This window comes from Astatotilapia calliptera, chromosome 22, assembly GCF_900246225.1.
Source record: "Astatotilapia calliptera chromosome 22, fAstCal1.2, whole genome shotgun sequence".
NCBI classification, from domain to species: Eukaryota; Metazoa; Chordata; class Actinopteri; order Cichliformes; family Cichlidae; genus Astatotilapia; species Astatotilapia calliptera.
In genome coordinates this window covers 15,696,117-15,984,474 of record NC_039322.1, presented here as the reverse complement: position 1 = coordinate 15,984,474, position 288,358 = coordinate 15,696,117, and the positions used below count along the sequence as shown (strand labels likewise).

The 288,358-nt window shown below is 42.2% G+C and overlaps 8 protein-coding genes across 14 annotated transcripts; 4 read left to right on the top strand and 4 right to left on the bottom strand.

Annotated features, from left to right (window-relative positions):
- Positions 1–2,052: 2,052 nt before the first annotated feature.
- Positions 2,053–4,767, bottom strand: hey1 (hes-related family bHLH transcription factor with YRPW motif 1). Its single transcript, XM_026156142.1, has 5 exons — positions 4,574–4,767; positions 4,380–4,455; positions 4,207–4,290; positions 4,010–4,091; positions 2,053–3,812 (listed from the first exon to the last, which is right to left on the bottom strand). The coding sequence occupies exons 1-5, from the start codon at positions 4,657–4,659 to the stop codon at positions 3,145–3,147; spliced, it is 996 nt and encodes a 331-aa protein (XP_026011927.1). The 5' UTR covers positions 4,660–4,767; the 3' UTR covers positions 2,053–3,144.
- Positions 4,768–61,245: 56,478 nt separating this feature from the next.
- On the bottom strand, positions 61,246–83,053 carry zbtb10 (zinc finger and BTB domain containing 10). 2 transcript variants are annotated; one of them, XM_026155775.1, is made up of 5 exons: positions 82,245–83,053; positions 73,481–74,510; positions 66,711–66,776; positions 64,077–64,252; positions 61,246–62,192 (listed from the first exon to the last, which is right to left on the bottom strand). In XM_026155775.1, exons 1-5 carry the CDS (start codon positions 82,911–82,913, stop codon positions 61,911–61,913), a joined length of 2,223 nt encoding a protein of 740 aa, XP_026011560.1. In that variant the 5' UTR covers positions 82,914–83,053; the 3' UTR covers positions 61,246–61,910. The 2 variants fall into 2 exon arrangements, with proteins under 2 accessions (XP_026011560.1, XP_026011561.1); XM_026155776.1 differs by lacking the exon at positions 66,711–66,776.
- Positions 83,054–84,945: 1,892 nt separating this feature from the next.
- On the top strand, positions 84,946–105,117 carry tpd52 (tumor protein D52). 3 transcript variants are annotated; one of them, XM_026155779.1, is made up of 7 exons: positions 84,946–85,132; positions 97,997–98,127; positions 98,998–99,146; positions 99,609–99,710; positions 101,100–101,141; positions 101,959–102,007; positions 103,164–105,117. In XM_026155779.1, the coding sequence occupies exons 1-7, from the start codon at positions 85,114–85,116 to the stop codon at positions 103,287–103,289; spliced, it is 618 nt and encodes a 205-aa protein (XP_026011564.1). In that variant the 5' UTR covers positions 84,946–85,113; the 3' UTR covers positions 103,290–105,117. The 3 variants fall into 3 exon arrangements, with proteins under 3 accessions (XP_026011564.1, XP_026011562.1, XP_026011563.1); XM_026155777.1 differs by lacking the exon at positions 84,946–85,132 and adding an exon at positions 92,869–93,666; XM_026155778.1 differs by lacking the exons at positions 84,946–85,132; positions 101,100–101,141 and adding an exon at positions 92,907–93,666.
- Positions 105,118–116,626: 11,509 nt separating this feature from the next.
- Positions 116,627–171,009, bottom strand: znf704 (zinc finger protein 704). The gene is made up of 9 exons (XM_026155794.1): positions 169,837–171,009; positions 161,948–162,135; positions 126,538–126,641; positions 125,180–125,457; positions 121,770–121,870; positions 121,255–121,549; positions 120,066–120,203; positions 119,898–119,989; positions 116,627–118,623 (listed from the first exon to the last, which is right to left on the bottom strand). The coding sequence occupies exons 1-9, from the start codon at positions 170,095–170,097 to the stop codon at positions 118,509–118,511; spliced, it is 1,572 nt and encodes a 523-aa protein (XP_026011579.1). The 5' UTR covers positions 170,098–171,009; the 3' UTR covers positions 116,627–118,508.
- A 1,696-nt stretch (positions 171,010–172,705) lies between these two features.
- On the bottom strand, positions 172,706–234,001 carry pag1 (phosphoprotein membrane anchor with glycosphingolipid microdomains 1). Of its 4 annotated transcripts, none has more exons than XM_026155477.1 (10): positions 233,944–234,001; positions 213,973–214,009; positions 195,460–195,495; positions 192,528–192,759; positions 190,464–190,521; positions 185,710–185,803; positions 185,308–185,477; positions 184,602–185,036; positions 175,944–176,003; positions 172,706–175,567 (listed from the first exon to the last, which is right to left on the bottom strand). In XM_026155477.1, the coding sequence occupies exons 4-10, from the start codon at positions 192,713–192,715 to the stop codon at positions 175,232–175,234; spliced, it is 1,341 nt and encodes a 446-aa protein (XP_026011262.1). In that variant the 5' UTR covers positions 192,716–192,759; positions 195,460–195,495; positions 213,973–214,009; positions 233,944–234,001; the 3' UTR covers positions 172,706–175,231. The 4 variants fall into 4 exon arrangements, with proteins under 4 accessions (XP_026011262.1, XP_026011260.1, XP_026011264.1 ...); XM_026155475.1 differs by lacking the exon at positions 233,944–234,001 and adding an exon at positions 231,515–231,765; XM_026155479.1 differs by lacking the exon at positions 233,944–234,001 and adding an exon at positions 231,515–231,765 and having other exon boundaries at positions 190,473–190,521.
- mrpl53 (mitochondrial ribosomal protein L53) lies at positions 233,992–238,059 on the top strand. The gene is made up of 3 exons (XM_026155480.1): positions 233,992–234,154; positions 236,385–236,497; positions 237,868–238,059. Exons 1-3 carry the CDS (start codon positions 234,060–234,062, stop codon positions 237,984–237,986), a joined length of 327 nt encoding a protein of 108 aa, XP_026011265.1. The 5' UTR covers positions 233,992–234,059; the 3' UTR covers positions 237,987–238,059.
- Positions 238,060–242,769: 4,710 nt separating this feature from the next.
- On the top strand, positions 242,770–244,143 carry fabp4a (fatty acid binding protein 4a). Its single transcript, XM_026156964.1, has 4 exons — positions 242,770–242,930; positions 243,095–243,270; positions 243,375–243,476; positions 243,853–244,143. Exons 1-4 carry the CDS (start codon positions 242,858–242,860, stop codon positions 243,904–243,906), a joined length of 405 nt encoding a protein of 134 aa, XP_026012749.1. The 5' UTR covers positions 242,770–242,857; the 3' UTR covers positions 243,907–244,143.
- A 14,807-nt stretch (positions 244,144–258,950) lies between these two features.
- fam8a1a (family with sequence similarity 8 member A1a) lies at positions 258,951–264,671 on the top strand. The gene is made up of 5 exons (XM_026157058.1): positions 258,951–259,485; positions 260,072–260,192; positions 260,311–260,434; positions 261,518–261,657; positions 261,838–264,671. Exons 1-5 carry the CDS (start codon positions 259,104–259,106, stop codon positions 261,980–261,982), a joined length of 912 nt encoding a protein of 303 aa, XP_026012843.1. The 5' UTR covers positions 258,951–259,103; the 3' UTR covers positions 261,983–264,671.
- The last annotated feature ends 23,687 nt before the right edge of the window (positions 264,672–288,358 follow it).

Genomic DNA, 288,358 nt, shown 5'->3' with positions numbered 1-288,358 from the left:
GATTCATCGGGCTCAGACTGTGAAAGAGTGGTACATGGAGCACGAGGCAGACCATTAACCCCACTGAGACTGGAGAAGTCGTCTGACTCTCTCATCGTGAATACAAGATATCAGTGAAAAATGAATACAGCTGTGCAGGAAATAAATGCCATGAGGTTATCAAAATGCTGTGTTTTGTTTTATATACTTTTTAAAATTATTGTTGATTTTATTTTAAATATTTAGATATAAATAAGTAACAAAAAATACTGATTTTTACTGACTCTACCTATGTATTATTTTAACATTTATCATGTATTTATTTGTTCTGCAAAACTTAGCATTAGTGTGAGCGAATCAGAGAACAGCTTTATATTGTAAGGTAGACCCTACAATAATACATACAGAGAAAAACCCAACAATCAAATGACCCCTATGAGCAAGCACTTTGGCGACAGTGGGAAGGAAAAACTCCCTTTTAACAGGAAGAAACCTTGGGCAGATCCAGACTCAGGGAGGGGCAGCCATCTGCCCGACTGGTTGGGGTGAGAGATCAATACCTGAACCAGTTTAAGGCTACTAAAGTAACTTCTCTGGCATTTGTTATGGGCATAGTGCTGCAGTCAGCTGTTTTACACAAACACCAAAGAAAAAGAGACACAAAGTCATAAACATAGATAAAACATTACAGATTAGATGGTACCTAACTACACATAAAATCATGAAGAAAGAAAAAATCACAGCCTCTAATGATGAATTTGATTGAGCGCCTTTTGTTTTTTTAATAACTGTCTGCAGATTTTGAGTTAACGTTGTTATTTGATCACAAAAAAGCATAAAGTGAAAATCTGACATCAGCCCCAGTTATAAAAGGAAAGTGAGAATAATGAAGGCCGTATTTGCACATTAGCTTTTCCTGCTATGATAAGTAGAAGGGCAGTTTACGAGGCTTTAATTTGAGTTGTATGGTTCCAACTTGTTTATTATACATGACCAGCTTTTTAAAACGTTCATCAAGATTATATGGAGACATAGAAGTACAGCATAAATGCCTGTGCATTTCCATTACATCTATAGAGAGTGTTTATACTCTTATCTGTTTGTACTATTATCTGCTCTAAAACATTTTTAAAATAAACTTTGAAAATGTACTTTTTCAGTGGATTAATATAACAAGAAAACATTCTAATGCTATTAGAATAATGTGCATTTTTGCTGTATTGCTTTAACCTAAAAAATATAAGATTTCATTACGCATAATAGGTTTCCTTAACTTCTTTCAGTCCTTTTCCTTGTGAAATATTCCCATTTTGCTGTGATTAACAAAACATCCTTTGCCCGCGACGACTTGAAGCACCACTTATGACCAGTTGAGGGCGACAAAAGACAAGCTGTCTTCGCTCCACTTCACTGATCTTGCCTTTCGGCTGCACAGAGAGGCTTACATCACTACCTGGCTCTGCATCATCATCAGGAAATGAAAGGAGGATGACTAGACAGAAGCGGAGAGAGGCGACAGCAAAGAAATAAAAGACTCAGAGTTACGCAGGCGACCGGGCCGACTATTTGGGCTACTGTGCTGAGAACAGAAGGTGCAGCTGGTGCAAGCTGAAATGATGGCAAAGAGACAAAAACCTTTGATGCACACTTCCTTTCTCACAGGTTCCTGCTCCCTCTCTCCTTTGACTCTGCCACCCCTCCCATTGCTTTCTTCGCCCTTTTCTCTTCATCTGCTACCCAATACTCCATCCCTCCTTACTTTCCTCCTTCATCCTCTTCCAACCTTTCCTCCCTCCTTTTTCCCTCCTCTAGTTCCCACGGAGCACATGGGGCCAGGCAGGCTGCTATTGTCTAGGATATCCCCTCCTTGTTAATGGTTTCCTGTGCACACACAGAGGACTGCTGAGAGAAACAAGCAGCCTCATCTGATACCAGGCGTCGCCATGTACTGCACACACACACACACAAACAACTGGAGGCATCAACAAGCAAACACACGTACCATACCACACCAAAGCACATTCACACCGCAATGAATAAAATCCCAGCACACTTGAACAAATACGCAGGTGATTTATCAGAACTCTTTTTTTATTGCAAGGAACTTGTCGTTACCACCAGCAAGACCTTTGAAAAGCAGGCAAATCTGATTTGTCAGCGCTTGCTTGTGTTTTGTACAACCATGAAATGCACACAGTCACAGTGAGGTTTGCTAGGAGACACCAAAACATCACCTGGAAATAAAGCAATTGCATTTAGAAATCTGTCTACAGGCTTTGGAAATGTAATGATGTTATTTACTTTTTATTTACTACAACTGTTCTTACAGACGGAGATGAGCTTCCTGTTGGTAACTTCTGACTCTAAACGCTGATGCAAAAAAACTTTTGAGACTAGGTGATAAGAAGAAAAAAAACAGCCTAACATCTTTTACATTAGGAAGAAGCAGGAACTTTGCTATAGCTGTTAAAAAGCTGTTAATCAGTTGATTGTTAAGGACAGGATTTACTGTAGAGAGGAAGTTTAAGTTGAGGGAAGCGAGTTTAAATAACAACGCTTTACATGAACACTGGAGGCTGTGGGTAAATCACATTTAGCTTTGTTTTAACCAAGCTGGTAGCTGATGTCTGCTCCCACTATCAGTCAGACGAGCACCTGGTTTTGGTTATTCCACCCCATAAAATGTTGTAAATAGGGGGTGACTCTCAATCCCCTGTAACTGTGGTACCAACACCCGAGTTCCAGGGTGAAAGTGTCCCCCCCCCTTTCACCCAGGAACTCGACAGGCTGCTTGACCATCTGGAAAAGTCATTCCTGATAGACTGACTACAGTGGGTGAAACTTCTAAAAGGGGTGGGCAGGAACAGAGATCAATCAACATAGTAAATCACACTTGTTGCCTTTTAGTCACGGTCTCCCTCGTCACTGATTTTTTCTTCTCTTCTATACAAAGAACAACAACAACAACAAAAAAAACATTACAGATGATTAAAAAAAAAAGAACTATAACTAGGTATATCCTCTGTGGGATGTCATCATCATCATCATCACCATCATAGAAAAAAATAGCACTTTCTTAGCAGGAAAATAAAGAATTTGAGTCCTTGAGTCCAGCTCAGCTGGGAAGTGAGTCGAGTCTGTACGCAGATTGAGTTTTCATTTTAGTCAGAAAGCTCCTATCTCCATACCCCAGGGTCTGTAGGGTTTGGCCACGCCGGAGTTCTGGGTCGGGGGGCTGATGGCAGTAGTGGGTGAGATGAGGGGGAAGGTGCTGAAGGTGAAGGGGAACGCCGAGAGAGAGGAGAGGAGTGGAGGGGAGAGCTTGGAGGCCGACGAGGGGACCAGAGCAGGATGCAGGACGGTGGTGGGAGCGGCAGTGGTGGAGGGAATCCTGATCGGACCTTGATCGGAGTGTGGGGTGACGCTGCCGCTGCGCCTGCCCGGGATGTGAGTCTCTGCAACCAGCGCGGAGGATGATGGCGAGGAGGAGGACGGCGATGAATTGGAGGTGGATGACAGAGGAGTTTGTGGGCTGCTGGTGGTGCTGCGGGGTAGAGGCGCCAGCGGTGCACCCTGTTGGTGCTGGAGGAGGAGGGGGTGTGTGAGGTGGGCAGCGGGGGATCCGAAAGCAGAACCCCACGCCAGGTGACTCAGGCCGGAGTGAGCCTCACGCTGACTGGCGTAGTTGTTGAGGTGAGAGACTAGACGGATCCGCAGAGGGTCTGCGCTGTCCAAGCCTTCGATTATGCTCAGATAACGAGCCGTCTCAGCCAGGCACTCCCTGAAACCCAAACCACGGTAGTCCATCGCGAGGGCGTGGGCGTCAAAGTAACCTGAAGAAGACAGTAAATTAGATTCTATAACCGCCAACTCCTCTGAACTTTAAAAAAGAAACCGTTATGAACCATTGAGCCCTTGCTTTTGGGATAATGACATATCAGTCACACAAAAAGAGACTACTTCCACTGCTGATCTGGTCAGACCAGCTATGTGTGTCTCATTTAAACATATTTAAAATTAATAAGTGTACCTTTGCCTCCAGCAGCATGAAGCATCTTCAGATGATCAACAGTCATCTGCAAAATCTCTGCTTTCTCCAGCTTGGCTGAACCCTTCAGGGAGGAAAGAAAATGGAAAAGATAAGATTTTAACAATCCAACAGATTTTAGGTAAACAGTGAGCTTTCCTGAGTGTTAACTGCTCATTAGGCTGGGAGACTTCGCGTACTTGTTTCTCGTAGGCGCTGGGAACCAGCCTGCGGAGCTCGCTGAGGCTGTTATTGATTCTGTCACGGCGTCGCTTCTCAATAATCTGAGAAAAGATCATTAAAGATTAGAGATGAGACCTGCTAAATGTGACATTTGGTGACAAACAAGGTCAAGAAAGATAAATTCACTTACTCCTCGACGCCTTTTCCTCGCCTGCACCTGAGTGGATGTTGAGGGAGACATGGAGCCGAGAGGGGAGCTCATATTCCTGAAAGAAGGTGGAACGGGGAGGTTTGGTCAATATCCGCACAGTAAAGTTTTACAGAGATATTCACAAACTTGAACCACTTCAGAGGAAGGAAACACTTCAGGGCCAAATGACTTACCCATTCTCATCTGCGCTCTCCTTCTCCACTTCAATAGTTTCATCCAGCTCGCTGTCCGAGGAGCTAAAATCGTGATTCCTCTTCATTTTGATTCGTGCGCAGTAGTTCCTTCAGTGCGTCAGCTTTGTGAGCCAAACTCGCTTCTGCCCAGGTTTGCCCGGAGCGCCTCTGTTTGAAGCGCTCAGCTTTCCCACGGTGTCATTTCAACGGTGCTGTCGGGCAACGGGGGCGGTGACCCGCGCCAAATCAGCCAATCACAAAGCTGTCTCGGGTTTGAAAGACAGCAGTTAGCCCAAGCACGTCTTCGTGCGCTTTGAGGGCTGGGGGAGAGTTAAGATCTCCCACTCTGAGGCTGTTTCGATGCCCTGAAAAACCTTCAATACTTTTCACCTGTAACGGAAGCTTATGTAAAAAAGAGCGGTGGGTCATGACTTATGAGCGTTTGCAAATTATGAGTACATTTTAATGACCATGACTGCGACTTTTACTTTTCACAATAAACAAAACTTTAAACCTTTTATGTATTTTAAAAATTGTATCTATTTAATTAATTTTTGAAGTTTAGTGATGTAAATGTGCCTGTGAACGTCTGTTGTTTAAGTGTGCTATATAGGCTATAAATTAAACAGACGTGACTGACAACATAAAAAGATTCAGATGTTTTTCATAGTGCATGTTTGGGATATATTTTATATCGCAGAACAGTTCAGTCTGCTAAATATTGAAGATTTGGGCCGACCTGCCCTGGGACTACAGATGGAAATCAGCAGTTTAGTTATAATCTTTACATTTAATATGTTTGTTACACTGATGTCCATTAACACACGTTGTTCCTGTTGAATCGATTTAATAATATTTTTCTTTAAGACCACAGACAGCCTTTGTTACCACTTTATGTTCCCCTTCTTAAATACTTTCATGCTTTTTTCTTTTCATTCGGCGTCTTTTTTCTGAAATCACAGCTGAGTTTTTAAAGAAAAACAGGTTTCACGACGTGATTTGGGATTTTTTCCCCCCCTCAATTTCAGAGTGACTGATCTTGCCAAACACGGAGGATCTTTGGAGAAACTTTGACATCGGTCCAATGGACTTTCGGTCCATGACTGTCCACCCCCCGCCCCCAACCACCCTGCTCCCGCGAGTCCGCCCCCTCCTCCCCCGTGTGTGTCCCCGGTGGTGATGAGGAGTGGCTGGCCGGCTGTCAGCACGCGCTGGCCGTGGGAAAGTTCCCTAACCGGCGCTGATAACCAATCAGAGGCCGACGGCCGGCTCCAGCGCTGGAATGAATGGAGCAATTGGTCGGGGCGACGGGCGGTCTGCGAGCGAGCGTGTGAACCTGTAATCCAATACTAACTCAGCCCGGGAGGAGAGACAGGGAGCGCTGCCGCAACCAGAGGAAGCCACCAAGTCTAATCTTACCCCACAGAGAGACCTCATGCACGGTAAAGACTCCGTGGGCACTTCAAGGGCTTGTGAGAGCAGTCAGCGAGAGGCCCGTAATGCAATCAAAGCGGTTTGTCCGCTCTCCCTGGAGTTTCCATATCATCACCAGCGCACGACTGATGGCTCCTATAATGGTCACACTCCCCAAATAATTTGACAAGAGCTGCTGCTGTGTGTTTGTATATGCGTGCAGCACTCATGTAATGCATATGGAGCTGGAGCCCCTCAGGCGACGGTCTCCTGCAGGGACCGGTCTGCGGCATATTTAAACAACAGTGCGGTGTTTTAAAGAATAGTGCACAGTGATAGACATGAAAAACGCCTGAATCATTAACAGTATATAAGTAATCATCTCTCTCATAGGCTGCAGTGGCTTCTATTTCATTTCATTTGAGGAACATATTAAAGCCAAATTTTACTCCACGGTTTTATTGTTGTTCACATTTAACACCTCTTTCTAATAGTCTGTAAAGGGCATTAATAAAATGACACCACCTCAGTTTACATTAGGTCTAACCTGCCTGGTATAGTGTTAAACTCCTCAGCTATTAATGTTTCTGAGGCCTGATAATGATCCAGTAATATAATGGTTATCAAAGATGGGGCTCAATTTATTTAATGAGTATTTTTTCTCAGTATTTTACAAAATGAGTCTGCTATGACATCGAAGTCTGGTGATATAAGAGTTACAGCAGAGAAACAGAAAAGAACTAAGTTTATTTTGCATTCAGCAAAAAACTTAAAATAAATCTGTCGACCAAAACAGGCGAATCACAAAAGAGCTATTTGTTTAAAAAAAAAGTTGCAGTGCCTTTGATCATTTCTGAGTAAGCTGTATTACATTTAATAAAAGCTCACCTATAATTAACAGAGTAAACAAAGAACAACCTGACGTAAAATTAAATAATAAAGAATAAAAGAATAAAAATACTAAATTATGAAAAAGCACACTCCCACTGCCCAGTTTGCTCACTTTAAACACGATGATGTAATGTTTATGTTTCACTGCATTTATAAGATAATCCTCAAAGACTCCTGTGTGTGATGTCACTGCAGAGGTACAGCTGGAATTATGGGAACAAACTGGTGGCAAACTGACATTTTTATCCCGGCTCGCGTTAAAAAAAAAGAGAAGCCAAAATTGTCACTGAAGGCAGTTTCATTTAATGCATCCTGCAAAATATCTGCACCAGGCAGCAACAATGAAGGGCTATGAATAAAGCGAGGAAATGTGCTCTGTGAGGATGTAATGAGGAAACATAAAACCTCAATTCATCAGACTTTTTAAACATTTATTGTGATATATAAGATCGTAGTGCACCTCCACTCATTCTCCGAGGGGCTGTGGGATTGTCGTTTTAATCTTACGCTAATAAAGAGCAACAGAAAAATCAGTCATTAGGAGCATGCCTGCACAGACACACACACACGCACAGACACACACACACGCACTCAGGGTAATATGGAGATCCTTATCAGTGGGAGCCGAAGGCAACCCGAGGCGTAATAGTCATCTCAGAGAGAAGGCCTGCCTTGTTTGGTTTATATGAATGAGAGGAAGCACTTAGGGCTGTTTTCATCTTATTGTTGTTGTACAAGGCTACGCTTATATCAGCACACACACACACACACACACACAGACAAGGTACAACCTTTTGCTGAGCTGATCAGCGGTGAGCTGGTGCCTGTGTGAGTGTGTGTGTTGGGAGTGGGCGAGCGAGTTGCGTTCACACACGTTCCGAGTGCATGCAACCTGAAGCTTTTGTCACAATAAACACAGGTGTGCGTCCACATTAGTTTCGGACTTTGTGTGTGTGTGTTTGTGTATTGAGCGTGGAGGGAGGAGGAGGTGGAGGCGGGGGGTGTGAGCCCTCTTGTTGTATTTCAAGTTCACCCAGAGTTCCCACGCTGTTATTTTCTGCCCGGCTGTCTTTGTTCTACCGGTCTCATCACATGTTGTGATTAGTAGGGCCTTTCAGAGGCCGCCCTTTGAAGGTGAGGGCCCGTAACACCACATCATCAAATCCACCCCTCCCCTCCCCTTCCCCACAGCCGCCCTCCTCTTCTCCCGCCGCGGATCAGGCCACCAAATCGAATGATACTCAGGCCCAGGACTCGGTGACGGCTCACCTCCGATGCCCTTTCTGTCTCGTATTCGCTTCTTTTCTCATTTCATGTCTAATTTCCTGTTTTCACATATTTTCCTCCGTCTCCTTTTCTCCAATGACAGCCCCGCTTTGCATGTCCTCTCCCTCAGACAGTCATTTGGTCTCTGCAAATGCTGCAGAGCTGCCAAATCCTCTCAAACGGCGAATATTGATGCACGTGGTGTGAGCTCAGTTCAAAATGTGAAACGTTAAAGCACTGATTTAGAAATTAACTTCTTGATTCCACGTCCTCTGCTGTCTTCTACTGTACAATCATAAAGGGTTTTGAATTCCAGTTTATTAGTAAGCCACAAGGGTTTTTTTCCCTCTTTTTTTGGGCTGCAATTACATATAATCAGTGCAGACATAAATTGAGTCTAGACTGTCTTACCAGAAGGAAATGTTTGAAGTATTTGTGCACATTCGGGCTTTGAAGTTGTTTTAAAGGGAGATTTCACCAACAAATTCAGCTCGGTGCTGCATGCCGCCTGTATTTTCTGCATTACGCTACTTTGGCTGTAGATATTTATACAATGGTCCACATGTCATCGGGTTTTTAGTTGTATTGGTTTATTTAGATGTGACTTCCTGAACAGAGCTTATGTGGCTGGGAGCGTAAATCAAGCAGGACTGCAGCGCTGACAGACTGACTTTGATGAACGATGCTGAACTCGCATTCAGGAACTCTCGGTTACTCCTTAACAAAACAAAGTCACGAAAAACTGTTAATGTGCTAAAGTCTTCCCGATGTTCTGCTCGAACTTTGCCAGCAGATGCAACGGTGAAGGTGAGGTCTGTTTCCCACCAATTATATTAATGCGCACAAAAGTCATAAACACAATTAATTAACAAGGTTGAGTATGAAACAGTCGCGCTATTCGAAAAGGGACAAACTGAGATTACAAAGAAATCTCATGAGGTTTTGAGGAATTTACGAAAATATAAAATAAGAATCTCCTTTAAATCATAAAGCCGCAACAAATCATCACTTCTTAATTTAATTTCAAGCTGCTCATCATCTTCTCCTTTTGGGAAAAAGAATAAAAATTAAATCCTGACTCACTCAGCTGGTGGCTAATAATTTAATCTTTACGTCTTCTCTATCTCATCCCATCCCTGCGTTTATAAAGCCCTAAAATAAGCTTCATAAGTGGGAAGGTCCTGAGAAGAAACAGAGGAGCGATTGTTCTCGCAGGATTACTGGTTGTCTTGACTTGATTCACTGGAAGTGCTGAAAACATATTTAAAGCCTTAAAATGAAATAAATAAAAATGTTAAAAGATACACATACAATGTAACTTTACTGAGAGGAAGCAATCCCTCAACTAAGGCTGCGTCCTTGGAGTCAGCTCGAGTCATCAGAATGAATTTCTGTATAAAACTGTTGCTACCTAATGAACTTCACTGTTTATTTTTTAAACGTGCTCCTCCTAGAGACCTCCTGCCATTACCTAACCAAGTTATGGACGGGAACTGGCTGTGGCTCAGTGAAATTAGTCACACAGAAGGTGCGTCACCAAAAGCCTCTCAGTGATTGCTTTGGTTGCTATCAGATTGCTCCAGCAACCTGCTAGCAACTAAATCAATCTCAAAGCTTTAGGTGTGGCACCGTATACCAGTTTCACACAAGATCACTGCCAGCAACTTCCAGCAACCGCTTATAACCCATTTGTGAAATACACAATTTCACTGGCTGGGCTTGAGGTCTGCCTGACTGGGGCTCTGAAAATCAATCTCCCAAACTGTCAGTGAATACATATTTTCTACCCAGTGGCAAAGGGTTGCCAGACGGTTGTTGAAATGTCTAAAGACCGATGTGACTGAGGCCTTTGTTCAAAATGGGAATGAAATAATTCTAGTCTAATGTCAGGAATGGAGCTGGACAAAAAATGAAATTAGACACAAAAAGTAAAACAAAAATGCAAAAGATTTATTATTTCAGAAAATGTCTGAAAAACATCATTTTTTTGCATCGTACAAACATTTTTGAAAGCAAATTCATTTTAGAAACAATATTTCCTTTACAAGTTAAACTGCTGGATGCACGGTGCTGTTCTGAATCAGAAGTTTGTGTAAGCTGCGTAGTCAACTATGACTGACTTCCATTTGTGATGTCACAAAATCCTGCTTACAAATTAAATGCCAGTGTTATTCTTTCCTCATTCGCAAGTACACGAGGGTCTGCTGTGGTCCGCGGGGTGTAAGGTTGTGTCACAGCTGCACATGTGCTGCACAGCAAGATTGGATGCTGAATCTGAGACTGTGGGGGGAAAAAGTCAGTCGCTACCCACATCTCTATAATTTATCTTTAAAATTATATAAAGGAAATTAAATTGAAATAAATCAGGAATGGAACTTGGCCGGACTTTGGGAAAAGAAGAATAAGCCTTTCTGTAGACGTGTGACACATCCTCAAAGCAGCCTGGAGAGCAGTATGAGAACACCTCGGTGTCTGTGCTGTCTACAAGAAAGGCTTACAGGAGCCTTAAACCCAAACTTTATGTGTGCCAGAGAAACCCTCAACACATGACAGCTGCAAACTTTATACGTTCATAATTCTAAATGGAGCTCAAGCATCCAAAAAAGTGGAGCTCTAAACGCGTTAACCTGCAGGACTTCTAGGTAAAACTAAGTGATAAAGTTTCTGAAGGTGTGCCCCTCACTGACTCAGAGCTGAGGATCTGCGGCGTCTGCACATTAGCCACAGACAGATGTTCATCCGCTCGAAACAATGCGTGGAGCTGCTCTCTGGTGAAGCCCTGCAGAGGGTGAGCCTTGTTATTGTTTATAAATAGAGCTGCGCGGAGCTCTGAGGAAGGCTAACTTTGTTTCTCCTGACAGGGAGAGGAAGCAACGGCTAATTCTGCTCCAGACATGTATGACACCCGACTATTGTCCCTTAGCGAGACAGGGGGTGAGAGCGAGAGAGACATTGTTAATGAATGTGAGTGTCTTTAAGAGGGTGGGCTGTTTGTAAGGCAGGGGTGAGGGCTGTGTGAGTGTGTGTGAAACCCTGGCATTGTCTTTCAGGAGGGTGGGGGTTTGAACGTGGTCGCATTGTTTGTGCGTGTCAATCATTGTTAGTTGCCCTGTGAGTTTTGTTGACGGGCCCTCTCGTTCACCCCTCTTGACTCGTATTCTTCTCCCCTTTCCGCAACGCACAACACATCAGTCAGCGTGTGTGCGGATTGAGGAAGTGAAGGATGTGTCAAAGTTGACCCACTGACACTCATCACTGTCTTGCTTCCCCATGGGAAGCGTTGGAGGGCCTCCCACACTCTCTCTGTCACACACACAGAAACCGAAACACACAGAAGGAGAGAAAAACAGAAAATTTCCTAATTCTTAAAAATTGTTCTTGAGGTCCATAAGATTGATTTTCTCTCAATCTGAATAAACACTTGTTTCAGATGTAGAGCACCACTCGTAGAGCAACATATTGAGCATTGCTGTGCAGCATCATTTATTTATATTATTACCTTATTTATGCGCTTAGTTCCAGGAGTTTTTGGACATTAAAATATAATTTTTTGTAGCTTTGATTCAGTAGATTTTAAATCACATGATTATTATGGGGTTCAGGTTGACTGAACAAAAGCAGCTGGGTAGTTGACTTTTTTATCTGGTTTTTTTGTTTCCCTGAATACTCAGTTTGAGGTCCAAAGTCATGTCGATGCAAGTGAGGGAGGCTATCATTAGGCTGAAAATAGCAGCATGATAGCAAAAGCTTTAGGAGTGGCCAACTTAACATTCTGGTTCATTCCTCAAAAGAATGAATGAACAGGCCAGCTAAGCAACACCGAGAGGCCTCGAAGACCACAGAAGACAACTAAAGTGGAAGATGACAGAATCTTTTTCCATGTTTGAGAGAAAACAGCTTCGCAACGTCTCACCAAGTCAAGCACACACTCAAGGAGGTAGATGTATCATTGTCAAAGTCTACAAACATCCAAAAGAGCATGAAGAAAACATTTGGACAGATGAAACCAAGATGAACTTGTACCAGAATGATGGAAGAGAAAAATATGTCGAAGGGGAGAAGCAGCTCACGAAGCGAAGCAAACCACATCATCTGTCAAACATGGTGGAGGCAGTGTTATGGTATTGGATATAGAAGTTGCTGGAGGAACTCTGAAGAGTACAGAACTGTACTCTGTGCTCAGATTCAGCCAAAGTCTGCAAAAAGTCATGTCAGCCACCTGATCTCAGTCCAGTAGATTTACTGAGGACAAAACTGAAGCCAAACAAGCTGAAGGTGGCTTCAGTAAAAGTCTAGCAGAGCATCTCAAAGGGGGAAACACAGCATTTGATGTTGTTCATGGGTTCTAGACTTTAAGCAGTCCGTGATTTTTATCCAAGTATTTTAAGAAAACAACAACAACAATATATTAAAATATTGTGGTGCGTTTGTTTCCGGAAAACTTTCTACTCATACTCACTTAAGTGCAGTGGTTGGGGGCTTTTTTCAGCTGTAAAAAAATACATACTTGATGTTAGTGAATATGCACCAACATTTACATACATAGACATTAGCATGGGGTGGACTCACATGAAGAGCATAGCAGTGACATACACATATCCACTAACCCACCACACTTCCCACGCAGCCCATCATCGTTCCTATTACAGCCAAACAAAGAATTCAAGACAGGCCGAAGTTCAGGTATTATATACTGATGTCTGCAAGCGGAGTACAAAGTGTAAAAGTGAGATTTCACCGATGATTCTAAACATGTATTTTTGTTTCCTTATCCTCCTAGTAAGTGATTGATATTTGTGCATTAAGTCTATGTACTCTACGCTTTTAAACTTGTATGTGGTGTTGCTCTCATTTTTACAGCAAGAACGAGTTGCTGGTGGTGTTCCTCTCTTCCAGTGAATCTGAAAAATGAAGGCGGAAGAAGGAATAGCTGGAAATGTACAAGAGGAAATGGAAGCACGAAATTCCAAGTTGAAACTTTCTCCACAGTCATGATAGGAGGATTGGTCTTATTGTTAGTGCAATTGTTGGAAAAGTACAAATACAGCAACAATTCTTCTAAGAAATAGAAAACATGTAGGATATTCACTTGACTCGAGTAGTGAGTTTGTTCTGTTTTAGAAAGAGTTCCCGGAGAGCTTGAATGTGAAGGCACCTGCCTCAGATCGGGAGCTAGTGGACATATGTTACAAGGATCAAGTTTTTTTGCTCAGGAAACACAGACAACCTGAACACACCCCTTCATCTGCAGCTCTCTGATGTTCTAGCTGGTGCTCTAATCCTCAGTCTGGAACATTTGATATCTAAATTCAACAGGTGGGTGGGATGAAGAACTCCGTATATTTGACTCCCATTTGTTGCATCCTGTCAAGTCAAATCAAAAAGTACCTGCTGGTCACAATCGGCGCTGTGTGACTTTAATCTGGAGACAAAATGGGAAGTGGAGTGGCTGGGTTTTTTTTCTTGGGGGGGGGGGTTGGGTGTGACTCATGTCTGGAATCAGTGAAACTCCTGGTGGGTGGTCACTGTGAGAGGAGACAGTGAGAAAGAAAGTCGAAGAGAACAAAGGCAGTTATTTAACTTTCATCTCGGCCTGAGGTGATTATTCGCTTTGAGTTTGACCCGGTCACACTTTCAAACGGGCCCTGTGCCCTTGGCAGACAGTTAATCTTGACCTGTTTTGACATTTCATACACTGTGGTAGCTATATATATTATAGGAATACGTACAAGAATGACAGCTGAGATCAGAGAAAGGACAGGCTGCTAGCATGTGACAGAAGTCGGGAGTAGCCTGAGAAGTTGATTGTTTGTGGCTGGATATGACTAAGATCTCATCCCCTGATGTGGCTGGCATGAAGGTATGTTGAAATGTGAGGCGGTGAACAACACTGGCTTTCACACATTTCACACACACACTCGCACACACTCCTAATGCACACAGACTTCTAATCACTCATTTCTACTCGCTAATTCGATAACAAGCTCGAACAGTCGAAACATGTTTTAACGTTTGACATTTGACCCCGGGATGAGAAAGCGAGAGAACTAAATGGGCCCCCTCCTGTATGTTGGCAATGTTTGGATGGAGCAATGGAGCAGAGCCCCCCCGCCTTCTCCTGCTGCAGCGAGGGGTTGCTGGTCCTCTGACCCCCCGTAATGATGGAGGGTCAGGAGTCAGGCTGTGTGAAGAAACCGTCTGGGTCTGCAGACCGCGTGAGCAGCGCCTGGGAACCGGAGCTCGCTGTGCGATCCTGTGAAATTGATCTCTCCAGAGGGGGCCGGCGGTGTGTAGTTATTTGTGTTGTGGTTGTGTGTTATGTGTGTAGGAGGGGAGCGACTGCGACAGGAGGCACGCCAACGGAAATGGTAGATCCCAGCGGTTGGGCGGTTGGGCTGTTGTGCTGCGACCAAGGAGTGCTGCCTGCCTGCCTTTCAGCATCAGCAGGGGAGAGCGTAGGGAAAAGACTCAGCTGAGATGACTCAACCCATCACTGGCAATAAAGAGAAATATATGAAGGGGCTCCTTATGCTTTTTTATGCCGGACACCTTTCCTGACGCATCCCCAAAGATCCCTAAAGCAGGGATCTTTTGCTAGGTGAATGTGTAAAGTATGCCCTGTCATGCGTTTAGCATTATCGGCACATTTCTATTACACTTGATGGTGTAGGTGTGATTAAATCTTATTTCACTTCAGCTCCAAGCCCAGGAGAATCTGGCTCTCCACCGATGAAGAGCTCAGTCATTCAAGAGGGACTCTGAGTAGAGTCACTGCTACTCTACATTAAAACGAGCTAGTTGAGGTGCTCCGGGCATCTGACTGGGACATGCCCGAAACAAGACCTACCAGGAGGAGGCCCTGGGGCACACCCAGGACTTGCTGGAGTGATTTTATCGCTCGGCTGGCCTGTGAATGACTCCGTATACCCCTTGGTGATCAGGAAGAGACTTGTGCCCTCACAGCCAAACCTGGATAAGCAGTAGAAAATGGATGGATGGCAGCATAAGTGCAAAGCACCTAGGCTGTATCAATATAAGTGTATGACTGGTTAATTGAGACTTGCCACAGAAAATGCTTTGAGTGCTCACCTGTAGGGATGGGTATCGTTTAGGTTTTATCCGATACCGGTGCCAAATCGGTACTTTTGAAACGGTGCCGGTGCTCAAACGGTGCTCAAACCAGTGCTTAAAGAATGGAGAACACAAACTTTGTCCAAAAACCTCTCATGTTCAGCTGTTTTTTTTTTGTAAAAAGATAACAATGTGTGCCTTTTCTGCAGCTATGTGGCATATATGGTATCACTCTTGGCTGGAAGCAGTGCTTAATCAATGGAAAAAACACAAACTTTGTCCAAAAACCTCTCATGTTTAACTGTTTTCCACTTTTTCTTTGGTCATTTTAGCCTTTTTGGCCAGGGTGAAGGGAGTATCTGCCATCAAACAAGAAGACAGCCGCATGTAGCTATGATGATGTTTGCTAGTTCACCTTACCTGCATTAATGTAATAACATGGTTAGCCTACTCAACGTAAATTACACACGAACATTAATCTACTCACGCAGAGAAGAACGGCTGCTGCGCATCATCATCCATCATCATTTCTGCTACACTGGCAGGGCTAGGGGCCAGGACTCTATTCTTCGGGTTTTTGGGGGATGTTGCTCCGGGTCCGATAACTGGCAACCCACCCGACGTGCACGGTGTGAGGTCTCGCAGCAAGCTATCAAATGCGGCGCATTTCTCGGCTTTTAAAAAAAACGCTATGCGTCGCCAGCTGTTTAATCGGATTCTTGGTGTTACCTCCTTTGACAGTATCACAGTATCAGCTTAAAGCACTTGTTGCAGGCTGCTGAGTTTGCATATTTTGCTGTGAAGTACAGCCAGACTTTTGACCGCTTCGCCTTGGGCATTTTTAATCTGTAGCTCTGCTCTAACAGAACGTACGTACCTGGCCTACTATCCTCGGAAACGTAAAATGATTGGCTAGAAGTGTATCACAGCTCAGGAAAAAAAAGCACCGAAATAAAGCACCGAAATGTGCGCTGCTTTTCGGTCTGGTTACTACCGTTTATGTCAGACACCGGTACCCATCCCTACTCACCTGAGAGGAAAGGTGCTATGTAGGTACGAGCTGATTGTTGGTAAATGTTTAAGTAACACTTTAAATGAAGGCTTGCAGCATTCATTTTTCATTCTCACATTTGTAAGCCAAAAGAGATGAGAATGAGAAGGACTTACATGTTTTCAAGCAATTTAAATTTGTTCACACCATCATGGAAAGAAATTAGCTTGCAGATTTTTACCTTTTTTTCTAGACATCACATAAAAGACGGGCATGTAAGAAAACAGCATTGGGCATTAAGCTCCCAGCTCCCCACATCTGTAAGACGTGAGAGTCATGCATGATAACGGTCCAGTACTTTCACCGTTAGCAAGTGGCTGCCATGTGTGCCGCCTCCTGCGTGTTCTCTCGAGCTCCCATCAGCTAAACCTCACAGAGTTATCCGGCAGTGAGGTTTCGTTCCTGCTGTGTGTTACATGTGAGCAAGGAAAACTGTGGAAATTCTGACCGGGTTCTCTGAAACTGCTTTAAAGTTTTATGATTGAAAGCTACAAACGGGCTATGTGGTGAGATTGTTTTATCAAATGGTATTTCTGCATTTAATGATGCAGAGAATCGGCGTATTTGTTGCCGCACTCGAGTGGCTGCGCAGATCCGTTACGTGTGCTTTTATGTATGCTAGCGCATCGTCTCGTTCAATTTAAACAGACTTTAAACACATTTCAAGGGAGAAGGGTTTGCACTGAAGAAAGCAAAACTCATGCAGAGTGCGAGTGTGTATATGTCTCAGACAGACCCCCTCCAGTGAAGGCCTGGCGGTTCTTTCATCTTCAGCATCTGCTATTCTTCTTATAGCGCTCTCTCTCAGGCCAAACCTCCGCTGTCTGTCTGCTCGGCCTATTCAGATGCGACCACTTCAGTCATATCTGCAGGCTTGTTATGGCAGCTACAAAACCAATCCCTTCTTGTGCTTATTCAATCACAGAGGGATCTCGGGAGCTCTTTTGTCTGTCTGCCCACTCTCAGAGGCTTTGTGCAGACATTTTGAAACAATCACATCTATTAGTTGGGACTTGTGATGTCTGATCCCTTTGCTGTACATGGGGGCTGCATTAAAATGTGGCACACCCCATTCAGAAATTCCTTGAGGTCTGCTTTAAACGGAGAAGCATTTTTTTGAGAATCCGGTCACAACGTACCTTTGAAGACGTGCTATGAATGTCTCACAGAACTGATTGTGAAGGATGGTTACGGGGTTTCATATCAAGCGAACAGATCTTCACGTTGCTCTTAAATTAATCAAAGAGGCAGAGAGGTATGCGACGAGGCCGAGCGATTATATGGAGCCAGAATCTGTTCAGATTGGAAAGCTGGAAACACACAAAGGAAGTCAATTTAAACAAACCGTGTCTCACTTTTCACTGGCTTCTTATTATTTTTGCACATTTTGCAGTAAGTCCTAACATTACTTAAACAGTACATTAGATTGCCATTTCTTGCACTGAGCCTAATATGATGCAAATTATAAATAGAAAAATCGATCCACTCACTCAGGGACTGTTTTCGTTCTTTGATGACCTCAACCAGGTGAGGAAAGGTGAGTATAACTGGTAATTGTTTGAGATGGTGTGGTGTTTCATCTCTTTTGATCAGACAGTCGTTTACAATCAAAACTGTTGTCGCCTTTTCCACCATGCTACTATCCATTCATCATCTGGAGGCAGGATGTCCACTTCTGGGACTACTATAGCACTGTGTTAACACCAGAGATGGGCACTAACTAAAGTAATCCGATTACTTTTTAAAGTAATGAGTAAAGTAAGGGATTACTATTGAAAAAAGTAATTAGATTACTGTTACTCTGCGTTACTAAACCTTGATTTTCTTTGTGAGAGTGTCTCATTACAATGACGTGGCAGTACGACCGTGCAGCGTTTAAGGCTTGGACGTACTAACGTTACTTTGAGTTTGATTCGTAAAAAGTGACTGAACATTAGCATCTGATGTACACGCTGCGTGGGAAGAAAACGTCTTTCTACAGCGAAAAATTACGCTTTAAATCTGAGCAAGCACCGAGCACGCTGCCACAGGAATGTGAAATTCACAGAGAAACCCACGGATCCCCCCCACTGACATGACTGCTGCGGCACCGAGCGAATCTCCACCGGCCTCACTCCTGTTGGTCTATTGCTTTATTACTTATTCAGGTTGTAAATCATGTTTTTAAAAAGTAACTAAGTAATAAAGTAACTAGTTAGTTTTGAAAATAAGTAATCTGTAAACTAACAGGATTACTTTCTTGGAGAAGTAATCAGAAATTAGTAACTATTTACTATTTTCAAGTAACTTAACCAACACTGGTTGTTTGTCTTCCTATAAAGTAAAAATAACCTGTATTATGCACGGGTGCACTGTGCCGACATACAGGTTTGTATTGTATTTCTCTAATTTCTTTATATTTTCACATTGTGCACCTGAAGTTACTTAATGTAAAATGGCAAAAGCAGTGATACTAAAGTGCATTGCAGTATTTCTCACTGACCTCTAGAGTCACACACAGACAGTAAGGTAGTGCAACCCACATGAAAGATAAGTGTCTCTTCTTGACAGAAAATCTGGATTATATAAACCAAAAATCTTAAAACCATAATTTTAATGTTTCTTTAACCACCTGCAGATTATCATGAATGTCGCAGGTGAGATGTTGTGGGTGTGTTGTACCCACTGGAAGTCAAATCCAGCTCTGTGGGAAGTCACACGCTCACTGTGCTGAGAGCCTATGACTGCATGACTTACGTGTTGTCATTACATCACTCAGAGGCCAGATTCAAAACATTAATTAGACAGACTTCCCCGGCTTGTTTGCTTTTGGCCTTGTGAGTGACGTGTGTATGCATTCGTGTGCATGCTTGTGCTCGTGTGGATTTGTGTGTGTGCACATAAGCATGCCCTTCTGTGCAATGCGTGTGGTTGCTGTGTTTGAGCATGGCTTCGCTCACCGAGCTGTATGGCTTGCAGTGTGTGCGTGTGCGTGCGTGTGTGTGTTTGTCACAGAGCAGTTAGCGCAACGCTGATTGCTGTTTATTTGGTCTGTGGGTTGACACAGAGCCTAGCAGTCAGGAGCACTCCTGACAGCTCTGTTTTTATTGGGTCCCTGTGGCAGCACCAACACTAACACTGGGGTCGCGCTCTTCCCTCTGTCCCCCACCCCGAAGACTCCCACACCAAGCTTCCCGTCTGTGCTGCGAAATAGCAAGCAGTTAATGGACATTACTGCAACAAGAAATGTGCAAAATGTAGAGTCGGGGTAGCAATGCTGAGACAGATGTGGTGTCAAAGGGAGATAAAAGCTGCTCTGCAACTACTATGAACACAACCATTTTTAGGCAATAATTGACCCCCAAAATCTGTATGGGGCTGCAAAACTTGCCCGAGCCTTAAAAGATCTACTTAGTCAAGCCTTAGCAGGGTGTTTGTCCTGCTTAACTTCCTTTTTTTTTCATTTGCCATGAGAAAATAATTACACAACGTTGTCATAAATGAGGCATATCTTCTCTAATCCTAGGATATCTTAATGAAGGATATAAAGCCTGTTAAGTACAAATTAGCCTATCAGTATTATAGCAGCAGGATATTGAGAATTATGCATTTATGAAAGAACTGTATATTATTATAGAACTAAAACAGTTTACTTAAGATTTACCAATAAAATGGATCAACTGTTAATGTGACAAGTAAAATTATCTATTAGTTTTTGTAGGCTTTCTTTTTGTGTGTGTGGAGTGTGCGTGTTCCCTGCGTCTCTGTGGCTGTGGATGTGGGTGTGAGTGTGTTTGTCTGTCTCTCTGTTTTGGCCCTGTGATGGACAGGCAACCCACTGGGCTCCTTGAATTTAATACACGTTTACGAAGATGGATTGATGGGTAGCTATAAAATCATAAGCTGTCCAGGCCACTTTGAGGGCCCGTCCACATGTACACAGCTATTGTTTTGTCTGCGTTGTTTTTTTCCTGAGTTTTGGCCTGTTGTCCACACATAAACAGTTTTTGTATCACTGAAAACAGATCATTCGGAAAAGTCCAAAGATTCAAGAGGAGAAATTGAAGAAATTGAGAAAAATTCAAATTCTGTATTTAGGTGTGGACGAGGAAAACGGAGGGTTTGTGTTGCAACATCAAACGTCTGCACCTTTATCTCCTTCTTTGACGTCAGAGAGTGTGCTGTGTTGTTGTATGTGGGCTTTTGATTGGCCAATATTTCTATACACTCATGGTTGTATCGCCACCTGTTCCACTGACAAGCTGTTGATGGTACTCGAGATATTTTCATAGCAAATGTGGAAAAATCCTCCTTTTATGTTTAACTCACTGGATTGTACAGGTGAGCAGGTGAGTCCTGCCCAAAGGCCATTTACTGTATGTTTTTCTCCAAGCTTTCCTGTCCCGAATCCTGTTTATTGCCAAAATTATTTTAAAAATGGGAACGTGTTAATTTGATTTTGACTGAAGTCCCCTAACAACTCAACTATACCTGTAAGCAGCCAGCGGCACTGGCAGTGACAAAAAAGTCTGTGAAATTTCAAGAGGCCTCTTCTTTCTTCAGCTTTGAGCTTTTGGTTTTAATAAAGTTTAATTGTTTAATTAAAGTTTAAAGTAAAAGGTTTGACTTTACTTCCTCCTGAGTGTATTATCACCACCTGTTTGACTGTCTACTGGTGCTGCCCAAAAAAGACTTACAACTCAGAAACAATCAGACCGAAGAAATGCAAAACAAGAATCGAGAAAGAGAATAAATGTGACTTTTTTAAATTGTTGTCTAAACTTTGCTGACTGGACCCTGTATCTGTATGCTAGCTTTTTATCATCGTAGCTCATGGTGTTTCATGGTTGAACCCCTGCCCACACAGATGCAAGATAAATGTACACACACACACAAACACACACACACACACATGCTGACATGTACAAGATGGTAAATGGTACATGAACACTTAGTCAACCATGTAATGTGACCCTGTCTCAGCCAACACACCCACACATACACTTGGAAAGAGGTCACCGCTTTGCCGTCTGGTGGTCATACCCCCACCACACACACACACACGCTCGTACAATAACCCTTGAAGTCTGCAGCACCATTCTACATACAGGAGAACCATTTTTTTCCTCTTTACCCGACCTAACAAATGACCTGGTTACGTGTACACAAACGCACACATGTACACACACAGTGATCTCCTTGGTCCAGCTGACATCTCCCTTTACAGAGAAGAAGCAGTGATTAGAGTATTAGGGGAGGAGAGGGTGGGATAGAGTTGGATGTCGTGATGAGACGGCTGTGTGTGTGTGTGGGTCCTTGCTGTAACGGCTGCTCCCGGCCGTCCACACAGCTGTCCGCTAAACGCACTCACACACACCACACAAACGCGCGCACACTGAGCGGCTGTGAGAGATCCCCCCCACGACTGCTTCCCAGGCCTGTGACTGAGCGAAAGGAAAGTAGGGGAAACGGCTGGAGGGGATTACACACACAATCACACACTTGCACACCAACAAACCCACATGGAACATGCGCACGCAGCGGATTTGGAAAGCCCCCAGACCTTTAATTTTAAACTGTGTTTTTCACTAGACTCAATAACCCTGATTGACAAAGTAAAAATATGCTTCGCAAAATGTTCACAAATTTTCTCAGGAAACTTGTCGGATCCATATTCAGGACGGTGAGGCGGAACCTTTGGCAGCCATTACAGCTTTGAGTCTTCTTGAGTATGAGTTTTGCACACTTGGATTTGGAGGTTTATCCCATCCTTCCTGCCAGATCCACTCAAGCTCCATCAGACTGGCCCTTGATGGCACTCTGGAGTTTGAGTCCAGGCTTTGGCTTGTCCTGGCTGAACACTTTGGATCTTCAGCCTCTGATTGCTGAACTCCAGAGCAGATTTCCTTCAATGCTTTCTATGTCTTCACTGCATTCATCCTTGCTCAGTTCTGACCATCGATTCTGTTTTTTCTTTGAGGAGCACCCCGTGGTTCTGCTGCTACCATCCATTGAGCCTGGGATTAGCATTGGGGAACAAGTACCTGGAGATCTGCCCAAATATACTCATCATACATGGCCTCAATTTCTTGAGGACACCGTGCACGTTGTGTCTAGATACACCGAGCTTTTAGCTAATGGCTCTTTCAGAATCATATTGTCATGTTCGCGTACCGGCAGGCAAGGAGAGAAGGACCCAAAATGCAGGTTTCAGCGTGAGGCGAAGTAGAACTCAAAGTAACCGCTTTATTAGCAGGTTGTCGGTAAACAGTGGACCAACTAAACTGGGAAAATACAAACTAACAGGCAGATACACACAGGCGGAAAACAGAGTACAGAATGAAGGTGAGTAGACACTAACGATGCGACAGAGAACAAAGGTAACACAGGGCTAATATACACACGGCAGTAATCAAGGGATGAGGCACAGGAGGGGAACACACCTGGGAGAAATCGCAGCTGACGAGACAGGGGAATAGTAAACCGCACACACTGACACCAGACATGAACCTCTAAAGTAAAACAGGAAACCAGAAACAACTTACGAGGAGGCAGAAGACGCTGCACTTAATCTAGAATAATAATCAACACTATAGAAACATACCAAAATATAAAGAACTGAAGACGCTGGTTCAGAATGACCCAGAACCGTGACACTTAATTTCCTGGTACAGAAATAACTTTTTAGGCGTGTCAAGTCAAGTTGACATTTTTTGTTGATTCAACCAAAGAAACTGAAACACATGATGTGTATTTGTGACATGCTAACAAATTCTGTTATGTGTAGACAAAACACTGGTTCATCCCTCGAGTTAGGAGCCTTTTTTATTCTCGAATGATTCATAGGTCAGCAGTAAGTAGCTTAACAAATTAAAAGCTATGGCTCAAGCTCCAGGGAAGCAAAACAGTCCTTTGACCAGATTAAGGCGCCAAGCAGTGTTTTTGCCTTCTGTTCACATTTTCTGGACAGCCTCTGTCAGTTGAGTCAAATGAGGACAGAAAACAGTTGAGTCACCTCCACGTTTCCTAATAAAATAATACATCGATAGATGTCCGGTGATTGCCAGCACAGAGTCAGTGGGCTCTCCGCTCTGTCACCAGGAAATTGTTCATAGTTAACAGGAAGGAGGACCATAGTCTCAACAGGAAGCAATGGGCAGCCACTTTGGAGAACCTAAACCTCTCCAGAGCCTAAAGGTGAAAGGTGCATTTTTGGAAAACATATGTCACTTGTACAAATCTTCTCCTCAGCGGATACGAAAATGTGTCAAACAGTATGTTTTCTTGAGTGTGTTTTGGTTCGCAGATGCGTGTTGTCCCAAAAAACACAGATTTGTTAAGTAAATGAACACTTCCTGTGCGAGAGTGTAGGTTTTTAGTCTCGAAATGTTTAGATTGAAGGAACTGTGCTATTTTAGTTATTTATCGAGGGCTTGATGGCATTTCGGACATGCCCTGCGAAAACACACGGCGGACTCAGGAATATTCCCCGTGTTTATGTTTTTATCAGGCGCTTGACGCTGTGTTTGTTATCCCTGCTGATGGAAATAGACAGAAGCTGGAGGTTCACAGGCACAGGAAAGGCTTTGTTGGCAACCAGAGCCTTCAGCGCTTGTCACTGCAGGCGTTAGCCTCTGGAAATCTCCACTGATACACTGTAGCCCGAGTCCTTGATGGTGGTCGGCTTCAGCTGAGGAGGTATTGTATGCATTTGGTGGGTTTTAATTAGAGACTACTGTTAGAAACAAAGACAATGAAAAAGACAGAAAAAAACAAATTCAAATGACTTGACAGGATGAGGAAAATCAAAGTTGTGACATCCCTGCAAATGACTGCAGACCCCAGATTCAAAGCCTGGCACTCACCACACATATTTGCTTTGTAGCTTTTTAGCGATTCTCATGAATATTTGCGAGCATGCTGTTTGGGCGACAGAGGGATCCGCTCTGTGTCTGTTTGCGTGTGTGTGGTGTGCGTGAGCACTGTTGTGGTTATTGATGCATGCTTCTTATGAGGCACGACATTATGAGGCGGCCAGAAGTTAAAAGGGTGGTGGTGTGTTTGTTGTGTGTGTCGAGAGTGTGGGAGCGAGACAGAGAGGAGAGACAAAGACACAGAGGGAAAAATAAGGAAGCAAGACATACTCGGAGTAAAATTAAAAGGGGTCAGAGGATGATAGAGAGAGAGGCACTCACGCCAAAACATATCGAAAGCATGTGTGGCTTTATGAGGGGAGGGGAGTCGTAAAAAAAAGAGTTGTGCAAACGGGGATAAAAGCAAGAAAAGTGTAAATGTGCATGCATGTGTGTGTGTGCGTGTGTGATACAGTGGCAACCTGATCCAGTGGGAACGTGGGTTAAACGTGGGCCGCATGGAGCCATAAGCATAACAACAGGAAACCCTGAGTACAATCATGGTCTTAACCCGAACTTAACCCAAACTGTTCCGTAGTGCAAGTAATATGCGTATGTTCGTACTGTGTATACATCTATTGTTATTCCTGATTATCACTTGCAGTTGCACGTAATCAACCCTGTCCCTGTTTACATGCAGCAAATTTGCAACATCAGGTAAGCAGAATTTTGGAGAATTAGCAATCACGCTTACGTGAAATAGTCACCGGCTTCGCTTTTTAATTTGATTTTGGAGATTTTGTTGACAACCAAAGTAATATTATGTCTTCTCATGGCCGTGGCAGTACTTGGCCAAGGTCGGGGGATGATTATGGTCTTTGTCAACACGCAAACCGAAGAGCTTTTGCCGCTTAAACTAAAAATCCCAGTCACTTAAGTCAAAGTCTTGTATTCTGTGCAGCCACGACACTGGGAAAGTTCACTGATGTAGGTAGGTGCTTCGCCATGCAAAGTCCTAGAGGTGAAAAGCAGAATTCTGAATTGAATAGGAAACCAGTTCAGTGAGATCAGCAGAGGTGTGACATGAGAACATCTGGAGGATCTGGTTAGGAGCCTAGCAGCAGCATTCTGTACAAGCTGCACATGATCCGAGTAGGTTTTACTGAGGCAGGTAAAGAGTGATTTACAATAATCCAGGCAAGATGAAATCAAAGCATGAACAACAATCTAAGGATTAATAATTTCTTTTTATCTCAAAATTTTCAAACTTTAGTCCACAAGCCAATGGTTTAGGTCAAGCTGGCCATATTGGTCTTTTGTACAATCGATGCCTCAGTTAAACTGTAGGCCTGCAAAATGCATATAATACTTACATAATCATGTATGATTGAGTAATAAATTATTACCAAACTTGTTTATTTTGGTCCATGTGGCAATAAAAAAAAGAAAGTAAGGGAAATAAGTGCAAAGAACAAATGAATCATCCAAACCTGATAAATATTGAATATTTTGAAGCTTTAGATCTACAAATGAAAGACCCTGACAGGACTCATGGGTTCAGACCAAAACAAGTTTTGTTTACTCTTTAATTCATTATTTGTCATATTTGTCAATAAATAAAGTGAAGATGAAAAGAATAATGGAATATGCACCATGTTCTCTCTCACTCACACTCACACACACGCTCATCCACACTGCAGATCTAAATCTTGTTCTCATACAGACATTTGGCCGTGAATCACCATTGCTAAAGAAATTATGTTCAATTTAGAAAATATGTTATTTTAACAAAGTGGACTGTTTTTAAAGCACATCTGGGTTCTCACACTGATTTGACAGTAACTCCTCTATGTGTGTGTGTGTGTGTGTGTGTGTGTGTGTGTGTGTGTGTGTGTGTGTGTGTGTGTGTGTGTGTGTGTGTTAATGGGTGTGGGATCTGCAGCAGCAGCTGGTGGATTATACAGAGCTGATGTATCCCTCATGTCCTTCAAAAGCTTTCGTCATGCTTCCTGTATTTTGGCCAGTGGTACATGATGTCACTTCCTGTGCTGGATAGCGTATGTGTTTGGGTGTTCGAGGGTGTGGACCATACTGAGACCCAGCTGTACTCGACTGTCCGTCTGTCCCAAATTGATTTTAATGACAGAACAAAGGGCAGATATGATTACAGGACTTGGAGTGAAATCAGGTAAATTTCTTATAAGCTGAAACTGTTTCTTCAGACTTAGGAAATAAATGTAACCACATACTTGTGTCGCAGCATTTCTAAACTCATATATGTAATGGAAGGTTTTTGAGCTTTAGTAAATGGACTGGTGCTCATATAATCCTGCTGTGCTCTAACTGAGCAAACAAAGCACTATTTACTACTTCATTCATTCCCACACAGCTTTATTTTGTCCCTTTAAGCACCTTTAAAGGCCTTTTAAAGATGAAAATATTTTATGCATTTAAAGTTTTTTCCAGACTGATCTATTCTGAATGCAGATGTTCACACCACTCACGTAATTTAGAAGGATACATTTGTGGCCTTTGTCATTTCAGATCAAGCTTGATTTTTCTGATTTTTCAGATGTGAATAAACAGATCTGACCAATCAGATCACTGCACCTGGCAACAACCATGCTTGTAGCTCAAAATGCTCACTGGTATCGAATACACAATGATATGGAAATAGTAAAATAATACTATTCTAACTCAGACACACTGATAGACGCTGCTCCGGGTCAATCAGTTTGCTGTAGTTATTCCTCTGGCTTCTCAGATGTAGCCCCAACTCTGCCAGCAAGAGCTCAAACTGTCCCACTGACATCCTGAAATATTTACAAAAGTGGTGGTGATCCAGTTTTGACTCAAACCATGAAGCTCTCTCTTCAGGACCAGCTCATCATCACTTGATGTCAATTTGATTTTTTCACAGTACATTTTTTGAGGATGATTTTTCCGACTCTTTCAGTGAGTATTTACCTTACACGACAAATTCGCATCCAAAAAACTCCTTTGTGCCTTAACTATCACTCACACTGATGGATCCATCGAGGAAAACTTTGAGTTCAGGATTTTCCTGAAGGATACTTCAACTCAGGGGAGGCAGACGAGGGTTTAAACCACCAAAATGTCCAATTATTAGGAGACCTGCTCTACCTACAGAGTTGCAGCCGCCTGGTTAGCTCAGCTTCTGGGTTAGCTGACAACACAGTTGATCCTCATCTTTGCAAAGTCTCCACCACACTTCCGCCTTTCATGTTCATGTTCATGTTTACTTAATCGGGGTCATGTCTGTTGTCACCGATGTCTGCTTGGTTTGTTTCTGGCCTCTCCAAAACAAAGCTTTGCCAACAAATAATAATGGTTGCAGATGAACTCACCCTCTTTTCATCACAGAGGTCTAATCTGAACTTTGATCTTTTCATTAAATGGGATACTAAACAAATAGAGTTTGCATATAAAACTCGAACATTGTTTGAACTCTGTGAACCTTGACTAGGAGCCGTGAATGCAGTGCACTGCGCGTGCTTGTCTGCACGGGTTTGTGTTCTGACAACGCAGCCCCGCTGAACCCAGTCTGCATGACCACTTGACGAAGTTTAACGAGCAAATCAGTGTAGAGCTGATGGAAAACACCCCACATTTTAATGCAGATTGTACCCACTAGGCGTGACAAAACAAGTCAGTATGTCAGCCGCATTGGAAAATAATTTGAAATGTTACACGGAGCTGAAGCATCCACCCAGTCCTGGTAAATATCTGAAAGTGACTGATGACAAAAAAGAAATCATTACCAAAGAGCAGGACTATGGGCCAAGAGCCACACGAGTTTCTATAGAGATGAATTAGCGCTGTAAACCAATCTGTTTTTCATTTTTTTCTGCTTTATGACACATTGTTTAGTTAGTGAAGGCCATAGTTCGCATTTTCTTCATCGTAGAAAATGTGATGCATTACTTTTACAACAGCAGAATAAACGTGATATGATTACTTTAAGTTAAAATTCAAAATTATGAACACAGGCTGCGTGGAGTTTGCATGATCTCCCCGTGTCCAGGTACTTGGGCTTCCTCCAAAGACATGCAGTTAAGTGGGGTTAGGATAACTGGAGATTCTGATTGACCCTTGGTTTGAATGTGAGAGTGAATAGTTGTCTTCACTCTGTGTCAGCCCTGCAACACAGCAGGCTGGTGACCTGTCCAGGGTTTATCCCACCTCTTGCGCTATGGTAGCTGGGTCAGGTTCCAGTCCTCCTTCAACCCTGAATTGGTTAAGTGGAAGAGAATGGACGGATGAACACTTGCTAGTTCATTTCAATTTTCCTCTCTTTGTAATCACATCTTCATCCATAGTTTCACGTTTACAAACCGTCCCCTGTGAATCCATCTATTCATTCCTCCATCTCCCTGCTCTTCTCATGTATGTTCCCTCCACTTCCCCTTTCATCTAACTGTTCTTGTTAGTGTGACCCCATTAAGGAGTCTATGGTTGGCAGCCCGGCTGCTGGGACACGTGGTTCATTGACTGGAACTGGCCTGGTCTGGCAACACACTCTGTCTTTTCTCTCACACCATTTATTATCTGTACTGGGATACTCCCAGGACCCAGGAACTTGTGTTCACATGAACGCTGACGCAAACACGCACACTGAGACAGACACTCGCACACACTGGAATATAAGCAGCTCTCTCGCTCTCAGTGTGAGAACTTCGGCAAGGTCTCTTCACCCGAGTCACACAGATGTTCCTCTTGGCACCTCAGCAGGTTGTGGTGTGGCGGCTCCGGGGGCCTTTCTGGGGTCTGGAGGGGGGGGGGGGGGGGGGGGTTGCTGAGGGCCAAGCAGGGCCCCAGAGCCTGGATGATAGCTTCCTTTGTGGGACACAAAGCATTGTCTGTGCTGGGAAAGGCCATGGGGATGGGAACACCGCCCAGAGCTGGACACTGAGCAGCGATTTGAGCTTTCTGTGTGTGTGTTTATGTGAGAGTGAGACACAAGCAGTGAGTCTGAGTGTGGGAGAGAGAAAGTGTGTCCTCGCACATGACACGCAGTAAGAAGAGTGTGTGTGTGTGTGTGTGTGCATGTGAAAGCCTGTCTGAGAAGGTGAGAGAGCAGTTGGAAGGACAACATCAGAGTAGTTCACTACTTTTCTCTTTGGGGTCTCAGCTCAGCTGCCCCCTTTTTAAAACATGTATTTCCAGAGACTTATTGTGTGTTGGGACACATAATAGACCGCTAAGAGCATTTGCTTTTTTTGCCTCACATTTAACTCTATTAGGATCACTCGACTGTCGACACTTTACATGTTAAAGATTGTAAACATTAAACTCAATTTAATTTAGTTCACTGGAGAAACATCTGTCTTAAGTCCACATACGAGGTGAGGAATCACACCAACATGAACTTCCTCATAAAAATATAACAACTTACACAATTTAAATGTGTTTAAAGGCAAGTCCCTCAAAACCACCAGTTACAAGTGTGTATTCCCCAACCGGATGGCAAGTGTTTGCAGGAGGTTGCTGGCTGTTGTTAGGTGAAATCGGAGGATGCCGAATCAGAAACTTGCTTGAGATTGATTTGGTCGCCACAGACTGTCACGGCCACCCACAGTTTGAATGGATGACAACAGCTTTTCTGTTAACACTCACCATTTACTCTCTGAGCTGTAGTGAAGTTTGCAGTGAAGTGCAGAGCAGACTGGAAACAGAGAATGTTCACCTCAAAGTAAAAGTTCTTGCCTTTTACTTGAGCCTTGCAGCTGCAACCAACAGATCTGGAAAAAGTGCAACTTTGTCTCCGGTTTGCGTCACACGTCTCACAGGCGCACTACAGCTCGGAAAGTAGTTTGCAGGTGTTTGCAGACAAGTTGGCAACTTCTGTGCAAACTACTGGTGATCAACCAAACTGCTCGCAACCAAAGCAATGCCATGCAAGTTTTCAATACAGATATTTGTTGCTGGCAATTTTCATGCAACTGCTCATCCACCAGTTGCAAAATGCAAGCTTTTCTCTAACAATCGGTGGTTTCCAGAGCATCACTAACTGGACTCTTATCATCTTTGACTGAAGCCTTAGACATTCCTCTCAGACGGTACTTATTAGTGCTTATTTTAAGTCAAACTCAATTCAAACTCAAACTCAAACTCAACTCAATTTTAACTAAAGTCCTACTCTGATCACTTTGATTAGTGTGTTTGTTATGCACACTGGATCCATTGCACCAAAACATCCAACCATCAAACTCAAATTTAATTTCTGGTAAAAGGAAGAAGAGGCCAAAAGACCAAGGGTTGTTTTTTAGTGTGGCCATAAAAAATCCACATCAACAGTCTTAATGTGGGGGACTAATTTATAGCAAGTACCACCATCTAACACCAAAATAAAAAAATACTTTTGCCTTCCTTGGGCTTGGACACCTCTCAGAACCAGTGATGATCCCTAACATGTAAGGCATTTGAGTTTAACACAGGAGTTGATGTCTGGACTAGTTTGAGGTTTTTGGTGAAACTGCAAACTCACAAGTGCTTCCAGTCTGATCTGAAAATAGAAACAGCACTCCAACTGATCCAAAGCTGCACAAGGAGACGGTTTTGAGAAATCGATAAATATTTTGATAGTTTTTATTATTCCATTGAAAACTAACACGTGCCATAAATAAATGTATCGTATTAAGAGTCATTTTTTCAAGTTTAATTTATAAAGTGACAAAAAAATAACTTTTACTGCCCTGTGAGCTTTGCAGGAGCGGGTGGATAAAAATGGGAGCAATACTGCGTTTTCAAACAGAAACAACATCAAGGCAGCATCAAATTAACCCAGGGATAAAGCTGTTACCATAACAACAGTCAGCCTGACAAGCAGTCCCACCCAGCTTTTCTTTCAAATATGATAAGATATGGTGCTGATGAAGGACCAGGAAGCATGGAGGCTATTTTAAGACTTTGGGAACTGTCGCTTGCAAAGTAAAAAGAGAAAGAGAAAAAAAAAAGCTGGCCTGAGCCAAAAGAGTGAGGTTGCATGTGTGCGTGAGCGTGAGTGGGGGTTTCGGGGACGGTGGGAATGGATGAGGAATGTCAGAAAGCCAAAGAAGGGGAAAGAATGAAAACAAAAAAGCAAAGAAGTGGTTTATGCCCACAGAACAAAGATGGAGAGAGGGGTTTTTTATAATTGGCCTTTTCCTTCGGGTCCCAGACTCACTGGCTGAGAGGAGGAGACAGGGGGACAGAGGAGTACTCTCTCTCTCCAACACACACACAGACACACACAGACCGCAAAGACAGCTCAAACTGTGGAGGAGTCCAGGAAGACACCAGGAGAGTTTGGGACCGAGGTGATGTGGAAACCTCGATAAACCGTCTAATTACTGTCGCCACGGTTCTTTCCTTGGCCAAGCTCGTTACACCAAAACAAAACACGCACATGCACTGACTCACAAAACAACACACAACCACAGCTGTTAGAAAAGCTTCTGAAAACACACACACACACACTAAAACAGTACGCTCCACCGCTGCACATGTGAACATCAGAGCAACTTGGCCTCAGGCCATGACGCTCTCTGTGGGTAGCTGTGTTTTACATAAGACAAGCGTGACCCTAAAGCACCGCGAGGAACGTGTGTGTGTGTGTGTGTGTGTGTGTCCACTCTGCAAACCACCTCGGAAAGCCCCGCTCCTTAAAAGCCATGTGGGTCTACAAACCCTGCAGAGCTGCTGTCTCATAGTTTATTCAGTTATTTCGAGTAGCAGAAGATATTCCAGCATTTAAGAAAGAAGGAAACCTGAGATGATTTGTGTGGTGGTTTGTTCTCTCACAGGGAGGTGCAGGAAAATTGGAGGTTGGTGTTTTTGGTATTGTTCTCCGCTGTGTTGCTGGGATCCAAAATCCCAAATCCAACACTTGGACTTTGATGAAGTGTGCACAAATCATGTTTAACATAAAATAATGTTTAAAAAACATAATTTGAATGCACTGGATGGTGAACAGATTTTTTAAAAAAAGTAAAAATCTGCCCTAGAAAAACAACAAACGTGATTTTTTCCACATTCTCGCACATGAAAAAACCTCAAAAGAGGAGGAGGAGGAAAAAAAGTGGGTGTTTTTTTTGTTTGCTTGTTTGTTTTTCCTAGACTTTATTCAAAAACAGCACTCAAAGTCTTGGCTGGTATTTTCTGCATCATTTCACAACAAATGTGATTGGTTGGTTTGGGTCTGATGATGAGTCGCACTGGGAGGAGTCTTGCAATGCGATCGAGAACCAGACTTTTGAGCTGGTGATCAAAAAGTGAACCTGAACAAGTAGATCGACGTGTAAAGGGATAAAGGTTTTCTTTTAAAAGCAAACCTTTCCCCAAACAGGAACATGTGTGAGTGCTGAACAGGTGCTCAAAGTTCCTGTTAACACAAAGGTTTGGTTACTTAAATTTAAGAAGGGAGACGAAATGCACATGATTGCCAATCAGACTGTGTGTCTTCACACACACTCAGGCAGTAGTTCGGTGGATGTTGGCAGCGAGCAGGCTGCAGTAGCTCTGGTCGCAGTGTCTAGTTTCCACATGATGAGTGCGTAATCCTTGCAGGTTCCTGCCTGCTGCTTTGTTTTTCCTCACTGTCTGACTCATCCCTCCAACCTGTGGGAAGGAGGGAGGGATGGACTATGTCACTGTCATAATATGGGATTACTGTCTACAATACACTTTCTCAAAAGGATGGGAAAGATGCCCGGGAGGCTTTTTTTTTCTCTCTTCTGTCTTTCAATTGTTCTCAAATTGCAAATTTTGTTCAGTTTTTTGTTCTTTTCCTTCCTCCTTTATCCTCTCCTTTCTTCTGCAGTTTTCTGAGTTGCATTCAGTTTCTTAATAGACACACAGTTGGGTTTTATCCCTAAATATAAGATCGCCCAAATCATCTGGCGTCTTTCAGATTTTGTTCTTTAATCTTGTTTTATTTATGAATTCTTAATCCCCCCCCCAAAAAAGACTGGTTTTAATTCCACTTTATCCCTTTAAAGCACACTATCACTTTTCACAGTGATTTAATAACACAGCCCTGGAAATTTAATGTCTTAGAATTATGTCAAAGTTGTTGATCACGCTGCAGGAACTAAATCTATCCGAGAGAGACCCTGCTTCAGGTTTCTGTCAGGACATTTAGTTTTGATAAAAGTGATTAACGGGGCTGATATGGGAAAAGGAAATGTGCTTGATTATGGAATAATTTGCTGAACAAGTAGTTTACAAATCACTTTGGCTGGTTGGATTTTAATTAAAGTAAATATTATAGTAGGAATTACACTTAGAGTGTTTTTAATGAAGTGAAGAGGCAACATTAAGACTTACTTAGTGCACGAGTAACTTTCCAAAGCAACTCTTAGGTGACTAAAATATCATTAACTCGTAGATGGAGTGAAGCGGCTTAACCTCGTCTAACTTCTGGGTATTTACGGAAAAGGAGACACAAATTATACTGTACGTAATTTTAAGTAGTGTGTAATTATCTGGTAACTTTGCAGAAAATCTATGTTTTCCCATCTTACATCATCTGTTCGCTGTACTTTTCAGGAGTCAGGCTGTATTATGGAGTGACTTAAGCTTGCATTTTTACATCTCTATATTTATATTGTTATTTAATATTCATTATTGTTCAGTTTCATTGGGGTTCTGTTTCACTTAGGCACAACGCATTTACCATCTAAGAAATGAGGAAATATATTTCCACTAAATTACCGGGAAATTATAAAGTACTTAAAATTACTTACAGTATAATTATTTCTTTGTTTTCTGTCGACCTGGTGTACCCTGCATCTCACCCCATGACAGCTGGGATAGCTCCGCACCTCCACAGCCCTGAATTGGATTATCGGAAAAGGATGGATGTTTACGGTAAAAGCCTGACTTGTTATCCTTTATTCTAGTGTACCTACCTGTAAGTATTTGTATGATGATTTAATTATAATGGAGAGCATACAAGATTTATAAGCTGTTTAGTAAGTGTTTATGCACCTTCATGTTTACAAAATTAGTTAGGAAATGATTAAATGCACATGTTTACACTTATCAAAGAGTTTTTGTGTATATGTGTGTGTTACCAGGTAATAGGAAACTGTCTGAAATGTAAAAAACAAGAAAAGAATCCTGGAAAAAGAAATTATGTGGCGCTGTGGAGAAATCATAATTTACTTTGGCCTTGAAAAGGTGGAAATTAATAGCAAGCATAATAGTGCCAAAAGTGATATAACATAATGCAACTTTCTCTCGAGTCACTCCTACTCCTAGTCAGTCCCATCAATCCCAGGTCTTATCAGTCGGCACCTGCGCCACTGCTCAGCTTTAGCTAACTAAATCTATCTGGATCAGGGTTAAACTGTGTGGGATTACAGCTCCGTTTAACACTGACGCAGAGACTGAATGCCTCTCTGAGTCTACCTTCCAACACTTTAACAATCGTGCCTTTTCACACCCGTTTGATGTGAGGTGACCTGCCAAAAGCCATCTGTCTTTCAGCTTTTGATAATGTAACAAAGCATCCATTTAACCATGCACGCCCAAAACTTTTTTTTATTTCATACTGTATCAAAGAGCGCCCTGGCGGAGAGCAATGAAGCAAGTTTCATTTAATGACCCTAAAGCGGCCTGGGGCATTACATACATTTATATCAGAACGTTGACTTGAGTTTCAACAAATTGACAGTTCCAAGGAAAACAATTTCCACCTCTTTCAAGATCCTACATGCAGCTACAATGGATCTGAGATGCGTGCTGCAGAGGCTCGATGATTTGCCCTTTGGGTGGAGTAGCAACATCAAAAGCTTCACACACACTGCTTTCCTGGGTGCCAAACAGGCTTAAGAAAATACACTTGAGCTTAAAGCTCATCTTAGACAATGCTAGCATACGGCCGTCCACCTGGCAGGAAGCACAGAGCCAATAACGAAAGATCACCTGCACCTGTGCTTATTACCCAACCTCAATGTTTCAAAAAATCCACCCCAAACGAACGGAAGGAAAAGTCAAAAGACTTCAAGTGGTTCGTGTCAAGGCTGAGCTTGACGTGTGTTTTTGAACTTTGAGGTCTGAAATGATTTTTTTTTTCCGCCCCAGGAGTGGAGATGGGGCACCTAAACAAGGCTGGTAAGAAAAACAAATGAAGGTCGGGGTATTTTTGTCTGGAAGAAAAGGAGGAAGCTTTGAATTCCGAATGCCAACAGTTCAAAGAGCTGCACTGGTGGTTAGGAGCATATATGCACACACACACATCCATATGTATACATGTAGCCATTCAGTTTAAAGAAACAGGGTGCCTCTTGGATCTTCACAAGGCCATGTTCATGGTTACCGTGGCTGCCAGTCACACACACATATAAGACAAACTTTCAAACTGAAACATCCACTTGAGCAGGTTGCATTAGGTTCACACATGGAGATGTGGGCCATCTTCTTCCCTTTAAGCCATCTTAGACCAGTAGTGCGTACAGACACACACACAGGATGGGCCTCGTGTGCGAGAACTTGCAGCAACTGTGGCGGTAGCTGCACAGTGACCTTTAATCCCTGACCGCATGGGAAAGTGGCTGCTCTCAGCTGTCGGGACCCTGGGGGACCCTCTATAATAGTTAAAGGATGATTAGGCATCAATGGAAAGACATCCACAACATGCAGCAAGGAATTCTGCATTCACAGTTTAACATGTTCTCATTCCCAGGGGTGTAAAATTGAGATGTTTTGCCAGACAAAGAGACCCATCTCCACTGCCACTGATGTACCAGACACATCAATTTTATAATAATTTCAAATCTAAAATGATATATCTATTAATATAGAATAAAATGAGATCATCGATGAGAGTTCACAGCCTTGTTTAAGAGCAAGAAAATTCAGGAAAGCAGTCAGGAGACAGGAGACAGGAGACGTGGTGTTAATCACAGGTTTGTCAGCCGGGAGCCTGCAGTGTGTATACTGTGTGAGACATTTGTGCTTTGTTTTGCCCCCTGTTTAGTTTGGCTTTGGCTCGCTGTTTAGTTAGAAGAAGAAGACGTACTCTGAGAAATTACTGTTATAGCAGCAAAACATGAGACACACTTGGCTCGATAAAGTCGATGCAAAATTACAGAAGATACAGCTCAGAAAGGTGAAAACTGCATTGAAGAAGAAGCTCAATAAATAGAAAAAAGAGAGAATAAATGAAGTGAAAAAAATCACTGAATTAAAAACTAACAAATAAGGGAGTTGAACTCTATGGACAAAGTACTGGGCAGCCTGCGGGAGCTGCTGAGCCACAATGTGAAGCTCCTGGAGAATAACTGTTGTGCTGATGTTAATGTCAGAGGAGGCTTGGAGGTCTGACGTTAGCTGAGATTCATCAACTTTTACTTGCAGTAATGAATGTTTAAAGTGTTCCTATTTCCAAAATACAGCCATTTATGTGCCTCAGTACCCCACTCTGTAATTTTACATGAGGTGATGTAAACGCTTCCACTTTGCAATAATGCCATTTGCAGTTGATTTGTGGAACTAAGAGGGAAGAAATTTCACAAACGTGGCTTGTTTCCCAAAATCAGTGAGCTCTTTAGAATGACCCTGTCTTTCACCAGTGTTTGCATAGGTAGACTGTGTGTATATACACTGTAAATCTAAAATGAATGCATGTATTGTGGAATGAGCGGGTAAAGATATGTTCTTGTGCTAGCAGAGCTGAAACAGATGTTAGAGAAGGCATCCAGCTGCATGTACAGTAAGAGTTGTAGTGGATGGGTTAGTTATCCATAGGCATTCATCACAGGCACAGTCATTTGGATGGCGTGTGGCTCAGCTGATGGAGGAATCCAAAAAGTATGTCGATTCAAATTTGATTCAAACAGCAACAACAACGGCGAATTCCCTCTGCAAATACAAGGGAGTGATTCCCACAACTACCAGTTCAATATCTGGGCAACAGAAATATCCCTTTTGCAGTAATTTGGCTGAGATTACACCAAAACTAGTGCAGTACCTCCATTCAGGTCAAAATATTTCACTTGACGCTGTTAAAAATGACGCTGTTCATGAGCAGGTATGAATCGATGGATGGAGCTGAGACCAACACCAAAGGACGCCTGGTATAGATCTCTGATATACAAGTTTATGAGAATACAGTAAAAAAAAAAGCATGCTGAGGTTTCTCATGTGACATCTTGTGCATGTTGCTCAAGAGTTGTCTGACATATTGTATGTGATACAACCGCTGGATGCTAGAGAAAAATGTGCATTCAATGAGTGATTCCTACTGGCTGCCAAGCGCTCAGTTGGAAAAAAGCCACTGCATCAAAAGCCTCCTACTGATTTGTTTTAGTTGCTAGCAGATTTCTCCCTGTAGTTTTTCATGCTTGTCTGTACATGCTGTAGTAGTACTAGCTGTAGTATTAGCAAAATGTGAAAAAGTGCAACCCAAACCAGGAATGGCAAAGGTTCGCCTTCAAAGTAAAGCTGAGTACACGCTGAAGTGACTTGTTCATCATGCTTTGGGGCACATTTTAGGCTCTGGTTGCCTTGGTAACCCTCTAACATATTCACTACCACAGCCTTCGAATGTTAACTCTCAGGTCATATGTCATTAACAGTATTCTTAACTCTCATTGGTAGTTGTTTCAGTTGCTTGGTTATAAGTTGAGAAAAGGTCATCTCAGGTCCCATGCCAGCAGTTATTGCCTGTAGTCATTCACTTTCTGTTGTCTCAGATCACGACGTCACTTCCAGTGTGGACACTGCTTAAAAGCTGTGCCTCAGGGCTGCAGCCAACATGCTTCAAAAGGCATGACTTTAGCTTTAAAGTCCCTTATTTCTGATTCATGTGGCACTTTTCACAGTTTCACTTCAGCTCAAAGAGTAGCCAAACAATGTGTGTAGGACAAGTCCGTCACTTCCCCTCAAACTACGACTAGCGACCAAAACCATCACAACATTGCCAACATGTTTTTCCTGGCCACAGTTGATTACCAGGTTCTGTAGGCTTGTGTGTTACTGGGACTTTAGCAATCATCTTCCCCGCAAGTGCTATAAACCTCCAGAAGACATTCACACCTGTTCGGGAAATACCTGTTTGGTTGCCAGATGATCACAGACCAGTCTCTAGGCCAGCGTGTGACAGGGGCTTTATTCACGTGAGCATTGTGTGATTAGTAGTCCCTGTCTGCAATACAAATTAAAAGTACAGACCCACATGGATGAGTGTACCCAAACCTTTTTACAAAAAGCACATTAATATCATCGAAGAGCAGAGGTCCACTCATTAGTCTCAGCCTCATAAGCCCTTCATGTCAACAGTGATTGCCCAGTCATTGCTCAGCAACTGCATATAGGCTCCAGGGGCACCACCCAGGGGATAGGCTCCAGGGGCACCACCCAGGGGGACCACGGGGGGCACTGCCCACCCACCAAAATCTGACAACACCAAATTCTGTTTTTTGTGTGCCACTGCAATATTTTTAGTGGGCCCCATACCGCCACCCCTATGGAAAAAATTCTAGAGGCTTCCCACTTATAGGCTCCACAGCCATCATGGCGAACAGAAACTGTCTTACACGATTGTTTTATTGTACTTTTTATATTTTACATTTATATTTATTATTGAATCTTGCACCAAGGGAGTGGCACTCCAATTTCGTTACACACAAGGTTACGAAACACGACCAACACTTTGCATGTCAAGAGTTTGGAGAGATGCTTCTGTTTTGTTTTTAACTCTTCAAAAGCAAAACAGAAACATTGTGGGGGTTTTTGCTTTCACACAAACTGCAATCATTATGATTTCCATTCAAATAACTTTATACACACACTTGTAACCAATTTACTTCAGAGGCTGAGGAGCACATTCTTAACTTACCACACTAGTTTTGGGGGTTATGTAGGAAAAAAATAAAGCTCAGTTTGATTCTCGCACTTTGACTGAGTGTCGTGAGGATGTGCAGAGGTCGCCCCAGGATGCTAACAGAGTTTGGGCTGCTCTCTCTTGGCTTTGGGCAATTTTTACACTCCAACAACAAGAGTCAACACTGCACACGATTATACAGGCATTACTACATTTAGACATCAGCATGCGTCTGCACGCACACACACACACGTACACACACAGCAGAATTTCTTTCCAGCCATTTAAGACCTAAGAATATTTCTTGCCATGTCTTTTGGTTCTCACAGTCCTCAGTCACTGTAGGAATGCTAAGTATCCAGGCACCCCCTCTCCGGTTGAGGGGACCAGTGGTTAGGCCCATGATTTAAAACAACTCGGGTTGTTCCCATGTCACACGCTGTGACAGGGGGCACCATCTATGCCACGGCCCTCAGCAGTCAACTCTCCATGTGCAAGCTACACATACTTGGAGTGTTTCTTCTGGGTGGAACAGAGACATCCACCTACAGTAACTCCGTGTTGGTGAAATACAGCAATTTGTTTCTGTGCATTCAAGCTTTAGCCTGTTCAGCTAAAATTAAAGCATCATCTCCTTTTTAAGATGCAGATTTCATTTCATTTCTGGACATTTTTAAAGACACCTTGCATGACTTGCAGCAAAGCACCAAAATGCTTAAACGTCCCATAGGAATCCTTAACACCAACAAGTTTTTCATTGCTGTAAAAGGACATCTGATCAAAGCTGCTTTTGCCAAAGTTAAAACAGCTTTGACAGAAAGGTCTACCAAAAAAACCCAAAAAACAAAATGAAAAATAAATCTTAGTGATTAATTATTCTTCTAAAGGAAAAGCCCAAAGCGATGGCTCTGAGCAAGAGAGGAACAATGCACTTATGGCTTCAGAAGATTTTATGAAATGGTTATCAGTTATATAAATAATGTGTAATTAGTGGTAAATAAGAAAAGCCTGCAGACCCATGAGATGGGTGTGGTTTAAATACCAATGAGTATTAACAAGCCTGTTCTGGTGCCAGAATAACTTCAGTGGTTAAGCACAAAGTAAACATAACTTCTCCGGATGCGGAGTTTTGCTTTTATTTTAATAAACACCGGGTGGTATTCATGTACATCATGAAATAAATGTGGTTTTAGTCCAATCAGATTAGCTATGAGTGGTCAATGACCATGCAGACCTCAAGAATCACCATCGATTGTTACAATCCCTCAGACAGCTGGGACCCCAGGATTCACAGATGCCCAGGCGAGAGAGGTTGGAGATGGGACCGTAATTGGGTTGGGGGTGGGGTGAGTGGGTGGGGGTCTGGAGCTGTTAAATATACACATGCAAATGTGTCCATGTCTGTGTGAGGCAAGTTTGACATGTCAGTGACCGCATGCGTGTTAAAAGTTTCGTGCTCTGAATCTTTTCATTGTCAGCTTGGCAGCTGATTGTGATTAATATTTTACAGCCGACAAATGGAGAGCACAGGCAGGAGTGTGTGTGTGTGTGTGTGTCCATATGACAGCAGTATAATTGACATAATTACCCACCCCGACAGACACCGTAACACATGCACATGAGCAGCGTCCTTCGCTTCTCAGCCCACATGTTTAAGAATCAGACATACGTGGAACCGGCTCATGCAGAGAAATGAGCACACTGTGCCACTGCGTACACACACGCTAATGTGGTGACTTTGAATCTGTGATGCTTTGTTACAGTTTGGTGAGTTTATTAACTGTACTTCAGCTTAGATAAAGCTTGGCTTCATTTGAAAGATGGATAACATTTCAGTTGTGGAGATAAGTTTACATCCACTCATCATGGGCATGAATGTTGTGGTAATTTGGGGCTTTTAAGGATTTCTTTCCATTATTCTTTATCCAGGGTTTAATGATTGTACTGCGTACATCTCTAATGTCTTTGAACAAGTTGGAATTTTCTTTATTCCACAAGATCAAAGCACAGCTGTCCTCAGAAACAGCTCTGTTACCATTAGTGGTGTGAATACTGCAAATTATGGCATCGATCTGATAGCAAGTAAATACAGGACCTATAAAGGCAACTCGTGTAAGGGAGCAGTGTGTCATGATTTATGAGATTAATTATCGTCAATCTACAAATTCACATTTTATTGAACAGCAAACTCAGACGATAGAAACAAAGCATCGATCCAATACCAACACCAGCGTCGGTAAAGATACTATCGATATTTGGATTGATCCACCCACCTCTATAGACAGGGGTGCACATAAGTGGTCTGCAGGTTCGCATTCGCTGTCAAAATAAAAGACACGCACCAGACGCGCGTTGCAACTTCTTATCTGGTGCGCGTCTTTTATTTTGACAGCAAATGCGAACCTGAGGACCACTTATGTGCACCCCTGTCTATAGCTACCATTGCTGCTGTGTTAAACAGTTAAATCCATTGTGTGGCTGCTCTGTGATGAAGGTTGGACAAAAACAAATGTCAACTCCTGCAGTGGTGGGGTTTTTTTTCCAGTTGTTCAGCTTGTGGAGGATATTTCTCCGTCCTCTTTGTAGTATTTAACCGAGCGAGTGAGCCGATCATACATATTTAGGGGAGCATTCGAGTTGTGGCTCCTTTGTACAGCTGTGCAAGCACTGGTATAATGGTGGCAAGTTTAGTCAAATATAACCAGCAGCAAGTCTTAGAGTGGTATGTATATTACTCAAAGCATGCAGTGATGTTGTGAACTTGCAAAACAGAACTTAGTAATTTATAACAATCTGTTGCTTTTTGGATCCTCCTCCAAAACATTCAGTGAACCAGACTATGAGAAAGCTTGACTGAGTGTCATCATAGTGTCCAACTTTGCTGCATTACACTTTGTCTTTCAGACACGTCGTTCATAACTAAGATGCTTCATGAGTCACTTTTTTCTTTTCTCTTCTTCACTAAAAAGCTTTGTGCATAAAGGTCCTGCTTGTGTCTCATTTTAATGACATAATGTATTTATGTGGTATACCCCTTTAACAGGCGCACAACATTGTCACACATACAGTTTTGATTTTACTTATTTTAAACATTTATTATAAATTTCAAAAATGCATTTATTTTAAAAAGAAAAGGCTAGCCAGAAAAAAAATGCCAAAAGTTTGATTCTTTGCTCTTTTTATTTTTTGCAAAGAGGGCAAAAAGCTTCCATCAGGCTACCTTGTTACTGGCTCTTTGGTTCCTCTGACCGTCGGCCTCTTTTTCTTTGGGTGGGTTGAGTTTCCACTTTCACTATGGCGGTTCCAGAGTCCACTACTCAAGTAACCTGTGCTAATCAAAAGCACTAACATTTGTTTTCCCAGGAAGCAGACAAAGAAAAGTAGCACTTTAAAGCAGTGGTGTCAAACATAAGACCCAGGGGCCAGAATCGGCCTGCCAAAGACTCCAATGTGGCCCAGTCATGGAAAATGTGAGCGAGGACATAAACTTTATACTTTTAACCCTATTTTCATAAGTTTTACAAGCCTCCCATATGGTCATTCAAACTACACTGAACTAAATAAGTAACAATACCAAAGATTTCCTGTTTCTTCATTATCTACTAAGAAATTTGTGATTTTTACAGTTGGTTCATATTTTTAAACAAGAACATATAACCTTCCAATCTTCCATTTTATCTACAGCACAGTCAACATAATGAGATAACAGAACTGTTTCTGTAATTTTACACATTTGTTTCTTACAATTTAAGCCCCAATCAGCATTTCTTTATCATGTAGAAAATTAAGGTGTATTGTTGAAAGTATACTTCTTGTTGTTACATTAAAATATCCCAATATCTCAAATATGTCTATTTGGACTATACATTTCTGTGCCTATGGTACGCAGCACTTTTATACCTTTGCTTGAATGGCACCTGTTTTGTGAACCAGACTATAAACATTTCACACCCATAATGCATAAAAAATAGCGTACGTGAAGAATAACAAACCTTCCAGCCCTTTAGTCTCTTTCTTCTCCAGCGAGTAATCGCTTTACAAATGAGGGCGTCACATGCTTCAAACAGCAGATAACTCATTTTGGAATGAAAATTAACGCCAAAGTTAAAACCGTTATCTGTGTTGTTTGCTGTTTTTGTACATGAAAACTTCAAAATAAAATCTTTATCCCATGTGAAAGTTGTCCCCGATGAGACTCCTTTGATGGGGGCTTTGAAGTGGAAGAGTCGTGGTAATAATGGCGATGATGGTAATTGATAACTGTGAGCTGAACAGTAAATGGCTGTTCATTGGGGATAGGAAGTGCTGAATGCGAGCCAGACTGGATGCTGCCTAGCCTCGGGCTGTGTGATAATAAAAGGGAGGAGCTGGAACAGTGATGATAAGGAAAAGTGGTGATTGCATGTGTGTACTTGTTTTTCTCTGTGTCACTGCATCTATGTGAGAGTATGTCCGTTTATGTGCTGAAAAGCATGTCCGTGTCCGTGTCGCCGTTCTGTGTACGTGGTGTCAGCTGGCGGTCGTACGGGCTTGTTAGGGGAGCGGGTGTAAAGGTCAAAGTTTATGTGTGGGGAGCAGATGGTAGACAAACCAATGCATGCTTTCATTCTGGGAAAGAAGAGATTAGCAGAGGTATTTAAAGAGAATATGATAACATGAAAATATGATTGAGCATTTCTGAAAGGTTTGAGTATTAAATGTATAACCCCGCCACGTCAGGGTGTCTGAAGAACACCACATATTGGTACTCTAGTGCTGAAGTGTCATTCCCAAGCTTTTATCAAAGCAAACAAAAAAGTTGCTTGTGACTTTGTGTCTCAAATAATATATAAATGTTTTCTGTTCTCATGTACAGAACGACACAATTTGTCAGTCCTTCCAAAATCTGTACAAATCTCTTCAGGAGAAAGGAATAGGCAAGCAACTGCTTGGGTCCGGAGGCCCCCTGAGGGCTAACAAACTTCAAACTGCAGCAGTGGCAATGTGTAAAGTTTGCAATGACAAGGAGATACTTGACCCTCCTCAGGGACCCCACATGACTCCACTCACTTCACTTCAGCTGCAAGTGGCATGCATAATTCTGTTGAAACAAACCAAATGACAATAACAAACACCTCTCAGTGAAAAAGGAGGGGAGTTATCCATCTGGGAGTGAAAGTAACAAAAGAAGGAAGAAAAAGCAAGACAGTAGTAGTGCAGCAGATAATAATGATTTATCATAATGCTAAATACTTAAATGCTGTTTGTCAAGGCTTTACTGTGAGAGAGAAACATTTGAATAAAGCCCTTTAGCATCAAAGAATTCCTTGGGGGTTTTTTTACTTTAATTTTTAACATTAGTTATTTTCGTAACTAGAGTAGCATAGTGAGTCCAGGTCTGCTAACCGTGATGCTAGCAGACCTGTTAGAATAGCTAACAGGAAGCTATGTTAGTATAGCTGCCAAGAATAGAAGCTAGTAGTTACAGTAAAACTTCACAACCAGTCAGCTTAGCCTTGGTCCGTATTACAGCAATCAACATGGCCTCTTCCATTTTTAAGCCAATGTTTTATCTGTTGTTTTTTCTTTGGGTAATTTGGAGGGGAACTCAGCAAACTTGGGCAATACTTTTTGGTACTTAACTGCTGAATGTTATGTTTGGAGCAGGTTTGCATTTTTTTTCCCTGTCTTTCTCTCTCGCTCTCTCTCAGGTAGAGTTTTGTGCCAGAGCTTTCTAACTAGCAACTTTTGCTCAATAACCAGTCGACTTGTGGCATTTAAGGACCGCTAACTGCTGGTGCTGCTACTCTCTGCCAGATTGTTGTTGCCATAATGAAGGTAATTAGGCCTCCCTTGTTTCTTACAAGTTTTCGTGTTTTCCGCCCAGTAATTGCATCCTCTCCCCAGTTGTCATCTCGAACCTCAGCAGATCATCCGGTCACAAGCAAAAGGAAGAACCTACAACTCACCTGCCTGCACATTCTCCACCGGTTCTCTTTGTGCTACATTGGATTACCACCTGCCTGCCAACTGCCCCTCTGAAACACCTGTTCAAGAAATCTACAAGTAAGGCCTCAAACTGTAATTACAAACTTTGCAGACTCCACTTGTCTGCTGTTAACACCAACAGAAACGCCACCCCTGCTCCAGCACTGGTTATGTAGTCCATACCACTCACCTCTTGCCCCAATAACTCGTTAACATTTGTTATTAAACCTTTCAAAACCGCTGTAAGTTGACGTGGTGTGCTTCCTAGCTCCAAATTGCAGTTACAAAGGACATAAGTTGACTTTTAGATGCAAAGCTATATTGACAAGAGTTCTATGTTTACATTGTGCCTATCAAATAAATGGATCCTATGCTATCCTGGTTGGAGGGGGAACCTATGAATTTATGAATAGAACTCCAGCAAACTCTAGAATTGCCACTGGGTGCTAGGTTTAGGTACAAAAACAATACTCGGGTAGAGAGTTATTCACGGTTACAGTATTGGAGCTGGGTTCTTACAACTTCTCAATAGGGAAGAACTCCCACTGTCAAAACTCTTCAGTGAACTGGGGCCTATGGAGCTGTGGAGTAAAAGAAAAACAATCTCAACTCCCGTTGTTTTTTCTTGGGGGGGGTTGGATAAAAGGTTTGGTTTAGATTTAACAGCAGTAAAACATCTTTAGGATATTAAGTATTAAGGCTATCACAGCACCAGAGCCACATTTGCTTTTTGATTTCACGCATCAGCAAGGCGCCACCGTGCAGCAGTCACCATCGACCATGACAACCGGCAGCTTCCCATACACAAAATGCTTCTGTTTTCCAGGAGCATGTTGTAGTTATCCTTTGAAAACTGGTGCCCCTGTAGGACGATATCCTGTTGTCATCAGTGGCAAATCCTTTGTTTTCTTTTTTTATTTCAATTCTCACACTTAAGTCATACAATATTTAGGACACAAAAAGTAAAGATTGGGGTAATATCTTATCTACCAAACACTGAATATATTGTTGGTTCATTTTCATCTCAAAATTGCATGGGCAGTTTAGATGACGAGGAGCGGGTTTTCAAAAAAGGTATTGCTGGAAAAAAGGAAACAAACATACAAATGAGAGAAAGAGATATGAGAGGCAAAGACAAAAATAGTCTGAAAATAAACAAAGAATGTTAAAAAGGCAGCAGAGAGCTGTTCAGATAGCTTTTATCTCATCTTGTGAGTGTGTGTGTGGGTGTGAGAGTGTGTGCGTGCTGTAAACTCCTGGAGCCAGCAGGGCGGAGTCAGTTACTAACGAGTACAGATTTTCCCACAAGCTCCAGCTGGTTTGAACACGCTTGCTCCTGCACGCGTCTGTATATGTTTGTGTATATGTCTGTGGCAGTTATCGGTACATGTTTGTGTACATGATGGTTATCGCTATATGTTTGCATATGCAAATTTGTAGCTGTGTTGAAAAGTTAACTTTAGTCCTCACAATTTTGTTGTTCAACACCAGCTTTGTTAGTCATTTATTGAGTTTAGGAAAAAAGACAAAGCTTTATTACTGGCTTTTGATTTTATTCAACAACACTTCATAAATAAATCAACACCACATGCAACACATGACGATACAGATGGCAAAAGAATGAGTTCCAAAACCACAAATTCTAACAGAGGGAGGAGGATTAGCAAGACAAAATGCAGATTATATTTCTGAAGACATTTTTTGACTGTAAGATTAGTGACTTTGCTCAAAATTAAGAAACGTCAACAAGACACTTGTTTTTTGCGGCGTAGGGGTGGAACAAAAAGTGATATATTTGGATAAGCATTAACATGTTATCAGCTAATACTAACAAGTCTGGTTAGCAAGCTATATCCATACACCACTTGACTGTCACAACTGACACATATATTTGTTTAACAGTTATAACAGCCTAAAAACAATTCAGTTTTTAGACTTAACAAACAGCTAACAGCTACTACTCGATATTTTAGCACACTTTTATAAACTGAGGTGACAATTTGGGCCAAAGGGAAGAGAAGTAGAGGTGTTACCTAATGTTAGCGCTGGTTAGCAACTAGCTTGTTTAGCATATTCTAATTCAGTGGGAGATTCTAATGTTTGTTGATCTTAAACATGTACTAAACAACGAACTCTGTGCTTTTTTTGTAAATGACCATGTCCTTATTACACATAACTTTAGCTACATATATAAGAGCACTTTTTTGTGGCCAGCTGTAAATTTATTTTTGTTTTTTATTTTAGGTTGTGTTTTTTAACACCAGTGCTAGCTAAAACTTATTAGCATATTGGCTTAGTATTGGTCATTTTAAACAAAATGGCACTTGCTTGGGTTGAAAAACAAAGTCATTGTAATGGAGTTTGACTTTATATGCAAAGCCAACATTGCAGAACCAGAGAGGTGGGCTGTCTAATTGGTTCAGCATATTGTGGAGATGGCTCTGCCTGTTAAACAGCTTAGCTTAGCTGTTGCCTCCACTGTTAGCTTAAAAGTGTAACATGCAAACCCACCATTCGACCTTTGTTCCTTTTGTATCGACTGCAACACAAATACCAAATAACTAAGCAATATTCCCACATTGAACAGGATGTGAAAAAGAAGCTTTTCAAGTGACTTGACTAGCCTCCACTTTTCAAGCTCCAGCATTGAAAATAAGTAGTCTTGGTATTGTACTTCAGCTCACTGCCATCTGGGCCTTAGGCCACCAAAACCAGCAGTAACCCTGCTTTAAAAAATGCAGCTCCCTCATTCATTTGAATACAACTGTGGCGCCAAGCTTATTCTGCAAACAAGTTGTACCTGGCTCTTTTCCTGCAATAAAACTCTTTCTAGTAGGAAACTGCACTGGTTAGCTATATTTATGTAACTGACACATTCCTTTTGGATTTATTTGTAATGAAAACTCTGTATTTATGCTGTTTACCTCATTGCTGTGATGAAAATTGAAATAGATGCCACTGTGATAACCCTCTGATAACTGACTATTACAGATCATTGGGAAGTGGGCTTTTTGGCTGATAAGCCTTTTAACTCTCTCCATAAGAGTCCTTAAATCTGAATTTCTTAATTTCTAAAAGACACAGAAGAAACTTCAGTCATATGTGTTCATGTCGTCTGTTCTGTTTGTTTCATTGTGAGAAAGCTCTCAGTCTCATGAACGGGGCGTGAGCACACCGTCGTATTGTTGTTTACTCATGCTTCCATTGTGTTAGTGTGTGTGTGTTTCAGCCCCATGCGTGCATGCTGTTGGCTCGTCTTTGATTGTTCTATTCAATATTTGAAAAAGTGTCTGCTATATTATACAGAACAACTGCAGCAGGAAGCAATGCCATGCACGATAACATCGGCCTCAATGTAGGGTTTGGTTACCCAGGGGATACCGAGCTAGTGACTAGTACACACACACACACACACACTCATTTGCACAACACCTACACCCACGATTGGGAGCCAATAAGGCTGGACAGCATTCTCTTCAGTGGGTCTTTCAAAAACCAATCAAGCAGACATCTTGGCTCTTGTCATTGTTGGCTGCTGCAGCACTGTCGCCTTTGTCACCGGATATAACTACAAGTAGCTCAAGACTGTGTAAATCTCAGGATGTAGGCTGTTGTGCCAAAGTTGTATACAGAGCGCAGGGAAGTCATTTTGTCTGAACACAAATATGCTGTGCAAAAGCATTTAAAACTGCCAGAGGTGGCAGTTAATACTCTTGGGTGTGTTTCTTTGAGTGCAATAAACATGTTAATCTATGATAAGAAACACAAAGCTGGTAGGTCAGTGAGTTTATTGATGACTATTGAATGATATGATAGCGCAGAGCTGCTGCAGATGATATGAGCCTCCCGTTCCACCACATCCCGAAGGTGGTGGAACAGCTCCCTTGATTTGAGTACAGTGAACTCATTGTCATGTTCAAGATGTCTTGAGCTTAGTGACATGGTGTGTTATCTTGCACACCACATCTTGTAAGCTGTTGCAGTCACTTAAATCACATTTCAACCCTGTGATGCTTAGTCTGAACTTAAATGATCTTGACTACGTCTGCATGCTCCAATGTTATTGGCTGATTAGAGATGTGTCCCAAAACCTAGGCCACATCCTTCAGACGCCGCATTTGTTGACCAATTACTCACAGCCAGGCGACAAAGGCTGTACCAATTCGAAGGTTGCTCCAAATGCGTCCAACAAATACGTCATTCATTTCCCCGAATTTGAAGGATGGGTCAGGTGTGTCCTTTGTGGCCCATCATATCCCAGAATTCATAGCGTGGCCCAGCCACTTCCAGTTTCCAACAATGGCAGCAGCTGCTTAGTTTTAATATTACTCTTATTAATCTTTCTGGGTCACAAAATAATGTTTTAACATATTTTCAAGCGAGAATGTAGCTGTGTGAACTTCAAATATCTGCTCGGTTTATCAAAACATCGCATATTTGCAAAAGTGCTCCAACATTTTTGGAGATGTTACCCACCAGATCGATAGCTAGCCAGGGTTCTAGGGTTGCTAGAGCCGGCGAAAACAGCGGACTTCCAGCACATCGTTTTCAAACCCCCGTGGTCTTTCGCTACTCAGATTAAATATGATATATAAGTCACTCACTCATGTTGTTGTTTGTTTTTTTTTCAGTGTTTCATTTGTTCCTGATTAAATCAGTTTGGCTGAGATAAAAGTTATTAGATTAGATTAGATTAGATTAGATTAGATTAGATTAGATTAGATTAGATTAGATTAGATTAGATTAGATTAGATAAAAATGTATTAATCCCTCTGGGCTTCCTCTGGGGTTTTCACACAGGTCAATAAACATCAAACAGAAAACTGATTAAACAGAAGTGTGAGACAGTCGAGAATTTACTCCAGTGTCCTGTTATATTTTAGATAGCAAGGAGCAGACGGCTGAGTTTATTCAACTCCACCGAGACAGCGGTGACGCAATTCTGAAGGTTAGACCGTCCAATTTCACAATCTCGCACTTCCGGCCTTCTCGGTCTTCGAAGGACCCGGCCCACGTAGACTGCGAAGGCCGGGTCGTCCGAAGGATGCAGCCTAGGTTGTGGGACACAGGTTAGATGTTTGCGTTAACCAACACTTAATAAAGTGACTGTTGCAATGTAATTAGAAGAGCTTTGTTTACCTGAATTCAGTTAACTGTTGGTATTACCTGGAGTTTGTCTATGAGTATGTATGTATGTATGTATGTATGGATGGATGGATGGATGGATGGATGGATGGATGGATGGATGGATGGATGGATGGATGGATGGATGGATGGATGGATGGATAGATAGATAGATAGATAGATAGATAGATAGATAGATAGATAGATAGATAGATAGATAGATAGATAGATAGATAGATGGATGGATGGATGGATGGATGGATGGATGGATGGATGGATGGATGGATGGATGGATGGATGGATGGATGGATGGATAGATAGATAGATAGATAGATAGATAGATAGATAGATAGATAGATAGATAGATAGATAGATAGATAGATAGATAGATCAGCATATATTATTCTACATACTGCTATATATTATTATATTATTACTCTAAATCAGGGGTGCCCAATCCCGGTCCTCGAGAGCTACCGTCCTGCAGCTTTTAGATGCATCCCTACTCCAACACAGCTGAATCAAATGGTTTGATTACCTCTTCAGCATGCCATCGTGTTTGGCAAAGGCCTGATAACAAGCCATTCATTTGATTCAGCTGTGTTGGAGTAGGGATGCATCTAAAAGCTGCAGGATAGTAGCTCTCGAGGACTGGGATTGGGCAGCCCTGCTCTAAATGATGTACCTAGAGCTTCTTTAGAAATGATTGAAAATGCACTTTGCAAAACAAGGACTTCTGTGTCGTCGTCATTCTTTGCCTTTCTTTGACCTTTGACATTTTCAGATGAAATAATGATTACTTGTTGCCACGTCCTGGGGTGAAAATGAAGTAAATTAAGGCCAACGGGGTAAAGTCTGAATAGCTGATGTCACAGTTCACTGGTCTGTGTGTTAATGTGTCAGCGGGCATTTTGTTGTGTTTGGTAGCGAGAGCCATCGTGTTGCGTAACAAGTAAAAAAAGTGTGTGTGTGTGTGTGTGTGTGTGTGTGTGTGTGTGTGTGTGTGTGTGTGTGTGTGTGTGTGTGTGAGAATAACAGTGGAGTTGCTAACAAGACATCAGTAGCACCTTTAGCCACGGTAGGATCTCAACCCTCAGGGCTGAAATCACACACAAACACACACATTCCTTTTGCCTGGTGTACCAAACGCTATTCAGCCAGCGCACAATATGCACACACGCGCAAAGACATGCACACACACATGCATGAATACAATAACAAAGTGCTGAATGCACAGCAGTGACTGTATAAACACTTGGACATTAAAAGTCTCAGGGCACCAGCATTTGCATGAACAATGGCACACAAACACACACACTTTTGTTTTCACACAAACACTCCCACATGTTCTCAGCCGCTCCCACACACACACAGACACACACACACACCCTCCTGGCTGGCCTGATCCCTTATGATTTTTTTTTTTCTCCCAATGCTCACAAACGCAAACTCTCACACACACTCGGCGCTCCCACAGTCGTTCACATCTGTTCGGATTTGTTTTCTGTGTGAAGCACAATCCCACTCTTCTTCACTCCCTCCTTTCCTCGCTGCTCATCTCCGTACTTTGTTTCCTCTGTAGCCGCAGCAGGCCAAAGGAAACTTTGCACAGCTTACACTCTCTCAGCTGTTCTTGTGTGTTGGGCACAAGCACGTGTTTAAGGCACATACCCATAAATTTACCCCAAGCCTTTCAGCCTGACGGGTCTCTCGGCAACAAAAGTCACACGTCGGTTAATAAAAGGTATTGACAAGAGAGCGACAGTTTCATTCATTGTCTCTCTATTTTAAAATGGGTCCAGTAGAGTGTTTATAAAGGTCTGTGGGTTTTTTTTAATGTTTTAGCTCCTCTAGCTTTAAGACCCGCCCACATTCAAGGCAGCTTTCTTCTGATTGGCAGCCCCTCGCAAACAGAGAAAAGAGAAACCCCAAACTGTCTGAGCTGTAATCCTGTCTCACCTACATTTCACTCGTGTAATTTCCTGTGAGAAATTCTGCACTTTGGTGGTAATGTTATACTCCATTTCCGCATTTTCAGAGAGAAGAACGTAGAGACACAGCGTGATCACATTAATCTCTTAAAATGCTTTTTGTTCATCTCTCACACTTTCATTTCTAAATGTGTGATATGCTTGTTTCGATCAGCAGTGATTTATGATACTTTTAGCACCAGTTTAGACACTCAGGTGAGCTGCTATGTGATATGCGAGTAGGAAACAGTGTCCGACTTCTAAGACAGCAGGCAGTTAGGTCACTTTGCATTCAGACGATTAAAAAAAAAAAGAAGACAATTCTGTGCAATATTTTCTCAAATAGATAAATAAATAAATGCATGAATAAAAATAAAAGATTTGCTCGTCAATATCGAATACTGAAACACGAGAAGCAGGTGAGTCTGCTGATAAGACTTTTATGAGGCGTTTGCTGTGAGTTTAATATCCTCATGCTGCTCTTAAATTGTTGGAAGGACATGCATTGTGTCTTAGCCCCCCGGAAAAACCAATGGCGATATGTACACAAACACACACACACACATGATCAGTGTCCCTTAACCTTCCAGATGTCTGAATGGTAGGTGTAGGGTGTCTGATTTGTATATGTGAGCGCGGGTTTGTGTGTGTGCGTGTGTGAATATGACTGCTGCTGCTGCCGTCAAGCTCCTGGCGTTGACACAGTAAACTGATCCTATGGGGTCTGAAGGGAAATGTCTTCCCCACCACACACACACACACACACACACACAGATGTATATACACTCACACACACGCACACACACACAGAGTCCAGAGGGAGAGGAGAGCACTGGAGGAGCGACACTCACACGGAGATTGAGTTACAGATGAATTAGATCTGAGCTGTGGGAACCAGCACCTTCTCTTAGACACACACACACACACACACACACACACACACACACACACACACACACACACACACACACACACACACACACGTGTTGTCACTTCTTGACACCATAGACGAGCTGGGACACACGCTGCGATGATACGGTATGAGTACACATTCTCACACACATGCTGTCGCACACACACACACACACCAACAGATGCTAATAAACAAACAGAGAGTCATGAACAGATGCAGGCGGACCCTCAGGAAGAATATGACATCAAAGAAAAACACTATGTCACTCGATAAATATACTGCAAGTACGAACATGAAATGACAGTGTGTGTGTGTGTGTGTGTGTGTGTGTGTGTGTGTGTGTGTGTGTGTGTGTGTGTGTGTGTGTGTGTGTGTGTGGATTATCAGACAAAATCACAAACAGAGATACTCATCTGTAACTATAACGGATTAAAAACACAAACACACATTTCTCTCACCCGTGCACCAGAGAAAGGGAAGCCTGAGGCAGCAATGTTATATCAGGCAGAAACACAGCCTAACACAGTTTTTGTGCGTGTGTGTGTGTATAAATGATGCAGGCCTTGACTTGGAGATGGTGGCCCTAAATAAAGCTCCACTGAAAAGAAAAGGACAGAAGAGAGGCCACAACACCACAAGCCAGTAAACTCTCCACGTCTTAATTGCCCTTTCGTTTTCACATGGTAATTCCTTTCCTTACGTGTGTGTGTCTGTGTGTGTGTTTATTTGTGCGCCCCTGCCAGGTTCACACAGCAAAGCCCGCCAGACCAACTGTGTGTGTGTGTCCTCCTGACATAAACACACACACTGTGTCGCCCCGAGCTCTATTGTGCACACAGCCGGATGGAAGGATGGATGGAGCATTTCCACCCACACATGCACACGTTTTAGTTCATCAACCAGTTTTTCCCACCACCACCACCACTGCTACCCGTCGGCTCAGAAATTTGAACAATTATTGGCGTTCTGAGTTTTTTCCCATTTCCTGAGAAAATATAATTAATAGATTTTTAACAGTCGACTTGATTTGCTGTGATTTACACGCTGTAACAAAGGTTTTTATTTATTTTTTTGCTACTCTAAAACATGAAGTTTTTTTAAAGCACATTTTACTTCCCGATTTTTTCCCAAACAATTGTGGGATATTTTCACCTTCTAGATGCTGCCACATACTTCATTACTCTAAATAGGATTTTCAGGTATCTGTACTTTACTTAAGTATTTATTTTTCAGATGAATTTTTGTTTTTCCTCCCTACATTTTCACACACATATCTGTACTTTCTACTCCTTACATCTTCAAAACAGGCTTGTTTTAAACTTTAGGTTTAATGCGTCTGAACGAAGGCTTTATTTCACATCACTGCGCACCAAACAGAGGGAACAATAACACATAAAAACCAGGATTACTGCATACAAAGAGCTGAAAGAGGTAAAAACATATAATTTATGCATCAGTTATAGCGCTATACTCAGGGGTCAAAGTGGGCCAGAATGATGGGGGACGGCGTTTTTGGTGCAGTGTTCATCATGCTGAACCACCAAAACCAATCTTGGGGTTCTCCCACCTTCTGAATCCCACTGTACTCATAATAATATTATTTTAATATAATGTTAATATAGCTTAAGGTTAAATTACATTTGCACAAAAATAGCTGGTAGAAACGTCCCTTTGAGACCTTTTTTACTTTCCTACTCTGAGTACATTCCAGAGCATGCACTTTTTTACTTTTACTGACTGTCAGTATCTGTCCTTCTACTTAAGTAAAGAATGGCTCTAAGTTTGCCAGCTCTTCAGGACACTGTGGAAGAAAGTGATCAAATAAATGTTTCATCCTTTTAAAAACAGCTAAATTATTGAATGTGATTGGTGCAAAATTCATAAAAACCTGCAACAGTTGGAAAATAAGCATTAAAATTTAAACCCTGTATCTCTAAAAACGGTACTCCAGTACTCTGACTGGAAAAGACTGGTTCCACAGAGGTTCAGATTCCACTTTTAGAATCTTGTTTCAAAGCTCCAGAAGCACCGAATCCTTTGTTTTCTATAACGAACATAAATCCAAATCATATCTTTCATTTCCTTGATAAATGATCTAACCCGACCAGGAGATACAATAAGTTCTTTCCATACAAGATCTTCATAATGAAAAGAAAAGATACTTGCTCCAAGACATCAAAGTGGTTCTGAAGCATCAGTGTAACTGCAGGTCACGAGCTGCACGGTGCTAAACTGTCCTGCACATGAGAACCCGATTCGTCCAGAGCAGGGTCACAGCAGGTCACAGAGGAGATAATGGTGATCAGGGAATAATCTTCTCCAATAATGTCTTTCCCCCCTTTGACCTATGAGAGGACAGCTATGGCCTGATACATCATGACGGTCAAAAACACACCCACATGCACACACATGAACACGCATGCACATTTCATGCCCACACAATGTGTGGCAGTGGGGTTCCCCTGCAGCTTGGACCCTATGATTATCGGCCGTTCCACTTTATTTTCATGTCCAAGCTACCACGCATGGGCTACACACACACACACATTATAAACATCCCCTTTACTCACACACACACACTTCCACTACGCTGCCATCCATTCAGCCACTGCCCTGTACACACAAGCTCCAGGAGCACCAGGGGAGAGAAAGGGGAGTGCAAACAAACTCTCCCCAGGTCCAGAGCTCCGGTTTCAGCCTTCCGTCCATCGTGGCTGGGAGGCCATGGGAACATGAAGCGCCAGGGGCCCTGTGTCAATAAGGAGCAGTGGTTCAACACAATGAGGGCCTGCCTGCAGACAACACTGCTGACAGATATACACACAAAAGAGCCTGTGAATGGGAAGGAGGCTTGTGCACACATTCACGCGCGTGAACACACACACACACACAGGATAAAGAATAGGGCAGTGTGTGGTTGCCCACAATGCCAGTGTTTGATGATTACTTCTTTGTGTGTACACATCGCACAGCAAACAGCAGTCTTGATGCCCACGAGGAAATAAACACACTTATAATAAACGTTTGGCTCGGCATACACCGCAAAAAACGGCAACAATGCACTCTTTGCATTTTGTCCGTTTCAGCGTAAGCATCAAGTTTGTGGATTTTAGTGCTGATCGCGTCATTTTCATGTGGTCTAAAACATGCACACTGAATGACTGACATGTGCTAAAAACTTTGAGGGATATTAAAATGAGAAATTTAAAAAGGAATGATGCGTTAAAGCAGGGATGTCAAGATCATTGTACGCTGTGGACCACATGCAGCACACTTTGATTTTAAGTGGGCCAGATCATTTCACCAAACACTGAATCTCTGGGATTTTTTAATATAAAAAAAAGAAGAAAGGAAATATAGAAAGATAAAAAGAAGAATTTCAACAATACAGCTCAGTTTCTGTACACGATAAAAGTGTAAAAGAACAGAAAATGTTCTGGTAGCTCACTGTCCAGACTGTCCTGTAATTATAAAAGTTTTTTTTAAAGTAGACCCACAATAATGAAAACAGACACTTCTATAGTAGATAGAGGAAATCAAGGAACTTTTCTGTCATTGAGCTGTTTATTTATTGCTTAATTGCTTTAGCGTTGTGTGAATGGCAGTGGGGTGGGAGTCTTTATCAATAGGAAAAGCTCTAAATCCTGTGAAAATACAGGATTCACATTTTCCAAAGCCTTCCAGTGTGCCGGATTGGAGTCTGTGATCGATTCAGGCTCCCAGGCCTTATGTTTGGCACCTCTGCATTACAGACTCACTGCATCTCCTCACTCAGCAGCACAGCTACCGTGCTGTTCATGATCAGTATCACTGCGTAACTGGAACAGAAGGATGACTTTTGGCCAAGAAGGAAGAAATGCACAGAGAAGTGCTGCCACCTGGTGCCAGAGGGGGGAAAACTGAAACTTCATGCTAAACCGGATCCTACCAGCAGGTGGCAGCACTTCAACTTCAAAGGTCAGAACATTGCAGGATAAAACCATCTGTGTCCAGCCTCTGATAAGACTCCAGAGGACTTCTGGGCCGTGCTATCAGGCAGTAAAATTAAATAACACATGTTTTACTGATGATGGATTCTTCCAGGTATCAGCTGACCCCACTGTTTCCTGTCTTTAATGAAGACATTATTATATTGGGAGGAAAATGTGACAGAAATAAGCACACAGTAAACTGCTGACCGAACATGACCTGAAGCTGTGCAGGGATCAGTAAATCTCTGAAAATATCATGTGTTCACCAGAAAGGAGTTACCCTGACTGCCGGCTGTCTGTCAGCTGTTGTTATCCCTTAACCACAGGTGTGTCACTCCTGCTCAACCTGCTGGTGTTCAACAGTTAGAGGAAACTCATAGTTTCAACTGCTGAAGCATGCTATCTGAAACACTGACAAACCCGGCACAGCACAAGGAAAAACATAACATGTTTAAAACAAGGAAGGTCTTCCCCAGTCCCGGGCGTATTTTCCTCCCATGTATGATCCCTCTATGATCATAACAATACTAATATCACCACAGGTGGTGCACAGTGTCCATTAAACAGTTTCTATCAGCTGTGACAATGCGCTTGGTTTCGTTTGCTCGCCTTGTGACTCTGTGTGGGTGTCATCGTGACACACGTGTTCCTGGTGACACCTGCTGTGGGAACTACCACAGAGGCGGCTCTACCTGTCTCTGGATAGCTTTTGTTAACATGATGGCATCTCATCTGTGAAAAATACAGAGATAAACCTTGACGTGAAAGCTGGGTGTGGCTGACCCACGGCACTGGAGGTCATTGGCTCCTCCACTAAAGGCCACGGCCTGGTTCCATGTCGTTCTTGTTGTTTATTTATTTTTTATTCTTTTAATGCGTTTGTTATTTCCCAAATAAGTTATGTCATCATCTTATGTTTAAAAATACATTCACTGGCCACTTTGTTAGTTACATCTATTCAACTCCTCATGAACACAGATATTTAATCAGCCAATCAAATGACAGCAACTTTGATCACTTGCATCAATCCGGCGTGGTCACCATGCCAGATGGGCTGGTCTGAGTATTTTAGAAACTGCTGATCTATGGGGACTTTCCCACACAACCATCTCTGAAGTTTACAGAGAATAGTCTGAAAAAGAGAAAATATCCAGCGAGCAGCATGTCTCTGGGTGAAAGTGCCCTGTTGAAGCCAGATTGCTTTGAGTTGATAGGAAGATGTTTCTTTGTTGGAAGGCAACAGTAATCCAAATAAGCACTTATCACAACCAGAAAATCATCTCTGAATGCACAACATCAGAAACCTTGAAGAAGACGGGCTACAGCTGCAGAAGACCAACGGGTACCTCTCCTGTCAGGTGAGAACAGAAAACTGAGGCTACAGTTTGACAACAGAAGGCATGTGGATGGCAGGGTTAGAATTTGGAGTAAAAAATGTTTCCAGCATCTTGTTGAAAACCTAAAGCACAACTGTTGTACCTAATGAAGTAGTGAGTGCATGTTTGCTAGTGTAGCTGATACCGTTCATCTTGTGAGTCAGTCTGTGTGTGCACGATTATGCCACAGTGCGGTTCTGGGGAGCAGGATCTACCATAGAGGCTGTGCAGCTTGCTCTGGTACAGATTTTGTAAACACAATATTGTCACAACTGTACAAGATGATTCATTTAGAGGTAGTAATTAACATGAAAATTAAGGTTAAATTTGAGCGTGGGTGTAAGTCTGAGAACTCCAATGTATCCCACTGCAAGACGGTCCATCAATTCATGAAAACTAAGGTGAAGCAATCAGAAACTGATTTGGTTGGGCATGTTTGTCTTTGTTGTTCAGCGCTCTGGGTTTTGAATAGATGGAGTTCGGTTTATTTCTCCGAATAGAAAAAGGATTTGGGAGGCCATCATCAGAAAACCGTAGGGGGCCGCTGCAGGAAAGAGAAGCGCACAAAGAGGTTAAAGCAATATCAAAGTTTTATTCTTAAAATGTAGTATAGAGAGGAACAGTAGTACAATTCAGACAGAAAAAAGGAGAATGTAGTTCCATCTTTGAAAACCCTTGATAAAAACGTAAAAAGAGTAACCTGAATCTGCTTTGTGTTCGGAGGGCACTGAGGCGGCGGCCCGAGTTTTGCATCACTGTTAAAGTTCGAGAGAAATTGAAAAATACAACCTTTTGCAACAGCGTAAAAAAATACAGCTGGGGAAAAAAAACCTCTGCTTTACATCTGTAGTGTTTTTGCTCTGGTTTTTTTTTTTCTTTTTTTTTCTCGTGTTTTTTTGGTGTGTGGTTTTTTTTTGTTTTTTTTTTTAATGTCCATATAACAAATACAGCATAAAATCTAAAATGATACATCATAGTTTTGAGTTTCATTCATTACAGTAAAATCAGTAGGATGGTAAATAGTATCAAAAGAACAAACAAGACAACAGGATGGTGTCATGAACAAGCACACGGCGTGAACAGAGCGCGCGACAGAAAGCGGAAGGTTAAAGTTCACGGAAATACATCGCCACAGCAGGTTTGTAGCCGACTGTTAATGTTCCATTAAGTAAATCCACTAGTTAAATAATATATTCTTCATATATATATTTATCTCATATATTCTCAACATTTTTTTATATATATATATATATATATATATATATATATATATATATATATATATATATATATATCCGTAATATATCCCCTCCCACAGTGATTTGAAGGTAAAAGTGACACGAAGAGTATGAATATCTCTAAAATATATCATCTTCCACTGAGTGTGAAGGGAAGTTACACATCTTCTGTATCATCAGCACTTCAGTACTATACTGTATATTCGACTGCATACGAACAGATACTGCTGTTCCAAGGTTTTAACCCGCAAACAATCCGTGTTTCTTTAGAAAGTATGTGCTTAAAGAAATAACCAAAAAAAAGGGAGAAAGCAAAAACATCTGTGGAAAGGAGAAAAATTAAAATATGTTTCTAGGGTAAAGTGAATGATTCTGTAGCATTAAAAACATTTAAAAAAAAAAAAAAAAAAAATCTCAACAATTAACAGACACGAGCAAGGATTTTTTTTGTCTTCTACACTAAGCAAGTATTCACCTGGCTTTTCTCATACATTATATTTCATCAATAATTACAAACAACAATTTTGGTTGGACAAATAGAAATTAACAGTCTTGATTGCATTTTGGAGTCTATATATATATATATTAAATAACAAAAAAACCCTAATAATAATAATAATAAAAAAAAAAGTCGCACATTGGAAGAAAACAGTTCCATTCAGACCCGCTTTTGGGGAGAAAAAACAAAACAAAAAAAAACAAAACAAAACAAAACACAGAAACATAAAAAGAAAATTATTTAATGAACGCAAAAGTAAGTGCATGTCTATGAGGCGCCATAGAGCTTCACTTTTTGTGGAACAAAGTGTTTTCTACCTGGCAGACCTTAACAAAAAAAAGACATCAAATTAAACGATGACATTTCTCTATCATATGAAAAAAATGGAGTTCTTTTACACTTAAAAACATCACACACGATGATTTCTACACGCCTCCCTGACCCCCCCACCCTCACAACCAACGTTCAAGTGATTCAAAATATATAGATATACTGTATTTACTTTATACCTCAGTACCAAATATAAACAAACGGGTATGGATGTCCACTTAGGTCCTCAAAATGTCAATTGCAAGTACTGCCGGTAGTTCTACAAAAACGTTGTACATGTATGTGTGGATGTGTGTGCGCGTGTGTGCATTAAATAAAAATTTTTTTTTTTTAAAAATAAGCTTAAAAACAATGGCAAAGCATACCTGATAGTCGCTGTAGCACAACAGTGTTTCTATAGTTTAAGCTGATTACATATGCATAACTGAGTCAGTTTAAGCTTTATGATTATAAACATCATATATAGCCTGTAGGTCCAGTATTCTGCAACAAGCATTACAGCACCAAACGTTTCGTCATTTGGCAAAATTCAAGCTTTAAGTGAAATTCAAATGCTTTTGTATTATAATAATAATAATAATAACAATAAAGTGTTACTGTGACGCCGTGATTTGTGTAAAGCTAGCAATAACATTTCCCCTTGTACTTTCTTTTTATTTGTTTTTTTTAAATCATCTTCCCCCACCCTGCCCGCTTAACAACAAACCTAACATCGTCTTTCTCTCACTCTCATCTTTTTTTTTTTTCTCTTTTTTTGTTTAAATTCAGTAGTTTTTGTTTCCTGCTTAATCTTGGTGTGCGGTCTGTTTGGCACAATATCACAGCCCTCTTAAATTAATCATAAATATGGCTGTAATACATTAGAGTCGCAAAACAGATTTTTTGGTTCCAAGATTTTGTGCAGGGAAGGAAAAAAACAAACAAACATAAAACACAGAAAAGAATAATATTTAGCGCATATAAGAAAAAAAAAATCTACAGAGCAAGGTAAAATCTTCCTGTGGACAGTAATGCTCTTCTTCTGTGTACTTCTACAACGCACACTCAGACGCAGCAGAGAGCGACGGCTTACTACGGCTCTGCTCGCAGACAAGGAAAGAAACAATAGAACAAAACAAATTATAGAATCTGATAAGACCATAAAGACCTCTCTTCATAAATTAAATAATTAACATTTCTTTGTTTAGATGATTGGCCTAACTCAACTCAAAAACGACTTCACCCTACCAGACTCCCGCCCGCCCGTCCCGAAAACAAAAAACAAAACAGGAAATAAAATACATCACCAAAGACCTGATTCATCACGTTATTCGTCATTAAATCGTTCTCTTGTGGGCGCTGGGCCCAGAGTTGGACACATTTGAGCAATAATAAAATCTGTACATCTTGGAGTTCCCGCAAAGCTTTTCTTTAAAAAAAAAAAAAAAAAAAATCAAACTCTTTGTCATATACTCGCACAATTAAGTAACCTCAAGGTTTGATAGCACTTTGGAGTTGATTGTTTACCAGCTAGATTTCTGTATACATATATATTAAACATCAACTGTTATTCATTTTTGTTTCTCAAGCTTGTTAAAAATGTATTTATTTTTTTTTTAGTCCTCTTCCGGGGCAGCACCAGCGTTGCCCTCGCCCCAATTTGATTGGTCGTTCTCAGCAGGTTCCTCGCCCTCCACTTCTTCCCCTTCCTCCCCGTCAAAGTCTTCATCCCGAGGAAACTCGATGCCCTCCAGGCCCTCCTGAGTGGCCTGGTGCGAGTCGGCGCAGTCTGCACACACGCCGTAGCGCCGCGAGCCGTGGCGGATACCCACGCTTGCTGCGAGCATGAAGATCTTCTTGCATACCATGCACTTGTATTTTTTGTCCTTCTTGTGAACCTAGAAGGTAGACAGGGTCGATGACATGGAGTAATTCCAGTTAGTTGTTGTGTAAACGATGCGTTCACTGGTAAATCTAATGTGGACTTATGCTACTTTTCTTTAGTTTTAGTCACAATACAAGTATATTAAACACGAGCAAAGTTAATGTTCTCCTTGAGATCACCGTTGTTGCTAGGAGATAACCAAGGTTTCCCATAGGTCACAAGTGCAACATTCGCCTTCGAAGTAAAAGTTGTGGCTTACCACAAAAGTTTCAAAACTTTTACTTTGAAGGTGAATGGTCTCCGTTTCTGGTTTGAGCTGCACTTTTCATGACTCAGTGTCTTTGATGGAGACTAGGCAACTGCAGGAATCTGCCAGCTTGCTGCTAGCTGGACTAAAGCTAGCGCAAGGAGGTTTTCGGTGCAGTGGCATACATCTCAAGCAACCACTTGCCAACTGGTTGGGGAAACATTTTTCTCGGCCAGGAGGGCACTGACCCATCTTTAGGCCTTTGGGACTGGTGCCTTAGTGGCTCATTACACTTGCCACATTGGTCATGTTGTTCAGTGACGCCACTACAGCTCTGCGCTGTTTACAAAATCCTCCACATCAGTGCTTGTAGAGGAGGGGGAAAAAAAAAAGTGTCAAAACTGGAAGCAAAGACTTTACTGCAACATCTCCCTCTGTGTAACCTGCTACTCTGAGCTTCTGTACTGAGGATCATTAAAATGGTAGTAAAAACTGACACGATTGTAAACTTGTGTCTGGTCAGCACCGGCCACATCAAAAACACTGAGGTTGTGAAAATGAGGTGAGACGCGCACGCCTGGTGCCTCTAAACTGAGTTTCGGCCACTAATGTTCAATCACTTTTGCTGGACGTGACGACACAACAATGAGGATAATGGGAACTTTGAATGGAGAAAAGCTAAAACAGCTGAGGATCTGCACCCAGGCCAAGTTAAAAAGACTGATTATTTCTGAATTATGAGTCATGCAAAGCTCTTCTATTGGAAGCTATGAATAAAATATGGAGCTGAACCATCCACGTTAAGGAAAGTAATATTCTGGTAATCTCGGAGCTGATGGGAGGCTTCAGACTAATCTAGGTTAGACATTTATACGTTTCCAGTTTCTATGCTACGCTAAGCAGAGGTAAGCAGTAGCTCAAAATCTACTGTGATTAATTGGATGTTAGCAGAATCAATATTCCCATCGGACTTGAAGCAAGAAAGCAAACAGAAGTACATCCTTCAATGTCAAAGTCTTCGTCTCAGCCAGTGATTCTCAAACAGTACCCTGATGAAGGAAAAACAGACCAACACGTTTGCTGATTGTGCCATACTAGCCTTTATTTTACCAGTATTGAACTTGAATCCTTTTTTTTGTTGTTAATGATTGATAAAACCGGGGTGTGGGGTTTGGGCATTTATTTTCCAGCTACTAGGAGTGGCTCACCAGAATAACTGCTTTTACCACTAGTGGAACACAGAAACATTTCCCCTTCTTTTTTCACTACATGGAACTGGGATAATCTTTCTCAACTGACTAAGGAGTAAAGTAATTATGCTCCATCTTTAACGGGACGATGCCAGGACAATGATTAACTTGGCCTCCTTATCTTTAGATGCAGGAAATGAGGGACGATCCCACAATTCCATTTGTTTCGAATCACTTTGTTTTTGACCCTACAGTCCTCCCACCATTACAAAGTAAGATATGCAGCCAAAACGTTCTACTTCTGCACTCACTCCCTTTGAGCAAAAGCTACCAGACACAAAACACAAGGTGGAGGTGCACTGATGTGAGGGGGCGGCCAAAACGCTGTGGTGTTTGCCAGAAATTGGAGGGCGCACGTCACGTGGTAGCGCGAGAGGATCCAGTGCATATGCAAACTCACCAGGGAATGTCTCTTTACATGCTCACGGCGGGTGAACAGCTTGCCGCAGATGTCGCAGCTGAAAGAGCGCACACCTGAGTGGATGATCAGATGCCTCTTGAGTGTGCGACGGTGCTTGGCGATGTAGTTACAGTGGGGGCACTTGAGCTTATTGAGGGCTAGGTGTGAGGACTCGCCTGCGTAGAGAGAAAAACAGAAAACATGCAGATGCACAGGAAGGTCAGCAGGAGACAACATTTTGCTCAAGGAAAAGAAAGTTGCTTTAAACCAATAATGGTGAGATGGAGCAAGACAATTATCGTAAAAGCTGCATTTCCACCGAATGATGACAGAGGGGTGTGCCAGCAACCAACATCCTGTTTATCAAATCACTGAGTTAAAATGCATTACAAACCACAAACTGTAATGCAGACATAATTTAGGCAAAGCTACGCACACTGCTAAATGTGACAGATTCGCAATCCCTCTCTGTAGCTGCTGACTGGTCTGCAGGTTAACTTTACGACAGAGGTCACGCTATGGCGATGATACAAAGATCTACGTTAGGCATGAATGTAAAGCAGCACCATGGATCTATGGATCTACTGCTTGGCTCATGTAGTTCAGTCGGGGGAGTGGGTGGTGGGGTTTATACAATTACCAGAGCACTGCAATTGAAACGAGGAGGCAAGTGTTAGCGGGCTACTAAATTAATGAGTCTCTTTATTAAATAATAAACTGAATAACGGTATGGTAAGGATAGCTACACGCTAATAACGCTCGTTAGGAGCATTAAGGCAATCTGAATAATCCATAGACACTGATCTGCCTAATGATACAGAACACACGATTAGCAAGCTAAATAAATAAAGCCTGGCTATTTTATCACTCAAGGACAAAGTCTATGTATCAGCATGTTTATTTATTTCTTTATTATTTTTATTTCAGTGTGTAAATCAATAATAATGCAGATGTCCTTGCACCCTCATTTTCTTCATTAACCCTGTGGGTATGTTTACAAGCCAGCGAGGACAGCTGGGTTTGCAAATAAATAGACGATGTATTGATTTTGAAAAGGCTCCAAACGGGCTGTCTCCACTGAGAGTGGGGTAATAGGGCTGATCCTTTTGTTTGAGCCAAGGAGCGCACAACAGAGGAGTCGTCAAGGCAGGTTGCTAAGGGGAGGAGGGGACGATGGTTGATGAGAAGCAGGTCACCTGTGTATTCACTCGGCCTGCGTGTGTTAAACACAGCACAGAAGCACCTCGGGGAAGTGCAACACGCTGTGAATTTAAGCTGCACAGATTTTGTGTAAATTCACAAACTGCCCTAAAAGTGTACATTTAAATAAATGCATTTTAAATGCAGTGATTTTTTTTCTTTTAAGTGAAAGGTCACATTCAGTAAGGTTACATTAAAAAAAACCAATCCCTATCACACCTTTTCAGCTGATGCCACCTGACTAACCTGCCTCTAAATCATTAATCATCTATTTAAAAACAAACAAACAATCAAAGCAAAATCAAAACAGAAGATCCGTCTCAACTTTGGGAGCAATGGGAAAGAATCTAATTTAGAGTGTGCTGTGGATTCAAGTCAATAACACACAGCTCCTATATGGAATCTGGACTCTGATCTAAACTCAGTTTAGAGTCAGACGAAGTTGAAGGGATGAAATGACGGCTTCAAAATGGCTTGACAATCTTTTCCAGTTTAAAGGGAACATTTAGGAAAATGCAAAAAAGTAGTGTATACCCACTGACCTACCATTTCACACCCGCTGTATGAACTATATATACACACACACTACACACCCTGTCACTTATGACTGTAAGCAGTACTCTCCCCTCCTACATGTATGTGACAATGTCAAGTTATTTTGCATGTGTTAACCGTTCTGTCGACTATTCTGGTTCTCAAGAATATACTGAAATCAATTACAGCTTGTTGTACCGTTGACTGTTCAGTACTGTTGAGTCGGAGCACTGGCCATTTTCATATCCTTTATAAATAGACTGAAAGTAACACATAACCTTGTCTAAATTTGTCTTCCCATCTCACGCCTTGTTGAACACTACCTTTTTTTTTTTTAAATAATAAAAAAAAAATAGAAAAAAAATTGTGCTCTCTGTGTCATTGTTATACATATACCGTTTTTAAAAAAAAAAAAAAAAAAGCTTTGGTTATAGCTTTAATTTAGCAGCTTTATAGATATTAACCCAAAGGACCAAATTAAACACCAAACGTTGTTGCTCATTTTTACAGAGAAAGAAGCTACATGAGACAGTCTTGTTTTCCATATGTCAGTCTAATTTGCTTAAACTTGTCCCAGGCTTTCCACATACTGTGGAAACTCAAGTCCCGATTCGGTAGAGGAACTTTTACCCCTTGGAAAGTGCCTGGACATCAGCTGATTTGAAATTCCAGGAACTTTTGGTGGAAAAGCACCTCACAGAGATCACAGGTCAGCTGCACCTTCTAAAACCAGTTGAACAGGAGTTCCTAAATGAACCCGGTTGTTTGTCTTCTCACTTGTTAAAAGAAAACATGTTAAATAGACTTCCCACACTCATTTGAAATAATGGGCATTGCACAAGAGTCACTAAATTTGCCTAAGCTGGTAATTTAGCAGTAGTCTAGAGTGTGGCATCTTACCATTCTCCCAGGACTCCCCTTGTTGTAAGTCTTGCATGATGCTATACTGGATCTGATTGGCCAGCTCTGGGAAAGGGGGAAGGGACAAGAGAAGGGAAAAAGACAGATGAGAGGTGGTTGAGAGCTGGAGGGTGGGGTGGGGAGTGGGGGCGACGCACACCTCACAATGTCTTGTGTACACAACTAACCACCCCCACATGAAACAATGGAAGTTTCAGTGAACAACATAGGCAAACACAAAGACACAGGCCCCTACTGTATGTAAAGCAGTGTGTTTTCCACCAACCAGCGCAACAAGTTAAGGAGGCACCAGCAGGAAGGGGGTTAACTGGAGGATGACAGAGTCGAGCCCTCACACGGCTCATCTTACACTCAGCTTTTGTAAGCACTAGTGTGAGCACCTGTGTGTGTGTGTGTGTGTGTGTGTGTACGTGCACGTCCGGTTCGTAAAGCATCAACGCTTAGAGCCCATTAAAGACACACCCCTTTGTGTGTGTGCGTGTGTGAGTGAGTGAGTGAGTGAGTGAGTGAGTGAGTGAGTGAGTGAGAGAGTGAGAGAGAGAGAGTGTGTGTGTGTCTCCATTCTCCCTGGGTCAATATTTGGAATAGTGAGGACAGCCCCAGTGCATTAGAGTGGATTAGGGTGAGAAGGGACTGCCCCTTGCGGCTTTGCACCTCGCAGGGATTGGGGGTAGGGTGAGCAGTGGTGGGTTGTTTCTATGTGTGGGTGTGTATGGGTGTGCTACAACAGAGACCAGCGTGCATGCAAATACATTTCACCTGCTCTTTGTGCCTTTGCAGCACCCACCCTTTAAACAATCCAACAGTCTTGTTTGGCCAAAGAATTTACTGGCCATGAGTAATGGCTGTGGGCTTGGTGTAGGAAGAACAGGCAGCACCAGCAGAGTAACATAACCTTGAAACACTCTTCACTTTCAATTGCTCTTATCCTATTCAACACCAACCTTCCTTCAACATCAGCCGTCTTTACAACTGAACCACTGCCAAGAATTAATTGCTGCTTTTCTGAGCTTTCACAGCTCATAATTAAATATTTGAATAGTTTGGGACGTTACCTTTAACGCTAAAAAACTGACATATTTCACTAGTCAGCCCAATTTAAAAGGCCAGACTAATTATGAAAAACAGGGAAATAATTGACAGTTGTTTGCAACAACGAATAATCTAAAGCACAACAAGAAGAAGACTGATAAAAAGTTACAGTTTTTATTATCCCTTTCAAAAACTGTAACAAACAAAGGCCTCCATTTGTGCTAAAATGTTTCCATCCTTGGAGCGCGACTACACAGATCAAAATGAAGCAAAATGAAAGCCAAGAGCGTGACATCACTGTGGGAAACTGGGACAGCTAGTATTGCTCGATGACTATTCACTCAAAGAGAAATATGCAAGGCAGCTAGTGCGAGAGAGCTGTGTAGTTTAAGCCAGCAGAAGAGTTTTTGTGGTGTGTACTTGTACTAATGACGGAAATGGATCATTCTAGTATTTTCTATCCAAGTATATGTAGATTTAGAAGATCATGTGACACACAAATCAAGACTGAATTACAACAATTGAGCACTGTATTCAGTACATGGCTAATCAAGGCTAGACTGTGGGAAATGCCGTCACCAACCGACTGCTCTGACAAGAAACTTTTTGTCCATAAATGGCGCTGGACAATCGAGGTGAAAAATTGTAATGGTACGGATCTTTCAATCAGACAACAGTGTATCTAAACCAATGCAGAATATCTACCATTGTGGCTGCTGCCTGTGTCTAAAATAACTCACTAGAACCACAATTTGCAAAATGCTGGCTCCAGAGATCTGATGAATTTTTTTTTAGTAATACATTTATAATAAAATGAGGGGGGGGGAAAAAAACACACAAAAAAAAAAAAAAAAAAAACTTGAGGAAGCCAAATCTACTTATATAGAATGAGGACAAAGGTTAGTGATCTTCTGCAGAGTGGAGAAGTACACTCAGGGTTTTTTTTTTTTTTAGCATCGTCACCTCCCCAGAGACAGAGGAAAACTCACCAGCTTTGTACCATTTATTAACCACTTTTAAAGATTACACAGTAGTACAAGGTACCATTAAACAGTCAGAAATAACAGGGATATGGAGGTTTCTGTCAAATAATGTCTAACACACTTGTCTTTATGGCTCCCAGAGGTCAGTCTACAGTCGTTTTACCATTAGTACCTACCAGTGTTGGGTAAGTTACTTTAAATGAGTAACTTAGTTACATTACTAGTTACTTCTATCAAAAGTAACTCATTTACTTCAAGTTACTCATTACTTTCAAAGTAACTAGTTACTAGGGAAAGTAACTTTGGTTTTACTCAGAATTCTCTTGTTAATGTGTTGCTTCCGTAACTGGATACCCAGTAAGATTGCCAGTCTTCTAGCTTGCTTACTTGCCACAAGTGCACTGCGCCACCTACCAATAGAAAGGAAAAAATAATGTGCATATTTCCACGAGAGAAATCCCACGCCTGGACTGTCATTGATTGCTGCCATGATTCTAGCCTACGTCACAGCGTCATGTGTGCTTTGTACATCCAACACGAAAACTGCAGTTGTGGTGCTTTCGATTGTACTCAGAACTCGGAAATTCTGCCTTCCGAATAGGAAGATGTAGGTAACACCAGACTGCAGATGAGCTGCCTGGGACAAAAAAATAAATAAATAAATTTAAAAAAAATTAAAAAATTAAAAATAATAAAATCGGTCCAGGCGTTTTGACTAGAGACCGGCCCGCCATTATAGGAAAAATCATAAAGCCTTTGAATGAAAACAAATGCTATTGTGACAGTGATGTACACCGTTTTGATGGTATATATGCGTCAATCTATCAATCGTTTGTTGTAAGATTCAGATAATTTTTTTTTAAGAGCTAGATATTTTAAATGAGAATAAGAAAGAAAAGTATTTCTTTGTGCCCCCCTTTCCCTGTTAATGCCCTACCTGGCTCCCTGGCAAAACTTTGCTAGACCCGCCCCTGCACAGTTACCAGCTGTCGGTGTTATTTGTCTCTCAGAAACAGTTCATAACTTCCCTTCAACTCATCCATGTCACCTAAAAGGCAAACCTGTTTCTCCATCACCTGTTCAGCTCTGATGATTCAGTAAGGACATCTCCTGGTTTCATCTTCATGCTTCCCTCTCACCACATATCCAAACAGACATCATGATCAGCAGTGTTTATGGCTGTGGTTCCAGCAAACATCAGCTGATACTAGAAAGTAATATTAAATAAATTCTAACAACAGCTGATCAAGCTTAAACGTGCTGCTGTTGTTTAGCGCAACATTTCCTCTTTCTGGCACAAAGTGAGCGATAAACAAACGAGAGAGAAAAGCCGATCAGCTGATCATTGATCAGTTTCATGATTGAAGTAGCAACAGGAGAGTGAGGGAGAGAGAATGAGAGAAGAAGAGACCGCTTTGTGTCTTTTTCATTGTAGCTGAAGTACCGGACAAACTGCATTCCTTTTCACCTCAATACGAAACGCGTAATATTTTCTCTGAATATGAGACGATTCCGTTTTTTTTAAACGGGACGGTTGGCAACTCTAATAATTAACCTTATGAATAAAATAAAATTCAACATCAGAAACATCATAGCACCTACCCAGCTGTATAGAAACTCCGTCATGCTAGCTAGTACACTGTACGAAAAAGTCAGCATAACGAAAATAAACTCCACCTAAACTTGGTTTATATCTGACCCGGATAGACTGCAGGTCATAACTTCTTACCTGAAGTTCAGTTCACCTGACACCAGCGGCCGCCTCGGTCCGCCTCGCCCTTTCCCTCATCCACCTGCTGGCCTCCACCACTTGCTAATGCTACTGAATCTGTGGAAGCTCCACGATAGCCACCACACGAAGTAATGAATAACGACCCTATCTAAATCCCAGTAACGATTAACGCGTTCCTGATTTTGGCATAATAACTAGTTACTAGGGGTGGGGGAAAAAATCGATACTGTGTAGTATCGTGATATTTTGTTTGCTAATAATGTATCAATACAGGGACAGCAGAAATCGATATTTTGTTACAAAAAAAAGGTTTTTGTGCTCTGACTTCAGAGCATGTTGATCCTTTTTCTGAGCAAGAATCCTGACATTCCTTCACTGTCCAAATGTGTTTAACTTTTTTTTGGCAGCAATAAACATGACAGTTTACTTATTTTAACTTAATTAAAATAAAACATGTCTTAAATTAAGTTTAAAACTTTTTTATTTTATGTAAAATTATATTTTGTTTTAATTTACTTTCAAATTCTTCAGTTGCTGAAGGGGCTGCATAGTTTTCATAAATTGCTTAGTTCAGAATAGCTATAATTGTACCAGATGGTTGCATTCAGTTAAGTTGGACTAGACTGTAATACAAACCGTTCAGTTTTTCAACAATAAAACTGACTGAAATGAGAGAAAGACTGAGTGCGAGACTTTGATATTAAATAAAATGAATATTGATAAAGTTTACCTTTATGTACAGAATCTGAATATCGCAAAATATTTTAAAAAATTGCAATAATATCGTATCGTGGGATGTATGGTGAGTCCCACCTCTACTAGTTACCGTGCTCGTTACCACAATAATAACGTAGTTACTGTGACGCGTTACTTAATAACGTGTTAGTCCCAACACTGGTACCTACTCAGATCAGCTTGACGGGACTCGAGGCAGTACGACTCATTTTTCACCGCAATTAAGTACCACCTTGCGTGGGGTCGTTATAGCAATGCGGCTGAACATCCTGTGACGTCATTTGTATGTGACACGAACACCACAAAGGTGGACGTTGAGATGACATATTTAGACTTGTTCAAAACAGCTGATGAGATCAGGATTCTTTGCCAAAACTTTTGTAGTTTCAACCTCAGCTCTAATCTTCAGAAGAAGAAAAAACCCTCAGCAACTTAACTTAGTCTGCACTCTGTAGCACTACTCCAAAATGGGAACTAACACTAATACACACACAAAACAAAAAACCCCCGCTTAGAATACACCAGAACCAGAGAAATACCACAAACGGTACAATTTAACCTTAAATGAACGTTGTATCACATGTTTAGCGCACAAGCGGGGCTACATTTCTTATGACCTAAAAAGAGGTGAAGCGCCCTCCTCTCCAACATCAAACAGCAGCAGCATAATGTGCTGCACATTTTAGCCTTAAATTCTCTAGACACCACCACTCGCAGATATTTCACAAAAGGCCGGCCATTAGTTACAGACGTTCAAGGTTCTTGACTGTAGTAGTTAAAGGGTTTAAGCGTCTGGATGAGGAGGTGGTTATATTTTGGTGAGCCGATCATTATTTACATTGAAAACGCAGCACATACTGCTCGACTAAAAATCTGGTAGTTGAGGTAAATGTACTGTTGGACAGAAAATATAATTTAGGGGTAAACAGCTGCCTTAAAACCTTTTTCATGTGATTGATATCTTACACAAAGCCATAAACATCTCTTTATTTGGAAAAAAGCTGTATATACTGAACAGAGACATGGAGCACACATGTTAAAAACTAACAGCTTTAAGTGAACTCTCTCTAGGCCAACACCCAGCATCGCTACACGTACATTTTAAAAGAGGCCTTGGAGGCACAAAGAGCATTCAAGTGCATTTAGGGAGGTCTGCGGGAAGAAATACTTCCCCTGCTTTCTTCATTATCCCGCATCAGGGAGGGCTTCTGTCTCTCTCACACCACACGTACATAAAATGTAGTTCTCTACTTCTTCTACACACAGTCTTCACATCCTCTTCCCCCTATCCATACCACTCCACTTAATATGTGATATCATTATGGTTAGATGGAGAGCCATGCTTAATGGCAACAAGAGATGGAGAAGGCTGGATCTAAGAAGAGATTACTAAGAGTGCTACAACGTATGCGGACTGGATAGGGTGGATGAAGGAACAGACAGAGTACAAATGTAACCAGTGTTAAACAGAAGAGAAAAAGACTGAAAGGAGAGAAGATTTCAAGAAATGGAATACATGAAAGTCTCTTACAGAAACAAAAACGACCTCAGCGTTAGAAGGACAGACCTGGCAACATTAACATATCTAGATCTCTCATCTCTTAACTTTTATGAGCCCAACGGTCTGGAGTATTTGGTGAAGCCCGAGTCCAGGATTGGCTTAATTATTGACCATTCATGGCAGGTTAGATGCTTGAAAAGCACAGATTGGACTGCTTTGGGTTCAATCTGTGCTTTTATTGGGTTAGCAAGTAGGAAAAGTTTGTTACTTGATGATAAAGCCAACTGAATGTTGCTTTTGAACCACTCATGTTTCAGGGCTCTACTCAGTAATCTTCACTATATTTTTTAAAACCTTTTTGGCCGACAAATGTGCAGCTACAGACTCCTTTCAAGGTTGGAATTACTTCTAAAGCACAGTGCGTTATTCTGCATTTGGACAAAAAAAAGGGTTCGTTTACATTATTCACTTTAAATACAAGGTTTTAATGTGTCATGTGACTACCAAGAGTGCAGAGATGCTTTACAGCGGAGGACAAGAGCTCGGTCTGAGGCTCCACTGTGTGTTGTAGGAGTTTCTGACAGAAGGAGTTTGTCAGGCATGATGGGGGGAGGGGTAAAGGAAGAATATAAACACTTACACAAGAAACAAAATTTCTTATGCTAATTACTACTTAGCATTAGCTATAAAGGACAATCCACATATTCTCACATCTCATAGCAAGACTGTTGTAAAGTTGAAAAGGCGTGTTAAATGTGTGTCTTACCAGCATTTTCGGAGAGCGAGGAGAAGTCCTCTCTGGGGTAGGAGGCTGAAGGCTGGATGAGCATCCCCTCATCAAATCCCTCTTCAGGCTCTGGTGGGAAATTGTAGACAAACCGCCGTGTTGTAGCTTGTTTTTTCCTCCGTCCACTTCCAGCTGCAGCATCTGGTGCCTCTCGCTTTATTGCTGCGGGTGATGCGGCCGTGCCGCCTGTGGCTGGCTCGTTCCAGACGAAGACCCGCGTCTGGCCACTCGTCGCCCGCATTTCATTGGTCTCTGCTGAATCAGATGAGTTGTCGTGGTGGGTCCAGCTACCAGAGGCTCCGGGGGTTACCAGGGCACAGCCCTCACCCCCGACCACTGTCACCTCTATATCACTCGTCTCCTCTTTCACGCGGCCATTTTCGTCATCTTCTTCCATTGCCTCCTTCCCTTGATTGCTGCTGGCCTTGATTGATAGCTTTGACAGGATGCTTGTCGCCCAGAAGTTACTTGGCTTACGGTCTAGCCCCCTTTGCCCCTCTTTGGCCACCATCTGCCTCTTGTTGTAGTCCACCACCACGGAATCGGGAGCTTCTTGCTTGATGCTGATGTTCAGAGCATCCTTTATAAAAGCCCTACAAGAATGTACAACCTCTGTCATCTGGAGGTAACTAGCAACTGACATCACCTCAATGGCATTTTGGCTTGTGAGCAGCAGATTCCCAGAGTAGAGAAAGTCGAGGATGACCGAGAAGCCCTGCACAGCAGCAACATCTAGGTGTGTGACCGTGGTCTGGTCCTGGGTCTCGCTCTTGGTCAGACAGTAGAGGGTTTTGAAGTAGCGGCTGCCTGCGACCAGTATATTTTTGTGCGCGCGGAACACCTGGCCCGAGACGACAATGTTGACGTCACAGAGGATGCCACTTTTGCGTTGCTTGTCCAGCTCTTGTAGAAGCTGGTAACAGTAGGAGTTCTCGTTGGGCTTGTTGCGGTAGTCTTCCTCTGTGCAGTTAGTGGAGGGGCTGGTGTTGTCCGAGGGCCTCAGTGTCTCCTTTTAAGCAAGAAGGAAGAAGAAAAAAAAAAAAAAAGTATTTTAAAAAACTGTGTGTGCCCACACAAGTAATTTGCAAGCGCAAGCATAAATGCAATCGTACACAAATGTTTTCCCTTCCTGTAAGTCCTGTCTTTACAAAAAACAAATACACCCACTGGGTTCCCAACGACACTGTTGCACCTGTCCTGGGGGTGAAACTGGTTTGACAGGCTGCTGTTAACGGGGAGGTGGGAATGACGGAAGGCAAGGTCCAGTACTTTAAGGCTAGGTAACACACTAATGTCAATGTGTTTTCTAAACCAAATTCCACAGCTGCAAATGTAAACATAAAACACAACCACATATTAATAAACACGAGAAATGACTGTATTCAACCATCACAAACAAAAGTAACACATCTTATTCTATGTACCAATAGAATGCCTGCAAAAACCTGAACATGACGCCATATTTGAGCACGATGGCATGTTTGTTCAGCTAAAGCAAGCGTTACAAAAACTTAACACGTTTCTGAGGTAAGCATTAGTGACCAATCAGGCACAGATCAAGTCAAATATCTGACTGATTCAACTCCTGCCAGATGTTGTGTTCCAAGTAAGCGGAAAACTCAAGGACTGAATGAAAGTGCAAATAGAGAATACAGTTCCTTTAATGGCCACTAAAGACTGGCTCAGTGAGAGAGACACACGTTAAATGCCTGTATTAAAATGTTGACATGTATGGAATGAATTTTCTTTTTAATAACTTGAATAATTTCATATTGATAAGGCTTAAAACCATGGTTATAGTCGCCATGACTCCCAGGTGTTAACAATACACCTCCTGAAGTTCCCCTCCTTAGGGTACGTCCCCACTAGCTAGCCCTGATAGATTTGAAAACTGAAAAGGCTCCGCGTCCACACCAGCGTTTTCAGTCATTTTCACAGAGTTGTGCGTCCACATTGAAACGGCCCAAAACGCTTACGTTCCAGTCATGCGCAAAAGCCATTGAGAATTAAAGAACTTGAAGAAAAGCTATCTGGAGCAATCAAAACAACCGCTGTATAACGCACTCTGCTATCTTTGTTTATTTGGTCACGTGACTGCGTCACATGACTAAAATGCGTCATCGTTTTAGAAAGTCTGCGTTTTCGTGTGTCCACACTGCGACGGGACAGCTGCGTTTTGAAATGTATGCGTTTTTGAGAGTGTTTTCCCTTGAGGAAAGCGCCATCTTAGTGTGGACAGGAGGTCAAAGCGGAGAGAAAACTGGACATAGCCTCAGTCTTTTCTCCTTTTGGAGATTCTCAATGCAGTCATTTCAAGAATTAACATGACTTACTTAACAAGTGTGTCTCAGTTTTGGTAAGCAAGATTCTACCCTTCTGTTGTAGGAGATGTGTCTCTGCAATGAACCTACACAATCTTTGAAATCAGCTTGCTAACTGTAGCATTAGCTGATAACTTATCAGTCCACCCTTTCACCTAAACACGGTCACTCCCGGCCTCAGAAAGAAAAAAAGATGGCGATGGCTATAAAAGAAAAAAGAAAAGTAGAGCCTTCAAAATGCAGAATCTACAAACCGATGGGTGAGATCACTGCTGCTACATTAGTCTTTTAGATACAGACCGTGGTTTCAAAAAGGGAAGAAAACAAACACATAACATTAACACTACACAGAATGAAACAAATGGACTTTCAGTGACCCCTATATACACTCGCATGGATAAGAATAATTCTGGATTAAGACCTCTATCCATTTGTATGTCCTGATAACACAGTTTGAGGCACCATTAAGAAACTAGCCATAACTGTGCTAGGAGCATTTTTGAAATGTCTCAATGTCTTGAGTTTGTTTTATTTTTTTCTCCCCCTTCATTAAAACATGTTTTCTTTCCATTTATATTCTTTAGTTAGTTTCTACTACAGATTCACAGGATTCAACGTTTTGCACATATTCTGTTTCTAAACAACTAAATTCTGTCACTTGATGAACAGGAAATAGGCCATAAATAGACCAGGAGGCCTGAGAAGTATCCAAAACAAGCATGGGAGGGGTACAGGCAAAGGCATCAAACCCCACTCACCTGGAAAGAGTTGAAGGGCAAAGAGCCCGACTAACACAGAGCAGGAGAAAGAGGTGTGTATAGAGATGTGCATGCATATGCTTAATGCAAACATCACATAACACACAGTCTGGGGTGAAGTAAATGCATATATACTCACAGACAAAATACAATGCGCCCCCCTCCCCCCAAAAAAGTATGTATGTATGTATGTATGTATACACACAAAATCATAAACCCAGAACATGTATGTCAGTTTTCCCACATGATGTACACAAGCAGGGCATATATCTCTGGCTCATTTTAGAATTGCAGAGCAGATGTCCTAATCCAGAATAATTCACATTGCTCAAGCCCTGCATTTTTGCCCCCACCCATCACCATCTCGCCGGCGCGCGTGCACATCCACACACAAACCCTGCCTACACGTACAGCTGGGGTTTCAGCTCGAGTAATTCAGATTAAATCCATTTCTCTGAGGTCCCCACCCAGCCCCCACCCACCACCCCTACTCGCTCTACACTGCAGCTCTTGTCCAGGGCAGCCTGGTCACAGTATAGGGGAGCTTATCATCCTCTGCCACAGCTGGAGGGAGAGAGATGGGATGGAATAAAACGAAAGGCAGAATGAGGGAGAGATAGGAGGGGTTGACTTTGCAGACCACATAAATAAATAGAGGATGCACAGATAGAGCACATTAGGAGACAAGAAAGCTGCACTGCACCATCCTGGTGGGGAAAAAAAAAAGCAAAAACGTAGAAACAGAACTGACAGAAATATATGAAAAGAAGCTGAGAATGTGCTGATAACACACACTCCAAGAAAATGAATAAAAGGCTGAGCTTGAGAGAGCAGTGAGAGACAGGGCGGAGGAGAAAATGTCGAGCAGAGGGGGACAGAAAGCGAGCGTGATAGAGAAGGAGTTGGGTCACCCCATTTTAGCCTTCACAATAGCTCGTGTTCTCCCCTAGGCTTATTGTCCACTCACTGTGGGCCTTTGTGAAAAGGCTCGGCACTCACTCTCTTATTACACAGCAGCTCCCACTTGCAAGCATAGAAAGGAGCCATGGTGCATGTGGGTGAGGCTAAGAGGATGAGGAGAGAGGGAGAGAAATTATTCCATGATATACACATCAAAGCCTGTGGAGGGGCACAGTTATCATGTTGAGTACTATGGGTGGGGTGGGGGTTAATATAGCGTTGTGGTGACAGGCAGGAGAGCGATCGCAACAAGGGGAGTCGGATATGCTTTCAACTTAGGTTGTCAACACTCATGCTTGTTTGTTTTTGCCCAGAGTTTTCAATTTTCCACCTAACAGCATGAAATAAAATAACCTTAATGACAACTTCAGGGCTCAACAGACTCAGAAAATAAATAAATAAAAACAAATACATCTCAAATACCACAAATAAACCAACACCCACAAACTTGCAGACTGCTTATCATTTGCAGCAACTAACCATCCCGCTCCCAAACACCCTGACTCCTCTCAGCTTTTATCCGGGCTAAGTTGCTCCATACTGGCTTCATGAGCAGCATCATTCTTTCTCCAGATGTGCCATGTGTGAGATGGGAGCTTAAGAGAACCAGCAGATCAACCCTGCACAGCAGATGCTGGAGGCAAAACCAGCTTGAGCCAAAAGAGAATGTGGGGACAATATCAGCCTCCCCCAGTCATGACGTGGCTGGGTTTTTATTTGAGCCAGAGATGCCAGGGGTGGAAGAATAAAAGGCAGAAAGAGAGCACAGCATCCAAGAGGGTGCTTTGATCTAGGTCAAACATGAATGCTTCAAAATCTTACAGTGAAAAGCCAATAACTGCTGATTTACAGGTGGATTAAACAAACCAAGATGGTCATAAACCCGAGCCTTGATGCTCTGACTGCTTGTAGAAAAGAATACTTCAACAAACTCAACCACAAACCCAAACAAACCACAATGCCCCCAAGGCCAGCAGATCCATGGCAAACACTCAGACACACCTCCAACAGATCATGTCATACAACAAGGTCCCCTTGAAACATAATAACCCACTGGAGCCAGTTTTTGTTTACCTTTTATGCACACATGTTTGCCTCCGTCCCCTCACTTATACCCCACCACCCTCCATCTATCCAGTCCCATGACCAGCCCAACCCCGAGGCCATCTCCACCAGTCTTTCACTAACTCCCTCCATCTAGTGTATCCTTCACTCAGCCCCCCCTTTCCTCACCCAACCCGTCTGTCCCCAGATGCTAGAACAATACTGCAGTGTGCATTTGGCCCAAGGTGTGGGAGGGCTGCACTAAGCGAGTCCCTGCCTCCCAACAATGCTAAAGAGCCGGGGGTGTCACTGACAGACTCAACGAGAAGAATTCTCCCTCCGGCTCCTCCCCACCCATTCCCCTGACCTGCGTCCCCCAATAAACACCCCCCTCCCGCGTATCCACCCCGGTCTATCTGCTAGGCACCAGGCTGGCAATAGGCTGGACCCCTTATCCCTTGTGGGAACACTCAATCACAATGAATATGGTGTTTGTCTAGGGCTACAACAAGAATTAAAATCTGAATTTTTCAGGCCAATATTAATGTCATCATTTCTCAGAGACTTTGGGAAAAAAGCATTTCCTTCAGCTTTAATTGCAATTCAACAGAAATTAAACAAATAATGAAAAGAGAAAGAAATACGACCCGAACTAAACGTGTCCCGGCCTGCAGGAAGGGAAAGTGGGCTTTTAGGGAGCAACAAAACTAAAAGAAAGTGTGTGGGGTTGAAACACAAGAACAAGAGAGACACTGTCAAATAATCATTTTATCTCCGCTCTTTATCTTATTTCAATAATCGTTAGAAGCCAAAATTATAACTGAAATTAAAGTTTGATTAATGATGCAGCCCTATGTTTGTCTCTACTAAAATGACAGGATGAAAATTACATATAAAAAAGAAGCCTAAACATATCTTAATTTCCCTTTTGGAGAATTAAGTGTAGTGATATCATCTTACACCCTCATTTAGACCAACACAGTAGTGTTTGTTTGGCCATCAAATCAAATGGGTCAACATACATCATCTGACCTGACTACAGCCGTATCCTGAGCTGGTTCGGGCACATATCGCTGATCTCTGGTGAACAGGCGAGATGGGGATTAAATTTGTCATTTATACTCAACAACAACAAAAAAAACAAACAACGAAAACAAGGAAGTAAATGAGGGGTAAGAGAGAATGGCTGTCAAAAACTTGGTGTGACAAATGACAATTACACATCTCTCTGTGTCATCATGTTAAGAGGAATACCAGCCACATAGTCTCTGCACACAACCATGACAAGGAACTTTCTCTATCACTCTGTAACATCTAGAGTGGGTTTAACACACCCTCAGCCGCCCTCCTTTAAATACGTATTAAAAGAAGTGTATGGACTGCCCATTTTTCACCATAAAAAATAAAACTTTTCTGAGAATTTAATTTAATTAAAATGGTCGTACATATGTGACTTCATATCTAATCTCAGAAAACCTTGTCTCCTTTTGCCTCCGTTTACCCTTTTTTTCCCCCTCTAGTGAGCACGGGGAACAATCTGACCATAAGACAGCATCTAGAGAATTAAGGACAACGGCCCCCTTCTCCAAGGATACCCACATTTAACACAGCTGCCCTGGTGTGCTACAGATAATTGAATTAGGTTTAACAAATGCAGCAGAGGCCTGACTAACATCAGGAATGGGTGAATAGAACAAGACGTTGCCTCATAACACCGTAGTTCCCCTTTAATGTACTGCTTCATAATGCTGTCTCGCTTACACTGCTGCCTATTATTTCAGCAGTACTGTGTTTGCTGTTTTGTTTACTTTAAAAAGGCAGACCAAGTTGAGGAAGCATAAAAACAAAAGATAAATAGTTCAGAAAAAAAAGAAAGAAGGCTTTAAGCTTTAATTCAATCTTTATCTACTCAGCTATAACCATTTATGAGGAAATGGCCTGAAAAACCTCTCAAGACAGCGTCTGGGGTCCTTGTTGCTAGGGAAAAGCCTCACCAAGCCCCTAATCCACTCCTAGTGCTCTCCTTACCAATTAGAGATGTGTACAAGTTAGTGGATCACTTTAAGTCATTCTGATTAGTGATTGCGTGTACAAAGGAAGGAACTAAATGTAGTAGTACAATCCTCTTCACTCACAAATCACAGACAAATAGCACACCGCTCTTAATTCTCGTGACAGCCCAAGCCATTCTCTGAATATGAGGTAGGATGTGGCAATTTAAAAAGGAACTGAGCTCCCCCCCTACTGTAGGACTAATAAGAAAAATGTCCTTTGACACCGAACTGTACAGACAAATCTGCCCTCCCTGTTTTTATGAGGTCACTAAAAGAGTATTGTAGAAGTGTTGCTTAAACTGTAATAAAAAAATGACGAAGCAATAAAAACATCTCATGGACATCAATAAAGGCAGTTCACATGCAATAAGACGTGAGTGTTTTGAATTTTTTTAAAAAAAAAAAAAAGGCATTCAAGAAACTGATACCCAATTATACCTACATCGAGCTTTAGCTAACTACACACTCTTTAAGTGCCTATTAAATAAAGTGGAGTCATTTCCTGTAAGTATGACCCGTGGTTTCAGTCGTCTGCAAACAGGATAAGCCTTTAATCATAAGATATGCCCCAAAGTTATAGCCAGAGCCCAATAATCCAGAAATATGGATGACAGGCTCAGGTGATGCTGTGTCATCCTATTACTGACATCTATTTTCACTCTTTCAAACCTTTTCAAACGCTGCCTCTGGGCAAGCAAGATGTCACGCTCAGGGCAACCTGATTTACTCTCCCCTCCTTGTCCAGCACTGCAAGTGACACCATCTATGGATTTTGGGGGGTCATTCTCGCACAATGCCTCTAATTTAGCTCCCTAAAGGGAGGCGGAGGTGGAGGAGCAAGAAATGCGCCAGAGGTCACCCGGGACAGAGAGGCAGCAGAGCTGCATGAGAGGCGGGGGGTTGGGTAAGGGGTGCGGTTCCCCGAAGGCTGCCAGGGTCGAGCCCTTGCCATTGTGCGACCTCTAGCAAGCTAGCGATCAAGACTACTGCTGGTGAAAGGACTAGCTGCGATGTACAGTGAACATCTAAAAGTGCTCCACAACACCTTCACTGTCCGATATGTATCCCTTCATTTTCGGCAGTTATCGGTGATTAGCAGTTAATTGTGACATGCAATTAGTCACTTGACAACAAACAGCCTCCGGAGCGATATTAGCTAACAGGTGTCAAACTGGAGCAGGTCTTTAACTTGCCCGGTGAGTGGGCACACAACAGTAACTTGCATAGTACAATATATTTTGAAGTGCTTTTGTTTTTCCACTCTGTCACCCCTTAGCTTCGGTACAGGGGCTTTCCAATGCGGCCACTGGTCACCTACCTCCGGCTAAACAGTAAAGCCGCGGGCGGCTTGTGAAGCTAGGCTAGACATTAGCTGTGGTCGTTAGCGCACACCGATGCTAACTATTTAGCCGGGAGAAGGGATTGTGAAGCTTAGGTAAAAGCTCATTTTCCTGCCAGGCTGCGCTTTACAATTTGAAGTAACTTCTATTATGTGTGACAGAAAAGGGAAACAGGTAATGACATTAAGGTATACCGACGGTGTGACAGGTATTTCACGTTACGTAGTTAACTAAACGAAAGCGTCGTGGAGTTGGGCTAACGTTACCTGTTTGGTGGGATCGTTTCTCCCGTGCTCAGAAGACAGGTGATGTCTCAGCAGCAAGGCCCGCTTGTAGTTGCGACTGCCTTTGACGAGCTCGTCGCTGTTTTTAGTGGCAATGTTGTGACACCAGGAGCACGACATGAGTCCAGTCTCCTGGCAAAATTTGAGCCATGGAAATTCTTGCAACCACGAAGCGTGGAAAAGCGAGTGTTTCTGAAGCAGCGTCTGCGGTCTCATCTCTACCCCAGATTTCCTGGATCCCGTCTCGCCTCCCCTGGCAGTCTCCTGGCCGTCAGCGCTGTTGCTGTGACCGTTCCCCGCAACCCAGTTTTTCCCGTCCCCGGACCCGTCCTCCGCTTCCACCGAGTCGACACGATCGTCGCCCTCCGCAGCTGCCCGACTGCCCCCTTCCGGGTCCTCTTCTTCCTCCGCCTCGGGTTCCGTGCTATCGCTGACAGATCCAGCGCCCTCCACTCTCTTCTGCGATGGTCCTTTCGCCCCCAGATCCCTGTCCTCCTCTTGATCCGGCCTGTTCCCGTTAAAATGTCGATCTTGACAGGCCGGGGCCTCCCAGCTGTTACAGTTCCCCCCACCGATACCGCTGGAACCCGTTAACCCAGCTAATCCACCTCCTCGGAAAGCCAGCGACCTGCGGTTTCTCTCACCGGACATTTTTTTTCTTAATATATGTTAGAATCTTCACTTTCTCAACAGTATCCCCCCTCCTCCGATTAAAATGCTGTGTTTATAACCGATGTGTTTTCCGAAAGAGATGGACCGTCGTCGTTTCTGCGCTCCGCTCGGCCCTCCCGGTGAGAGTATGTAGGTTATGCGGAAATAAATAAAGGTTTTAAACGCATAATGAATTTCAGGGTTCTCGCTGCGTCCGCGCAGGCCCCGCAGAGGTCGAATGGCAACGACTTTCCTCCCCACAATGCACCTCGACCAGAGGGGGCGGGGGGGAGGGGACGCGTTGGTGGTAGTGGTGGTGGGGGGTGGCTTTTTAAAGGAAGATGACGGGGGGGGGGTGTAGATCAGCATGGGGTCTTTTGTGCTTTAAAAAAAAAGCACCCATTTTCCGCATGCTTTTCATCTGATATCTGTTTGTTTTATTAGACCGCAAATGTCAAATCACATTCCTCACGGCGGGGTGTCCCAACATTCACGAATGTCTGCAGTAGGAAACTTGTCGGGTGTCTTTTTTATATTATCCATTTATTTACTTTTTATTATAGTGAATATATGTATTATACATAAATAAATAAAGGTTGGCATTTGAATATAAAGAAGTGGGGCCAATAAATATACATAAAAGCATGTTAACCGAGATATTTATTCCAAACAAAATTGCTTACACTACACTAATATTAAGTCAAGATTCGACATTCAACACCACAATATTCCCTCTGAGCTTTATGTGGTGTGTGTAAGAATGTTGCCTTATATTTTGTATGTGCTCGAAGTACATTTTCATTTGTGTGTTTTTTTCCAGACCTCCTTTGTTGAGTTTGCTGATGCATGTTGAACCCTAAAACAAAGGTGTTATTCATTAACTGAGATTTTGTATATATATATTGAAACGTGCGTGTCTGAAATAAAGTCACGCAATGCGTTTGGACGCGAAGCGTCATTCTCTGGAGACTCCAGCCTTGTATTCTCGCGTATCTGCTCGTCTCCCACTCCTTGTGATCAAAACGAAATCCAGTAGGTGGCACTCTTTCATCTGAGCGTCTTTTCTCACCCTCAGTGTGTGTCACATTGCTTGGTGTATAGTTTCATTGCTTCCCAATTAAGAGCTTTGCACACACAGCGTGTGAACAAGAGTGGGAATTAACCCGGGTTTGGATGACAGTAACGTGGAGGATTGTATATCCCACAGGAGTGGGTAAATCCCCGAGAAGAAGACAAGGAATGTTTTGTATGGCTAGTGTGTGTGTTTATTCATCTAGCCCGTACACGCTATCAGCTGGAAAATAAAAATATAATGGAACTAAAAGGAAAAATAACTGAAATTCCTTCGATTCTGTCATACTAAAATGCAGTGTGTCATCTCGCATCAAATGAACAGCAGGCCTCGCAGGTGGCAGTGAATTCTGTCTCAGCAGAGCAATGACTGCTGTATCTTTAAAATTAGAAATAAATCTTGAGTTGACTTGATTGTAAATGGAGGTTAGTTTGAGCTTAAGAAAGATATGCTCAAAACAATATTTAGCCGAATATATATAACTCTTAAAAAGAAACAAAAAGAAGAAAAACAAAAAAGAAATAGAAACTAATATTTAAGGCAGCCATGATAAAAATTGATATTGATATATAATTTCATTCTTCCTGTATATGCTGGAGTTACATGATGTGGAGCAGCGGTATTTTCCTCACTATTAGTATTACAAATAAAATGATAATGATTTAAAAGCCCGATTTAACTGGCTTTTCTTTAAACTGATTTAACTGGCACCAGAAGCAACAGGTTTGCATGTGTCATAGTCTTCTTCGCATTTTACCTGACACTGTATCTGTAAGAAAAAATAAAACAACATATATATACTACTACACTATTGCAGATATATATACATTTTACATATACATACTCTTGTTGTACAGTAAAAAACAAACAAACAAACAAACAAACAAAACAGAAACACAAGTAATGACGTGTCCTTGTTGCGCAGCTTTGCATTGTTGCTGGGCTAAAACTTGATCCACGTGCTTGCTTCTGTTTACACTGCTGCGTGCTGACGTCACCGCGAACCCCACCCCGCACGGCGGGCTGCCTGGCAACATGAGGCAGAGAACAGGAAGACCCACAGCAGGAAAGTGAACAACCTGAGGACCCTGAGTAGAAATCGACGAGAAACAACGCTTTGGACGGACAATGGAGGATGCAGACAAAGGTAATTAAATCATCGACGCGTGCCAGTGTCGTAATAGATGTTTTAAAACTACTTTTTCCTTAGAGAAAAGTTAGCGGACTAGCTAACTTTGTGCTGTGACTCAAGTTAGTTCGTTGAGAGCATATGCTACCTCTCGCCATACGAATAAAGTGAGTTATTTTTGCGACGGACAACAGTTTGAAGAATTTGAATAAGAAAATAACTTTTTTTCAGCAGCACCACTGCAACAGATTTCTAGAAAAATGACACGGAAGTGCGGTGTCACGCCACAATTTGTTTTTTAACCACCCATTAACTTATTAGGTGAAACCATAAACGCACATTTCAGTTTTTGTGTGAGTTAAAAACCTTGACAGGCAGTGAAGAAAAGCAGTAAAACACTAGTCAACAACATATTTTGTAACTGACGGCGTAGCCTGTAAAAATGGGTTACACCTGTTTGACAGCTCACTGCTATAACTAGTTCAGACAAGTCACGCTGTGCTCTTATGCTCTTTCAAATGGTTTTTTACACTGAAAAAAAAGTTTTATTTTGAAATTTACGAACACTTATTCTGTGCCAAAGTGGTTGTGAGTTGTGGGTTTTGCTGATTTTTCTCGTGCCAAACTATAGCACAGTTCAGTTAACCACAGGTATCCTACCTGCATTTCTGTCTTTCACCTCGTTACTCTTCCTGCACGTTTGCTTTCCTATCAAGCAGCTGTTCTGCTCTCTTATGTACTTAAACACAACTGCTCCTGTCTCAAGTCCATATGTCTTTGCTGGAGTACAGAAAAGTCCACATTTGCACACAAAAAAGCTTGTATGTCCAACTTTTTGTGATTTTACTCATAAACAGCATGATCCATTCTTCTCTGATCTTTGTGTTATTTTATTCTACTTCATTTGCACTAAAGTGTTTGTGGAAAGAAGCAAAGCATCTGAGTTTTATTTGTTCATTTAAAATGTCATGTTGGAATTTTTGACCAAATTTCCCTGCAGCACAAACAGCCTTCACCCTCCTCTGGGTTCTCAAAAGTAATTTTCTGATGGTTGAAAGTTGTTTTGTGTGGGGTTTTTTTTTTGTTTTTTTCCCCTTCTTCTTCTTCTTCTTCCCTTTTTAATAACGCAGAGCGAGAAAGCCAGAACAAATGTTGCGTATGAACACCAGAATTATTGATGTAACTGGTTCCTGATTGATAATTTGTGCTTCTCCATATCAGAAGAAATGAGGTGTGTTTCTGCATCACTTTCTGTGTTGCTGCCAGTGGACACAATAGAAAAGAATGCTTTACTTGGCTTTAAATGCCACGCTTGTGAAGCCCATTCCTGAATTAGAGTTGCAGGTCCTGAACACATCCTTAAGTAAATGGTATCTTAGTAACTGTTTGATCTGGGTTCTCTTTGCTCATAAAGGTTTCTTGTGGTATGCTTTGGAGGGTTTTCCCTTCCCACATGACATGTTTTTTCACTGTGTGCGTGCGGCGGATGCACCAGTTAGATATCTTGTCTTTTAGTGGTTTTATAAGTCATTGCATGTGACCTTAAAAAACACAGTTTGAAAAAAGGTGAATGCCAGATTTCTTTTAAGGCCGTGCACACTTGCACTACAGGCTATTGTTCATCAAAATCGCAATAACACAGGCCTGTACCACAAGTAATCACAAGAAAGTGAAATTGCATAGTTATCAGATAAAGGGGAAACTCTTTGCCAATCTCTAACTTTACTGCAGCCTTGAGGTGGTGTCTGTTTACCTCTCTAGGCAGCAAAAGTAAATGATCTGCCTCTCGAGATGTAATTTTATCACCTTAAATATCATCATAGGAACTGCTGTGCTCTCTGAATTTATAGTCGCACTGCTGTACAGGCAGCCAAGTTTGTTTCAAGGTCAGACTTTTGGTATGGTAGCTGTATTTTACTACCATCTGTACCTCCATCCTCCTCGTAGAAGTTGAGACCGCTCAGTGACAAGTATTTGCTTGCTTCAATACAATAATCTCCCTTTACGTTATTTATTTATGTATTTATTTTAAGGGAGGGTTTCATAGGTTAGATGTTTCAATCCTTTGACAGTAATTCAGGTAAAGCATTTGCAAATAACTTGGTGAACAGGTTTTTTGCAGGACCAAGGTCGGAGAGTGCTCTGACTGGTGCCTCTCAAAGGAGTCTGCTCTCCCCTGATTGTGTGTCTCTGTGCAGATGATCTTTGGATAACAAACTTGTCTGTTTGTGTCCTCCCTTTTTCTTGCAGTATAATGTTATTTTTTCCATAGTGAATGTTTTTTTCCCCTTAAACTCAGGTTCAGTGAAATCTGTGGTTGACTCAGATGTGCCTTATGATCTTGTTAATCTTGATTTGTTCATCAACATTTATAGAGCTTGAATAGACTACAAAGAGGTTATTGGTACTCTGATAGATGCCTGAACCTAAACGCCTTCTCACTCAGTCATATTGTTCCAGGTCAATGTCAAGGACTGTAGAAAGTTTTTGTACTCCAGACTAACTTTTATTGTTGTTTTGAATGTTGCCTGTTTCATTTTCTGCATACAAGCTTGTGGCTTGAATCAGTTCAGAAAGGACGTGGTCAGGTTCACCAGCCCGTGTTGTTTTTCAGCTACCGGTCTAATGAGATTGATCAGGAGCAGAAGCCAACATTTTTTGGCGTTATTAGATTTCTGCGATGCACAACTGTCTGCTTTCAGCTGTCAGAGGAAGTCTCTCACAAACAACATCCCCACCCCAGTAATGTAGATCCGGTCGTTTGAGCTGGAAATACATTCAGCACAGCCAAATCACACTTTAAAAGCTGCAAACACTGCATGTGTTTATGTAAAGGTTTGCTATGATTTTTTTCAGTCATGCCAATAAATGTCATATTGGGCTACAAGCTGTGTCAGTCTGGGCTGGACCTCCCATTTAGTGAAAACCAGATGTGTGTTTACCAAAACCATTAGTATTTGAAGTCTACTCAGAAATACACCTGTCAGCAGTCATGGCTGTCGTAGATCATTTTCAAAGGACTTTTGGAAGGGTTTGATGTATGCGAGAAGCTGTAGCCTTGAAAGCTGTAACTTTGAACGTTGGTGTCGCCAGGTTTGCACATTTCATTTCAAAGATTAAAGGGAACACCAGCTGTCTATTTGAAAACTTTGTATGTGGACCTGATAGTTGCCTGAAAGAAAACGTTGGCAAATATGGTATAAGATGCTTTATGCTGATCCAAAAAGTCTGAAGTTTGAGAGAATACTCAGGCAAAGGTGCTTTTAACCTAAATATATACATCACAATGCAATGCATTTAATATTTATCTGAATTGTTTGACATTTCAGCAGTAAAATGCAGTGATCAGGCTCTGTTAAACTGAACGAAAAAGAAACTCAAAGGTCAATAAATTCCACTACTTTCAGTACAGCTTTATGGAGAATTTTTCACCGACTTGTGAGATTTGGCCAAGCAGCACTCTCACCTGACTGGTAGTTTATTTTCCAGTGAAAGACTGCAGACAGAAACTTTGATAAACTATTTAAAAGAAAGTTCAGTAGAGATATAAATTATTACTCCCAATTAACCAAAAGTTCTTTTTTATTTCAGGTTACTTCTGTCCCTGCTTTCATTATCTTTTAATCGGTACCTTACATGACAGTAGAAGGTTTGGCAGACCCTTTTTTCCTGTCCGATACCTGCTGTTTTCATCTAAACTCCATCACTTCAGTTATTTAAGGTTTTGTAACACAATCAGGGAAAAAACGTAAACTTTTAGCGTTTATTGGTATCATCTAAGATGTATAATGACTGCAGAAAGTTTTGGTTCCATTACTTTTTTAATGTGCTGTACTACCGTGCTGCTCTATACACCATGTCCTGTATTTGTAGTGCAAATAGAGTAAGATGGTGAATCTGTTTTGGAAGTAGGCCACACAACAACAGCTTTCCAATCTGTTGCCATACATTAGACCTTGTATTTGGAGAAACAACCCATTTTTAGTGTTTACCGTTGTTTGAAGGATGAGAGGATTGACACCCTTTTCCAGTTTGAATGGTTCATGTACAGTTGTGTTCTGGGTCGGTTAGCTGTTTCCAGTTGTTTCCAGTTGTGCGCTAACCATCTGCAAGCAGCTGCTTCACATTTAAGCAACAGATCGAGAGGAGATTTTTTTTCCCCCAGCCTGTCAGACTAACTTTAATCAGCTTTCATCTCCATGTTTGTCTTAAGTCGTGTAGCCAAGAGTCTAGATTGAATGCACATGTACGGTATCGGTGTCCATCTGAGGTATAGCCACTTCCCATCATGCACATCTCATGCTTTGTGGGCCTAGTTAAAGTATCCACAGTTATCCATGTCTCATGATTCCTGTTTAGGCTAATCGTGTGACAGGCCCTGCTTTGAATAGTAAGGTAATTGATCGTGCGCTGTGCTTCATTAGCCGCTCTAAAATGGCTGTTTGTTTGTGTTTACGGTCACAGTCGCGGCAGGGGTTGATTTGTGTTTCTGTTTGTCTTATAAATCAAATGGGATGTTTTAATGGCATGAACTTATTCTGTGAAAATGTCTGATTTGTGACCTTGACTTTCATCATTTTTAATAATATAGCTATACAAGCGTACTGGTTTGTGTGCACGTGTGTCTGTGTACGTTGTTTTAACAAGTATCACATGGATTAGGGGCTCCACTGATCAGGAGGGAGTTATGTTGAGTTCATCATGTTGGGAGGCCTGTCCAGTCTAGCTGAGAGAGATACTGTTTGCTAAGATAGAAAAATGAGTGTGCTGGTTTGATCCGTTTCAGTACAGAAGGATTCTTGTAGAAAAGTATTTGTGCTTGCATCTTAACGAGGACCTCTTGTATTCATATTTACCTCTATATTTGTATTCTGAGACTTCCCAGTTTAAGAAAAAAAAATTTTCTGCTAAACCGAACCCTCATAGAGGCTTTCAGCTCATTCTGCCTGAAACAATCACTTTCAGCTCTTTCACATTTCCTTCTGATTACCCGTCCCTTGTCTGGCTTCCACAAAGTGAACCACAAAGTCTTTGTGAACACTACTTCCTCTTTTTGGGAGTATGCAAAGTCACAAAAACAAACCTGCCGAGGGACATAATTTCTTATTGTTTATGTTGTGGCTGACTTGTGGGGAATGTCATAAAATGCCAGTTGAGAGGGGAAAATATCTGTTGTCAGGAAATCCCAAAGTTACAGAAACCAGAGAAATATTACCTGCAGCCGCCAAGTGAATGTGTAATGACTCTCAGCACTGGAGGCTGTTTGTATGCTGGAGTACTTGAAAGAAGTGCCAGTAATACTAATCATTTAGACTGTTTTAAGAGAATGTGTTCGTACATTTACTGAGACGTTTATATTGGACTGTTGTTTGCACGTTGAGGCTTGATAGTTTGCCGTGAGCGACTGCAAACGCATTACTTCTGGGTTGACCTTGCTAAATAGAAAAGCTGTGTTGTGGAGCCTGTCTAGTGTAGCTGTAGTGTTATGCTATTTAGCCTTATATGACCAACAACTTGTTTTACAGACTTGTCATGTGTACTGTAGGGTTTGCTGTTACATTGAAACTCATCATCTCCCTTTCACCATCATTGTAATACCTCTGCTGCCATGGTGGGGGTTCTTTGATACTGAGTTACTCTTAGTCACCTGTTTTCCTCAAATGGAAAAAATGAACATGTTCATCACTTGGATGTACAGTTAAGTAGAAAAATAAGTAAGTCCCATTAAGATTATCGGCTTTTTCCACATTTCAGCTGGTTGGCATGTTTATGTCTTTGAAACATTGCTTACAGTTGAAAATGAGATCAGACCATAACTATGACCTGCTTATTCAGCAAGTGCTGTGTTTTTTATTTGTATTTTTCCTTTTTAAGGTGTGGGATGCCATCAGACCAAGAGCTTTAGGAAAAAAAAAATCTGGATTTGTTTTAGTCTGATGAGGATTTAAATAGGATCTCCAAATAGTTTGAAAGTGGAAAACGTGTCACTACTGCTGGTGCAGATTTCAACTGTTTTCCTATCTGCCCAACCAAACAGCAGACCAACCAAAAAACATCACCACAGTGTCTGCAGGTAGCTCAAAGCGCGTTCATCTACAGTGAGAACGAGAGGGCAAACATTCACATGGGAGGCTTTCCCACAAACCAGCCTTTGACTCTAAGAAGGCAGAATTTGAGTTTCCTTGTGAACATGCAGGAAACGGATCAGGCCTGTGGATTAAAAGGCGCAGAAGAACAGCATTGCAGAAGAACCTCGTATCTTACAGTAAGGTGCAAAATGTTGATTTGCTTTGCTGCCTCAGAAACTGAGCAACTCGATGAGTTCGATCTAATATCAAAGACTTTTTCTTTTTTTTTTCAATAAGAGTTTCCTTGCTGTGTTTAACTTTATCCACAGGTACTGATTTAAAGAGACTCGAATGTTGAGTTGTGCAAAATATGTAGGAGGAAAAAATGTCAACTTTTTTTTTGACTCTAGTTAATCGTGGAATTTGTCCCCTAGTGTTTCAATACTTTCAGGAGAGCACCGCTCCTTCTCTCTAAATGTAAGGCATTTCCTGGAGAGGATCAAGCAGACATGCACGTCTGGCTTTCTGCACAGAAGAATGGTGGCTGCACAGGCCTGAAGGGAGCTCGTGATTTATGTACATAGTTTTTAAATTCTCCCTGTGAACATTTCTGTACTAATGTGCTAATTTTCCCCGCAGCGATACCTTTGCAGAGTTTAAATCTTTACCACTTCAATTTTAATGCTGCTCGATACCGGTGCTGCAGCACATCTTTCCAAAGTTATCGAGTAATTTTAGGGCAATTTTACATCCGTAGTTGAGTCTGCTGGGATTACTTATTATACATCAGGGAAGAAATAAAAAATCGTAAATCTACTGAAGCGTTTTGGGCTTTCCCCAAAGGAAAATCATCAGGGTAGTAATTGAAATATATTTGAATGCATTTCTTTAAAGAGGGGTTTGATATAACCCTTTCTGTTTTCCCTGTGATTGCCTGGATAGCCCCCCCCCCCCCCCCCCCTGCACATTTGCTTAAATATAAAATACATTTTTGATTATTAAATGTCCAGACCTAACAGGAAAGCCTTCGTCTGACACGTCTGTTAACTAAAGGTAAATTACTAGGTGGGTAACTGAGCTGATAACCCCCAGACCTCAGTTTCAAACCAGTAAAAACTCAGTATATGATCTTGCTTTGAGTCGGCTTCACTCTGTTTAAACTAGCCGATGTTTGTTTTGTACCTCCTTCCACAATGCTCTCGAGCTCTTTCAGGGATTCTGTCTGTTCACCGTCATAAAACTTGTGCTGCTTTTCCTTTTCAACGCAACCTTGAAAGCTTCAGTGTCTAATATGTTGCCATCTACGCTGCTTTTTGCACATTTGATTGAAATGTGACAAGGATTGCACTTATGTTTTCCTCTCTTTGTGCAGCCTAAATACCTGCTTTATGTCACAGCTCTGTGCCGTGTCGTAATGCAAAAGAAAAAGTCTGCTTTCAGGCGAGGAAAAGCTCGATTAAAAGAGTTTGTTTTCATGTGATGAAGGTCTTGCATTACAGGAGCTTTCTAGTTCAGAGAATGCCATTGTGGCAAGCAGTTTGTGTGAGTACACAATCTAGCACTTGTTCCCTCTACCACTTCGCGTAGCCTCTGGCACCCTCTCTTCTCCTTTCTAGCTGACTAGCATTACCGCTGCTTCAAGCTGGACTGTCCACCCTGGATTAGAGCTTTGCTGTAATCTGGGACACTGCAGATTATGCTTTTCATCTAATGCGCCCCCACACAATCACATCGCATGACCGGCCCACACAAATGGGGTCGCTCTCATGTCCTCCTCGATTGACAGGCTGGGAAGCGAGGGAGGGCGGGAACTGGCGGCGGAACCCGAGAGTATTGGAACAGGAGTACCGTGCGGTATCGCAACAGCAGCTAGGCACACAAAAATGACAGCGATGGCGCTCACGGTCTGCGGGATGGACTAAGAACTGACCTTTGGGATTATAGTGGAGAGGAAGTGGGAGGGTGTGTTTTTTGTGTGTCTGTGTGTGTGAGCCGGCTACAACAGCTGCTTGAGGGGACAGGTAACTTATTAACAGCAAGACAGGAGCAAAGGGCTCACTACACCTTGGCCCAAAACAGAAACCGATATTTAGAAATTGGCATCACTGTAGTCACTCTCACCTTGTGACTACCTGAGGGCCGATACAAAACCTCCTTCCTTGTGCATGCACACACTTGGACACTCGAGTGTGTCTCCGCATGTCTAGTAAAGAAGGAAACGGACACAAGCAGCACGCGCCTGGGTCACATGCAAACAATCAGCAATAAGCACTCGGCTGGCTCTGCTTAGGTAGTGCTGGTAAAAAGGAGGTGGTAGTCGCTCCGGCCGGCAACACGCTGAGAGCTGTAAAGAATAAAGCATGGACCCTCTGGAGGAATACCGCTCTCCGTTTGACTTTGAACAAGGAGTCAACACCAGCTATCTCTACCTCTCCCCAGCCTTAAGCGACACACCGCCCAGCTCGCCAGCTGTCAAAACCAGAGGTAATCACAAGGAGAGAAGGGAGAGGCCGAGTGAAGGGTCTGTGTTTTTCGCGTGCGTGTGTGTGTGTGTGTGTGCGCTTGCTGGATAAAAAGACAAAACATGGGTTTGGTTCATTGAACAGGAAGAATTTGGGGTGGGGGCACAAACTGGAGGGGGAGGGAACAAATGATGATTGTCGGCGATGCGTATGACAGCATTCTCTCAATTTAGATGTTTCTAGATCTCAGACAGTGTTGATTTCAGACCATCATAACTCTTTAAACTTCAGTCATAATTATGCTGCTGTACCACACGGCGCGCTGCGTTTTCCTTCTTTTTCCTAGAAATGTAGAAAATAAGGATGCAATGACTGTAAAACTGTCCGTTTTTCTGTTTTGGGGAAAAAGAGAAGTATTCGCTGCAGTAGTTTAAAGTTTTTCAGCTCTTTATCACGCTGTCTTTGAACATTTATCCAATTGAGTTAGATATAAACAGAAAAAGACAGAACAAGACGTACACAGTTTGTACCATAAGTTAATGGGTGACATTTTTGCAACGTCCAGTACAGACTGTCCATATCGAGTTATGCTTTGATTTTGTCTCATTTTTACAATTAAGCCTTTCCAACGAGTTCTCACAGGCAGCAGTGTTCATCATCTGTTCCCCAACCATCATTCCTCCCATTACAGACTCATTCAGCTGCGGTAGGAACCTCCTGTTGTCATGGTACCTGGGTCTGTGAGCCAGGATTTCAAGTTTTGTGTGAATTCATTATTCTTTCCTTTGCGTCATGAAGATGATTAAGAGTTTTAGTTTTGTACGGTTTAGTCTTGAGTTTGGTTCTTTCTAGAGTCTCTGAGTCTGATATTAGTTTCCTTTCATGCCTCGTCCCTGTGTTCTGTCCTCGGTGTCTCCTGTGGATGTCAGTCTTGTTGTCATGTCCCGTTGGTCATAGTCTGCGTCTCTATGTTCTGTCTCCTGTACCTGTTTCCACGTTCTTTGTCTCCCCACTCTGCCACGTGCTTCCGTGTCCGTTTACCTCCTGTCCTACTGTCAAGCTTTCATGTCCTCGTCTGGGTCGCCATGTGTATGTCACTTCCTGTTTTATTTTGACGGTGCCTCGTCTCATGTGTGTTATGCTCAGTTTTGCTTCTCCTGTTCTGTTACTCAGATTAGTTCCAGCTGTGTTTCCACCTGTTGTCACCTGTTGTTGTGAATTCAATTCCTCATCTTCCTCTGTTCCTTGCCACGACCCTGGCTGTGTGCGCGCTCCATGTGTCTTAGTGTTCCCAGGTCCTCGTAGTTTCTGTTCATGCTGAGGTTTTTATGCCTCATGTTCTTTAACGCTAGCACTGTTGAAAGTTGCAAATAACACAGAATGGGTTTAGTGCCTCGACGCAGCTGGATGCTTCTTTTAATACAAGCTCTAATTCTAAGTATTTCCTTAAGAGGAGAGTTTTGATTGTAGGTATCCGGATCGCTGACTGTCACATTTCCTGTTGTGTTCGCTTGCGTGTTTGTTTACATAATAAGGTGGCCAATATTTTAGGCACCACAATGTCAGAGAAAATCGCACGTATCAGTCAAGTTGCCGCTTTTATATTAAATGTCATCATTTTACCCTGCTGAGCATTTATGCTAAATTTCCTTCTAATTGGTTATGGTTGACAGTGTGCTCGATGACCTTTAACCTTTGACTACCAGTATTAATTCACTCTTGAGTCCAATTAAATCTCTGTGCAAATTTGATGAAATTTCCATGAGGCGTTTGAGGTAGGTCGTATTTATGAGAATAAGTTTGACAGAGAGAGAGAGAGATGGAAAATCTTAAAGGATGTTCCTCGTCATGTTGGGAGCTGTTTGTGTGCAGACACACACACAAAAGTGTGTAAGGATTGAGGTTGATATAACTCAAATGAGACAATAGAGCCCATTAAGGTGAACAAATAGCTTCCTATGCACACTGTCATTCTTATCTTATTCTTTCGTAACATTCTGGTTGTGTAATACAACTTTATTGATTTCCATGTTTATTGGTGTGTCGTCTGGCCCTTTATGAAAGCTGCATTAGCGTGGTTACCGCTATCCGATGACTAGGCGACCTCGCTGCTTATCGCTTATCACAGGAAAAGAGGGACAATCAAAAAGCTCGTGGTCTCTATTTAAGTGCACGTCTTCGTCGTTGCTACAGTACTGACAGACACACAGTTGGGTGCTCATAGGGCAGGATTGTTAAGAGGAAATGAACTCAAACCATAGAGGTTGGGCAGGGATGTGGGTGAGTATGCAGTTTGATGTCGCAAGCCAAACTTCTGCCTACACTCGCATATAAACTTCTCTATTTGTTTCTCTCTCTGACTCTCCCTTTGTTTCTTTTTTTTCCCTCTCATGCTCTTAGCACCTACTGATGGAAACACACCTACAAGACATTTACAGAGGTGCCCAGAATTTTACATAACCCGATGTGCTTGAAGAAAATGAGTTCCTGAGCAACATATTGTAGGTTATCAAAACATTATGTGTACTAAAATTTACAAAAAAAGGGTGGTGTCTTATTTTTTTCTTTATCTGGCTGAAGCACAGCCGTTATAACAGGAAGTGTCTTTTGCAAAATTGTGATGTTGTAGTACGCAGGTTTGTCTGCATATATGGTGTCAGTGCTGTATCACTAGTAGAAAGAAGAGGGGGGTAAATTCAAAAGAGAGTGGAAAAGCGCTTAAGGGCAGATGAAGTGAAACACCCCACAGGAACAGAGGGGGTGGTTTCAGGACTGAGGGCTAAATGAGAATTTCCTCTGTGGTTCTTTTTGCCTGATTACCATAATGCCCATCTCCGTTTCCTCGTCGAAACGATTTGCCTCGGATTCACTTCTCTCGCCAAAGCGTGTTTTGACATATAAATATTTGCACTTGCGAGGTGTCCAATCCGCTCGCCTTGTCCCCTGGCGTTAATTAAATGTAAAAGGAGAAGCAATTAATGGCACAGCTCCCTCAGCTCGTGATAATAATGTGTGTTTTGAAGGCAGAGGAACGTTATTTCATTAACGGCTCTCCAGACGGCGTGAGGCAATCCCGCTGTCTTTGTGGGAGTGTGCACTGCTAGATTTATGTGATTTTTTTTTTTTTCTCCTCTTTTTTTCTGTCTCCGTCTCACATCTTCACAGTGGTCCGCATTGAAAGAGAGAAAGGGTGTCCTCAGTATTTGGAATGAAGTGGGAGGAGGAGGCTGGAGATAAAGATGTATTTCAAGTACCATTCCTTTTGGCGAGATTGCGCGTTTCACCGCAGCTTCCGTGTGGAAACAAAATATATCACCGGCTAAAATGATGTTGTGCGTTTTGCTGTTTATGCCAAATCCTGACCCCAGCTGGGTGACAGCTTAGTCACTGAGAGGAACATTTCCTATATTCATGCAGTGAACAGGTCAAAATATAATGATTGGCTGCTTACGCGACCACCTTCAAATGCACTTTTTCTTTTTAAATCCTGAATAATAATAAGCAGCTGCAAATACACAGAAGCTGCACCTGATGTCTTCATTTCACTCTTGCACTATTACATATATTTCACTGTTATTACATAATTATTACAACCCCAGTCTGCTGAGAAAATTGCACATGGCCAAATTCTCTTACTCGTTAGGTTGAGCCAACGCTTTAATGAAACTTACACTCTTCTCTGTTTTGTGTGATGGTTCTGCCTCCACGCTGAGGTAACAACACTGTATGTGTATGAAGTTCACTCCAGCAGTTCCTTTTTCTTGTATTCTTCCCCTCACACTGAGTTATTCAGCTCTGGGGTTTCCCCTTTTTCCTTTATTTTTATTTTTTTCATACTCTCCTATTTTGGGTTTTGCGTCTATACTTTAACTTCCTTGAAATAATTTGACTAGATACCAAAAAAAAAAAAAAGACCTCAGGGAGAGATTTTTGTTTCCCCTATTCCAGCTCACTTCTGGCCCAGAACATCCTTATTGGGTGTCGTACTTTTGTTTCACAGATCCCAACAACTCCTCCTCTCACACCGTCTGAGCCGAGGATATCTCCATCTAGAAAGTTTTTTGTATTATTGATGCGCTCTTGTTCCTGCTGAGCACAGCTCTGTCAGAGTCATCAACATCCAAGACAAGCTTGTACTCTATATGCCGTGTGTGTGTGTGAGGGAGATGGTATAGCTGGTCTGTGCAGGAAGAATTGTGGAAAGCTTCACTCCTTAATCTCTGTCACATGTTAAATCACCAGACATGTCTGTTTATCTTTAAAAAGAGATCACTTCATTAAATTTTGCACTTCTTGCTGAGTCAAAAACATTGTTTTCTTTTCTTTCTTTCTTTTCTTTTTTTACCTCCCAGGTTCCCAGGGCCATCCGGACTCGGCCCCAGAGGTGGGAGAGGATGCAGTGACGTCTGTTGGCGCTGCGTCCTCAACAACGCCCGACTTGACAGAGGAAGAGCGTCAGGAGCTGCAGGAGGAGCTGGCTAAGGTCAGGAGGGGTCAAAGATTTAATAGAAGAGATGTTGGTCTGAGCGAGGTAAACATTCACGCTCCCAGTTTGGGATAATCAGTTAACCTGACAGGATGGACTGTGGGAGGAAGCCAGAGTACCCAGAGAGAGCCCACGCATGGGGGAACATGCCATGCTCTTTAACCACTGAGAAGCTAAGTTCAGGCCTTTTCACTTAAAAAACGGTTCACAGCTATTTAAAACAGCTGAATGTTGTTGCTCCAGGACCTCACCTGGTGGCGCGTGTGACCCGTGTACTAACGGCTCGGTCCTCTCTGCAGCTGCCTGGGTTCGATTCAGCCTCAGGGCCTTTGCTGCGGCCTGTCACCCGCCCTCTCTGGCTCCATGCTGTCCTGTCCGCCTCTATCAGATAAAGGCTAAAAGGCTCAAATAATAATTTTTTTTTTTAACGAGTTATTTGGAGAACAGTCATTCTGTTCAGTCGATTTAAAGTATTTTGATCAAACGGCTCATTTGTCGAATGTATTTACTGCGGATTTAATGAGATAATTTGTATTTGTAACAGCAGAACGTTGGTGTTTGTGGGGACTGGCTCCAAATAAATTTGAAATGTCGCCACGGTCATGCGGTTAAACAATGGTGGAGTTTTATGACCTGGAAAAAATGTGTTTTGAATTTGGGTCTTTTTATAATGGCAAATACTGGATGAGCCAGACTTTACATGTTGGGGTACAGATTTATATGTAGAATCAAATATGACGTGTGTGTGTGTGTGTGTGTGTGTGTGTGTGTGTGTGTGTGTGTGTGTGTGTGTGTGTGTGTGTGTGTGTGTGTGTGTGTGTGTGTGTGTGTGTGTGTGTGTGTGTGTGTGTGTGTGTGTGTGTGTAGGTCGAAGATGAGATCCAGACTCTGTCCCAGGTGCTGGCATCCAAAGACAAGCAGCTGGCTGAAATTAAGAGGAAGCTGGGCATCACTCCTCTTAATGAGCTGAAACAGAACATCACCAAAACCTGGCAGGAGGTCACTACCTCCACTGCGTAAGTACTGAGCTGCGCGCTTTTCACGATGCCTTCATGTCAGCCGGCTGAAAGCGTTTGCTAAAGACTTTTTGTAGTATTTTTTGTCCTTTTCCCATCCTGATCGAGAGCTTTCTTATGCATCAACCCTGCACGTTTTCTCTAATTGCTCTGAAAATACGGATAACTGTCAGCGCTGTGGAGAAAACGCTCTTTTTGCGCTGAACGAGAAAGCTGTCAGTGCTCCTGACAGGCTGCCTGTGGCCTGTTTGAAATGGTTCGATGGGATTCACATTGAAGGAAATGAGCAGCATTCTGATGCTCTCCGGCTTTTCTTTAAAATGAAAAAGACACTGAAGTTTACTTCTGACCTTCACGTGTCTCTTCCGGCTTTGATCCTTCAGTCTCTTTTCATCACACTCATATCCTTTTTTTTTTTTTTTTTGGCCGCCCATCACTCCTCTTTCTCTCTCTCTGTTTCAGCTATAGGAGGACTTCTGAAACTCTGTCTCAGGCGAGTCTGAAGGCTACAGCAGCTTTCACAAATATGGGCTCAGCCATCACCCGGAAGCTCGAGGATGTCAGGTGAGTCAGACGGGGAGATGTCAGTGAATCATATTTTGTAATCCTTTGAAAAGCCACAGTAAAAATGGCTCCGCTGTGCTGCACCTGTCCATCATATCACATGTGATAGAAATGTGTTCCTGTAGCGGGCTCTTTTCCTTCTGTCCTTCCTCAGCGTTTAAGAGACCACACTCCTGTCTTTCTTTACTAACCACTAACAAAACTCATTTTAACAAGATTCAGAGTCAGGACATGTTTTTAAGGTGACAACTTTAAAACTGGGGGCAGTGTGAGACTGCTTCCGTTCATAACGCACCCGCAGGCCCACATGAAACACATCTTTGTTTAAAGCATAAGCAGTGGCTTCCGTATCTCCTGTATATTCATATTCTGCCTTTCTTTGTGTTAAACAAATGAGAAATGTGCGATAATCAGCATAGAAGCAGCAGAAGTGTTAGTAACTTACAGCATTGCTTGGCTTTTGCAGGTCACACTATACGTCTAATAAAGTTAGGTAAGACTGCTCACTTATTTAAGGCCAGTTAAAGGAGAAATAAATCTTATTTTTCTTTTCATACCATCTTTGTGAAATGTGTTTGAATGTGGGACTGCAGAGGTCGTTCTTCTGATCGATTTCAATTTGCATGAATAACTTGGACATTTTCCTGCATGTTTTTTTTTTTTTTTAATCAAATTCTGCAGAATGAACTGAAATCAGCTGTGTTTTTATGCACTGATGTGTTTTATTCAAATCTAATTAGCCTGTTGCACCACTTTGACCAGCTTCTTATTAAAGGGCATATGTCCCGGTGGGTTAGGTGTCAAACTGTGCGTTCAGAGCACCAAACGCAGCACTTCCTGTGAATTATTCCTGATTAAACCCGGCTTTAAAAAAAAAAAGAAATCAACAGCAGATTGTTGCATTTGAGATGTATCTCTTGTTGATCCTCCCTCTCGTGTCTTAGTGTGTCTCCCCTCCCCTGTCATCCTTCTTCTCTCTGGATTACTGAGCCGCAAACAAGATTATTAGTCCTCTCAAAGCTGCAGTGTGCTGAGAAGAGCAGCCTCAAAGACTCCGGGCTGGTTGCCATGGGGGGGGGGGGCTACTGAGGGCCTGACAGGGGTCGTCAGGGTGTGTGTGTGTGTGCATGTGTTGTCCTTTTGTGTGTGCGTGGGTTTGATGACATGATACTCACCCATAACTCGCAGGATTAACACGTACCCGCTGTGTTAATACACAATCAATCTTAATTGGATAAAGTGGGATTTATAGGATTTATGCACTCGGTAGAATAAACGAGGGTTTGTGCTGTATGTTGTGCTCTCTCGCTCTGTGCACGCTCTGCTGCTGCTGTGCTAACATGACCACTAACACTTCCTTCTTTTCTCCTCAATAACGCTGTCGGATAGCGTAAAGTCATTGCAGCACTCGGCTAGCATGCCCGTCATGAGGTAAGAGAACCCGAACCAGTTCGTGTGAATGTTGGAGGCTGCTCAGTGTCTGTGGGCGGCAGTAGACAGACAGAAGAGCGTGTTTCCTGTTAAATAAAATAAGGCCTGACAGCGTACCCTAATAATACCGAGAGACCGCTGGTGAAAGCCACTTTATCTGCTATCAGTGAAGCTGCAGCTTTAATAATCTCGCTCCGCCAGGCCGCTGCTGTTTCGTCAGGCTCAGAGGTTTAACAGAAATCTAAAAAAAAAAGAAGAAGAAGAAAATATGAAGATGCAGGGAAACGCCCACCTGCACAAACTGCTCGCCTGGTTTTTGTTTTTCTGCACTTGGAAAGAATGTTCTGCCCTAAATATGGCTCTGCTTTCACAAAACCTGGACACACACACGTAACCAGGTTTTGAAAGAACTTTATTTCTTATTTGGTCTGTAAATATAATCAGAAATTTCTCCCGGTGAATCCGAAAGTTCAGCTCGAGAGCGCACACACACGAGAGGCTTTTCGGAAGACTGTCCTCTCGCCCTCTTCGCTCTGTATTCTCTTTGTGTGTTTGCATGAAAAACAAGCCCTCTTAGCACTTTCTCAGCTGAACAGAGAAGAATGGGGTCACTTTAGAAAATCCCGCATTGTGTGTATCGAGTATCAGATAACATGACCTTTAAAGGCTGTGCTTGCAGTGGGTGTCCTGCTCTATTTTCCTTTTGAAAGGAAGACGTGTCTGCATCTCGTCTGGGTGTGATTATGTTTGATAACTTCAGTCATCTTTTTTTTTTCTCTCTCTCCTCTCTGTCTTCTGCCTTTTTTTCCTTTCACAGAAACGCACCAACCTTCAGGTCGTTTGAGGAGAAAGTAGAGACTCTGAAGGTAACGGCTGGATAAAGGACCTTGATGCCGTCTGCAGACGTGCCTGTGTGGATGTAGAATGGCTAGGAGTCAGAAACGCACCATTATTCTGCGCACAAACTGTATTCCACTGCATTTTGGCGTCACGCCGCAGTAATGAGGTCGCGTTCAGTTCGTCCTCTCTTTTCAGTGTTCGTGAAAAGAGGAATTCGGCTCTTAAATAACTTTTTAATCAAGATTTAAAGTGAGCCTTTGTGGCTTCTGAGAGCACGCGGTGTCCTTGGTTTCTTAGTTAGATCCATCTGTTGCTCCACGTGTCTGGTTTAAATAATAAAAATAAGATAGTGGATGTCAAAATGCTCAATTCGAGGCCTTAAAAACCAGTAAGTGATGTCAGATGCCCTCCCTGAATCAGTCCTGCCACTTATCCAGGCTTGGGCCCAGCACTAGCGGTACAGGAGCTTTATGAAGCTTTATTCAGTGTCCTTCATATCCTTAGTAGTGGAAGCTGTGACATTATTTGACTCATTCAGGTCACAAAAATGTTGTGCAATATAAGTTCCCAGAGTTATTTAAGGGTCATGTATCACTGTTTTCAGCCTGGTTGCGTGTGACTGAATGTCGATGTATCTCCTACCGCATGGCAGGAGTTTGATGAGACGGTGTGCAGGGTATCTGGTGATGTTAGTGGTCCTGTTTATGTAGCGGGCCTAGAAGATGTCAGTGACTGCAGGTAGCTGGATCCCAATTATCTCATCATCCCAATTAGTGACCCACTGTGCACTGGTCTAAGTTAGTGATGAGAAAAACACATTTCTGTGCTCTGGATGAGTCAGAAAATATCCCACCTTCCACTACAAAGGATATGAAGCACAGCTTCTGTGCACACTCACATAAAATGATCCCCCTGAGTGCCTCAAATCTGAGAAGTTGTCAGACGATGATCATAAAATGAGGGTTAAAAATATGCAGGGATTATAAAAATATAGCAGTAAAATGCAACATATTGCGTTAAATGTGACGAGTTTAATGCTGCAGAAAATCTTTGATCTTGGGATTTAGCGTGCAGAGCCGTAAAACAAACATTTTAAGTTGAGTTAATTATCTTAAAGCTGAGCGTGCTCTCAGTAATTCCATCAGAGTAAAACCTACGTTGTTTTCTTTCCTCCTGCCTCAGACCAAGATGACCCCATCACCATCCACCAGTGAGACCGGCATCCAGGACGGCGGGGATTCTCCAACCGCTGAGGCTTCACTCAATCAGCCAGACAACTCGCCCTCCCAGGAGGAGCCGATGCACTGAGAGGGCCTAACCACTCTTGAGCTCTCTCTGTCGACCCTCTAACCCCCCGGGCCATCTACACTCTCCCCCTAAACGCTGCGTGCCAGTTTCCCTTTATTGGAAACCAGTGACTCCCTCCCCCCCACACTCCCAGCCTTCCTTGTGATCTAATTGTCGGATCTTTTCTCATGACACGTGCTCTCACTTGTTAACCACCGCGGAAAGTGAAAGCATGGGATGGGCGCAGGCATGTGGTCTTTTGCTGTGTATCTTCGAGTCTCTTCAGGCTCACTGTGGGAGAAATCCTCCCTGCTGTGCCACTTTTCCTCTTCCCCTTCATCTTCTCCCTCTCGCACTCCTCATGCCTCTGCCTAACCTGCCAAACATGCTCCAATTTATCTTTTTTTTTTTCTGTAGAAACGTAACAGTTTTTGTGTTTTTGTGTTGTTGTTTTTCTTTTCTGGAGAGTAGAAAATTGCACAAAGTTTTCACTCGTTTATGAAGGATTTACACATTGGTATGTGACCCAGGCAGTTGTAGGCTCCTAGCTTCTGCATGGCCCTGTGTTATGTGTTAGTTGTTATTATTAGAAGCACTCGTTTGCTCCGCTTCCATTTCGGGGTCTTTTTAAGTTTACCTTGTTTTGGGCTTCTTTTTTTTTTTTTCTTTAATTTTTCTTACAGCACGATTGCAAAGTAATTTAACACTGCGTTCAAAGAACAAATGTAAAAATGTATGCCTTTCAGTGTCATCGGGGTGTGACACCTGGTGCGAGTACTGTGGGTTAAATTAGTCAGTTTTTCCCAAGTGCAAACACCGACTCGAAAATAGGAATTTCAGAGCACAGGATGGGGGTGAAACACACACACAAAAAATTCCCCCCTTTCTTTGCCTTTGTGATGATGTTGTCAGAGAACGATCTCCACGCTCAGATAGTTACAGGAAAACTGCCAAGATCAGCGGAACAGAGATAGAGCAAACACAGCGTCAAGGTTCAGCCTTGACCCGAGGTGAAAGAGGGAAAAAAGAGCCAGAGTCAATATTTAAACACTTCATTGTTCCTGCGTGGGAGGTAACACCTAAACCTCCCCACACTGTGCGTGATAAAAGGCCTAGCAAGAGGATACTTCACTGATATGAAATAATATTGTAACAGAGAAGGTTTCCCTCCCTATTTTGAATATGCGCACTAAGCTTGACAGGCTTTTTCCTGCTTTTTGGGGGGAAGTTGCATAAATAATTGAAATTCTGGTGGTAGAGTTTTGGCATACTGCACAGGTACATACAGTATTGGGTAAAACAAATAAATGCTGCTTTCAGAGATCAATCACCATTTCTGAGTGTTGAAGGTAACTTAGTGGTGCATCTTCAGTGACCACTGTTTTCAGCTCACTATTGATCCTGCACATCCTAGAAACTATTGAACTGCTGAACAATGAATGAATCGAGTTGCGTGCTACCCACGGGTGACGATGGAGGCTCAATGAACCTCGAAGGGCGAACAGAGCCAGGGTGGAGTCAGCCAGGGCTTCCTCTGAGACGTGAGCGTAACTAAACTACTGATTTGTAACCCTTCCCCTCTTCTGGATGCACGACCAACCTTGTGCAAGTCTTCTCCTGCTGGTGGTCCAATCGTGCGTGTGATTCAGCTCGCCCTTCGCCGTTAACGTCGCCATGCAGACCAAGGGTCGGGAACACTGCTATCCAGCCATGAGCAAATTTGTTGCAGCCTTTTATCTGAGGCGCTTTTATTTGGAGTCGTTTACTCAACACACACACAAACACATTTGTTCATGAATGGAACCATGGAGACAAGAAATGCACTCTAATTAAAAGACTTTTGAAGTAACCTGACTCAGTGCTCATTGACTTTATGTGGGAGGAGTGGGGAGTCACTCAGGCAACATTGCTTACCCTACTGTGTTTATTCATTAGTTTCTATGACGTCATTTTACATTAAATACACAAATATTATAGAGGTGCAATACCTCAACTGAACACAAGAGGGCAGCCAAGATCAGAAGCTCTGCTTGTGGTGCTTTTACGTCTCAGTCCGGCCCAGACAGCCTGGAGCCTGCTGCTGAACTGACTCACAGTCATTACTGTTGCCTGACACAGTGAGGGGAGATGTAGGAGAAGTGAGGAAGTCAGAGGAGAGGATAGTTTGTAACCGGCTTCTAAATATATATAAACAGCAGTTTCAGTGACACTGGAGTTGTAAAAAGTTGAAAATACTGATCTGATCAGCGTTTAAATCAGACCTGAAGTCTGGGCTACAGCAGCGGTAAAATGAGAAGTATAAATTTAGAGTTGACTGCAATAATATGACTAACAAAGCAGTTGGTATTCGTATTTGATTGTTATTCCTACCACAGTACTGTGCAAAAGTCTCGAGTCACCCCTCATTTCTTTATATTTTGCTTCCAAGGAGCCAGACTTTCTTGTAAAGTGGTCTCGAGCAATAGTTCTCCAGGCTTTCAAAGGTTTTCTTTACACGTTGGCTGTTTTTTGTTTGTTTTTTTTCACTCATTTTCAATCCAGTCCTCATGCCTGACCGTTTTCAGAGAAATATTTGTTTAAGCTACGTAAAACTGACCCAAGTCCACATAAAATATGGATGAAGCAATATTCAGTGTACAGACAACTTTGTAAAGAAGTTTAAATTGTATCTTTACACATTTTGTCACCAGCAGCTGGCTACAAAGACTTATTTGCTCCAATTTCTTTAGTGGAGTCATAGTTTCACTGCCATAAAACAGTATTTTTGAGCCATTAACTGAGAACTTATGTATCTCAGCACAGTGTGCACATTGTCCCCTAAAAAATTTGAGGAAACTGGACAAGTGGAGGACAAAAGAAGTATTGGTAGGCCTGATCTGCCTACAGCAGCTGAACAGTATCTGAAAGTCATGTCCTTAAGAAATGGGGAAGTGAAGGGAATCTTCTTCTGATCCACTATGTAATACTGGCATCAGGTCAGCAAAATCTTCATTTGTCAGCATGAGAATGATCCCAAACTCATGGCCAATACAGTAATAGCATAATTAGACAGAAAACCACATAATGACCATATCTGTCATGGACTGGTCTCCCCAGAGCTCGGGTCTCTACATTACCGAAGCAGTGTGGGATCAGACAACAGAACAAAAGGGAGCCAACATCTGAAGGTGCTTCAAGAAGCCTGGAAAACTATTCTTGAAGACTACTTAAAGAAATCACAAGAAACTCTTTTATCCAAGCAGTGTTGAAGAATAAAGGATGTCATACCAAATATTGAGCTTGTTAGAAATGTACTAACTCTAAAATTGATCTGTAGAATTGACCTACATTATTTCCAATAAACAATCTTAAGGAACGCTTTGTGTTATCAGAAAGCGTGTGGTTAAACTGCACTCACACAGAAGCGCCACATTCAGGAGAAACGACACACCGACAGCAGCTAACAAACAGCTGCCAAAAAATCTTTATTCAGTTATAACCAGACGCCTGCAGAAACTTGAAGTCACACAGATCGCTCTGGAGAAGGTCTAAACTCTACACCGAGTCAAACAACAACAGCACCAGAACGCACTTTGTCAGTAAACACAATTTTACAACAAGAACGATGGCGTTTTCTACACACACAGAGATCAGATAAGAAAAACAAAATGGTACAGGAGATTTAACAGTCAGTGTGCACCGATTCTTCTCAACCGGAGAAAAATCATATATATATATATGTATGTATATATATATCGATAGAAGTCGTTTGATAATATCGTGGAAAAGAATGCCATTATAATAATAACATCACTGGTGCAATAGAGTACACATTTTGTGATAGATCTTTACTGCAAGTGCTTTGTGTCGTGTGTTGTGTTCACAAAGGATCCCGTGTAGACTCAGTGTGTGACACTGACAGCTGTTGTTGTCGTGCGAGTTATGAAGAAGCAGGCCGGTTTAAATGTGCAGAAAGAGAACATTCAGTCGAAACATGGCTTAGTGTGTGTAAGGTCCAGCAGGCAGAAGAAAAAAACAAACCTCCGGGAATCCCAAATGACAATTTGGACCGTTTTGGATTTTTCTTGTTTAGAGTTGAACGAGAAGATCGATACGCTGCTATGAAGGGAGGCATTAATGACACGTCCCACAGGGGACCCTGTAGTATATGTCATTATGTGGGCTCCATGATCCCGTTTCCCACCTGTGTGTAGCACAAAATGGGACTTACTATGCCGTGCGGTTTTGTGGGAGCTAGTCAAAGAAATGTGTGTCCAGCACTGGTTAAAGTTTTCAACTGAAAGAAAATAAAAAACAAACAAAAAACAACAACTCTTAGTTAAATAGTTTAGAGCAGGGATGTCAAACTCATTTTCCATCGTGGGCCACATACAGCGGAACATCTTTCTGTCAGTGTGAAGAAGTTTAACCACACATTTAAAGAGCAAATCAGTTTTTCCACATGATAAAGTTTTTCTACTGTAGTAAGTGAAATGAAATCTGTCAGTGTGACTCTTTGGGCTCAAGCTGTAAGAAATTATAACTAAATCATAAAGTGGGCAGCTCATCGCTCACAGTATGATAGTATGATAGTATGGGGAAGGAAAAAGCTGTAAAACGTATGAAAACAGTTAAAAGTCAATTTTTTTTTGCCATTTTTCTTTCTTTTTCAGAGCCGTCCAGATTGGGGGCTTTCCCGGCCAATTCTAGCCCCCATGCCTCATGTTTGACACCCCTGGTTTAGAGGATGTGGGTAGGTCAGTCTTGCAGACACCAAAGCCAGCTTGTCTGTAAGTCGACTTGTTGCGGCACGTTGTTCTATAATTTTATAATAAACAAGCAGCTGGTATCGATCTTCTCTTCAAACTTCAAACTTCACGATAATGTAAATAAGCATATTCCTACCCTGCAAAGAGAGAAGTTGGGGGGGGGGGGGGGGGGGGGGGGGGGATCAGACACGTGATCGGCCCCACGGACATCTGAGACCTTCTGTTGTGGCGCCAACATGCAGAACCGATTCCACCTTCAACCAGAAGAAAACCAGAGCCTGCGGTTGCACAAATCTCTTTGTCTCGGGTAAAACTGACCCATGTGTGTCTCCCCCCCCCCAGCACCCTCACAGTAAAAGGCAAGCTACCGATTCCACGGACAGCAGCGATTCTTATCATCTAAGGTCACACATGGGGAGCCCTGCGTGCGTGCCCCGTTTCACATCGTCCTCGTCAATTATTCAAAGACTCGGACGCACGCGTACGCACAAACAGCAGCAGGTGAAAATTCATGAGGTACGACAGCTTGAACACTGAAATGTGCATTTATGGTTGCAGGAATGGCTTGACCAGGCTTTGTAGGGAGTAGAGGTGTACAAACACACACACACGCACACAAAATAAGCTTTTGTGGTCACTTGCACAACACAAACACAACAGGAGGAGGTATAAATGCTACATTGAGCAGATGGGACATACCTCGGGCGGTCGTTGGAAACACAGTCCATCATCTCTCTCTCACACACACACACACACACACACACACACACACACACACACACACACACACACACACACACACGCCGATAACTCCTTAGCGGATCTGTGTTTTTGGACCAGCGGCCCGGTGAGACAGGAGCAAGCTCTTCGCATCGTCACATGATGAGATCTGAAGCCACGGGGACATACGCTGAGCAGCAGGGCCACATATCGCACCCATGATCTCACTCAGTGGGCTTTCACACCTCTTTCACTCATATTGTGTTTGCTTGCTTGCGTGTGTGTGTGGAGATGAGAGAGGTCTGTGTTGTGTTACATCACTGTTTAATGCGTGCAGTGACAGAGGCCCAAAGAAATAAAGGCGAGAAATGTGTTGTCGCTGATGTACGGTTGCATATTATCCTAACAGATCCTGCTTGATACATGATGCCGACTGATATAAATGATGCGGTTGCTTGAGCGATGGATGAAAACGAGAGAGCATCGCCAGTTTGGAAACGGTTCGTACCGCCCCAAAATGGTCTGAGCTAAATCCCTACATCGGCCACGTACGCCCACCCCCGTCTTTAGACTTTTCCCCCCCCCCCCCCGGCGCGAGACACCGGCTTCGTGAGAACATAACGCTGCTACTCCTGATGGCACAGGAGGAAGGAGGCCTGTGTGACTGATACTGGAGCTCATCATGAGGTTTTAAGCGGCTTCCTAGGACTTATTTTCAGCACATATAGAAGGAGGAAGAGACTTTGGGAGACTAGTGTTTCTCTCAGAGCTGACGTGTTTGAGATGTCAGAGGGGGTGTTACAGGCTCATGTATGTTGACTGGAGGAGATACCAGAGGAAATCCTTTTGTCTGGTCTAAGGTGGCACTTGCAAAGATTAACTGATTTCCATCTGAAAACTATCTTAATCAGTCATCACAGCCTGCATCCAAATGCCAAAGGAATAGCTCATCAAGAAAGTCTTTGTTTGTTTTCTTGATGAGAGTCGAGAAAACCTCTGAAGCTTGTGGAGAAGTTAGCCTGTCAGCTTAGCTTAACCTCCAGACTGGGAAAAACAGAAGGAGCTCGGTACACTCTGCCACAGCAGCGCTCTGACGGCTCAGTCACACTAGAGCAAACACAGGACACGGCAACCTCCATGTAAATAAGTTTGAAAAAACCTTTAACGAATTTGGAAAACTTTTTCCAAATTCATCGGATGATTGCAAGAAGGTGAGGTAACCAATATCACTTTTGATCGCAAGGTGAAACAATTAGTCTGACTCCAATCATTCGTGGGCAGATTGGAAGGTTTGCACATAACTGCCATGTAAAGTCTTGATTATACTCCACAGCAGACAAGGCAAACTGCACACCCGAGGATTGAGCAGTCAATCTGACATCTGCTTGAAGTCTGTCACTTTGGCAGGGTGTGTAGATGGTGCTTTGTCGTGTTGACTCTGATCGGTCACAAAACTCAAGCAGGCACTCGGATGAACAGCTGATGCTTAAATTTACCTCACAGGGACTCAAGCGGGTCCATGCAAAGTCCCTGCTTAATTCAGAAACGCAGACAGATTTCTAGCACGCTGCAACCAACCTGAGCCTGTCTGCATCAATGACGCGTCTCTTTGCATTCGGGGTCTCACCTCAACTGGTTGCCATTGGGTGTATTCCTACTTGCAGGTTACTCAGCGCCTTTGTCATTTTGAAAATCGTTGTTCTGTCTTCATGTTTTCAATCTGTGAGGTTCGGACTGGACTTACAGATTGTGATATTCGCTGCTTCATCGGTGAATCGCTGCATCAACACAGATTGGATGTAACTTGGCCGTGTTCAATCGCAGATGGTTTCCGTCTTATTGCGGCTTTATCACAATCTTTACGAACCAAAGTCACATTGATGCAACCTTTTTGAAGTCAATGAGACCGCAGGTTCTTCGCACACGGCTGCAATAATATTGGTCACCCTCGGTCTCCACCCACTGTTTTCTCTAGTGCGACTGTTTTGCAGTGACTGAATTGATCTATAAATGGCATCCACCTGTTTAATGGTGCGGTGGAGCATTTCTTCACCCAGACTTGTTACTTTCTGCGGTGCTGGTGGGAGAGCTTGTAGCATCATAATTGCTTTTCTTTTCAGTTTGTTTACAGTTAGGCAACAAAGCTGATTCTGGTTTGGGTTGAAATACAAAACTTAGAACTAAGAAACAGTCTGGGCCACAACCCTGCTGACGCTGGCAAATTATTGCTTTTTATGCTTTGGTTTTTGTGCAGCTGAAACAAACAAATGGGTCATTTAATTTAAGATTCAAATACGCTGGAGGTGGATTTTGTTGCACACCAACTCAGCCTCCTTCTCCGTTTCTCCCAGTCTCTGTGTCACAGAGAGAAGCCGAGAGCCAAAAAGTGGACAATAGTGTGCCGCTCCAGGAGTTGTGGCATCTGCCAGCTGCTGCTGGGACTGCTCCATAGTACATGTACTGGACATGCAAACATTTCAACCACAAGGACACAAAGTGTCTGCAGCGATGAGCGCCGCGCCATTGGACACTTCCGGATATCGGCGTTGCTGACATTAGCTTCATGTACTTTCACTTCCTAGCTTCAACAGAGCAAAGATTTCTCAAAACGCCTTCGCTGCTTTAAGTTTGCTCGACGCCTGGCAGCTGCATCAAAAGCAGAACCGACCCCGTTCAAGAAATGACACCCTAAGCACGTCGGCGTAGAAGAAACGCTCCCAGCCGCGGTCGCCGGTGGTAACAGATGAGGAAGTGTTTGAGATTTTACAGCCCAACTGTGGCACCTGATGCACTGAACAGACTCTGGAGCAGGAAAATGTGTTGCATCTAGTTTACAGTCTGGAAACACATATCAAACATTTACATTTAGAGGCTTCAAAAGGATAGAAAAACGCAACATACCGTGGCGACCATGTCAGGGCGGAGAGCAGCCGCCGCCAAACAAAGTCCCCCTTGCAAAGTTACTTAAACATCTTAAAATCGGGGAAATTATGTTTTAAATAATCACCGTGTTTTAGGGAACTCGCGGTTAGACCTCTCAAATCATTTTGTACCGTGTGTGGTGTAAACAATTGATTCAATCAAGCACCACATGATTCAGGCCTCCTGTGACTGATGTCCACACATGGAAAACATCGGCCTTTTCAAAGCTTTGGGTGTCTTTTCAATCCAGCTTCCCAAGGGCGGTGCATGCAGGAGGAGGGACGACAAAGAATTCGTCCTCAGCATCCAACCAGCTGAGGAATCGGGTACTTTTAAAGAGATTTGCAAACAAAAGCAGGGGATTTTATTTTTAAGCTAAACTGTGACGCAGTTTAGCTACCGAGGACTGCACTGGCTGCTCTCGAGTCCCCGTCCTGGACGCCACAGCACAAGTAGAGCACATTTATATAAAGTCATGTTTTCCCATAATTTCCTTATTTGCATGCACATGCAGTATTAAAAATACAGTTAGACCAGAGCAGTGTGTATATATATATATATCTATATATAGATATATATAGATGTATATAATGTTTGAAAAAGGAGTGTAAAAATCCAGTGCGACAGTCATTGAGTTCTTGAGGTCTACATGATTGTAATCAAAATAAAACAGCCAGTGAGGTGATCCAGTTTGGAGAGAGGGCCGAGCTCTCTGTTGCATATTCGAGTTCAAACTGAGGAAGCTGCGGCACAAATACCCTGAAAACAAAGACTGAACGCCGTCTGGACTGTTTAGCGAATTTACATTCCGAATGATTAAAAATCCAATGATAGAATTCCGGCTGACGGAAAGTGAGTTTCTTCTCTCTACCTGATCGCCTCACCTTCACGCCGAACGCGAGCGATGCCCGTTGAGGTTTTCCCGTGGAAGCCGCTTAGCAGCTCAGCGCTATAAATGGATCATCTCACCGACTGTTTCACATGCCGTTTGCTGAAAACGAGGCTTCCTTGATTTCCCAAACATATCGAGATTGCGCCACGACAGCGATTCTTCTTCATGTCAACATATATTTATCTACAAGCCCTTACACAAAGGGGAGAGGGGGTTCATGTTTGGGAAAGCAAAGAGAAGGAAAAACACATTGGAAACACAGTATCATCATCATTATCATCATCAGGTTTGGATCAAAAAAATAAGTTTACAGCAAAGAGTAGAAAAGTCACTCGCAGATATCTTGCAACATCTTTCTTTCTGGAGCTGAGACGGGGCTAAAGAGGCTCACAGGAGAACTCAGACTAGCCAGCACCAGAAACATTCCTCCAGAGTTTCTCAGAGCACAACGCTGCGACGGCTTGAGGTCCGATCTAGAAACTCCACGCTCATCAAGGCACATTCAAGACTCCTCCAAAAGGTAACCACCAGAAATGAGAGGTGGTGGTCGAGAGGGGGGAGCAACTCTTGGAAACACACACTCAGGACTTCTGAGCGTTTCCCAAAGCCATTTCACCCATCCTTCCACCGTCCTCCTCCTCCTTATTCACATTCCTGAATGAATGAAGGACGGACTCGAGAAGAGGGCCCCTACCCTTTTAAATCGACAACAACAACAACGCTGCCCCCTGCTGCTGCACTGGCAGCTGGAAAGAGGCAAAGACACCCCCCAAAAAATGCTGCCAGTTAGCACAGCAGCCATAAAAACCAGCCCAGAGAGTTGGAAGGCTCTGACACTGCAAACACACTTGTTCCCCAGTCTCAGCAGAGCGCCACCTGCTGTTAGCCTTGCAGAACACTGGAGGGTCTGTGAGGCAAACTGCAGGGCGCAGGGGCAGATAACAGCACCGTGGGCTCACGCACATTATCGCCCACTAGACGTGGGTGGGTGGCACGTCTGCAGACACAGCTGAGGTGGGGGCCGGGGAGGGGGGGGCACCTGACCAAAGGCACAGCCCGTCACTTTAAATAAAAAAAAAGTAGGAATTTTGATCGTATTATAGTTAGAGATATCACATCAATGTACTGATACACACCGATACTGTAGCTTAGATATACTGTACTGTAGCATATATTGACCTCATAGGTGGATGATACAGGGTATATTAAGTGTCAGCCTCTTGTCACAAAAACAAGCGTCGTCACGTATGAAATATTGATCTGGTTAAGGGTCAGCTTACACAAACGAGGGGTCCTCATAAAACTGTCAACACGTGAACTGCTGTTAAAGCTGCCACCGTTCAGGAGCAGTGACAGCCCAAAGTGCAACACACACACACACACACAGGGTCCCTCATAGCTCATGAGAGTTGATGTTTATATCGTCCGTAAGTAGAATAATGCTGTCTTGTTTTACTCGGCTCATAAATCACAGCTCAGCCCTTTAATAGGCAGCAGCGAAGTAAACACGACAGAGAACAAAAGCCAGACCAGCCGCTGCCGCTCCGTGTGACAAGAAAACAAAAAACAAAACAAAGAAAGTCCTCATAAGTATTCATATGGCTCCCTCTCGAGCAACAAGTCCGCCTATCGTGGGCCTTTGATGCCACCGTTTTAATTAAGCTGTGTGAACACGTGTTTATAATGATAGCCCATTTCTGAACTCGTGTTTACGCCTCCACCCCCCAAAATCCCATCAGGTTTCAGGGCTGAGAGATCAGATTAATATGAATGAACAAGTTAGATTATCTGATCGGTGCGATGCTGCCATATGGTGTGCTGCACATCATTAACCTGTCAATTTGGGGGTAAAATGAACATCGTGATTTTTCCCCCCTGCTATTTTCATCTAAATGGGAGTAAATTATAAATTATTCTGCATCTCTGCAAATATCTCCATTTGATAGTTAAATAACAAGATGCTGCAGCCATATGTCTGCACGTTATGTCAAATTTCATCATGCTCGGTATACGGTAAGAAAAAACTGCCCGTTTACTCACTCCATCCAGAGCCTTTGAATGTCTTCATCAGCACTGATAAAAGGCAAATTTAAAAGGGGACCTATTTATTGTGCTACTTTCCTATAATGAGCCTTTTATTCTCTGGTTCTGCTAGAGTAGCTTTGCATGACTCACAGTTTGAAATAATCCTTATTTATATTACGGGCTACAGTACAAGCCTGATGAGTTCAGCCCCTTTCATTTTTAGCCAGCTTTCTACCTTGGCTGCCCCTCACAAGCAGCAGTTTTGAACAGCGGGTCTTCTGAAGCAGATGTCTCCGGTTGGCTGGGATCACATTTGTTAGTCTGATTATTTTAATATGAGTATAACTGCAATAGTATATGTGACAAAAATAAGAACAGAACACAACAACCCATTTTAAGCTACTTTACAACCCATAAGTATGTAACTTAGTTCCCATAGTCCTAATTTTACCAGCTGTGGTGATTATTAATGAACCAATTATTAGACTGTTATGAAACAAGCCCTCCTGCACGGTGAATATTTGATTCTTTTGAGTACGTTTTGAAGCTCAGACTCGAGCAGACCGAGACTGCACAGCTGAAAAGATCTGCAGTTCAATGAAAACCGAACCTGCTGATGAAGCCTGAAAGCTCAAGGACCAGTGAGTACATGGACTGTGATTCGATTTTCATCAGCTGTTATTCTGAAGCTCTTTGTTGTTACAGAAAATAACTTCCAAGCTTGAACATAAGAGTTCAGATTCAATGTGAAATAGAAAATAAGCCGATTTAATATTCTGCCGGTGTTTTCCATCTATTCACAGGGCTGAGCCGCAGACGCGAGGAAACAGTCATCAATAGAAGTCACCAAAATAAAAGCATTTAAAAAAAACAACCGTGTATTTTTGTTTGTTTGTTTTTTGGGTGGGTTTTTTTAATTTAATTTTTATTTTCATGTTCTACAGCAAAACAATGTTTACAAAATGGAGTTAATGGAGAAACAGCACTGCGTTGAGTGTTTAGCACCTCTGTTTCTCCCTCCGCCGAGGGCACCAGGACGCATGCAAAGACAAACCCTGGCACAGTGTCTCTGAAAGCACCGTCACGACGAGGCCATCTTTGGGCCATCGAGATGTTCTCAGATCAGGCCACGGTCCACAAAACAAATCCCATCGAGCTTCCCCACGATCCAAGAGAACATGGACGGGTTTCAGAAATATGGCAGCAAATATATCTTTGAAGTAATTTTTTTGGATCACCTCTAAGCGAGGGAGTGAGATGAGCTTATTTTGGCCAAATCTTATTGTCAACCGTGAGATCGACTCGACAACCCAGAGAGAGGAAAAACTAGCTGCCTGGAAATGCTGCCACTGTAATTATCCAGTGCTCTGAATGATCTGAACAACTGAAGGGACTCGTTTCTGGACAGGATCCTGACTGAATCTGATTGGCTGCCAAATATATATAAATATATTTTAAACATCAGTGGAGGAAAACGATCCAAACGCTGAGACGGAGAAGCCCCGTTCAGCCTCAACTAAAACATCCTTAAACCCCAGTGCGGCCAAATCAGGAGTGGACGAGACAGAGAAACGCCACGGGCCGTTAGACGCTTCAGGGGAGTGCAGGAGCACCGAGCTTCAGCAGCAGCCCCCCTCCACACACACACGCGCTTTGCCCGGGGCTCCTTCAGAGTTCACACACAAGAGCCAGCGAGCGCAAACACACTGAGGTGTCAATCAAACTAATTGCAGGCGGGCCTGCGTGACACGGGCGGGGAACGATAGGGGGCGGAGTGGCAGAATTGGAAATATGATAAAGGTTTTAATCAACTGCAGTTTTTGACGCAGCGCCGGCAGTGGAGAGCGTTAACGTGAAGGAGCTCCAGGCGGGAATGTGAGGGTCACGCTCACTCAAAAGAGCCTAACGAGCTTCGTTTATGAAGCCGATGACGCCACATAAGAGTCTCCCTCAGCAGAACATGAAAACAAAAATCATAAACACTTCATATATATATATATATATATATATATATGGATGTGTATATTCATATGTATGAACATTTAAATAACAAAAAAACAAATTAGTTTCATGTTTTTAGTTTTAAATGCAACTGTTTCTTTCCAGACAATAGATTTGACTTAAACAGTAACATGTTGACAAAACCTCACTGTAACAAGCACGATGGCCTTTCAAAGAGTGACTTGAAGGCTGCGCCTACAGCACGGCTCGTTCATAACGTGGCATTTGTGATGACAGAGGTTGGCGGTCATTAAAACAAAAAAGGAGCGTAAAAGGAAAACAAATATATACAGGATACAGGAACAAACTAGAAACAGCTGATCAAAAGTAAGAGCGCGCCACGACTTTCAGGCGCTTAAACTGGACGAGTGTGTGTGAGTTTATCAGCTGGTGTTGGTTTTTAGAAACTCTGATGAAGCCTGTTTGTGCGCGAGTGTGCGTGTGAGAGAGTGTGTTTGACAGAAACCCTCCCAAAAAAGGTCGAGGCTTTCAGGACGATCTTAGAAAGCAGATGGAAAGAGTTGGTCCGCGTTTGTAAACGCTCGGGCCTCGTGATTCTACTTCCTGGCTCCGAGGCGGAAGAAAGGAGGCTTTTCAACCTGCTCTCACCTCAGCAGCCAATCACACAGACTCTCGTGAGCCAAAGCTTTGCGTTCTGAGTGAATTAAGTTAAACGCCAAAGGAGTGACTTAATTAAGTGCCGCTTTGCTCTCCCAAAATGAAAACAAAAGCTTGCTGCAGAGAATTTAAGGGGGAGCAGCCGCAAGCGGGCGGACAAATATTATTACTCTTTCTGTAACGTCCAGTCAGGAGATGACGCGGAAACACTTCCAGCTTTTAAAAGGGACCGCAAAGGAACTGCGTTACACAAAAAGTATCTCACTTTGGGTTTTCAGCCCTCCCTTCTTTTGGATATCAGGTCATCGGGAGACGCCTTTGTGGCAGATGTAAACAAACTTAATTTGTTGGAGTAAAAGTTGGTGCAGGAGGGCGACTGCATTGAACGTTGCTGCTGACTTCCAGTGCTATGAGGAGGGTCTTTAACACACATCGTAGTAGCAGGTAGGTAAGCAGTCTTAGTTTCACCAAAAAAAAGAAAAAGAAATAAATGACACCGACTACACTAAACATGGCACCTTAACCAAAAAAACCAAAACAAAACGTGAAGGACAGGATAAAGTTTTGGAGTTTTCGGTTGCAAAGTTGTCATGCATTCCCTCGGTGCTGTCCGGGAGGCGTGAGGGACCGTGATAAAAGATCACCTCAAAGTCCAGAATTGGATACAAAGGGACGAACAAGTCGAAGGAAGAACAAAAACTGCGAGCTTTACCTCCACGTGCTTTTTCATAGCTTTCTTCAAACGGACTTCAGAGAGTTCCCTTCTTCTTTTGAATAAAAAAGTGTTTTTTACTCTAATCTTTTGAGAAAACACACACTTAAAAAAAAAAAAAAAAAAAATCATTTGGCCTTTTTCTCAACCCCCTTCTTTGACAAGACTTTCATTTAAAAACCAGAGCTGTACAAAACATAGAAAGATGCAACACTGAACCCAACATTAAAAAAAGAAAACAAAAAAACTGCAGAAATCTTTTTTTTTTTCTTTACACTGTTTAGCTGCACCGAGGTTTTCCCAAAAACTGGGAAAGAAGGGAATGGCGAGCCCACGCTGGGAATCCCGGACGGCGATGTGAAAGGTGACTCTGCCGTCCTGCGGTTGCTTCCACAGCTGGAATGGTTCAGTGGAGCTGATGAGGTTGGGTGGGGTGTGGGACGGAGCCGGAGAACGAGGGCGGGGCCATAGCTGACAGACAGTTGCGATGTTGATCTGAAGAAAACCGAATGCATGCAGGATGACGCCCCCCCCCTTTTCCCCTTGTTTTCCTCAGCTGGAAAACTGCATGGCTTGTTTGTCTGGCGAGCTGCGGGGGACGATCAGTCAGTGAATCTCTGGCAGGCCTTCTTCCAGCGGCACGCGGTGCACCACATGTCGCGGTTCTCCATCCCGTACACCTTACGGCACTTCTTCCCCTCGCCACGCACCTTCCGACTGGAGGAGAGATGAAGACCAACAGCACATGAAGCTGTTATATATTAACGACATAACAAACAACAGCACAACGCTTATAACACTGGGCGTTATTATTCCTGGACTCTTATTCGTCTTGCCCAGATGCCCACTGCAACTAACTGATTAGCTCTTGTCCCTTTAAGGCCAGCCTCCCTGGAAGAAAGCTTTTTTCTCACTGGTTGCCCCTCAAAGCCGCAGGAGGGTGGAGGTACTTAGGGACATCATCTAAGATGTCATAACCGAGCAAAAAGAGCAATCACGAGTTTTCAGCTCACAGAGATTACTCGTGTTTACACTGACCTCACTATTTGAAACTTTGTCCGCCATAAAAGCATACATTTGAAAACCAAAACCAGAAAACCATGAAGAGTACAACATGTTAGAGGTTAACATGAACACAAATCTATCTGACATGTTCCACATGTTTGCAGATGAAGTTGCTGTCTCAGCTTGTGTGTATCTTCTTCCTGACAACAGCGCATAGTTCCTCTGTGGGGTTCAGGTCAATGGCCAATCAGGTACAGCAATAACACGGTCAGCAAAATATTTGGCAGTTTTGGTACTGTGGGGAGGTCCCAAGTCCTCCCCACAGTACTCCAATCCTCCACTACAGCTGTCTGCAAACAGCCAGCCTTTACAGCAGTGACCTTCTGTGGCTCACTCTCCCTGTGTGGGCTGTAGATGATCGTAGAGGATCGTCATCTGGAGGACCGTAAATCATGTAGTCTTCCCCATGATTGTGGCTGTGTTCGCTGCACTAGACTGACAGGCACACACTATTTAAACCGTGTTCATAGCAGTTTACTCAAACTCAAAATGAAATATTCTAATAACGTGAGATATGTTTATTTTTTAGCTGTAGGCCACAATTATCAAAGTTAAAACAGAAATGCTGAAGCATGATGGTTTCTATGTAATGAGTTTAAAATAGATTAAAATTTCACTTTCTTAAATAACTGATGGAACATATTCAACTTTTTACATTCTAATTTTTTGAGGTGCATCCATATGTTGGAAGAAATTTCCTTTTTGCTAAGAAAAACATGACATCTGTCTCCTCCCAGTCCCACCATTGTGCTAAGCTAACTGGTTCTTTTTAATTACGCCACTGACTGCAGAGATAGATAAACACATATCAGAGCCTTATTCCATTTTTCAGGTTGCACCAAACAAGCTGAAAGAGAAAGGTTTAATTCGACCTTTAACTGAAGCTATAACCAGTCATAAGGTGAGACTCTGTGAGAGTCCAGTACCTGAGAGCAGCGGTGGCTCTGGGAGGGGACGAAAGCACTGCAATGGTCTGGGAACGTTGGTCACCAAATCCTTGGCTTTTACTGGGAGACACCTGGAGAACGAGAGCAGATCATGAATAAGAGAAAGACGAGCTGCGTGAAAGCAAAGGCTGAGCCAGGCTTTCTCACCGTGGTCCCGGTGAAAGTGACGGGTGGCGACTGCCAAGAGATGCTGAAACTGGAGCTGTTGGTGGGAGTGAAGCTGGTGGACGCCGAGCCGGCCGAGTTGTTGTTGCTGCTGGACGGGATGGACACTGGAGCCGTGGCCTGAAGGCAGAGGTCAAAGGTCACTATTTTTAACTTTTATTTAAATTCAGCATATTGGAATACTTTTATTTATTTTAGTATTTGTTAATTGATGCAGAGCTTCTTTGTATTGGGATGTCAGACAGTGGTTAGTGAAATCCTCTTACGAAGCCTCAAGCTGAACATTTTTTTCTGCTTTGAAACTCGATTTAATGATCAAGCGCCCTGAAGCATACCTTGCTTTAATCTCTTTTTTTGCTTCCAATTAAAGCCATAATTTATAAAATTATCATTTTGTGCTCAAGACCATAAACTAATCAGAAAAGTGTTAATGATGTCACAACCAACAGAGCTGAGGGTCTGTTCCCCATAGACTTAGTATCAACTGGAACCAGGGGAGTCTCCCCCTGCTGGCCATTAGAAAGAAAGCAGGTGAATGACTTCCCTTTTTTTTTTTACCCAGAAACTACACCTGTCCTTTACATGTTTATACTGCAGGCTACTGATTGGCTGGAGATGGGACTTTTCCATCTTTTCTGACACCGAGTTTACCCAGAGGAGGTTTCTTTTTTTGGGTCAGATTTCTCTTTCTATTACATTTTTTTGTTAAAAAAACCCTCTTTTGTTATTTTCTAGGTGAGGTAGATTTTAATGGTCGGATAAATATACTTTATTCAAAGAAGGTTTTTTTCAAGGCAGATTTTTGGCCTTTATCAGAAACATAACTACTCATGTCAGACCTCAAGCGTGCAGCTCTGCATTAATATTAGATGCACAGATATTAATGGAAAGCTAATGGCGGTTATTCTTCAAACAATAATCTGAAAACCGAGGCTAAAATAGATAAATTGTGTCATTTTTCAACCTTTAATTAATTATTCAAACCTGCTGCTTGTGTGTTGATAGACCGCAACTGTTAGCACAGCTGCTATAGGGAGGGAGGGACCACAAGTCGCTGCGAGATCTTTAGTGTGTTTACGAACACTGTCACACATCGTCAGCGTAACAAGGACCTCGATAGTAATGTGTGAGAAACTGAGGGACGTATACAGAGCACATAAGTCTTCATCACCTGGTAGGCATGGTCTGTGTGGATGAGGTAGAGAGCGCTGGGTGCAGAGCGGCTGAGCGGCGTGGTGCCGCCGGTGTGGGGCTCCTTGGTGTCAGAGGGTTGAGTCGGTTTATGGGAGTCTGGCAGCTGGCTGACCGAGGGGAGAGGAGACGGGGGAGGAGGCGGGGGAGACAGGACAGAGGGCGAAGCTGGGGACAGGCTGCTCAGCCCGTCGGCCACTGAGTCCGTGTTCAGCTTAATCTCCGTGTAGTAGAAGTCCTCCTCACCGTCGCTGAGGTCTGAGTCACAGTTACGACTGGGAGACGAGCGCAGGGGCAGGACAGACAGAAATACATCATGAATGTAAATCTCCACCTAAAGGTCAGGTTAGCCATCTATCCAGTATCACTGGGACATATTACTATGCTGATAACCTGTAAGTCATCAACCAGAGGCAGGATATGAGCAGCAGAGCCGTTTTTGAGGCTTCGAGTGGACTTTATCTCAGGTGTGTATGCAGACCGTCTGTGTCTTACCCCAGGTGGATGGTGCGGATGTGTCTCTGAATGCCAGCGGCAGTACTCAGCACCTTGCCACAGTTCTTCCACAGGCACTTGAACATCACCTTCATGGAGTTCTGCAGGAGACACACAGCACATCAGTGTTTCGCTGGCGCTCTGATGCCAACTTCAGAGAGTCACACGCAACAACTGCAGGGTACATAACAAGAAATCGTACACATGAAAGCTTCTTTTCTCTGAAGGATGTGTTTTTTAATATCTGCCATTAACACGGAAAAAGTTTATCTGCACCACAGACATGTTCAGATAAAGGTTACAGAAAAATATTTTTTTAGGTTATAGAAAAACTCTCATTTTCATTAACGAGCAGGTGTACCTAATCAAGTGGACAATGTACAGTATAAAGTCACTGATAACATTACAGTTCGTTTAAGACTGCACAGAAATGAAAATTCGCTCAGGTAGCAAAGTAGGTACAAAAAAATATATCCACTGTACTATTATAATCCATTTAAAAAGTGTAAAATTTAAATTGCAACTTGCTCTTTTTTTGCACATCACATGCCATTTTATTTTAAACGAACAAACACATACATAGAAATTACAACATTCTGATGTAGGGGCTGTTTTTAGAGTAAAATAACCATAATTTACAAAATTAAGGCGATATATGGAGATAAATGAAATTTCTCAGATTAAACATGCTGCTGCACTGCCTCACTAACACCCTGCTAGTATTCATTGTTCAACGTCATACCTGTCCTAGATTAAAATGCAGATATGCCATGTTTACGTTGGGAATTTAAAGGATTTAAAGGACTTTAAAAATGCAGTCTCCTTCAGAGTGATCAGTTTATGATACCATATTTAAAGTCTTTGCGTTACACTATAAAGTGTCACTTTGAAATGATGTAGATTAAAACTAGGGAGGAAAACAAAATAGACACACAGCTTTAATGCAGCATCTATCTCTGGTGTTACCGTGGACACAATGGCGGTGATGCTCCAGTGTCTCTGATCTGCCTAATGTAATTAAACCACCGGCGTCCTACAGAGACCGTGTATTGTTTTCATGGAGTAAAAGAGCCCCGTGAACTTCCTCCCTGCCCTCCTGCACTCTCGCTCCGAGCTATTATAAACGGTCTTATAGCCACGTCTGTCAAGCTATTGTTAAGCAGGCTGATTTAACTTTGACAACATGTTTTATTTCTAATTTTCTCTCTCTTTCAGAAACACTCTCACACATACACACAGCAATCACGTGCCCCCCTTCCCCGATTGCATTGTTTTGTCTTTGCGTAACAAAAGCCGATTTTGTGTGTTGGCGAGCGTGTGCGCCCCTTTAAAGCAACATTTCACAGTTAATTAAATGGGGAGCCTCAAACGGTGCGGCGCTGCCAGGAGAAAAACAAGAGCACGCGAGTAGCATGTAGATAAGTTCACGAGGAAGCCTGGCATCTGCACGTATAGATTGTGTGAGTGCGACTTGTTAAGCCAACATTATAGGAGCTTTCGGAGACGCTGTTCAAGCCTCCGTCTGCGCTCTCTTCCTTTTTCATGTAATTCCTGTTAGTCACTCTTTAATTTTTCATCCACAACCTTCATCTCTCTTCCCGTTTCTCCCTCTCTTTCTCCTCCCTCCACGCCCTTCTTTGTGATCTTCCCAATTATCCGAGTACACTGCGCCAACGTGGAGCTCACTAAAGAGTCTATCGATTTCCCCCCCCCTTTTCTTTTCTTTTTTTTTTAGGCCAGCAGAATCTTTTCTGTTTGCCGTTGAGGGAATTCAAATCATTACTGTGTTTTTGAGAGGAGCTACACGTGAAGGCTGAGGAAGTAATTATTAAGGACAAATGTCTGGGGAGGACACACTCAAGCAGCGAGAACGGAAGAGAGAGGGGAGAAAACAGAGGCGAGAGCAGGGGAGAGGAAAGAATGAAAGGAGGGGGAGATGGATGATACCGTCGGCAAACTGGCACACAGGAGCGCTGATAAGCAGAGGAGAGCCCCGAGATGAAGGCAGAGAGAGAGAGAGAGCGACGCAATATACGTCGGACAAAATAACGAGTGACAGCGTGGTGTAGATGTGATGAGCTGTCAGTGGCGCGTAGTGATGAGACGAGGTGAAATGATTAGTGTGAAAGAAAGTGTGTGTGTGGCCAGGACGCGTGACACGAAACTCAAGACCGGAGCAAAAAAGGCTTTGTGTCCTTTCCTGTCCAATTTCCCTCTCCGCCTATCAGTCAGAAACTAAATTACATCAGTAACCTCACAGGTTAATATTGCAGAAGAGAAATCAACCAGCTCATGTACATGTGGCGGGATCTCAAAGACAAGTTCACGACCTTTATTCTTACCTCCAGATATGCCTGCTATCAGGATCAGTGCGACTGTTTCCTTCAAAAAAAGCTTTTAATGCACCACACGGTAATAAAAGTGAAGCCACAAGTGGGACAAAAGCACCTGGGAAACATATCATCATATCTCCTTCCCTTAACCCCGTGATGATTAACTACTAACAGTGCCGATGTTTAACAATGAAAAACTGCTACCATGTTAATATGGTTGTATCAGAAATAATCCAGTGCTGATAACTCCCTGATTGACAGTCATTCTTATTTCTCTTGATGCTGCATTGATGGCAGATGTTTACCAGGTAACTTGGCTGCTGATTGTTATCCATGAAGCATAACTGCTTTTGTACAGTTAAAGTTCTTCAACAGTATTTTGAGTCTAAAAACACACACTAACAAAAATTAAGTTTAACCATTGAGTTTGGCTCAAATCTTTATTGGCTTCGTCTCTTTTCTGCTAAATTTACAGAACCATCGAGATGATATTAGCATAAATTCAACTGACTCGAAAAATCGTGTTGGGAAAACACAGCGTGCAGTGGTTTTCATCATTTTGAAGGGGCATTTGATGCTCGTCCTTGTTTTCTGTGTATATGATTTTCGCTGTACAGCAGTGATACTCGCTTTAAAGATTTCAAATAACGAGGTCAACGCATGTACAAGTAATCCCTCACAGGGAGTCGGCTCAGTCTGCTATAAACACTCCGTTTCATGTGTTTTTTGTCCTACTCTTGGCTCTGTCATTGAGTAAGGATATAGCTAATATGATCACCTCAGTGGCCTCACCCTCCTCCACCCTCTCTTTAAAAGAAATGTGCCTTAAAAAGACCATCTGTGTCAGACAGGGGAAGCGCATCAAGATCACAAGGCGAGAGGCAGGGTACACCCTGGACAGGTCGCCAGTCTGTCACAGGGCTAACACAGAGAGACAGACGACCATTCAGACTCACATTCACATGGATAATCTAGAATCACCAATTAACCAAACCCCACTAAACTCATGTCTTTGGACTGAAGCCGGAGTATCCAGAGAACCCACACAGGATTTTTACCCAGCTAAACTCTATTCACCTTGCGCTTGCGAGGGATGGGCTCATCAAAGAGCAGGCTGCTCCCGTCCTGCTCATCCAGAATGGGGTCTTCAGGTCCTGCGGGGCCAGGCCCCACCCCTCCCAGGCTGGGTACACGGAAGGGCTTGAAGCTGTCTGCAGAGAGCGGTGGGGATGGTGTGGAGGGGTTGGACTGATCGCTCGGAGCAGACCAGCTCCAGTAGCCCCCCGAGGAGCTGTTGCTCGATGGGGTGAAGGGTCCGGCCGAGCCGTTGTCTTTCCACGATCCACTCAGACCCTCTGAAGACACAGAGGAACAGGAGATGGAGAGTTTATCTAACAGAAGCTCAAACTTCTTTAGTTATATCTGTAAATGCTACAAACACAACAAAGGATGAGATCAAGACATCCAATTAGGTTCAGACAGCTATATTTGCACTTCACAAAAAAAGAGCCTCCCAGAAGCAGTCTTCACCATGACACAAGAAAATAAAGGTTACTCTCCTGTTGTGTGATTCCACCGAGACACTTCCAAGGTCTTCTTTTTTTTAAGATCAAAGAAGAGTTTCTTTTGAATATCAGCCACAAAAGGCATTTCACTTAGTGAAGCAGGGGAAAACTTTGCAGTGATTGTACATGTGTGTGTGTGAGAGAGACAGAGACCCAGTTTGGTTTAGTGAAGCTGCTTCCTGGCAGGGTGCCTCTCTCTTCTCTCTTCACTCGTTTCTTCGGCAGAACATTTAACATAAAAGAGGATGTGGCTCAGCAGCAGCACAGGCTCTGAGTGGTCAGAACAACAAGACTACTGGTTCATTTGAGAGATATCAGCAGTGCTCTGTGTTCCGTGCACGCTGTGTGATCTCAAACTACATGACTACATTTAGATAAAAAGTGTACAGTTAGCATTTAAAGCCCAGTTTGTTCATCTGTGCATGACGTACGGCAGTGACACCACGTGCACGGTGGTTGGCTGCGCGTCTGCTCGGCTGGAAGGACAGCAGGCTGGTTACAAAGACCGCCTAAATGGTTTCACAAGATTGCAGTTGTGGGGCATTTTGGACTTCCGCCACTTTGCCGAGTGGCAGAGATCCAGACTCATTGTGCTTTTCTTTGGATTCCCACAGCTCATTGATGAGATGATCCTACAGCACAGCAGGTGGCAGTAATTTATCAACCTTAAGCTTCCACATGCATTCACAAGATAACAGCTGTGAGGGAATGAAACACAGCGTACAGGAAAACACACAAATTATTGGCTCAGCGACTTGTTTTAGTTCGCTTTTCATAAAACTTCTGCTATGTTATTAGAAAAATAGCCAAGTGACGCATAAAAAGGAAATATTTATTTACGGCTGTTTATTTAGTACTAATGATGCTTACCACTGACTCTCACAGGTGGGCTCCTCACCAGCGGGCTGGTAGAGAGGCTCGTCAGCACCATAGCGGCCGTCACTTTGTCCATATCCACTTCCTCCTCCGACCGCCTGTGGAAACAGAAACAAAAGAAAACTTTACTGAGCTGCTTCCAATCAGTTAAAGAGAAAGACCTGATAACTCTCTTCTTCACAAATAAGTCCAGACTATTACACTTTTTTCTTTTTAAAACGGATAACAATAAACACACTACAGGCACATTACCATTTACAGGAAGCTCGAGAGCTCAGCATGTGTTTGTCTTCTTCGCTGCTCGGCCCGGTGTTTTTAGAGGGAAAGCAGATGTTGAGGTTTCCATGCTGCTGCGATGACTGCAGCAAAAACTGCTAATTACATTCAAGTTGGGTTTTTTTGTTTGACTGATGCAATCACCCAGACACCATTAAGAAAAATAAACAGCTAACAGAATAAAATACAAATAGAAACTAGGAAACTGATTTACTGCACAGGATGTTGCAGGCTGCAGAGATGACACACTTCACCCCTGTTGTTAAAAAACAACAACAACAACAATAACGACAACACCCAGCATCATTACTGATGCATGCAAAAAAATAATAATAATGAAGAAATACGAGGAAGTCACATAAAAAAAAATTCAATATTGATCGTCTCTGCAGTGTTGCAGTATTCTGCTTTGTGCACGATCCTACTGATAAAAAACATAAAACAACAGGGCAGGAAGGAAAAATGAGAGAGCGGGGACATGTAATAACATTCACCGCCTCTTCTAATGGACAGAACAAAGCACCGCTGTCACACCCACCGCTGAATACCACAGTCAAAGGCTAGATGTCGTTCTCAGTGTTTATTTTTGGAAGGGTTTTGAGGCGCACACGCTCGGTTTCAAGTTGACTCAGTTTAAGAAGCCAATAAACACAGCTGACATTGAAACTTAAGGTTACTAAATGCATCCGTTTTGTGTGTAGATACAGAGAGGAAAGAAAATGTGAGTCTAGCTTTATCTGCTAAAAGTTTTCCAGAGTGGAACCAGCCTGCAGAGAAGAACAAGGTGCAGTTTTGCTGCTTTGGCAGCAGGAACAGGAGAAAGAAATTTTAGGTCAGTGTTTGGATAATTGACAGCTCTCCTAAAATGTTTATACACGGAGAAAGACGACTGGTTATTTGCTAAAAGAAGAGTGCAGCTGTTTAATGACTGCATGCTGATGAGCCACTGACAGGGTCACGTCCATGCAGCGGTGAAAACACTCAAACACATAAAGATGATCTCTACCGGGAATGCTTGCTGGAAGGTAATAAGTAAATCTGCGGTCTCAGGTGAAACGGTAACTAAATGTTAATTAAAAGCGGGTTTCATTGCCCAGAACAGCGTTCTTGCTGACTCAGAGTGGGCCTCTGGGAAGCAACAAGAGAGGAAGTGTGATCGATCAGCAATGTGTCAGCCACACTGGCCTAGAGACCAGTCAGGGTAGGGAAACGTGTATGTCCTGACAGGTTGGTGAGTGTTTGCTGGAGGCTGCTCCCTGTTACCAGGTGAAAGTGGTCACAGTGAGGGTGGAGCGCCAAAAAGTTCCTTGTGAGCTCTTTGGTCCCTAGCAGATTGACACGGTCGCCAAGGGTTTGCATTGAAGACACCAAGTGATCGGCAAAGACTCGCCATTTACTCTCTGAGCTTTAGTAAAAAAGTGTGAAACGAACTGGAAACGGAGAACGTTCACCTTAAAACTTTTAAAGCTATGCCTCAGCAAAAGATGCAGCTTTTACTTTGAAGGTGAGTGTTCACAGTTTCTGGTTTGCGTCACACCTTTTCAAAGTTCACTGAAGCTCAGTGACTAGTTTGCAAGCATTTGCAGTCTTTCTTGCACACCGTCTACTCCTGACTGAAGCGATTGTGGGGAGGATTTCGTTCCAGCGTGGTATTCCTTCTTATGACCAATTTCATGCTGGCAGCAACTTCACCAGTGACAGGTGGTCTCTAGGACGGCGTGACCAGGACTTTAGCAATCTACTTCAGTCATTTCCCTAAAATGGATCCAGCACTGGGTCGAATGTACACAATTCTGATAAAAAAAACTTTTACTGATCAGATCTGAGGAGCAGTTTTCACAAACATAAAACAGGTGAAGCTTTATTTAAAAGACATTTCGTGACTTTTCATTGGAAAAAGAAGAAAAGAAGTTAAATATAAATGCAACGACAGGTTTACGTTGTAGAGAGGCTCTTTAATGCCAGCATCTTCTTGTCAGTAGTTTCGCTGTGAATAAAAGACACTTTAAAATTTATGTGAAAGTAATTAAAAGCGTATTTACTTCACAGGGGAAAAGAAAAGAGCGATGTGAGCAGAGAACAGGAGCGCGCTAACAAAGGAAGAGCCTAAGCCTCCATTAGCTGATATCTAATTTATTACCCTTTCGGCTGTTGAATATGATGTCATTACAGCCTCCACATAAATCAAGAAAAGGAGCTGCACGCACAAATGCCACTTTTACCCCTGACCCCCCCATCTCCCCCAACCAGCCACCCAACATCACCATTAGAAAAACCCACTTCCTGGTCACCTTGGGAGGCCATCATGTGACTGTAGATATTATATCCACGGTAACAACGACAGACAGTAATTGCTGGGCGCTTTGTCAATCTTGAAATATGAAAGAGTAAATCCCAGGAAAACACATTAGGAAGACTCATAATTAAGATGTGATGTATGAGATGACGAGGACGAAGCTGAGAGAGCGGGAAAAGGGAATTTCCCAAATCGCATTTGTCATTAGTGGCCTTATCAAACTTAGTTTCCATCCAAGTGCTTATTATGGCTGTAATTAAACACACGGGGAGAGCATGCATGCACGCGTGTGTGTGTGTGTTAGAGAGAGGCCCGTTAAAACACATGATACATGTGACACAGGAGACAGGGTGGGATGGTTAATGGATCGGTAAGTGAATTCTGAGAAATGAACTTTATACCCTGGCATGTTTGTGTGCGTCTCTGTGCGCTTTAATATTCTTACTTCACTTTATTTGTAATAAAACATCTTCTCATATCCGATCCCTGGAGCTTCCTAAAGGGAACATTATCTTGGATGTATAGCTTCATCAACAGAAAACTAGACAGGAGGTAAAGGGCTTGTTTACTAATGCAGATTACATGAAATGGATCCATGTAATTTTATCTTGCTGCTGGCTATTCATAAATGGAAAATGAGTTTACACTATAGATGCTGTTAATGCTGCTAAACCTTTAGAGACTGATAAGGTTTTTGTTTTGTTTTGTTTTTTTAAAATGACCTGAACAAAGGCCGCGGACGCTTTAACCGATGCTTCTGTTCAAGCAGCGTTACCAAATCGAATTACCTCTCTTCACTTTACAGCTGCCCCCGAGCTCTTTTACTCTAAAAATGCAAATATGTCACTGTTCATGGACAACCCTCCCACAAGATGATTTCACATTTACATACACTCAATACACAAACCCAATCAGCCAATCACATGACAGCAACTCAACATACTGATGCCAATGAGATCTGCTGAAGTTCAACCAGAGCATCAGGATGAGGAGGAAAAGTGATTTAAGTGATTTTGGCTGGTATTTATTTTAGAAACTAAATAAGAGTGTACATCACTGTCCACTGACAACAGACCCATGAGATTATAAAGACACTTACAGTATCACACTTTATTTTAAAGGCAGCAGAGTAATTATAAACCTGCATGCTGCTTTTTGTTTTTCTTACCCCTTCCTGCCCTCAGCTCTAAATTTAAATGCATGCGGTAGTGCTAAAGAAAATAAAGTTTTCATTAAAAATAGAAAGACAGCACAAAAGATAACACAACTGTGGCTGTGTATAAATTTTTATAAACATAAATAAATAAGCTGCTGTAACTTTCTAAATTATAAAATCTAATTATTTTGGTCTGTATGTTTTTAAAATACTAACAATGTTTTTAAAAATGTAAAATGTCAAACAGACTGTGTGCAATCACATATTGGAAAATCTGTAAGGACAATCCAATAAAGCAAGTGAAATATGCACCTTTCTGCGCTCTCACTGGAGCTGGAGTCTTCAAGCTGCAGACCAATAAGGTGCAACGCCAAACCAACAGGAGGATCAGGCCGGTCTCAAAATACACACAGTCCACAATCTGAAGACTCGCTTTAGTTTTTGTTGTGTTTTGATGCAGTTTACACACCTAACAGCTTGGTTAGGTTAAGAAGAATTTCATATTCTTTCAACACCGAACAAGTCAGCGAGAGCGACTCTGACGGAAAGGCTTGAGGGCAGAATTTTCCCCATATGTGCCCACTCCCACACAGACCTAAGGCAAGGTTTTATCCTATCTTTTTTCTTTTAATTATTCACCTTATATTATTAGACGAGCTTAGACTGGTTAATGGGCTGAAGAGAACATAAAGCAAAAACAGAAAAGAAGTTGATTCGGGCTATTCGCCGTCTCACAAAGACCTGCAGATCACTGCCCGACTGCAGGGAAAATCATGAACATATGTTGGAAATGACAGATTAGAAACTAAAGAAGTTAAAATTAGAAGTAGAGATAAGACTGTGTTAACCCTCTGTGGGAATGGAGGCACAAATAAAACAACAGCTCCCTCTTCAGGGGACTGTGATGAGCTTGGATGAAGATGTGGCGGTTTGCCAGTGTGTGGGTGTGTGTGTGTGTGTGTGTGTGCGCAACAAGTGGTGAAACTTGTACTTCCACAGCCAGATGTGCCTACTCTTTTTAAGGCAGTGAATACAACAAAACAAAGGGCCTCCATGAGAACAAATGAGACAGGAAGCGGGGTCACGTTCTTCTTCTTTTTTTTCATGTGTAAAGTCAGGTCGCCACCATAGAGGGGGGACGTGGAGGGTTTGGTTTCAAACAAAACACCGGGCAGGAGGAGAAAGGGGGGGGGGGGAGAGACAATAACAGGGGGCTCATGTTACCGTGGCCACCGTGGTTTGACAGGTAGATGGAAGACAAAGAAATGGAGGCCTGTCTTTGTTTTTCATCACATTTTTTAAATTTTAAATGAAAGAAAATACGTGGAAGGTGGAAAATATATAAACGTCTTACGAACGGGTTAAGTTTGCTGTTTTATCTCAGTATTTAAGGTAAACGCCGCCATGTGAGTCCAACAGACTTTCCCTTTATTCCACTGGATAGTTACAGGGAGTTCATACGCCAAATATACCAAATAAAAGCTCAAACGCTCCTGATCACTCGTTATCCCAGAATTTGACCACGCACACTCAATTCAACAATCCTCCTTTTTACAGTTAATGAGAAAAAAAACCTCTGGTCAGAGTGAATAACAAGATCCCGTCAGAGACACAGACTCTTTAAAATCTCTAATCTTTGTTTTCTCTTTCTCCACACTCCCTTTTTCTTTTCCTCCCAAATGCCTTCAAACTAACTGGGCCAAGGTCAGTCTGTGCACACACACACACACACACACACACACACACACACACACACACACACACACACACACACACACACACACACACACACACACACACACACACACACACACACACACACACACACACACACACACCCATACACAACATGCACAAATGCCTGGTAGCTTTACTTTATATATCACCCCAAAACTATCAGTCATTTTTAATGAAGGCAGCTGAAAGGTGTGGTGGGTTACAGGAATTCCCCTGAAACACAGGCCAGCGCTGCCAAGCACACTCGCCGCCCCCCCGACTCCTACACTCTTCCGTCTCCTCGCCTTCCCTTCGCCCCTGCTGGACTCTGTCTCTCTCACTTTTCACTCCTGCACTTTGAGCTTCTCTGACTTTCTTTTGCCATGGATCACAGTGGGAGCGAAGTTAAAAGTGTGTGTGTGTTTTATGCACGCGTTCACTTTGGATCCTCTTCTTTGATGCCACGTGGCGTGTGGTGGTCTCCTCCTTTTATAACAAGCACTGGACTATGAAGACTATTTCCTCTTCAATGCACTCTTATAAATCAGAGAGCTCCTCCTCTGTTATCTGCTTATCTGATTTTCTCCCCGTTCTCCAACACACACAAACTGCCAAAAGGCATCTGCGAATGACACGGAGCTAACATGCATGAAGGACACAGCTTTTGATTGGCAGGTGTGTATGAAGGGAGACGCTCAGGAATTTCTTTGACATGCTTGTGTGCATCGCTCAGAGATGTTTCTGATAGCGGTTCTTTGTTGGTAAACACGCATAAACAAAACAAAACAAAAAAACACTGTATTTCCATAAAAGCTGAGACGCAGCGGGGTCAGACTAAAGCAGAGCATCGCCTATTCAATTTCCTGAAGCACACTTGGGCCCGGGCTATTCACAAGGTGGGCATAATTGTGTCTGTGGGGCTAGTACACATCCTGCCAACAGCTGCGAGACAGTGTTTACCTCTTTGCAAAGTCAAACGTGGCTCGTAAGCAGCATCAGTTTTTATGGCTGCAAAAGGAATTCAACAGCACATAGAGAGCGTGTCCAAAATAAATAATCTCCCTTTAGTGTTGTCCGTTTGCTTATTTATAGACTTGGAGCATGAGGTATACTGGCAGTTAGGTTTATGCATTTTTGGATGCTGGCACGACTTAGCTTTAATTGCAAGCCTTGACCTAAATGCTGCTTTCAAGTTTCACAGTCATTTCAGTGCACAGCCACCTGTTTGCAGTAGCTCATGTGAAATGCTCGCCTTTAACCGTTTTGCGCATACTTTGCGACACCCAGAAACTCTCGTCTGAAGCCCGCGGACAACAAGAGCTGATATGTTGTTTCCAAGACTTTATGTCTTTAGTTGGGACTTCAGCATACAGTGAATTCACCATCAGCTTGACATCGTGACGTGTATAATAATCCACTTCTTTACCTTTGAAAACATTAGAGTTGCTCTCACCATCTATTCAGGTCAGTGTCCATGTAGACCAGCAACGGCCGGCCAACTTGGCTTCGTGTTGTGAGCAGAAAGCGTTGCACTTTATTTGCGCTTCACAATTCGACTGGAGTATTTTGTCTTCAGTCAGTAAAACAGGTGACTTACTGCAACTGTAAACCAGGCATGCGGCACATCTAAAGTAAACACTGCAAATGCAGCAGAACCTGTGAAACGATATATTAAAATGGCTGAAGTTGAAAGTGTGTAAAGTAAAGCAAGTATTTATCTTTAATCTGTAATTTGAATGTTTTTGATACATGGCTGCCCGTTTACTACTGCAAATACATCTGAGGTAAACGTTATTAAAGCTGATTCTGCTTCTTTATTGATTTAATACTTTATTCCATCACATAATCACAAGTATTTGGAACTTATTCACTTGCAATTTAGAGATTAATGTGATTAGTTCAAATACGAATTTTAATTATTTCGTTTTACATTTTCCGACTTAATAGATTAAACGACTGATGAAGAAAACAATCACATTTTTTCACAGTGAAAATATCCATCAGTGGCAGCTGTAGCTTGTCTAATGATGTGTGGATTCATATCTTCTTCTTTAAAAAAAGAAAAAATTCTGATCAATGTCTCTAAAGCCAGTTTGAGATCAACAGATGGTCTGAAGCGATGCGGACGCTGTGCATCAAGATAAAGTTGTTAAAGCGGTCAGTCTACATTTCTGCCCTCACCTACACCCTGGAGGATTAGGCAGTGGCTCAAAGAATGCGATCGCAGATTCAACTGGCAGAAATGAGCTTTTTCTAAATGGTATTTTGGCTACTCTTCCGAATCGAAAGGAACCAGTCGAGGTGGTTTGTGTAGTTTAGAATGAGGCATTTCAGGGATGTCTCAGAGATTATGTCTCTCAGGTGCCCTGGTAACCCCTCGACATCCCCCCAGAGGAGCCACAGGTGGTGGATGGATTTTGACAATCTTTTAATCATTTAAACGCTATTATCAAAGAAAAAGATCCAATTTAATCACGGAAGCGGACGGCATCTGTTTATATATCACTGTAATCTGAGCATGTCTGAGTTTTGGTCTGCCTGTCGGATAAACTGAGGCATGTGACGACCTCAACTCGGCCAACAACCAGTCAAGAATTATGAGCTGTTGCACAGTTTGCTGATATTTCACAGTACACCAACTGATTAATCCCATTAAAGCATTGCCACATTAGTTTATTTCATTTACAATAATGTTTCTGAGCTGCACATCTGTTTTGGGAGCGACACAAACACACACATAAACAAGCCATATAATCAAAGGACCTAGTCATCTTTCTAGCCATAACAACATATGCACTGGCCTCGCAGCCAGCTTCTTGAAATAGGAGCCGTGGGCATCCTTCCTTTCACGCAGACTCTGCTTCAGTCCTCAGAGCTGAAGTGCCAAACCTCCATCTGATTCACTGTAACGTGGGTTTCATGGTGAACTTCAGTCCAGATCCTTGGGGCCCTCTTCTTAGAAATGTCAAGATGCCCACATTTAGTGTGGAAACATCACAATGGAAAAATGGAAAAAGCAGATGGTGTTAAATTACAAGCTGCCTTCTTTCTAGATTTGGAGAGGAGAGACCTTGACTGAACCCATGAGACTACACGCAAACGAATAACAATGCCACGCTTAGTCATGATTGTTGTAATCTCGCATGGACGTGGCATTTCTGACACAACATCGCGGTTCTCTGGTTGATAAACGAAATAACTGTAGTAAATACAGAGTTCTAATCCGTCTCCTATTTTTATAAATGAAGCTTAAGATCGAGTTAAAACTTCACAGCTGTTTTTTTTTCTTTTTTGAATGGCACTGGCCTGAATCGAATTTGACAAACTACACACTAATTGAAAGCACAGCAGCCTCAAAAGTGCAACCCCAACACTGCAGCAACACCTTACCTCTCATATATCTGTGTAATGAGAGCCGACAGTCGTTCCTTTTTAATCATAAAACGGGGAGTTCACGTTAAGGGGTAAAACACACAAAGACGGAACGAGACGACTTCTTCTTCTTCTGATTTGGAAAGTCAAAAAATAAAATAAAAAATCAGACCCTGAGAAAATTCTCGTGCTGCGAAGCCTCTCGAATTCACTGCCCCTAATGAAGTGAGGCCAAGACATAATTATGAGTGACTGCTGACTTTCAAAGCTTCAAAGATCAAACAAGGAGACGGGACAGTGTTCGAGAAAGTGCTTTACATGATTAATATCAATCAAACCCCGAGAGGCAGAGCAAAGTGTTTCTGGTTTGTGAAAAATCAAATATGTTGAACGAGAGCCTGAAAAATCTGCCCGACCACGCCAACACCATCATCTCCTTAAGCCCAGAAAATCCTGCACACAATCTAAAGTAAACAGTGCAGAGAATGGCTCACTGGATGTAGAGGGCTGGTCACGTATAGATTAGTGAAGATGATGAAACCATTAAGACTCAACGATAATATTGCTGAGAGCCACAAAGCGTCTAATCATTGGCTTTCGGTGGCAGCTAATTAGTTGATTACACATTAGCATGTTTTAGTTGTCGGCCTCTCTCTCTCTCTGTCCTCCAAACACGCAAAGTCAAACACACAAAGCAAAGCGGGCATGCTTACACATGACAATCTGTGCAGATGGAGACGGACACGCACCGTTTGCTAGGTTTTAAACAACAAAAGCAGACACTTTTCTCATAGCTACAGCTCTCCCCTAAGTGAAAAACAGGGCGTGGCATTAGCTGGGCAAGTAGCCAAAGCCCTGTGTGTGTCTGTGTGTGTTGCTTCCATGTGCACCCAGCCAGTCACAACTGTACAGTGTAACTATTTGCAGATCAACAGAGGAAGTTGCACGCCTTTGTCCTTCTCTGCCTCTAATGTACCGAGAGCAGATGTGGCATGTTTTCACGTGGCGATTCGGCCTCTTTCTCGGGCAGTATCCCCTCAGAGTGCACTTCGTTACAGGTACACAATGCCAGCTCTTCTGTGGCTCGATCTCATTCTTTGTTGGAGTACAGCTGATCTTTAGTATCACAGAAAACACGGCCTCTTACTACACACTACACCGCTGGGACAGAGAGTGTGCACACAAAGACGAGAAGAAATTAGATCATAGATGTAAACAGGCACACGTGTGTGTGTGTGTGTGTGTGTGTGTGTGTGTGTGTGTGTGTGTGTGTGTGTGTGTGTGTGGGGACAGGGTTAAAACAATTATTTGCACTTAGATATATGAGTTTGCTTGACAAACGAGCAGATAAATGTGGCTTAAGAAGCCCTCAAGCTTCAATTTTCATTCTGACAGCTGAAATTATAATGATTTTAACATCATCTGCACCAAACAGTCTTTGAGCTGCAGATCACTCACAGCCACTCACAGAGTCAGTGAAGCTGAAAACCTGCTTATTAAAATATCCGAAAGACATTCATATGCTACTCGTCATTGTTGACTCATAATCCCCCCCCCCCCCAAAAAAAACCCCTCCTCAGTGTCAGATCAATTTCTGGCATGACGGCCGCAAATGTTAAGCAGCAGCTGTCTTTCATGATTTTTATGTATTACCGTTAAAGAGGCAAGTCTCCTTTTCTCGGAAATCACCAGACTCTTACAACCGAGCTTAAATAAGAAAAACATTATAACTGCTGCCTGCAACAGCCAACAAGTCGGGAAAATCAGAGACATCACCATTAGAAACGATAATAAAACGTTTAAATGTTGCTTTAGGTCTTGGAAAAAAGTGGAGACACGCAGTATCGGCGCAAACTAGTGATAAGCAGCAGCTTGTGTTGAGTAAATTGAGTGCCTGCTTGAAAAATTAGCCAAGCTCCAGAAAATTTGTCAGTATTCCTTATCGCTTTCCTTCTCCTCTCGCTTTTCTATTAAAATGAGGAACTCCAGGAACAGCAGCCATCCAGAACAGCTTTGTTTATGACCCACCGGCAGACTGTTTTTGTGAGACAGGATTAGGTTTGAACTCGAATGTAAATATGTAGTGACAAAGGCGAGTCAGGGGTGGTTAAGTGCACGAAAGAATGTTTTTTTTCTCTTTTGAGGTAGTGTGTGCCTGTGTTTATAGAATGAAAGTGCTGCAGGGTCAAGAAATGCGCCTTTCTTATCCCTGTATATGTGTGGTATATGGTATATGAGTGTGTATGTGTGTATGCATGTGTCAGTTTGATGTATATATGCTCTGATTCGTTCATATTTCATATCCACAGAGACGGTTAATCCGTGAGCAACTGAAATGAGTGCAAGTGATCATCCGCTCTCCCTGCTGCCCTTTTGACTTTTAATATGCCTTTTGACTGGCACGCACACACACTTCAGGAGTGCGCCCTAGATTTACAATTTGCAATGGCGATTCTATTTAGATCCTAGCATATAGGATATGTACCAGCCTCTGGGTGAAGCCTATACACACACATACACAATACAGCGCATGCACACCTTCATCACTAACAAAAGGTTTCTATTATCTAATATTATGGTAGCAGCTGTTTTGTTTGACTGGAAGTAAAAAGACACTTAATGGCTAATAAATAAGAGTTTCTAAGCTGCTGCATTAACCCGGCATCACAGTATAACATGAAATAGTCACAAAAAAGTGATCCGTGTGTTCACGTTTATGGACATGAGAGCTCACTTTTTTATGACAGTCAGTGAGACTTTCTCAGTAATATATCGAAATAGCAAGTCTAATTGTGCCTGCAGCGTGCATTTTGTCCAGAATAAGCAAGGATGTCTCACCATGGCAACCATGAAAACAGAAAAGAAGTGGTAACAGTTGAATTTTTACCAAAGCATGGTATTTTTTTTTCCCTAAACCTAACTGAGAAGCTTTTTATATCCCAGCCACTTATGAAGATGTTCCATGAAAGTGAATAATATACACTCACCAGCTTCTTTATTATGCACACTTCACTAGTATCAAGTTGGAACACCTTTTGCCTTCCGACTGCTTTAACTCTTTGTTGCACAAATTCAACAAGGTGCTAGGAGCAGTCATCGGATACCTTGCTTCATATTAGGGCTGCCACGATTTGTCGACTAGTCACGATTACGTCGACTATCAAAATCGTCGACGACTGATTTAATAGTCGACGTGTCGTTTGAAGCTTTGTAAGATCGCAAAAGACGCAGGAATAATAGCAGGATTTAAGAGTGTAATAACGGACTGAAACAGAAGATGGCAGCACTGCATGTACAAGGATGCCAGCTGCCGTTAAACCCCGAAGAAGAAGAAGAAGCTGTGTCCCAGAATTCATAGCGCGGCCCAGCTTAGTTTCCAACAATGGCGGTAGCTAGTTAGTTTTAACTTTACTCTTATTATTCTTTCTGGGTCACAAAATAAACGTTTAACATATTTTCAGGCGAGAATGTAGCTGTGTAAACCTCAAATATCGGCTCAGTTTTCGGAGACGTCTGTTACCCACTAGCTCGATAGCTAGCCGGGGGCTAGGTCACTAGCGCCGTGAGAACACCGGACTCCCGGCAAATTGTTTTCAAACCCACCGCCGTCTTTCGCGACTCAGGTTAAATATATATGAGTCACTTAGATAAATTAAAAATGTTGTTGTTTGGCCTTTTTTTTTTTTTTTTAGTATTTTATTTGTTCCTGAGTAAATCGGTTTGGCTGAGATTAAAGTTATAGTTTTTACACAGCTGAATAAACGTCAAGCAGACAGCTGATTATCAGAAGTGTGAGATGCTGGAGAATATACCCCGGTGTCCTGTTATATTTTAGATAGCAAGGAGTTTATTAAACTTTACCGAAACAATCTGCAAATTTCATTAAAATTGAATAAACTATCATCTTGTCTTTATTTTTAGTTAGCACCTTAAAAGCTTAAAGCTGTAAGCTAATGATAGTTATATAAGCTGTAGTTTTACGTCCAGTGGATGATGATCTGATTAGTCGACTAATCGCAAAAATAATCGGTGACTAGTCGACTATCAAAATAATCGTTTGTGGCAGCCCTACTTCATATTGACACGAGAGCATCACACAGTTGCACAGACTTGTCAGCTGTACATCCATGATGGGAATCTCGTGTTCCACCACAACCCAAACATACTCTACTGGACTAAAATCTGGTGATTGTGGAGGCCATTTGACTACAGTGAACTCATTGTCGTTTTCGAGAAACCAGCTTGAAATGATTCGAGCTTTGTGACACGGTGTGTTATTATGCTGGAAGCAGATGGGTACACTGTGGTCATGAAGGGATGGACACAGTCAGCAAAAATACTCAGGTAGGCTGTGGGATTTAAACACTGTTGATTTGGTACTAAGGAAAAGTGTGCCAAAAAAAATCCCCCCACGCCCTTACACCACCACCACCACCACCAGTCTGAACTGGTAAATGACCACCAGTGGTGGTAAAAATGTAGCAACAGATAAATATAAGCCTATGCTTGCTAACAGGAGTGTCACCCAGGGTGGTCTTCTTCTGCCGTAGATCATCTGCTTTAGTCTTTATGCATCCAGAGATGCTCTTCTGCATACCTTGGCAGTCACTGATGGTTATTTGACTTCCTCTCAGCTCAAAGCAGTCTGGTCATTCTCTTGTGACATCAACACTGCATTTTCGTCCAGACAACTGGTGATCACTGGATATAGAGTTAGAGATATGGGAAAATCCCAGTGGGTCAGCAGTTCCTGAAATACACAGAGCAGCCTGTCTGGCACTAACGATCATTTCACGTTCAAAGCCACTTAATCACTATCATCAATTTGAACTTTAGTATGTTGCCTTAATCGTGTCTACATACTTAACCGCACTTAATTGCTGCCATGTGATTTGCTGATTAAATATTTGTCTTAATGAGCAGTTCAACAGGGGTAAGTAACAAAGTGGCCAGTGAGCGTATGCAACAAACGGCATGATTACTCATGATTACTGATGGCTCTCTAAGAACTGTTGTTTCTGCATTCTAACAAAGGATTAGATCATTTTTGTCCTGTCTGCTCTAATTTATTGTTTTGGTCAGCGTGTTAATGAATGTCGCACACCAGTGGGGGATCCAGCGATTGTTTTGACCAGGGGTCCCCAGTCCCAGTCCACGAGGGCCGGTGTCCCTGCAGGTTTTAGATGTGTCCTTGATCCATCCCAGCTGATTTAAATGGATAAATTACCGTCTCAATTGTCTTGAAGTTCTCCAGAAGCCTGGTAATGAACTAATCATGTGATTCAGGTGTGTTGACCCAGGGTGAGATCTAAAACCTGCAGGGACACCAGCCCTCGTGGACTGGGATTGGGGACCCCTGGTTTGAAATTCAGCAGGTTGTCTTGACCAAGTCCACATGCCTCAGATACACTGAGTTGCTGCCATATGACTGGCTGATTAGATAACTGTGCTAGCGAGCAGATGAGCGGGTGGACCTATGGATGTAAATGTACAGTTATGCTTTTTATACTGTAGAATCTGCAGGCATGAATTGTTCAGTTAAGATTCATGAACTACTGTTTTTTTGCATTTATTGGCTTTTTTCTGGGGGGGGGGGGGGGGGTATCGACTTAAATCTTGACGTACTGAACTGCTCCCTCGTGACAATGCTATCAGTGCATCTCTGTGTGCTTTCTTCAGAGCTGAATCTACACTTGAATCAAATAAGCACCCTGACAAACACGCGGCTGAATAACAAGAACAACAAAAGCACTCTGTCTCCTCTTTTTTAGGCAAAACAAGAAGAATACACAAAACACACATCAGCAACTCTGGAAAGCTGTGATCTGAATGTGTTTGCAAGTTGAACTTTTGCACCCAGAAACCATGACAATCCGTTGTCAGCCGACTGTACACAAACATTATCAGGATTACCAACCATGTGAAGCGCGAGGAGACTGTGAGGTATCATTGTACAGTGTTTCATCTTTTCCTGTCTACAGATTTTCAGCTAAAAACCAACCACATGGAGCGTCCTGATATCAAGGGGTTTCAGACAGTGGCAGGTGATCCTTAGTTAAAAGTCACTACTTTATCGATCTGTCTCTATTTTAACCTGTATTATAGAATAAACACATTTCCCATTTCCAAAAGAACAATTAGGGAAAAATAAGAAAGCATAAACCTTTGACAAAAAATCAAAAATTATAAAGAGAAACCCTCTTATTCAAAAAACAAAAGATTGTAATATTTCTAACAATACAAAGATAACAAGGGATGTAAAAGATGAAGGAAGAAAGAAAGGTAAAGAGGTGGGACATGGGATAAGCAATCTTAGCAAATACACACACACACACGCACGCACGCACGCACGCGCACACACACACACACACACACGGAGAGTGATGGGCTTTCCCTGAATAGATGTTGCTGAATGCCGTAATGAGCAGAGCGAATACAAGTGGATCTCACTGCTCCGAGCTATTCATTTGGTTTCTTCGTGTGTTCATGTGACAACATATGTGTGTGTGCATAAGAGTGTATGAATAAATGTGTTCTGAGAGATGTTTATGTTTTTGCGCCGCAGTATGTGCGTCTGAACACAGGGCAGCCGTGTGACTGTATGTGACGCAGTAGAGAAAGAGTTTCCACCTCATTCTCCTTCCCAACATGTTTTGTTTTTTTTTTAATTTTAAAAGCAAATTATTTAAATTATGTTTGCAAATTAATAAAATCCTTTTTTTTTTTTACTATTATCTGTTAAATAAAGGCAACCTGTCAAATATTAAAACAGACATTTAATTCATGATTATTATTATTATTATTACTTTTTTTTTTTTTCTTTTAATAGACGATCATTTTGACTTTGCTGCAGGGGCAAGCTTACCACTGTGTTGCATCACCTCCTTTAACAACACTCTGTAAGCATCTGGGCACTAAGGAGACCAGCTGCTGTAGTTTTAGCGCTGAAATGCTTCCCTATTCATGCTTGCTGTAGGATTTCACCTGCTTTACACTTTGGAGCCTCCTTTGTTGTAATTTTTATTTCCGTAATGTGCTAAATGCTTTCGACAGGTGACAGGTCTGAACATGCTGTTGCAATAAGTGCCGAATGTGGTTTGGCTCCTTTCTGAGATCAGCAGCATGTCAAACTCTAAAACCTCTATTATACAATTAATAATCTGATGCCTGTAGGCTGCAACAGACACCGATCAGAGATGCTGGATTTGAAAACTGTATTCTGATAACATCACATCTCCCTGTTAAACTGTGAAATGTGACGAGAATAGTTTACAAAAAGAATTTCAGAACACTTGAGCTCACCTTAAAGGATTCTCATTTAAGATGAAATGAGTGTTTTTTGTGTGTGTTTGAGCCCATGCAGTGATTTCCACTGGAGAATCAGGTCTGTTTTTAATGCAAGGCCACCTGAGGAGCATCTCAACCATTCAGCGCTGGTTCTTAAGTCGTGTTCCTTCTGTAAAAATTTCTTTGAGAGATTCTTTTTAAAGATATTATGAATTGAAAGTAATAAAATTCCTGAAGTTGTGAAAGTAATTTCATGTTTAGAAACATTATTCTCCAACTGCTGCAATAAACACCCTAGCAGTCTTTGACAGAGCGGTCAACTCCTGCCAATCTTAACCTCTGAAAGGCTCTTCGGGATGTTTTTCAAAACTGAATGTTATCATTTAATAACTTTTTTTTGTTTGTTTATAGGCCATTAAAAGCTACAGATACCATAACTATTGCTAAAAAATGATGCAGGAATGCTTTTATGCACAAAACATTAGGCCATAGAAAGAATCTTTTAGTCAGTACAAACGCAATACTGGACAACACAACTTCTATAGAGGCTTCAAGGCAAAAGTGCAGAGCAGCAGCTTCCATGCTTCGCTGATTGCTACGCATGCTTAGGCACAGTTCTGAGAGCTGGTCATCATTTTGGCATCAGTTAGAGCCCAAACAACAGCAAGACTTATAAGTGTCTTACCGTGATTGCAACTCAGTTATAACAGAGTTAGCTGGCATCCAAGCTTTTACAAAGACGGCCCGTTTCCTGTCCATTTGCTTTATTAAAACTATTAATATTGGAAAAAGGCAAGTACTACCCAAGTCCAATCTGATATCAAACTTCCTGTTTCCTTTAAGCACTGAGTATATTTACTCCTGCAGCTACCTCTCACCTCATCAGTGTTTGCGTTAGCGTTGAGTGTTGAGAGCAGTGGTGATTATGGGGGTCGTAAGAGCAGCTGGTATTAGCTCAAAGTGTTCTTTCTCTCCACCTGCCCTCTGGACACCTGCCACTAAGTCGCATAAACCACGGACACATGGAAAAACAAGAAATCCACACGAGCACCCTTTTATCACTGCCGAGCTCGATTATAAACACCTTGGCTGTAACCAGAGCAGATGCAGACAGGCACATGCCCACACTTTCATATGTACACCTCTAGCGCTTCAGCTCCCCAGAGAGCAATACACACATTGGAGAAAGGAGCCTCTTTCCCAATAACACTTTGTGAGAGATGGCTTCTGTGTGTCACAGTGTGCAAGTGAGTTTGTGTGTGTGCGGGCTTGCTGAAGGTGCTCGTAAAACCTCTGGAGATTGAGTTGATGGAGAGCATTAAAACAGGCCTATCAGCTGGTTCAATCACTTCACCCAGCCTCCAGGCAGGACAAAGGATCTGCCCGCCACTTCAACATCTACCTAAAAGCCTTTTACTTTTACCCCCCCCCTCCCAATCCCCTTCTCATTCTTTCTCTCTAGCTCTTCCTTCCCGAATTTATTTGCTAATTGTGCAACATTTAACCTTTTGTAAAGGATAAGTTGACTGCACGGCTTCAGTATTTAAAGAGCTCCTTGCCCACTGGTAAAGGAAAACAGACACAAAAAAAGAAAAGAAAAGAGAGAGAAAAAAATCACTCATTGGCAGCGAGACAATCAATGCAGGATGCAAGCACGTTTGGATGACCTTTCCGTTCCACTTTCTTTGGTGCAGAAAAAGAAAAAGAGAGAAAAAAAAGGGACAGAGAGAAGCGAAGGGTGTGTCTTTGGGGAAAAGTCTGCATTAGGCGAGCATCACCTCTGATTAATTTACTCCTGTGTGGTGAGTGTGTGACACCGCCCAAGAGGAGACAGCTGCGACGAAAATAAAAAAAAATGAAAACACAAAGCAAAAGAGGGAGCGAGGGAGCTCGAATAAGAGAGAGAGCCCACCCCTTCCTTCTTACTTCCCAACATGTCAACAAGTCCACACAAAGACCCCGCCATTATCCAATATAGATCTATACAGATACATGCGCACATTAGTAAGAAAAACCTCTCTCCAGTCGGCACTTCTGCTTATTTTGTTCCCACACAAAAATAAAAGTATAACATGAGAACTGCTTTGTATGTTTGCAGCGTAATTCTATTTTCTACTACAAAAGTAGAAAATAGAATTTTAATCAATTATTTCATGACAAAACAGTCCTGAACTGTCCTGGCTTTTATGTTCAATTGTCTCTGGCACCTTTATAAGAACACAGTTACTTTTACTCCGGCTGTACCATTTGACGAGTTGGGGTAGCCTAAACACAGCCCAAGAAAGCAATTCTCTTAAACTGTTAGCGGTTGGATGGGGAATACAAAGCAGCAATATTTGAAAGTATCGGCAGTAAAATTAAATAAATAAATAAAAATAACTCCATTGTCTAAAATAAAAACTCTAAGAAAGAGTACCCCAGCGAATTGGTCCACTTTTAAAGCAGAGGGGGGGACGGATGGTTCACAAGAAATCCCGCTTTTACGTAGGTTACTGCAGATGCACAACATTGGAATATTTGCAGAAAACAAGAATCTGTAAGTCCCACAAACAAAGAGAAATGCTCCACATCCCTGCTGCATTATTAATAACTGTGTAGGATATCTGCATTCTTCAAAGCACAGCCCGCGTCGCGCCATGTAGAATGAATTCACCCGATGAGAGGATTTATTAAATCGCATCCGAATGCAAGTGTGGCAGAAATGACAATAAAACCGGCAGAAAGGAAAACCTACAGGCTACGTGAATGTGACTGCACTCCCGAGCTGCACTCCCGCACCTGTGTGTATGTCATCATGCCGCTCACGTCCTCAGCGCTAACGCTCTAAGCAGCCGCGAGCGAGGCCACAAATTGATGGACGCTTTCAACCAGCCAACGTGCCAATTGTCACTTAGCATTTGGGTCAACGCTGCGTCCCTTAGCTTACAGTAGTCTGCAATCAAAAGGTAAACAAGGAAAAAAAACAATGTCTCTTTGCTGTCTACCTCTCTCTGATACTGTTATCAGTTTCAGATGGGTGATGGTTCTGATTATTAGTTACTTAACCCTTTCTATAGGGGAGCAACTACAAATGACTGGCATATTTGCATAGCTAATTTGAGGTGTGCATATGTGTGTTTGTCTCCAGTGGACCTCTGTATACATGTTGAGTACACTGCATGTTAATTTATGTGTACATTATTAATTAAAGCTAAAACATTTAAAGTTTGCATGTGAGAACGTCCAAACGAACAGCGGGTAGCTCTAAAATTCGTGGACACATTTGAAATTTTGAAAACGCTCCAGGTTGCCAGAATTTGACACGGCTCCTTGTCGTCGAACGCTCGGACAAACAACGTGTATCCGCCTCTGTGTGTTCCGTACGCTGCTGTAATTCTGCCACGCTGCCTCTTCTAGAGCTCAGCAGCAGGAGAACATCTCTCTTGTCAGTCAGAGGAAAAATACAGTCACATACACACACACACAAAGCAGGCAGAAAAGAGAGAGAAGACAAAGGAAGAGAGGGAGGGCTGGACTGTGGGAGGGTGGGAGAGACACGGATCATGGGGGAGCGAAGAGGGGGAAAGAGCGGAAAAGCAGAGATGGAGAAAGTAAGACAGAATATCTCCGGTGAGGGAGGTAAAAGCAGGAGGGGAAGAAAGAGATGGAAAGCTCATGCAGTGATCTGGGCAAGTGGGACAGTGGAAGAGAGATGAATGTAATAAAAAAAAAAAACAAAGGGACACGATTGGCCAGCAAGAGTACAAAGTGTACTGTAAGTGGGAAAAACAGGAGGGAGGTTAAAGGAGTAAGGGGAGCAACAGTTTTCTCTTTGTTTTAGTGAAGATCAGTGAGACATCATCTCTCACACAGCAGGATACATTCAACCCAGAAAACACATTCACCTCTGAGTTAATCCAATATATAAAACCAGCTGTCAAGTCTGATTTAGCACCAGTACAACTTTATCCAGGTTAGTGAAGGCCGTGGCTTTGACTGGCAATGCAATAAGTTGTTACTGGAAGAAGGCGTGTGCGTGGCTTATGCGTAAGTTGATTTGAAGTTAAAGCGGTCACCAACACTCCCCACAAAGACCATACTGCAGGGAAGCACCCGTGTTTACACTGATATCAATGAGGGGTCGTGAATTATTCATGCTATATGGAGTACGGCTACGCAACATGGTTTATGTGCATGTTTGCAGACCTAAGCTGGAGAAAATGCTTTGGTGTGACTGTCTAATGTGTTATGTTTCCCTCCATCAAGGCTGGAGGAGCGAAAATAAGAGAGGGTGCTTTAAAAGAGAGACCAAGAGAAGGGGAGAGAGAAACCCCTGGTAAACACATCCATTTTCGGCTCATAGTGAGACAGTGCTGCCAAAGCTGCTACGATACACGCACACAAGTACACACTCAGGCATACATGCAAAAACACACGCACAACATCTGCAGCTCTGCAGCTCTCTGGTTTGGCAGAACATTGGAGTCCCACCCGACCCAAACCCATAAAGTGATTGCACACACACACACACACACACACACACACTCAGACTATCCCGCTCACATGGGAGTCAAGTCGAGCATGTGGAACCCAAATCAAAACAATAACAACCTCGCCTGCAGAGCTGGTAGTCCACGTGACCGAAGCCACGGGCTCCCATTGTTTACAGGGGGACATGATACAGAAAGCATGTGGGAGGGAGGGTAATGAATCTATAGTTGGGGGAAACAGTCGCATCGCTGATATTAAGAACGCGCCGTCGGTGGGGCTGATGTTTGTCTATGAAAACAGGAGATGGTGCGAACAATCTTTCCAAATAGGGGGGCTGAGGGGGCAACTGTACCAGCTGCCTTCTGAATTCCAGCACCACCCTGAAAGTGTACACCCCACACCCCGCACAAAGATACTCCTATAATCTACCTCAAAGCAAGACGTGCCACTGCTGGCTGTTTAATTACTTACAAGTTGTTTTGTACAGCTACGAGCGACAACCTGAAGAAGAGCAGCGCTGTAAGAAAAAAAGAAAAAAAGAAAAAATTAACCTTTTACCTTCAGGGGTTGTGTGTCTGTGAGTCTACAGTAAGCATGTCTGCTGGCCTGCAGGTGAAGCTAATGAAGCTAATGACAAATGTCTTTAAAGAACAAAGGACGGTGGAGGAAAAGAGAGAGAGTGAGACAAAGAAGAGAAAGTGTGAGTGGATAAAAGAGAGACAGGGAGAATATTGCACTGGACCCCTACAGAGAGGAGACGCGCCAATCAGAAGCTTTATCTTATTTGAAGGTTGGGTGGTGTGTGGCCATGGCCAATTATGATCTGGCGCTTTTATGATGCAGCTGAGGTCCACCATTTAGAAGTTTTAGCACCACCAAAAGCAGGTTTACAGATTTTAAATGTCACGATGATTTCTGAGAGACAATCACAAGGACAATAATTAGGAGCAAAGGCAGCCGTCCTCCATGTCCTTTTGTCTTCTTCCACTGAATGTAAATCTGTCCAAGTCAGTTAACCGAAACCTGGCAGATGACAGTTTAAAATCTATTTTGGAAGTGCCTGCTCACTTATTTACAGTCCTGCTCTGCTGCCTCCTCTTTAGATCTTATTGGAGACACCAAAGACCAGGGAGGCCCCTTATTGGATTATGGAGTAAAAGGATATTCCACTGTTGTCCTATTTGGGAACAATTTATGTAGATCTTCCTCAGCAGATGGTTGTTAGATGTCAGACTCGCCAATGGCTAACTTTCAATTAACTTTATCGCTCCCCTCCTCGCAGCATAAGGCCTCTTTGTTGAGGAAGACATCTGTGGGATAGTTTTGGCTAAATGCAGAAGATTTAACAGCACTGAACTCAATTCAAAGAAGGCTGCACAGCAGTGGGCTTTCTAGCTTTCCTAATAGTTATTTCATCGCTAAACATAACAATACCAAAAAAAACCTGAGAGCAAATCAAGCACATCTGCACCGAAAGATCCCCGATACACGCTGCGCTGTCACAACATTTAGCGTGTATGGTTGCTGCTTATATGAAGAAATATCTTATTGCTCCCTTTGAGGTGAAATTACATGCAACAGTTCTAAATGCATTATAGCCTCTCCCACGGTGTAAATATCTTTGATGCATCTGTTAGCCCAGAAGGTGCATTCATCTCACATCTGGATATTAACACTCATGTAGACATAATGGTTTTGGCTCGTTACATAAGTCAGGATCGGATGAAGGCCCTGTTTAATCTACAAATTTGTTACTGTACTTTTATTTTTACTGCAAATGAACAGAAAAGTGCTTATACAGACTGCTTTTTTTTTTCTTTTCTTTTTTTACAGCTTGGCTGTAACCCAGGCGGTAACTGACAATCGCTTTCAACATCAGTTCTTTAAACACTAAAACGTATTCCTGTGGTTAAAACTAAGTTCTCTATCAACATGATGGTGTGTAATGTTGTTTCAAACAGCTAATTAGCAGGTAATGTGTCCTCCTCTGATCAATACTCAACTGTCATTGGATTAATACAAAAACCTTTGATACCATTAGTAGAGGATTATGGGGTCAAAGCTCTTCTAAAGGAGGAAAGGAAAAATTGAAAAATGTGAGATTTGTCCATCCAACCACAAGTGTTGGGGGGGGGGGGGATTATTGCACTCAAGATATTTTGCTGCACAGCAAAGGGTTTTTGAAACAGAGCCAAAGGAAAATGACTAGTAAAATAATCATAGATTATAGAAGGCATGTCACGATACCAGAAAATCAGTAGTCAGAGCCAAAGCCAGCAAACATGCAGGATTCTCCATACCCAAATTAAAACCAAAACAATCTCATGTACTTAAATTTAAACTTAAACAAACTCCTTTATTTAAAAGTAATTTTAAAATCAAAATCAACAAATATTATCATTATATTTTGTAGACAGGACAGACTGAAATGTTAGAATAGTGGCTGATTAGCCTACTAAGGTTACGATGAGGTATAATGTTAGTTACATCACAGAATGCCATGGAAGTCTATTGGATTATGGATTTTGGTCTATGGATTTCGCTACAGCAATGCCAGCTGTCTCAAACAAAATGGTAATGTGTATTTCAGGTTAAAAACCAAAGTACTTTCATACCTGACTCTTACTGCCTTGTCAACAAGTTGGGGCGGCGCCATCGTGGAAGCTACACTAATCTTTCATGTTGTTTTGTGAGCCATGTGGGCGTCCTTCTTCAGCACAAAACGATAGACTAGAACACTTCGAGGTGTCTGATGCCTGGATGAATTGCTGCTGCGGAGGGCTGGAGAATATCCCAGCTGTCATAGGGCGTGAGGCAGCATACACTAGGGCTGCACGATTTTGCATAAAATGAGAATCACAATTTTTTGGTTTAGAATTGAGATCACGATTCTCTCACGATTTTCTTTTCCAATATAAATATTTGTTGCACTTATTAACTGCACATCAACTTCGTAACAGTTGAAACTGAACATAAAAACAATAAATAAACATAAAAACAAATGTCTCACGTTTTGTGGTTGCCGCAAAATGTTGTACTGCTTGAAATCCCGTGTCCACCGTTGCTCGACTCTGCGTGTATAGAGCAGGTAGTGCAACAATAGAAAAATAGTTGCGGGACGGCACTGTGTAGCGTTTGTCTAGGGTGTTGATCATTTTCCTAAATCCCTCATTTTGCACAGTGTTGATGGGAGCCATATCTTTGGTCAGGTGATAAGTGATAGCCTCCGTAATTTCTTTGTGCCTGCGGGAGTTCGACGAGTATAGGGAAGCGCTGTATAAGGTTCCCGTTATTGATGTTTGGGTGGTTGACCGGGACGGATTTTCTCCTGTCACTTTCTCGTCATCCCTGACGTGCTCTCCGTTGTTTTTTCCCCTGCTAATGTTAGCATCACACGGCACAGCTTCTGTACCACGTGGTATAAGGCTCCGCCCTTGTCATTTGTCAAGCAGGAAGAGTGAGCGCTTGTTTTCATGCAGATTACGTCCCGGATCAAAATGCGGTACAGTCGTTGTCGTCTTTTTTTTTTTTTTTTTAAATCGTTGTCATTTGGAAATGAGATCGCACATAAGTATGAATCGAGATCGCGATTTTCTAACGATTAATCGTGCAGCCCTAGCATACACCCTGGACAGCCTATCACAGGGCTAACACAGAGAGACAGACAGCCATTCACATTCACACCTACGGCGAATTCTGACTCACCAAGTATTCCTTTGAACTTTTGGAAGAATGTAGAGTACATGGAGAGAAACCACAGGGAGAACATTCAAACTCAACACAGAGAAATCCCGGTCGCCCAGTGGATTCAAACCCATGACTTCCTCGCTGTGAGGCAAAATTGCTAACCAGTTTACCAGGACCTATGGCATATTTGCGTTTTCTGAATTTTGCTATCAAAAGGTATCAACAGCTTTGGTACTGATGACATCCCTAACTTAGAAACCTTTGTTGTGACCTGAAATAACCCGATATAAGAAAAACGCTGTTGGTGAGTAATATGGTAGGATTGAAACAATAAAAAGGAATTACAACATCCTTACCACACGTATATTAATGTCCCTGAAAATATATACTAGCCATAAAAGAACATGCACAGACACACAATTAATTTGATAAAAAAACTATGCACTGAACCATGCTAAGCAAGTCTCACAGCAATTTACACATTTCATTCAAAGATCTGAGAGACTAATTGAAAGATGTTCCTGCATAATACCAAGATAAGTTACTGAAGACAGCACACCAAACAGTTTTTATATGGTGCCTCAGTCCAGCGTCTCAGCAGATTAAAAATACAATTAAGGGCCCCGCAATAAAACATATGGCGAGCAGTTTATAGGAGGAACTACCACGGGTATGCCGTTGACTTTAATTTGCACTTATCTGCTGAGATTATAACGAAGAATAACGGATGTTTCCATGCAAACACCACAAACAAAGTAAGAAAACCATTACAACATCTGGTCTATAAAGCGGACGATGCTAGCATTCCGCATAGTGACAACTCAAAAGTAGAAGAGTAAACACATACACACATGCAGATTAATGAAACACAATCAAACCAGGGTACCTCCACCCTGCCTTCACCGCCACTTCGACATGCCTCGCCCACTCTGCCAAACCGCGATAAAACTGATGTGCGACACTCAAATTAAAAGGTGGCTGCAGTTAAGACACCCTCATGTGGTGCTCTTAATTAGTACATCTCCATTTTAATTAATAAAGCCTGTCAGCCTGACAGACATCAATAATTTAAAACAGACAGGTCAGTGAAGCTTTACAATTGATGGCCCTAATTAGAAATAATGTGTGCAGGTGGGAGGGACTTCAGCAGCGCCGGGTTTATGTTTGGGTTAGACTTGCAAATTCCTAATGGTACCACAATATTTTTGTGCCCCTGGGTCAGTGTAATAGTACTGATATCAAATTATGACAGAAATTGTAAAATCTGTGAGACATCACTTTGAGTTCTCTGTGTTTTTTAGAGCATTTTTGCTACAGCATGCGAGACATGAAACACACAGAAACTGGGAAACAAGGTAGTAGACTGCAGCTTAATTCCAAAAAAAAAAATCGAACAAACGTGCTTAAACAACAAGCTGCAATATATATTCCAAACCTGTAAGCACATTCTTAAAATGTCTTAGTATGGCAGAGCAGCACACAAATGCTTCACTATTTGAATATTTGTTTAATGGGTTTTCTGCTGAAAAGTCACACATGCATAGACTGGTCGGCAATCCCCTTGAAACCACTGGTTGCTAGGGAAAAATATGTATTCCTTATTTGGTTGCTGGAGGTGACTGACACCAAAAGTATTGACTTCCTTTCACACACATGAACATCCCATTCTTAATCCATAGGGGTTTAGGATGATGTCAGCCCACCCTTTACAGCTATAACCCCTCAAACCTTCTGGGAAGGCTTTTCACAAGGTTTAGGAGTGTGTGTATTGGAATTTTTGACCATTCTTCCAGAAGCACATTTGTGAGGTCAGATACTGATGTTGAACGAGAAAGCCTGGTTCACAGTCTCTGCTCTAATTCATCCCAAAGGTGTTCTGTCGGGTTGAGGTCAGGACTCTGTGCAGGCCAGTCAAGTTCTTCCACACCAAACTCACTCATTCATGTTTTTATGGACCTCGCTTTGTGCACTGGTGCACAGACATGTTGGAACAGGAAGAGGCCATCCCCAAACTGTTCCCACAAAGTAGGTAGGATGAAATTGTCCAACATGTCTTTGTATGCTGAAGAGTTCCTGAAACTAAGGGGCACGGGTGAGTGAATACTTTTGGCAATATAGTGTATCTATTGAGATTTGTGGGGTATTTTGGGAGCCTCTACAGTATTGGCATGCATGTCAATAATGCTATATGTAAGACTTTGCTGTAGCTTCAAACAAATATTACACACATATTGTCATTTCAAAAGCACAGCAGCCCACGTAATCCACCCTGTTGCTTTTCTTGCTTTTGTTCAGCATCTGTTCACTAGTTAAATGTTTGAGCTTTGAGGAAATCTAAGTAAAATCCACATTAACTTTAGGTCATCATTAGTTCTTATGTTTGAATACGATGTGTGCCACTTGATAATGCTGTTAATTAGTACTACCTTATATACACACACACACACACCACAGATGAGAATAATGCACATGCGTCAATAGGATCAATGGGTGCTTTTCTTTTCCTACAGCACTCAGCAATCAGTCCATTAAAAATGGGGACTATAGATTAGTCCACTGCAGCAGCGGAGGGCCCACAGAGCTAACGTCACACAAACACTGGGTTTTAACCACTGCTGTATACATTTCAGGCATATGACAACTGAATACAAAACCACTTGGTGGAAAACAGTGATAGAACAAATGAGCAAATTTCTGGTATTTTCCGAGAGGCTTTAATTCATTGATAAATTGTGATTCTGTGCTGTCACGTCAAAGCATTTAGTCACCCTCCCCTGACAGTAATAGTGAACATTATTGCCACGTTATCTTTATTTACGGCCTCAATACCTGTTTTACCCAAGTTTTTGCTGATGGCTTCAAAACAAATGTGGGCTATAATGAGTCAATTACACTGATAGACATCAATAGTGGACATCTTGAGTTTCAAATACATTATTTAGACCAAGTCAATCAAACCACATGCAGTGAACCTTCAAATTAAGACAGGAGATCATTAATGTTTGTAATTAGTGTGCCAGATGTATGCTGGTGCTTTCAAATCTCCATCGTTAATGTCAGTGTAAATCCCGGACTACACGGATGTTCAGAGCAGAGTTTTTAATAACTGCGCCATCCAATTATGAAATCAATTGAAATGAACCACTCAAACCCAACCTGACCAACAACTCCACTGCAAGACAGCTTATCCATAATTCTACAATTTTACAGCCACAATCCAGGCTATAAGCTAAAGCCCAACCAATACTACATATTTAGGTGCTAAAGACCACAGCAGGTGTTACTCCTGTCAGCAAAGAACAGGAAAGTGAAAATACAATTCACACACAAAATTTGGGCAAAAATAATCTCAAACCAGTTTGAGATTATAGACAAGAAATAATGCAGTACTGACAGTAAATGTGGTTCCAAACAGGTACTAGCAACGTGTATCTGACAAATTGTTTAAGAAGTTATATATATTATTATGTTCGGGTACTCATATATTTGTGATAGACAGAAACCTGCCAGTAATATCAGTCATGCCGAGCCTTTTAAGTTACAGGATATTGAATTATGTATAAATGTAGCTGGAGTGCAGTCTGTGCAGGGGGAAGAATAGGTGTAAGGTATACTAGCAATCACAGCCCAGCCAATAGCATAAAATATTTTTTTGATTTATTCAGCCTATAACAGTCTTTGTCGCTTTTTGACCCTGACCTGCTCGAACTTATATTATTTTTTATATTAAGCTTACCCAGACCCATGGGTTAGAGGTCAACTTGCACATAACTCACTATGAGAGCCCAACAATAACACACACCTTGCCTGCACACTTCCTGCGTCCAGCGCTTTGGCAAAAGTTCATATTGGATTCAGGCCAGCCGACTAATCCATAGCTACCTATTCCCCCATGTACACTAGCAGCACACTTAATTAAAAACCCATTTGCATATAAATTTAAACTCACAATTATACTCCTGTCAGGTTTGTTGTTCTCGGGAGCGAGATCCTTTCAAATGTCCTGGCAGACCAACTCAGTGTGGCTCTCACTTGCGTGCCTCAGATATTGAGAGGAGGAAGAGGAGTTTGCCTTTGATTAGTCTACGTGTAATAAATCTAAAGCTTCATTAACAGCAGGGTGAGGTTGATCTGTGAATACTGTATTTGAGATTAGATGGCGGCAGCAAATCCTGCTGAACAGAGTTAGCCAATTTAACCTACTTTCTTCACTTATCAACAACATGTCACCAACTTGTGGAGGCAGAACCCCCGAGAAACAACAGGCATGATATTTAAGTAATCCATGCAGGCCTCTGTTTAATAAGATGCGCTCCACGAAAAAAAAAAATCCTTCATGCGCGAAAGCTCCAACGACACCCTGCGGCACATGCGCTGCTTTTTTGTCTCAGCTGGGTTTCACGTCTCCTGTGCATTTATTCTTTATCCCCACAGAGAAGATCTAATTTGGGCTCATTACGCTGAGTTATATTTTACTGAGACACCAAAGATGTAAAATGGGAGGTTAGAGAGAAAGGGTGTGGTATTGCACTGATGCACGTGATAGTTACCGCACAACCCTGACACTAATTAGATTGTATCAGTCTAATTTGGGCATGTTTACACTGGTTAGCTGATCCTCTCAGAATTGATTTTAAGATTCTGCTGATCCATTATAAAAAAAAAAACATACACAAAAAAAAACCCCATATGCACCTGGTACCGAGATATGATCAGAGACCTTTTAACCCCACATAAGCCAGAGCCAACACCTTGAGACGATCCCTAGTGGCTGCTGGGGCTTCTTCTATCAGGGCTCCACGACAATAAAGCATAAAAATAAAGCTGTCTTTATCCTACTCCAAGGCTAAGGCAAGATAAAAAAATCTAAGAGTGATTTAATCGGGATGCAATGAATGTGAAATCCTGAGCTGATATCGATGTTTAAAACGATTTGGCCAACAGATGATACAGACGTCATTATTTATCTCCCCTCGTGTTCAAGAGAAACAAAGAAATCTTTGTTTTAAGCTCCTTCAGCTCTGAGTCACATGCTCTTTAACCCTTTAGCCTGTACAAACTGTAGTGACACAACAGATGAATATCGGCCACTGACGTTCAATTAAAAGTTATTTATACAGCACCAAATCAAGCATCTTTAAAGTTTTCTGATCAGTGTTCAGGTTTTATTCACCACAGGACATCCAGTGGTGTTTGGGGTGGGAGCTACTGGGTGGCCTGTAAACACACTGCATCCAAATGTGTTTTTTTCCTTCTTTTCTTTTGTTCTCTCCATTTTCCATTTGCTTGTATTTAAGGAATGTGCTTAAAATAAAAAAAAAACAACTAAATAAATAAATTTAAAAATCCCAGCTAAGGCTGCCATCAAAATAAATCACAACATTCGTATTTTCAGAAGCCGTTTTTATGGTTCAAAAGCAGGAACGCTGATTTACACATGCTGAACAATGTTCCTTTTATATGAATACAAACACGTTTCTGTTATTTTTAGCTGTGTGTGGTAAAGCCAATCAGATTGTCGGAATATTTGCCTCAGCACACCTGGTTTGGTCAAACTGTTGTGAGGAGAAAAAAAAACCCCATCAACATCCAATCAGATAAAGGCCCACTGAGATTAGGAAAGTTAGACAGTGGAGGAGAAGGAATGATTTGTCTTTTCAGATAGTAATCTTCTGGTTTCTAAACTCCACTGGCATCCAAACCAAGAAAACTGTTTTCTTTGGCAAATGCACAGTGCGCTTTTTCCCTCCCTCTCTCGCTTTCCCTCTATGTCACTCACTCTTTCGAAAACCCACGCCGCTCCCCTACTTTCTCTTATTTCGAAACTCGAGCGCCGGCGCTCACCGCAAACACAAACACGTTGTGCAAAAGCAGCGAGAGCTGCAGCGGTGTTTCCAAAAAGGTAAGAAAACTCCATAAACACAAACAAAACCACCGAACAGCAGGAAAACAAACTGATTACAGGCCGTGCCACTTTATCAAAAGACAAACGATAATTTGAGAGTCCCTCTGGGCCTCTTTTTGTCTTTGGCCTTGTTCCATGCCTGAGTTGGCTGATGCAGGCGGCTCTGAGAGTGGAGCACATGGTTGGCTCAGCGCACTAAACTGGGTGATCTGCAAGCACACTGATCAACAATAAAAAAAATGACAATAACAAAATGCTCTTGGCAACAATGCTGGTTTTGAAGTTGGTCCCCTCCCAAATTCCAGTCCACCCCACCAGACTCCTTGTCATCAGTTACCATAATTAAATTACATGTGTAACTTTGTTGAGCTTTTATGTATTAAAAAAAGAAACAAGGAAAGAAAAAACATCATGGAGGAACAGCAAGGGGTCCAGTCATTTAGAAATACATGAATAACCTCTGTTAATGCTAGACAGATTTGGGGTGGGGTGGGGGGGTTGCTGGCTTTCTGAAGAGAAGAGGATTTAAACCCTCAGATCTGCTGTTTTGGGATTTTGTAATAACAAGCAAAGCACTCTTGATTTTGCCTTCATCTAGGGTTATACTTCACTTCCCCTGCTAGCAATTAGTCTCCTGAATGCTATTTGTCAAGAGCCAAGCCATTCGTTTTCCACTGGTCTGGCCCCACTAGCTCTTGTTACAATTGGCCGTTTCCTGAATAAAGAAAACATAAGCCCTTGGAGGAAGGAGCAGACCCAGCAGCTGGCTGAGACTACAGTCTGACAATGTTTAACCATGTCTGATAATTCAGCAAAGACAAACATGGCAATAAACAAATCAGAACCTGCCGCAGTGAGCAAATCTTTCTACTCTTAATGTGCAGAATAAATCTTTTTTTTAAAGACAAAAAAAGGAAATCATTTCTGAGCGTTTGAGGGTTGTAGTGATGGAAAAAAATATCAGTCAACACATGTCAATCATGCAATGCCATCGATTTCTGTTTGCAGGACTCATAAAAAGTTGCCAAAGCAAGCATCCTGCAAACAAAAGCAATGTACGCAGCTACTCGATAAAGCACAGAGAGTTGGACAAGCTGGCAGAAGCATGAAATGTAGTTACAAAAAGCCCCCCGAGGTCCAACATCTTATATGGCACACTGTCATTTTTCCTCTAGTTTCCCAATGATTGCAGAAGAGGCATTTGGGTACTTCACTGAATCCCAGCGAGGGAGGGAACCTATTGTATTCTAGGTTGCAAGGGATCTGGAGAGCCATCAAACAGCCAGACATTTTCTTGGTAAATCACAAGTTGAGAGGGAACTTTTTTTTTTCAGAGCGCAATTAACAACCTCAAGGTCAGACTTCTCTGGAGAGTTCTCTCTGACAAAAATCCTCAGGCATTTTCTCCCTTTCCTCTCTCTTTTGCTGTTAACTTAATAGCTACACATGCTCTCTCAGCTCCGTTACCTTCTTCCCCTCCGCTGTATGCACAAATTTCCCCTCGGTGCTTGGGCTTCCTTGGGCTCCCTCGTCCCTTTGCCACCAGTGGGGCGATCGTGGCTCAAGAGTTGGGAGTTCGCCTTGTAATCGGAAGGTTGCCGGTTCGAGCCTCGGCTTGGACAGTCTCGGTCGTTGTGTCCTTGGGCAAGACACTTCACCCGTTGCCTACTGGTGGTGGTCAGAGGGCCCGGTGGCGCCAGTGTCCGGCAGCCTCGCCTCTGTCAGTGCGCCCCAGGGTGGCTGTGGCTACAATGTAGCTTGCCATCACCAGTGTGTGAATGGGTGGATGACTGGATATGTAAAGCGCTTTGGGGTCCTTAGGGACTAGTAAAGCGCTATATAAATACAGGCCATTTACCATTTACCATTACTCCTCGCCACCTCCCTCCCTCTCGTCTCTTTGCCCCTTTGTCTTCATTACAGATAAACGTTACTCTGTGGTCAGCGGCGACACAATTTCTTCCCCAGTGTGGGAGCAGGTTTAAAATTGGTCGCAGGTGTGCAGCGGATGAGACCTTTGGATCTTAATCTTGAGGCAATAATGGAGCTGTATACCGACGAGGTCACTGTGGGGATATCTAAAGAAAGAGCTTAGAATCATACCTGCTCTCAGGGGCAGCAACAATGAACTTTTCATCTTCTTGATTGTGCAAGCACACTTTATGAATTGGGCTGAAAATTGATTTTTTTTTTTTTTTTTGGAGGGGGGGGGGGGGGGGGGGGAGTCTGCTTTTGCACAATTATAATCCACAATTATTCTTCTTCAATGCTGAAACTTTATTAAGGGGCAAACAAGTCATCTGCACATATAGACATTTGCTTTATCTTCCCATGTCTCCTGTCTCTGTCATTACTGTGTCTGCCGAATGAAGGCAGAAAAATAATGTTCAGAAACAGAAGAGAGGTGTCTTTCAGGTATAAATGAAAGTAGAGTACTGTACAGAAGTTCATTTGTTTAAATTTATTGCGATGAAAATAGGAAGGTGGTGCAGCGATTTATTGAAAAATGGAAAAATCTATGGAAAAGTGGCTTATGACTTCAAATGGTATTTATGTGACTTTCATTTTTTGGCTCACGAAGTGAAATAACTAACAAATCCCTAATAATGACAAAGTTGCTGATGTGCAAAAAGGCAGTAACACAAACAACCCCAGAAAAGACTTAAAAATACAAGATCTGATAAGGCCAGAGCATTTCAGCATGTTTGACTGTTTTTGCTTTTTTAGCAGCTTTTGGTTCAGATGCAGATGGAAATTGTCATGCTAAAAAAACAAAAAAAGTGAAGTGTAACCTTGACTTGTCAAATGAAGATAACACTTGCTATCATTTCACAAAAGTCTGTACACAGAATTGGTTTCAAGGACTTCTTCTTAAATGTTCGTATTAGTGTTTCAACAAGTGGCAGCCAGAGCTTCATTAGAACAAAGCAGGGAAAAAAACCAAAACATAATTACAGGGTTCTTTCCAAGTTTACTGTGAAAGATCTGCTGCCCTTCATTAGAGTGGATAGTGGGTTTAGGTACCATATCCTAACCTCTAACCATGAGATTGGAATTAGTGCGATCTATTCTGACAATCTGACACGACTAGTTTTTGTTATAGCACAGCCCCCGACTCCAGAAGCACATTGCAAAACGCCATCATGCCATGGCAATGTGCTAAAAGTAGCCATGGCAGCCATTGTTAGCTTTTCATTTCACACCCAAATACGCAAAGGTGTTCATAGTTTAAAACCAAATCTAACTTTAGTCATTGGTTGCTTCTATATACACACGTATTTAAGAAGTATTGCACACAGTGCTCATGTTTTTGGTGCCTTAGAGATGTCTGCACAGTCTAAATAAGATCACAGCATACATAATCCAGTTGGAATTCTGGCTGGAGAGCCAATTTGGATTTTCGGAGTGCTGTGTGTGCCCACACCATTAACTCTGAAGATGTGAAGCTCTCTGAAGGTCATGTCTTATTTCAGTCATTTTATGAGGATTTCTGAATGTGACTTATAAGACATCTCCCCGTGGCTACAATGTTTTTAGCTGGCCTCAGCGGGAGGAGGTGCAATCACTAGACAACATGAAGTTGGTCTAGTGATTGCACATAAACTTGAGCAGCAAGATAATCAATAAGACATCCAACCATAAACACATAAATATCAATATTTTTGCAATCCCCATCCAAAGGACAAGTATGAAATTCCAGTCTAATCTATGCGATAGACTTTTCTTCCTTCTTAATGGGCCATAAGGCAGCTTCTAATCAATGACTCATCAACAAATAACAGTTAAATTTAAGGCAATAGCTCAGGATGGAGTGATAAAGTTGCACAAATGGGAAACTTTTGCTGTACTTTTCAGCAAGTTGCCATCGATTGGACTCCAGCAGCAGAGTGAAGGCAGGTAATGAGGAGTGATGTCCAATAACAGCAAAGTGCTTTACAAGGTATTAGGGTTTCACATTTAATTGAGAAAGAGTGTTGTTCCTTTATTAGATAGAACTTCACTGTCGTGCACTGCTGCCCACCAATGGTTAACTGCTCTATTGTGGAAATGGCTTATGTGGGGAATTAGTCTGGTGGTCTAAAATAATATTTGTGTGCACGTGTGTGTGCACGTGTGTGTGCACGTGTGTGTGTGCAGTGTAAAGAGAACCACCGAATGAGTAAAGAAATAACTAATGCATCATAACATAATAATTATTTCCAGTTGTATAGGGTTATGTTCTGCATGTAGGATCAGTTTGGAATATGTGCCACAATGTTTATACCACATGAAAGCAACAACTGTACACGCGGGCTATAAGGGCAAAGTATTCTGCAAGGCCACGGTGTCTTTGCTGTGTAGCAGGAAAGACGCTCAACAGGGTAACTGTTGAGAAACCACCAGAGAGGCATGCCGTTTAAATAACAATACCCATAAATGCTTCTGCAAGTTAAAGAAACAGCATCCAAAAGCAACATTTTGCTGAAAACCTTTTAATATTCAGAACACGGATAGAATCCTAAATCAACAAAATGTCTGGATCGGTTTATAGAGGACCTATTATGCTCATTTCCGCCTCCATATTTTTACTCTTGGATTCTACTAAACTAGCTTTATGTGAGTCACGATTCATAATAATCCACATTTATCTTATAGTAGACACTGGTGTAGTTCACGCTATGTCAGGAAGCAGTTTTAGCTACCCTCTCCCTCCCTTGAAGTCAACTTTCTTGTCTCGATCACAAGGAGAAGGTTTGAAAAGCAGTTCTTTGAGGCATGTTCTCAGACAGCTGTCTGCCCGAGATGACATCATCCACATTAACAGTAGAAAAAAAACAAACAAACTGTTGAGTGTTTACATCAGTCTGAAGCCTGAACCTTTGGATTATATGGATTTGGATTACTTGCACATACACATCTATGCAACTATATATCTATCTATTTATAATAAACACACACACACACACAACACTGTATGTTGGAAGAGTGTAGCATGTGTGAGGCCATATAATAAAATATTTATGTAATGGAGTAAAGCAGACTCTTGCCAAATTATCTTGTAAACTATGTGCTGCAAAATTGGCTTCGAGGATCAAATAAAATACAGGATGTCAGCCCACATAAGGTCTGTCCTATTTGTGAGATGACATATCTATGTCATAAACTTTTCGTGAACTTTGCCTGTACCACTCTAGCCAAGCTGCCTGCAGGATAGGAATCAGACTGTCACTGCTAGAGAATTTCATATACACAGTCCTACCTAGCGTGGGGGACGTCAATGCTGGAGGAGACTACTTTGCGTTTCTGCTCCAGCAGGGACACCGATCGGGTGTCAGAGTCCCGGCTAACACGTTTTCCGTCCGTTGAACGCTGCTCCTCCGCTGGCTCTGGGCTCAGACAGCTGCCCTCCACCTTCTGGCCATCTGGAGCTCCGTTACTGGAGCTCTGCTGTAGAGAGGCGAAAAAAAGAAATAATTCAGTGCTTGTGCAGAAATACCACATAAATAAGTTGGAAGAAATGATGAAGTAGCAATCAGCTCCTTCAAATGGCCTCTTTTTTTATTTAACAAGGTCATAATGATAAATATCTTTTGCAATTCTGTTACTGGTGAAGAACACATCTACAGAATGAGTCCATTTCAATTTATTATTAAAGAGAGTAACCAAAAGTAAAAATAGACAGAAAATAAGGTCTGGGCATTGGCTGCCTCAAAACCTGGCAGCTAAAATTTGAATTTGAATGTTTACATTTCAAATGTGATAGAACACAGTCTAAATACGGTTTAAGAAAATTTCCACATTCTTGGGCCTAAAAAAAGTCTTTGCCAAAACACACTGGACAGAGTAAAAAATGAACAGTGGTCAGTCACAAAACCAGTCTATTATTCTTCCTGCAGACGTTTTGGAGGGATGAGGTTTTCCACAAAAGACTGCACTGTCATGAGCAAAAATATAATAAAACATTACATAATAGCACCACACTTGCTTTTAAAGTAATTTGTTTAAAAAAAAAGAAAATTCATTTTTAAAAACAGCATCATCTGTACTTTCACAAACACCATCAGGTTTTAGTGGAAGAAATGTGAGCAATTTATTGATAAGGCCAGAGAGTGAAAGAAGGGTTTGCATGTATGTATGTATCACAGCCACCTTATTAGGAACATCTGCTTAACTCCTTGGTAACACAAATATCTAGTCAACCAATAACATTTCAGCAAGTTGATGCATTTAGACATGCAGACATGCTGAAGTTCAAACTGACCATGAGAATGGCGAGGAAAGGTCATTTAAGTAACTTTGAATGGGGCATGGTTGTTGGTGCCCAAAAGGCTGGGTGAGGATTTCAGAAACTGCTGATCTACTGGGATTTTTCCCCACATAACCATCTCTATGGTTTACAAAGAAAGGTCTTAAAAAGAGACAACATCCAGAAAACTGCCAGACCGGTTCAAGCGGACAGGACGCTGGTTACAACCAGTGTGTGCAGACGATATGGTCAGAATTTGGCATAAACAACAGTAAAGTGTAAATCTGTCCTTACTAGGCCTTACTTGAAATTGATGGCCTTTCCGGCTTTTTAATGCTTAAAAAAAACAAATTATATATATTATTATCCTAAGTCTTTGGTCCCAGACATTCTTATACACAGAAAAAAACCCTATCATTGTATTTTAAACAAATACATAGAGAGGAAGTATATTTCACTGGTTTCACTACATCATCACATTGGTTACTTATCTCCCATAGCCAAGCCTCAAACAGAGTGGCTTTGTCAGATATAAGAAGCAAGGGTTGGATCAGACTGAGAAACTTGGGGACACTGCACACTTATTCAGTAACTTCTCAAGAAATAAGAATATAGGTCAACCCTGCTGCATTGCATTGGTTTTACTTAGAGCTGGGCAATATAAGATTTTTTCATATCACGATATGTTTTTTTCGTTTCAGGCGATAACGATATCTATCACGATATAAGCCAAATAACTATATTTGTAAGATTTAAATGTGCCGTTGCTCACAAGTAAAATGTGAAATAATCAGCAGCTTGTTTTTATTTAAATATTTATTTCCCATAATAAGTTCAACAGGGTAGATGTACTTAAGGAACATGAGACTTTTTCAGATAAATAAAGGCAAATATTGCAAACTACACAAAAGGCAGCCGCTAAAGCGTTTAAGTTTCAAAATAGAACAAACAAAACAGACTAAATTGTCAATTCCACTTAGAAACAAAATATTAATTCTAAAAATAAATCTTAGTTTGTTTTACAGAAGAACAGACAAAACTGACTAACTTTTGTCAATATCAAATAAACTGAGAACTAAAAGGAAATTCTCAATCTCTCCTTGTTGTATAGCTGAGCTTTTCAAACAGTTTTAACAGGTACTTTAGTCTGACAAAAGCCGAATGACGAATTAGCGCTTCCAGTCAGAGATTGAGCATGCACCGCTTTATTGTATTTCCAGACTTGTTTTCGGCACAATTTACAGTGCGTGCTATTCTGTTTTTTGTCAGACTTGAAATAGCCAAAATACTTTCACACTAAGGAACTTCTATGGCTCTTCCGTTCGACAACCATCATCTGTTTTCTCTTCGGTAACCTTCGGTCACGCTCTCGGTTGATTTTTCTCTAGTCGGCGCACTCTTTTCCTCCATTACCCGGGCGGCACGGCGGCTGGCTGCTTCCCAAACAAATACACATGTGCGGCTTGGCACTTGTGCTGTACGTAACAAGTCACGTGATGTGACGCTGCGGCTGTGATTGGTTCGGCTCTGCGCTACTTAATTTGGATTGGCTGTTCTTTTATTTTTTTTTTTTAAGAGGACAAGAGCGGTGAGGTCTATTGCAATAGTTTAATTTTTCTATCGAGAAAAAGTTATTTCGCAATACATATCGTTATCGTGCTATCGCCCAGCTCTAGTTTTACTGTAAGACTACAGATTTCATAACGTAAACATTGTGTTTTATTAAATAAGAATCAAACTGTCAACAGAGACTATAAAATGTTGACTAACATCATAGTTCACGGAAGCCAAGGAGCATTTTCACATAAATAGTCATCTTTTATGTACAGTCTATTGCCACAACCAAAGTAATGGTGTTTATTAATTAAATAAATCCTTAAAGGGTAATAAAAACAACTTTTTTTTTTGTTACGGCAAAATAAAGTCTCAGATAAACTGCCTGTTTTATCTCACAGACATACTGATTCATCTTGCTACGATTCGGGCAACATTGCAGAAGCAATAAAAAAGCAGAATGAAGTTCAAGGTAGACTGGGGTAACCAGCAACAATGGCTTTCTTTGTTTCAGGGCTTCAGCCATTAAGGTGACCTGCTCTGGCAAGATTGTCGGATCAAAAAACAAGCGCAAATGCACCCACCAACACAGACACACAAATACACACGCACCTCTGTTTGTAGCTAAAGCCACGGTGATCTTAGAAAAACACACTGAGAAAATGGCAAAACAAAAGCAGAGTGACACACACAGCTGCCCACACCGAGCGCTGAGGAGAATGGCATTCAGGCCAGTGTGTGTCTGTTCGTGTGTGTGAACTAGATCATTATCTTAAAGCAGTGCAACAGGATTAGTCTTTACTGTGGAAAAGTCAACACACACACACAGAATGCACACGCCTAACACACAACACCATTCATTTCGATTAATGAGACAGAAAAAAAACATGACGAATGGATATCAAATATCATTCATGATATAGTCTCGTCACAAAAAATGCCCAGTGCTGTGCAAAATACACAATGAAAACACAAACTTGAGCAAAACAACAAGATGGATTACACCGGCTGGGAGAAGATTAGGTGTTGTGTGTAAGATGAGTGTATTCCTCGGATAAAACCAACCGTAATTCCTTCCTTTCACCGGGCTTATGAATTATAGCGTTGCAGAGAGCCAGGAAATTGTGAATCATGCCAAATCGGTGGTGAAATGTGAGTTGCATATGTCAAAGCTGGTGTGTGTGTGTGTGTGTGTGTGTGTGTGTGTGTGTGTGTGTGTGTGTGTGTGTGCGTGCGTGAGTGCCTGTGCAGAGAACAAATACCCGGAGTGTCCCTCCTCTCCTCATCTATCATTCTCGTTCTGTGTCCCACTCAAAGAGACACAAATTAAAACTCGTAACCTACTTACAGCAGTTTGTGAAGCGTAAAGATTCTTCTACCTGTGCAGGTCAAAGGTCATAATAAAGAATTTCAGTGGAAACCACGTCTGTTAGCTCATGTGGGTCTTTGTTGCTGGGAGGAATTTCTATTATGACTATTAAAAATAGTTCTGATAAAGACAGTTAATGGCTTACTCATAATCTCAGTTTTTCCAATATGGCATTCCTGGACTGAACCACATCCTGACCACAAGTTTAAAAAAAAATGCAAACAAACATTGGCTTTTTTTAAAACACAATTTCATTCAAAAAAAGTGCAGCAATATATTTTTTGGATGTTTTAAATATTAAATTAAGGGGGAAAAGTGTATCATCCTCATACAAAAATATCCTGGCACATGGCAATAACATCACTTTTTTTTTTTAAATTAAAATTAACTTACAATATGAATACTTTGTCAAAATGACCCTTTGGCATGGTGCCTGGTGAGTCAATCTAATCAGGCTGGGCCAAATATCCTGAGCATAACATGTGCCAAACTGTGGGCTATAGCTGCCTGTAGGGTGTTATGTACAAATTGAAAAATCTACATTTTAATTACACAGCCCAAGGTGTCTAACTAATTTAAAAATAAAAGACAGATTTAAATGACTGTGTTTAGTTTGATTATTTTAGCTGGGCTCCAAATGATCTCAGCTGGATGCACTGTATACATTAAGGTTTAGTGAATGGATGAAGTTATCACCTTTTTTATCCTTTTACTTATGATGTACTGGTTCCTTGACTTGAGAACATGTCGGTAACGCACAATAGCTTTAGCAGCTAAGGATGTTTGCTGGTGTCATCTTCTTTTATATTCAGAGTATTACTGACACACACAATAGACTGTGTATGAAAAATGAAAGTCGCTTCAAGGTCTGAAAAGGGAAGCCAATGCAGAAGAGTCTAACCAATACGGGATTTTTAAGACCAATTTCGACAGACATTTGGTGATTAAAAAAAATTGTATATTCTGATATTGCCAATATTTTTTTCTTTCAGACACACGAGACATACACAGATTTCTCTAATATTTGTAACGTGTATTTACTCGTGTACACTCTGACCGACTCCACTCAGGTCAGCTGGTTGTTGTGTAGGTAGCTTCCAAACCCGGTTTCGGAACAGAAAAATTGTGGAGTGCCCTCTGGTGGACAAACTATGCATCATCAACAATCATAACATCAGTGAAGGGCTCTTTCTCTGATTTCTTTTTCTTTTTTTTCCATCTGTCTTTATAAACGTCAATACCAACAGTTCAATAGATAACTAATAATGGCTGAAAATATCGGCCCACCGATAAATCGGTCGGGCTCCACTTAAGCCTGCATTCTTTTCAATGGCCAGCAGGCTGCAAATTTTTCAAACTCTATAACTGCCCCAATGTGTGATCTCATTAACAGTTTCTTAATGAGTTTATGAGCTCCATCACTACTTTTAAAATCATACTGAATACATTAGTGTCAAAAAAAGAGGCTAAAACCAACTCACTGTGTACCTGTCGATCACAAGTTGTAAACCAGTGAGTGTGTGGTGTCCCTGAGTCCACTTCTGATTGGTTACATCTTAATACCAAGATGATACTGGTAAAAATACTCAGCTCGAAGCTTCACAGCAGAACTTCACTAACCCGCCATTGCCATCTTAAATAGTCTATAAAATGGACACAGCTGGAGAGTCTTATCAGTATAACAAGTGGATGTAACACCTTGTAGACATAGTCCATAGTCTAGTATGGTCAATGTCAAACACTCAGAAGCAAATGATGGTAAATGAGCCTTTATGTACAAATTATTATTATCATTATTAGTAATACTTTTTTTGTAGATAGGTTACCACTTTATATATATATATATATATATATATATATATATACATATATATACACACTCATAACCTTCCTTCACCCTCAAAGGATTACTCATCCATTTCCACATGGGTGCCAGCATCCAGACTGACTGTAGTTCCTGCTGATGTTGCTCAGCGAACCAATAAGCTCAGCCAGCGACGGGCCCGCCTGAGATCACCGCCTTAGAACAAAGAGTCACAGCCTCTGTCAACAAGCTTGCTTCATTGACTCCCGCATCGGTGTGCAACAAACACAAACAACGACAGCTCCGGCCCAACAAGAAGTGAGTGAGATCTCTTTGTTAGCAGCTGGAGAAATCACCGTAACTTAGTTCTCACACAACATACATTTGCACAAAACAGCAAGTCAACAAGTGGCATCGCGCCCCCCCACTCCCGCCCCATGCAAAACAGGGACCATTCGTTCGCCATTCTGGGCACAGAGCCAAGCATCCAGATTCTTTGGAGCACGCCACCCGTTGCCAACCTGGGGGCGCCCACTTTGTCGGCTGTACAGCTGCTGCTGTTCAAACGGGGTGGCATGCTCTCACAAACAGCTCCTGTTCCAGGATTTAAAGCAGTCACATCTCACTCGTTAAAGATCCAAAACACACAACAGATGAAAATCACATTTATATTAGCGCCCTAATGCACACAAAAAGCAACACAGATGCACATGTGAATGCATACACACACAGACACACACGCACATACAGAGCATACCCCTCCTCCTCATTTTATGGCTTGTTTTCGACATCAGCGGGAATTGAGTCGTGCTGAAAGAGAATTGACCATTGTGCTGACAGGAATACGTTCTCACCCTCAGCTGCACTTCTCCAGCCTGCGCTGGGGACTGTAACAGAATTGTGCAACAGCTTTTGTGTTGATCACTGCATGCACAACTGCAAAACGGGAGACCTAAGTTCACACTGCATTTCCCATCACTCACAGATCTAACAAGTCCCCCCGAAGAGCGGGTTTATCTTTGGGAAGATCTGGCATCTGTTTGTAACGATTTAAATAACAGTTTACGAGATTTATGTGCATTTTCAGGCAGAAGAGTACAATTTACTGCTGCAGGAACTGTGACAGATCCACAAACTGTGGCTCAACATTTCAGCTTTGGTCATAGAAATAAGACTGAAGATTACAGCCTGCAAGTTTCTGCATCAACAACATGAAAACACACACACAAGAAATGCAATCAAAATCACAGCATCAAAAAAAGTTGTTATTCAGCCACAAGCATTCCTCAGTCACTCCCTCGCTATAAAAAGGATGAACACAATACCCCACACACACACACTTCCCCTATGTTAGAAACAGTGTGCTCATCCAAGAGCTGAATTGGCCTTTTCTTCCTCGCACAATCTTTATTTGGGGCCACGTGACAGAAAAGCATTCAAGTTGGATTGCAAGGCAATCAGATCATCGCTTGTTAGGCCTACATCAGGACTGCAGATTTGGACACCGTCACAACTTACTATCTTGACTCTAATGCAACAAGAAGTGCGCGTGATCTCTTTTATAATAGCTCTTAAAACAATAACACCCTTGAGCAGAATGAGTGCACACAGAGACGATCGATTTTAAACTGTGTAACATGCATTAATATATGAATGAGAGAAAAATAAACAACAACAAAAAAAACCTAAATGTAATTAAGTCTTTAACCAAATGTGCAATTAAATGCCGGTTGCGCAGAATTATCTGTAAGAAATGTCACATTCACATACATATATGTATAAAATATAAGGCGGCGAGCATGCAAAAACCTTTACATCTTTACATTTACATCAATCTAAAACGCTGCAGTCAGAGCGTGTTTGTTTGCCTCATCTTACCCACCCACTAGCCCACATAAACATTGCGCAGGCCCCATCAAGCCCTTTGTCCTATATATCTGATGTCGCCAAATGTCATGACAGTCCGTTATATGCTTCAATATGCAAACGACTCATTATAGCAATAACAGCATAATGCATTTTTTAAAATCCCAGCCGGTTAAATCTCTCGTCCGCGGCGGCGGGAACGGCGGCGGTGACACCGTTAAATCCGCTCCGTGCAGGAAGCGGTTAAACGCTGCAAAACACCGCACAACAACAACAGTGAAGCGTCGCCTGCCGGTCGGACCCACGTACCTTCAGGCTGGACTTGAGTGGTCCTTTGGCTGCGGTGTGGTTGAAGCCCGAGGCTATCTCCTCCTCGGAGAACTCCTTGAGGCTCCCGTCTTGCATGAGCACGGTGTAGACGCTTCGCCGGGCTCCCGCAGCCGACAAGTCTCTGTTTTCCTGCTTGACAGCCTGGACCACTCCTGTCACCGGGGCACCGTCCCCCGTCGGACTCGGCGCATAAACGCGGCTGCCGAGGACCGAGCGCTTCACCAGGCGCCTCGTGTGCATCTCTAAAAACCGTTTCACTGTATTCAAAGCCGGCGAGCCGGTAAAATTAAATCATTAAGCGTCGAATTATAGCCGGTAAACAGCGTCGTGAAAAACACAAAACTGCAGCGGGTAGACTACGCGCTCCAACAGCCCTGACAAAATGTTAGAAAGGGGCAACATACTCGGAGGAGGGGGAAACTCCAAACAGCGTCCGGAATGCACCGCGCACAAGCACCCCGTAAAAAAAGAAACAAGAAACCGACCAGCTCTGAATTAGTAGCCGACGACTACGATTCATTCGCCGCTAAACAACCTCTACATCCAACCGGCTACCAATCTTCCTCCGTTCGACCTGTTTGTTTTCCTCTCTGCTCCCTGCGAGCTGAAGGGGCGGCGGGAAAACGCGGACTAATCGCCGTAGTCGTGAGCCGAGGCGACACTTATACACGATTATGTAAAAATGGTGGCTAATACAGGGCAAACAGCTTGAGCATAGAGGCACGGGAGCCAGCACGTCGAATTTTTCCGCCCCACACGGCTCTGTACCCCGACACCTCGCCGTATGTGTTACAAAAGATTGAAATTTGACCGTTAACCGGCTCCGGTTCCAACTACTGCCGCATCCAGTCCGCCGTCACCTCAGACCGAGCGGGGACTCTACCGGCGGAATGCTGCCTGTAAACATGTGCGGTCCGGCGGCCACGGCGGTCTCTAATTGGTCGGCGCTGCACACGCCTCCACAAGCCCCCACCGCTCCCCTTCTCCTCCGAAAGAAGGTAATGCAACCGGGGAGGATGCTCCATTGAAAACAATGACGCAAGGAGAGATTGGAAGCGAGAAGGGAGGGGGTTATGGCAGAGGGAAGAAAGGAAAAAGGCGGGAATTTAGGCTGTGGAAGAGAGAAGATTTGGACCAGGCAGCAAAGCTTCATGCTTTAACCTACTTGTACAGCCTACTTTTCAGGTGCCGTGGGACCTCTGAATTACTATGATCTGGTTAAAAATAAATAAATAAAATGAGCTGAACTGGTCTGCGTTTTTGCTTATAAAAACAACAGGTTATTTCCCTTTTTTTAACATGCCAGTTTTGTTCTGGTAAAACTGGTTGTCGAACATAAGGTCCGGGGACCATAATCGCCCTGGCAAAGACTTTAACCGGTCCCACAGTTTTATAACAAATAAAGGAGGGTATAACTTTGGACTCTTAAATATATTTTCACAACTTTTACTGCTGTTTTGTTTTTTATAGATGGATAGATAGATACAATTGCATTGTTTTTTTTATCATTTTTCATCTTTATACCAGCACAGTGGATTTTACACCAAGTGCAAACTTTCACTTTGAATTCAAGGGGTTGCATTCATACAGTCATTTTCATACAGATGCTCAAAAGTAATTGGAGAGTTAACCAAAGGACGATGATGTGGCTACTGATAGAAGTAGCAGGATAAACAGCAGGATGTGAAGTGTACAGGGCTACACTCTCCGGATAATGTCTCAAAGCATGCTGCAAAAGCAACCCAAAAGTTTCTCAAATCAAAGAAATTGGATATTTTTCAATTGTCAGGTCAGTCACCTAATCCCAGCCCAATAGAGCATGCTTTTCAGTCCCTGAAGAAAAAACTGAAACCAGAGAGAACCCCACAAACAAGCAAAGAGGCAATACAAATAAAAAAGATGTGCTGCTGTATACTAATGGACCTAATTGTACAGAACATCGTAGAGCAGGGATGTCAAACTCATTTTACATACTGGATCATATAAAGCCCATTGTCATCTTAATTGGGCCTGACCAGTGAAATTTGCTTTTTAGTCAGTGCAAAGAAGTTGATTAAAATGATTAAAATATAGTTAAAAGACCAAAATTTATGCTGTTCTTCACATTTTCCAAAGATGTCCAATAGGCCAGATTGGAGGCTTTGTTGGTCAATTCTGACCCCTGGGCCTTATTTTTGACAACCCTGCAATTGAGCCTGAAAAGGAGGGAAAGGAGTAGAAGAAGCAGAAAGACACAAAGAACCGAAAGGGGAGCAGAGGAGGACAGGAGGAAGACAACAACAGGTGTGAGGACCCTTTGATTAAACAGCATTATCCTTATAGGAAGAAGAAAAAAAAAATACTTTACATACTTAGGGATGAATTTATATCATCATAAATACATTTTAATTTTCCAAGGATAGACAGCGCCCTCCATAACGTTTTAGAACTGTAAGAAAAAAGTCAGCAGGGTCTTATTAAACACTTGTGCCCAGGGGTCTCTAACTTGATGACCGGGGTAGTCCCCTTCCTTCAAATAATCTTAAAGCCGCCTCAGAGGGCTGTTAACTCTCATATAGCTGGCATCACGTACTAAATGAGACATTTAAAAGTGTGATTTCACAAGCTATCGCTCTCTGAGAACCAAAAAAGTCCCGGGATAAATCTCTCTCTTTTGAAAAGAAAGTTCAGTTTGATAAATCAAGTGTGCCAGCACGCTGATTCATCGTAATTATCACCCAGCGTGGCAGAGAAAATACACCAAAGAATGTTATCACAGAAACAAATGACCTAATTAATGTCAAACGTTAATGTTTTTGGAAACTCTTACCCAGCGTACAATCCTTCTACAAGACATCGCCCCAGAGAATTAAAAGACAAAATGGCACCATTTATTATACTTATATATTTAATAGAACAATTCATGTCATAAAATATTTACATGCACAGAATGGAAATTGGACAGAGTGGAGTGACAGATGTGGCTATAACCGCCAAACCAGGCTTTGCCCTTTAATCAAAGGCGGGTGTCACCATAGAGTTGTCTGATGGTCGTGAGCGGGAGGAGGGGGAGGAGAAGGGAGGGGGGGGGGGGCAAATCATCTCATTTAGTGAGGGTGCTTCTCCACTCCCCCCCAATCCCTATAAGGAAATATGTGTTTATCTGACCAACAGCTTGAGAGAATAATCTTTTGGTGCAAGTAAGCATCTTTTAGCGGTGTGTTTAAGTTTTGTCCTGATTAGATTTGGCACCAACACCCCCCCCCCAACTTTGGCAGATCTTCCTTCCTAGTGAAAAAGAAAACAACAAAACTGATAATTAAAGATGTTTTTCTCATAAAATACTGGGAGGTGGGTGTGTGGGGGGGGAGTGGCATTTAAAATCCTCTTTCACAGTAGCAACACTGGGAGATACAACAGCACTTCAAATGTATATAATTTATTAATCCGATAGCAGTCAGAGCAGGCCGTATGAAACCACGGGCGAGCTCCAGCATGTCTAATGAAACACAAACCCGATGCTGGAGATACTGTAACGCTGTAATATTCTGATGTGGGTGGAAACAGATGACACCGATTTTTCTGCTAAGAGGTTACATACTGTAGCAATGATAAAAATAATAATGATGACAAAAAAAAGATATTTACAGCACAAAGCAGAGGCAGTATTCATTTAAAAATAAACAGTAACGAGGCAATTTCTTTTTTGTGTTTAATAAAAGTACCACAGGTTTCTTAATATGCATGTACCAAAGGGAGCTGTACCATATGTCTGGCATTTCAATGGATATTCTCAGATATGAAACGCCATCAACTTTGAGTTAAAATAACATGAAAACATGGTTGAAGTTGTTGTTTTTTCTTAAAACAAGTCATACAATCAGTGCTTTTAATCTTATTTTAAAACTATATGACTCTGGACATTGTACAAATAAGTAAAAGCTCACATTAAATTTTCCAGCGAGTAACAGTTGATTAAAATACTCCTCTAACTACAAGCCTCGATTGGCACTGTCGTCAGTTCAAGCTACACAGAGACAGGCATGGTTTCCTGTATTTAAAAGAAAAAAAGAAGCGCTAGATGTTGAAAAGTGTGCAGCGATGTTAACTGCTTTCGATAATCTGTACTTGTGCTTTAATGCCGACAGAAGACTGTACCAAGAATAGACTCGAGGAAACATACGAAGTACAATAATACAAGCTCGTCGCGTCATTTCATCACAATATGTCATCTGAACTTGTTTGACCAAAGTGTGCAAAATGACAATATACACTGACACATTCATTTTTCTTTCTTTCTTTCATTTGTTTGTTGTTTTTTTAAAAACAATGAACTCTTTAAATGCTCTGGGGGGAACACGTACCTAACTGCCACAATCCTCGCAACTCATTTTCATTTAGTATCTCAGTAAAAACGCTAGAAATTTAATTTTTTTTATAAATGCCTATTCGCTTTTTTCTCTCACAGACATACTTTAACATTTCACAATTACACAACAATAATCGTCTTCAAATAAATATGAAATTCACAAAAAAAACCCTTTGACATCGACTGTAGCTCTTCTAAAAGAACAACAACAAAAAAAAGCTTTAAAAACGTGTTGCGACACTTCCCTTCTTCCTTCACTCCTCGTTTTCCGTTTTTTTGGCTCGCCACAGATGACTAGCGTCAACCTGCGACACGCTAAGCCCACACACATGCGCCGTGTAGTCTGAGCAATGACACGTGTGCGCGGCAGGGAATTCATCAGCTGTGTTAAATGGTGAAAATCTACTGAATGCAACCTCTGTCTCTGCTAACCGTTTGGCAGCAAAACTGAGAGGGGTGGGAGAATGCACAGTGGAGGTGTTGCCGACCTGACAGGAAAAAAGCCTAAAAATACACCACCTGACACCTCAATAAAACATGACACTGAGTCACTCGGAAGAAACTAGAAAGACTAGCAGCTGCAGAGAGAGCACACAAATAATATAACCTTCACGTGTGTAAGTGCATGAATTTCACCATCACTTTATGGCACTGAATTACTTTTTTCTTTTTCTTAGATAGTGTCGTTAGCTAACTATTAAAATGCTGCATGAGTGTTGCGATTGGATATTTATTTGGTAGTTTAACTATTGAATATTTTTCTTCCACAATCAAGTGTTGTTAAGGCCCACCAGTACCGATGACATTCACCATGACTGATGAACTAAAGGAGTCAAGTTTGGATATGATAAACCGTACCCAGGCTATAAGGAGGATGCTCGTGCACGGCTGGGTGGATGCTGCGGCGAGCTGTTTTCTGTTCACAAGTCATGCGCCCAAAGCATCCTTGATAGCAAGCTTAAAGCACTGCAGCGAAGTCTGTTAGATGCATCCAGGCGATACGAGGAGGGGAGCGGGGACGATGACTTAAAGGCGGGACATTTCTGGGCCCAGACCCAGCTCTCCGACGCTTTCATAGTCGGGCTCCGCCTTGCCCACGTCTGACCCCTCGGCTCGGTGCTCGTCCTCTGAGCTATTAGTCTTTGGGATGCGGATGGTTTCGTAGCCTGGGTCTGTGCTGTCGGCGGGGCCGGGCTCATCGGGTTGGCTGTAGATATCTCGAACGGTGGCGTAGAGGTCACCGGAGGAGGAGGCCGGGACCAGACCTTTAATCTCCGCTATGCTGCTGTAGTCGTGCTCTTTGTCCTCCTCGTTAACAGCGTCGTCACAGTTTGTTTTGTTGACTGTGGAGTACACCGCTGACTGAAAGGCACAGAGAGAGAGAGAGAAAGACAAAAATGACACAAACCGTTAACCACAATCGTGTTGTTTTTCTTCTTCTTCTTTAGTTGGGTTATTACTCATCTAATATCGCCAAAAAAGCTGCACGTCAAAAACGGCACAACAGTGGAGATAATAAGATTGTTAAAACACTGACGCATTCATACTCAAGGACCCCTGCTACGTCCCCCCCCCCTCCCCAAGCACATTGTGTGATGTTATCTGACTATTTTTCCACTGTGTTCTATTTTTTTTTTTCTCGGGTGCTCGGAGCATTTGCATTCGCACAGCAGAGGAGCTGCTGTCTCGGGACCGGAGACGTCAGTTTTGGGAATAAGGGAGTTTAACACACACTTACCTCATTGTCTGACAGAACGTGGTTGTCGAACTTCGGTGCAGGAGACGGAGGGGAGTGTAACTGGAGGAGAAAAGAACAAAAAAAACAAAAAGAACATTTAGATATGGGAGTCGGTGTATAAAAGGAAAAGAGTGAGGTTTTAAAAGCTTCCACGGTTGCTTAAATCACCCAACAGCGTCCGTTAAAAGAATCTGAAGGTATGTTACACATTTTCATTTTCAGGAATTTAGATGTAAAAAAAACCTCTTTTTAATATATATCAAAGCAAGGCAAACCCAATACAGCAAACAGAGCTGATCCAAACGCCTTTGAAGGAATTAAATGAAGACATAGTGGACTTCATATCGAGCTTTATTATTAAAACATGCTGGCAAACTATCGACAAGTTCTCAGAAACAGTACCCAGCAGAAACAGTACCCAGCAGAAAAGCACCATGAGTATGAAAGAACGCCTGGTAGCTGATCGATAGTGAAATTCTAAAGTGTTCCCAGCAGTGGGAGGAAAACACGCTCTGCATTTTCGCTTTAAACAGTCGAGCACGCGAAGCTACAGCTCGCAACAGGCACTCGTTCATTAAAAAAATTAATAAATAATGGAGTGAAAGTCGGTAGGCAGCGACGGAGAATGCGATGCGTTTGTGCAGTCTCTGTCCACTCCGTCTTATGATCAATGAGAGGGCCATTAATCAAAAAAGCACATCTGACAGCAGCACAAAACACCTCAGGAGCCTAATAAGAATCTCAATAACCCCGCCAGCACTGACTAAAGAGTTTATGTCTAGTGGAAAATAAGGGAAAATATTGTTAGGTTTTTTTAAATTCAGATGTAGTCCTTGGACAATCCAAGGTTAACGGTAATACACTTAAAAAGAAAAAGGGGAAATGTGCTCCCTGCTGAGGCACAGCACTCGATGCCTCACGCGAGCTACAACGTTAGGTACTGAATGAAAACCTGAGCCCATCCATCAAACTGTCCACCGCAGCTGTACAGCCGAGTATCTTCATGCAGACACATGTTTCTCCAGCGTTTTCTCCAAGCACTTAAATCAATATGATGACTTTATGGTTAATGCATGTTTGGAGACATGATTACTTTTATAGATCCAACATACACTCGTGATGCAGCTGACGCCTTTTACGTTTCACTTTAATTAGCCAACCAATTAGGCAGAATGCCCCCAGAGGAGTGTTTGCACGAAACAAGGACGTAGGTGACATGACCCAGACACCGCACCTCCAAGTTTGTTAATCTAATGTGAAGCTCGCCTCAAGTATTATTGCAAATTAGAGTGGAATTTTTCATTTAGTCGGACGCGCATCAAGCATCTAAACTGCAGATGGGTGTTAAAATTTGAGTCGTAAAAACTCAATTATGTCCGCGTGAAACATTTCTTTTATTAAACGAAGAACCGCGACAGGACGGGTGCTTGTTTTGTGTCGATACACATCAGGACTTTACGTCTGACAGATTAATATTTTGCTGTGTTGCAGTAAGGTGGTATGCTTATGTCTGTGGGTATAAGGGAGGATTATGGGAGCTTGTTTATGTGCACGTAGGTGACACAGTGATATACGGGGCAACAGGTTTGACTGTAAGCTGATTATAGCTGTCTCAGAGGATGGGCGAGTCAGGTGTCAGTGTGTCCGTCACAGTGACGCGCATGTTAAGACACATATACAGTATATTATATGAGCATGAATAGACCAGTTCAGGGTGTTGGAGCTGCATGTAGTTGGTCAAGTACATACGGTTAGGTTTTGCCTCTGTGAACAGTTGAGATATAATTTGAAGGAAGACTTTCAGCTTCAATTTAAGGGGTTCAGCAAAAGAAATGCATTAAATGCAGGCCTTTTTATTTCTGCAGCCACCTGTAGTTGCAACTTGTTTGTGGGTCTTTCTGCCTTCAGTAACTTAGAAGCTGCTTTAGTGGGCAGGAAATCAGGTGACTGACTTCAAGAGTATCACATTTCTTTGAGAAACGTTTGGGTTGCTTTTTCACTTCACTTTGAATCATTATCCATTTTTGCAGTGACGCATGTTCCAATCAGTTTAGCAGCATTTGTCTGAATCTGATAAGGGAGTATAGCCCTGTACACTTCACAATTCATCCTGCTGCTTCTATCAGCGTTCACATCATCAATAAACACCAGTATCCCAGTTTTACATGCTCATACCATAACATTGTCTGCAGCATGTTTGTTCATCTCTATTTGGTCCTAAGAATTTTTTAGTGCGGGCAAAGTCTAAGCTGGACTTCATGTTCTTGAGTGTAACCAGTGGTTTGCACCTCTTTTAAGCTCTCTCTGTTTCTCCATACCTTGTAGACCAGGGGTGTCAAACACGATGCCCGGGGATTAGAATCAGATTCCATTCCAGCCTACTGGATGTAAAGAAGGGAATAAATTTGGACGTTTAACTGCATTTTCAAAGTTTACAGCTTTATCTCGACTGATAAAGAGAACCCCCATGGCCATTCATGCTTACACCAAAGTAATTAGACCTCATTTTGACAGTTCCATTGAACAGCTATGCTAACACTTTGAGAAGAACCTTCACACAACACTGAAAATGCTTCAGTTGAGCCTTTGAAAATGGGGTACTATGTACAAAAATGGCTAAAATTCCTAAAAAGTTAATGCAATAATTTTGTGAGACCACTTCAATTAAAGCTGAAAGTCTGCACTTCAATCACATCTTGACTGTTTGATGTTCACCACCAACTGCGATGGCGTACAGCCGCAAACTTGTAAACTACATTAAGACTAATATATATTCTCTCCCATGCCACAAAAGCCATCAATAGTGATTCTCTTTAGCAACAGCTCAGCAGTGCTGACACGCCACATATCACAGTTCACCTGGACCGTGCCCCCCCAATGTATACCCCGGCAGCCCAGAGGCTGGGTCAAATTCATTTCCTGCACCTTGCATGAAAAGCCTGCAGGCGACACACAAGCAAATGATTGCAAACAAGTGTTAGTGCTGTTTATGGCAGTTCAATCACTGTTCAGTGCACACAATCACAGAAGCCGCGAAGAAAAGGTCACAAAGGCTGCGGACGTGTGTTTCAGTGTAGCTGCAGCAAATATTACAATAATAATAAGCAGGTGTGTGTGTGTATGGAAATTTACTGCATATAAGAAAAAAGTGCCACTGTGTGTGTGTGTGTGTGTGTGGGTGTGTGTGTGTGTGAGAGAGAGAGCAGCATTTACTGAGCTGCTACCTGGGGGGATTCCTTTCAGACATTTACATTCATGCACCTCTGAGATTGCCTGTGTGTGTGCGTAAGAGACAGAGACGGAGAGAGAGTTTCTATAGTCCATATCATCCATCATGAAGCCAGACTAACTGTCGTAGAGATGGTGGCCAGCTGGTGCTCACTAGGCGCGCGCATACTCACACACACTTGGTCAGACAAGACAAATCACAGACGACTCCTGGTCATACATGGGCGTAAACCACAGGGAGCCAAGAACATTCATGCTTAACCTTAAATACGCCCCAGGGTGTCTATGCGTAGCAGAATATATGTAAACACACACACATCATAAAACCTGCATATGTGTTTGGTGTGTGTGTTTAACTTGAGGGGATGGGGGAAACTAATATATATGCGGGTGGATGTTAAATTCTGTGTATTTTAAAAATGTGCAAGTGTGTGTGTGTGTGTGGGTGTATGGTTTCCAGAGCTGTGTGAAGATACATTTGGAATTTGCAAGATTAAGATTTTATCACAGATATGGGGGTTAGACGAGGCCATGCCTGCTGTCCAAACGAGCAGCAGTGATGAACTAATTGGCTACAAAAACACCAGAGACAAAGGAACAAAGACGTGTGAATAAAGTAAAAAGATACATCAACACAGAAAAGAGGGACCCAAACCTAAAGTTCAGAAAAATACAGAATAGTTCCGGTTTATAACAACATGGGTCTTCTTGTTGCTTAGTGCTGTTATTTGTATCAGTTGCAACAACTTACAACATTACTAAGAGGAAAGCAGCAGTTAGAGAAACGAGCAACCAGACAGATTATCATAAAGAGCGTATTTAAAGCAAGGACAGTAAAAACATAAATAAATGGATTTACCTTCCGAGTTGGAAAAGCAAAGCCAATGTGGAGGTGCCTCAAACCTGCATTCTATCTGATGGCCACCAGATGGCGACAGCTGTGGTTGCAGAAAGACTTTTACTCCTATAAAAGGCTAATCCGCTTTCCCTTCGAATTTCCTTTCATCCACTCATTTTCGATGATATTAAATAAAAATTTTAGTCTATTTTGAAAGTTTTGGTCTTGGTTTGTATTTTAAACGGAGGATTATCTGAAGTATGATATTGCACGCTCATTGGCTAATAAGTTATCTGTCACAAGTTGCAGTCAGATGTCTTTTTACAACCAAGATGGCGATGGCAGAAACACTCATCTCCGGGTACTGCACCTCCCTCCCACATTTTAAAGACATGTGTAGGGTTAGTTTAACTGGTTACTGTAATGTTTACCGCTGTAACCACTTTAATCTAGTTGGCTAACCGACAAATATTCACTAAATAGAAACACAAAGCATAACAGAGCATCAGTGTATTTAATTAGAAAGTAAAGCAAGTTATTGACCTGACGCTAACTTATCTTAAGAGGAACAAGAACACCTGTGCTAAAATGCAATGGACCAACAACACCACAAACTCGTATATCTTTTTACACTGCCCCCTGGTGACAGCACACTGGCACAACACTGTAAACAAATGTATGTAAAAAGTGCTGTAACATTAGAAGTATAATTTAAAAGTACTTTAAGTTAAGAGATGATCTCTGTGGCAGGCTGATAATGTGATTCTTTGTCTGATGCAATTCTTTGAGCTGAGAGTGTGTTGGTTCTCTGATGGATCTCAGCATGCTGTAAGCAGCAGCAGCAGCAGCAGCTCTGCCCTGCCTTGTTCAGTCCACGATAATGAACTGCTATGCTTCTCTTTTTACCTTTTCTTTTACTCTTCCTCCATCTCTTCTTCTACACATCTCCACATCTCACCCTCTGTAGCAGTTTTCTTCTCCCTCATCCTTTTTTTCTCGCTGCCTCCTTGTCGATGACTTCGTTTGTATGCTCCTGGCTTTCTTTCTTTCTTTTTTTTCCCTCCTTGTCTCTCACTCCTCTCTTTCCTCCTCACCCGTCATGCCTGCCAGTCCTTTCCGAGTTTTTTCAACTCTCCCATCATCTCTCTGTCACTATCTCCATTTCATCTATTACTCTCTCCTGCTCTTCTCACTTCGGCTCCCATTTTCATTTTTTTTCTCTCCTCCCTTCACTCCCACACCGTGTTTTTTTGTGGTTTTTTTCCCTTCTCACCATCAAATTTCTTTCTTCGGTCTGCCAGTCTCCATAAAGCAGCACGAGATGTCAGCTTAGCGGATAATAATTGTAGCGGAGAGACACATCTCTCTTTTTCTTTCTTCTCCGTGGTCTTTATCTCAAGCCAGGCATGATGTTGAGAAGATGACCGACATCAGCTATATATTGGTATAAATTGTGTTATTAAGATGGGGAGAATGAAAGAGTGAATCCCTATCATTACCGTAGGATGATAAGTTTCAGCCTTTTTATGCGTGTGGGTTTGTCAAATGGAAATCTTATATTAAGACTAAACTGACTCAACTTTTTCCAACAACGTTCCGTTTTTCCTCGTGGAATGATGCCACAATTAAAGCCCATTTGTTCAAGAGAAGCTTTGCTGTGTTTGTGGTTGTTGTGCTTCGAGAAAAAACCTCGGCATCCCCTTCAGTAGCAGTGCAACATTTTTTGGGTGGTGCATCAAGTGCCATGATGCTACCCACTTCTACTGCTCTTACCCATTTATGTGATATCTGCTAATTTAACAAAAGTTTAAGAGCAGTTTGCAGTTTAAGAGCTCCAGGGTCACAGCGTAACTGAAAATTACAACTCTACTTATTATTCTTGTTGTTAAAAATGTAAAAATTAATTTCGTTTCTCCCCTTTTTTCCCTGCACAGCTCCATTAAAAGCTTTTCATTTCTCTATTCCATCAAATTAACAATGTTCATTATGCAGATTCTAGCTGATTAAATCTACATGCAGGAGACGCATAACACACGCTGGGCACCGCACTCAGTGGAAGCTGAGAAGCGGCGAACACGTCTTTCTCGACCGCACGACTGAATCAAACAAAAGAAAGTAAAATGCAATGTTATATTTTTAGGGTGACATCATCGTATCAAAGATTTATTTGGGTGTTGTAAAATATTTGTAAAGATTTTATGACATCCAGTGCTTAACAAATTTATTAGACCACCACTCAATATATAAGGTTCGAGCCACACTTGATGAAAATTAACATTATTGGTAATTACCAAATTGTTTTCTTAATTTAATCAAAATGGACTTGATTTGATTTTCTGATTAAAATATAATTGTTTTTAGCTGAGAATTTTCAAATTGACCACTTTACAAAAAAACGTAATTTTCAGTGTTATTTTAGCATTATATTTTATATTTTAACATTATGTTTTTAATGCGACAATATAATTATTGTTATCCATGAATTTTCAAATGTGCTGTTTTACAAAAAAGTAAAAAATGTTAAAGTACATTATTATTTTTTTCTACTTACATCCCTGAACAGAAAAAATAGTTTTATGTCTACAAAAAAAACACATTTAAACAATTTTTTGACTGATTTGTAAAATTGAAAGGTGATCTAATAAGTTTGTTAAGCGCTCTAAACGACAAACGTTTTTTTACTATAATGTCTAGAACTGCATTGCATTGCTGTATTTTTCTTTTTTGTTTCCTTCTACATAATCTTAACAACAATAGCTGCTTCATTCCTCCCCTCCATGTAACCTGTCCTCCCTGGCCTTTAAACACCCTCATGCTCTCTCTGAATGCATTATAGCGAATACGAATGAAATACTATCACTATCACTTTCTTTTCAAAGCAGTGTTTTGTCAAGATGGTCGAGAATGGATTCATAGTTTTTACCGATCTGAGTATTTTATGCCAAGGGAAATTGAAAAATGACTTTCCCTGTCATATAGTTTCATCATCTGACTAATGCTCATTTTCCCCGTCGTCACAGGTTACTTTTCTTCTTTCCTGCCACGCTTCCTCTCGCTCACGATGACACATTGAATGAAAGTTGACTCTAATAAAACTGCTCGCTCTTTAATCAGACGCCGCCTGTAATAAGCAACTGCGGTTATACAGTACAAATATTCAATCACTGGAACGCTCTTACATGCAGCACAGCATAAATGAGACCTTACTTACAATTCACGTGGGGCTTTCTCACAAACATAAGCTAATAAGCACACCCACGAGCACCATCTTTGGTTGCTGGTTGATTCAGAGTGTGTGGAATCATCTAGCGTCCCCTTAGTTATAGTTAATGGATTGGAAAATGGAATTTATCCAAATTTCATCAAAAATGTTTGTTTTCAGTTCTTGTTTTAAAGTTGTTGTTTTTTTTAGTAGAAATAAAACCAAATTATGATCCATTCACAAAAACACATAACGTTACCTTTTCACATCTGTATGTAAGTATACGGAGAGAAATTTGCCTCAAAAGTGTTGAAAATGTGAACGATGTCATATCAAGTATAAACTAAGATTTCCAACCGCGTTCGGTGATTTGTGCGTAACTCACACGAGCATGCTTCATTCCATGCACAAAAACGATGCAATTATTTTACACATGCACACATCCAAACCTGAATAAATACAAATCATTTATGCACAATTTATTAAGTTCTCCTCATCAATCTAATAATTTTACCTTTCAAAAACCTTTCTGTGCGTACAAATGTCGAAAACTACACATATTGATGCCCACGTAGGGTTTTGAGACAAATTCAACACTGCCAGCTTCACAAATGTAAGATGCATTTAAGTCCCATAAATACTTTGAAATCTGTTACAGTATTCATTACTGCTGTCACTGCAACGTTTATAGAATATTTATGAGCCTTTAGTACACAAGATCAGAAAGACCTCTCATTTATCTGAAATATAAATGAGAGGTCCCCCCCCTGAACATTTATGCAGTAGATCAGCTGTGTCTGTTTGTTGGCTGAGGGAGCCACACCTGATGTGCGGATCAAGTCCATCCCAGCTTCGGCTCAGCACTGTGCACGATGCAGACGGCAACAGATTTGTAACAGACGGCAAAAGATTTGCAATGTATCACAGTTAATTGCCGCATTACTGCAAACAGATTAATGTAACTGCCAACTTGACCTCACTCACTCAAAAACTGACCGCAGACTGTAGTTTCAGACCACGACCCCGTTTCAGTGTTATTCTACTTCAAAGGCATAAAGATCATGAGCTGATTGCACATGTTCACAGCAATGTTGGTGGCGCTGTGGTCTCTAACCAGTGTTTCCGCCAGTGTGACTGTAGACTTGGTTTGCGTTCGTTTTTACATTGAAACAGGTGTTTGATGGCATCGTGAAATCTGGAGCATGCCTTAGTGAAGTCATCAAACTGACATAATGCTTTCTCTAACCTCAAAAATGCCAATTTTTGGTCCTCACAAAGATGTTTAAACAAGTAGACACACACACACACACACACACACACACAGTACCCTATAGTCACTCAAAAAAAATCTCCCAAAAAGTCCTAGAGACACACACTCAAACAAGCTTACCTCTCCATTGTGCAGCCCAGCCTCCGCGAGCCCGTTCATCATCAGCGCTGGCTGGTTGTCATTTTCATCCAGAACCTTCTCCGGTACCGGTGGCGGTAAATCCTCCTCTGGCTCCTCCTGAGGCTTTTGTTGAGGAACGGCAGCATTACCAGAGCGCCTTTTGGCCTCCATGTCTGCGCTGTGACGGCTCTTCTTATTCAGGTTGACAGAGGCGTACTCCGCCCCGGCGAAGATGGGCCCCCGCTCAGGTGTGCTTGGGCTGATGTGGCCGTTAAGAAGAGCGGGAGGATGAGGCGGAGGTTCGTCTGGACTCGGCTGGATGGTACCGTTTGGGAGGCCAGCCTCTGCAGGACCGTCTTTGAGCTCCTTGACCGTCTCGTACAGGGATTCATCGGCACTGACGTCACGTGAGGCCACAGCCATCTCCTTCACCACCTTAACATCAGAAACACACACTGGTCTTACGTGCATTCAAAAACAAGAAATAACTTTTTGATGTTTCTGCCTCCTGGCTCGAAAATCACTCAATTCACCAGCCACTTGTGAAAAGATCCCTAGGCGTAATCAATCAATCAGTCATTTACTCAGTCAAGCAGCATTCAACATTACAAGCTTTAATCTCCTCCAGTGAGCATGTCCGAACTTACTATGAGTAAAGAAAAAAACCCATCATTCTGCTGTTTAAAGGTGACTTTTAAACACTGACCTCATAAGTGCTGTCTCCTGAGGGTGGGGGTCCGTTCCCGATAAGGGCGTTGTTGGGAGGGATGCTGGGAAGCTGGCGGGCCTGAGGGCACTTGGAGGACCTGAGCTCTGATTGGCTGGAGAGCATCTCCTCTGACAACTGGGGACTGGTGTCCTGTGTGTCCGTGAGAACTGGAGGGAAGAAGAAAAGAGTCAGGGCGAGGAGGAAACAGCATCTTTTTACGACTGCATTTAACATTGACTATAACACGAACCAAAGCTGACCAGCAAACACGCTTCATAACAGCCATCACGTGTCAGGAAAAAACACACTGCATGGATGTTGTATCACGCGGTCTAAATATTAACTACGCAGACAACAATGGCAGGACATGACGAGCTGATAGGAACTCTATCGGCTTACTTGTACCGCTGGTGAGAGGCCCATTGTGAGAGGTGCTGACCGCCGCGTCAGTCGCTGGACTGTCTGCTGATTGGCTGATGTCTCTCTCTGAAACCTGCACAACAAAGGATAAGCTCTTTGTCACTGCTGCACCACAGCTCGCAGGCTTGGAGGCTTCAAGCAAATAAAACCTCAGTCTCAGATTCTTTAAATTACAAAAACCTACAGAAATGAATTTGTACGTCTTCCTTATGTTGCACGGGATGGACATCCGTCACACCTCCGTGCAATCGAAAAGCCATATGTGCGGTGCATTACCTTCAGGATCCTTGAAGCCCAAATTTAAATTTTCATGCTTTCCTGACTCTTTATCTCGCTTCGTCTAAGCTTTTCCAAACACATTATTTATTACTTTAAGGTAATTATAAAACCGTTATGCATTCCTAATTAAGTGTAGCTTATTTTTACCTACCAAGAAAAGACATCTAAAGACAGCTAACAGCTTCTGCGAGTATGAGTAACAGGCAGCTCTTGTTTTATGCAGCTGATTTCATATTAATTCATTTATAAGAGGCACTAAAATTGAATCAAGCATAAGCAACACATCAAGCCGAACAGGGTAAAAGGACGGCGTCTGTAGTGTCACATTAATAATTATAATAACAATAGGAAGACGCTACCTTAAGGATACCCACAGGGTAATTTGTCTCCCTGCTTGTCTCAATAGGAGGCTAAAGAACAACAGCTGTGAAGCTGGCAGGGACTCAGTTGTGTTGCAGTCGGGTTTAAACCATGCTCTGACAGTTTCTGTGCTTGCAACATCATATAAGCATGGAAAAAAATCTGCATCTCTAACTCAACTAGCACAGTACAAAAAAAGCAGAAGAAGAAGAAGAAGAAGAAGAAGGGTTTAAAAAAAGCTCAAGTTTCCTGTTTTATCAGCCTAAGCTGAGCAGAATCAACTCTGAGAGTGAGCAAACACTCAGATCAACAGTGAGAAGAAACTAGTAATTAACAGAGGACGATTTATCAACATGCACTTCATGCATAAACTGTAATGCTTTAGTTTCCACGACGATTGCTCAGTCAGTCACTAATGAGAGAGCAGAGAAAGTCAAAACCTTTCAAAGAGTGCACGCCAAGACTGCTCTTTGTCTGGGGTTTGCGGTTTTTCCTTGTGTGAGCAGAGGGACATGCATCAGAAGCTCCATAACTCCACCTAGTGGTCACGCACTCTCATAGCTGTCGGTGCCAATGACGTAATCTTTAGCTGTTTTATGAAACCACTAATTTTATGCTGTCGTTTCGTGATTTAGGCACACGTTACATCCATCTTTCTTTTTATAGTCCATTAATCTTGTGTCATCCGTCCCAATGAGAATATCTTGTGTACACCACAGATGCAATAACTCACAACTTCACCACCACTCAGGAATCACAGAGGAGTGTAACGCTGTTTTGTGACTCGGACATGTCATCTTTGTTCTTATTAACCCCAGGCAGTGACAAAAGAAGCGTAAAATAAAGCATAAAGTTATAATACTCTCCAAAAATGAAAGCTAAACAAGAACCAGCGTCACTCTGATCCAAGCCGTCAAGGACGATAATCACTGTAATTCTCTTTTTTTGCAAATTCTGTTACAATCCCATGACAATGTCTCATTAATTGCTCTCCCCAGACATTCACATTCTTTTACAGTTTCAACACAGCTAACATTAACATCTCCTTGCTGGTGTGTCAAATTATTTTTTTGTAGGTCACTAACTGTAAAAAATCTGAGTGACACAAAGTATTGACAGCACAGATTCAACAAGGTGCTGGAAACATTCCTCAGAGGTTTTGGTTGGACTTGTTTGCTGTACATCTGTGACGTGAATCTCCCGTTGCACTGGTTCCGGCGTCAAGAAACCAGTTTGAGATGATGTGAGATTTGTGACATGCTGTTATCCTGCTGGAAGCAGCCAACAGAAGCTAACTGTGGTCATAAAGAGATGGACAAGGTCAGCAACGACACTCAGGTAGGCTGCGGTGTTTAATCAATCCTCAGCCGGTACTACGATGTGTCCCAGGAAAATATTACACCACATTGCATCATTGTATCACCAGCCTGAAATGTTGAAACAAGGCAGGAGGAATCTAGAACATTGCTTTCACCTTATTCTGACCCTACCATCCGAGTATCACATCAGCTACAGAGTCTTATAAAACCAGGTAATGTTTTTCCAATCTTCTACTCTCCAATTTGGGTGAGCCTCGTTTTCCTTTTGTCAGCTGAGTAACGTACACTCAGCGTGGTGTGTTGTGTGTTTAGAGATGGTTTTCAGCATCCCTTTGTTGTAAGATATGAAGCGGCCATTCTCCTCTGACCTCGGGCATCGACCCAGAGGACTCACTCTCATCACCATCTTCTGTAAACTCTAGAGATGGTTGTGTGGGAAAATCCCCGCTGATCGGCAGTTTCAGAAATACTCAGACCAGCACGTCTGAAACCGACAATCATGCCAAAGTCACTGAACTCTTTCTTCCTCATTCTGATGCTCAGTTTGAACTTCAGCAGGTCGTCTCGGCTTGCTGCCTTGCTGTAATGTGACTGCCTGATTAGATATTTGAATTAATCAGCAACTGAACAGATTGAACCTGTTGATGTGTTTGTCCTACACTGTGTCGCAGACACTCTTTGCATTTGTGATCAAACTGATTGAGCAACTGCTAAACAATCACAGAGGCTGGTCTTTAATCCTCTTAGAACAAAACGGATCACTTTGCCCTGCTTCTGATGGACCTCCACGGGGTGCTTCCTGTATCTAAACTGACTTAAATACTAATTTTGGTTAATCTGCACCCTGTGAGTTTAAAACACTTGAACTCTCTAACGATGGGGAGAAACAGGAGGGACAGCGTTCACTGATGCTGGCTGCAGGAGAGACAGACAGATTGCAGCTCAGCGAGGAAGAGTTAATCTACTCAACCACGAAGACAAAAACCCCCATTTAACCTGTCAGGCTACGACACGGTCCGTTGTACAAATGGGTCCCTCTTGAAACAATTTGATCACCTGGCAATTGGGCTAATGCTTAAAGGTTGCAGTGAAGATATCAATCAAATGCAAAAAGGCTCTGAAGAACACACACACACACACACACACACACACACACACACACACACACACACGCATATAAACACACAAACCCCCAGAGGGGAAGTCAGAATAAGAAAGTAAGTGGATGTCACACTTAAGTGGTGCTTGGTTACTGAAGCATCAATATTATAGTAGTTTGTAATGACTACCTCTGCCCATTACACAGTCTTCAAAAGGACATAGCGGACGTTCGCCACGCATCATTATGAGCGTCGCATAGCACGGGGTAAAAGGTCAACTCTACAAATAATAATAATCTTTTGTTTTCCTTAATAGTATCCCTTATTTCTGTTTTAAGGCAGCACGACATTAAAATAAGTGACATGTGACGAGCAGGCAGTGGAGTTTCCCACGTGTTTTCTTAGCGGGAGAAACCACTTCCCTGTTGGCAGCCGTGAGCCGTTCAGAAACAACCTCTCGCTAACAACTGGAGGCTGTCAATCAGCCGTACGCAGGGAGGCTTTGTTCTCTGTATGTTTCTGTGTCAGCGTGATCGACGTGGGTTACGACGCAAAGAGTCGGAGGGTGTGTTCTAGTGTCACAGGACGTCACGTAAGGGCGGAGATGTGTGTCAGTGTGCACGCGTGTTACTGAGGAGGCACGCAGCTAAACTCTATCCACAGCTCCACTTGCCGATCGCTCCAGCGCCTGACTAAAGATACACACTCTCCCACACTTGGACTAATGAGAAGAGTATGCGTGGGTGCTTTTGTTTAAGGCTCTGAGTCGATATTTTGACAGAGTTTAAACCAAATGGCTGATCTTTGACTGCAAGAGCTGACGGTTTCTTAAACTTCCTGAAATCTGACCTGATGTATCTTTTAAAAAAACAATTATGTTTAGAGAAAATATTTTTTATGCAAAAAAAAGTGCCTTTCAGTGTATGAGTGTAATCACACTATGATTAAGCCTGAAAACATTCAGCTGTTCGCTCTACTTGTTCTTCTTTCAGCTGCTCCCGTTAGGGGTCGCCACAGCGCATCGGCACCCTATCCCCAGTTTCCTCCCCTGTCACACCAGCCCTCTGCATGTCCTTCACTACATTCATGAATCTCCTCTGCGGTCTTGTTTTCCTCCTGCCTGTGAGCTCCATATTCAGCATCATCTCATCCAAATCATCTAAACTTTGTCTCCAAACCCTCATCTCTCTTCAACCTGCTCCCTACTCTTACAGACACCAATGCCGTCTGCGAACATCATAGAGACACGCCTGCCTGAATTCATTTAACAAAAACAAACTTTATCAACTTTTCATTCACTGTCATTAACCCCCTCCCCCAGGGGGTTGGTGTTAGCTGGTGCTGCAAAACAGCAAAGTGTGAAACCATTTTTGATTAGTTGTCTTTCAGAGGTAATACCCACAGACCTCAAATACCTGCCTTAGAGCTTCCTATGTTAAGGCTAAAATAATGGACCTTGCAGATTAAAAACCAAACCACAGACAGGTTTTGCAAATAAACTGTGCCTTGAAGTCCTGCATACACACCGCTTGACTTTTTAAAAATGTAACAGTGTTAGTATGCATCCTTGCTATTAAAAATAAACAAATAAAACATTATTATTTCATTCCTCTTCAGGACTGTAGCTTTGATATATTGAGAGAAAAGGCTGTGGAAACCTGAAGGAAAAACTCACTCCATTCACCAGGCTCTGATGATCTCCCGCTGGGTGTCCATTCACCGCTTTCTTCTGCCTGAAGAGAAGAAGAAAGGAGAGATGAGAAAACAGAGCAACACATCAAGTGTTAGAGCAGCCTGCACAGCTAAACACGGGGGCTCAGCTGTGCATGCAAAGAACTGTGAAAGCAAAGCGTGCCTCCAGATTAGGGACCAAAAACCTGTTTTATAATTGTACAACTCTTCCACATATTATGCTTTCAACCCAACCATCAAATAAATCCAAGAAAATTCTAATCTTGAATCTTCTGACAAATTAAAAAAAACACAGAAATCAAATATTAATTTGCAAATATGAGTTTTATTTATTACATTTGTTGCTTTATAGCTTTTTTAAATAGCACTCCTTTTTCTTCTGTTAGAGTAATCTAAAATTAAATCAAACATTCAAACAAAAACAACTGAACTGGGATCAGTAAAATGTAATAATAACCATCACTAATAAATATTACATTCCTTCAGACACGTCCGCTTTAACCTCCTAAAACCTGAACTCTTTCATGGAATGGCTTTATAAATTTCTCTTTGCTATTTGGGCTGATTGGGACCTGATGAATGTAAAAACAAAGAATTACCTGATTTTTTTGTTTCTGAGAAAAATAAGATCCACATAAGGGGACATCTGTTTTAAATTTCGATAAAACAGTGGCAGTATAATGTCCTCGTCAGTGGATATCAGGCCCTTGTAGAGCAAAATTTAGTATTTTGGTCTAGACAACCCAAAATGTGATGTCTATATATGTGGAGGCCAGGTCCTAGGAGGTTAAGGCAGACCTGCTGTGAGCAGGTAAACCCTGTGAGGCTCAGCCTTCAGCCTGCTCAGAAACACTCCATTTCAGACATTTTTGTTCTACTCTGGCTCTCTGTGATGTCACTGAGAACAGATAATCTAACTGTGGGCATCTAAAGATAGACAACTGTCTATCTTTAGCTCCACCTCGAAACTCCTGTTCTAATCAGATGAAGAAGTTGCTCTAAAGGAGGAGGAGCTATGTCGAGGGACAAATAAAGACTGCATGTATATGCATGTGCAACACTGCTTTCATGCTGCTGTGACACTTAGTTTTTCATTCACGGGTTAATCAAATTTGACTTTATGTCATAAAACAGGCTGCGGCGAGCTGATGCATATCTAACTGCATTATACTTGTTTCGAATGTTCTGCTCTCATCTACATGAGAAGAAAAGTGACATCTTCTTTATTTACCTCTGCAAATCTGAAAACTTCAAAACCGGCCACCTGCCAAACGTCTCCCTGCGGGACATTAACATTCAACTCAGCTCTCTGCAGGGCGAAGAAAAACTCATTTCTCTTAGCTCCTGGGGGCTACATATAAAAACAATTACAATCCCACACGTTGGAACCGCTGCGTAAGAGGTGGGCGTTTGTGTTGAATATACAGCCCGTCACGTCACGCCGCAAAGTAAATGCCTCATTAATCTCTTAGCCATTACTTCAGTGCAATCCCAATGAGACAAAACAAAGCTTTACGCACTATAGCGAAGTTCGCAGCGTAGACTCGTTAACATTAAATCTTCATTACGCGCTGGGTCGTTAAGTCGGTCAAATTAACTTTTAGTTTCAGTTGTGCTGCTTTATTTGGAGTCTGCTTGCATCAGCTCTTTACGGGGATTACACGAAAGGAAAGTTAAATGACAAGGAAACGTGTTTCTCTTTTATATATATAGATAGATGGGAGTGTGTACGGCTGCTTAGAGACAGCACATGCTTCCATTCATAATTATTAATTAAATAATTATGGCCTACTACCCTAGAGGGCATTTTTAGTGTTACTCAGCAGCACTGCTCTGTACTGCTGCTGTACCTATAATTACTGTAGCTAAGAACGGCCTCTCAGGTATTTGTGCACTGTCTGCATTTCCCAGCAGAGCAGATCTGCTTTGGATAGCTGACACAGCAGGAAGTGAAGCTTTTTTTGATATGTGAGCGTGCCCTAACAGCGATGACAATAACACCAGTACACGGCATATATGGGTGTGTTTGCTTGGTGATGGCGCTCACCCCTGGCAGCTAGCGCAGAGCAGCAGCAGCACCGACACCAGCAGCAAAGCGGTGAGGATGCTGAGGGTGACGATCAAGATCAGCTGCCCGCTCCCCAGCCACGACGCCACACCAGTAGAAGCTGCCGTCCCCGACCCGACGACGCCTGCCTCCGGCCCCCACCACACTCCACTCAGCACCGGAGCCATGGCACATCACACTGTGGGGGAAGAGGACATCGGACTGGTACCAGCTGGGGAAACACGAGAAAAACAAAACTTTTTTTGTAGATGTGAAATTACAATCACATTTAAACCGAAGCAAAACTATTTATTTTTTACAGTTTTACCAGGAATGACGTATATTGTAGATTTTTTTATGTTTTTAAATGTGAAAAAAAACTTGTGCAGCGTTTTTTTTTTTAACTTTTCAGCAGATACTGAGAGATCGCCGTTGGCTGAGGAGGAGCAACGTTTACTGAAGGATACAGTCAGCCAAACCGTGCAAGCTGTGCTCTGTTTGTTAGGAAAACATACTGAGAGGAGAATTTGAATTCAGCAGCCACCTTAAAGCTCTATCATGGAAACCTAAAGGCGAATCATGCTCGTCAGACAATCACTGTTTATAAACACCTTATGAATCTTTCAAACCCAGGTTGACTCGAATGCAGACAGAAACAGAAATAATGACTTTTTATTGTTTGCTATTATAAAGAAATCTGAAGTTTTCCAAAATATGACCTGCGGGCAAAAAACTGCTTCGCCAAGTGTCCACTGGGTGACTTCTTCTTCTTTTCTTTTCTTTTTTAAATAAAATAGAGTGAAAATGTGTAACTTTAGATTTGAAAAGCTAAAAAGGGACACTTTGCCACTGCTGGGTTGGAACCTCCTTTTTTTTCTTCAACAATGTGCCAGAAACACTTCTCAGTGTTTGGTCCATGTTAACATGATGGCATCACACAGCTGCACATTTGTATATCCATGATGGGAATCTCCCATTCCGCCACATCCCAAAGGTGCTCTATTAGACTGAGATCTGGTGCCTGTGGGAAGCCATATGAATACAGTGAACTCATTGTCATGTTCAGCAACAGTCACCATCTGAGGATTATTTCCTTGTTATTGCGTGATGTAATGGAAGGTGATTATGATACACACCCTAAAAATATTCAACATTGCTTATGCTTTTCAAAGAAATGACACACCTTAATAGAGGAAACCCTCCATATTTCCTGGCTATGCTGCCCAGCACGCTGTAGGAAATGTTTTCATCTCAAATCTCGTCTAAACTCCTTTAATATCAGCTCTAAAATGTAAAAATATGTTTGGCTTTCTTTGGTAGAAAAACTGAACCTCTACACTCGCTTTTGTTTTGTCACTTTGACTGCACAGGTCAGCTGTCCCAGTTCTTCATGTATAGATTCAACAAGATTTTGGTCCATGTTGACATGAGAGCTTCACACAGTTGCTACAGATTTGTCGGCTGCACATCCACGACGAGAATCTCCTGTTCTACCTGAACCCAAAGAGGCTCTATCGGACTGCAATCTGATTACTCTGGAGGCATTTCCTCCCGCAGATCTGCCATTAACTGGTTATTTTCTCTTTTTCAGACCATTCTCTATAAACCCTAGAGGTGGTTGATAGATCAGCAATTTATGAAACACTCAGACCAACAACCATGTCACAATCAGCGTCACTGACATTACTTTTTCCCCCATTCTGATGCTCAGTTTGAACTTTGGCCGGTCGTCTTGTTTACACATCTAAATGCACTGAGTTGCTGTCATGAGATTGGCACATTGGTACATTGAAATGCACATGTAAACTACTGGACTATTTTCTTAATTATCTGTGAGAGTGACTTTAAATAAGCTACTACACCAACGCCTAGTGGAACAGAGGACACCAGGTGCATTAGCTGTTTTGTGTCTTGGACACCTGTGAAGCTCCAACTACAGAGACGCATACTACAATAAATGAATTGCTGTTTTTGGCTAATTCATTTAGATTCTTTAACATTCCTTATAAATATTTGAACTGCACACACTGACTAGACATGACCAGCAGGTGGCAGAAGCGAGCAGTGTGAGACCGCAGTGCAGACAGCGATCTGCCTCAGTCTGCTGCAGTGGCCCTCACAACAGTGCCTCCAACAACTGGTGTCTGGGCTCTGCGCACAGCATCAGAAACCTCATCACGTCTCCGTCTAACAGCTAAAGTTGGGTTTAGCTGAACTGATGGAACCCCTGATTTTATCACGGATGATTTATGGGGGCTGTGTGGAGCTGCGGGTGAGTCACAAAAGGGTGGGGAGGGATTGTGAGCCTAAAATAATAAAAATAAATAAATGTGGAGAGGGTGGTTTGTATCCCACTGTGTGTGTGCAGGGAGGGGATGTCGTGCACTCCCGTGACTAAGATAGAGAAATAGTTCAGGGCAGACAGTGTGGAGAAGGAGTGAAACCGCACAATGAAAAATGGGAGCGAAAATAAACCGCACACACTCTTTCTCCTTTCAGTCACAGCACAACAGAGAGCTACAGCAGACCTGGTGGCAAGTGGCAGTGACAAAAACATGACAACCTATCTTCCCTCGTCTTTTTTCTTGGAGAGTGCAGGAGCCAAACTCCTGTCTGGAGTGTATGTGTGTGCGAAGAATGTGTGTACTCTGTGCCGGCGGTGAAAAACTCCATTGTGTCTCTCTGCTCGCCTATGCTAATGTGACTGGGGAGTGTGGGAGCTGATGTAGCACTCGTCGTATTCGAGCAGCATGGAAGTTTTGTTTGCAAATCAGATGGAGCTGCAGAGCGCAGTTTTAATTTCGCCTTCGTCTTCTTCAAGAAGACGCTGAGGAATTCCCGCCTTTGTCAGAAAGCCGATTGTGTTTATCCCTGTACAAAAACACACAGGTGCGCCTGGTACGAGACACCAACAGACTTAACAAAGCCTTACCTTGACACCTTGGATGATTAGTCAGGTCGGCCTTGCCTGGAAGAGAGCAGATAACAAAAAAGGGGGGGGTTAGATGAGTTAATGTTATCATTGGAGGGTGGTGTTGTCCTGCGAGTGTGTGTGCGTGCACAGATGTAGGCTGGGCAGGCATGTGAGTGGGAGAGCAGCGAGGCTATTGAGTGTTTGTTTTTTAATGCCCATAGCAAATACATATTGGACAACAGGCTGCTTGCAACCTCTCATGCACAAACACACACTAGCTGTATGCAGTACACACAATAAGCACTGCATCTTTCACACATGCGATGTATTGATCAGTCAGCCCATGTAACCGAGAAGATAATAACCAGGTGACATCATCACTCAACTGTGTCCCATAACATGTAACGTGCGCAGTATGCACTGCAGTATTTTACATTGTACACGTACAGGGTGCAGGTTCAGTTATACACTCTGATTTTGCTTGAAATGACTTAAAAATAGTCCGAATGCTTTGGGGTCCCCTGGGACAGTTACCTCACAGACGCCGTATCTGACCTCGCCTGAGAGGCTCGTGTCCAGGTGTCACTATCTGCCGCTGCGTGCCAGCTCGCCCGCGGCTCGCGCTGGCACTTAAACCAGAATAATTACCGGCTGCCACGGCGCTGTGTCGCCATGGCAACATTTCCTTCTACCCATCGCCGCTATTTATGGTGGTTGAGTGGAAAAAAAGGGAGGAATAAATAAATAAATCTCCGCAGGGATGTTTTGTGAAAGAAACTCGTAGGAGATCACGAGTCTGTAACTGGTGGTTTTGGCGTGTTCAGCACGGTAGGGTATCCTGCTCGACTCAATTTAGCTTCTGTGGATCAAAACTAATCCTGGAACCACTAAGCCAAACTTATGAAATGTCCTTCAGTACTTCAGTGTGTCATGGCAGATTTCAGGCGGTGTTTTCTTGAAAAAGTCAGCAACAGGTTGTAAGGATAGTTTGAGGTTTGAGGAATGAAAGACAGTTCAGACCTCTGTTTTTGGATGCGTGAGTGGTGTGTCAGGAGTGTTAACCAGCCTCTAGACACATGTAAGCAAACCCCACTTTAACACTTAACTTTGGATTTCTCAGATAAGATTTTTCAGTATGACAGGAGCATAAAATTAAAAATACGAAAAGCAAAACACAATAACACAATAGTTTGAAAAGTTCTGAATGTATCCTAGTAAAACGTTACAGGGGTGTAGCCTGAGGTCATCTTTAACTGTCATTTAAATTTGGCTTACATACACCAAGGTCTTCAAGGTCACGAGTGATTTCACTCAGAAACCAAAGGACGCTGCACACATGCGTAACTGCACCTTGTCAATAACAAAGCAGTGAAAGGACAAAGTGTACTCTGTCTATTTTACTCTATATTGGACCATAAATGACAAAATAAACATCATACTGAATGAAATGAATCTTAAAACCAGTAAATGAGACCATGACCTCACCATGAGCCTGTCTACTGAGGTCATAGATCGAGTGATGAGTAGGAGCATTTTCTCATAGACTTCTATACAATCGACACTTTTCCCCAACCAGAGCAGTCACCCCCTGCTGGCCATTAGAAAGACTGCAGATAGCAAGCTTACAACATAAATATAAAACGCCTTTAAGGCACTCCTTCACTCACTTATACAGTCTTAATATTTAGACTTAGAGTAAATTCCTGGCACATGAGGCCATTCCCATACTTTCCACTATTCCAAGGCACCAAACTCTCTCTGCAAAAGTCTTACATTTATCATCTTACTCCCAGAGCAAAAGAAGTTGGATACCACTTTGGGTACCCTGCTGTGTACAAAATATGCGTAGAATAAACCATCCGCTCTGTCATCAAAGCATACTTTTCTTTCCTTAATGCTTCATAAACACTACACATTAAAGCTCCGAGTATCTTTTTCACAGCGGAAAGCTCTCCACAGGCCACCGTTATGTGATACAAGACTTCAAGCCAACGACTACAACTGTGCTTTCTTTTGCTGTCACTCTTCTTTCTCCAAGTGCTCCCTGGCTTTGATGAAAGAAAGCAGAAGCCTTGGAACGGAGACAATCAGTGTGGATGTCTTCTGTTTACACATAATAACTGACTGGAAAAGTCATTTTAGAAGGAATGTGTTTGGAAATTCGAAGGTAAAAGCCCAAATTTTACCCTCACCCAGCTGTCCACACACACTGAGACCTGACATAATCATAAGACAGACCACTGCAGGACTTTATATGCAAGACACCAGAGCCAAAAAGCCACGGCATCTAATCTGAGCTGTGCTGCTCTACAGGAAGAGCGTTTCCCTGACTCTGAGTGTGGGTGTGTGGGAGTTTTGTCTACTGGACAGGTCACTGGCAGGGAAATGCAGAGAAGAAAAATTAGCATCCACAGGCGAAAGCGGCGCTTCGGTTTCCATGTATACTCTCGCAGCACGTGTGACACCTCCCTCTGCAGGGTCCTCTGGGTGCACGCAGATGGGGAAGGTTTACAGCTGGATGTCTGCAGCGAAATGAGCCCAGGGAAAGCTTCTGAAAGGACAGCCAGAGGCATTTCCACAATAATAAATAATCGAGTTTTCGGGAGAGAAAGAGCCTCCACTTTCTTCAAGAAGTCGTGCTCGTGTGGAGCTCTGCAGGAAACCCAAGTAACCTTTCAAACATCATAAAAGGAGCTAGAGAGGGGTTTATTGCAAACAATGAGGACTTCTGCTTCTGAACATCATTCTCCACTGATGGGAGTGGGGGTCATTATGCAGAATCCATCTTTACAATAGGAGTATATAAAAAAGATGATAATTTTCGGTGACCTTTCTGACCAGTAGGATTACAACAATGCACTTTGGGGCAGGGACTAAACATAATCCAAAGATATATATATATATATTTTAACCACGAGAATACAGTTGGTGTGGGAATCACAGAGTAAAGCCCCATTCCTACAGGATTAGTATCCCCAGGGGACTTCATGTGATTTAGAAATTACCCCTAACGTCTGTGCTTCGTGCAGCACATTTGCACGGGAAAAAACAAAGGCTGCATTTTACTCAGATTTACTGACATCTGTGTTTGCTACCCACAGACTCTAATCTGATATGAACAGGCTGCCACATAATAGCTTTTAAACATGCTGAATGCTGCCTTGCACGTCCGCCTGCATAGTGCCACACGCCCTCCTCCTGCCATCCAAACTTTAATTTCATGGAGCAGTCACACCAGATTATGATCACCGGTAGCTTTCACAGCTAATAGACGTTGCTAGAGGTAAGTAACGCTATGCAAATACTGCAAAACATAATAATTAACATAAACATTTTTTTTAAACATCTGGCACATGGCAGTGATTTAAATCAAACTGTTTTAACTGTGCAGACGTGAACACGGTAGTCACATGGCTAGAACATGATCTGAACCTGATTTATGCTGCAAGTCTGAGCTAAACGTGGTATACAGACACACTCAAAAAAAGGGATTCTTCACCCAAAAGTAGCAGCTGGAGCTTTTCTATGTAAAGTTATGCAACTGTATGGTTTTCCTCCAGGTCCTACGTGTAATTAATGACTCTAAATTAGCTGTAGGTGTAAGGCACTTAAAATGTCATTAAGCAATAAACATAAATATTTCTCATTCCATTCCTGCTGTATAATACACTGTCTGTGCATTAATGTTAGTCCACTTCAGTAATCTGGGCATTTGATTTGCTCTGACTTGCTGTCCACGTTTTTTTCCCGTGTGAGTTTTGTCCTCGCTTACTTTCAGTTCATGCCATCCTCATTCACTTGATAAGCACTGATAAGAGGAGTCACAGAGACTCTGCTAAGTCGAATCCCTTTGGAGCGCCTTCATGATTTAATAAAAAACGTCGATACTTCGTGCCAGTGTATCGATTATTCAGCTCTAAGAGGATGTGATGCGACATTGCCATGCTTCTTTTGTCTCACCCCTGAAATACTGTGTTTACCAAATGTGCTCTAAAGCCATCTCGATAAAGTGGAAAGCAGCAATATGCTTGCAATGCCTCCCTTTGCTGGCATAATAGCATCAGAGTAATGTGGACATGGTTAAGGGAAACTGATGACCTCCTAGTCTTCCCAATCAGTGCAAATGACATTTGCATGCACGCACACACACATTAGTATACAGAAGCACACATAGGCAGCATTATCATGATAAACACAGAGATGCATGCAGACACTCCTGCAGGCTGTGTCAAAGCAGAAAAAAAAATGCTCCATGAAATCCAAACACACTACTGAGCATCTTGTGACTTGACCGGAGGGCCATTTGCTCGGTGGAGGGGGTGAGATAGATGGGGGAGGGGAGGAGAAGGATGGGGGACTGATGTCAAGGGTTAAGAATTGAAGATGAAAAAGGGAAAAAGAAGCAAAACAAGTGTACGGTGTAGAAAAAAGAAAAAGATGTAGAAAAACCACAGCTACTAGAAGAAATAAAGAAGGGGGAGGAGTAAAATAAAAGCCGAGACAAAAATACATGGCGAGAAAAAGCAGAAAGACCGCATAGGCAAGCAGTAGTTCACTGTGACACACACACACACCCATCCCCAGAGAGGGTAGATGAAATACAACTCCCCGACAGGATGCAGTGCAACAAGGGACCCTGCCCCTGACTGAGACAATGCAATTAAATGCACGCACACATGCACAGAAACGCCTGCAGGTGCTGCAGGATCTGCTTACTCAAATCCATCACTGCAACTGAAGAAACCGTCAAGTTTCAGTTCAGGAAAGTGAGTGTGTGTGTGTGTGTGTGTGTGTGTGTGTGTGTGTGTGTGTGCAATCCAGGCCTTGCACAGTCTAACTCACTGATCGCTGCATACGCCCGCATGAGCCAAAGCAATGGTGCGTCCCCATGAAAACAGGTGCTTGCGATCAAGAGACATAAGAGTGTTGCCATGGCAACACCAGCCATCCTAAGGGTTAATGGTTTTAGTCTGAGAAATTGATCTATCCTCCCTAAATGGGGAAATTGAAACTGCATAATTTAGCAAGGCTGCCTCATTTTCTCTCTCTCATATTACAAATTTGCGTGCGTGCGTGTGTATTTGTTATAGATTCACCCACAAGATGACGACCCTCCTTCTTACAAGCTGCAGTAACTATATCTGCTGGCGGTAGCATTCACAATCATTTCCCACCGGGGACATGTAAGTGAAATATGAAGCATGTAAACGTTTTGTAATGATCCAAAGAGATTAAAGGAAATGCACAAAGGTGCAAAACCAACCAATCTTACATCGTCTAAGTCCACAGGGTTACATTTACACATGTATCTTCTTTTTTAACTTTCTTATACAGAATCTTAAGAAAAAAGGGGGCTAATTTTAACAGTTCACTGCCAACTCCCTTCTTCCTGAATCCCAAACAGCTGCAGGGCTACAGAAACAGCAACATGTGTCTTAAGCTTTCACCAGAAATGACACATCTTCTCTCTCCCAAAGCTTTTCCCTGACCTGTCCTGACCTCGCGGAGCCACTGCAGTACACAGAGGCTCTGGGCATATGTGCGAGGATTGTGTAAACATGCGTGCGCGTCTGTAAAATCTGCCTCCACTTAATGTCACACTACCCCATGGGAAAAGCCACATTTCCTGCCTTCCTGTGCCAGTTTTCCGTGGTGACCCCAAAGTCTTTTTAGAGGCCCAGGGAGATTTCTTTCAAACGCACTCGGAAATGCAGCTGAACCAGAAGCTGCCGGGCTCTAATTGGATGGGCAATAAGCATTGATTTGATTGCCTGGCTGGATAACCTCTGGCATTCTGGGAGCTAACAAAACATGTTTTCTTTGCGGCAAAGGGAAGATCTCAGGTTCACAAACTGTATCCTGAGCAAAATTCACACATTTTTGCCATCAGAGGTAGACTATCCTCCCCTTCTTCTTACTTTATCTGCTCCTTTATCTTCTTCTTCTCCTTTTCTTGCCAAAGCCCCAGGCAGCTGCTCTGCATGTAAATCATTAGGACTTGAGTCCGTGAGCGTTTGTTCAATTAACCTCAACAATGTTTGTCTGTGTGCAGCACGGAAAACACAAACTATTAAAAGAATATTCACTCACAAATACTGCAAGCATCTCGATTTCACTTCTGCTTCGTTTCCTCCCTTTCCTTCCCTTCTTTCCTCCTCATGGTGAACAGCTTTCTCGACCTCGCTCAGTTGCCTCCTCCTACTTGCGATTAATCTTTAGCTTTCCACTGTTTTTCTCTCACACACACACACTCCCTCCGCTGAAAAGCAGAAGTGTACTCTTGCTGTCAAAAACATCACCTATCTACAACATATACTGTAACTGTCTGCTGCCCTAAACTCCCCTCTGAATGTGACAAACGCGCGCTTGTGGTTTTTTTGCTTCTCTGCAGGAAAAAGCAAACTGAAATTTCAAGAAGCAAGCTACGATCTGCACCACAAGCCTCCACGCGCGCCTCGACAAAGCAACTTTTATTATCCCCGCTCGGGCATTAAAGACGTCTGCCGTTGTTTCAAATTGATTAGCTCGGTGTCGGCGGCGCTGCGCGCCTAATAATAAGATGCTGAAGCACAAAAACAACTTTAGTAATTGTGCAGCCGACCAGCTTACAGCAATTAAACAAACCAGCCGGGCGTGTCATCCAAATATGTAAATGGAGGCATGCTGCCTTTAATGAAAAGAAAAAAAGGAGATGGATTGTTTTAACGATTTCAGGGATTGTCACTCACATCGTAAGTGACCTTCTTGGCAAACACTGACGGTGGGCTGGAGGGGCAGAAGGAGGGTGGGGGGATTGAACTCTGGGAATTTGAGGAGGGACAGCCTGGATGTGGGCTGTAAAGTGTGCCTGTTTTTGTGTGTGCAAACATGTGCCGTGGCTTGTTTTGACTCCTGCTCCCGGCCCAGAAATTAGGAAATCAGATTTATTCAACTCCGAACGACCGCATGCATAAAATTTCTCCATCACTGTCATCCCCAGATGAAGATTATCACCGGGGGCGAGCGAGGAGTAGATATGACCGCATCATTATTCAGTGGCATTGGCCCTTTATGTGTTGAATAGCTGCCAAGATAAAGGGATTATCAGGGTGGATGGAATAGGATGAAGGGTGCTCTGTGTGTGTGTGTGTGTGTGTGTGTGGGGGGGGGGGGGGGGGGGGGGGAATCCACTGAGGTAATTCATTCTAAAAGCTGCTAATGATATGCAACAGATGCCTGTTCTCGCTCCGGCGAACGTGCGCACACACAAACCCATGCACATTTATCACACTGAGGTGACACATGGACAACCCAGACGCACACTTTCACTGTCAGAGATGCGAGCAGCCACAGATGTAATTCTTTCTTCTTCAAAGCCTTGAAACCACCCTCCGAAGCTGCCGCTGCTTCTGCTCTGAAAATTGCCACATGCCACTTCATTTATCTCCCCTTGTGACACCAACCCTTTTGGACAAAAGACACAGGCCAAAAAAAGGATTAACAGAGGTGTGCGCCTGCGACTGAAATGGAAATGTGATCCATCTTTACGAGGCTCGGACAACAGCAGGGGCGGGTTTATTAGATGACCCAGACGGTGCCATTGGTGGTGGTGGGGTGGGTCTGAGCCTCTCGAAAGGCTTCTATAACACATTGGGGCTTAAGTAGAAAGTCTGCTTTGCTAATTGGTGTACGTGTGCGCTTTGAAAGGAGTACTAGGAGGCGTGCTGTCATGGCCGCTGACCTTTAAGAGCAACACATTTTTCAGACATGCTTTAACAGGCTGGTAATTTTCACACAAATGCACGTACGAGCCTTATCCAACCCTTTCCGGCTCTGCTGGTTTTACCCCCTCTTCCACATCCTATGTTTTGTCTTTTTCCCCCCCAGTTTCCTGCCATTTATATCCCTGCTCTTGTCCAATCTCAGTCCCATTTGTCAACCCTGGCTTTTAACAATCTGCAGTTAAACCTTTTCGGCTGCACTTTCAGAAGCCTCGTCCCTCTTTGGAGCTCGCCATCGCATATTCAACACGTCTTCTAGCTGGACCATAAAGATATGGTAAAATATGGAAGCCTGCAGGAACTCAAAGGGCACATCTACAATCAGGAGCAGCCGGCAGGTGGGGAGTGGGGGGTGGAAACAAATGGCAACCCCCATCCTACCCCCCATGCCAAGCAGGGGGGTAGGATGCTGCAAGACGTGGCAACCTTCAGACGGCTATCTTCAGATTTCTGGTTAAATTCAAGCAGCACACGCCTGAGCAACACACGAAGATTGCAACAGCACAGATGAAGCTCTGCCTTCACCGTTTTCACAATTCCATTTGATTTCTCATTTCACAGACCAGAGGTTATTCCATTTTTCATAGCGGTGAGCGGAGAGGGGACTTCCAAACAGAGAGGAGGAAAATCAAAAGCAGATATGGAGAGAATATGCACAAAATTATTGTTTTTGTTAACAAAGTCTATATTTTTTGACTTTTGGGAAATATGCTTATTCACTTGTGACTCTTGAGTCTTTATGGTAAACATACACTTTCAACCTGACACTGCCGGAGGTTTCTTCCTGTTAAAAGGAAGTTCTTCCTTTCCATTGTCGCCAAAGTGCTTACCTTACAATATTAAATGGCCTGTATTTATATAGCGCTTTTACTAGTCCCTAAGGACCCCAAAGCGCTTTACATATCCAGTCATCCACCCATTGGTGATGGCAGCTACATTGTAGCCACAGCCACCCTGGGGCGCACTGACAGAGGCGAGGCTGCCGGACACTGGCGCCACCAGGCCCTCTGACCACCACCAGCAGGCAACGGGTGAAGTGTCTTGCCCAAGGACACAAGGACCGAGACTGTCCAAGCCGGGGCTCGAACCGGCAACCTTGCGATTACAAGGCGAACTCCCAACTCTTGAGCCACGATCGTCCCACAAGCCACGATCGCCCCACCTTGAGACAACTGCTGTTGTGAAATCTGTTTGTAATTCAGTCAAAAGACTGAGACACAGCTACCTGCTGAGCGTTTAACATGATGCCGCTTGTCTACGAACCGGTTGAGGAGATGATGATGACAGGGTGTTTGTAGGCCCCGTGAAGCTCTTTAATACACTACTCACAATGAAACTTTATAAAATATGCACAGTGTAATCAAAACAGGAACCTTTGTTGAGACTTTGAGGTTTTAAAACACTTTTACTTACCAATATTTCTAACCTAGGTAGCTGCAGCAGGCTGCCTGCAGCCTCCAGCAGAGACTTAATTATGCTCTGAACGTAACAGGCACAACTGAAGCCAAAAACTGCATAATCCCACTGCTGAACCCTGTGTCGTCAACACACTATTGCTCAGCTACATGAACTAGAGGGCCAAAGCGTGTATAATAAATATGTAACATGGTAGAATATTTATTTACAAAGCAGCAGTGGCTGCCACAGCCCTTCTCAAATCAGTTAATGGGGGCGGCTCTGTGTGTCCCCAGGGAGGGCTGAAAACCAAATGAACCAGCTGAATGTGCATCAGAGCAGTAAACAGGATGCCGGCTGGTGGCAGAAAATCTGCTGTCAGTCACACACACACACACACACACACACACACACACACACACACACACACACACACACACACACACACACACACACACACACACACACACACACACACAAAGCCACACTCGGGAATTTAGACTCAAAAAATACACCGAAAATGGTCACGCACACAGAGTCATTGGAATAGAGATGAACCAATTAGCAAGTGGCAGACATCAGCGTGACAGAACGAGGTGGAGGCAGAGAGGAGTGAGTGATGAGAAAGAATATATTAGAGCGCGCTCAGTGTGCGGGCAGCCGGCCGAGAGGAAAATGCAAGTGAGGCACCTTCACACTCTGACACTTTCAAGGAAGCTGAGGTGGCCAGTGGCAAATCCACCCTGCCGCAGTGGGTGGATAATGTGGCAAGATGTGATGTGAGCAGAGAGCAGGACACACACAGAGGTGACACTCACTGATATTATTCACAGACGTGTACGGACATAGAAAGGTGAAACGTGGAGGAAAAACCTGTTTTATACCATCAGAACTGCTTAGTGGAGGGTCCCTAGCTTACAAAACTACACCTCCCACACCTTTCTTACTTTGCCTCAGGGCGGTGCTTCATATAGGAATGCAGAGCCTGCAGACTTTAAGTCAAATCAGGCCGTATAAACTGTACCTTAACTCGAAATCACGGCAGTATCTGTTTAGGGAGGCCAACAAATTTTGATGATAATTATTATGGAGAAAAAAGAATATTAAATGTATGTTTTTAGCACGGTGATGCAGACACCTTCTTGCCTCACAGGAAGAAGATCCTGTGAGGCCGGTTTCTCTATGCTTGTGTGGGTTGTCTCCACGTACTCTAGCAGTCCAAAGAGATGCACGGGTCAGGTTAATTGTCTGCTGAGTGTCAGCATGAATGGTTGTCTGTCCTTCCAGGGTCTACCCTGCCTTTAGTCCTATGACAGCTGGGAACGTTTCCGTCCACCTGCAACTTGACTTGAATATGAAGATGGATGGATATTTTTATACCAAATGAAGCACTTATTGTTTATCTACTCAGCTGTGATAGTTTTCTGCCACAGGTGCTCAGAATGATCTAAAAAACAAAGCCAAAGGTGGGGCTTAACGGACACCATTTTTTCTGAGGGGCAGTTACACATTACATCTTTTATTTATGTAGTGATGTATCCAGGTTTCTCCTGGTATGTGGAACGGAAAATGACTTGACTAGTTCTTTCTTTTAGAGGACGTGTGGATGTTTTATCACTAAGCTGATGTTGATTTTTAGCACACCTGACATGTTCACCAGGTAATAGTCCCTAATTGATGGATGATCGAATGCTACCTGAAGTAAACGTTTGTAAAATTGTGTGTGGGTGATAATATGAAAATTGTTTTGTACCTGATAAAGGTGAGCTAGTCTGAAGCTTTGTGACTCAATAAAATAGTGGTAAGTGGGAGAATGTGCAGAAGTTAAAGTTCTAAGACTTGTGCAAACTCCTCTGCGCGCACAGACGTCAGAATGCACACTCCTCTCGAGTGCCCCTTAAAATCAAGAGCCCTTACAATACAGCGTTTGTAAACGACCTCTCAACGCTCCTGACCGCCAACTCATATTAGACCATTAGCAGTGCCCTGGAGACTTAACACACTGCACAACAGAACCACTCTACATCGCCCTGACCCCACCAGTGCTGCTGATGGAGATTTTATTTCTTGTTGACATCACCCGGGGTGAAACGCGTAATACATACGACACGGTATGGTGCTAAAGCTTTATGACTTCCTGAGTGTCTAGCAGTTATTGTAAGCCAGACTATCAGGACAGACAGGATGCTTAGTGTAGCTCTGAAGGTTTTCCCAAAGGAGGAAGTCAATTAAAGAAAAGCCAACACGATCTCCTTAAAGAGAAGCTGAGTGAACGAAAGCATCTCTTGGATTTCTTTATCTCCTGCAGACTTTAAAAACAAAAGACCCTAAATACCATGAAAATGCAATTCAAAAGAAAGCATGCGATCTGAAGATTAAGAGGGAGATAGAAAAGGCACCCAGTCTGCCGTAAGCTGACGCAGCAAGGAGCACAAAATCATCTCTTGAGGAGGAATTAACAGCGTGAACAAGGCCATAGACGAGATTGCAGATAAGCTGCTTTGGGTACAAAAAGTGACATTTGCAATCCCCTGACTTCCTACAACAAATTTGTTGTGTAATACTTTCCTAGAAGCCTCCATTAGTAGACCGAGCATGGAAGGATGACAAATCAAGAACTTTAATTCCAAATGTCATTTTTAAATAAACCCCTATGCTACAAATAAACACCACATTCCCAGAATTCAGTTAAAGAGTCCATCGGGATGTGCGCTCGGTTGTGTGTAAGTAGGGCTTCACTTTCCAAATGTTTTCCAGAGAGACCTCTGAGAATATCACAGACGCCAATGCCTTCCCAGGCGCTCCAGCACAGGATCCGAAGAAACAGAGAGAGGGATTCCCGTGAGGAATGCCTGGAATGTAAACAGGCCACCCACGCAAAATGAAATCACACATCCTTTTCTCTGCATCAGAGGCCGTGAGATGACGGCCTCAGCTGGAAAAAGATGCCCCAGAGAGCAGTGCAGTTTGTCCTTCTGGTTTACCCCTTTCATCCGCACACATCCCTCCAAAAAAGAAAAAAAAATCCCATGAGAGGCTCCAGGAATGCAAATGCATGCTGGGAAATGTGTCGACCTTCATCCTTTCATTGCAGCAAACACCCTCTGTGCAAAGTGTTGCAGAGTTATGGTCTTAGAAGAAGAGCTCTCGTAATCTCGCCTACACACAAACTATATACACACAAGAGGCAGCTGTAATTAGAGTGTAGTGGTCAGCCGTCAAAATTTGAAGCTTTCTTTATGAACCCTCCCTGGTTTTAACACCTTCTCAGCCATATGACACCGCTGCTGTTATTAGTCCTATGGCCCACATAACCACCTGCTCCAGAAATGACTTTCTGGGTCGCCGGGGGATTACTGTAGGGCTAATGCAGCAGCACACCAGCAGTCCTGGGGGCCACAAATGGGTCAAATACTGCTTGCTTCATTTCAACAGCATCATAAACAATAAAACGTGCAACAGTGACACTCAGAGCTCCTTCCTTTGAGACCTGAAATCCACCAGGGGGCTCTGTGCAATTAATTAGTAGGAGCGAATGTAGGCAAGCGAAAGTAAACAGTGGCTAATTTCCTGTGTTTTAACTGCTCGTGGCCTTGCTCGGTGGCTATTCCTGCTGTTTAGCCGAGTGGCGTTAGCCACCGCCCCGCCCCCCGTGCATGTGGCCGCGACAGTTATTGTTCTGCTGCAAGGCCGCTAACAAACAGCCAGCTGGAGCCCGTGTTGTTGTGGCTAAATGAGCCACAACTGCCTTTAAAAAAAATCCACAACAACCCGGCAAGCGTTTGAAGTCGCCCGCCTGCGAAAGGGTGGATTCCTTATTGTTTAAAACTGGAGATTCCTTCTTTAGCAAGGAGGGAAACCATGTTTTCATTTCAGCTTTCATGTCCTTTTTATAGAGTGTTTTGTCTGCTATGAAAGTGCTGACACATTTGTTTTTAAAAAGAAAAAAAAACCTCAGGGGTGAGGAACAAGGAACAACATCTGAGGAAATACAAAAGGCGGAGACAATCGCATGAAGGCAGGGAAAGTAAAACCTATTTTTAACTTTAAACAGTTCATCTGGAGTGGAAAAACATGGCAGACTTACAGTGTGTAATGTTTAAGGTTTACTTAAAAGCTCCCTTTTCACTGGTTCCTATTTAGCACTAATTAAAAGGAGACTGGAGAAGTAAGCAACACGATAAAACAACACACATCCTATGGTAATAAAGGCCTTTACTGCATGGTCATCGAGGACCATTAAATTATCCAGCCTGCATTAGTAAAAGCGTCCAGCTGAGAGGCCTTTCATGTCAAGCTCTCTTAAGGTAAAAGAAGTTAGAACAGATGTCTGGAGTTATTCCAAAAGGCCACCAGCTGATCTTCAAAGATGAACTGACTACTGAGCTGCTGAGCACCTCAATCTATAACGCCCCTCGAAGGAAAGTGTAGACTTTAAAGCTGCAAGAAAAACACTGGATGCTTTACACACTTAGAAAAACACAAGTGAACACAGACAAACTCGTGATGACTGAATAACTGGTTGACACATTGAGCTGTTGGTCCACATGATGGTTTGGTAATGAGCTCCGTGGCCTGATTCGGAGATTTAGTGACTGGAGCGTGACACCGTTTCTGAGGGAATGTGGATTTTATTGATTTTGAAGTTTGAAGTCAAAGCAAAGACGAGGAAGTCCTCGAGTGGAAACTGATGTGTGACATATGTTACAACCTGGACTCGAACACGCAAGAAAATGAGATTCATTAAACCAGTGACCCACGAAGAGGCGCCGCCGGAGATGCAACTGCACTCACTAGTCCATGAGCCACCCGTCTTACTGTTGACTGTCATTAAACTTTCATGGGTTTTTCCCATTTTAATCTTTTTAAAATGATTTCTTATGAGCTATTTGGTGTTATCTTAATGTGGTTATTATATCTTTCTATTTTTAAACTTGTGCTTTCTGTTCTGTATGTTTTTATAATGTTACTCCATCTACATCGACTCCTTTTTAAATGTGCTGTTTGAATAAAAGTGACTACCATTAAATACTGAATATGCTATCTGCAAGTGTTATTCTCAGCTTTAATGGCTAAACATCTGTCAGCGTCTAGCCTTACACAGACTAAATTATTGAACTGAACTGGAAAAATAATAATAGGTAATGACAATAATGCAATTAGTTACAGTCCTTTAAACAACGGAAAAAATCCACAATGGACATTAAGAATGAATGCAAAACAAAAAAAGTGCAGTTTGTACTTCAGAACATTAATGTTTTCAATATACCAATATACTCGTTCTTTATATTTGGAGAGAAATACGAGTGAGGTGGAGTGATTTATTGAAACGTGCAAACATACGGAGTTTGTACAATTTTAACAACTCTCTTTGGCTTCCTGAAGGACTTTTAAAGATCTTTTTTTGATGTTGGCTAACTTTTGTTTCATTTTCTATCAAAATGATCCCACGCTGCTTCAATAATCTCGAGGTCCGGGCTCTGGGGAGGTCAATCCCACTGTGCATTTTTTTCTACCTAGGTATGCTTTTAATGCACAGGCAGTGTGTTTGGGATCATTGTCATGCTGGAAAATTAAGCTGTTGCCAATCAGACATTGTTCCAGCCCCAAACCATGACAGCCTCCACCGTGTTTTACAGTTTCAGACCTCTTCCGTACACACAGATGGTGATCTTCAGTCCAGTTCTTGTAATTTGGAATACCGGTTTTCCTTCTTTAAGAATTGCTTCTTGACAGCCACCCTTCCACTGAGACTATTTCAGATCAACTAAATGTCCAGATCTCACAGGGATGTCAGATACTGTTGATCTGCCTAGATAGTTTTTTTAAAGCCTGACACTTCTTCTTTTGTCCTCCACTTCTCCAGTTTTTTAAGGACACACTGTGCCGAGAATTCAGAATATCACTCTGAAAGTCACCGTGTTGGTGCAAAGAATTCTCTTTTCTATCTGTCAAACTGTGGATCTTTATCATTTTCATAGATTCAACTAAAGGAATAGGAACATAGTGTGTTTCGTGACAGGCTGCTAATAACAAGGTGACTAAAGATACTATTTAAAATTGGTTCTTTGTTAAATTGTCTGTGACGTGTAGACATTACACCAGCTCTTTGAGGCAGGTGCCTTCGCTATTCATAGGTCAGAAGACTTTTGCATAGTATTGTGTGTTATGTGAAAAAATCTTCATCAGTTAAACATAGTATGACACATTTAAGTCTCCTAAGATTTATATATGAAACAAAAACATTCACAATTGGATGGAAGGAAAAATTCTCCTCCGCAGGGATCAGCTGAGTGATGTAATCAAGTACTACACCCCGTGTGCAGTCACATATGTGTGAACATGCACGCTGCATAACAAACAACCAGGGATCAAGAATAGCTTGTTAACATCCCATCTTATGTTCAGAGGTCGAAAAAAACAACACTCTCCCCGGGTCTTATTATCGCCTGGCACGCTGCCTTGCACCAAAGCAGCGTTTCCCAATAACAGGCTATAAAAATGACAATGCGCATCGACGGCCTCAGAGACACTCGGGGAGACGCTCCAGAGGATATAAAGCAACTTTGAAGTGTGACGCTGTGGCGCATGAGAGATGACACATCCACAAGCGCGTACATGCTCCCGCAGACGCAATACATATCGATAATCCCAGACGACTGGCTGGCTTTGTACGTCAGCGGCGTGTGTCTGGGGCGTGTGTGTTTATGTCTAAGTGCGGGGTTGGCCGCATGACAAATCTGCAAAGAGCAGAACGTATGAACGTCGTGAGAGTTACAGGTCACTAGAAGAGCATTAGCATAATCCTATGATAAGTCACGAGTAACTACATAGTAATTATGTAATTATTAGAAGGTTTAAATCTATGTTTAGCCACAATATGACGTGCATTCAATTATCTGTCATGTGCAAACACAGGCAGCTTGATCAGTATCTGTGAGGCTTACCTAAGTAAACAACTCTCTATGCAGGGTTTATCTCCAGGACAAAACATTAAATGCTGCTAACATTTGGTGTAATCAAAAGAAGGCTTTCATGAAGCAACACTCATGTTGTGTAGTAAAGGCTTTTGTGTTGTTTGTGTCTGTCACCAGGTAGACTGTGACTAAAGAGGTACCAGTTGCTTTGAATGCCGCAGGAACGAGTCACTGACTGCAACTGAGCAATGAAGTTTCGCTGGCTCTCTAAATCACAGATACACACACAATATAGAAGCAAAGTTATGTGTGTACGCGTGGGGTGTGTGTGTGTGTGTGTGTTGGTCATCCTGCTCATTCGTTGTAATTCTCCCATAATCCTTTACTCTGCAAAATGACACAGCTGCCAGACATATCCTCTTTGCTGGCGCCTCAAACCTCCACTTCTTTCCTCTCTCTCCCACTCTCTTTATATGACACACACACACACACACACACACACTGTGACACACACGTATTTTACAACCATCAACCATGCACAGAGATTATCTTGACGATTACATGATCAGCATCATGTTAACTCGTGCACTTTACAGTAAAAGCATGACACAACTATTTCTGTGATTCGCAGCGCACAAAGACGTGCCTCCGTCACCATGACAACACTATTCCTGGAAACAAACAGGATCTCCATTCCCGATGCATTTATGATTCCTCGTCTGCTAATTGTTAAAAGAAAAGGCACCAGTTGGGGAAGGATGATAAAACAGCGCGCTGGCTTCCTGTTTGTGAGGACAGAACACACCCTGTTTACACAGCGAGCGCACAAAACTGCTTCCTAATCCCCCACATGGCTCGGTGCTGGACTCGGTTGGTGGAGTGGGTTTTTGAGAAGCACCTGCTGGGGACTTATCAGCTCAGTTTAGAGGAGTTTAAAAAAATAATCTCACCTGATTTTGAAATCGGGTTGCATCACGCTCAAAAGGAGACAATTCTACAAGATGTCGAAATAATGGTGCAACACACACGTACTTTAAGAAATCTTTAAGATGATCCTAGCAGAGGGAGAAAAGCAGCATCTTATGTGCTGATGAAAAAGAAAACTGTGGTGCAACAGCTTGCAGCTTAGCAATGAGCAAAAAAGCAGAAGGTTGAAGCTAAATGAAAGGTGCTAGAGAAATGCGGTCAGCCTATTCTAACCTAGTCTATTTAGAAGGGAGAATTTAGCTTCTGTATTACATATATATCTCTAGCAGCATTGCTAAGTAGCAGTAGTTAACGATATGAGCCTCAGGGGCTAGAATGGCAACAGCTGTACTTCCATCTCAGCTGACTAACGCACCGGTAGGCCCTGTGGTAGTTTCAGATCTCATTCTCGTTGTAGGCTCTCCATCTCGATCTCAGTGGCTGCTTTGAAAGTGATGATGTTATAATAATCACAATCGACTGAATTTTAATTTCTTGTGACACCCTGATAAATATAGGAGCAGTTTGAGATGTTTTAGACTTGCGCAGAAATGGATAATCAAAGCCAAAAAAAAAACAAAACAAAAAAAGAAATCCAAAGAAAATGTAACTACCAAAGGTCCTGGACCCGATTTATCGCACTGAAAGTGCTGGTGGCTAAAGTGACCTTAAAATCCTAAAAGCCCAGCACAAGAAAGCTTCTTAGTTTGTATGACGTGGTCAGAAAAGCAATCCTATCGCTGCTTTTCACCTGGCAAAATTAATTTACAGCCTCTCTGATATAAGACAAAAGGGAACATATCAAACAAAAAGAGCAGACCAGAGATGTGGAGCACCCCACATGCCGCGCTGGCACTTTGGTGATGCCAGTCTGTCCATCTATTCCCTAGCAACCCTGTAACCCGGGGCGACAGGGCCTCCGCAACAAACAGACAGACCAGAACTCCGCTTGCTTGTTGCCAAGAGGCTGATAATGCAGAACTTTTCAGATCTGCATACAACCACACACAATAGGAACACAAAGACAGGAACCTCCAGCATATACATACAATATTACCATCATACTTCATCTATTCGCACTTGCATGCAATCACACACAGTGTAAAGCAGGAATAGAGACATTATACATAAGCGATATGCTGCTTAGCAGCATAGCACGTTTTTCCTGGCTTAATACATCCACAATATTAATGATGATGGCATTTGTTAAGTTGAATTGATAGAGACAGAGACATGCTCATGTCACGCATTCTGGTTTGAATTATTAAAGCTGTCAAACTTTGCACATCCACACATAAAAAAACATTTTTGGGGAAAACTTTTTGCAGGAAAGAGTCTAATGTCTCCGTCTCTGAGCATTCACACAGATTCTTTGCCTGCACCGTGTGGGAAGGGTGGAGGTAGGGAGGTAGAGGGGTTAGCGAGAAGTCTGCTAATTGGCAGGGCTTACCATTCTTCGAATGACTGAGTAACTGAAACAGTTAATATCCTACCTCAAGAGAGAAATGGATGAGTCTCGTCATTCATCACCTGTAAAACAAAAACAAGAGAAGACCGTGTTTGAGAGTCAACGCACACGTCTGCCGGTAACATAATAAGGAAAAATAACCCCAGAATATGCAGAGAGCTCAGGAAAAGAGCAAGCACACTGTGTGATTCACGCAGGGATTCAACATCCACTCGAATGGCCTCCTCGCAAATTCTTGTTGATCGAATCTGAGCATGCTCGGTTGACAACGTCAAGTTAGGGAAGCACGAGGGGGATAACCCTGCTATAGAGGATAATGTGTTATATGCTCGCTTCCAGCCCTTAGTGGATGCAACATAACAGGAGCAGGGGGGAGAAAGTGCTGAAAAAGCTCCCGTGTGAGGCGGCAGCGCAGACATCAGAGCAAATGGGATGTGAAGTTTCTGGAACAGCGTCTGTATTGTTGGGGGAACACAGCAGGGGGGTTAAGCTCATGCAGCTTCTGTTTACTGACAGAATATAGGAAAGCACAGCGCTCACCTGCACCTATTAACTGATATTGCGTCGCAAGCACCCGTATCCAGCACAACTACAGAGCTTACAGATATTCTGCCATTAAGACTGAAAGAACTGTGTGTGTAACAAGTATTGCAGAGTCATTAATAGTGTTCCTTTCACTGTTACAGCCTGTTTAATGAGAGGCCACAACCACGCTGTCTGAGTGATTAGTTACTGTGGCGGCTGACGGCCAGCACTTGTCTTTGTATGCTCAAAATATTTGGAGGGAAAAGGAGGTCTAACTGCGCGCCACGTACCTTCAATCATTCCAATACCAGCTTCTAGTCTACTTCCAGCCCCCTTTATATCGTCTAAAATGCTATAAAAACAAAACATTTACAGGAATTCAAAATCAAAGAGTAACCTACACCCACAGGCACAGAGCGAATATGTGTTCAGAAGCCAAACCCTACTAGCGTTGTTATTTTATGAGGTATTGTGTAGATGACAAGAGTCTAAAAATAACCTTCATAACGTGGCTGAAAAGAAGCTAATGTCCCAGCTTCATTTGTTGCTCTGAGTCAGGCTTTTAAATTCCCAGTTAATGACCTGTTTTTGAGCTCTTGAGTTTCTCTTTCTCTCTCTGTCTCATATACCGTGTACATGTACATACCCATACATATACATACATATATATAGCATATTTATAATGATGTGTATAGGATCAATGATGGAAAGTGACTAATTATAGTGTGAATCGTCCCGTCCTGCGTCTCTCCTGCTGAAGGAGCCACCGCAGCTTGCTCTTTATCGAAACCGACATAGCTGCTTTAAAAAACAAAACAGACCATGTCACATTCTTTCTTACTGGTAGTGACAGGTTAGGAGGAAACAAATCTCTGAACATTTATTTAAATCTGACAAACAATGCAGAAGCTGAACACAATGGCATGAAGGGAATGAAGGGAGGATGTAAATAAAATAGCTGTAGGGGCAGATTAGTAAGCAGATTATTTTAGTGACCTTTGCGGTCAAACGGCAACACGATACTCTCTGTAACTTTTAGAGATGATGACATGGAGAGAGGTGAATTAAAGTATTAATGCCTAGAGATCACCGGTTTCTTGGTAAAATTTATATTCCCCAACCGGTTGGTGAGTGGTTGCTGGAGGTTGATGGCAGCTGCTGTGAAATTTATTGCATAAGTCCAAATCACACAGGTCTAGAGAGAAGTCAATGACTCCCTGGCAACACCTGGTTGCTAGGGGAAAATGAATCTTCCCCAACCAGTTTGCAAGTGATTAATGAAGGTTACTGTCAGTTACGGTAAAGAGGTATGTGGTGCTGCACTGATAACCTCCCTGTGATTGCATTGGTTGCAAGCAGACTGCTGCAGTCACTTATTGCTAGAATGGAAGATGCAAACACTGAAAACTAGCTAAGTGGCTGCGGAACTTGAAGTTTTGAATGCAAATTGGAAACATTAAACGTTCATCTTCAAAGTAAAAGCTGTGCCTTTTGTAACATTGTTGTAGTTGCTGAGTTTTTGCTGACAAGCCTCCATCTTACACACAAATTAAGGGGAACTGCAGCACTGTGGAGGTGGTAAATCATAAGGAGGTTTTTTGGGTGCAGTGCCTTCTTTGTGATCAGTATCACCCAGCGTTAGCCTGCAACCTCCAGCAACCACTCTCCAACTGGTTGGGGAATACAAATTTTCCTTAGCAACCACAGGTTCCCAAGAGGTTGCCAACGGTTCTCTAAGCCTGTGTGACTGAAACCTAAAGTAAAATCCTGAATAAATAAGCGGAGAAACACAACAAATGCAGAAGCATCCACATCCATAAATTGTAATATCTTACATAAAAAATAAAATGCTGTTACTCATTTCACTAATTTGTGCTTTCCTTGTGTCCCCTGCCCTTAGTATGCTCTGTTAAAGGATGTCTAAATTGCTAAAATGCATCTGGAGCACAGAATACAGCAAGCCTGTATTACTACACAGAGTTTTTACGTTCAGCTCATAAAAGAGGCGTGGCACACAGCTGGGACATCCGAACTGATTGGAGGACTGCTCTTTGAACAACTATTAGCGTTTTTAAGGTAGTCAAACTTTCTGCTCTTCACGACACGTGTGTGTCACACTAATTAAATGGTAAATGGTTTGTATTTGTATAGCGCTTTTACTAGTCCCTAAGGACCCCAAAGCACTTTACACAACCAGTCATCCACCCATTCACATACTGGTGATGGCAAGCTACGTTGTAGCCACAGCCACCCTGGGGCGCACTGACATCATCATCTGCCTTGACTCTTCTATCCACAGGTTTCTGCCGGACACTGGCGCCACCAGGCCCTCTGAGGCAACGGGTGAAGTGTCTTGCCCAAGGACACAACGACCGAGACTGTCCAAGCCGGGGCTCGAACCGGCAACCTTCCGATTACAAGGCGAACTCCCAACTCTTGAGCCACGATCGCCCCATAATTAAGTGTGACCCTGAGTACAAAACATAAAAAATGTCTTAAACACTTTTACACCTGAGATCATAAATCGATGTCGCTGTGTCAAACTACACAACTACAAAACAAGTCTGTCTCATCATCTGTCTCGACTCTTCTATCCACAGGTTTCTGTCTTACTCTAGGGTCTCTCGTGAGTCAAGGAAAGGAATTGAGAAAGTGCAATTTGGGAAATGAGAAAAGGTTCAGATGGCAGGAGAAAAAGGTCAAAGTAAGTTCAATGCGGGGGCACAAATGGAGAGTTTCAGTCACCAGAGCTTTCCAGATGGCTTCAACGGGAGTAAAGATTGGTCTCAGAAAGACATCGTGGTCAACGGCACACAGTAAATGACCGTGATTCTTGTGCACTATTACAGGTCGGCATCAGATGTGATCACACTGTCAGCAGTAACAACAACAACTTCAACAACTAGACAAAGAGGGTCATTTTTATTGCACATTACAAAGACGACTGCACCATTTGAGAGCTCAGTAGGGGAAACACCATAAATACTGATATGGAAAAAAAGGTGATATGATCAGATAAGTTGTACTTTATGGTATTCACAACAAATGGGTGAATGGAAGTGTGGTGTACACCCAAAAATTAGGACAGGCCTGAATGCTTGACCTTTACATCTGGTGGCTTTGATACCCTGTAGGCACATTTAGCTGGTTTGTTTCATATCACTGCAAACTATGCTGAGCTGTGCCGAGTGCTCACCTTTAAACTCGGTTAAACCTTTCTATCCTTGCTGGACTGGTTTCTTCCAGCATAACAATCATGCACAGTCATCTTCACTAGATATCAACCGAACTGAACCTGAGGGAGGTTTTGAATCCAAGGTGTTAGACAGCACTTTAGCACCTTACGAGGAAATGTTCATTGAAATAATGGTATTTTATCCCTCCAGAGACTTGCAGAACCAACGAAAAGACACAAGCAGACTACACAAAAGTAAGGTAAGGTTGATGACTAAAAGGATAGGATAGTATAAACCAAAGGATGTAACGTTGTACAAAAAGGAATATCGATCACATAAAGAGACCTGTCTCTGACCCAGAGTCGGCACGCCCCCTTTTTCAGCAGAAAAGGAATTTTCCCAAGTGAAGAGAAGTGACAGGTTTCGTATCTGTACCAGCGCTGTGCTAGTCTGGTGTGGGGAAGAGAGACAAATTACCCATCGACCGGTCGAACTCTGCATAGTGACCAAATAATAATGAGATGGTAGATACAAGCAGTGAAAATGAGCTTCTTCTGCAGGGTAGCTGGACTCACCCTTAACAACAGATTGAGAAGTTTTATCAAGCCAAAGTGAGTAGACCAGCAGCTCCTTCACACTAAAAGGAGCCAGTTGATGTGGTTCAGGCATCTACATAAGCCTAGAAGGCCTCAAAGCAGACCCAGGAAACACTGGAGACACTAAAACTCTCAGGAACGCTGTGGTATTCCTGGATTTCTCTGCCTAGACTGCTGTCCTGACAACCTGGATGGACGGACATGGATGGATGGATGGATGGAGGGATTGAACTCCTATTATATTCCAGTCTGATCAAAAGTTGAGGTTCAACCGGGTCATGTACAGTTCTGGTACTTGCTTTGTTCTGTCTACCAGTTTTTCACCACCAGCTCCTCTGTACACTGACTAAATCTCTACAAGCTATAAAAGGTTGGAGCCTCACTTCAGGATTAGGAAAATTTTCCAGAAGGACAACGTCAGACTGAAAACATTTTCATCAGTGTGCTAGAAATTTCTAAGAATTGTTATGTCTAGCAAATCTGTCTCGTTTGGCCCATCTGAGAGTTGCCACTGGCTCTTATCCCCAGCTATAGTCTTTCATTCCTAAATTCCTCTGGATCAGCGAACACTCTTGAATTCATTTCTGAATGAGTCATACGCAAAGCTCCACCTAAATTGCACCCTCTAATAAATTTCCACTGTTATCCCAAAGGGAGTCTTCATGTTTGAATTCCCTCCTTTGTTTAAGAGTGGTTGTAGGTTTCGTTTTTTCTTACAGGAACGGTGTCCCCTGGAGAATTGTTGTTCTGTTTTAGAAATTACTTCTCATTCCACAGCTTCATCCCGTACTCTATCAAGTTGAAAGAAGACTGTGGAAAGCACTTTCCTTTACGTCTCTACCCAGGTTTCATCTTTTTCGCCTCTTTGCCGTCCTCTCCGCGCCCATTTTCCTCTTTCCTCTTCAGTACTTGCAACTCTTTTCATCTTCACCCCTCCTGTCTAATCCTCCCTTTTCTTAAACTTTCCTATCCTCCCATCATTTCCTCTCTTTTTTTTTCTCCTCTCCTCAGTCCCTCAGTATCTGTATAGCTAAGGGGCCTGGCTCAAGTTCAAAACCTTTTTCATGTTGCTCTTTAGCGCAGCTCAGCAGAGCACCCTGCTGTGGTGGGTCTCCTTGCCTTTTTTCAAGCTCACATCCCACATCTATTCCTCTCTTTGCCTCTCACTGGCACTCAGATCACTTCCTTTACCAGGAGCTAGAAGGTACACTGCCTTCATCTTCCCCTCCTTCTTTTTCCTGCTCTTGTCAAAACTTCTACTTCCACTGTCTGAAGAAAAAGTGCTGCTTCTGCAACGCAGCCCAAGCGTTTAAGCTTTGCTGGGATTTTTTTTAAGTGCTACTCCCTAGGCCAAGCATGCTGTCTTTGCAATGTCACTGATCTATAGAAGAAAAAAAAATTGCACAAGTAAATGATCAGCAAACTGTCAACTGTCAAGTTGTTGCACATGACCACTGATTTTGGTTTTATACTCAGCTTCATGTCTTGTGATTGAAATACACAGTTTGCTTAAAAGTTTTCAAGATAACAACGATTTGGGTCGAGGTTACCTTAGAACTATTAACAACTGAAGGACTTATTATTCAAATTATTGAAAACATTTCCAGTGCAAACAGCTGATTCGCACAACCAAAATAACACTTCAACATCAAACAGGTTTCCTATTCTTCTATAAAATCCTAACGATGTTTAACCCAATCACACAAAATCTTCCAATAAAAAGACAAAAATTAATTTTGATAAAGCGTTGTGATGATGGTTGATGATATCAGTGATAGATGACAGCCAAAGTGATGGGCGAAAGCTCTCCCATGGAGGCTATTTTTAGCTCTTTTTCTTACTAATGCATTCAAATAATATCATTACTATGAGGTTCATGATGAATTGAATCTGCGTCGCTATAGTTTCATGTTGCACCGCGCCATGCAACTGATGCTTGCAACACAGACATGTCCAGGCATGCAGGGGCAGATACCTTCTGCGAGCTTTTAGGTGTAGCGTGTGGCGCATCATCATCATCGTCATTATCAAAAATCACAGCTTCTCAGAATGTTGTGCAGGTCATGTCTTTACACACCACTTTGCATTTAAACATTATTTTTTATTGATCTCTGGCTCTCTTCCACAGTGTTTTGTCCTGTTTCTACCAGAGGTTTCTTCCTGTTAAAAGCAAGTTTTTCCTTCCCACTGTCGCTAAGTCCTTGCTCATAGGGGATCGTCAGATTGTTGGGGTTATCTTTGTATTATTGCAATGTCATTACCGTGCATTATAAAGCACATTGAGGTGATTTAGCGGTACACAAATAAAACTTGAATTACAGTAAGTTACTAATCAGAAAGTTGTTGGTTCAAACCCTGGCTGCACCAGTCTGCATGAAAGATACTAAATCCAATACACTTATTAGAAAATGAATGGGTGTTAATATTAGATAGAAAGCGCCTAAGAGTAGAAGTAAAGTGCTTGCATGTGAATAAGTGAATGAAGTGTATTGTATAAATTGCTTTGACTGCTCAAGTTGAGTAGAAAAGCGCTTTATAAGAACCACAGCGCTGAGTTATGAAAATAAACCAGGATTAAGTGATGGTAATAGAATCAGTAGCAGGAAAGAACTCACAGACTTGTGATGGCACTCACATCTGAGACATTTTGTAATAATAAAAAAAAAAACATATCAAAAGTTACTTTTTCTTAACAAGTACCATAGAATTAAACTACCAACCGAGTGGACCTGCTGAATCCTGTAACTTCTCCTCAGAGAATCTAAGACAAACATCAGGGACCAACTGTCCAGGAACTGAAAGGCCCCTCAGTTTACTGCGACAATCAGCTCTTTGTCCCTCCACTTGGCTCCAACATCTTTCCTCCAGTTCTATTTACTCATTCATTCAGCACTAATTCTCTGTCTGTGTCACTCTGTCTCTCTGCATCTTTCTCTTCTTTCTTCTTTCCTTTATGTCTTATCATTGCCATTGTCTCATCCTGGACACAGAAGCATATTTGCCAGGAGCCAGCAGAGGCAAACAGGGAGCCTATTCAAAGAGCTCATCACGGACACGAGAAGGGTTAGAGAAGGAGGAGGAGGATGGAGTGGAAAAAGCAGAAGGAGACAGAGAGTAAATTCCCTGGATGTCTTAATATCAATAAGCAATTTCTTCAAGAGAAAACATTGGAGGGAAAAATAACTAATGGCTTTAATTGCATCCTTTTCAAACCTTCTAGCAATTCTCACGTTGCACACTGTTGCACTCAATCCAAACCACACAAACAATATTTGCCTTGCTCTTTATCATCCCCCCACATACACACACCCCACGCTCTCTGAGGACATAATGCCCTGAAGTCCATTAACAAATACAGTCCCTGCTGACAGACAGTCATTTGCAATCAGTCTGAAAGAGAAAAATGCATAGTTGCTCATATCCTCTGTAGCAGATGATAGCCTCAAACAATTACACACTCTGAGCCAAGACAGAAGTCAGAACTGATCACTTCCTTTATTGCTTATTGCTACTGCTTGGGCGGTGAGCGAAACGCAGTGATCAAACAGACATTGTCTCACAAATATTGGCTGTTTCTCTGATGAACGAAAGATCAATAAGATTGCAAGACGTGCCCTCTAATCGCTGTTGTTTTATGCTCGTCATTTGATCCCTGATCTAATGTGTTTTACATGCCACAGAATTTCTGTCACAGACATAAATGGCTGAAGTTAGCTGCAGTTTCAATATTCAGCCTGCTTGTAAATGAAGCATTTTCACACGTGCATTTGAAAAGAGGAAAAAGTGATTTATTTGAAATCCAACTCGCCGTGCTGACTCTCAAAGGAACAGAAAGCAGCTTTTTAGCTGAGTTGGCAACAAGTCAACAAAAGAGGAATGGAAGACAGACAGTTACGACAGATGGGTGGATGGTACAGCTTTTTAAATAAACCGTGTGAACCTACTGTTAGCAACAAAGTAAACAGACACTAAACAAGGGAACACATTTGCTAAGTGTTTGGCAACAAACATGTTGAGGTTTTAGGGCTTTTTTTTTGTGCCTCATAATAAAAAGTTTAGTTTTAGTTTAAAAGAGAACAAATTGGACAGTTGATGAGCACCGGCTGCCTGGAGTCAATCTTCTAGCCCAGTGGATGAACTTTCCTCTAACTGTGAGGCTGTTCCATTGATTCAAGTATTCAGGTTGTGAAATATCAAAATTCAGTGTGTGGTGTTACAGATTTCTGGAAGGATCTAGACCCTCAAAGCTGAACCAATTCACAGACAGTTGATGTGGGACATCGAGTAGGAAGGCAGGTGTGTGTGTTTGACGGGGTTTTCTGAGATTTTGTTGGAAGGATTTTTTTTAATTTAATAAAATAAAACAAAATATGAAATGTAGTCACCCTTCAAGATCTCCATCACCACTGGTTGACTTGAATTGTGGAGCGGAGACTGGCCCTTATTCAAAAAGCAAGTACACAATAGAAATAATAGAAATCTCACATCATGTTAAGATTGTAATAAAATATAATTCTTCTTTTTTGCACAAGAATAACACCACATAAAACCATAAAAGTGGAACTAAATACAGCCCAACTCATGCAATCATCCATTTAATACATTGTGAACTTGAGTCTGCCCCCCAGCTCCCACCCCCTCGAGTCTTTTCCCTCCACACTCAGCTATGTCTCCATCCAATCAACCCCCCAAAAATTCCACATCACACTCAAGAATTATTATTTCGCCCTGGAGAGCTCCACACTTCACTTCATTTCCCACATTTCTCCCTTTTCCTTTCTTGCTTATCTGTCCGGCACCTTTCTGTGCCCCATTACCACGCTGATGAGCACAAAACCGTTGGAGAGGTTTGACCATGAAATATCAGCCTGGAGCATAGCAGAGCACGTACCCACACCTTGTTTGTCTGCGGCTTATATTAATAACGCTGGTACGCGACGAGATAACAAGGGCATTTCCTATTATGAGCCTGCTTGGGAAAATGGAAGAGGGAGGTACGCTTTAATTGTAAGCAGAACAGACCGTCAATGTAAGTGTGTGTGCGTGTGCGAGCGTGAAGCCAAGAAAGAAAAATAAGTCGTCAAAGGGAGGCAAAAGGGATAGACGATAAATACAGAGGAATTTAAAGCAGGCAAACTGAAGAAAAATAGGATTGAGTGAGATATGGAGAAGAGGAAGAAGAGTGGTATGCAAAAAAAAAAAAGATGACGACGGAGAAAGAAGAAAAAAAAGTAGACTGGAGAAAAGATGGAAAAAGTAGTGCACATAGCCAAAGAAACAAAGAGAAGGGATGTGAGCAGGGGAACGGCAGACAGACAGAGAAGAATAAGAAAGCGTAAAAATGGCCCGAAGGCTTTGCTGATGGATGAAAACCAATCCACTGCCCATCCCATCCGTCACCTGACTGCACATAAATGAAGCAAACAACCACCCTGTGGAGCACAAAACCTCATCACAACATCACCTGCATGTGTGCACCTTGTAGCTTTACTTGTGAACACACTGGGAGACATCAGAGAACCAGCAGATAATCATCTCTTTGTGGTTTATCTTTTCATTTAATCTCCAATAAGCTTCATTCAGCTCCAGCTGTAAAGTAGCCGTGAACAGATATTTTAGCTCTCCACGAAAACCTGACGTTGAACAATGGACCACACAAACCAGCAGCTAGCATGGTTTTAGGCCAATGCAGGGGGAGTGCCACGTTATCCAGTTGTACTCCATTTGTGGTAAGAAAATGACAAATGATGAATAAGAAAATGACAAATATTTCAGTATGTTTAACGCTTGCACCTGTCTTGTAAGTGCAGTGAAGCTAAAGTAGCTAATAAAGCACTTAGCATGGGTTTGAATCCCACCTGTGGTCCTTGTTTTTCTCCGTTTTCCTGTCTGTCTCCACAATCTCTATCAAATTAAGGCAACACGGCAAAAACAAGAGCACTCAGCACTGCAGGTCTGTCTGAAGACCAAGGGCTTTACTAAAACTTTGGATTTTGATGGTGTTTTTATAACCACATATTACAATGTTAGCCTGCTATTGTGTCCCTGTAACCTCATAGGGCTTCATATTACAAAAACAGTGTCTTGTACAGCCCTCTCCGTGCCCTTTCATATGATATATTACTCGATATAGTTTCTTCATATTTTGTTTTTCAAGGTCATCTTTGACCTTGGGCGCTAACGATCAAGGTCAAGGTAAAATGCTTAGTCAACTTAAGTACTCCCCCCAGGTATAGTATACTGTTGTAAAGTTTGAAGATGGTCTGTGAAAAAAATATTGTGGGTAATATGAAGTTTTTACTGATTTCCACATTTGGTGTGAACTTACCCTTGACTCAAATTTCACACAAATTAAATCAGCTCGAGTTGTTTCGTGTTTCTTCCTTAACAACGGCAGAAACAAAGCAGAAAATTACTTTGCAAAATATAACGATTTTGTTCTCACAAAGGCAAAAATGAAAAAGGCTGTACAGAATATAGATAAGACTCTGTATGTGCGTGTAGGAGTGTGCATGCAGGCCTTTGTATACAAGTCATGTACGTGTGTGTGTGTGTGTGTGCGCCCTCCCTGGAGTGCCTCAGCCAGCGGAGCGTGAGATGAGGCGGCTCCCTTCGAGCGACATTATAGCGTCCCAGCCCTGCAGTGTGTGACTGTGTGCGTACACGTCTACACCCGCCGCATCAGCAGCTCTTTACACCAAGTAGGTACACGCGCTGCGTTCACTCACCCATCTCTGCTGTCCGTCACCTCCTCTCACCTCAGCCCTTCACACTCAGCATGCTGGTAATCATTTGTTGCCACTTGTTTACAGTTCACGCATACATAACACTCGAAGGTGTTACGAGTTGGAGTGGTGATCAAAAACACAGCCGCACTTCCCCACAGATCCCGCTGCTGTTATTACTTAAAGGACGCTGCCGCCCGTCCCCTGCCCGTCGCTTGCATCGCTCCGTGAGGTTGAAAAATGCATGAGGCCTCAAAAGATGGAAACATGGCATCTACTCATACTGGAATAAAACTGCAGGAGAGGAGTTCTTCAGTTTTAAAGTTGTGACACCAACCTGACCAACTCAAGGTCTGCCTGCTGTGGATTTTTTATGAGGTAGCAAGGCTGTCATGGAGACAGATTTGTAGGCATACAAAACTTTATTTGGTTTTAAAGGTGAACAAACCAGGAGATTATTTGAAACTCTGATCGAACGTCCACTGTTCTAATTGTACGTTTTTAGGCTGGAGTTAAATTGGAAGACCTCTCTTCAATACATCTGAACCTGTCACAAAACACAGCACACACACACACACACACCAACCACAGAGAACCAGTCTTGTCAAATTCACACTCTAACAACAGGGGGCGAATGCATAACAATGCGCTACCCACAATTCTTGAGAAGTGGGACTCTGATTTCCCATTAGACTTTCCTCTTAGGCAATCTCAATTAATTGCATCCACAGTGTTTACTTGCCATTAACACACAACACTCTCTGTCTTCTGTAGCCCAGAGGTGAGTTAGGTTTAGTGGGTTGTTTTTTAAAGCCTTTTCATTCTCGCACTACAGGAAAGAGACTTGGTGCACAACACAAACACAGAGCAGCAGAATAGTCTAGCGCAAGCTGAAGCGCCCTGTTATCTTTGAGAAAATTGCTGAGGGCCAGTGTGATTTGATAGCAGCATGTGTTTCTTTGCGCATGAAAGAGATAAATAGTATGTGTCTAAGTGGAAACCGGTGCATTGTCAAGTGTGTGTGAAACATAGGAGGGAGTATATCCAAATTCTGCATGTGTACCCGTGTACTGTAAACGGGTTCATACATGTGTGTGCACTTGAACACATTCATGTTCTGTATGTCTGTTGTGAGTCGAGAGTGAGTGTTCCCGCTGTGATTTGGCTGCTTAGAGTGAGTATCTCTGGGCATGATCAGGCTGGATTCCAAATACTGTATGTCAGGACAAACAAGTCTAGCTCCAGCAATGAGTGACATACTAGGTTGCAAACACACACATACACACACACACACCTACGTTTGGTATGCTTACCTAATGAGCTCAGAGGCTACGTATCTCCAAATATTTTGCTTCTTTCTAGAACTCACTTTCACAGAAACATACAAGGTGATGGAAGAAATGCAACAAGTTTTCTAAGCCACGCCACTATATTCTATTCTGCAGTCACAGTTAATACAGATGAGGCTGGCAAACATCTACCAGCTAGTCTTAATGGGTGATAAATTGGTCCAAATCTGCAGGTTTTTCTAACCCCAGGTGATGGCGCTCATCATGGTTCAACATTTTAGATTACCAGAACATTCGGTGCTTTCCCTGCTTTAAATGTCTCGCTACAAGCATTTCCTGGTCTTACTGAGATGTGAAACAAGACTTTTAAATTTTAACACCTGTCTGCTTTCTTTAGGTACGTGGTTTGGTGGTGAGAATTTCTGAGCAACACCTGCTAAACATCCATAGACTGTCTTGGAAACTGTGTACTTGTGTTTCTTTATAACAAAAAATATGCTCAGCAAGTCCCCTTGACATTGTAGGAAACAAATTCAATTCTTGCAAGGGTCAGCAGTGTTTAGGAGACGTAGAGGAGCATGAGTGATAACCAGACTCACGCACCGTAGATCAATATCCTCTTTTTATTATTAGAATTGCTCTCTCGTTTTTTATTCACCTCATCTGTCAAAGTCTCCGTCTAATAGGTTTTTTTCCCTCCAGTTTCTCGATTCTATCTTCATTCTCTGTCCGGATCTGTCCCATTTCTCACCATGAGCCTCCTAATCTTTACAAGGAGTGGACCCGATACATTTTCAGCGACTAATTTGACCAGGGTGAACAACCACAACGGCAATGGTCTTTTCTCCATGAACACCTCTCTTCATTTGAGAAATGACAGGCCTCACATAGTCAAATTACAGATTAAGGTGTGAGATGCGTGCAGCACTGAATCAAAGGCACACAGTTCCAGAAAAGGTGGAATGGAAACCTAATTATATCAGATCTGCCCACCAAGCTCCGGACATGGGCGTGTACTTGACAGTTTTTGCTAGTACGTTCTCAGGCCACAGCGGCTTCCCTCAACCAGAATGTGTTGACCACATGAGCGGCTCTTGTGTGCGTTTCCTCTTCCTCAAAGAAAAACTCAAGAAAAATTTCTAAAAAGCCACACCTTCTGTAGCTGTAGCTAACTTTTGGCTGAGAAATGGAAGAAAAAAAACCCCAAAACAACCAACCTGCGACATGGCAAGTTCTGTTTTTCTATTCGTGTGAAAATATTCACATGTTGAACATGTGGAGTTCAAATAAAAGCCACTTCTGTGATGTTGTGATGTCTACACAGCTGACAGTCAAAGGTTTTACAAACAAAATTCAACAAATACTTGCAATAGCTCAATAAAACTACGGATAACTGTTGAAATTATTAGCTAATAGTGTGTAATAGTGTTTGTTTTGGTTGTTATGTGACTTAACAGAGATCTATGAGTCATTCAAACATAAAAAGGCACCTAAGTCAAGGAATAAAGCAGTGTTGTGTCTACATAAGATAAGATAAGATAAGATAAGATAAGATAACCTTTATTAGTCCCACACGTGGGAAATTTGTTTTGTCACAGCAGGAGTGGACAGTGCAAAAGTTATGAGGCAAAAATTAGAATACAATAAGAATAAATACAGTACACAACTGTACAGAATAGAATAAAATAAAATACTATATACAGTAGAATAAAATAAAATAAATATACAATAAGATAAAAATAGAATACAAATACAAATACTATATACAACTGAGTAAAAATACAACGATGACAGAAAGGATTATTGCACTTAGAGACAATAAGAGACAAGAAATAACCAATTTAAAAATTTAACTTAAAGCATTTTATTACTAATAGTGCATTCAAAAATATCATTTGTTCTATTTCCTTTATTTGAATCTGCAACAATGCTGCAGCAGTGTGGGATTTGAATGTCCTTCAAGGAGACTGGACACTCCTGAAGACTATTTCAAGAAATTACAAGAATGCTTGTCTAGGAGAGTTCAGGCTGCGTTGAAGAATAAAGGCGGTCATACGAAATGTTGACTTTCAAGCTCGTTAGAACCGTAGATTCTCTGCCATGTATTTCCATGTATGTTTGCTTATGTTTCTGCTGCACCTTTTTTTCATTTTCCTCGCAAAAAAAAAAAGAGAAATGAGATGTTGCCCAAGTACCGCAAACTCATGTAGCAACCTAAATTATTAATAAATATGGGTAAGATGTGTAATAAAATACAGCTAGCGGTTTATCTGTTGGGTAACAACTGAAGTTGCGAGTAAAGATTAGCCAAAGATGATGGATAAACAGTTAGAGAACAGTGTCAAGCAAAAATTATAAATAAAATAAATTACAAATTATTTAGCTAAAAGTATGACTAGCAGTTAAATTATTAGCTAACAGTGGATTAGCAGTGCTAGCTAACTGTAACTATGCATTTTTTAGCTACATGTAGTGGTTAAACAGGTTCAGCCGGACAGTAATAGCTAATAGATACAGAAGTAGCTGAAAGCACTGGATTGAAAAGTATGTTAATATTAAACCACAGCTGACAGAGTTGTTTGAAACAAATTTCCGAAGTCCCTCTGACATGGCTGTGAGGGTGGGCAGCTAAAAAGTGGACACAGCTGTTCTAATCTTTCACGTTGCTTTTATCTCCTGCAGACCAGTACAGCAGAAACTGCGTGGAGAGGGACAATAATTACATTTAGCTCTTCCATTTCTCCGTTCCAGATCAATGATGGAAAGAAATGCTCTTTGCAACAACACCACATAATAGCATTTTCCATTTTCATAAGAGCAGAAACTACTCAATTCAAAGCAAGCTTGACATTAAACAAAAACACTCGCACACAGCAACACGCACTTCCTCCAGACTCAAGCCTGCATATTTTTTTCCCCTCAGGGCAAATGCAGGGTAATTGTAAAATCTGAGGTGCACATCCAAACGCTCCACTGTTTGCCTACCAATGATGGGGCTGATGTCCTTGCTTGTTAAAGCCTAACTGACTGTGAAATGTGTGTAGTCTGCTAAACGACATCTTGACAGCCTATGATGAAACAATAGTCGCGCAGCAATCAGACAGAGAGTGATTATGCTTTATCCTTTCAGCAGGAGGACCTTCAGGCCCGGGGCAGCAGCAGCATCACTGGGCTCTCTATCAGACCATACACATTATGGCCAGTTTTAATGAGCGCCGACCCGCCTGCAGCTGCTCAGCCTCCACCCCTCTAGAATACAGAACCATTTTCTGATGCAAATGACTTTCTACAAAGTCATTTTACTAACATGTGTTACAACTTGAAGTCACAGTTTTACCGTGCATTTATTTCTATTTCCTGGAAGCACCTGCTTAACAGGTATCATTTATAAGCCTGTATCCAAACCACTAGACTAACTTGTGAGCTAGGAGGTGACAAAGCACAGTGTAGTTGACTATTGCGATGTTGCTGAGCCAACCAGTAAGAAAAAGAAGCAATAAAAGGTTCAAAATTGCTTAAAAATGACAAAGAACTTGTGTGGAAACCTGTTGGATTCTTGCGTTATAGAGTAAAAGCACCAGGCCGAAAAATTTCCAAACCTTGCAACTCTTTCGGGAACACTCACTCATTTCCCTTCTTCCATACAACAGCTGCACATACCCAGCCCCTCATCTCCATTCAAATTCCAGCATTAGCAGCAAGGCTATGAATACTCTAGAGTTAAAAGTGTCACAAAGCATTCAGCTTGCCCTCCCATTCGCCCAACACAGTTGCTTTTACAGTGACAGAGATTTAATCATACGCAGACATCCCGCTCTGACCCGTCTGACATGTGCATGTTATAAGCTGCAAACGCCCGCCAGCTACTTTCTATAAACATAATATTACATGATCGTACCTCATCAGGCTGAGCATTTCAACGTTTTTAAAGCATCGTTCCCAATCCTCTGATTCCCATAAAGGCTTAAAGGCCTGAATGGCAGTCATTGACAATAAATAAATAAATACTAAATTGTTGCTGTATGGAAAACAAATAAACAAATTAAGGATCAGTTTTGTCACAGAGGTGGGAATTCATCCATAGGGCTCTTATCAAGTGATGTCACAGGAAAGAGGAAAAGGAGGACAAAAAAACCAAAAACACAAAAAAACAAATTTGTTAATGTTTAGCACGTGACAGGCGGAACTCAGAGAGAAGCTGAAACAAAGCACAAACTGTGTTTGCTGAAGTGAAGTGAATGTCAACTTCTGTGAAAAGCCAGACCGCTGCAGGGTGAATGGTCTGCCAACATATCGTATTCAACTGAGCACAGACGGAGGGAGGATGGGGGTGTTTTTTTGGGTGGCATTTGGCTCTGTTTGCCTGTGTGAGTGTGTGTGCCAACGTGTGCAGGAGAGGGGGAGACTTGGGGGGCAAATCTGGGAGAAGTGACAGAGAGTGAAAAGGGGGGTGTTTATTTATCCGGCAGGTGAGCCGAGGGAAAATTCGTATTCACGATTACAGGGAGGGAAAGCTGTCTGAGGTTCATCTGCAACTTGCTGTATATGCATGTGCATGCAGTAGGGCATGCATGGCTGCTTGGAGCTATGAAGAGGGAGGAAAGACGGCCCATACTTGTTAGTGTCAATGAGGACGGGGGGGGGGGGGAGATCCACAGAGCTCAACATCCACGCACATGACCATATCCGTGTGTATGGTAAAGTTAATATGCATCTTTAAAAAAACATATAATGATCTCGTGATCCTTAAAAGAATCACCAGGAATTTCCTAAAAACATCATAAGCTATGAGCTCGTGCAAAACTTAAGCAATAGATGTTATGCGGGAGGTTGCATCCTTTAAAGCGCATGCACTGTTTTTCATTTTAAAGCTCGATGTACTGCAGCAGCCCTAAACCGTACACAAAGTGTGCAGGGGAAAAAACGAGATTTAAGACACAGACAGCTCGCCACTCATGTAAATCAGTAGGAAAGACGAAACGCTCAGCGGAGGGCAACAAGTCCTTGTCTCAGCGTGACTGTCACCGCTTCTTAAATTTGGTTTCACTGCGAACACCGAGGCTGCCTCTCTGCCTGCCGCAGTGACAACTCTCAGTACACTCAGCCTGTGCGTGAAGTTTCCCAATGCAGCCGTCCACACACAGACAGTCACTCACAAAGAGAGGCATAACACTGGATATACCGACTACATATTAAAAAAACAACAACAACGAATAAAAACACAACTTCTACACACAGATGTGAAGATGCACTCACCGGAGCTGAGAAGACAGTCTAAAAAACCCAGCATTCAGCGGCCGCTCTGAATAGAAAAGTGCGCCTGGCTTTTCCCGCTGAGCTCTTAACCTCTGTCCACGCCGTCCACGCGCTGCATGAAGCCGGTGTGAGAGTGATCGGTGTCCGCACACGGAGCGATGCGGCTCGTCCTTCAGCCTGCGCGCATTTCAGGACGCTCACTTCAGTCTGCTTCGCCGTTCCAGCCAGCCAGGACGCTGCTGTGAGGAGGAGGCGGCGGAGGAGGAGTGCCAGAGAGCTGCCCCCGCAGGGCTTCACGGGAAATGTAGTCGGCCATTCCTATGAGTGGCCTTGACCGTCTCCCAGTAGCTTGCGAAGATGTGCAGCAGAGTCACTTCTTCTGCAGGGCACTGAACCCTGTTCATTTAATTCAAATATAAGCTTTAAGAGGGATTATGGGATGTGTAGTCAATTTGGATCCTTTACCTGGCTGCTATGTGGACATTTTTGAGTGTTCAGAAGTGAAGTAACTGTGTGTGAGGTTTATTAAATCTCTCTCACGGTGAAGAAAACCCACAAATTAGGTATCATTTATTTTTTACGATGCCTAAAACATTATAACTAATTACCATAATTAGTTCAATCCAGACCATTACATGCAATGCACTGAACAGTGTAACAGTTCCAGGCTGTAGTGCAATACTCTCTCATACTTGTAGCTTTGTACTTTGCACAGTTTGCTGGAAGGAACTCAGCAGGAATCGTTTTTTGTTATTTACTGATTTATGAGTTTTTGTGCTTAATTTATATTTAATAGGTTTACAGAGAGGCATTGAAACAGGGAGCACTCACTAATGAGTAAGAGCACTCAGTGTGTTTGATTTCTTTCCATTTTGTCAGCAGTACGATGATTCTGTGTTACAGATACGCCCTTGTGATTCCTCTCAGTGGTGGGGCCCTTTGCCACAATCCTCCACCTTTCCTCAGAAGTGAATTCATCTCTATTACCCATCAGCCATTCATTTGGAGGCTGTTACAGTCACTTCTGATTCATTCTTTCATACTACAGCCTCTTTGGTTTACACTCATACCTAACTTGGGTGTCATTCTCAAGGAGGAAACAACAATTCAAAACAGGGTTTTGGCACCAGAGCATGAATTTCTTTCGACATGTTGCAGAAACAGCAATGATGGAGCCTTGTGGCAAAGAAGAACATGGCAGCTCATGTTAAACACCACAGCTTCCCAGGGGGACCATCTCATAAGTTCATATTGTGTTTAGGCTGAGGCCTTCATAGATGAACTCCAACATCAAGACAATACCCTTTTCTTTCTGAGGTCAACATCCCCTGGAGCATTTATTGTTTCTGACCGCCCTCTCCCCAACTTTCTTACAGTAAGCCTCCGACAAATACTTATTGTGTGTGAGTGTGTGCATGGGTGCGCGCGTGTGTGGTGGGAGGTGTATAGGAAATGCTTCGGCCTCTCGGTAGCCTTAATGTTTAAATTTAGAGCCCTCGTGCCTCTGCTGACTGTCACAGGCTGGGTCAGGCTGTCGCTCACAGGAAAGAGACTTGAGGCGTGTTAGAGCTGGGATAAACAGCACACACTCTGGCGTACTGATCTGAGAACAACACATTTGTTCTGCTCAGGCCCTGACACCAGGGGTGTCTATAAATAACCGGCTGCAGCGAGCAGAGGTCAAGAAAGGCCTTGATAAAGTTTAGATGAGGTAATTAGTATGTGCAAGGTTTCTTCTTCTTCTTTTTTAAGTCACAGGAAAACAAACTGTTCAATGAGAGGAATGTATCTGAACCCCAAAAATATTTTTAAGTATCACTCTTGAGAAGTATTAAAGGGGTCACGCCCAAAATGTGCCAAAAAAAAAAGTGTTAGATTGTCTATTTGAACAGTAGCACCTCCTTTATTGAATTATTTCCTCACAGACCCCCTTCTCCAACGTCCTGATGATTGCACGCCTGAAGGTGCCCCAGTCACTTTTCCTCTGAATTTGTCACTTTGATTGGGGATGTTGGTGTTTACATAACAGTCACTTTTTTGTATAAAAGCCGTGTCGCAACTTGTGTTGTTATCAGTGAACTGCTTCCACTGGTGAAGCTATCACTGGGAGTACTACAGCAATATTACACCAATAATTTACTCTGTCAAGTCACAGGAAATGCTGATATTAAACAGACAGTGCCTAACTAAGTAGACAATGTTACAAGTTAATGTCACAAGTTAATGCATAATATCCTAGAGGGGAAAACATTTGTTGGTGTGTCCCTGCTTTGCTTATAAATGATCTTATGAATGATTTTTTGATCTGTAGCAGAAGACTGCAAAGATAGGAAAACACCTGCTTTAATAACTATGAAGCTAAAAAAAATCATGATCACCTCCCATTCTTTATAAAGTAACAGCTCCATGTCGTGTTGAATAATAATTACCTTTGTATGGACCTGTTAGTGAGGCAGCTACTGGAATCCTTAATCCTGTGGCGCCCTCTCGTGGCCCATGTGAGAAACCCCATTCTGGCGAGGTTAGAGGTCATTAAATCGAAAACATGGCGGCTCCCAGCAAAGCGACCGTGGTATTGAAGGCTGTGAAGAAAATAACCGTTCAGTTTTGTCCGTTCGAGTCCAATGTCCGGTCCACACGGTAAGAAAGGCGCGTTTGACGCTGCTGTTGTGTCGGAGAGCCGTTCAGTGTGCCTGAAAGGCGGGTAACGGTCGTAATTTGACAATAAGGCTGTTGGCGACAGCCAGCAGCCGCCAACCGCAACGTCATTTCATGTTTTATGTAGCGTATAGCTCGTTGATGCTTGTCGGAATAGACTGTGGTTATGCTGGCTTTCATGCTTAGTAAAGACACCCTTAAAACATTCAACATTTGGTTAATGTTAGTTGAAGAAACCCTCCGTAAATTCATAGCAACACTATATGACATGCTGCACGAAGTCTCGTCTAAACTCTTTTAATGGAAGGTTTAAAAGTAAGTTTTGCTTGAAGTAATCTCAGCACTTACGTTTGTTTTGTTATCTAGATTGCACATGACATTATACGGTCATTATACACCGGCCACTTTATTATTGGGTAGTGATTTTCCACGTTTCCGTGTGTTTTTATGTTTCTCTGTGTTTATACTGTGCAAATGTCACTGCAGAAATTGAGAAATTCAGAGCATGCAATGTTTTCCCAACCTGCTGTGTGAATATTAGCCTCAGTTTCCTGTTGTTAGCTAACTTGAATCCCAGAGCGGTCTTCTGCTGCCAAAGTCCCACCGACTTCAAGCTTTGACACACTGTGTTCAGACATGCTCTTCTGCATCTGCATGGTGGTAATGAGTGGTTGTTTCATTTACTCTTGACTACCTGTTAGCTTGAAGCAGTGTTACCATTCTATTCTGATCTATGACCTCAAAAAGGCATTTTAACCCAGATGACTGCGGCTGGATATTTTCTCCCAGAGATGGTTGTGCGGGAAATTCCCAGCAGATCAGCAGTTTGCGAAGTACTCAGACCAGCTTGTCTGGCACCAATAACCATGCCATGCTCAAAGTCACTCGGTTGATGCTTGGTTTGAACTTCATCAGGCCGTCTTGACCACTTGTCTACACACCCAGTTTAGATACTTGTGTTAACAAGCATTTGAAGAGGTGTAACTATTAAAGTGGCCTTAGAGTGTACATTACTGCCTAAATCAACGGTTCACAAATATTTTGAGAAAATACACAAAATGTCAAAGCTAAAGGGAAATCTATATTACTGATGTTTAAACACTATTTTAATGTGTAGATTTCAAGCCTATTTCGTCTAACTTCAAAGCAGATTGCCGGTTTGGTGTCAACTTTACTTTGAATCTGTAGAGTAACTAGTGATTACTGCTGTAAAATCAGTGCAATGGAGCTAAGTGTGTCATACTCGATGTCCCCACTGTGGAAATACTCACATCTACTACAGCATCTCGAGGGTTGTTCAGTCTGACGTCACTAGCCGTGTCTGGGTCTAAACTGCAGGTCCATATATCAAACGATCACTGTGGCATTACTGAGAGTTGAAAAACTGTCTAAAGTCTTTCATCTTTAATAAAATGATCAGCGTTCTGCTCTACCAGGTGTAACAATTGAGTTTAACATCCAGGCATCCATGAAAACGGAATTTATGACATCTAACGGAGTTAGAAGTTAGCAGGGAGTTAGCTCGCTAGCTTCTATCTAAATACAATATAGCATGTCCTGACTGCGGGGTTTTGGAAACAAATTAAAACGTACAGCTCTGTTATCACTTCCAGCATAAATGAAGACAGAAAACTAAACAGCAGTGACGTTTGTAGGGTTACTGAAGTTGGGCTAGCTGGTATATAATGATGTGCTACGTGACCGCTAGCGACACAGCTATGTTATCATAATATAAACAAGCTAACTGTTTTTCCACTCGATAAAAGTTACCGTGAGTGTTCTCGGTGGTCAGGAACAAATGTAATCGCATGGCAGGATGCTGTAAAAGGACCAAACTTCAGCCAGGAGAACAACTGAGATAATCCATCCACAATACGAGGTTAGTCATTCATATACTGCTGCATGGGCTGGGCTGTAGTTACATCGTAAGGTTTTAAAAACTGAGCTTAAATAAATGATTAGCGGTAATAAAAGCCAAGGGAGGTCAACAGTGATCACTGACTGTTTTAGGAGCTTTTTGAGATCAAATAAGAGAAAATACAAAACATTAAACATGTTAACAACACAAAAGCCATATTAAACGCAGACTACTTTAGACCCGGAAGTAGGATTCGTCGCGTCATCACTGAACAACCGGATAAGAAATGTACTTAGTCACTTTAATGCGTTATAAGGTAAATCTAAAAAAGCTTTTCTTTTTCCTGTCCCACAGGGAGTTTCTGACCTTAGTGGGTTCAGAGAAGGCCAGAGCTACCAACATGAACTGTGAGGTGATACCAGTGGTGAAACATGACAAGTCTGAGCCCGTAGTGGATATCACTTATGGTAAGTATGACGTGAGCACATTAGAATGAGTGGGGGAGGCAGAGTTTGGTCCATGAGTTGTTTTTTTTTCTCTAGTTTTATCTTAGTACTCCACCACAGTGGATTTTAAATTAAACAATCAAGATGTCACTCGAGGGGTTTAACAAAATGATTGCATTAACTCTGTAGAAATTACAGGTATTTTTATACACAGTCCACTATTTTCACTTGTTGAAGAGGAATAAAATGTGATTTATGTAGTTTTATAGGTGGGGAGGCCTGCTAACTTGTTATTTCACGAGAACTTAAGGAGATCAATCTGGAGACGGTTGTTGAGCTGTCAGTATGAGGTCCAGTTACATGCTCATATCATTACAATTCAAGACTTCATGGGAGTGTTCTCATGGGTGGAGTTATTTTGGATGAGATCGTTGCCGTCGTTCCCTCAGCTGTCTGAAGTGATGTGTAGTTTCATAACTGGCTCGTCTAGCACTTATGAAATGTTAATAATGCCTACAAAAGTAGCTGTCTGACTTTTGTAACCTGCTGCTAAGACAGAATATGTCATTTTATACAGGTGTGTTCATTTTCTGTCAAGAACTTGTATTTGTGCATAAAGTCTTTCTCAATGTGGGGTTAAGGTGGTGTCCAATTCATACTGTCTCCACCACTCTCTCACAGTTTGAGCCTGGTGGCTCCATCTTATGCATCTTCCCTGTCAGGGAAGATTTTTTTTCATAGAAAAATTTGGCCATTCAGTTTTTTCAGAGATGTCAGCTGATCTCGGTTTGTGGTCAGAAATTGTTGCCTAACGTCAACCTGACCAGCTGAAGTAATCCCTGATCATAACGCCGCCCGCACAGAGTTTTACACTAGGCATCACTTCATCCATCTGTCTTCTTACCCTGATGCATCCATCACTCTGGAGCACCAAATCATAACTACAATCACCTCCAGGCACAACAATGATAAGGCAACTAAGACGTTCACTTTAACCTTTGACTCAAGACAGTCGTAACCTGTTTTAATTTTCTCTTTTTCTGGTTATGTTTTTAAAAAGCCCATTCCAGATATGTCACGGGAGCCAAAGATGATAAAAAAAAATATCTAAAAACTCAAAAATAGGATAAAGTCCTGGAAATGGTGCATATGTGCAGTTCATACACTCAGAAACATATGACCCAGTCTTGGAATTTCATACAATTAGCATCACTCACGCAGTGAGTCAGGCTTTTACAAAGCTGGAGATGTCTGCCACAGGTCAGCAGAGCCGCAGCGTGTCTTACTCGACTTTTGTGCAGAGTGAACTTTTGAACATTTCCTTTCTGTACTCCTTAAGCATGTTGTTCTTATGAGTCATCTCATTGTGTTTTTGTCCTTCTTTTCCGCAGTAGACGGAGAGAAGCTGCTGATGAAGGGAGCAAATTTGACCAGCAGTGAGATGCTGAGTGCTTTTCAATCCCGCTGCGTCGCCAAGGACCCGCAGGCAAAAGTTGGAGAGAAGAAATAATCATGAGCTTGGCAGATGTGTATTTATCTGTGAATATTGTTGAACATGTACAGTAAAACTATTCCATTTCATACACATGGTGTTGACTGGCTTTAATCTAAAATGTTGTGTTGGTTAAATATTTAATAGTCAAATTCTTTTGTGCCCTTTTAACTAAACAGTAAAAAATAAAGAGAACTGTATCGTTTTTGTCACTTGGCCAAATAGTTTCTCTCAGCTGGGTTATTTCCCAACAACATTCGCCGGATCAATTAAAATGCTTTAACTGCTAAAAAAAAAAAAGGTGCTGCGATCAGTACGGGGTCACGGTGTGTCCTTGCATAATGTGTCATTTTCCTGATAAAGGAGACCATTCCAGTGTTTGAGAGAGCGTCATGCAAGCTCCAACCTTTGACACAGCAAAGCTGTAATTTGGCACAGAGTTTTACATCCAGCCCATCTGAAAAGGAGAAAAAAGCCTTTCACCCAGTCACAGATAAGTGAAATCCCACCCTCTCACATAGTCAACCTCTGTCCCGTTACCATCTGTGACTTAATGTTTTATTAATGGATCATTATTGCATCCACACACTTATTTTTTGGCAGGTTTCCTGAAAAGAACTGTAACATAAATGACTTCAAATGACTTTTCTTTAACTGACAAGCAAAATGATGGTAGGAGACCAAATTTATTGTGACTGTGTGCAACTGTGTCGATCTCGTTGCCTTTGAAATTGTTGCTTCGAAGATGAGGACCGGGTCTCCGACCTCGCGGCGTCCCTTGCTGTCTAGTTGTTTCAAGACAGGCTGCCTCCGACCAGGAAACCTATGCAGTTGCCTGGTAATCAGTAAGCAGAGGTGCAGCATGATCAGGGACCAGCTGGTTGCTGCAACTATCTTAAATAGGTCACTGGGTGTGAAAAAACCAGTCAGTCACTGATTTTTTCTAATCACATTCAAGCCTGTAGTTGAAATTACACATTACAGTTTTGCCAGTCTTTAACAAGACAAGGATCCAAAGTGAATTTAACTGAAGTAAAGGTCATCACAATATCAACAGAGCCCCTGTTTGTATTTCCTCAAAATGAAATCAGTCAGCAAACTAATAATAAACTAAATTTGACTTAATGTTCACCTACAAAGGCCTAATAATAATAATACTATTGTGCTGGAGCCTTTCTCAGCTGTCACAGGGCAAGAAGGATGTGATGGATTTGAACTCAGGACCTTCTTGCGTTGAGAGCACAGTGTTAACCACCATGCTACTGTTATTTGTACCATGATACTGTCATGGTAAAAGTGTTGTTCCAGCAGATCCCAGGAACAACATCTTAGATCTCAGTCCAGAAGAGCGCAGTCCTAGGAACAGCAAAGATACTGCACAGGACCCTCAAACTCCGAGGCCTCTGGTAGACGACCTGAGCTTGAAGGATACTGCCTGCAGGGGGGAAAGGGGGATTAAGCCTAAAACTAGGAGGGCAATTTTTCACCTGTTAAGGCAAGGCAAGGCAAGGCAAGTTTATTTGTATAGCACAATTCAACAACAAGGTGATTCAAAGTGCTTTACAGAGACATTAGAAACAAGAACAAATAAAAAGCATGATTTAAAATTGAATAAAACAAGCAAATAAACTAACTAACTAATTAACAAACAAACAAACAACAGTATATAAAATCAAAACAGATAAAATCAGAACAGTAGATAAAATCAGTAGTTAAATGTAAGTTTTGAAATTTAAGCTTAAAGTGTGGATTTGGTGCTTTATTCAAATGCAGCTGAGAACAGGTGAGTCTTCAACCTGGATTTAAATAAACTGAGTGTTTCAGCTGATCTGAGGCTTTCTGGGAGTTTGTTCCAGATATAAGGAGCATAAAAGCTGAATGCAGCTTCTCCGTGTCTGGTTCTGACTCTGGGAACTGATAAAAGACCGGATCCAGATGACCTGAGGGATCTGGATGGTTCATACTGGGTCAGGAGGTCATTGATGTATTTTGGTCCTAAACCATTCAGAGCTTTATAGGCCAGCATCAGAACTTTAAAGTCTATCCTCTGACGGACAAGCAGCCAGTGTAAGGACCTCAGAGCTGGACTGATGTGGTCCACTTTTTTGGTCTTAGTGAGGACTCGAGCAGCAGAGTTCTCAATGAGCTGTAGTTGTCTGACTGATTTTTTTAGGTAGACCTGTAAAGATGCTGTTACAGTAATCAAGCCTACTAAAGATGAATGCATGGACTAGTTTTTCCAGGTCCTGTTGAGACATCAGATCTTTTATCCTTGATATATTCTTGAGGTGATAGTAAGCTGACTTTGTTATTGTCTTAATGTGTTTTTCTAAGTTTAGGTCTGCATCCATCACTACACCCAAATTTCTCACCTGGTTTGTGGTTTTTAGATGTATAGATTGAAGTTCTCTGGTGACCTGTAATCGTTTTTCTTTGGCGCCAAAGACTATTACCTCAGTTTTGTTTTTGTTTAGCTGGAGAAAATTGTGGCACAACCAGTCATTGATTTCCTCAATGCATTTACCAAGAGCCTGTACAGGGCCTCGGTCTCCTGGTGACATTGTGATATATATTTGTGTGTCATCTGCATAGCTGTGATAGTTTATTTTGTTGTTGTTTATAATCTGTGCCAGTGGGAGCATGTAGATGTTAAACAGAAGGGGTCCCAAGATGGAACCTTGGGGAACTCCACATGTGATACTTGTCTGCTCAGATGTGAAGTTACCTATTGATACAAAGTATTTCCTGTTTTCTACGTATGTTTTGAACCAGTTTAGTACAGTTCCTGAAAGACCTGTCCAGTTCTCCAGTCGTTTGAGTAATATGTTGTGGTCAACTGTATCAAATGCTGCACTGAGATCCAGTAAAACTAGGACTGACATTTTTCCACTGTCTGTATTCAGACATGTGTCATTAAACACTTTGGTCAGAGCGGTTTCAGTGCTGTGGTTCTGTCTAAAACCTGACTGGAAGGCATCGTAGCAATTATTCTGTTTTAAGAAGTAACTGAGCTGTTGAGAAACTGCTTTTTCAATGATCTTACTTAAAAACGGGAGATTTGAGATCGGCCTGTAGTTGTTCATTTGTGTCTTGTCAAGATTGTCCTTTTTCAGTATAGGTTTTATTACAGCAGTTTTTAGTGATTCTGGAAACACACCTGATAATAAAGAAAAGTTGATGATCTGTAACAGGTCTGACTCTAAAGTCTTTGAGACCTTTTTGAAAAAACTTGTTGGCAGGACATCTAAACAGCAGGAGGAGGAGTTCAGTTGACCTAAGATGTCCTCCAGGTCTTTGCTGTTAATAGGTTGAAACTGTTTCATGGTGTTTAAACAGTTTTTTGGTGGACACAGTACATATCCTGGATCTGCTGTTGATGTACCAATTGCTTGTCTAATTTTTTGGATTTTTTCAGTGAAGAATTTGGCAAAGTCATTGCAGGCCATGGTCGAATGAAGTTCAGCTGCCACTGACACAGGAGGGTTTGTTAGCCTGTCAACTGTAGAAAATAAGACCCGAGCATTATGGCTGTTTTTAGTGATGATGTCAGAGAAGTAGGACCTCCTTGCATTCCTCAGTTGTAAATTATAATTGTGAAGTTTCTCTTTATAAATGTCATAATGAACCTGGAGGTTTGTTTTTCTCCATCTGCGCTCAGCTTTCCTACACTCTCTTTTTTCATTTTTCACCAGTGTGGAGTTTCTCCATGGAGACTTTTTCCTTCCAGAGATAACCTTCACCTTAATGGGAGCAATAGTGTCCATTACATTTAACATGTTAGCATTGAAGCTATTGACGAGCTCATTGACTGACCCTCTGGGCAGGTCAGGTGTTAATGGGAAGACCTGGTTAAAAATTGCACTACTGTGTTCAGTTATACACCGTTTTGTGATCACTGTTGTTGATATATTTGTGTGGGCTGAGATTTTACTTTCAAAGAAAACACAGTAATGATCAGACAGGCCCACATCAGACACAGTAACCTTTGAAATGCTCAGGCCTTTGGAGATCAGTAGGTCAAGAGTGTGTCCTCTATTATGTGTGGCCTCTGTTACATGCTGAGTCAGCCCAAAGTTGCCCAGAGTGTTACTCAGGTCTTTAGTCCCTTTGTCCTGAGGGTTGTCCACATGAATGTTAAAATCCCCAGCAATAATTACACAGTCAAAATCAACACAGATCACAGACAGCAGTTCACTGAGGTCATTAAAAAAGTCTGTGCAGTATTTGGGAGGCCTGTAAACATTAAGAAACACAACTTTGGATGGGGCCTTCAGCTGTAAAGCCACATATTCAAAAGACTGAAAACTTCCAGGAGATAGCTGCTTACATTGAAATGATTCATTAAATAAGACAGCAACCCCTCCTCCTCTCCTGCTCGCCCTGACCTCACTAAGAGGAATGGCTTCTTATCAGCAGATCACTACAGAATGACGGCTCATAACCAAGCTGAAAACAAATATGTCAAATATGTCATTTTTGGCCTGTTTGGCCCGCCATATAAAGTGACATCTCTGGAACCAGAGAAACACTTGATATTAAACTGTAACAAAGAAAAATATTGTTTATTCTGTATAAAATTACCGTGTTTGAAGATTAATTTTGATAAATACACATGTAGCTTAGAATATAAAACTATTGCCACGACTATGTCACGGATTAAAATAAATAAATAAGTGGGTGAAAAGGGAAAAACTCACAAGAGGAGGGATTTCAACAATTCGTTATATGACGTTGCAGGCTGTGATTGGCTCCTATCGCGTTGCTGAAAAAAAGGACTGTCCCTTTAAAACGGCCACACTCTGCTCCCACACTGGAAGAGTGCTGAACCCAGAGTCGCTGCACACTTTGTTGTTGAGGATAAAGAGGAAAAAATTTTCAAGGATTGCAAAATGGTCGAGAAATTTGTTGGAACATGGAAGATGATTTCCAGCGACAATTTTGACGACTACATGAAAGCAATCGGTAAGAACGTCTGTGGTTGGAGCTAAATTTAGGGGGGGGGAAACATTTTAATCTTAATTGTAATTAATTTTATTGTCTCAAGTTTTCACAATAGTTTTTTTTAACGTTTTAATTAAAAAGCGTCTCTACATCTGACACATTTCCTGACACCTCGCGCTCTGCAGGTGTGGGATTTGCAACCCGGCAGGTGGGCAACCGGACCAAGCCCAATTTAATAGTGACGATGGACGACGAAGGGACTATATGCCTGAAGTCTCAGAGCACCTTCAAAACCACCGAAATCAAGTTCAAACTCAACGAACCTTTTGATGAGACGACCGCAGACGACAGAAAGACCAGGGTTAGAAAGACAGAACAAGCATTTACACAGCCTGACTTTTAGATGATTGATCATTGATTTAATCTGTGCTGGACGTGACCACTTGTCTGTTTTGTGCCCTGCAGACCGTGGTGACTCTGGAGAACGGCAAACTTGTGCAGAAACAGAGCTGGGATGGCAAAGAAACGAATATCGAGAGAGAGATCACAGATGGGAAATTGATAGCGGTGTGACTTTTTTTTTTTTTTTTTTTTTTTAAATCCTCAAACTATCTGTTTAGAAGTTCTGCGTAAAGTTATTTTACTTCCCCTGTTCTATATGTTATATAGTAGATTTAGTATGCTAATGTGTGTTAAAATGTACTGTTTATACTCAATGATCCTGTTAGGATGATAAGAAAAAGGGTATTTGTCTTAAAGTGAGGAGTTTTACAGGAAATAAAAACATCACAACATACCTGAGGAAGATTTATATAATTAAAATTTTTTTAATAAATAAGTCTGGCAGTGACTTCTTATATGATTGTATGCTCTGCTTGATGTTTGCCAGAGTTGATGCACATGCAGATTTCTTCTAATCACCTGACGTCTCCTTTCCACACAGAAATGCATCATGGGAGACGTGATCGCAGTGAGGACATACGTAAAGGAGGCATGATGGAGGGAGTTTTTCTCTTCTTTTTCAATTTTCAGCCCACTTGTTGGATGCACTGCTGGATGACAGGCTCAGTTCAATGAGCGCAATACCAAACTAAAGTACCGGCGTACTCTGCTTTTCTTATTCGCTGTGTTGATAAAAATCACTCTTCCGTGCCTGTGTTCTCCAACATGATGCATTTGGTTTCATTTGGACTTGTTGTGGTGATTTGAATAAAAATGAATGGGGAAAAAAAACTGTCGTGTGTGCCTCTGAGTTTGTCAAATGTTGGTCAGCAAGTGAGTTCGCCTTGTGCGTTTTGGATAATATCTTGATTTAATTGTGACCTACTTGAAAGCATTCATCCACTGGGCCGTGCTGAGGAATGTCTTAATAATTTTTTTTAAAAAGTGCTCTAATGGGAACATGCCTCCTAATCTGGCAGTCTGACTTTAATGGGATCCCATTCATGGTGATTACAGCAGTTATTCTACATGCAGTGGCTTCTTAAATCTGCGTCGCTTTATGTAGTTCTTTGTTCTTCTTAAGTTCTGAAGAGGAAAAACAAAGATTTGAACATACCACCCCCCACTTAAAGTTCAATCAGGAAGCAATCCTGCCTTTCTCATGATGTATAATGTGTGTTGGCAGGGACTCTTTGAGGCATGTGAACTCATTTTTAGAAGTATTGAGAGGTCCGTTGGGAACTAAAGCCCCTTTTCCGTTTTGGGAGGTTGAACATTTCCCATTGCACATGTACTGGCAGCTGTACATGAACATGGAGTACATGGAAAACACAAAACATTACGGGTCTTCCCAACAGGCGCTCCCACCCTTTGGCCACTTGTCAAGTTTTTGTATGTTGGGGAGATTGTTCGAGAGCCGACCGCCACTTTCCCATGACAGGAAAGGGAGACGATAGAACTGATTGGCTCTAATGGTCAAAACAGCTGAACCAGGTGGAACTGCAGCCCAGTGCTCTCGTTCCCTTCAGCCTGGACAATAGAACTGACAGCAGCCAAGGACGTACAGTGTCTGAACTTCTGGGAGACTGCCAAGAGAAGGGTAGTATCACAGTGGACAGCTAGCAAAGGTCAAGTGGAGTTGTGTTGGTGTGTTAAGAGCTTTTTTTAAACATTGTTTTCCTTTTTTAAAAAGAGGAAAGCATAAATCTACCAGAGCAACTGCAAAACAGCATCCAGCACGAGTCTGAATGAATTGTCTGAGGTTCAAATTTACACTTAACTTGTTTTCAGTACAGAAAAAAAAAGAAACTCTTCATCAAACAGCTTACATTGTATTGACATCAGGTTTCCTCTTAAGCCCCTCGGATCACTGTACAAGTCTTTTTGTTTGTGTTTTTGGACATTTGATAGCAAGCAAGTTTGTCAGGAAATTGATGCCTTTTGCTTTTGGGGGGAAACTCCCACTGGGTTTAAATCTGGGACTCTCCACCATTTGACCTTAGAACTGAAGAAGCTTCTCGGATAAGAGGTGAAACGTCTTCAAGCAACTTAAAGAAGTCCAGACGCTTTTCTTTCCAAGCTCCTTAGACTACGATGACCTGGATGACTGAGAACCTTCACAAACACGCCACTGAATTAAACCGGTTCTTTCAATTTATGAATTCATTTTTTAAAATGCAAGTTTTCACTGAAACATGTAGGGCTTCAGCTAGCTGCAACGGTTATTGTAAATATGGTGGAAGCACCATAAACAGGATAATATGTGCCTCGTACCTTCAAAACTAGAAGCAACAAAGGCCTAACGGGGAGTTTCAAATTACAAATGATGGATTTTATTTTGTCTTTGTTGAACATCATAAAAGAAGATCTGGGCTAAAAGAAAAAAAACATCAGATCTCTGTGGGTTTCCTGGACTGTCTGGCACGGACGGTAATGTGAAGAATGCCAGGAAGCAACTCTCCAGAAGTATAATTACATCTTTTGTCCATTTTGATAAATGAGGGTTTAGTGCAACAAAAATAGCCAACAACACAAATGACGCAACACAGTTAGACAGCAATAAATCCTTCAAAACATTCTTTCTTTTATTGTATTAGTGCGGACTGGTGGCACACTGGAGGAGTGCCACGCACTATTGTTGATTGCATTACGGTGTGCGGACTCGAGACGGGTCAAGTGAGTGGGCAGGAAGGCTAGAAAAAGTCTACATAGATGCTGGTACTTTATTTATGCCTTTTCGATTGGCTTTTTTGTAGCACTTTGCCTTATTGATCTTAAAATTGAGCTATCACTGTTTCAGACTTTCAACAGTAACCCAAACTTGCATCATCTTTGCTGTTATAAACAAAAAAAGCCTGACTGAATTCACCTGAGGAGTTGCTGCTTTTATATCCTCTTCATGTGAATACTATTTAAAGCGGTGCATTCTGTGAGAACATTATTAAAAAAGTGCGTTTTCAGAGTCAGAGAAGGCAGAACACATCTGCTATGGATTGACTTACAGGTGCACCGCTTGTTATCTGCACCATTTTTGTTTGGATAACTGCAGGAACTGGAGAGTGGATCTCCACCTCTTTGTTTTTATCTCTCGCATCTTTCCCCAAATGAAAATGAGAATCTCATTCTGCAACTCGACCCGGTGGAAGGTGTACGCAGATACAGACACAGTGCAGGCGTAAACATGAACTCAGTGAATGAAGCAGAGATTCCAGCTGACCATCTGAAATAATAGTGTTTCAGCCCACGGCCAAGCAGGACAGAAAGGGAGGTGTTCCACTGAAGAGGAAAGGTCCTGATCTCGCAGCTGCCTACTGCTGACAGAGGTGAACCTTGCAGCAACGCGGAGCAATTAGGAAACTGCTCAGGAAGGAGGAAGATAGTTGGAAGCCCACAGAGAGAGTGGACTGGCAGCGAAGGAAGTAAAGAAAAAGAACCTAAGGAAAAAGGTCAATGTGGCATATACTGTATGTCGTGTTGCTGAAAGTGACTCATGCACTAAACAAACACTGTGGCACTGCTTGTGTGTGTATGCTTCACCCAGTGTGCGCTCTCATACACGAGAGACAAAGGTAACTTGTTGACATTGGGGTTGTTTTGTGTTAAGAAAGATTGTCTTGGACTTTAAGAGAATGAACTCACATCCTCTGTATAACATCTGGAAAGCTCCACTTGACTTCTGACGCTGACACCCTTCCTGTGTCTGTCCTTCACTTTTAAACACAGCACTCTGAGACATAAACACCTTTTATGTCCAAGCAAACCCATGGGATCAAAGATACATGATATGGCCTACAGTATGAGTTCGTACTTGCTAAACGCGCTGATGTATAGGGATGCTGAGGCATGTGGAATCGCACGAAGTACGAGCTGCAATCTGCAAAACGGGGAGCAGATTCAGCTGCTTGTTTGTTTTCCTGTGTGTTTTAATATCTGAAGCAGTGTGAAGATAAGGAGGATTAGACAGATAACAGTTCTAAAAAAAGCAAAAGATCATTTTGTTTTCCTTTAATGTCTTTGCACGACTTCGATGTCTGAATTTAAGAGAAGAAATCAGCAACGAGAAAGAGGAAGTTCCAAGGAAAAGAAAGACAGGTGACCTGACTAAATGCCCCATCACCTCCAAAAGCCTTCTGTTCATTTCCCCATCACAAGCTGCACATCGAAAATAGAGGGACTGTTCCCTAATGAGCTTTTTTAAATGGCAAAGCATTTGACATTGACTTGTTTCATTCTGGCAGCTTTCTCGCTGCTGCTTCTTGTTGAGTCTGACTGCATTGTTTTCAGGAAACCTGAGGTAAAAACAGAATGAGCAGGCTATCTCTGTTGCACCTGGAGGGCGGGGATGGCCTTGAGGTCGACATCCACCTGCTTTTCAAGGGTAACTCCTGTGAACGGCGCCTCCTTGCTGGCTAAAAACCTTGACTACACGATCCCCTCCCTGTACATCTTCTCCATGGGATTTATATATGTAGCCTACACTGGCTTGTTTCCAGGGCAACCAAACAGCTGAGCAGAAATATGTCCGCTGAGGCCCCTCGGAGCTGTCGGGGAGGCTGGCTGCCATGCAACGAGGCTTTTTTTCCACTGAAACTCGCAAGCTCTGATTTCTTCAACAAGTGTGAGAATGTTATGCAAGCTGTTCTGTCTAGGCGCGCAGGCTATCATCTCTCCAGAGACTGCGGCAGAGACGCTTGGATTAAACTCAAAAATCTTTAAAATACCAGATCTTTTCACACAGCATGTCTTTGATTTTAATTCTGAATCTGACAATCATAAGGAGTTCATACTTTGTTATGTATGCCAGTTCAATCGCTCATTAACATTAATATCTAATCAGCCAATCACATGGCAGCTCCTCAATGGATTTAGGCACATAGACATGGTCAAGGTGACCAGCTGAAGTTCAAACTTTACATAAGAATGATGAAGAAAAGTGATTTACGTGATTTTCAAAGAGGGATGGTTGTTGGTGACAAGTTGAATAAGTATGAGCATTTCACAAACTGCTGATCTGCTGGATATTCCTGCACAGCCGACTTTAGAGTTCACAGAGAGAAAAAAGAGAAACTAGTGAGTGACAGCTCTCAGGGCCAGGGACTCAAAATAACCTCTCATTACAATCAGGGTATGCAGAAGAGCATCTGTGAATGCACAACACATTGAACCTTGCAGCAGATGGCCACACTGAGGCTACAGTTTGCACAGCCTCACCAAAATCGCACGACAGAAGGTTGGAAAAATGTTGAGCTAAATTTCCACTGCAACATTTGAATGGCGAGGTCAGAAGCCACATGAAAATATAAATCCATCCTGCCTCGTATCAACAATTCAGGCTTTTGGTGGCACACTTTGCACTCATCTTCTGATGACTGCTTCCAGCAGAATGGATTCCTCCAAAGCTGCTGCTTTCAGGACCTTGTTGAATCGATGTCATGAAGAATTAAGGCATACTACTAGAGAACAGAGAGGCTTAGCTAATCCCATACTGTTGACTAAGTTCAGTAATTTAGTTATGATATATTTTGGATTTTAACAGGTTCAGTTATTCATACTTAGTCTCAGTCTTTCTGAAAGGAAACAGACTGTCCATATTCTCACTGTTTAATCTTTAAATTATATACTTCTTTAAGATGATGCTGTTAAACTGCTTTATATTTAGAGGCAGCTCAAAATATAACTTCTGATGGGCCTCTGTACTGTATACGAGGAAACACTATTACACCCTTGAGAACACAACAAATAATCTATGTTTTTCTAGTCATCTCAACAAGAGTTCCTGTCCGAGTTTACCTCAGAATAACAGCCCCATGAGTGATTGTACAGCTGAAAGGAGGAAGGATGGTGGAAATCTTTAAAGCGAGACTATGCAAACCAGTCTCTACACAATGGGTACCCCTGGGAACACTGCAGCTCAGACCTCAAGCTCTATAGAAATGTAATTACCTGCTTACTATTTTGTCTATTTTTGTGATCAAAGACATATAAATGAATGGAAAGCCAACTCTCCTGATGGCCTACTTTAGAAAAAGTCAATAAACAGAAGTGGCTGTATTTTCTGCTCTGAATCCTCCACCAGTTGTCACAGTTTTTGGCTTATCCACTCGAAAGACTACTGTGTGACAGGACATGTGATCTATAATCTGGAGGGGGTGATCCAGAGAGGGGGGAGCGAGGACTAACAAGTGTGGGACCACAATGAGCCAGATGGGAAGAACCATTTCAGGTCCACACGAGGCTTTCTTCACGCTGCGACCTCTGAGAGCACTCAGTGACTTTACAACACGCAGAGCAGTTTATTTTATGGCCACAGCATGAAGAGCTTAAGCGGAACTTCTGTGAGGGAAAACCAACTTCAAACGCCAAAAGAGTACACAATCCAACCGGCAAAAACAAAAGATGTATACACTATACATACAGAGGAAGTCGCTGAATAAAGAAATACGTTTGCAGAAATTAGAAAGCTTAATGAAAACAAAGCAAACATCAAACCAATGCTTCAACATCATCATTGGTATAATTTACCAGCCTGACGATTTGAGCAGCAGACATTCCAGTCTGAAAACTGATTGCTTTCTTCCAGAACAGATATTTGCCCCGTTGTTGCAGACAATACAGCAGGCTCTCCGTCGCACTGCTTACAATAGCAAAAATGTGTGAATCTAAGTGGCTAGAGCAGCGGATAAGTGATGCACGGGGACGCACTGACCTTCTGCTGCAGGTGGCACGGCCGAACGGAGCTGATATTTTAAAGGTCAGGCTATGCGGTTTGTCTGACGAAGATTCAACAGTTTCACTGTTTTTTAATCAAACCATTTAACTTCAGGAAAAAGCAGAAGAGGTTAAAATACGAGACCGACGCTCAGAATTGAACATTTCAGACATTGATTTTATTCCTTTGAGTTTAGCAGAGTTTGTGTATGTTTGCATCTTTATCATCTCTTAAGAGGATTTATTATCACACTGGCTGCGTTTGTGTCAGTTTGCCTTATTACTCCTAGTAAGTACATTCAGTATGTGATGTTAGTTTTCATCAGTGACAGAATGCAGGTAGTTTAGACTTTCATAGGAAAGCTTTGCTAAAAGCAAAACAAAACAATAGGTCATCAGGAAAGTTGGCTTGATGGACACATTGCAACGTGCTGTAGGCAACAGGCACTTCCCCACAATGCTGCGGAGAGATAACGGCAGCCTCTGATAGGCGGGAGGAAAACGGAAGCCATTAGTCACAGACTGACCTTTCTCTAAGTGGACTGTAAACAGCTCCTTCTGCACCATAAACCCAAACCTTTCAAGCAAGACTTATTTAACATCCATCCAAAAAGCTCATTTATAAAAACAGCACAGTTGCTTTTTTATTTCACGTGTAACATCTACACACTCTATTCTATTCTATTCTACTCTGAGGCCTGTGGGTTTACAGCTGTTTGAGTTAAAGTCCGTGTGAAACTCACTGGGAAACAGCTTGGCCGCCTTCCCTGCAATGCACAGCTGCACATTAAACAAACATGCACTCTGTGCCGGTCAACTCTTTTGTTTTAGCTGTTTGCCTCGTCAGGCACTTTTGATTATGAAAAAGTGAAATGGAGCATGTGACTGTAAGTCTGGATCGAGACACCGGTGTAATGAAATAAGAGTGGGTGGCGGTGGCGGTGAAGATTACAAGTGAGATATTGCAAAACGTCTATTGGGGGTTTTTGCTCTGATTTTAGAATTCGTCATCATTTTGTCTGCTGAGCCAGCAGCGCTTCATTACACTGGAGGAAACAGACATTTTATAATGATATCTGATTAACTCAAATATTGATTTAGAGCCATAAAAATGACAATATTTGTTCTTTGAGGCAAATATAAAGGCGATTTAAGTGACTTTGAACGTGATATGGTTCCTGGTGCCAGACTGGATTGTGCAAAGATCCCAGAAACTGATGATCTGCTGGGATTTTCCCACAAAACCTTCTGTAAGGTTGGCCGGGAATGGTCTGAAAATATCCAGTGAGCAGTAGTTCTCTGGGAGAAAATGCCTCGTTCATGCCAGAGGTCAGAGGAGAGCAGTCAGACTGCTCGGTGGTGATAGGAGGATAACAGTAATTCAAACTGAAACTGAGGCTACAGTTCACATGGCCTCACCAAAATTGAGCAACAGAAGATTGAAAAAATGTCGCCTCGTCTGATGAGTCTTGATTTCTGCTGTGACATTCAGATTGTAGGGTCAGAATGTGGATCCATCCGGCCTTGTATCAGTAGTTCAAGCTGCTGGAGGATATTTTCTTGGCACACTTTCTGGACTTAGAGCGCTAATATTGACTCTTTTTTTGTATCTACGAGTTTCTGATGGAAACATCTGGATCTTGAGACCTTAAATGCTCCACTATGTACACCACCAAGTGTTGATTTTGTCTGGCTGGTGCTGAGCAGAAAGGACTCAGTTAGATGAAAGTGGTGAGAGTAAACCACGACAGCAACCTACTAGCTTTCTCCATTGGGCGCATGCAAGCTGCAACATCTGCAATTTCTGCAGGAATTCTACTCTTTGACGTTCCACCGTAACTAAATGCAATGTGACGATCAAACACTGATTAGAGCACATTTAAAATGAGCCCCCCCCCCCCCCCCCAAAAAAAAAAACCCCAAACAAAAACAAAAACCAATGAAGGTGTGGAATGAATGAATATGAACAAAGTGCTGTACGGAATGAGCGAGGAAAAACAAAACAAAACAGGGGAGTGTGATATGTAAAAGGGAAGAGGAAGGGGAGGTTTGTTACTGTTACGTGAGCTAACCTCTCACCTCCTTACCGCTGTGTACTAACAGTGGGAGAAAGGTGAATACAGGCCGGGACATTAAAGCTGCAGGAAACTGCAGAGAATTAGGCGAGGGAAGCGATGAGAAGGAGGACGATGATGAGAGGGAATTTGCTCGAAACTGAAGCTGGTGGGAGAGCGGTTGTGCTCTCGTTCTCCCCTTGGGTGTTCCTGTCAAGGCTCTGGGGATGCAGACATAATTTACTTAATTGGTTCTCACTGATACATATAAGACTAAGAGGGGATTTTTCCCCCTGTTCTTTGGGGCAAAGGTAGCAAGGACTTCCCTCTGCTGCCTCAGCAGATGAAGTTGTTCCTCTTCAGCGCTCTCGCTTTTTGAAGTTTCGACTGCACAAACATATATTTAGTACGACAAAATTGCTCATTTTCTTTAAAAAGAGTCTCTGATCCCTGCATGAAATTAGGGAAGGATATTAAAGGCATTAATCTGATTTGAAGCTGTGAGAACTGACTTTAAACTACATGAAACATTAAATGCCACGTGGATTTTGGCCAGTCTGAGTAATGTATACACAAATCACATGCTGCACTCTCTCCACCCTCTAAAAACAATACGGGTGACCCCTTACCCCACATTCTCTGGATGACTGAATGCCTGAAATCACAGACGCACTCCAAATCTAACCTTTGTGTCCAGTAAGAACTTAAAGCAGTGCGTGGTTTATGACACAACGTGCAAGGACAAAAAGCCTGCAGACTCCCAGATCTTGAGTTCACACATGACCATGAGAGGAATTTCTCAAACTAGGTTTTTTTTTTTTTTTTTTGACAAACTCATGATACTTTTTGATACATTTGAAAACCCCAGAGTTATGACCTTTTGTAACGGGCTCCACACCAGAGATATGGTATTATCTGAGGAACTTTAACATAAACTATTCCACATGTTTGAAACTGACACAACCAAAGAGCCCGAGACATTTCTCAAGCAGGGACTGGACTAAAAAAAACAAATAAAACACAACAGTGAACATTTTTTATAATGTCTGCTGTAAAAAAAAAAAAAAAATTACATTTTGAAATGCATTGGACTCGAGTATAGACAGCATAAATAGATAGACATAGCTATTATGACGTGCCTTATTGGTTAGGTATTGTATTACCCTTATCAAACCTGGAGCTGAGCTGTTTGGTATTTTTATTCTAGATGTGATGAAAATAATAATTATGAAAATTCCATTTTTTCAGTGTGACCTGAAACTAGCCCCACAACGCATTAGCAAACTGTTTGAGGTCACACGTCAAAGCCTTTTAGCAACCAGGTTAGTCGCCCCATGCTGGCCATTATAAACAGTTTAAAAGTTTAAGACACTTTTGTGTCAGCTTCACTGGGCTGGGACTCGTGCTTTAAAGTTTGAGACTTCAAATGTTGTTGTTTTATATGATCCCTTTGGTTTGCCTTTTTGCTTTCATGTCTATTGAACTGTCTTTAGTTCCCATTTCTATTCATGTGAAAGTTAAGTTGTTTCTCGTGGTTTGATTGATTTTTATTCAGGATCTTCATGGTTTCCTGGTTCCAGGTGTTTTGTAAGTATTTCCTTATATTCTGAGCTCTTAGTTCACTTTAGGTTTCTAGTCTTGGTTATAGTTTATCTGTGACCTTTTGTGCCTTTTGCTCTCCCTTCTGTGTCACGTCCCGGTCTCTGTGTTAGATGTTTCTCTGTTTGGCTGCTTCCTGTTTTATTCTGAGTCCCTTTTGCTTGGCCTTTATTTTTGCTTCCTGTGGCTTCTGTCACCTTGATTATGCTCAGGTGTGCCTTTCTCTCCAGGTGTTTCCTATCTCCCCGACTGCCTTGTGTGTATCTATAACCTTAATCTTCCCTTTGTCAGTGTCTCTTAATCCTTCCTGTTATCCTGCTTGGTGTGCTCCTTGTCTGTTTTTAGATTCTGCTGACTGCTCCATATGTTTCCCAGTTCATCTCTTGGATTCTAATTGCTTTCTTTGTGGATTCTTTGCACCTTATAGACTTTGGTTTTGTACCTAAATACAAAATGAGTCTTCTGTTTACCCATTTTGCAACAGTGCTCCATGATGACAGTGGCCTCCCTCAATAAAATATCCTCACATGTTCCCTCGCATCAAAAAACTGCTCTAGAACACAACAAAGAGCCCGAGGCACTGACCCTGTCTGCAAACTGTTAATCTGAATATGAGGAAACACGTGGTGGATTCCCTGGAACAAACCCAATCTGTGAAGTGTGATGCCCTGCAATCCACTGAACCCAAAAACCACAATCTATGATTTTAGCAACACAAGAGACCAAAAATACCAGACAGGTGCTTTTAATGCTGTGGATGATTAGTGTAGAAATCAATTATCAGTCAAATTCTCCTGTATTTCAATGATAGAATTGCCATATTGATAAGTTTATTAACAGCTGAGTTTTACTGACTAAAGCGCACACGTTTACGGTTCAGTGCTGATTCTCTGATGCTTTCAGTGTTCTGTGTGTAACTCTTCCTAATTGATAAAGACCAGCTGTTTTTGCTAAGCTAAACCCTGTAATTGCCTGGTGACGCTGTATTCTGAGTATGTCAGAGTGTTATCAGTGTTAAATTTAATTAGAACTATGCCAAGTTCTTATCTGCTATCCTCCTTTGTGGATTGTAAATATCCCACAGAGAGACGCCGGGGCGGGTGCCGGTTTTCATCCATCAAAGCCACTCAAAGAGAAGAAACATGTTTATATTTAAGAACTCAAATATGCCAGAAATGAGACTGAATCTTTGACCGCTGAAGACCAAATACACAAAGAATTCAGCTCATATCGCGCACTTCAGAGCAGTTAAGGTTATTTGGTGACCTTGTTCCCTTTAAGTGTGTCTGGAAGAACTGTCCATATCCTTTATAGACACAGCAAGCCCTCTCAGCTATGAACACTCTGTGTTGCGCACAGATACTTTCAGTGGCTCAGACAACAAAAGGAATAATCAAAATGAAGGGGCCTGTCTTCCATGTAGGGCAGTGAGTGTGCGCACCAGCAAAAGCTAAACAATCAGAGTGCAAAAGGAAGAAATATTTTCCTTGTGAAATACCCAATTAAGAAGCTGCCTCAGATAAAAGGAGAGAGGCTGCTCTAAGTGCCATTAGTGTTCCTCTACAGCAAAGTTGACTTTACAAGGAGAACATGTGTCTTCACACACACTCGAGGAGTCCAAGTGCCTCCCTTATCTCACCTTGACAATATAGGGGTCTAATAAGGGCACAGGCAGATTCAGCGGTTTTAAAATGGGCGCTCACTGTGATCTAATTCTCTCCAAATCCGAGCAATGGTGACATCCCAGCAGGATGAGCATTATAGGCAGTACCGTGAAAAAGTCTTGAGCCACTCTTCGTTTCTTTATAAATTCCTTACAAGGAGTCGAACTCTTGTTGAACAAAACTTCTCCAGGCTTTGTGAAGGTCTTTTAATTTTTTTTATTCAGACAGTGTCATTGTGTGCTGTGTGGCAGGCAGGATGCAGGACTCAAACATGGGAATTGTAACTGAAAGCGGCAGTTTTATTGGTGAAAAACAGTACAAAACAAAACTAGAAACCAAAAACTCAAACTAAAGCATGAGAAAATAAACCAGGAACTGGGAACTATAATTACTTGGAACACAGAGGGAGGAAACACAGCAGACCAAGGGTACGGCATGACAACTGACAGAGAGAAACACAGATTTAAATACAGAGGCAGGGCAACAAGAGGATGGGGAACAGGTGGCAACGCAGCTGGGACACATCAGACCTAACAAGACAAAGAGAAGCTAAACCAGACACACACCACACAGGACAGGGACTATCAAAATAAAACAGGAAATACACGACATGCACAGAGGCATGACCTTGACACTGAACAGAGGGAATAAGGAGCACAGGGACAGGAGTAACAAACTGCGACATGAGACACGACTGGAGAACAAGAAAATAAACATGAAGACAGAACTAAACCTACGCGAAATGTGAGGGGCCCAGGAACAAAACCCAAGAACTAGAAATCACAAAGCAAAGAAGAACTAGAGCTAGAAATACCGAATCAAGAACTGGACTGAAAATCAGTATGCGTAGAGGAGGTTTGGAGAGAGGTTCAACAGTGTCAGCAGCTATCTGCAAAACATGGTGTGTCATGGCTTCCAGCTGCTTTTCAGTCAGTGGTGTGTGGCATCTTCTTAAAATTGATGGAATTATCAACACAGAAAATACCATCAGACTTTGATCCATGCACTCAGACTCTGATTGGCAATAGCTTCAAACAAAATGCCAATGCAGTAAGTAAGCATACCTAGACAGAAAATCACAATATGTAACGTTATCGGTTGTGGATTGGCCTCCCCAGAGCCTGGACTTCAACATGATTGAAGTGGGGGATCATATTGACAGAGATCAACATCCAAAGAAGACAGTTAAATGTCCTTCAAGAAGCCTGGAAAACTATTCCTGAAGACTACTTAGAGAAATTACAAGAAAGCTTGTCGAAGAGAGTTCAGGCTGTGTTGAAGAATAAAGGTGGTCACACCAAATATCAACTTTTAAGCTCGTTAGAATCCTACAAACTCTGTTTCTGCCTTATGTACCATATTTCCATGTGTGCTCACATAGTACACAGTAACTCACTGCACTGAAGTCCTATTTTCCAAGCAAAAAACCCCAGAATAAGTGATGACTCAAAACTTTTGCACAGTACCGTAATATTTGGTGTTATTGCCAATATGATTGCAGTAGCAGAAACACACAATCCAACGAAGCTTTTATTTGTGGTTTCTTTGAAGATTTTTTTAAAAAACAGGCTGTGTAATAATTTTAGTTACTCTTCATGTTTCTAAAGTTTTGACAGTCTTCAGATGTCGTGGATGACATTATAGCACATCCACAAATGGAAACTTATAAATAAATTTTACACAATAAAATTACAGATTCTTCCTTATCTGGGTGATACATAGCCCACCACTAACCAGATCACCAAACCTCTCTTGCTCATTCATTTCTTTTCTAGCACACACACTCGCTCAGACACACCTCCACAGCAGTAATCCCACCAGGTTGTTGGGTTTCTATGGGGGTCAGCGTTTGCCAGACACTGCTTTTATTTGGACCTGATTACTTTTGGGCACAGTCATCGTATGGTTTCTGTCGACTGGGATAACGCTCATTGGGGGCGGATTGGCATTCGCCTCACTGGCTCCATTCACTAGGCCCGGCACAATCATGTGGATCTGGCAGACCTAACACCTAACCCAAAGAGTCGGGCCAGCCCAGTCAGCAAATACAATGCCCTCACTTCCCCGGTAATCAGAGAGGAGGGGGAGTAAAACGATAGCCAGCGAAGACACACAAAAAAAGAGACTGATGTGAGTGAGTAAGTTAAACATTTAGGAGGGGAGAGAGGCGTGTGCAACATCTGTAAAGTGGGGTTAAAAAGAAAGAGAGGGAAAGAGTTTGTGAGAGCGAAAGCAGCACAGCTTTCCATCAGCTGACTAGCCAGTTTTAGACTTTTTGACCCCAGTGACCTCAGCGGCAGACCACTTTGCAGAAATCACTCAGTTAAGATGTTTGTGAGCTCTTAATGTGGTAGGAGGTGGGAATGTACATGGTCAAAAAAGTTCTGTGAGGAATCATTTTATTTTGAAAAGCCCAGAAAATGCACCTGAATTAAAGCAGACAACATAAAAACTGCAATAAGCCTAACTGTAATAGACATCATACAGTCACTGTTGATAAAAGTGTACAAATACAGAGTAGGTAATGCTGTTGTTTGTATTTGGTATTGTTGAACGTGCATAAACAGACCTCTGCTGCTCTCTTGTGGTGCAGTCTTAGAGTAATGTTGCACGTGCTATACATATACTGTAGACATCAAGTATAACATTATGACTATGTGTCTAATATTGTATTGGTCCCCCTTTTGCTGCTAAAACAGCCCGACTCATCAAGGCGTAGACTCCACTCGAGCCCTGAAGGTGCGCTGTGGTGTTTCGCACCAGGTTGTTAACATTTCATGAAGTCCTTTAAGTTGCAAGGTGGCCTTGTGTGTCTGGCATATCCTACAGATGCTCACTTGGATTAATATCTGGGGGCTTTGGAGGCAATGTGAACACTTCAAACTTGTTGCTGTGTTCCTCAAACTATTCCTGAACCACTTTTGCTTTGTGGCAGGGAAGATTATCCTGCTGAAAGAGGCCACAGCCATCAGGGAATACAGTTTCCATGAAGGATGTAACAGAGTATTGTAACAAACACTGTGAAGGTTGCAGACCCATGCTCTAGACGGATGCTGTGGATTTCCTGCCCTTCTCCAAAGGAGCTAAGATGTGAGGAAGAGATGCCAGTAGTGGAAGCAAGTAGACACAGCACACTAACACAAATCACACTACAACTGGAAACTAGCGGTAAACATTTAAAACTTGTGCTGTGAACTTGTGGAAAATTAACAGCTCAATAAAGGGCATAATTTTAAAAATCAAAAGCAGTAAATGTTTGCTATGGCTGCCAAAGGTGGAAGAAATGTACTTTTCAAAGTATGACAAGTATCCACAGGAACCTGAATAAAATAACAACAAACAAAAAAAACCCAGAATGATCCTTTAAATGGCTCATACCATTAATGACAGCAGGGGGATAGAGTTTCTTGCCATTGTGATTACACGGTGTTTATTTATGATAAATGAAGCACTGATAGAGTAGATAGTATTGTTTTAAAGACACACAAGTCTTTAATTTGAGCTTCATAAATATTATAAAACGACACAGACTCAGGGCGCGGCGTATAGCAGTGAGTGGTCCCGGAAGTCCCCGTATTTACAAACACATTTAGCCGGCGCTTCCTTGCACCAGCCGGGAGCTAATGAACGGGGCACCGGGAGGATTACCTGAGGGCTAAACGCGTTTTAAACGGTTTTCCTGCCAAATTCAGGCAAGCCTGTGAGGACGCTGAGGTATATTTGCGGCTATGACGGACGAAAAAAGCAGCAGCGGTCCTGAAAGTGACGCACAGCAGCCTCGGAGCACCGCTACAGCGGAATACTGCGCAAACTTGCAGCAGTGGATGTGGCAGTATTACTGGGGGTACGCCAGCTGGCAGAGCTGGGTGGCTCTGTCAGCTTTCCCCTTCCCTCCGCCGGGGATAAGCGCTCAGACGCCGCCGGGTACACCCGTCAGTGGGCAGCAAGCATTTGACACAAGGAGCTGGTACAGCTACTATCCTGTCACATCCCCCGCAGCTTCCTTTCCTCACCTGGCTGCCGGGACCGAGCTGGGCTCAGCCACCAACCCGCTCCCGGGTGCCGATGCTCGTCCTGGTCAGCAGCAGAACGGGAACCCGCCTCAGGCAGGTAGGGCTCAGGTTTGGCAGCGCGAGTCGGTTACTAAGTGCTAATTACAACACATGCTGCCCAGTCTACATGAATACTTTTACATTACTTCAGTATTAAACATATTTAAACAACTCACAAATGTAAGTTTCTCTTTAAACGTTTTTAAATTACCCTCATAAGAACTGCACAAGAGGTGCACATACTAAATATATATTACTGTTTATGAATTGAAAGCATTATGATTAGTAAAAGTTTAATAAGAATTTATGGAAGTAATCAAAATGTAATCTTTAAAGCAGGATAATCATCCGGGCTGATTATTGTTGCTTATTTGTTGTAATCTGATTAGTAACAATTGAATGTAAGACCCAGCTCTGTGTTAAAGCTAGGTCATGAGTCTGACCAGGCTTAAGTAAATGACCTAGAGGAAACGAGCTTATATGCTTAAGAGTCTTTCAAGGTTTTTCCTCGTCCTCTGTTTTCTCTTGTGACTGTCAGCAGTGTCTGTTCACTGATTATATGTGAATGATTATGAGTTTATGAAGCTTTGAGTTGCCACGGTAATGAAAACGGCTGTTCTGTTGTCTTTTCATCTGCCATGCAGGACAAGAGTACACCATCCCCTCTCCTCTCCAGAGGTTCCTCGCAGAGACTGTGGACTTCTTCATCCTGTTTTGTGTGAAAGCCACCATCGTGTTATGGATCATGTATCTGAGTGGTATGAAGTGAGTAAAAAACACCAGGATAAACGGGCAAAGACTCAACTTTAAATGAGGCCTCTCAATCTGCTTGAATTCCAAGTTATGCCGCTTTGCACAGACAAACTGTCTCTCTTCTTTAAAGGGACATTGCCAAATTTATCACCCACTTCATTGTGGAGGAGATAGATGAGAACACGTCCCTGGAGGACCTGCAGAAGATGATGGCTGTTGCTCTGGTCTACAGGGTACTGGTGTGTGTCTACGAGGTGAGTCTCATTTCTCATTGCCTTGATAAATGCTCGGTTAAGTGATGTGCAGAAGTATATTAATATTGAAAATTTGCATGCTAGCGTGTGTTTATCTTCACCCAAACTAAGCTTTCTGTTTTATAACATTTAATAACATTTTAGAGTGTACAAGGTTTTCCTTGTGCAACTGCGAATTAAAGCAGAACACCTGTTAGAGTATAAATAACATTTCGCACTGTTCTCATTTACACCCAATAGCAGCAGCACGTTCTCTTGTTTAATGAGAACAGGCAGCGTCAGAGTTCTTTGCGGCGCCCACAGAGAACAGTGATGCAACGTTGCATTCATAGTTGCCTGCGATTAAGTCACTTATCCCGTCTCTTGTTAGAATTACGATATTGTCTTGTTTTCCCAGGTGGGAGCCAGCTCTGGGATATTCATGCACCTCTGCTCAGACTCACACCATATGGCATGTTTCCTTCTCTGCCTCTGAGCTTGTTTGTGCTATACTGAAAACAAATTTCTTGTCTTGTTAATGTTTTGGGCCGGGATTAGTTATGCAATAAATAAAAGCTTGAGTAATTTATTTTCATGGCCATGTGTATTGCACTGCGAAATATTGGGCAATAAAAACTTGAGCCTAGCATTAGTTCATTTAACGCTTCACACATTAAAATAGGCACATTTTCTGAAAAGTGCAAGCTTATCTAAATATTCCCCTTCAACTGGTCTCTGACTGTGGTTGTTGTGCATGGGGCTGATCAAAAGCTGGAATTATACTCTTGATTAATTCACTAATTGTTACTATATACTGTTATTTTTGTTTGTGCATCTGCTGGCTGCTTTGCAACCCATCTGACACCAACTGTGACTTAATCAATATTATCTATCACCACTGATGCCTGCTCTGTTCTGTGGGCCTTGCTGCTGTTCTTCCAGCCTCCACCTTTTCATGTATGCACACTGAGGGCGAGGGTAGTTCCCAGAACAGCGCAGCTAAATATACGTTGCAAGACATGGAAATGAAAGTCTTTCGTAATTCTCCTACCGAACGACATTCGGTGACAAGCGGTGTGATGTTTGTTGTTCTCATCCAATCAGATCATCTGTATTTGGGGCGCTGGTGGAGCTACGCCAGGAAAGTTCCTGCTCGGCTTGCGGGTGGTGACGTGCGATACGTCCACCCTTATACGACCCAACTGTGTTCTTGTGGTCCCAGCATCCAACGTGTCCTTCTCAGCGTGAGTCTTCACACTTTTTATGTTGGTTTTTTTCCCTGTTGAGTTATTTTTATATTTATTAAAAAGTTTTAAAAAAAAGTATATTATTTGTTGTTTCCAGTTCTTTTAGAGCATCTGTGTGGGATTCAGTAAGTCCCTGTTTGAGCTCATATTTTGCCTCGTCTCTCTCGATTTTCACAGCTCTACTGTGCGGGCGTTGAACAAGAACTTCTCCATTGCCTTCCTCTTCCCTGTCTTTATCACCCTCCTCTTCTTCCAGCACAACAGGACTGTGTACGACATTGTGGCGGGGACCATAGTTGTTCAGCGCAGAGGAGGCAGATAGCAGTATTAGACTTCTGTTTAAAGAGTATCTAGAAAATTTTATCGAACTCAGATTTACTAACACAGAGGAGAGTGACTTTGCTGGGAAAAACTTGGAACGCTCTATAAAATGAAACGTATACAGACGTAGACCTGGTACAGTGGGATGAGAAACATCTCCTGCTGTAAGGGATTTAAAGGTGCAATATGTAAGATGTTTAATTAAAAACATTTAAAAATTAAGTGGAATCGTCAGCACAATGTGATGAAATCCTTCAAAGTTTCTGAAGTTATGTCAGATTCTACATGTTATGTTGTAGAGATGAAATTATAAATGCAGTGGTGGACGGGGTTGGACAAAAGCGCTGGACGGTTTCGGTTTCAGCCTACAACTGACCTTACAGTGTGTCCTGTGCGCGTTAATGGCAGTAGGTGACACAGACAGCTGGAGGCTTGGATCCTACAACATGATGTTAGCTAGCTTTATAATATATCAATGCTGCAACAGCATCTGTGATAGCAAACACAAACAGCTGTTGATCTGCTGTTAAAATAAATAACAATAAAAAGTCCAGTGCAAACAAAAATCTATATAAGTTAAATCTTCACATATCAGCATTTTGGTGATTGCATGATTATCAGTCGTGCAATCCAGCACAGTTAGACACTGCATTAGTCTTTTTCCCTGGCTCAGTTGGTCTTTACCTGCCAACAGGCTCATCAGTACTGCACGAACACTACTGCTGTTACTGTGTCCCAAAGCTAGAAGGTCTAAAGCTGAGATTGGTGGAGAGGGAAAGCCAGGGAGAAGTCCTGATTGGACACTGGCTGTCTGTGTATTTTAGGCAGCCCGGCCGACCTATTATATGGATTTCTAAAGCCGATAGCTCGTGTGTGTCTCCATGTGAAACAGAGCACAGGAAAGCAGCAAAGTAAGTGCAAACAAGTAGACGTGAGTTAGCTAAACAACATCAGTGTTGTTTTTTTTCAGTGTCATATGTTTATGAAAAAAGAATAAGAGCAATATTATGAAGTGAGGTGCTCTAACATGCACTTTCATAAAAGAGCGACACATTCAGGAAACTTTAAAGGAGCAGTTAAAAAAACACATTTTGTTGGTGTGCTTTGCTTTTTATTTAAGAGCAATTTTGTTCCGTTTTACCTTTTAAAATTAAATGACAGAACATGACTGTTTTTGTCAGCCTCTGCAGAAAATTTTTATATTCAAATTAACAAACTTTGCAAGTAAAAAGGTTTGAGTCATCCGTCACTCTTTTTCTATGCACAACTGGTATATGCAAAGCAAGATGGCATGCGAGGCTCCTGAATGGCCTACTGTCCCCAAAATAAAACTGGAGGAAAAGTCCATCTGCAGTCCTGAGTCAGGCTGAGAAACAGAACACTCTTTACAAATTGCACCTTTAATTCTCACCACTGTATCGCTCTAAATAAGCTCAGAGGACAAAACTAAAGTATTGTGAGGTTTTTGCTCATCGCAGAGTGTGTAAAGTTGGAAAGCTTGTTGTCGTGGAATAATCCCGCAGCTCATGTGAATTTTAATAAGTGCGCTACTGTATGACACAATCTACTGTTTCCTTTTTTTTTTTTTTTGGTGACCCTGAAAGGATTTGATAACTTTTACCTTTTGTGATTATGTAGTTGCAGTATGCAAGATTTTTGTACCACTAAAGTGCATGTCCACTATTGTGTGATTGTTTCATTTTTCTACAAACTGAAGCTAACTGTTCTTTAATACTTTGTAAGAAAAAGTTATAAATAATTTAACGTATTGGCAACTTGCAAACACATGGGCAGCATTGTTATTAGAGTACGACACTTTGCAGCCTCTTTCTTTCTTTAAGCCAACAATGATCAGTCAAATGTCTAACATGCTGATAGTTTCTTTGTGATTTATTAATGCTGAAAAAGAACATTTAAGAGTTGTTTTTATGTGCCCACGGACCATTTAATGAAGTGTTTTTTTCTGATGTGGTGACATAAAGTTGTCCAATTTCTTGGGGGGTACGGAGTGCAAATAGATTTCTAAATTCTCTGCTCATGTTTTCTCTCGTCAGTCTTGTAGCTTTTGTGACTCAGGGCAGCTTTTATTTTGAAAGGACCCGCGTTTGTATGACCGCTGTTACTCTTCAATTGTAAAGACTCGTTTTGTTAGATTACCCGTTGGACTGTTTTCTAACACAGACATCTAATCAGCCAATCACAGGGCAGCAATTCAGACAAGTAGACATAGTTAAGACGACCTGCTAGAAGTTCAAATCGATCTTGAGAACAGAGCATAAATAATGTAATCTAAGTGATTTTAAGGGTGGTATTTCAGAAACTGCTGATCACCTGGGATTTCCCCTCGCAACCAGAAACTTAACAGAAGTTTCTGTTTTTTATAATAAAAATACATTAAAGCATCTATTCTTTAAAAATATGAATAAAACATTTTAGTAGCCATAATGAAAGTTTACATTTGCTATTAACACAGGAGATTACGCTCTCCACAGTAAAAATGACTTCTCAGCCTTCAGAGGAAAAACAAGTTCAAACACTGATGAAACTGGTTACAATTCATCGAATGGAAAAAGACATTTCAGATTTTAAACAGTTATTACGTCATATTTAATGTTATTTAGGCTGTGGAAAGAGGAAGGGTTGAAGATGTACTGCGGTAATAAAATAACAGCAGAAAAGTTTGCTTTTTACTACAGAGTCTGATACATTTGTTCCAGTCATAAAAGCAACTAACAAAAGGGCCCTTAAGAGACCAAAGGGTAAAAGAAAGAAAAGACAACAACACTGACAGACAATCTTCAGAATACATTTATGAATCAGTTTCACTTGGGTGTGCACGTCATGACAATGTTTGCACTTTACCACAAAAGGCACTTTGAATTAAAGTAAAGTATAGTTCCAGTCGGAACAACAGCAACAGTCCTTCCAACAAAGCACTCAGTCAGGTTGTTTCCCATCACATGTCTGCACACTATTAGTTCCTGTTTTCATAGAGCTGTTAATACTGACGTCTTTACGTTGAGAACTGACATCCTTTAACTGCTGCACACTTGGGACCAGGCCACATGAGGGCAGCAGAGAATGACACAGGCTGAGGCGCAGATGCTAGAAATACGAACCATCTTGCTTATTGTGCCTAACATCCTGTTGTATCATCTTTGTAAACGAAGCAGCGCTTCTATTGTGCTTTTCTACTCTGAGCACTCAGATTGCTTTCTACTGTGAGGCCCATTCACCCATTCATACAAGCACTTTATCCTCTGACATTCATACACATACAGTGAACAAACCATCAATATTCCCATCAGTAGATGACCCGCTCTACCTCCTGAGCCACAGCCACTCCCTCAATTCCTGTCCTGTAGGCCACAGGTGTGTGTCAGACATGAACCCTGAACAGGTAGCAGTCTTACATTCATGACAGACAAGAGAAATCAAAAGGCTTTTGCATAGGACAGTGAAACATTTCCCTTTGATTTTAAAAAATAAAGTTAATTATATAAAGACAGGCTGAATTATGTCGCGTGGGGATACTTTGTTTGTGTATATGGTTTTATGTATTCAGTACAGGGGACATTATGGTCTATGTTTAGAAAAAAAGAAGTGAAGAAGTGTAACTTTGCAGCCCCATTAAACAAGTGGGAAGAGGACAGTGATTCTTTAAGCCTTTAAACCTGCAGTAGGTGATGCCCATGGACACTTGGGGGCAGCAGAAACCAGCTGTGAACACAATCGACCACCGTTTAAGTAGATGAACTTGTAAGAAAACATTTGCTGATTTACACCTCCAGTGCCATTAGCATTAATTCTGTGTCGTGTTTAATTTGGGGGATGACTGTCTGTCTGTCTCTGTTGGCTCTGTATTTAACTTTTCCAGGGTGCGCTGTACCTCATGACCTGTCACAGCTGGGATAGGCCCCAGATAAGTAATTAAGAAAATGGATTGGTTAGTATATTCCACTACAGGTGGTGTTACTGTGCATAGCACTGCTCTTTTGTAATACTACAGTGACTTGGAATTAAGACTCATTAACCATAATGGTACAGCACTGGTTCCAGTTGAATCAGTCATAACTGAACAAAACGTTTGGATTCTACTTACTGTGCAAAACTCTTGATCCACCTGTCATTTCCTTATTTTGTTTCCAAAGAGCCAGACAAGTGGTCTCGAGTAGCTTTCTGAAGGTCTTCAGTTATTTATCTGTTGTTTACTCATTTTTAGTGCAGTCTTTGTGCCTGACCAAAGACTGGGCCACTTATTACTGACCTAACAAATAACTTTGCAAGGAACCAATTTAACAGATTTTTAGCAAAACATCATTTGCTCCCATTTCTTTAGTTGAATCTACCAAAGATTCTGAATTTAACACAGTTTGACAGCCATAAAACAGTATTTTTGCAACAACAAGGTAATTCCCAAAGAGCTACTATCTAAAGTCTTATATCTTACATTACAAAATATGAGGAAACTGGACAAAGAAGTGTGTGTAAAAAGCTATCTACAGCAGATGAATGAAATCTGAAAGTCATATCCTTAAGAAATAGGAAGGAATCCAAGACACAGGACCTGAGAGATGCATCTGGCTCTCCAGGTGATCCATCTACTGTTCACTGAAGCCTCATCAGATATGTGTCAGTGGAAGGGAGGCTGACTGGAAGCCATTCTTAAGGAAGCGATGCAGAGAGAAAAGGCTGAGGTATGCCAAATACCAAATAAGTACCAATACTTGTGGAACGATGAATCCAAGCTTGAAACCTTTGGTTCAAATCATCGGACAGAGAGATCCAACAGCAAGAATCTAAAGCCATCTGTAAAACACAGTGGAGACTCTGTCGTGGTTTGAGACTGCTTTTCCATCGCTGATATCGGGAATCTTGTCAAAATGAACATAAATAAGTACCATCAGATTTTGATCCACAGGTAACAGATTCCTTTTTCAGCATGACAATGATCCCAAACACACTTTCAATACATAAAAAGTATGTTAAACCAGTCATCACTAATCTGGGAGTTAAAATAGAGGCAAATCTTAAACTTGAAAGCCAGGTCAGAGCTGCTGTAAGATCTAGCTTTTTTCATTTGAGGGAATTAGCCAAAATAAAGCCTATCTTATCGAAACAGCATTTTGAGACAGTAATCCATGCCTTTGTTACTTCTAGGCTGGATTATTGTAACGCACTTTATTTTGGGGTTAGTGATGCGTCCATTAGGCGCCTGCAGGTTGTGCAAAATGCTGCACGTCTTTTAACTGGAACAAAAAAGTTTGAGCACATTACCCCAATTTTAATTTCACTCCACTGGCTACCTGTACATTTTAGGATTGTTTTTAAAATTCTCTTATTTGCTTTTAAATCTCTTAATGGCCTGGCCCCCCCCCTACCTCTCGGAGCTACTACAACCATATACACCTCCCCGTTCCCTTAGGTCCGCCAATCAGCAGCTCCTTAAGGTACCAAAAACTAAGTATAAATCTAAAGGTGATCGTGCTTTTGCTGTAGTTGCTCCAAAGTTGTGGAATGATCTACCCTTGCATGTTAGGCAGGCCTCTTCTCTCTCTGAATTTAAAAGTCTTCTTAAAACATATTTATTCGCTGAAGCCTTTGGCATTGATTAGAGGGGTTGACTCAATTTGTTTTGACATGTTTCAATTTATTTTAGTTTTTTAGTTATTTATTTTATTTTATCTTATCTCATTTTAATTTTCTTTACTTATGCTTTTAGCATGTACAGCACTTTGTGAACTCTGGTTTTATGTTAAAGTGCTTTATAAATAAAGGTGGTATGGTAAAAGCATACCTGGACAGAAAAACACACAGTGGATTGGCCTCCCCAGAGCCTCAACATTACTGAAGCAGTGTGGGATCATCTTGACAGAGAAATGAACAAAAGGCAGCCAACATCCAGAGAAGAACATTGCATGTTCTTCAAGGAGCCTGGTGAAACATTCCTGAAGACTACTTAAAGAAATTAAAGGAAAACTTGGATAAAAGAGTTCAGGCTTTGTTGAAGAATAAAGATGGTCATACCAAATATTGACTTTCAAGCTTGGTTTTTGACTTATGTGCTCTATTTCCATTTATGGTTGCACATATTTCAATAAATCCCCGAACCTGTTTCCCATTTTCCAAGCAAATATAAAGAAACGAGGGGTTTTTGCACAGTACTGTGTGAAGAAATCTACAGCAGGTATAGCTCCCACTGGCACCTCTCACACATAAAGACTCAAGATACCTGCCTGTCCTTTAGAAAACATGATCAAGTTGTTATTCAGAAACAGCTTATTTAGTTATCATAGGCTCATAAATAACTTTAGCTACAGCTACTTTTTTCCTAGTGCCAAATTGTTGAATTTTTATGAGCCGTTTTCAAGCAGAGATTAGCTGGAGGCATATTTTGTCTCATGGTCCCATTGGGAAGACACAACGCTCGTTCGGCTCTCCTCAGAATGGTAGTTTTTAAATAGCAACCATTAATCCTAATGAATTAGTAATCATCACCAATCTCTTGCCAACTTTCTCACTCCAACATGCTCACAAATGACACTAATGAGAAATCACAGCCACCATTCACGACTTTTTACTAACTCTAGTCTTTTAATTTCATTGTCTTTATTGCCAAAGCAGATGTGGCTTACCCTCCTGTTTTCATCTGTATATTTCTTTCATAGCTTTATTTTTAAAAATTCTTAGCAAAATCTGGCCTTCGGGGACCACTAGATCAACTTGTAGGTTGCTCTGATGCCCACGTGTGTGGCCTGGAGCTCCAACAGGGGTAGAACATATGTAAATGCATCATCTGAATTATAAATGTATAGCACCCTCCATAAATTTTGAGCTAGTAGAACTTAGATATGAGTTTAAAAAGAGGATTAAAGTCCTTAAATGGCTTTGAGGCAACGGGAAAATTAGCTTTCTGCTGTATAATCTCTGTGCATGGGAAAACTATCCAAACATTTTGTCAGCTATTGTGCATGATTTTAAGAGTTCATCACAGTTCGTCCTTCAGTAGCAAGTTTTTGTGCAGAGAGTCATGAGTTGTTCTCTGTGCCAGGGAACTGAGAGAGGCTTAGCAATAATTACGCCTCGAGTGGCTCTAATACAAATTTCACAGGGAGACAGAGTGGGGAAAGAAAAACAACAGAAAGTGTGAGACACAGAAAGGGATTAAGAGAAAGACAAAAGCCCAAGAGGAAGGAACGGATTGGAAAAGAGAGTTCAAAATGAGAAAAGAGGGAGAGTGCAAAATGGGAAGAGACGACGAAGAGAAAGGGAGGAAGGGAGCGAAAATGAGAAGGAGTGAGTGTGAGAGACTGAGGGACACCATGCTTGAAAATTCTCTCTGATCTCTGAGCTGTGGGACCAGAGGCAATGGAATACCCCGCAGAACTCTATTAAAATTCACCCAGCCTCACTTAAGCGTTCAGTTATTATACAAGAGATGCCCTGCAAAGCTCAGCTTTCTCTGTTTGTGCTCTGTAGCACGCACACACACAAACATAGTGCATGAATGCACATGAAAAAGACAAACAGCCATGGCCATACACACACACACACCACACAACACAAACCAGCACTTTGTCCTCACTGGTACACATACTAGTGACGGTGCCTTTGAACTGTACTTCATACAGTATACACACATACTTCCTGCCTTTATATGCAGTCTGTTATTGTAATTGTGAAATTTGTACAAACTTTAAGGAGTCACCATCTAAAACACAAAACACTAAATCGAATCGAGCTGGAAAGACTGATGTTTCTCCAGTGGTTATTTGGGCTGGCTCCAAAAGTGGTATAATCCCATAGAAAGTGGATGCAGCCACTAGATTTTAAAGCATCAGCAGTAGCATTTATTTATTTATATTTTGTCACACTTTGTTTTGGGGGCTGGAAGCCATGGATGACAGGAGTGGAGTGCTAAGCTTCCTTAGCAAGCTGCAGCCTGTTCAGGTGCAATGCATAGACATAGCGGCTAATTAGTGTAGGTAATGAAGTAACTGGCTAAAAAAATGCTAGAATTTCATCACTCATCAAATTTGAAGCGCAAGTTTCTTGAATGGCCTTAGCCACATTGCATGTTGTATTATTGTTAGGCTAATCCATTAAAATGCTTCAAATGTCACCAACAGCAAAAACATGGCAGAGAGGTTAACTTCTTTGACCCCAATTAGCAGATCCCAATCAGCTCCAGCAGCCTGCATCCATCAGTCAAAAGTGGCTATGCCCCTAAGTCTAATGTCCAGGTGGAAGAGTTACATAAAAACTCTTCTCTACACTTTTTAATGCTGTAAAGTTTTTATTTTTAAAATGTTAACTTTTAGGGAATGTCACACTTTTGGATCCAGCCTCACGTGGCCACTAGAGGAAGTAAAGTTCCTGTAACAAGAGTTTGGGATTTAGAGTTTTTAGCCGTTCTGCACTGATGGGGCTTGATCAATCGTCATAAACTTCCATATAAAAATGCCCAAATTTAGAGCCTGGCTCAAAAAAATGGTTTGAGCATAACAACCCCTAAGCGGGAGGTGTTTTGGGCGGCATGTCTATTAAAAACCAAATGATATACAATATTACAAGTGCGGGTGCTTTGACTGACAGGTACATGCTGACACCTGTCTGTAGTCTGTACCTGTTAGCTAGGCTTTGAATATGCTAATTCACGTAACTGAACTCCTTCTCTTGCGTAGGCTATTTGCACTTAGTGTTTTTATGTATCTATTTGTAAAATTAAATGGCTCAGAATGCTCTTAATTGTTCTAACAGACTGTCAAAGAAGTGTGTGCTGAATGTTGAGTGATTTTTTCCAATAAGTAAGTTAGCTAGCATGAATTAGCACAAACTGCAACTTGCTAACCAAGCTAGTTAGCATTAAACAATAACTTAGCATTCAGTCATCTTGATTAAATGCAGTCACTTCTGACTTCATGCGGTGGCCATAAAGCCATCCTGTCAGGCTTCAAAACTGGGCTCACAAACAGGTGACAGTGGCTACCTTCATGTTTTATACAGAAACAAAGGCTGACCAAACTATATGCCTGTTAGCAAACAAATGGACACCATAATAGCTTTCAACATATTTAATATGTATTATATATATTTTAATTGATTCAATTTGTCTAATAAAGTTGATCTGGCAAACTTACACACAGAGTAGTTAGCCTACATTTAACAGTTATGGTGAAATATTTTCTCACCTATGGCTTGTGTAACAGAGATACCTTCTAAGCGAATTGTTTAGGTGCTGAATACTCTGTGCCTGAATGTTAAGTGTGAGGGGAACTAGAAAGGTTGTGAGGTTATGATACTATGTGGGATCATCATTTCACAAAACACCTTTAAAGACATGACAAAATTCATTCAGTGGTGTAAACGTCACTAACAGTAAGGCAAGGCAAGGCAAGGCAAGTTTATTTGTATAGCACAATTCAACAACAAGGTGATTCAAAGTGCTTTACAGAGACATTAGAAACAAGAACAAATAAAAAGCATGATTTAAAATTGATTAAAACAAGCAAATAAACTAACTAACTAATTAACAAACAAACAAACAAACAAACAACACTATATAAAATCAAAACAGATAAAATCAGAACAGTAGATAAAATCAGTAGTTAAATGTAAGTTTTGAAATTTAAGCTTAAAGTGTGGATTTGGTGCTTTATTCAAATGCAGCTGAGAATAGGTGAGTCTTCAACCTGGATTTAAATAAACTGAGTGTTTCAGCTGATCTGAGGCTTTCTGGGAGTTTGTTCCAGATATAAGGAGCATAAAAGCTGAATGCAGCTTCTCCGTGTCTGGTTCTGACTCTGGGAACTGATAAAAGACCAGATCCAGATGACCTGAGGGATCTGGATGGTTCATACTGGGTCAGGAGGTCATTGATGTATTTTGGTCCTAAACCATTCAGAGCTTTATAGGCCAGCATCAGAACTTTAAAGTCTATCCTCTGACGGACAGGCAGCCAGTGTAAGGACCTCAGAGCTGGACTGATGTGGTCCACTTTGTATTAGAGTAACTTACAGTATTAGAGTAACTTCATCACTGCCTCTCTGTGAGGCAGTGAGAAGACCAGAAGATTCACCAGGTCCAAAGGAGGTTACGGGACGCACTGGTATAAACTGTGACAGCATTTTCTACTTGACTTGTTTTCTTTTAGTAAACTAAGTAAAGTTTATACAGTCACACACACAGACACACACACACCTGTAAACTCCACACCATAAAGAACAGATAGAACAGGACTTTCCATGTGACTCAGCAAGCTTACATTTACTGGGAATTTTCTTGAAAGGACACCCCCACCCTCAGATAGCTTGCAAAATATTGTTACAAGCCTTTGGATGCTTTCCAACGCCGCACACAGCTGAGCAGAGCCAGGGAGCAGCAGCAAACTGGTTGTGTGTGTGTGTGTGTGTGTGTGTGTGTTTGTCTGCTGTAATAATGAGAACGTTTTGTACTGTGCATCATCTGTGAAATGCAACAGAAACCCATCCCTTTGTGTGTAAAAGTGAGCAAATGCTAAGTTGTGTTACTGTGTCTACTCAAGCGTGTGGCAGCGACAGGCTGTATGGCAGCAGAGCCTCTGTCTGAATAATGCTGCTGGAAAGTGGAGGCGAGAATAAGTGACTGAAGAAGAGGTGAAACTGGGAAGTAGGACAGGAAGGGTTTGTATAACTGATAAATTAATATAATGGCTGGTGGGATTATGTCCAATTCAAACCCTTTAATTTCATTAAAACATTTTTATTCTAAACAGATGAATTGAGCCTCTCTGTACACTGCCCAACAGAGGGAGTTCATTTTAAACTGTCTGCTTCCCAGAGCCAGCTCTATTGGTTCTCCAGTGGCGTCAGTGTCGGAGGCAGCTCAGCCAATCAGCACTCTTCTGGGCCACAAACATCTGAAGTAGTAATAATGTGGAATGTGCTGGCTCGGCATGAGCTGTCAACTGGAGCATGTAGTACTATACTATATACAGACGGGGGGAGGAGACGTGTGGAGAGGAGGAGGAAGTGGTAAACACTCGATGACAAAGCAGCAGTCTCATTGTGCGTGTGTGTACAACCCGTACTGTCAGCTGTTCTATTGCCTAATATGCAGAAATGCACCACACCCTCTCCGACTCTCCCTTTTCATAAGAAGTCATGCACACGTAAATATAATTTCCTAACAACTGCACTCTCGCACAGCTTAAAATGCCTTTATATTCAAATCCAGGGTCTGGAAGAGCAGTCTATGTCTAGGCATGCATTTCAGGGCTTGCAGCGTGAGAGATGAATATTGCTGTACTAATGTTGCATGCAGTCCTCCAGAAGACTCAACCTGGAGACTGTGACCTCTGTGAGGGTGCATTGCATGTCCGACTCGTTGGTTTTGGGCTTCTAGGTCCTCACAGTCAGCAACAAACCAGGATTAGTGCATCTGGTGGGGCCTCAACAAACCCAACACCAGCTTGCCTCTGGTGGAGGTATGCACAAAATGCCAGCGGATTTAAAATTATCCTCAAGTTGGCCCCTGGCGTGGGTGCACCGTATGCCCATATGTGTGGATGTGTGCCTGTTAACAGCTGGCATTTATGTAGGCGATTGTCTGTGGCTTAGTGGTGCCCAAAGGACACAGGAGAGAATCACAAAGCATAAATGAACAGGTTACTAGGAAAGATTAAGTTAGCCTTGTACAGATATGCAAATAAAAGTTATGTATCGCTGCCAGTCTCCAAGTTAGTTAGCTGAAAACCCCACCCTCCTCTCACAGATGGCAGCGTCTGATAGGTCATAATCTGGCGTGATGACTGACAACATGTGCTAATGCAAGGTCGGCTGCTGAGGTCTGCTATTAATAGCAGCAGGCTAGCACACGTGCAAAGAAGAACAGACACAACATATTGCACAAATCAACACTCTGCTGTGTTATTTAACTGCTGGGGTTCATTAAGTACTACATGCAGTACTTAATAATAATATCCAGTTCAGGTAGAACAAGAAACGGGCGCGCTGAAGGTATCAGCTGCCACTGAAGCTATTGTTAACATTTCCTTCTAAATTGACTCTCTTGTTATCAGAGCTTGCGGCTAGGACTTGCTCTCCAAATGCTTCTTCGTTAGCTGCCGGTGCCCGGCCATAGGATTGGTTGTCTATCCTCCATTATCCATAATACTGTGTCCTTTTTAATTTGCACACACATCTTGCACAGCATGGCGGTGGTGAAATGTGCCTCTGCCCCAGTTGTGAAATAATTTATCCATGTTCGGAAAACACAGTGTTTTCCACTGTAAATGAATCATATGCCTCAGCGCGTGCACGCACACGTGCACTCACACACACACAAGGGGGAAACCATCAGCTGGGATACATGACTCAAAGAGACGTGCCGTTTGGAACAACAGTGAGTAAAGACTTTTGTTGAGTTGTGGGGGCATTTATAAGGCAAAGTACACGCTGCTACTTTAAGCGTTATATCAAATACTAGGACTAAGGAAAGACTAAGGAACTGGTTGTGGACTTCGGGAGGTCTAGAGCAGGTCCACTGCCGGTTCAGATAGAGGGGGAGGAGGTGGAGGTGGTCAACAAGTACAAGTACCTCGGGCTGTGGGTGGACAATAAACTGGACTGGTCATGCAACACAGAGCACCTGTATAAAAAAGCCCAAAGCCGACTGTACTTCCTCAGGAGGCTGAGGTCTTTTAACATCTGCAGGAAGCTCCTGAGGATGTTTTACCAGTCGGTGGTTGCTGGAGTACTTTTCTATGCTGTGGTGTGCTGGGGGAGCAGCACAGCAAAGAGGGACTCATCCAGGCTGGAGAAACTGATCAGGAGGGCTGGCTCTGTGGTCGGCATGAAGCTGGACACTCTGGTGACAGTGGCAGAGAAAAGGACATTAAAGAAACTGATGGACATTATGGACAATGCCAGGCATCCTCTGCACACGGCCATTAACAACCAGAAGAGTCTGTTCAGTGACAGGTTGCTTCTCCCAAAGACAAGAACTAACAGACTTAAAAACTCCTTTGTCCCACACGCCATCAGACTGTTTAACTCCTCTCTGGAGGGGAGAGGGAGGGGAAACAGGAGGACAAAGGAGGGGGGAACAACTAAGCTGCGGTGCCTCTTCACCTCACTGTGCAATACCTTTTGTGCAATACTTTTGTAAATAGTCAACAGTGCAATAGACCTCAATACTTGAAATGTGCAATTCACTTGTATTTTTATTTTTTATTCCTATTTATTCTATTTATCCCCTTGGTATATTTTATTTATATTGTCTCTGTATTTATATATACAGTGGGGCAAAAAAGTATTTAGTCAGCCACCGATTGTGCAAGTTCCCCCACTTAAAATGATGACAGAGGTCAGTAATTTGCACCAGAGGTACACTTCAACTGTGAGAGACAGAATATGAAAAAAAAATCCATGAATTCACATGGTAGGATTTGTAAAGAATTTATTCGTAAATCAGGGTGGAAAATAAGTATTTGGTCACCTCAAACAAGGAAAATCTCTGGCTCTCACAGACCTGTAACGTCTTCTGTAAGAAGCTTTTCTGTCCCCCACTCGTTACCTGTATGAATGGCACCTGTTTGAACTCATCATCTGTATAAAAGACACCTGTCCACAGCCTCAAACAGTCAGACTCCAAACTCCGCCATGGCCAAGACCAAAGAGCTTTCGAAGGACACCAGGAAAAGTATTGTAGACCTGCACCAGACTGGGAAGAGTGAATCTACAATAGGCAAGCAGCTTGGTGTGAAAAAATCAACTGTGGGAGCAATCATCAGAAAATGGAAGACATACAAGACCACTGATAATCTCCCTCGATCTGGGGCTTCACGCAAGATCTCATCCCGTGGGGTCAAAATGATCATGAGAACAGTGAGCAAAGATCCCAGAACCACACGGGGGGACCTGGTGAATGACCTGCAGAGAGCTGGGACCAAAGTAACAAAGGTCACCATCAGTAACACACTACAACGGCAGGGAATCAAATCCCGCAGTGCCAGACGTGTTCCGCTGCTGAAGCCAGTGCATGTCCAGGCCCGTCTGAAGTTTGCCAGAGAGCACATGGATGATACAGCAGAGGATTGGGAGAATGTCATGTGGTCAGATGAAACCAAAGTAGAACTTTTTGGTATAAACTCAACTCGTCGTGTTTGGAGGAAGAAGAATACTGAGTTGCATCCCAAGAACACCATACCTACTGTGAAGCATGGGGGTGGAAACATCATGCTATGGGGCTGTTTTTCTGCCAAGGGGACAGGACGACTGATCCGTGTTAAGGACAGAATGAATGGGGCCATGTATCGTGAGATTTTGAGCCAAAACCTCCTTCCATCAGTGAGAACTTTGAAGATGAAACGAGGCTGGGTCTTCCAACATGACAATGATCCAAAACACACCGCCCGGGCAACAAAGGAGTGGCTCCGTAAGAAGCATTTGAAAGTCCTGGAGTGGCCTAGCCAGTCTCCAGACCTCAACCCCATAGAAAATCTGTGGCGGGAGTTGAAAGTCCGTGTTGCTCGGCGACAGCCCCAAAACATCACTGCTCTCGAGAAGATCTGCATGGAGGAATGGGCCAAAATACCAGCTACTGTGTGTGCAAACCTGGTAAAGACCTATAGTAAACGTTTGACCTCTGTTATTGCCAACAAAGGTTATGTTACAAAGTATTGAGTTGTATTTTTGTTATTGACCAAATACTTATTTTCCACCCTGATTTACGAATAAATTCTTTACAAATCCTACCATGTGGATTCATGGATTTTTTTTTTCACATTCTGTCTCTCACAGTTGAAGTGTACCTCTGGTGCAAATTATTGACCTCTGTCATCATTTTAAGTGGGGGAACTTGCACAATCGGTGGCTGACTAAATACTTTTTTGCCCCACTGTGTGTGTGTGTGTGTGTGTGAATATATATATATATATATTAGGGGTGCAACGATATTCGTATCGATATTGAACCGTTCGATACAGTGCTTTCGGTTCGGTACGCATATGTATCGAACAATACAAAATTTGTAATTTATTTTATCAACTTTCCTTCTGACTATGCTATCTGTGTTGAGCGCTCAGTGGAGCCTAGGCGGAGTAGTCGAACGCAGATTCACTGAGCGCTCAACACAGACAGCATCGTCAGAAGGAAGAGCGCAGGGCAAGCTAGCGAGACAGAAGTTAAGCTCTCCTTACAACATGGACCTCCCCCACCCTCATTCAGATCTGGCGTTTGGAATTATTTTGGTTTTCATGTGACATATGACCCTGAAGGTAAGCAGTCATGGACTAAAGTAAAACAGTATGTTGGATGTGCCATGCAATGCTTAATTACATGGGTGGGAGCTAGTGTGTTAGCGCAGTTAGCTCGTTATCGTGTTGGCCGTCTAGCCCCATGCACGGGCGATCGGCGGTAGCTCGTTAACGGAGATTTGCCGTGTTGTGGCGTTAAGGTCATTTCAACGAAATTAACCTGAAAGCACTAGTGGGAACACAACGAATATGACTGCACATTTACGCCGACATCATCCTAGTGCAAAGACAAGTGGAAGCAGAAAAAAAACAAGCAAGCATGCTACTAACTTTAGCCGAGTCATTTAGACAGCTGTTTAATATGCTGCTGAGAATATAGCCCAGAAGAAGCGGATAGTATAGCTTTTATTTTGGAAAGAGACATTTCTCTGTAATAAACTCTCTTTTCCAAAGATGAGTGATTCCTCAATCAGATACAGGGCTCGCAATATCGCTAGCCCGACGTCCCGGAGCTAGCGATTTTTTCAGTCGGGCTACCAAAATCTATCTCTTCCCTGCCCGTCGGGCTATTGTAGTAAAAATAAAGGTCAATGCTTTTGCATTCTTTCAGAAATGTAGCTGGGTAATTATGTCAATCGTGCGAACTGTGTATAGAGAGCGACAGCACTGATCTGTGAGTGATGATAATTTGTGCACCAATTCCTCTGACATCGTCTTATTAATCGTTAGCTTACTATGCAAACATGACAAGTGAAATCTCCCGCAGCTTAAACATGTGAGAGGTTGATCGTGCAGAGAATCGCTGAGCTTATGTGAGTACGTGTGTAAAAGCAGCAGGATTTATATTTGACTACGATGACCTGGATGACTGAGAACCTTCACAGACAGATATATATTTTAGTTCTGCTGAGCCAAATAAGACAGGTCAGGGTGAAGAAGTGACAGCCAAAGAAAAGCTTACCACAAAACGGAGAAGTTATGACAAATCAGACTATAAGGCAAAAAGAAAGTGCAGCTTTATGGTTTCATGGACAAAAGAATTTCTGTGGCTGCAATATGACGAGCTAAATAACCAGGGCTGCACATAAGTGGTCCGCAGGTGCGCATTCGCTGTCAAAATAAAAAACACGCACAAGGGTTAGGGTTAAATTTAAAAACTGTACTTTTGAGTTAAAATATATATTTATAATTTTAATAAATGACAAATTAAAAAGGCATGAACATTTTTTTGTATCGAAAAAATATCGAACCGTGACACCAAAGTATCGAACCGAACCGTGAATTTTGTGTATCGTTGCACCCCTAATATATATATAATATTCTGTAACTCTGTAACTTCTGTCGGTGCTGTGCTTTTTTGGAAATCGAATTTCCCAGAGGAACCCACCCGAGGGATTAATAAAGTTCTATCTAATCTAAATAAAGTCTGTGCTGCGGATTTTATGAGCAGACAAGAAATGTGTAATCTAATAATGAAATTCCAAGTCTTACATTCAAACAAGTGTGCATAGATGAAATTCTACAAATCCAATGAAATAAAGAGCAGGAGAGCTACAGCTAAAGAGTAACCGTCGTTCCTAATAAGCTGACAACCATTTGAACTGCTACATGAATTTTTTGGCTTCTTCTAATAAATCTAAGTTACAACTTTTGCCAGTTTGCAGGTCTGAAGACAACTGAGGTCAGTGTTGTGTCACAATCTTCCCAGGAATGGACGTCCCAGCAAATTCACACCAAGGTCAGACTCTCCACTGTTTAGAAAAAAACTGCAGAAAACCCAAGAGCTGCATCTCAGACTTTGCAGGCCTCAGTCTTTGGGCTTGTTCTGCAGTCAGGGGACTTGAGCACCTTGCAGTCATTGACTCAACCGTGAACACCTCTGTATACCACAGTGAGGACGAGAGCTAAAACTGAGTCATGCAGCTGGAGAATGATCCCAACACAACAGCACATCTACGACAGAATGAGTGAAAACGAAGGTGTAGCAATGGTCCAGTCAAAGTCCACGGATCTTAAGAGGGCTGTGGATAATAGAATACCTGCAAACCTCAATGAACTAAAGCAATGCTGGAAAGAAGAGAGACAGAGCCAAGAGAAAGTCATGCAGGAAAAATCTTTACAAGTTACTGCTGCTAAAGGTGGTTCTACAAGCTTCTGAACCATAGAGTGTACTTAGTTTTTCACTGGATTCTATGCGGTCCTGGGAAAATCTTCTTTTCTTTCACACGACACTACAAAGAGAAGCTGATGTGAACAGTGAGTGGTCAGGAAAATGCCGAGCAAACAGTTTCTTTTTCTTAACACATTCACACCAAATGACAGATGTGATAGTAAGACGAATACTCAAGCAAGGTGTGGTTGCAAATTGTTGACACTCAGCCGCATACAAGAAAACAAGTTACATGACATTACGTATGGGAAAACGGTAGCTGTACAAGGCTTTATCAGGGCTGCAACTATAAAGTTAGTAACCAGACAAAACAACAAGGCAGTTTTGATTTACACTTTTACACTTCTACACACAATCATTAGCTTCATGTAAACATATTTATTAAAAATACGTTAGCGTGCTTTGAGGCATGCATTAACAGTTCACTTTTGTCCAGCCATTGCTGTTACATTATTTCATCTTGTATTTCTTTCTCTGTTTTTTTAAATATCCATTTTGTTTCTGAGCTCATGACAAGTGGACTGTACCAAGTGTAGAAAATCATGGGGGCCACCTGGAATCGGTTACCTTAAGTATATTGTGTAGTTTATTTGGCAGTGTTAAGTTAAAGTAACTGTTAGGCTACTTGTTTGTTTGTTTTTTTTGTGGTATTAGTTAAGTTGTGTTGGTTTCTGCCGTGTGTCTCTGTGCCATTGACAGATATTGTCTTAGATAGTTGTAAGTCTTTTATTTACTTAATTTGATTTATTTTATTTTTTAACAGGGTTAATGATCATTAATAAACTTTGCTGGAAATGCACCAGAGTTAGCGGTTGGATAATTTTCATCCATAGTCACTGGCTAGATCTTGAAAATAACCTAAAACAAAACAATTTAGTGAATAATGCCAACATTATAAAAACATATAAAGGGGAAAAAAAGAGGAAACAGACGTAATGAAGATGGCAAATAGGGGAATAAAACCAACTCGGCGCAGACAAAATTGATCAATCAACCATGTAACCATTATTAATTAATAGCTAGGCTCGAGTGGCCTTTGTTTGTTTGACCTCTTTTACCTGCCCAGAACTTCATTGTTTGACTCTTTTGGAGCTTGATCAGCCATTTCTGTGAAAAACACCAGCTTATTGTATTTCAAAGCTTGTGTCCCAACCTTGTCTCGTACCAGCTGAGCCTCTTGATGATAAGCCTCCAGTTCACTGTTTGCTAAATCTATAAAACTTTGGGCTTTGAGATGTCACATTCAAATGAAGCATTCAAAACACTGGGAAATATCTTTGCCACTCAAAATAATTATTTACATTCCACCCACATTGACTGCACATAAATCAACACTGTTCAGTAAGTGTAAGCAACGTAATCACTTAAAATGATGAGAGTTTCTCACTGAGAAGGCTCTTCTTCACTTATTTTGATGACTGCACAAGCAAAGAGGCACGGTGGTAACGATTAATCGACAGGGTTTTGGCGCTTGTGCGAGCTCAACGTTACGAGGCCTCTTGTGGCCAGACGTCTAGGGAAGCAGTGCGTTGATAAGACGGCAACTTTATTGATTCAAGTTTTTAAAAGGCCTTTGAAATCGAGCGTCTAGACGATCTGGCCTTGTGGATGCTCATGTTCAATTACACTGTAAGAGCAGAGCAGTCAGTTAACTTTGGAGGCAAAAATGAAACGGCGAGAGAGATTACAGAGGAGATGAGGTCTGCTTTCTTTTTTAAAAGTTTGCATCACAGTAAAAAATTTACTCACTCGTTATTGAATTAGACGACCGCTGTGAGCGTCTTGTTCTCTTGATCGCATTGAGAATTTTAAACCTGTTCCACTTGCAAGTGAAATCAAAGTGGTTCACAGGAGAGAGTATAATTAGAAAGAACCGATTAAGGAAACTTCAGGGAAATCCAATCCTAGTATGTACAATGCAGGATGACACTTTTATTATAGGAAGAAGACAACATTTGGAAAACATGCTCATTCCCTTTCAGAGAGACTAAGAGAAGATCAGCACCCCTCTCATTACCCTGACTCTGTTAACAAAATTCACCACTGCTAATGCTTTATTACTACATTATAACTTGCTTGTTCAATCTATACAAAAAAATTAAAGGAAAAAAACAAATATAGAGTGTAAACTTCTGTTTTTGATGAAGAAATACTTCAGAAAATCCTCCCCGTACAAAAGATTTTGGTATCACAGTGGTAATAATGTCAGTCCTGGATACAAAGTGGGGCTTATGTATGTCACCAAATGTGCCATCTACACTATTTTTCTCATAACAATGAAACAACCTAAAACCTCTGTGTTTTTCTATCAACAGACTGATGGTGAAAATAACACTGAATGTGTACACATGGAAAAAGCCTGCGCTCCGAGGCGTCTGAGAGACGTGTGAAAAAGCAGCTCTAACCTCAATATACACATGCTAAAGATTGTGGTCAGAGGCTGAAGGCACAGAAGGAGTATTGATCAATGAACGTGACTCGCTGTAATCAATGCCTGTTGGGAGACAGTGCATTGACAGATGTCTCCTGTCCTACTGCTCCACTTTGTCCTCTAACGAGATTTGGAAAAATCTAAATCCAGATCTTGATCTTTAGATATTTGCTTTCAGTAATGACTTGAAGGGAAAAAAGTCTTTTTCGTGGGAAAAATATAGCTTGTTTCGTTGTTTTGTCTGACCATCAAATTACAATCTGAAGAATTTATAAATCAGGAAGCATTCAAGCATTCAAATCCACACACTGGAAAAGCTCGGCGTGTTATATTTTAAGATACTCTGTATCAGAATGGTATTAACTAGCTAGCTTTATAGGTACTGATGGGTGGAGACTTGTCGGCTGTTTCTCCTTGCCTCCAGACTTCATGCTTGATTTACCCACTCTGTGCCGAGCATGGCATCTTCCTCTCATCTACTAGTAAAAAATGAACAAACACATGCACCCACCGGCCACTTTATTAGGTACTTGTTGAACAAAATATCCAATCAGCCAATCACATGGCAGCAAGTCAGTGAAGTTAAGCACGCACACATGGTCAAGATGATCTGGTGAACTTCAAACTGGGCATCAGAATGGGGAAGAGCATTGATTTAAGTGACTCTGAACGCAGCATGGTTGTTGGTTATTTTGATTATTTCAGAAACTGCTGATTTACTGAGATTTTCTCGCACATCCACCTCTAGAGTTTACAGGGAATGGCCTGAAAAGGAGAGAAGCAGTTCTCTGGGTGAAAATGCCTCAAAATGCTTTAAGCTGATAGGAAAGGAAAGTAACAACCAGCCTCTTCTCACAATTGCGCTATGAAGAAGAGCATTCATGAGGAGCAGGTGGTCTACAGCAGCACAAGCCCACACCGGGTGTCCCTCCATTCAGATAAGAATAGTAAACTGAGGCTACGATTCGCACAGGCTCACCAAAATTAGACACCAGAAGTTGGAAGAAAATTGAGTCTCAGTTTCTTTTCAGAATTTGGCCTTGAAGAATTGAAAGAGTATTAGCAGGGTCTAACTAAAAAAAGTGTCCAGTAAGCGTATCTCCGATGCATTCTTTTCATTCAACTGATCATGCTGTTAATGCCGCTCTTCTTAGCAAGGCTGCTGTATTAAAAAAAAATACTTTTTTAAAAAATCTGGGCCAAAGTCTAATGTGCAATCATCTAAGTTTAAGAGGAATTTCTCGACGCCCTCAGATGCCGCCATCACAATAAATCAAAAGGACATTCTGCTCTATTTTTCGCCTCCCAGTCTTTCTCCCGCTCACTTGTGTCGCCAAACGTGGCTCGTCACACTGTCAGTTTTTCTCTCTGTTCCTGCGACACAGTCATACTGTCAAACACGCACAAAAGCAAAAAATCATGCACCCGGGCAGATAGACAGGGTGTAAGGGGAGTGCCACAGATTTGTCAGCTGCCTCTTTCAAGCTCATCCATTATCCAGCTGACTCCACTCTGACCCCAGAGTTAGTGGCCATGTACTGTAGGGACCTGTCCCCATATCACTCACCTGTGCATGCGCACGTGTGAACCTGTGTGTATGTGCTTTTGTGTGATTGCATCCCTTGCCCGGTCAATTATTAAAGCGACTGCTGAGCAGGAGGAGAGTGCCTCAGACATATTAGAAAGAAAAAAAGAAAGTGCTTGTATTTTGTTTGTTTGTTTTGGGGACAGAAAGTTGAATCTTTTTAGAAAAAAAGGTCTTATACAGAAGAAGAAATTACGATAAAGGTGAAAGTGAAATTAAATAATACAATCAACATGATTGTGTGCAGAAAGCCAGGGGCTCAAAGGGTGAAGCAGCAACTCGGAATCTGTGTAATAATAAGAAAAACATTCTGTGCCCCTCTAAATTTGCAGTTTCATCTACAAAGGCAGCAGTCTAATAATAAGTTCTAGGTCCAGAACTAAGAGCCAATTATTTTTTCATACAGATGGAGCTTGGCTGTAAGACACACACACACACATCGCGCTCACGGATCTCATTGTTCTGCGCCTCTCTTTCAAGCTTTATTTATGTTTTATCAAAGGCAAAGTGTAACGTTACTGCTGATCTGGTGCAATGCTGACAGCCACGGTGTGAGCATGAGACATTTAGGTGTATCAGAGTTTCTCCTTTCCAATTAAGACTGCGGGGTTTTTATACACATCACAATGAGACACTTTTAGATTACTTCCCAAATTCTGCCTCCCCGAGACAGCCAGACTCAGTTGGTTGCTGTTAATACACAGATTAGGGAACTCTCTTTGCATCCTAATCCTCCCTGCTTTCCTTCTCCCTTGTTGCGGAATAGGGAAGGTGAGTGAGAGCAGGTTAGCCGATAGCAGGCTTTCACTGTAGGATTACACTTGCAAGGGCGACTTTAAGTCTGTGTAATTTGGTTGCTGGGGAGGTGGTGAGAAAATGACGGCACTTTAGCGAGATTTGAAAGGTTACGCACCGATTTAGATGACGCCGAATCATGATTTCAGATTCTGAATTTAGTGAAGATATCATAAGATGCATAAATGGTGTTGCTGTAGAACAACAAAGCGGGAGAAATGCCGAAGCAGCTAAATATATTGATGCATGTGTATTTTTTAGTTCACCTTTTGCCTTCAGAGCTTCCTTAATTCTTCACGGCACAGAATCAACAAGGAACTGGAGATTTTGGTCTATATTAACATGATAGCATCACACAGTTGCTGCCGATATGTGGGAAGCACATGCATGATGGGAATCTCCTGTTGCACTAATTCCCAAAGGTTCTCTATTTGATTGGGAACTGGTGATTGTGGAGGACATTTGAGCACAGTGGGTTCTCAAATGTTATGTGAATGGTCAAGAAACCAGTTTGAGATTTGAGGCAGCAGGATGAGCAGCATTACTCTGATAGGCTATGATCTTACTAAGTGTTATGTCCTTGTCCTCCTGTGCCTGTTACTTTCACTTTCTCTCCTGTGTGTGTGTCTGTGGTTGTATCTACTGTGGCAGTGTGCTCTGGCTCCTCAGTCAGTTTAAAAAAAAAGAAAAAGCTGTCTTTGATTTGGACTTACCTATGTCTCTTTGGAGAAGATGCTTGTGGATTTGTGGGGAAACACCAGTGTGGAAAAGGGAAAACTGTGGAAGACAGCAAACCTGCGGGGAGAAAGAAACCGTTGAAGGAAAATGATTTTGGAACAGGCTCTGTTTATTCGCCTGCCTGCCCCTTTGCTCCCTGCTTAGATTATGACATTTTAGTCTTGATTGACTGAGAAACATCAGTGAACAAAATAAATCTGAGCTTTTAATTTTAATGTCTGCATTTGAGTCCAGATCAAATCTGGTTAATGACACTAAAGGGCCAAAAGTGCACCATAAAAATATCCTCTGCATCGTTACACCACAAGCAGCAGTCTGAGCTGGATGGATCCATGCTTTCATGTTGTTCACTTCATGCTGTTCTGACCTCACCGTCTGAATGTCACGGCAGAAACTGAGACTCATCAGACCAGGCAGACCAGACCAATCTTCTGGTGTCCAATTTTGGTGCACACTACCGCCTCAGTTTCCACGTGTGTGAATTTAGAGACGCTCTTCTGCATACCTCGGTTGTAACAAGTGGTTGTGTGAGTTGCTGCTGCCTTCCTCTCAACTCAAAGAAGTCAGCCCACTCTCCACTGACCTGTGCCAACAACAACAAGAGATTTTCACCCAATAATCACCCTCTAGCCTCATTCTGATGCTCAGTTTGACCTGGAACATTTTGTCTTGCTCATGTCTACATGCCTAAATACGCCTACATGACCATCTTTACCCATGAGGTGAGATCTTGCATGGAGCTCTGAATAATCGCACCAAAAGTTGTCACATTGTCAACAAGCTTCTTGCTGATGGTCTTTTAGCCCGGTCAAGCTTAATGTCCTTTAACAGCTCTTTGGCCCTCTCCATGGTGGTGGAGAGGTTGGAGTGGAAGGAATCCATAATGTGGACAAGCCTGCTTTATACATGTAATGAGTTTAGATATGGAGTATCTGTAATTGACTGATAGTCAGTCTGTGGGAGCCAGAAATCTGGCAGTGTTATAGTGGATCAAATACTTTTTTCACTCAATGACAAAACATTTATGTCATGTGTTTTTTCTGGATTTGTTTAAAAGGTGTTTATTTTGTGTAATTACAAGCAAAGCTGTGGATAATTCTGCATTTATGCAACTGTATGCTGCAGTATGTGACATGATAGCATGTAGGGAAACGCTGTAAACCAATAACCACTTCCACATTTGAACAATGGGGGGAGCTGTGAGTAGCTATGAAACACACCACCTCCCCTCTGCGCACAGAGAGGGGACTTGGACAGAGCCTTGAAATCTGAAGTGACAGCTGCTTTCAGAGCATACAGGAGGAGCGCTGCTGTTCTGCTAAAAAAAAAGTCTGTATTGGTTTGTTGCAGAGAATGTGATGAGCTGACACGATGATGCAGAGGTCCACATATACAAATGAAGAAAATGCAATGCCACGATTCCTGGAGAGCTCCAGCCCATAATAGGTGATTGTAGTGTGTAGAGTAGCATGCACTTCAGACACACTGCTTCTCTGTCACTCTCCGCTGTCCAAAAAAAGAAATGTCCTTGACCATTAAAATCTTTGAAAATCGCTGTAAAGCTGCCTTCAAAGACTGGTGATGATTAATTATATATATCTCCCTTGGTCCCTGCTTTAAGCTCAGTGTGTTATTTATTTATCTGCCAGATAAACTGTCAAATCCCTTATTTGTGCATACTTCTGTCTGTTAAGTGGATGTCTCTAATTTGGAGCTGAAATGCGTTAAAGCTTTTCTTTCTGGAAAGAATAAAAACAAAAGTGTGTGTGTGTGTGTGTGTGTGGGGGGGGGGGGGGAATTATCTTTATATATGACTCATTTACTATGCAGGTACTAAGGATGTCACTCTCCATGTTCAAGGTCTGTTTCCATACACGCCCCACCTGGCACACTTCATTGTACCCGAGTGTATACTGTTCATACCTCCTACAAAAAACACAGGTACATCTCTAGGGAGGAACCCAACCCTCGAAGAATCTGCTCCTCCCATGGGAGTGGTTTCTGTTTTATTCTTCAAGCACGCTATGGCCCTGCACTACACACACACTGCTATGGAGTCACGTTGTGCTCTGAACGGTGCAAACCAATGTCAATATCAAACAGAGGGCTGCTGAACTGTCTGCAGAAGACGTTTAGCATCCTATATGTAAAGATTAGATCGGCGCGTTGTAAGAGTGAGTAGGTGTGAACCTGTGAGTGCATGCAGAGAACAAGAAGGTGCAAGTACATGCTTGCGTATGTGCAGGCCCGTGAGCTCGAGAGACACTGAGGAAGTATTTTTATTAAACTGGTGATCTATTTTGAAACGTGTGGTCAACTTACTGCTTCCGCTTGACTCTGGCCTTACACATTTGTTATTATAGGAAGTTCTATTTTAGCAACACGGCGTGAAACTGAAACTACGAGGTGCATTATGGGTGGTAGGTTAGCACAAAAGTACGCAGACATCTGGCTGATGTAGTAATGACAACAATCAGTCAAATCTCAACGTATTTAAAGCTCCTTTATGTCTCAAAGTTGCAGATCACTTCCACAGTTTTGATGGCCTTCTGCATGTTAGTGCACTATTTCCTTTACTACTTGGACTACAAGGGCTTCCAGGATCAAATGGCACACATGTGGTCTGGATATTAAATGTTTGTTGTTGTTTTTTATTTAAATGAAGCTCTTCATTCTCTGCGTACACTTGCTTGTACACCGCATCTCTTCATGAATGTAATGCTAGCCCTCTAGCACACAGGGCAACCTACCTCTCTGTCTCTTTGTTTGGGATGCATGTGACAAGAGCACAATAGAGTGCTGGACAATAGGCCACTTATTGAGTGACTCGCAGGGAGTGGGACAGATCCCTGATCGTCTGTCACTCTGCAGCCTCGTGCACCCTTCGGCTCTCGAGCAGTGTCAGGTTGCATTCTCCTCTGACGAAGAGGCAAAGGCACTTGTTGTCACATTGGAAATCTGGGAGAGGTCACGGAGGTCAAGATCATAAAAACACAAAAAAGAGGAGAAGGGGTTAAGCGGGTGTTTATTTCTTTCATCTTGATAGCTTATTTCAGTGGCACAGCTTAGTTTTTGTGCTTATTTGACACATGCTTTACGCATGATTATAACTGATAATAATTAACTAGAGCGAATTGAATTTAGCCCCCTTAAAGTGAATTAGAGTTAATCAGGACACGAGTGCATAAACATCTTTCATAAGCATGTTTTCTAGCATCACTCCATCGTTGTGTTTATGTTTGTAGCTATGCGTGTGTATGTGAAAACAGTCGCTGTCGGCAGCTGAGATGTTCCATCATGTCACTGTCAGCTGACTGTCAGTGACTGCCTTCAGCCGAACAGATCCTGAACTCTCTGGCTTTAAAAAAAAACAAACATACCATGACCTTCTTCTCTTCTGAGAAAAAGCAGAAGTTTCCCGGT

Bases quoted from the DNA above. Each gene is read 5' to 3' on its own strand.
- hey1 (XM_026156142.1), bottom strand. From the start codon at position 4,659: ATGAAGAGGAATCACGATTTTAGCTCCTCGGACAGCGAGCTGGATGAA. The intron at 4,092-4,206 runs GTACGCGAAGTC...TCCTCCCTGAAG, and splicing joins CCAGCGCCTACGAGAAACAA to GGTTCAGCCAAGCTGGAGAA. The intron at 3,813-4,009 runs GTACACTTATTA...TGTCTTCTTCAG, and splicing joins TCATGCTGCTGGAGGCAAAG to GTTACTTTGACGCCCACGCC.
- zbtb10 (XM_026155775.1), bottom strand. From the start codon at position 82,913: ATGTCCGGTGAGAGAAACCGCAGGTCGCTGGCTTTCCGAGGAGGTGGA. The intron at 74,511-82,244 runs GTAACGTTAGCC...CTTGCTTAAAAG, and splicing joins GAAACGATCCCACCAAACAG to GAGACACTGAGGCCCTCGGA. The intron at 62,193-64,076 runs GTGAGTTTGCAT...TCTACCTTCTAG, and splicing joins ATGTAAAGAGACATTCCCTG to GTTCACAAGAAGGACAAAAA.
- tpd52 (XM_026155777.1), top strand. From the start codon at position 93,543: ATGGACCCTCTGGAGGAATACCGCTCTCCGTTTGACTTTGAACAAGGA. The intron at 93,667-97,996 runs GTAATCACAAGG...TTTACCTCCCAG, and splicing joins GCCAGCTGTCAAAACCAGAG to GTTCCCAGGGCCATCCGGAC. The intron at 102,008-103,163 runs GTAACGGCTGGA...CTCCTGCCTCAG, and splicing joins AGAAAGTAGAGACTCTGAAG to ACCAAGATGACCCCATCACC.
- znf704 (XM_026155794.1), bottom strand. From the start codon at position 170,097: ATGCACACGAGGCGCCTGGTGAAGCGCTCGGTCCTCGGCAGCCGCGTT. The intron at 126,642-161,947 runs GTAGGACTGTGT...CTGTTTCCACAG, and splicing joins ATTGACGTCCCCCACGCTAG to GCGGTCGGAGGAGGAAGTGG. The intron at 120,204-121,254 runs GTGATGAAGACT...CTCTGCCTTCAG, and splicing joins ACACAGACCATGCCTACCAG to GCCACGGCTCCAGTGTCCAT.
- pag1 (XM_026155477.1), bottom strand. From the start codon at position 192,715: ATGGCTCCGGTGCTGAGTGGAGTGTGGTGGGGGCCGGAGGCAGGCGTC. The intron at 190,522-192,527 runs GTGAGCGCCATC...TCTTCTCTTCAG, and splicing joins CTCTGCGCTAGCTGCCAGGG to GCAGAAGAAAGCGGTGAATG. The intron at 185,037-185,307 runs GTCAGTGTTTAA...TCTGATGTTAAG, and splicing joins CAGGAGACAGCACTTATGAG to GTGGTGAAGGAGATGGCTGT.
- mrpl53 (XM_026155480.1), top strand. From the start codon at position 234,060: ATGGCGGCTCCCAGCAAAGCGACCGTGGTATTGAAGGCTGTGAAGAAA. The intron at 234,155-236,384 runs GTAAGAAAGGCG...CCTGTCCCACAG, and splicing joins TCCAATGTCCGGTCCACACG to GGAGTTTCTGACCTTAGTGG. The intron at 236,498-237,867 runs GTAAGTATGACG...TCTTTTCCGCAG, and splicing joins CGTAGTGGATATCACTTATG to TAGACGGAGAGAAGCTGCTG.
- fabp4a (XM_026156964.1), top strand. From the start codon at position 242,858: ATGGTCGAGAAATTTGTTGGAACATGGAAGATGATTTCCAGCGACAAT. The intron at 242,931-243,094 runs GTAAGAACGTCT...CGCGCTCTGCAG, and splicing joins CGACTACATGAAAGCAATCG to GTGTGGGATTTGCAACCCGG. The intron at 243,271-243,374 runs GTTAGAAAGACA...TGTGCCCTGCAG, and splicing joins CAGACGACAGAAAGACCAGG to ACCGTGGTGACTCTGGAGAA.
- fam8a1a (XM_026157058.1), top strand. From the start codon at position 259,104: ATGACGGACGAAAAAAGCAGCAGCGGTCCTGAAAGTGACGCACAGCAG. The intron at 259,486-260,071 runs GTAGGGCTCAGG...TCTGCCATGCAG, and splicing joins CGGGAACCCGCCTCAGGCAG to GACAAGAGTACACCATCCCC. The intron at 260,435-261,517 runs GTGAGTCTCATT...TCATCCAATCAG, and splicing joins TACTGGTGTGTGTCTACGAG to ATCATCTGTATTTGGGGCGC.